The sequence below is a fragment of the Natator depressus genome, chromosome 7 (genome assembly GCF_965152275.1).
Source record: "Natator depressus isolate rNatDep1 chromosome 7, rNatDep2.hap1, whole genome shotgun sequence".
NCBI lineage: Eukaryota > Metazoa > Chordata > Testudines > Cheloniidae > Natator > Natator depressus.
Genome location: NC_134240.1, coordinates 2,066,965 through 2,355,322, shown reverse-complemented (window position 1 = coordinate 2,355,322; position 288,358 = coordinate 2,066,965). Strand labels below are relative to the sequence as shown.

The 288,358-nt window shown below is 43.2% G+C and overlaps 2 protein-coding genes and 1 long non-coding RNA gene across 3 annotated transcripts; 1 reads left to right on the top strand and 2 right to left on the bottom strand.

The window, feature by feature from the left end:
• Window positions 1-13,164: 13,164 nt before the first annotated feature.
• Window positions 13,165-18,054, bottom strand: LOC141991369 (endogenous retrovirus group K member 21 Gag polyprotein-like). Its single transcript, XM_074959663.1, has 2 exons — window positions 15,081-18,054; window positions 13,165-14,318 (listed from the first exon to the last, which is right to left on the bottom strand). Exon 1 carries the CDS (start codon window positions 17,862-17,864, stop codon window positions 16,260-16,262), a length of 1,605 nt encoding a protein of 534 aa, XP_074815764.1. The 5' UTR covers window positions 17,865-18,054; the 3' UTR covers window positions 13,165-14,318; window positions 15,081-16,259.
• Window positions 18,055-65,069: 47,015 nt separating this feature from the next.
• Window positions 65,070-232,112, top strand: CFAP20DC (CFAP20 domain containing). The gene is made up of 16 exons (XM_074957357.1): window positions 65,070-65,235; window positions 75,568-75,658; window positions 77,906-77,995; window positions 79,454-79,547; window positions 81,949-82,021; window positions 117,377-117,491; window positions 121,206-121,362; window positions 126,372-126,536; window positions 138,143-138,282; window positions 139,919-140,099; window positions 152,160-152,491; window positions 163,577-163,984; window positions 178,376-178,579; window positions 193,782-193,843; window positions 222,972-223,063; window positions 231,383-232,112. Exons 2-16 carry the CDS (start codon window positions 75,638-75,640, stop codon window positions 231,493-231,495), a joined length of 2,247 nt encoding a protein of 748 aa, XP_074813458.1. The 5' UTR covers window positions 65,070-65,235; window positions 75,568-75,637; the 3' UTR covers window positions 231,496-232,112.
• LOC141990351 (uncharacterized) lies at window positions 204,284-243,982 on the bottom strand. Its single transcript, XR_012640157.1, has 4 exons — window positions 243,924-243,982; window positions 243,123-243,209; window positions 206,900-206,965; window positions 204,284-204,341 (listed from the first exon to the last, which is right to left on the bottom strand). It is a non-coding gene; the product is annotated as an uncharacterized LOC141990351 (long non-coding RNA).
• Window positions 243,983-288,358: the final 44,376 nt, after the last annotated feature.

The window sequence follows — 288,358 nt, the reverse complement described above, 5'->3', positions numbered from 1 at the left end:
GGGGAATCACACCCCATGAAAAATCTGAGACCCTCTGTGCCAGCACCATGCCCTACTGGAGTTTTGTTATCGGTTTTGTAACAGCAGAGATGGCGCCAGTGACAGCACTCTGTTTATCCTAAATTCCTTCCAACTGGTGTTCAGAAGAGTGTTGCAAGACACATACATACCCTCCCCCATTATGACCAGCAACAAAAAAAACGAAATAAAAAGGAAAGAAATAATAAAATCTCCACGAGGCAGAGGTTCACAGATCTGCAAACCTAAAAACCTGTGTTATGCTTCAAACCACCTCAGCATATACCAGGTGTATGAACATTAAAAAGTTAACTGCAAAGGAACCCTGAAGCCCATTAACCTGAATGCGTGCCAGGCAGTCTGCCCTCACGGACTAAAGTGGTCCACAGCCATGCAGATAGTCTCATTGTCTTCAATGGGATGGATCAAATGATTAAGGGTTTACAGGATTAGGTTCCAAGTTTGTAAATTGTTCTGGATGAAACTGACAATGCCTGAGCTGTCAGATCAGAAGGAGCTTCATTCGAATAAAGGTGGGCAGATGTGTGATAAGTCTTAGCTCCGTTGCTAAGATGAGGAACATATTTTCTGCAAAGTTCTTGGCAGATTCCTGAGGCAGCTGGTTTAAGGTCGTCAGTGCCTGGCATTATAATCTTCACTTATAGTTTTCTCACCCACAAAGCTGGAAAAGGAGGCATTTGTTTCCTTGGTTTTGCTGCTCCAGTTCCAGGGAACACAATGCATGTTAGCTTGGCTGCAGAGAAGAATTCTCTGTACACTGGGGACAAGACCTGATTCCTGTCAGGCTGTAGAACTGGGCTGACATCAGAATCCAAACATTGTCTGATCAGTACAAGCAGGGGCATTCCTCTAATGATTTGGACTTGATGTGATGCAGTATGAATGTCATCGATAACTCAGACCAATGGGGAGAAACAGACTCAAAAACACTGTTTCAACACCTTCCGTCTCTCCCACCTCTCCCCTCTTGAGGACTCCTGACCAACTGAACAGCACAATACATATGCTAACAAACTTAAACAAAGCCTTTGTCTAAGTTTGTTAGCATATGTGTTGTGCTGTTCAATCCATATAAAGAATGAATGCCCTCCCTAGCCGCATTCTGATCCTTTAAGAGATTTAACAGGTATTTTACCATATTAACTGCAATAGAAGTCAAGCAGGTGGAGATGCCAGGGATTGTTCTCCAAAATTAGGTGATAAAATCCTCTGTTTACATCTAGGATTACTGAGTCTTTGTCAGACCAAAGCCTACAGCAGCCTTGCCATGGAAGGGAGTTCTTCAGATACCTCTGCAGTTTTATCAGATATTTCTGCAGTCACTTTCCACCTCAGTTTGCATCACACTCTCTGTATTAAAGAAAACATGCTCTGTTCTGTGCCACTGCTGCCATCCAGAGCCAATCTGAATCGTTGTTGTTTCTGAAAATTGACTCCAGGAGCATGGATTTCAGCTAGATCTTATTGCTGCCGTGTTGTAGCAACCAGCATTTGCAAAAAAAAAAATTTTTTAAAGCAACGCAAACTGACCAATAGAGAACATACTTTGCGAAAATGGCCCTGCAAGTGTGAGTGCTTTGAATGTTATGCTCAAGGATGGGAAATGTGGGTCTTCTGATAAAACAAAGTCATTGGTTTTCCTTTGCTGTCACCTTTTGTGAAGTGCATGTCCAGCTTCATTTACATTCCTGTCAACATCCCTTTCCCCTCGCTTGGAAACAAAGAAGCAGACCACAGAGCTCGGGCAGGAAATGGAAACACAGCGATGCATCTTTTTATGTTCATGATTCTTTCAATGAGAATGGGCTCATGGCGGGGGGGGGGGGACAAGAGGGCTAAGTTATCTCTGCAGTTACTTTAAGACTTCTTTTCTACCTAAAACCAAGCTATTCTAGAGGCTTAAGCCTACCATTTTCAAACTGGGGTGTAAAAACCTAAATCCAGGTTTGGGTTCCCAGCTCTTCAAGTACCCATAGCTCTAATAGGCTTCCACTGAAGTCACGTGAGCATTGCACACCACGGATTTAAAAAAAGAGCCACTTTTATTGAGGGGTGTAAATTAGGATGTGCACACTTGAATGTTTTGCCAATTCTGCCCACAGCTTCCTGGGCACAAGTCCCACCAGCTTCGTTATATTCCAAGCCTGACTGATTGCAAGGCTTGTCAGTGGCAGTGTTCCTTCACAGCAAAGCTTCATTCCCTTAACTGACTGTCTCGGAGGCAAAGTTCTGGATGCGGCAAACTTACAAGGCCCCGTTCAATACCCATTGAAGTCAGTGAATATCCTCCATTGATTTGAGCGAGCCTTAGATCAGGCCCTCAGTGCCATCCTTCCAGTGAGGACTGCATATGAACGTTCTGCCCTGGGCATATGCAGGGGTTGGAATCTTTTAGAGGAGAGTACCAGGGTAGTGCACCAAGGAGTGTATGCGGGGGGAGCGAGGGTGCAAAATGGTGTGCACACACCGGCGGAGGTTGGATTCAGGCCCCAAAGTCAATCTAGTCTTGGATGTGCACAGTGTCATTGTACCTAGTGTGCTATCTTTTCCTCCCTTCATTGTGAAAATGTGTAGGAGGGAAGGTCTGTCCACTACATGCCAGTGGCCTTTGCTTCCTCCACGTTCCATTGAAGACATCCCTTTGCTGCGGGCACACCTCAGCTAGGACAGGTGCTAGGCAGCAGTGACTTCCACAGACGTGATCGGACACGATCATTTGTGCCAGGCCACAACCAACACTGCAGTGGCAGAAAACTGGGAGAGTCAAGGGTGCTGGAGGGAAGATTTATAGGAGCAGCCCCGCTCCTTGTCCTGCCAGCTGCCTCAGGTTCATAAACCCAGTTACTCCTTCAGAGCTGGAGCAATAAGATGGGGTGCAAGACGGCCAGCCCACTGCAATCCCCATTGTCAGCCCACCGTTCTAAGCCCTTTCTTTCCTTACCATGGCACAAGCATGAGATGGGGGAGGGGGAGGCAGGTGCCTGCAGATCATGAAGCTGTGCATGCACAGGAAGTCGAGGGAGAAGTCCACACCTGCAGTATCTGCGCACACCTGCGGTAGTGCAGAAAGCTCTTCCACGCCATGCAGGAGCAGCTGTCCATGGTATCCAAGCCTGGCACTTGGATACCTCTTGCTTTGGAACTAAGCAGCCATTCTAGGATGGTTACTTTGCCTTTAACTCACTACTCACGATCCCAGGATAGTTCTCTGGAGGAGCAGAGCACTTCATGCCCCATTCTCCAGCCCTTACATAGAGCAATACCTTACTGTACCAGCAGCCCCAGTGAAATGAGCAGAACCCCTTGAGGAGAAGACACGAGTCAATAAGAGTGAGGCAGAGTCTGGCCCATAATACAGACCATTGTTTTAAGTCATCGATAGGCAGTGTGGGAGCTGCTGTTTCAAGCTGCTGAGAGTTTTAATGGCATTCAGTCACTTCCACAGGGTGCCTGTCTCATGACAGCCTATAGTGGAGCCACTTCTAGGCTTGTTTGATGATGTTCTTGGATCAGCAAACTTGTCTAAATGCCAAAATTCAGCAGGGAAATCTAAAGCTGAAAGCAACCCAAGAACACTGGCACCTAACAGACAAGTCACTCGCTATTAGAATTGTAGTTCTAATTAATTTTGGTACACATCTGCACTAGAAATAGCAGAAAATATGTCTGTCTTAAGAGAGGGCATGAACAACATCACTTCTTGGCATAATTCAGGGGACTATGTGTGCACTTGCAAGAAGCTGAACTTAAATGAATCTACTGTGCCCTAAAATTGCCATTTAGCATAATTTTACATTACCCATGGGGTACCCTATAATCTACATGAGAAACAGCTAGTGAGGGGAGGGAGGGTTTTATCACAATATGTGTACACAGTGTGGGTGCTAAGACATGGCATAGCTGAGTGTTGCAACAGAGGGTGTTAGTATTGAAGGAGAAACGGCAGACATCACCAGGTGGTGCTGGTGTGCATCGTTTCACAGGTTCAGTTTTCTTGGCATGCAACCACTGGTCAGTTTTGAAGAAACACTGTGTTAGTTTTACGATGAAGTTTCTTTTTGAAGCAGTTGTTGAAAACAGCAGAAGAGTTTGCTCTCTGCTTTAATCTCTGTAACTAGAGTCAATTCTTGGGGCAGAGTAACACTGAGGAGCTAGTGTTTAGGCTGAAAGCCCTGTAAGAGGGAATTGGGGTGTGCTGTTTGTGAGCACCTCTGTTCCAGGACTGGTGTACGCATGTAAATAGAACAAGTTGCACTAAGAATATACTCAGACTCTGCATCACTTATCTCCTCCAACAGGAAGCCAACCTACAAAGCTCTGAAATAGGCTATCCCTCAGCAGAGGGGCCCCACCTGCACTCAATCAATGGTAATTAAATGTGAAGGGTCCAATTCTGCCCCCATATGCACCTTTTTCCTCAAGTAATTCTACTGAAGTCAATCGATCTCTCTCAACTGGAATCAGAACCCTGCCCTCACTGCACGGCCAGCCTAGGAAAGAACATATATACTACAGAATGTACACAGGCAGTGCAGTCAGAGAGGAGGAGACTTGGATGCCTCGTGGGAGATGTAGTCTGCACAAGGAACCCATCCACAGGAAAGAATGGGACTGCCTCATGGACGTTATAGTTCAATGTGGCGCCATACAGAGCTGCAACTTAATGCTGAATTGACTCAAAACTAAACATTTTGGTTCTGTTCAAAAATCAGAAATATTCTGGTTTGGGTCCCATCAGCCCAAAACAAAAAATATCGTTGAGATTTTCCCCGCAACAGTATTTAAAAATTTCTGCAAAACAAAGTTCTCACAGGAAAATTTCAATTTGGCTGAAATCATATTTTCCATTAAAAAAAAAAAATCTTTTCCATGGAAAATTCCCAGCCCAGCTCTACCAGAAAACCCAGGCAACAGGTCTCCGAAAGTGCAATGCCACTGCCTCAGGGTGACAGGCTCCAGTACCAGCTTGCCCGGTTCAGAGGGAGGGACAGCACCTGGGGCTATCGAGGGTAAAGGAGAGGCAGAGCTGGGGGAGAGCCCCAGTGAAAGACTCCTGGTGTATTAGAGCTGCCGGAGTGGGAGTCAGGGGCAGGAGAAAGCTGCCAGGGACCAGTGGCAGGCCCCAGAAAGAAGCAGAAGATGTTTCTTGGGAAAGGCTGATGGAAAGGAGAGCAGCAAAGGGGGTTTGCTGACTTCCCTAAGCCAGAGAGCAGGGCCAGAGGGCTGAAGCAGGCGGGATCGAACCTGGGACCTCAGGATCTAAATGCAAAAGCTAAAAGCCATGCGGCTGTTAGCTAAGGCTGTAGAGCAGACTCATTAATCTCTCTAAGTGGTCTCGGTGCCACTAGGTGAGACAGAGCACCGCAGCCAGGAGGTTTGTGGGTTACAATCACAAGTGTCTTCCACTGCCTTTTCATAACCATGTACCTCATGGAAGCCAGCCACAGCCCTAGAGTCCAGAGCTCATCTCTGTTCAGAAATTGGATCGCATTGAGCTATAGGAAGATATATGGCGAGACTTGCAGCTGGGGCACTTGTAATGTAAAATAATATGCAGATATACACAGCGCACTGGTTTACAAGAGATGTAGTGCAGCATTATAAAATAGCTTGAACTAAAGCTGTGATCTGATTGCTTGGTGAAGATTAGACCTTGGCAGTGAAAATAAGCAGATAAGGAGCAGACCAGTAGACATAATTTGGTGAAAGAGCAACATCAGAAGTTGGTGTGATGTACCTGGCAATCTGTCCTGCAGGCTGGACACTTGAGAAACCAGGGCTCATACACCCAGTGATGGGGAGGGTCTCTGAGCCCAGGCTCCAGCCCGTGTGGGTAACGTCTACACTGCTATGTTTAGTCCCACAGCCCAAGCCCCTCGAACTCGAGTCAGTCAATTGTCTTAGACCCTAAGACTCTGCACGGTGGGTTTTTCTTTGCAGTGTAGATGTGCCCAGAGAGGAGGGGAGCGGCTGGGCAAACTGCCCCTTTAAGGATAGGCCCTTTTTTGAAGCAGAGACCCTTTAAGGTTAGGCATTTGGGCCGGGGCGGGGAAGGAGAACAGTCAGACCCAGCTGGAGAAGGGTCAGGTGAATGCCTGAGGAGCACCTCGTTCCTATGAAGGTGGAAAGAGCTCAGCTGGAAGGAGCTACAGGAAGTGGGTTGGCTCATATGGCCAGCCCTGGAGCAGAGGGACTCCCTGGCAGATGACCTGAAGGGGGATCGGGAGAAGAGCTGCCAGGAGCAGGGAGGCTGTGACATGGAACCCCAGGGGCAGGGGGAAGTTAGCTGTTGGGTTTACATCAGACTGTGTTTTGTTTGTTTTTTGGGGGGGCGGGGGAGGGGTTGCTGAAGATTGGCAGTGCAGCCAATAAAGGGTGCCCTGAAGAAAAGGCCTGAACAGTCCGTGGGTGTGGTATTCATCCTTCCTCAGCTGGGCAGACAGACCAGCTGCCTATAGCATGTAATAATTAGGAAATAATTCAAGTTCCTGGATACCAGACAGATGAATTGTCCATGCAAAGATGTGTCGAGTGCTGTGAATTAGCACTCTCCTTTAAACTAATGTCCATTTTACAGTCTCTGGCACTAACAACATCGGTCACCCTCAAGCACAATGTCATACACTAGCTGCCCAGTAATTGTGAAGCAAGTGCCTTGCTCAAGTTTCCAGTGACTGATGGGGGACACAGCTGATTATTTTCCTGTGTTTTTTTTACCCTTACAGCAAGGAATCAATATGTGCAATCAGAGGAGTATGTGAACAAACGGAATAGGCAGGCACACTTTTGTACAGCATTCAAAGCCCAACATTAGGTTGGCTTGCAATACTTTAGAGTAGCACGGTATGCTGGGCTCTACTCCATATGAAACAATAGCATCTGCTCCCCCTACCCCGCCCTTTAAAAATTCAAATGAAAGCATAATCCTGACTGTTTCAACCTCGATCAAACTCAAATGTTCAGTACAGCATTAAATAGTTGGCAATAAGGACTCTTGGAGGACTGGTGCATACTGCATGAAAGCATCCATTAAGTGCAAGTTACGGTTACTTTTGCTGTCAAGTCAACAATGCTCAATCAGTGGTTGCTGGAATTTTGAGATGGCCTGTTTAAGTCTTATAAATCGCCTTTCAGCACAAATAAATTCTGTTTTCTGCTAATGAGGACAAATTATATGTCACCACAGGATTAATTTCTTTTACATTTGCACCAAAAAAAATAAAGAAAGGGCGGGATAAACTTCCCACAAATATGACTTTGTGAAAAACTTGTCACGTTTTCTGTTGGCAGCAGTGTTTCTGTTCTCATGATTTTGGTTCTGCTTAAAATTTTACATAAATGGAGCTAAGGTTTCCACTAAGGAATATTTGGATTCATACACCACTCAGCTGAGGTGAGAGAGTCAGAAGCTAACCCCAGATCTGGATGCATCTTCTGCTAGTGCTCCTTCACATTGGTCTCAACTGGTATGCAGGACAGAGCACCCATGAACTTGGGAGCGTACAAAATCTACATCAAATTCTGGGGCCTAGACCATCACTAGTTAGGACAGCCACCTACTGTACCCAGAGCATGTTTCAGAGACCATAAATGTAAGCTAGCTCTGTTGCTATTATATTTTAGTGAATATATTGCTTAACGTTAAGATGACTCCTCTTCTCTAGCCTTGGCAAATGCAAACATAGTCATTCAAAGCACTACTATAAAGAGCATTCTCCTGGCTTGTTGCTTTGACCATGTCACCTTTCTCTTTGCATCCCTCCTCCATTACATCAAACAACTTGTCTTCACTTCCAAGGCCTATGCCCATCCTGCCGTTGTCAGCTTGCCCACCTATTACATTTCCAATGGGGTCTTTGGTTTTACACTCAGAGTGTAAGTTCTTTGTGACTGGAACCATCTTTTTGTTCTGTGTTTGTACAGTGCCTAGCATAACAGGGTCCTGGTTCATGAGCAGGCTCCTAGGAATCACTGCAATATAATAATAAATCCAAATAAGAAGGTGCTATACACAACTTATTTTGTTCCACAGGGGATTTGCTCAGGTTAATGACATCACTGCTGGTGGGAGGTAGGAAAAATCTTCAATGGAACAAGAGACCCCTAACCTGGCCATGTATTAATAAATAAAAACAATAGGGCAAAGTAGTAATGAGAGCTCCCTGGGCCATGCAAAGGATTAAGTGTGCATATAAGGACTGGAGTATTGCAGTTTTTGCCATTTCTAACAACATTTTATGTTAGTGCTTTGACACCAGCTGCATCATCATCATATTGTGTGTGCTGTGCTGCATTAGTTGCTCTAGAGAGACATGATTCAAAAGACTGAAAGCTGGGTTTCCATGGAGTCCTTAAAGATTTTAAAAATGTATTAAAACATATACAAAAGCCTTTGTCTAATAGCTGCTCCAAGAAAACCCAAGTGTCCACCTCACCATTAGTCACTGGAACTGTCTGCAGAAGTGCTACTCCCTCACAGGAGGGGGACATGACAAGAAACACAGGGGCATTCTGCAAGAATATTTGCTTAGGCTTTGACAAAGCAAACAGATTTTCACACTCTAATGCCATGATGGTGCAGTTAGATCCAATTCCAACAAGACACTGACAGAGCGCTGTACCCACACAGAACCCTAAGGGGTCAGGAAATGCTAGCAAGAGGTTCTCTGTGGGATGCACTCTACATTGTGGTCGCTGTGTGACAGACCAGGAGGCTGTTTGTTTCTCCTTTTATGAGCTACTGACTTATGTAGCTTGATGTGATCTGGGGTAAATCCTGACATGTGCAGATTTGACTCTCAGACAACAGCATGGGGAAAGAAGAATGCTTTGACAGACTGGTACTTCTCAGAGATTTGCTGGTCAAAGTTTTATTTATTGAGCCCTCTTTGAGGAGAGTAAATATTCAGGAAGCCAATTATATACAGTAACTCCTCACTTAAAGTTGTCCCAGTGAACGTTGTTACGTTGCTGATCAATTAGGGAACATGCTCGTTTAAAGTTGCGCAATGCTCCCTTAGAACGTTGTTAGGCAGCAGCCTGCTTTGTCTGCTGCTTGCAGGAAGAGCAGCCCGTTGGAGCTAGCGGTGGGGGCTTGGAACCAGGGTGGGCCGGCAGCCCACCATCAGCTCCCCTAAGTTCCCTGTGCGGCAGCCACCCAGCAGTTCAGCTGTCCATCCCCCCACTGCCATGTGCTGCTCCTGCCCTCTGCCTTGGAGCTGCTCCCAGGAGCCTCCTGCTTGCTGTGCAGAGGGAAGAGGGGAGCTAATGTCAGGGTTTCCCCCTGCTCCTGCATCCTGCTTACCCCATTTCCACAGAGCAGGCGGGGGGGGGCGGGGGAGACGGAGATGGAGACACAAAAGGACTTAGGATGGAGGGAGCTTCCTGGCAGCAGCTTCTGTCTCAACTTGCTGATCTACTTAAAAAGGCAATGTACTTAGAATGAGGTCAGTGTACTTAAAGGGGCAATGTGCATCTCTCTCTCACACACACACACACAGTGTGTGTCTCCTTCTCTGTCTGCCATGCTGTCTCCCCTCCCTCCATTCGTGCTGCCTTGTAGAGTGTGAGGCTACATTAACAACAATGGGTTAACCCTTGCGGGCTCAGCCAAGTGCTAGTTCATCATTGAGCAGTAAGGCATTCCCTGGGAAATATCCCACCCTCTTCTACCCTCTGACTTCACCACCTCAGCCAAGCTTCACAATCATCATCGCTGTGTACCAGTATTAAATTGTTTGTTTAAAACATGTGTGTGTGTGTATATATATATATATATATATATATATATATAGTGACAGGGTGAGGCCGGATGGCTACAGGAGTGTAATAGAACGCAGATATATTAGCCCCGGGTTAAGTAGGTCCCTTTTCCCTGGGTAAAGTAAGAGGGAAGGTTCCAGAACAATCAGGAACCTTCTGGAGACAATTAAGACAGACAGGCTGATTAGAACACCTGCAGCCAATCAAGAAGCTGCTAGAATCAATTAAGGCAGGCTAATCAGGGCACCTGGGTTTAAAAAGGAGCTCACTTCAGTTTATGGTGCGTGTGTAAGGAGCTGGAAGCAAGAGGCGCTAGGAGCTGAGAGTGAGAACGCATACTGTTGGAGGACTGAGGAGTACAAGCATTATCAGACACCAGGAGGAAGGAAGATCCTGTGGTGAGGATAAAGAAGGTGTTGGGAGGAGGCCATGGGGAAGTAGCCCAGGGAGTTGTAGCTGTCGCACAGCTGTTCCAGGAGGCACTCTAGACAGCTGCAATCCACAGGGCCCTGGGCTGGAACCCGGAGTAGAGGGCAGGCCCGGGTTCCCCCCAAACCTCCCAACTCCTGGTCAGACACAGGAGGAGTTGACCTGGACTGTGGGTTCACAAAAATGGCCAAACTGAGGGCTACTGTGAAGCTCCAAGGCGAGCAAATCCGCCACTAAGCGCAAGTCCCACCAAGGTAGAGGAGGAACTTTGTCACTCTCTCTCTCTCTATGTTTTTGTCTGGTGAAAATTTTTTTCCTGGAACCTAACATCCCCCCCCCCCCCATTTACATTAATTCTTATGGGGAAATTGGATTCGCTTAACATCATTTTGCTTAAAGTCACATTTTTCAGGAACATAACTACAACGTTAAGCGAGGACTTACTGTATTGGATAAGGATCATAATTATAAAAGAAGGACCTAGATGTGTGTTGATGCGGAAACCAGTTAAGAGGTTGTGTCTGCGAAATGGGTGAGAACTCTGAGCCCAGGTCGGGATTCTTCTGGGAAATGTGTTTTTGAGGGAGTTGGGTAACCATTTTGTTCCTGGTGTGTCCAACTGACACAATTAAGGAATGTGATTTTACAGAATTATTTTTGTGTATTCAAAAGGGGTCATGAGTTATCTGATCAGTTTACATCATGGGAGAATATGTGGGGTGTTTCTGAATGAAAAAGGAGCCTTCTCTTTAGGGTAGGGATTACGTGTAATCCCTTCCTATAAACTGAACTGAACCAGAGATATGGGGTCCCAGTTTGGGAAGGCTCTGCTTGGGGAAGCTTGAATAGGATTGGAGAGTCCATAGCAGCAGAAGTGGACTGACTCTGAACCATAAGCTTTCATGCATATGCTCGTGCATTTGATGGGGAGTTACTTAAACTGGCCTCTGGTAGACACTGGTATTTTGTTTAATTTTCCTTTTTAATCTTTTCAAAGGAAAAGAAGCTTTTATATCCATATTCCCCGATTCCTCCTGGAAATAGTCTGTCTCACAATACGTCCCTGATTCGGCAAGGAGATGTCCTAGCATCACACAACAGGGTCTCCACCTTTCTTCAAAGCCAAATAACTCCCATCATTTCAGTAGGCAAATGAAATAATCCACTCAGTTTTAGCTATAATAGTTTTGAATAAATTTATGGGGAAGAAGAGGTGGGAAAGAGATATACAGCATGACTGATTATATTAGCATAGAACAGGCAGATAAAACGTTATCCAGAAAAAGCAGTTTAATAGCAACTCTGTAAATTAGACTGTGAAAACAGGGAGCAATCATTTAAAAAAAATGTAAATAAATATTTCTAAAGGAAGTAGCATGTTTCAGAGGGTAAGACTTTCTCCTATCTCACTGCATATGATAGATTCTGATTATTTTCCCCATAAAAATGGGAAAAATTATTTGACTGTTAATCAAAATTCCCTTTAGCTTCAGAGAAAGCGCCCTGAGATATGAACCAGGGAAGCATTAGTTCAAATCTCACTGTGACAGGGCCACTCACCTCACGTGAGCACCCAAATTGGGCGGGTTTGTCTGCATTTGCACTCTCTCAACTTTGCTCTGCTTGTGGTAACCCCTGTTGATAGTTAAACTTCTAAAGCAGGTTTTCAGTGCCTCTGCCCTCTGGCTGAGTCACACAGCCTACATGTGTACAAACAAAACAGACCCTTTCCAGGGTTCAGGTCCAACAGGACCTCTCACAGTGCTCTCTAACATCTTGGTCCATAGCCCTGTCTCCAGCTCAGTTCTCAGTAAGTCTAACCGGGCCTATCACAGTACCCTGATTAGTCTTGGCCCCTCCTGGGCTAGCTTCCAATGCTATCTGCTCTGTTATGGAGCAGTGCCCCAGGGCCCCTCCCTGGAGACTCTTTGCTCTGTAGTGAGCCTTCCTGACCCCAGCTGAGGCATTCGTTCAGTTCCATCCCCTTCAAGGGTTAACACAGTTCAATTAAATTCTGACCCTGTTTGGGGTCTTCTGTCCTCTTCTCTGGGCTTAGGTCACTCTGCCTGTGGCAGGGCAGGGGGAAACCCAGGCCTGCCCACTGCTCCGGGTCCAAACCCAGGGACCCTAAAATTAGCAGCCACTGACTGCTTCTCTTTAACTACTTGCTACTGCATTTCCCTGGGCCACTTCCCTTCTTAGCCCCATCACTTTCAGCTTCACCCTTACCTCAAGGCTCAAGTCTTGCTTGAGTCCAAGTCATCAGCCTGGAACACCTTCCTTGCTTCTCTGGCTCTACCCAGCAACTGATCTGCTCTGTCCAGCAGCTCCTTTTGTATGAGCCTGCTGGGCTCTGATTGGCTGCTTCCCTGCGGCCTCACTAGGAAGCCTGGAGGACCCAGCTCTACTGCTTATTTCTGGGGCAGGGTGTAATAGGATCGCGAGGCCTCCAGCAGGGAGCCTCAAAGGGCCTGATACACCCAAACACACTCACCTATTCCACTCACTGATCAAGAGGTAGTGTGGCTTTAAAAGCTGTGGGATGTGAAGATCAATCTCTGCCCAGTTTAGTGAGATCACACAAGACAAGAGGTCAAATTCTACGCTGGTGTAAGATGCCTATAAAGTGGTGCCCTCTATATTACACCTGTGTACACCAACAGAGAATTTGAGCTATACAGTCCATGTTATAAACCTTGCAATTTGCTCTTTGCAATCAGAGCCTTGCACCTACACAGGGGCACATTGACTTCAGTAGGTCTGGGCTTAGCACACTGAGCCACCCAGACATCTTTTTATAAATGAAAAAAGCAACCTAAATCTGCCTTGTGAACTTATATGAACTTGGTCACATTATGAAAGTTAGAACCATGTTTATTTATGAAAAATTTAAGCAGATAAAGCATGTTGTATCAAAATGCCATACCTTCCCTGTGGCGGTTCAATGACAAGACAGAACACAGCTTTTAGCAAGCAAGCAGGCTGGTCTCTGCTAACGGGCTTCTGCCTGTCAGCTTTCCACCTTCCCCTTTATTCTCTCTCTCTCCCCCTGCGCATTACATTCTCCAACAGATAAAAGGAATACATTGGCTTTGTTTAACATTCTTATTTACCAATTTCTATCTACCGCATTCCTTGCTCTCGGGCCTTGAGCCCAGTCCTGGGAGGCTTCCCATGGTTCATATCATCTTGGCGAGATTCCAAGGTTGATGCCCTTGAAAGGAGCTGTGTGTGCACTACTCCTACACAACACTCCGGGTGTGCCCTGAATGTTGCCAAGCGCATAAACCTTTATGAATCCTACATCCCCTCCTTTTTTGTTTATTTGTGCTCGGCCATCTCATGGTAGCCATCAATTTGCATTTGCAAGCCAATTAACTCCCGGACAGACAAGGTCATAACTCGTGGAGCCTGCCAGGGCGGGTCTCGACAAAGCCTTAACAAAAAGGAATACATTGTACACAGCAGCAGCAAAAAATAAGCTTAAAAAGGTAAAGTGTGATTGGCCTGGCCCCGATTAGCCATGCTAGAGTACTGGGAAGAGAGGTTTGAGTAAGCGGCGAGCATCATCTCATTCCCAATTTCCTCAGGGTGATGACATACTGGAATAAGGCACGTACCTAACAATTCTTCAGCTGCTACAAAATCAAATAAACAAAAGTGGGTAACATTTGCTATTGAAGCCAATCTTTCCCATAGGTTATATGTCATTCGGGCCTGTAACGGAGAAAGCGCTCCCGAATCAACCCCTCCAGGAAATAGCAGGCACAAAAGGCATACAATCAGTACAGAATTAGCAGTAATTTGGGCGAGAATTGCCACAAACAAAGTCTCAAGAGTCTCTGGCTGTTGGTTTGCTGCCAGTCTTCGTTGAGCCGCGGCGACCAATGCTTTTACTGCTCCCCATGTCACGGGCTGGCTTGGGACGCTACGCCTCTTCTGTTTCCGTCCCGCCGTTGTCGACCCGGGAGACACCGCGGTCTCCTCCAAGGTCAGCTGAAAATCCGGTATGGGGTTCGACAGCCCTGGTGCCACGCCATGCTGTTTCAGTGCCGGTCGCACACACCAGGCCGGAGCCCACAACGGTCCTGCAGGGAGAAACACAGCAGCATATCCCCGACCCCAAGTGATTAAAGGCACTGGGCCCAACCATTGCGGATCGGGCAGCTGATGGTAATAGACACGCGGTCTTTCCATTTGTGAAAATGCCGATCCGCGGGGGTCTGCTGATCTGCGTTCAGCGTTAAATTATTTAAAGTAAACAAAAGGATATGCAATTGTTGCTGAATGTCTCCTAAGATTCGGAGACGCAGCTCCCCTTGTTTTAATTGTTTGTCGAGCAAGATTTTTAGCATGCGATTTGCACGTTCAACAATAGCTTGGCCTGTGGAATTATAAGGGATCCCGTGTTTGAGACGGATGTCCCATTGGGCACAAAAGATGAAAAGTGCTGTGGAGCAATAGGCTGGGGCATTATCCATTTTTATCTGGCTCGGGTGACCCATAACAGCAAAACAGGCTAGCAAATGGTGAATAACTTTGGGAGTGGCTTCCCCACGCTGTGGGGTCGCCCAAAGGAATCCCAAATAGGTATCAATGAAAACATGTAAAAACGAATAGGGGTGGAATTGTGGCACGTGAGTGACGTCCATTTGCCACAGCTGATTCGCTGCGGTACCTCTAGGGTTAACGGCATAAAAAAAGGTAGGGGCAGCAGCGGCACAGTGGGGGCAGGAATGAACAATAGAACGTGCATGATCATCAGGAATATGAAACTGTCGGGCCAAAACAGAGGCAGACTGATGAAAAAAGGAATGGCTTTCAATGGGGTCAGAAAAAAGGGAATTTACCTGACCACGTAACGCGCGATCGGCGAGCGCATTGCCTTCAATGAGTAGCCCAAGCAGAGGGGTATGACTGCGAATATGAGCAACAAAATAAGGGAAATTACGAGTGGTGAGGAGATACTGTAAAGACAAAAACAGGCGAAGGAGGTCCGCATCGACCTGAGGGGTAATGAGGGCAAGGGGTAAATGATCAATTACCTGATAAACATAATGCGTGTCCATGATCAAATTAAAGGGACAATCAGCAAAAAATTGAAAGGCCAAAATAACAGCAGCTAATTCCAAGGACTAGTAAAGCTCTCCAAGCGCTGTGCATGCAAATATTGTTGTACAAGTGAATGAAGCGCTTTCAGCTTTTCTAGAGGGAGGGGCCACTAGTCAATCCATATGGGCTCTAAGGATTGCCATACCAATGGTAATGCGGATGGCAAGGTGGGTGAGGGAGGATTTTGGGCCATTATATATTAATATTGAGGGTGGTGTCCAGCTTTGTAAGTAAATCACGGCCCCAAATATTGAGGTGGACAGGGAGTACAAAAGGGCGGATTGTAGCAAGGGCACAGCCTCCTGGTTTAGAGACCGTGACCCAAGACAAACTTTGGCGCCCGGGTTTGCTACCCCCGATCCCCCACAACTCTTTAGAAGGAACTGTTGGCCAACCGACTGGCCATTCCGGATCACGAATCACCGTAACGTCAGCTCCAGTGTCCACCAACCCTGTAAAAGGAACATTATTTAAGAGAAGTGTTAACTGAGGTTTTGAGGGGCAGACCGACATTGTCAGAGCAACAAGTGGAGAGGACATATTGTGAGACGGCGACTGAGACAGCGTCGATCCAAAGCCATTCCCGCCCCGGGTTCGATCCTCTGCGGCTGGCACCTGATAGGGGACTAAAATCAATTGTGCAATTGACCGTCCACGCGGGAGCGATTGCGGAAGATGGGTCCACACCTGAACCTTAATAACACCAGTGTAATCAGCATCGATGACTCCTGGGATGACAAAAAAACCCTGTTTCCCAGCGTGTGAGCGAGGGAGAACCAGACCCAGAAATCCGGCAGGGAGAGGTCCCGTCACCTGTGTAGGTATGGCGCAAACCTCCCCTGGCAACTGAAAATCAGCGTCCTCCTGCATAATCAAATCAAGCCCTGTACTTCCGGCAGTCGCCGCCCTCATGGAATCTATGGATTGTAAGGCAGAGGAACAGTTGTCTGAGTGGGAAACACCCCCGTTTGGCCCTGGGTTCGGGGGGGACCTGTTGTGCGGTTTCCCGACCCGCTACGACACTGATTAGCCCAGTGATAGCCCTTCCGACACTTGGGGCACTTCTTTGAGGGGCGGGCGGGCGCCGTCGATGAGCGGCACTCCCGCTGAAAATGACCCTCCTTACCACAGCGGTAACAACGCTTCCCCTCCTTCCCGCTTTTCCGCAGGGCGGCGGCCAGAACTCCAGCTTTATGGGCTTGGGTTCCGATATTTTGGCACGCCCGCAGCATGTCCGACAGCTCTAGAATTCCAGAGGCTTGTGCAGCCTGGAGAGCACGGCGGCAATCCTCGTTTGCATTTTCAACCGCCATTTTTAACAGGATCTCCTGAGCTGCCGCAGGGTTATCCACCTGTCGGAGGATAGCCTCCTGCAATCTGTTGGTAAAATCCATAAAGGACTCTGATGCACCCTGACGGATACTGGCAAAGCTTTTAGTAGGCCTGCCCGAATCCGGGACCTTCCGGAAAGCATGCTGGGCGCAGGCGGAAATAATGGGGAAGACGGCCTGAGGGAGTTGAGACTGCAGCTGAACGATAGCAAACTGGCCCTCCCCTGCCAAGTGCTCATAAATGACACCTTGCTCTCTATATACCTGGGCCTGGCGTTCCGCCATCTGCCGATACTCACTAAGCCAAATAACATACTGACTGGGCGTCAGCATCATGTGCAACAGCGCCTTCCAGTCTTCAGGGATCAGGGAGTACCCAGTACTTAGCCCTTCAATGAGACCCCGCACATACGTGCTAGTCAGGCCGAACTCGCGAATCGCTTTCTTTACCTCCCTGATCACCGAGTAAGGCAAACTGACCCAGTCTGCAACCTGGTTGCCCTGGCCATCATCCTGCCAGGTCACCGGACAAACTGAGACCAGATCAGCCAGCTCCTCTGCTGTAAGATCTGAGCGAGTCTTCGCTGCGTGAACCATTTGTTGCACCAGCGAAAGCCCCTGAGCAGACGCAGACGACCCCCCGGGGGGCCCCGGAGCATGGGGCCCCACGGGCGGAGGGCGATCACACACCGGCTCCGGTGGGGAAGGCCAGGGAGGCAGTGGTAATAGAGGCACTGGGGGCGAAGCAGGGGGAGGGATGGTTGCAGGAGTGGACAGGGGTGGCGGGATCGGCAGCCCCTCTGTTGGCGCGGGAGAGGGTCTTTCTGAGGTGACACACTGTGTCGCATTGTCAGGAGGGGGGATGGCTGCAGGAGCGGACGGGCGTGGCGAGATCACCAGCCTCGTGAGGGAGGGCCTGTCCGAGGCGACACACTGTATCGCGTCGCGGCAGAGGTGCCAGGCATGTAAAGCCTGCACGGACGCCCGAGGCTCTTTGTGCAATGTCTGGCCCAACCGCTCCCAGTCCGCTAGCTTAAGGGTTCTGGCTTCAGGGTACCACGGGCATTGGGCACTCACCTCCTGTAGCAGGAGAGTGAGTTCTCGAGTGGGGCAGTCATGCTGAGCCTTACGCAGCAAATACTGTAGCTCATTGCGGTGTTGCACTTGCAAAGCAGAGAGGGAGCTTCCCATACTTACCACAACGAAAAATACTCACCGGGATCCACGAAGCGGATGAGTGACGCGTCTGAAACCCTTGCCGGGCGAGGTGAGTGCTGAGGGCCCCACGTTTGGGCGCCAGTTGTGGCGGTTCAATGACAAGACAGAACACAGCTTTTAGCAAGCAAGCAGGCTGGTCTCTGCTAACGGGCTTCTGCCTGTCAGCTTTCCACCTTCCCCTTTATTCTCTCTCTCTCCCCCCGCGCATTACATTCTCCAACAGATAAAAGGAATACATTGGCTTTGTTTAACATTCTTATTTACCAATTTCTATCTACCGCATTCCTTGCTCTCGGGCCTTGAGCCCAGTCCTGGGAGGCTTCCCATGGTTCATATCATCTTGGCGAGATTCCAAGGTTGATGCCCTTGAAAGGAGCTGTGTGTGCACTCCTCCTACACAACACTCCGGGTGTGCCCTGAATGTTGCCAAGCGCATAAACCTTTATGAATCCTACACTTCCCCAATGTCTAGATAACATACTAAGTCTATGGTAAATAACAAAACAAAACTCTACCATTTTCTTTTGTTGCCTCACAATAGTGAAAAATAGAATTCAATCCAGGGAAGTGCCAGGGGATGCCAACAACATTTAAATGAAAGTTTTCTGTGACTTGTTGCATCCAACTCTCTTGCAATCACCCATGAGACTTCCCACTTTGCAGACATCCCAGATGCTGCCAGAAGAATATGGGTGATTGATTGGGGCCGCAAGATTTAATGTATTCACTGAACCTTGCTCTGCTAACTGCTCATATTCATCTCAATAAGGATTGAATCAGCAGGTCACACTATGCCACCAGGATAATTACAGGCAGAATGTATGAGTTTTTTAAATCCACCCATTTTAGTTTATATCAAGCCTGAATGACAAGTAAGGTCCAAAAGGGCAGAGCAAATGCTGAGTATAATAAACAGACTGCAGATTGTTATAATATTGGGGCCCAATCCTGCAGTCCTGATGGAGACAAAACTCCCATTATTTTCAGTGGGAAGGTTGTTTGGGGGGGATATTTGCCTAAATAAGGACTTCAGGATTAGGCTCTTACCAGACTGCTGTACTCTGAAGAGACAGACATTTCATTACAATTTAGAGCAAAGCCCAAGCAGCTAACACATATGTAAACTATTTATTAAAAGTAATTACTACTACAGTGCACAATTTCCACACTTCTGTTTGGATCAGATTTCTCCACGTTTTGTTATTTGGTAATTTCGGTAGTATCTGGCTTTCACTAAGGTCCTGCTTTTTACTCAATTATCACAGCTAGGTTCACTGGAGCAGAAGAATGTCAAGGAGGCAACTTTGATGTTCTTAATATGTTTGTTTTCAGTTTCTGTAGATTTTTTGATTTTTTTTTTTTACTCATGAACGTGAAGGGCTAACATCGCTGGCTTTAGCTAGGCACATTGTGGACAGACGCAGTGGTGAGCTGGAGCCGGTTTGCACCGGTTCGCTAGAACCGGTTGTTAAATTTAGAAGCCCTTTTAGAACCGGTTGTTCCGCGAGGGACAACCGGTTGTAAAAGGGCTTCTAAATTTAACCAGCCAAAAGTGGCGCCTTAGGCGCCGACACCACGGGTGCTCCAGCCCTGGAGCACCCAAGGGGAAAATTTGGTGGGTGCAGAGCACCCACCAGCAGCTCCCCACCCCACTCCCGGCCCCAGCTCACCTCCGCTCCGCCTCCTCCCCTGAACGCACTGCCCCGCTCTGCTTCTCCGCCCCCCCAGGCTTCCCGTGAATCAGCTGTTTGCGCGGGAAGCCGAGGCAGGCTGAGAAGCAAGCAGCGGCTTCCTGCTCAGGCCCAGGGAGGTGGAGGTGAGTTTGGGGGGGGGTGCGAGGAGGGCCGCCCGCGCCGCAGCAGGTAACCCGGGGGGCGCGCAGGGGAACCGCTGTGTATGATAATCAAGGTGGGCCATTTCCCTGGATTTGTGCTGGAAATGGCCCACCTTGATTATCATACACATTGTAAGGAGAGTGATCACTTTAGATAAGCTTTACCAGCAGGAGAGTGGGGTGGGGGGAGAGAAAACCTTTTGTAGTGGTAAACACCCATTTTTTCATGCTTTGTGTGTATAAAAAGATCTTCTACACTTTCCACAGTATGCATCCAATGAAGTGAGCTGTAGCTCATGAAAGCTTATGCTCAAATAAATTGGTTAGTCTCTAAGGTGCCACAAGTACTCCTTTTCTTTTTGTGAATACAGACTAACATGGCTGTTACTCTGAAACCTATCTTTTAGGGGCCACACAGGAGCCACAATCAGAGCCATCTGCATATAATCAAGGAGGGTCCCTGCTCCACAGGAGGGCTGCCCTATTTAACACAGGAAGAGGCAGCTGAGTGTGTGTGACATTGAGATTAGATGGTAAATAATTGGTATGGGATGGTGATCTCTGGTCCAGGCCCTTGACAATTTGTCTGACCAGGCCCAGGGACTTTATGTTTTGAGTAATCCAAATCTGTGCTCTGAAGCACGAGTCTTTTGCCAGGATCCCAGCAAGCACAGTTAGGGCCAAGGGTCAAAGCAAGGGCAAACCAAATGATGCAGGTCTGTGCAAAACTGCACTTAGCATGCCCCTTTTACCAGCATAGTTTTTTAGAAAGACATCCATCCTTGCTGTAAAGATCCAAAGTGATGGAGAATCCACCGTATCCCTAGGTAAATTGTTCCAATGGTTAAATACCTGCACTATTAAAAATGTGCACCTTATTTCTGGTTTGAATTTGTCAGCCTACAGTACTGAATATTCTGGGTTCAAAACTACTGACAACCCGTGTGTGTGTGGGGGGGGGGGGTCATTACAGTACTTTCCCATGTGCTCATCTAGCTTTTGGGGAGGAGGCAGTTCTACCTTAGCACAATATTCCCTTTAGCTAGCGAAAAAAATACCCTTTAACTGAAGTGATGCTGCAATTAAATTGTTCACAGTAAATTGCTTGAAATGAAGGTCTGCAAACTTGAACTAGTTTTGTGAAGGGAATTCGTGCTTTAACAATCTATCAGAATTCTTGGCGGGTGTCAGCAAACAGGCGGATAAGGGTGATCCACTCAAATGCAGTGTACTTGGATTGTCAGAAAGCCTTTGATCAGTGCCCTTGCCAGAACTAAAATAGTCATGGGATAACAGCAGGGGTCTGTATAAAGGGGGGCAAACAGGGGCACAAGGCCCTTTCAATAATCGGGGGCACAGAACTCCTCCGCCACAGCCAAGTACTTGTGGCTACATTTATTCAGATGGCTCCATGGTGCATGAATTTTCATTGAAATGGTGAGTGTACTGCTGTTTATTTTTAGGCATATGATGTATGTGCATGTGTTGATATGGTTTGATGTGTATACTGTGTGTGTTTAACGTGCCCCTCCGAAAGCAGTCAAATTTAAATTCCTGTGCACACCCCATCTCAAAAAGGATAGAGTAGAATGAGAAAAGTTTCAGAGAAGGGCAACATGGATGATGCAGGGTCTGGAAGCCATTCTATATGAGGAGAGACTAAAAAGATTAGGGCTGTTAAAGTTAGAAAAGAAACAACTAAGGGGGGATATGATAGAGGTTTATAAAATCATGAAAGGTGTGGAAAAAGTGAATAAGGAAATGTTATTTACTCTTTCCCACAATACAAAAACCAGGGATCACCCGATGAAATTCATAGGCAACAGGTTTAATACAAACAAGAAGTATTCTTTAATACAACACACAATTAACCTGTGGAACTCATTGCCATGGGATAATCTGATGGCCAAAAGTACAGCTGAGTTCAAAAAAAGATAAGTTCATAGAGGATAAATCTGTGACAGGGTTCACTCACCAGAGCAGCGCCTCCTGCTGCTTGTGTCGGGGATTAGCTCTCTCAGCCAGCACACTCTCTCTGGTGGTGCCTCTCCTGCCACCTTTTCCACCCACAGACCCATCTCAGCCCAGGAACCGCAGCATCTTTTTCATGCCTTGTCCCTCTGGCCGTGTCACCATCTGTGGTTTCCCCCCTTCCAGGGATTAGGTATCTCAGTCCAACTGTCAAGCTACTTTCCCAGTGGTGGGGAGGGGAGATCTGGGAATAACAGCTGTCAAGTGCCTTGAAACCACAGGCTTTGGTTCAAAGCTGCCCCTGTTAATCTTCAGTAAGGATTCTTCCTAGAAGGGCACCAACTTGCAAAATATTAAATTGTTTGCAGATTTGATGCAAGGAATCACCAAAAAAAAAAAATCTGATGTTTCCTGCCTGCTTTGTATATCTGCAGTTGACAAACTCCCACCAACATTCTGCTGTCCATTCCCAGAAGTGAGCCTTTATCTTTCACTTCCCAGCCCACAGACCAAAAATCCTCAGATACATCCTGTACTGTTGCCTACATATGTATTTTTAATGAGTTGTAAACTTGGTTCAGGAAAGAAAATAAGTTGATGTGTGAAACCCAGAATTTTAGCAAACTATAACACACCAATAAATGAGAGAGTTGAATAAGTGGAAAAGTGAATCTGGAGAGTTGTGTTGAATTGTTCTCGTTCTCAGTTCTGTTATCAAATTCAAGTTGTGCTCACTGTTTTCTTTTTTTGCACTACAACCTCCCTTCGTTGGTTGCTGGGAGGATTAGTTACTATTCTTCTGGTGTTTTGAAAATATAAATCAATATATAATTGCGAAGTAGGCCTATACATCTTGGGCCCCAATCCTGCAAAGACGTATGTATACATTGCCTTCAATGAGACTACTCAGAGTATAAGGTTAGGCATGTGCATTAGTCTTTGCAAGATCTGGACCTCAGGCAGTAGCATCTGCCGCATTTCAATCCAGAGACATATCTGGGAGGAAGACATCCCTGGCAATGTTGTTCTTCACTCAGATGACAGCTCCCCATAGTTCTGACTGGGAACCCTCTCATGTCCTGCCAAGTTCCACAGGGAGGGAAGTTTCATCATTAAAAGCCCCATTTCCATAAGCTTTATTAATTGTTACTATTATTATTAATTATTTAACATTGACATTGTGGTAGTGCCTAGAGGCCATAACCAGGTTGGGCCCTATTGTGCTAGACAACATACAAGTGTAAAATACAGGGCAGACCCTGCTCCAAAGAGCTTTGAGCCACAATTCTGGCCCTTTAAAGATCTACCCTTCATGTCTCTTGATTTGCACTAGCTTTACATCTCACTTTGTACTGGCTACTCCAGCACTTTTCAAAGCATTCTGGCTACCCTGCCTGCAAGGAAATGTGCACTGACCTCCAACAGGAAAAGGTAGTGTACCTGTTAGTGGAAAGCAATTAAGTTAATAATGAAAATAGCCACGCTTTGTGTAGTTCTGCCAAAAACCTGAGATTTATTAATAGAACATTGGCTTGGAAATAAAAGTGTTAAGCCCTATTTAGGTAACTTTTATGTGCCTTTTCCACACATTCTGTTCTTGGGAAATCTGGGGAATTTAACTGTACTAATAGATGCCCATTAAGAGTGCATGTGTTGTATCCAGAAAACCTTGAGCTCTGTACAAAGGATAATCAGTCCCAGCTACCCAGCATTACAAACTGCATGGAAGTGTTTTCAGCTTCACAGACTGCTTACAATTCATAAATAGCAGAAAGAAGAGGAGGGAAATAAAAATCTGAACATCTGCCAAACAGACAGGCCACAAAACACTCCAGGTGTGGATAAGAGCAGGAGCTGCAGATCCCGCAAGTGTTTCTTTTGAAAATTTCCTAGGATTATTTCTTAGGGCTCACTTTGCCATTTCCCTAAGCCCCGTTACACTGCTCATATGATACATAACGGGCCCTTTAAAGTGCCTTCATTGTAAAGAGATTCTCTGGCCAGCGAAGAGTGTGATGGCTCTATACCTGCTCTCTCCAGCCTAAGGAGCATACCAGGGCACACTGGGGAAGGGAGATGATATGGCCTGCTGCTGGGGGCATGTCTCCCAGCACTGGTTAACTGACTTGTGTTAGTGGGGCTCAGGCTAGTGCTCTGAACATACCAATGTGGACATTCTATCTTGGGCTGGAGCTTGGGCTCTCAAGCCCACCTAACCCCCACGGCTCCAGAGCCTGAGCCAGAACATCCACACTGCTCTTTTGTTTTGTGCTCTAGCAAGAGTCCTGCAAACACAAGTCTGTTAACCAGTGCTGGGAAACATGCTTCCAGCAGCAATGTAGACATACCCTAGGGAGTCCTAGGCATCCTGAGACCAACCCTGAAATGTCTGACTTCGTAGGGCCCCAAAAGGCCCATGACTGTCTCAATAATAAAGGACTTAGAGCCACCTTTGCCTTCTCTTGCTGCATTCCTGCACAGGCATAGAGAATCAGGGCCACATTGTTTAAGTATTTTGTACATTCTAAGCCCACTTGGAATTAGCCCTGACTCATAAATAAAATGGCACTAAGACAGATTTGGGGTCATGATATCTACCTAATATTCCATATAGCTTTGTGCAGAAGTAGTCCTTGATTAGTAGCCCACACGTTTACCACATAGTTTCTCGTAGAAGTTGCCCTCATTCAATATCTGCTCCTTTACTATGCATCTTTCAGTGAAACTGCAGGAGAAAGCAATAAAAGCAGTGGCTCATACACAAAGATATACAGGATGTTCCCTCTGCTAACACAGCTGAAGGCCACGATTACCATTTCTAACCAAGCAAATGCCCCTGTGTATGATATTTACAAGCTCTGAACCATGATGTGCAGACAATGAAATGATACAAGCCTTATTTATGCTGTGAAACAAGCTGTTACCTTGATTGCAATTAGACAGCCCTCAATTCTGTGGCTGCTGTGCAGGTGCATCTCCCATGGGCTTGCGAAGTGGTTGCAATTACAGAGGAGTGGCAGGTAGGGGATGTTGACTTGGATCATTACGGGCTCTTCATTATGGATTTTCAAGTGCGCAGCACCCACAACTGAAATCTTATCCTCAGATGAGCTCAGCTCTCCTTTGGGAACCTAAATGTAAAGGTTAAGGTTTCAGACTTGCTCAGCACCCAAAGAGCTGAGCTCTTTTGAAAACCTGGCCTTATCATACATGTCACCTATCTTTGCGTCAGTCTGTTTGCCTGTAAAACAGGGGGGACAATGCTTAGCCATCTTTGTGGCTTTGGGGGCGAAAGGTACTAAGTATTATAATAATTACATTATACTGTTACTTAAAAATAATAAAAACTTCAAAAGTTTGAAAATATATTGGGCCAGATTGTTGGATATGGTATAGGCCTTTGTGCCACAGCACCAACCATTTGTGGCCACTAAGTCGGCATATATGACTCCAAGAAGATCACCCCAGTTTGCAAGGGGAACCTCCAGTGGCATAAAGCCAGTGTGGGCTCCTACCCTCCGCCTCCCTCCTGCTATTATAGGGAATGTGGTTAGAGGAAAAGAGCCCCTATGTTGCCCTCTTCCCCAGTTGTAGTTTTGGCTGCTTGGGGCTGCTAGCACAAGTGTAAGTTGTAGGTGTAAGTTAGAGCAGCCCTAGGGCTTCCTGTGATTTACAGCAGGGGACCAGCTCTGAACACAGCAGTCCTTGGTTTGGGGGAGTACAAGAATGTGCTTTATGCTGCCTTTACAAGCTGAGCTGTGTGCCCCCCATGGCAGCCAAGAAGCTGTCAGATTGTGTTCCTCTCATTTTGTTTTTATTGTGCAGACTCTCATTTTACCCTCTTTCATCCCTGTTTGTGGTGCTAGAGCTTTAATTAGAGCTAAAACCACCACTAATGCTACCACTCTCCTGATATTAACATTCATTTCGGCTTTAGCAAAACAGGTGTCAGGAGGAACGAATATGATTGCATTTCGCTATTTAATTACCAGAATGGTAAAATTGGAGTGGTAATGAGTAAAACACTACTTTAACATTTAGCAGCATCAGAACTCCTAAGTTTTGGTAAAAATATGCAACACTAATGAGTTGTTATAATCCTTGAGGGTTGGGACCAGAAGTTGAATCCTTCATTATCCAATCAGAATCCTACTTTTGGCCTTGTCACTTTTGTAACCACTTTGAGGTGTGGCTGCAGCTTTCTCCCTTCCCTCCTCAGGGGTAAGCACCTGGATTCACCTATAGGGGCACCTGGTACTTCCACCCAAGGAAACACCTCCTAGTGCAGAGAACACAGAGGGCCTGTCTCTTGGGAAAATATTCAACACCTAATCTCATGCAGAGGAGTGCCAGTCAGAGCACACAAGAATAAAACAGCTATCACAATTCCAAGAGTAATAAAATAGTAACTGAGACTTTATTAGTTACGGGGAACTCGGGATAAGGGATATGCAAGAAGGAATTGAGATAATAAAAGACAAAAACAATAATACATAAATACTAACCCTTCCAACATTTACAGCCAGTACAAACCACCCTGTCCTCCCTGCCAATACCTGTCTGGGCAAAGAGTGAGTTTAGGCTCAGGCTTTGATGGGTGGTGCAGCACTGAAATCAGTGGTCAGTTTAAAACACAATATCAAAATAAACAGGAAGGGATGTTCTTACAAAGTATCCACACCAAGGATAGTAAGATTGTCTTTGTGGCTCTCTGGTCTGGAATCAAATGTGGCATTAGAGTAAACTAACATTGCCATGGAATATGCCACAGAATTAGAAGTGCTTGCTGTGGAATTTGGTCCCATTTTGCCATGGAGTACCTGGGGCCCTGATACTGGTAGTTTAAAATGAGTCTAATGTGCAGCAGCGTTATTGAAATCAACTTGGGAGCTGCATGTGACCAGTGATTTTTTTTTAAAAGAACTCTTTACATATTCAGTTCAAGATAGAGCTAGAATGAGCAAAAATGCCAAAATAAAACCTATTACAAGATCTTCATAAACCATAAAAGCAAAATTGTGTTTGGGAAGCTACCTACACTCTGATGTTTCTTCGGATTAAAGGTTTGACAAGAATACACAGTTGGAGCAAAAGGGAAGAGGCAGAGTAAATCTGGATTTCCAAAATTATTTATCTTGAAAATTGTTCCGGAATTCAGGAATGTGTCTTAGCTACACTTCCACTCCTACTCCCACTGATGGCAAATTTCCCATTGACTTTGGCCCTAAATTCTATAGTACATTTGCATTTTTAAGAGACTGTACACTGCTCATCTGCTTGGTGAAATACCAGCTGACAGCCATGAGTACTCTGGTGGCTTCTCAAAAGAGAACTGGTGCCAGGGAAGACTGGCACAGCCACAAAGGATTAACATTACTCTGATGAGCAGCCAGCAAAACTGACACTCCTATCAAACGGCAAGGAGAACTGAATGAAAACTCAAAAAACCCCAGGAGAGGAGAGTAAAGGGTCTGGTAAGCTAGTCAGGCTGATAGTAGATTGCTGGGACAGGATTATGATCCACAAAGAAAAACTGACAGGTTTCAGAGTAGCAGCCGTGTTAGCCTGTATCCGCAAAAAGAACAGGAGTACTTGTGGCAGTATGTGACAAAATCGACATGTATTAAAGCAAAATCTGCATAAGTGAATGTGGTTTACAAGTCTTTGAAGTAAGACTGGTCTATAAACAACAGCATGCACACTACATGGAAGAAAAATATTGAGCCCAGGCAGCTGGATTAGTGATGAGATGCTAGTGGGACTGAATCAGGATGCCCTCTGCAGAGCTCTCATCCACATACCTGTAAATGTTGGACCATGAGGTGTCTAGGAGTAAAAAGGGGAGGAAAATTCATTGGCCAGCCCTGAAAAAAGCTAAAATATGTAAACAGATGGGGAGTTAGTCATTAGACTACAACAGCTTAAGAAGTGGCAGAATTATTTGACAATTACGTGCAGTCATTCTTCTGCCAACTTTGTCCTTTGGTTTAAACAGCTCTTCCCCCTCCCTTATCTATTTATAGAGAGCAATCCAATTCTTTCTCACCCTTTGTTCTTCTAGGCTAACCAAGCCAAGCTCTTTCAGTCTTCTCTCATAAGCAGCAGCGGTATTAAGGAGCGGCAACCCATGCAATTGCAGGGAGCCACAAAGCAACGATGGGGCCGCCGGACATAGTAACTCAGGTTCTTGTCCCTGGTGACAAATTGAAAACCAAAGTGAAATGCATCCGCTCAGCGTGATGACACAATGACGCAAACCCCAGCCAGCATGATGGGAGGCAACATTGGCAAAATTGAGTTTTGCAGGGGACTACAATGGGACAAATGCTGGCGCTGCTCGTAAATAGGCTCTCTGTCCCCTTGATCATCTTAGTAGCCCTTCACTGCATCTGTTCCAGTCTGAGTTCATCTTTCTTGAAAACGAGGACCAGAATACCACACAGTATTGCAGATAAGGTCTTACCAGGGCCTTCTACAATGGCATTAATACTTCCACATATCTACTGGAAATGCCTCATCTAATACATCCTAGGATCATCTTTGTGTTTTTATGGCAGCAATATGCTGGTGGTTCATAGTCACCCTGTGATCGACCTATTTACCCAGGTTGTTATCCTCTGACATTTGCTACTGATGAGTTACCAGCTTACAGCAGAAATTCTTGTTACTAGTCCCTAGTGCATGCCATTGCACTTTGTACAACTATTTCATCACATGCATAAGCTGGGTCATTTTAGGCAGTCTTCTGACAACTGGTGCCTTGTTCTGACTGATCAACAAAGAACAGGCTTCACAGTCAATACTTGACCTGATTTAGCACAGAGCACAGATATGACCCTTCATTTCTTTGGCAGGCAAAATTCCCATTGAAGATCTAGGCCCAAGTATGGAACAGTTGCCATCAATAAAATTTTATGAGGAAACAAAGCTTCAAGCAGTTTAGCCAATCTAGGTATGACCAAGAAACATTACATTTGCTCCTATTTCTTATTACAATATGTGATGATTTACACTATGCTGGCTAAGTAAATGAATAGTATTACTGGGGGGAGGGTGGAAATGGGGGGGGGTGTATGTGTACGCACGTTCATACGTGCTGGGGGTAAAATCCTTGCCCCATTGAAGTCAATAAGAGTTTTGCCATTGACTACAATGGAGCCAAGATTTCACCCTGAAAGAATTACATTAAATGGTTTACATTTATATTAGAAACTCCTAGTAAATGAGTTCATAACCTCTTAACTAAAGCAGATTAAAGAAAACTATACATATGGATCAGTATAATATGTACATTGATTAATGTAAGTGGAAATGTATTGCCACTTATTTATTATATCACTGATATTTCAGTCTTTTAATGGGTATTACAACTCCACAGAATCCCTTTGAATACTGAATATACTATAAGTGGCTGCTGTTTTAAAAGGATGTAGCCAGAGACACATCTGTGGAAAGGTTTCTTTATGTCCTTTTGTTTTTTATATAATACAGTCAGTTTTCCACATGCTTAAATATATTAAGTGTACAGAGTAGTTTATAAAGTATCATTTCAAACTTAAGAACAACCCTAAAAATTACAAATTAACCCCTCAAGTACAAAGCAACTTCACTTCCTTAAGCTGTCTTCTGCCTCCACCCCAACCAGTACCTTTTCTAAGAGAGAATACATAATTAGCCAAGCAGAGAATGTACTTTTATTACTACCCCATTTGAGATTCCCAGGGGGATTTCTATGCCTGTATGTCATAAAGGGCAACCAAATGTCACGGAAAGTTTCGCTTCTGCTTTGTGTAGCCAATTACTTAATTTTATCATTCATTCATTGTGTGATGTTATGATTAACTAACATGTCGTGTCATATATAATCATTGTATGTTGAATAGAATTAAATTGTAGGATTATAGAAGGATAGGATTGATTGGTAGTCTGAAGTGATAAATATGTATTAGGTATCTAAGTAAGTAGGGCTGAAACGCAAGGCCTACAGTCTGATGCCTGTCAGATTTTAGCTTAGCCATACTAGGCCTTAGGCTTAAGAAATGCTTGACATAAGAAAGTGACCAAAGAATAACCCGATGCCACAGGATTATGGGAAAAGATGCACCAATGGGTGGTACTGTGAAAAATTAACCACAGGATTAATTTTTGATTACAAGATACCCAGTAGTCACATTTTTCTAACACATGCCCTAACCGAAGGGTACACGATGTAAATGCTAATCAGAATAAAGGGAACTATAAGCAACCTATGAAAAACAGGGTACCCCAATATTCTTGGGGGACACAATATAGATAAGGAAAAAAGGGGGTTGACCCTTTCACACACATGCGCAGGGTATTAGGTATAGTCAGAATCAAATTATAAAAGAGGATGTCTGGAATGGGAAAAATGAGGTACCTTTGGGAATACTCCAGCAGGAACCACCTATCTATTGATGATCAATCTGTGGAGGACCCATTAGACCTTAAGACTATTTTGGAAGATGTAAGTATGACTACAGCTATAACTTGTGCATGGATATTTTTAGGATTTATATATGCTTGGATAATCATAACCTTGTTGGTAACGTTAATAAAATTGATAAGGCAGATGACGTTGTGAATGTCTGTTACTTTCCTTGATCTTCATGTGTTCCTAGAGACTCTAGATCTGAGACAAATGACAGAAGTAACTTTCACTCTGAGCTTGAAACTCTACCCACTGGAGTCAGACCCATGGTGGTATAATACACAATTACTGAAAATAGTAAATTAACTAAATTCACTTTACAAAGCTACTTTTGTGTTCAACACATTACTCATTCACAGACTCAGCTGGACATCAGCATTATCCATTCTGCTATGGAAGGTTGTGTGTCACTTTTCCAATGCCTTCAAATCACATTTAGCAGACATATTAGCTATTTTTAAACTAGATTTTATAAAAATTCTAACCCTAAAATGTGATGCATTGGACCTGAGTCCAGAGAGAGCTACAACTTACTGCCTCAAATATATTCCAATTTGTGTCATGATTTAGCCCCAAGTTGGTGAACTGTTTCCCAATCACAAAAGGGCATAGTATCCTCCTAACTTTGTCCTTACAATCACCAGCATAATCTCTCACTGTTGTGATTTGTAAAGGTGTCTGTAGTGACAACAAAAGTAACCAGAAAAAATAGTCACCTGGTAGAGAAACTTAATTAAAGGGTGAACAAAGTCATGCTGGAAGCTTCCAGACACTTCAACCGCTAAGGGCCTCAGTGCAACTCTCTAACTGCTTTCAAATGTGATGCTCTTCTCAGGGCCCCAAATACTCTGTCTCTGAGACCCACTCCCCCTAACGGCCATTAAATCTTCCTCGGCTGGCCAATTATCACCCTCCGCAGCAGAAGAAAAAGAACAGAATCTGACTTCTGCTAACCGATCACTTGCTCAGCTGATTTATCACAAGAGAGGTTCTTCTCAAAAGGGCCATCTGAGAGCAACCTGTTCATTCAGCCCCCACAAGAACAACGGGAGACAACAGCTCTTCATGGAAGTCTCTGGAGCATCACATTCTTTGTCAGCCTCTGCTGAAGGCGAAACTCTCAGTTATGAAGAACAACATGGAAACATTACAATTAATCTGAAAACACACTCTTCAAATGTAGTCTTCCCATGAGATTTTAATGAGTTTAATGACACTGTTTGGGAAGTGTGAAGCACCTGTGTTATTCTGCTATTTAGAACCAAAAGAAAAAAAGTCTGACACAGGGTGTGAAATTTCCTAAAGGACCCGTTTTAAAATTAATTTAAACTCCTAAGATACTTAACAGATTTAATTGTAAATTCTCTGAAAATTTCTTCTATGCTCAGAGAGTAAGTGCTGTAATTCTGGGAAGAATATGCTATAATTTTCTTATATATTAAAGAGGTTGAATCCCTAGTTTAAGTACAAAACTCCACCTTAACTATTGAACTGCAACTAGTGCCTCCATAATATGTATATTAGCAGATAAACAGCGCCCCATTTGTTGGTATATAATATGTAGCATAGTTCATAAACTACTAGGTTTAATAAGGCTGTTATGCATTCCAAATTAGTGCAGGGTAAAATTTTTCAGATTTTTTTTGCCAAAAAATACAGATTTGGGTTGACCAAAAACATTTAATAAACTTGTGAGAAATTTGCCAAATGATTTTAGTCAAAAAATTTTGAAAAAAAATTGTTTAGTTTTTACACTTTAAAAAAAACAAAACATTTCATTTTGAAATAGAAATGTATTTTTATTATGATGTTTTTGTTTTGAGGTTTCAGTTTAAAAACTAAAACCTCAAAACAAATCTAAAAATTTTGCTTCAGGTCACACAAAATATTTCATTTGACGTGAAAAGTAAATGAATTTTGTTGGTTCACTGAAAATTTTGAAAAAAGTAGTTTCAGGCTGACTCAAAACAAATGTTTCCCCCTGGGTTGGCTCCCAAACCAACAAAAGACAAAAATCAGTGATTTGCACTGCTCTGCTCCATATGGCTTCCTAATGATTAGGTCTTAACAAATGGGACCGGGAGCAGGCCGTCTATGGAGGACATTAAAGCTGCTGTGGAAAGTAAGCAAGCAAGAGTGCAAAGTTTCTTTAAATCAAAAGAAAAAGTGCAGATTTATAATTGTTTTAGAGCAATTATATGATAAGTGGGGATTTCTTTTTTAAGCACTGTCCAAAATCTTATCTGTGTTTACATTAGGGACAAATACATCTAGGCAAAAAGGAGAACTTGATATCTCTGGCTGATTAGAATGCATTCATCTGACAGATTAATTTTTCAAGCAATAGCAATAGCAATAGAAAACAGCAAAGCACTGATTAATGTATAAAACTCTCTCTTATGCTTTTATAAAGGTCATATTAAGCTGCATGTTCTAGTAAAGATTGTCTCCTACTGAAAACTCCTTACGTGCTTATAAATGTGGAGAAGACACATAGTGGTAAAGACTTGAGAAAGGTATTACAACAATGTACATTTGGCAAGACTGTTTACTTTTCAATGAATTTGTTGGTTGCATGAGCCAGAAAGGAGTGTAAAGCTCTAATATACTCAAACAACCACCATTCACCAGAGCATGCAGTAATCATTTAACATTAATATCAGGACAAGAGATCTAATGCAGTGGTTCTCAACCAGGAGTCTGGGGCCGCCAAGCAGGGCCAGCATTAGACTCATTTGGGCCCAAGGCAGAAAGCCAAAGCCCCACCACATGGGGCTGAAGCCCGGGGCCCTGAGCCCCACCACCCAGGGCTGAAGCCAAAGCCTGAACAATGTAGCTTTGCAGGGCCCCCTGTGGCGTGGAACCCCAGGCAATTGCCCTGCTAGCTATTCCCCAACGCTGGCCCTGGCTTTTAGATGCAGAAAACCAGCTGCTGTGGCCCAGGTGGGCCCTGGAGATTTTATAGCATGTTGGGGGGGCCTCAGAAAGAAAAAAGGTTGAGACCCCCTGATCTAATGGATACTTTCCACAATGGAGAAAGTGAAGTGCTAGAATAAACAAGAACAGAGATGGCACATGATTTTGCATAGCTAAAGTCAAATTATTTGTTGTAATATTTGTTGTGAATTTAGCCCTTCTTCTTGGCAAACCAATCCTGATTTCTGCAAACACATTCATCATTTGGACAAACAATTTTCAGCCTGGCGTATTGCATCCTGTTCACTTTGAGGATTTGCTATTCATTATTCATAGTGTGTGATTGGTCACTTAAGTCATATGGTATTGTAACTACTTTCTGATTGGATTACTGAAATTTTTTAAGGTAGAGAATGAGGAATACCAAATAATGGACCTTTAGCATTAATTTTTGGGTGCATATCAGTTTGTGCTAAAAATAGTTTAAGATTCACAATTTTGGGGTTCAATAACACCTTGTAGTTGTTCACAGTCACACATAATGAACCTTTTAAGATTCATGCGCACCTTGTATTTCATGTATTCACACAATTTTGTGTCCCCAAAAGTAACATAAACCAAACTCAAAGCTTTTATTTGTGAAAATATTTGCAAACTAATTTCTTAACATTTGACTAGCCCTCCTAACTACACAGTTACTGCTAAATACTATATATTATTCAGGGGAACTAATCTGCCTATGCATGATGGGGCAAATGCTCTGGTGATATAAATAAGCAGAATACAAATGAAGTAACTGGAGGAATTTACACCTGCAGAAAATTTGGCTCAGTAACTCCATCAGAAAAAATGCTAATTACAACAAAGTGTTGCAAATTACTATTTCTAAGGGTATGTCTACACTACGGAATTAGGTCGAATTTATAGAAGTCGGTTTTTTAGAAATCAGTTTTATATATTCGAGTGTGTGTGTCCCCACAGAAAATGCTCTAAGTGCATTAAGTGCATTAACTCGGCGGAGTGCTTCCACAGTACCGAGGCAAGCGTCGACTTCCGGAGCGTTGCACTGGGGGTAGCTATCCCACAGTTCCCGCAGTCTCCGCTGCCCATTGGAATTCTGGGTTGAGATCCCAATGCCTGATGGGGCTAAAACATTGTCGCGGGTGGTTCTGGGTACATATCGTCAGGCCCCCGTTCCCTCCCTCCCTCCGTGAAAGCAAGGGCAGACAATCGTTTCGTGCCTTTTTTCCTGAGTTACCTGTGCAGACGCCATACCATGGCAAGCATGGAGCCCGCTCAGGTAACCGTCACCGTATGTCTCCTGGGTGCTGGCAGACGCGGTACTGCATTGCTACACAGTAGCAGCAACCCATTGCCTTCTGGCAGCAGACGGTGCAATACGACTGGTAGCCGTCATCGTCGTGTCCGAGGTGCTCCTGGCCACGTCGGCCGGGAGCGCCTGGGCAGACATGGGCGCAGGGACTAAATTTGGAGTGACTTGACCAGGTCATTCTCTTTAGTCCTGCAGTCAGTCCTATTGAACCGTCTTATGGTGAGCAGGCAGGCGATACGGATTGCTAGCAGTCGTACTGTACCATCTTCTGCCGAGCAGCCATGAGATGTGGATGGCATGCAGTTCTTCTGCACTGTCTGCTGCCAGCCAAAGATGTAAAAGATAGATGGAGTGGATCAAAACAAGAAATAGACCAGATTTGTTTTGTACTCATTTGCTTCCCCCCATCCCCTGTATAGGGGACTCATTCCTCTAGGTCACACTGCAGTCACTCACAGAGAAGGTGCAGCGAGGTAAATCTAGCCATATATCAATCAGAGGCCAGACTAACCTCCTTGTTCCAATAAGAACAATAACTTAGGTGCACCATTTCTTATTGGAACCCTCCGTGAAGTCCTGCCTGAAATACTCCTTGATGTAAAGCCACCCCCTTTGTTGATTTTAGCTCCCTGAAGCCAACCCTGTAAGCCATGTCGTCAGTCGCCCCTCCCTCCGTCAGAGCAATGGCAGACAATCGTTCCGCCCCTTTTTTCTGTGCGGACGCCATACCAAGGCAAGCATGGAGGCCGCTCAGCTCACTTTGGCAATTAGGAGCACATTAAACACCACCCGCATTATCCAGCAGTATATGCAGCACCAGAACCTGGCAAAACGATACCGGGCGAGGAGGCGACGTCAGAGCAGTCACGTGAGTGATCAGGACATGGACACAGATTTCTCTGAAAGCATGGGCCCTGCCAATGCATGCATCATGGTGCTAATGGGGCAGGTTCATGCTGTGGAACGCTGATTCTGGGCTCGGGAAACAAGCACAGACTGGTGGGACCGCATAGTGTTGCAGGTCTGGGACGATTCCCAGTGGCTGCAAAACTTTCGCATGCGTAAGGGCACTTTCATGGAACTTTGTGACTTGCTTTCCCCTGCCCTGAAGCGCATGAATACCAAGATGAGAGCAGCCCTCACAGTTGAGAAGCGAGTGGCGATAGCCCTGTGGAAGCTTGCATCGCCAGACAGCTACCGGTCAGTTGGGAATCAATTTGGAGTGGGCAAATCTACTGTGGGGGCTGCTGTGATGCAAGTAGCCCATGCAATCAAAGATCTGCTGATATCAAGGGTAGTGACCCTAGGAAATGTGCAGGTCATAGTGGATGGCTTTGCTGCAATGGGATTCCCTAACTGTGGTGGGGCCACAGACGGAACCCATATCCCTATCTTGGCACCGGAGCACCAAGCCAGCGAGTACATAAACCACAAGGGGTACTTTTCAATAGTGCTGCAAGCTCTGGTGGATCACAAGGGACGTTTCTCCAACATCAACGTGGGATGGCCGGGAAAGGTACATGACGCTCGCATCTTCAGGAACTCTGGTCTGTTTCAAAAGCTGCAGGAAGGGACTTTATTCCCAGACCAGAAAATAACTGTTGGGGACATTGAAATGCCTATATGTATCCTTGGGGACCCAGCCTACCCCTTAATGCCATGGCTCAGGAAGCCGTACACAGGCAGCCTGGACAGTAGTCAGGAGCTGTTCAACTACAGGCTGAGCAAGTGCAGAATGGTGGTAGAATGTGCATTTGGACGTTTAAAGGCGTGCTGGCGCAGTTTACTGACTCGCTTAGACCTCAGCGAAACCAATATTCCCACTGTTATTACTGCTTGCTGTGCGCTCCACAATATCTGTGAGAGTAAGGGGGAGACGTTTATGGCGGGGTGAGAGGTTGAGGCAAATCGCCTAGCTGCTGGTTACGCGCAGCCAGACACCAGGGCGGTTAGAAGAGCACAGGAGGGCGTGGTACGCATCAGAGAAGCTTTGAAAACCAGTTTCATGACTGGCCAGGCTACGGTGTGAAAGTTCTCTTTGTTTCTCCTTGATGAAACCCCCCGCCCCTTGGTTCACTCTACTTCCCTGTAAGCTAACCACCCTCCCCTCCTCCCTTCGATCACCACTTGCAGAGGCAATAAAGTCATTGTTGCTTCACATTCATGCATTCTTTATTCATTCATCACACAAATAGGGGGATGACTACCAAGGTAGCCCAGGAGGGGTGGTGGAGGAGGGAAGGACAAGACCACACAGCACTTTAAAAGTTTACAACTTTAAAATTTATTGAATGCCAGCCTTCTTTTTTTTGGGCAATCCTCTGTGGTGCAGTGGCTGGTTGGCCGGAGGCCCCCCCACCACGTTCTTGGGCGTCTGGGTGAGGAGGCTATGGAACTTGGGGAGGAGGGCGGTTGGTTACACAGGGGCTGTAGTGGCAGTCTGTGCTCCAGCTGCCTTTGCTGCAACTCAACCATACACTGGAGCATACTGGTTTGGTCCTCCAGCAGCCTCAGCATTGAATCCTGCCTCCTCTCATCACGCTGCCGCCACATTCGAGCTTCAGCCCTCTCTTCAGCCCGCCACTTACTCTCTTCAGCCCGCCACTTACTCTCTTCAGCCCGCCACCTCTCCTCCCGGTCATTTTGTGCTTTCCTGCACTCTGACATTATTTGCCTCCACGCATTCGTCTGTGCTCTGTCAGTGTGGGAGGACAGCATGAGCTCAGAGAACATTTCATCACGAGTGCGTTTTTTTTTTCTTTCTAATCTTCACTAGCCTCTGGGAAGAAGATCCTGTGATCATTGAAACACATGCAGCTGGTGGAGAAAAAAAAAGGGACAGCGGTATTTAAAAAGACACATTTTCTAGAACAATGGCTACACTCTTTCAGGGTAAACCTTGCTATTAACATTACATACATAGCACATGTGCTTTCGTTACAAGGTCGCATTTTGCCTCCCCCCACCGCGTAGCTACTCCCTCAACCCTCCCCTCTCCCCGTGGCTAACAGCGGGGAACATTTCTGTTCAGCCACAGGCAAACAGCCCAGCAGGAACGGGCTCCTCTGAGTGTCCCCTGAAGAAAAGCACCCTATTTCAACCAGGTGACCATGAATGATATCTCACTCTCCTGAGGATAACACAGAGAGATAAAGAACGGATGTTGTTTGAACGCCAGCAAACATACACTGCAATGCTTTGTTGTACAATGATTCCCGAGTACGTGTTACTGGCCCGGAGTGGTAAAGTGTCCTACCATGAAGGACGCAATAAGGCTGCCCTCCCTAGAAACCTTTTGCAAAGGCTTTGGGAGTACATCCAGGAGAGCCGCGAATGCCAGGGCAAAGTAATCCTTTCACATGCTTGCTTTTAAACCATGTATAGTATTTTAAAAGGTACACTCACCGGAAGTCCCTTCTCCACCTGCCGGGTCCAGGAAACAGCCTTGGGTGGGTTTGGGGGGTACTGGCTCCAGGTCCAGGGTGAGAAACAGTTCCTGGCTGTTGGGAAAACCGGTTTCTCTGCTTGCTTGCTGTGAGCTATCTACAACCTCGTCATCATCATCATCTTCCTCGTCCCCAAAACCTGCTTCTGTGTTGCCTCCATCTCCATTGAAGGAGTCAAACAACACGGCTGGGGTAGTGGTGGCTGAACCCCCTAAAATGGCATGCAGCTCATCATAGAAGCAGCATGTTTGGGGCTCTGACCCGGAGCGGCCGTTCGCCTCTCTGGTTTTCTGGTAGGCTTGCCTCAGCTCCTTCAGTTTCATGTGGCACTGCTTCGGGTCCCTGTTATGGCCTCTGTCCTTCATGCCCTGGGAGATTTTGACAAATGTTTTGGCATTTCGAAAACTGGAACGGAGTTCTGATAGCACGGATTCCTCTCCCCATACAGCGATCAGATCCCGTACCTCCCGTTCGGTCCATGCTGGGGCTCTTTTGCGATTCTGGGACTCCATCATGGTCACCTCTGCTGATGAGCTCTGCATGGTCACCTGCAGCTTGCCACACTGGCCAAACAGGAAATGAGATTCAAAAGTTCGCGGTTCTTTTCCTGTCTACCTGGCCAGTGCATCTGAGTTGAGAGTGCTGTCCAGAGCGGTCACAATGGAGCACTCTGGGATAGCTCCCGGAGGCCAATACCGTCGAATTGTGTCCACAGTACCCCAAATTCGATCCGGCAAGGCCGATTTAAGCGCTAATCCACTTGTCAGGGGTGGAGTAAGGAAATCGATTTTAAGAGCCCTTTAAGTCGAAAAAAAGGGCTTCATCATGTGGACGGGTGCAGGTTGACATCGATTTAACGCTGCTAAATTCGACCTGAAGTCCTAGTGTGGACCAGGGCTCAGTGATGTATACATAAGGTGCATTGCGTCGCTAGACTTCATTTAAGAATAGGAAATCTCATAATTTGATACTGGTAAAATGTTTGTGGTAATTTATCTTTTAATCAAACTCCAAAATTCCTGGTGGTCACTTATTTGAGAAGCAGTGAAAAGAACTATCAGTGTTTTATATTTATACAGTGATTTTCATCTGCTTGAACTCCATAGCACTATACTACCAGCTGGTTCCTGAGCGATGGGACATTATAATGCAAGGCTCAGGAAGCACTCCGACAGTAGTTTTTGAAATATATACCACATATATTGAAGGTGGGGAACTATCCCACAAAGTCTGAGGTCTTATTCTCATTTAAAACAAAAAAGGGTTGTAGAACATAACTAGTATGTTAGAAGTCACCTCCTTCCAAATACCTGTCAGATTTTGATGGCTTCCCATGGAACACAACAAGGACTACCTGACTCCTCCTGAAATGAGAAAGATGACTGTTCATTACTGTGACTGTGCAAAATTACAGTTCATCAGTAAATATAATACCCTCAGTGCCTCTGGTATGAAATTAATCTATCATCACTACACAGTATACAATTCATTAATTGCTAACCACTGTCAGATGTAGCAGCCATGAAAAGAAAGGCATCTGCAAAGCAACAACACATATCTGCAAAAGAAATGTCACCAACAACCTTATAAAAGCGGAACTTTGATTAAAAAGACATAAAACCTAATAACTCCGTCTTCCAGTTACCTCTGTAATGGAGAATCTTAAAGCTAGGAAAATTCAAAAGAAAATAAACTGCTAAAGTATTCTGAGAACAGCCATAGAGAAGAATTACAATGTAGAAAGAGGGAGGAAATCGTCGATACAGATCCTACAAAGAAGAGTACTTACTTATATCACAGATATGATGCAACCTACTAATGGCAACACTGCAGCTAAAATAGTGGAGGAGAAATAGAGAAACCAGACACAAAAGAAAGGTCCTAAGAGTGTAAGAACTAAGAAACAAGGAGGAAAAGGACAGGAAAGCAAAGCTTGTGCTAACACAAGAGACAGGGAACTGATAGAATAAAGCAAAAAAGGTTTGAGAATATCAAAGCAATGAACCATGCTGGCAGACACTGCATGAGCTACTTATGGTGCTAACTCTAGCAAACCTGGAGCAGCTAGTTTGCTAAATATTGGAGATCAGGATGGAACATAACATATGTCAAAGTAAAACCATTATATACAAAAAGAAAAGGAGGACTTGTGGCACCTTAGAGACTAACAAATTTATTTGAGCATAAGCTTTCGTGAGCTTCCGACGAAGTAAGCTGTAGCTCACAAAAGCTTATGCTCAAATAAATTTGTTAGTCTCTAAGGTGCCACAAATCCTCCTTTTCTTTTTGCAGATACAGACTAACATGGCTGCTACTCTGAAACCTGTCATTATATACAAGTTATGTTTTGCCATAAATTAAGAGCAATCATTTACTTTCAGACTCAAATTACTTACTTTAGGCTAAGGGAAAACACCACAAGAGAGAACAAAGGTATAGTCTGCAGAAGAGAGATGAATTCTGGGTCTGAATTTTGGGCCTTGCATCCCTCCCCTAATATAGTGGGAGTCACACACATACTGATGGGTAGATAGCTCTTCATTCCAACCACTGCAGTCCTGCCAAAATTAAGATGTTTTAATTTTTATTGAATGAGTTATAAAAGTCCTGATACATTCAGAACCATCAAAATACATTTCCCCGAGTAAAAATGTCTATAACATTCATATATAACACACACACATCCACTTCTCCCCCATGTAAAAAGAACATTAGGGTTGCAAAGTCAAGCACTCTAAAGTTAGGAAATAAAAGAATTAAGGTTGCTATTTTTTCCATTGGACCTCTGTCCATGTACAGGAGGGACAATGCTCACTTAATGAGCCACTATGCAATATTTTGTTTTCTCCTCATTCTTCAGTATGTGCGTGCTGCCTTATTTACTGCACACTTCAAAGCCTGCTCTGAAGACAGAATTATTAATTTCCTCATGGCCTTTTCTATGGTGCTCATTGTTATAGTATCTGAGTGCTTCCCAAACATTAATCTATCTTCACTCTACCTCTGTGAGGTGAGGGGGTGGTGTCATCTCCATTGTACAGATGGGGAATTGAGGCACAGACAGATTAAAGTCAAAATATCCTGTATCTGTGTACCCAATCTGAAACACGTAGGAGCTGATTTCTTTCACAGATTCCAAAGCAAGAAGGGATCACTGTGATCATCTAGTCTGATCTCCTGTATAACACAGGCCAGAGAACTGCCCCTAAAATTATACCTGTTTTAACTAAATCTCGATTTTAAAATTTTCAGTGATGGAGAATCCGCAAGCTTTGGTAAATTGTTCCAATGATTAATTATCCTCAGAGTACTTAGTATTATACAGCACTTTATACGTTCAAAGCACAACCCGCACTGACTTCATTTGCAGTTGTGAATGCTCAGCACTTCTGTAAATCAGACCCCAGGGTATAAAATTGGGCACCCAGAAAATGAGGCACACACAATTAGTGTTCACCTGTGGAAAGTGGTTTAAACATACATACCCACTATCACATAGCAACAGAGGCAGGGATAGAATCCAATTCTCCAGGGCAGCTTTCAACTCCCTTAACCATGAGACTGTCCTTTCTCTTTCTGTAAACTCCTGCCTCATTCTCTACACATCGTCTAACACCTGTAGCAACTGAGGCAGGGGTCCTACAAACAGCCTCCAGTCCTTCACTACGCTCAGTTCATCCCCAGAACAGGTCAATCCTGTGCACTTAATGAGGCAAAGGATCCTGTGCAAAAAATAGTATGTGATCACATAATTAAAGAGTCTATCGTAAAGTGTATGCAAAGTTGTGGCATTTCCTTACACGTGAGTGCTTGACTTTGTTATTTTAATGTAATATTTTTGTGTCGTTTCCAAGGCTTTTAAAAAAAATGAAAAAACCAAGCAAGTATGTCATGAGGCATCATACTGATACCCACATGGTTCATCAGCAGAGTTGTACTCTTTAGATTCACCATACAGATTACTGCTACTTGAGCTAATGCAGTAACTGGTGGCAGTAGTAGGTTGTTATCCTCTATATGGACCAGTACTAAAGTGGATGATACACTTTGCCAGTGGTTTTCACATATATTTGCTGACAGCAAAGGAATGGTGAAACTCAGAAATCTTGGGTTCGATTCCAGACTCTGGAAGGGAGCATGCTGTAGTGGGCACACACTCTTCTGCCATTATCCCCTAAATGTGACCCCTTCTGACCTCTCCCCTCCAACCTCTTTCTATCCCAGCCCCACTTCTTTTTCATCCTGACTCTTTGTCTTAGTTCTGTTTTCATCTAGCCAGTCTCAGTCTCCGCTCCTCAGGCTTCTCGTCCAAGTCTCCTTGCCCAGCAAGTTCCAGCCTATTGCTATCCTACTCCTCATACCAATCTATTCCCCACACACAGGCCTGGCACTTGTCCCCTCTGCACTGAATCAGACAACTTCCTCCTTCTTGCTGCCTGGGTTCTGCGCGGGGTTCATTCAGAGGACAGGAGAGATTCTCCATGCTCTCATTTCTGGTGTCTGGATCTAGCATGGCTCACAGCCACCCAGAGCTCTAACTGCTAGGAAAGTCCTACTCAGCCCCAGGCTGCAGCATGCTCAATACAGATGGAATCACTGGAGTTTTCAGCTGCAAAGCTAAAATTGGCCAGATTTGGGCAGATTTTCACAGAGACAGCAACAGGCACACCCCTGACACAAATGCCACTCTGTGCCAAATTTCAAGTGTCTGCTCCAAAGCATGGGGTTGCTGGAATTTCTTTTAAAATGGCCACCAGAATTTTCTATCGTGGGCAAAACAATTTTTCACTAACCTCATTCTTGGAAATGGCTGAACTGTTTTAGTTGAAATAAAAAAAATTTTAAACTGTATAGGCTGAGATAGGCTGAGAACATATACCACTTATTTACAAATAGGGTAAAAATGACTGAGTCACTTAAGGTGTAACCTGAAACCAATGGGTTTGCACAGGTGTCAATGAGGGTATATGCTGAAGTCAAGGGGGTAACACAGGTGTCAATGAGGGCATTATTTGCCCTGTAAAACCTTTACTGCTGGAGATGATCCATGAGATGAAAAGCACCCAGCTTGACTATCAGAGCCTAGGGACAGTCTGTGGGCCTGGCAGTAAGGAAAATAAAATAAATAAAAATACCTGAGTGGCAAAATCTGTAGTCAAACTATGTGTTCTGGATCCCAGAGCAATGGATGAAGTGTTCTCCCAGAACTGGAAAAGGCATCTGGAGAAGCCTAGCGCAGTGGTTCCCAAACTTTAACAACCTGTGAGCCCCTTTCACTAAAATGTCACGTCTCGCGAACCCCCTCCTAAAAATGAATATTTCCAGGGATTTTCTCCTTTACCTGAGTATAAATTATAAAAGCAGTAATCTTGAAAATATAAAATTTGTTTTTATGACATTCTTATTACACACTATTTATTATTATTTATCATTACAGTATTTTTATTACATTATGAAAACAGCAACACTCTTCCAAGATCTCACTTTCATAGCTTGTATCACTTTGAATAAGCCTGTTATAAGACAAGGCTCCTATGTTTCGTCATGGAGTATCAAATGTGAAACAGCATGAAGGTATTTAAGACGCCAACTCAAAGAGTTCCTCCTACATAAGCATTCAGGTCTTGAGCAGTCCAAGCAAACAACACACGTTACAACAAAGCTTAAACTTGTTCTTCATAATAATTATAAAAACAATACTAGCTGCCTATTTAATTTTTAAAACAGCAAAAAATATCTACCTCCCTTCCATTTCTTCTAAGAAGTCTTGAAGTTTAAATCTCCTCAGTGTAACAGATATGCTTGCTTTGATCTGCTTAGCTCTTGGAAGTCCAGGGGCTCTAGCCTGCTGGCCCATGTTACCTGGGGTTCCTAGGGACAGCTCTGTCCGCCATTAGGGAATTTTTTCCTGAGAACCCCCTGCAACATTGGGTTCATGAACCCCAGTTTGGGAACCACTGGCCTAGTGGAAAAGGTCTTGGAGGGAACCCCAACGATATTCTAGTGACAGCTGGTGTGTTTGTAAGGGATGCTACTGTTATATTGTGTTGCCACCATTATGTTGCTGCTGTGGCTTCATAATTCTTGCTATTATCCCACATTAAAATAAGATCCTTCATAAATTCCAGCTGTTGATTAAGGACTAGACTCTTCCACTCCTTACTCACAATGAGTAGTGCTTTCCTTTAGGAGTTGTCCCCTGGAAATCAATGGGATTACTCAACACTAAGGTGCTATTCAATTAATGTCAGTGATGGAATCTAGCCCAGTGTAACTTTTCATTCCTTGGTCTTAAAAAACTTGGTCCCTGATACCCATATAATAATTCTGGTCAAATATTTATTCTCATCATCCTTAACCCATTTAACTCATAACCCTTAACCCAAAGTTTTCTACAGATGTACTCACAGTAATATATTTCTTTCTTTCTGAGTGTACCCAAGCAACAAACAAACCAAACATGCTGTCAGGTACCTTTATTGCCAATTTCTTTAAAAAGGTCAGGCTAGGTCCCAAAATCAAATTGCCTCAAAAAACAACCAACATTTGCAATATCACTGGTGTGAGTAATGTACTTGCTTTGAAAAGGAACTGGGGGAGTGAAGAGGGCTGACTGTAATTGTATAATAGGTGTACAGAGTCTGCTATGTGCACTGCTGCCATAGAATGAGAATGAAGGAATCAAAAATGCTTTGCATTGTCAGCGCCAGGGTGCCAATGTGCAGAGATCACAGTGAGAGGAACAGGACAAGCCAATACAAAATGTGTTTTGCTTTTGTAGCTCTTTACAGTGATCCCTTTCAGGTTTCAAGCTCAGTACGAATGGCCTTGAATATATATTCAGAATGTGAACTGAAAGGCATTTGATTTTGGTGACCGGCCCCTGAGGTATCCTCTCCAAACATTCCTACTCATCCTTTGATGCAGCTGCTGCTATGAGCATCACAAATGAGCAGTATCCAGCACAGTAGAGGTGGTGGACTAGTTTCTGCTTTCGGTCAGTCACCCTGGTGTAAGTTCAGAATAACTCTTCTTACCCCATCTGGAGTGTTCTGCATGCCAGCTTCTTTGCACTCTTCTAGTGGTTCAAAGCAGCCTTAAAGGTCAGTGTGGGCAGTCTTTGGCATACGGCCTCTACAGTAGATCTTAAACCACTTCAGTAATGGGGGCATTTCCAGTGCGTCTTGAAGTCACAGGGATTCCTGGCTGTCAGAACAGTCTCTGGGGGGCAACACATATTAGATCAGCTTTCGGGCTGCTCTAATTTACAGTGGGCATTGGAACAACAGTCACATGGCCTCAAGCTGTTGGAGGTATAAAGGATTCTATAGTGCCCACCTTCAGCTGCAAATACAGCTGAGCATCTGACCCTCTACAGGGGACTGAAGCATGGAAAGAATGTCTGTAAATAGCTACAAAAGCAAGAAGCATTTTGTATTGGCTTGCCCTGCTCCTCTTGCTGTGATCTCTGCACATTGGCATCCTGGCCCTAATATATGCAAAACATTTTTCATTGCTTCATTCTTGCTCTGGGGCAGGGGTACACATTACACAGACATTTATATATGTAACAATCAATAATCCCAAAATTCCATTTCAGAGCAAACATATTACTTGCAAAGGGCACTGCTATTGGAGATATGTTTTTAGAGAAAATTCAGTTTAGGTACCCTACCTTGAAATTTTGCAAAGAATTAATACAGGCTACATGTAAGATTTGGGGGGCGTGGGAGTGGGGATTAGTGCCTTCAGGTAGAAATATTTATTACCAGAATCTTTAAAAAATCCTTGCTGGGTAAGACAATTTGGTAGGTAAGATTAGCCTTTTTTAAGACCAAGAAAGGTAGAGTCATATATTCAACATCTTGAATTTATACAAGATTTTATTCCCGTGGATTAACTCCAGATTTAAAACAATATGCCTGACAGCAGAATTTGACCTGCTAGTTTGTAATATGATGGATTGTGTAAACCTAAAAGACAACATCAAGATGTTTTGTGGTATTTCTATGAAAGATGTATGATGTTACCTGGATCTGTCAACTTGGCCTACAACATACAAAGGCCATATAAAACATATGCATGATGATGTCAAGTTGCCAGTTTGGATAAAGCATCACAACAAGGAGATCAGGACAAGGCAATTAAAAATACTGCTTCTTCTGCCAAATCAAATTTCTGCCTCACGCTGGGAGGTGAGTACAAGCCAATTAAAAATATATATTTATTTAATGCTGCTTTCACTCTCTTCCTTTTGTCATGTTGCCATTTGTTATCTGGTGGGCCTGAAACATATGGAGCTGTTCTCACGGTACCATCACAGCCAGCAGCAATGTTTATTTTATTGGGCTCCCCCAAGCATCCCAGGGCACCATGCCATTTCCACAGTGAGGTCTGCTCCTTTTAAGTAGTTTACTCCATTGCTCTGTCTTCTATCTTTCCTAAACCCTACGTTAAAGAGTATGAAACGTAAAAATGAAACTAAGTCTGGGAATTCACTGGGCCTGATTCTTTTCTCACCTACACAGGCTTTACACAAATGTAAGTCCCACTGACTTCAGTGGAACTGCTCCTGATTGACTCCAAGAGTAGGGATAGCAGAATCAGGCAGTGGCATTAACATTGTACACTCGATTTTAAGGGCCAAAAAATGACTGATAAATTATGAAAAAAAAACACAGCAAAATCCTCTTTTGGCCATTTTAAAGTTTTCTGCATTTCTTTCACTCCTTGTGAGTTAACTAGACCCAAGCAATACCCTCTTCAGGACTGACTACTTCAGAGTCACCTTTCTCCAGGTATTGGACTATCACAGGTCTTTTAACAGAACCTAGCCCAAATTCTATTGTCAGTTCACAGATTCCAAGGCCAGAAGGGACCATTGTGACATCTAGTCTGACCTCCTATACAACACAGGCCGTGTAATATATAATTCCTAGAACAAATCTTTTAGAAAAACATCAAATCTTAATTTAAAAAATTTCAGTAATGGAGAATCCACCACAATCCGTGGTAAATGGTTCCAACAATTAATTAGCCTCGCTTTTAATCATTTATGCCTTATATCCAGTGTGAATTTGTCTAGTTTCAACTTCCAGCCATTGGATCACATTATACCTTTCTCTGCTACATTGAAGAGCCCATTATTAAATATTTGTTTCCCAGGTAGATACTTATAGACTGTGATCAAGTCACCCTTTAACCTTCTCTTTGTTAAGCTAAATAGATTGAGCTCTTTGAGTTGATTACTATAAGGCATGTTTTTTTAAATCCTTTAATCATTCTCATGGCTCTTTTCTGAACCCTCTCCAATTTATCACCATTGTTCTTGAATTGTGGGCATCAGAACTGGACACAGCAGTCCAGCAGCAGTCGCATCAGTACCAAAAAGAGAGGTAAAATAACTTCTCTACCCCTACTCAAGATTCCCATTTATGGCCACAGCATCACACTGGCAGTTCATGTTCAGTTGACCCTACTGAAGTCAACAGAATTCTGCTCCTTATCTTTACCTTAGGTTTGCGTACTATTGAAAGAGGTCACATTCTGGAGTGATTGCCCCAAGGGTTACATGGGATGGGGATCCTCTCATCTCATCAATATACAAAAGAGGGGTGAGCAGTCCACAGCAGCCTTCTCTTTTCCCCCAGATCTCATGAAGGACAAATATCTTTGAAAAATTAGGCCCAAGCCCTGCAGAGCTTGGACCATTTGGTATAATCATGATGCCTCTGCACAACTCACAAATCACCCCTCGCCCACACACACAACAAGCCTTGAATATGTTTATCTTTTGTACTATGCTGCCATTAGATCCCCTAGCATCCTGTCCTGTATTCTTCTCCCCTGCCAGTAGCTATTTGGAACTCCTGGCAGGGGAGTTAATGCTGAAAATATCGCCATTAATGTACACAGTAATTTGCAGTTTGACGTTTCTACTTTGCAAGGATAGCATGCTGTGCAGAACAGGTGCGCCCTCTCCCAAACCACTCCCACCCTCGCTGCAAGCTTCTGCAGGTAGGGAATTAGTGCAACACAGCTGGTGACAAATCACTCCAGGGTGGAAGAAACTGCCATCTCTCTTTTAACTGGCCCCCAAATCCTAATTCTTTGCACTCATTCAAGCTACCTAGTGAAGAGGAGCATATAGCCTTTCTTGTTCTAGATCTGTGAAATCTTTGTGAAAACTCAAATAATCAGTCCACATGAACAAGGGTTGTGGCTGTTATCTCTAATAATGTAAACTGGTAAGCAAGCAACGTATCTCTTCACCTGCATTATCTCTTATGAGGATAACTGCTCATGCATAGCAGCGGCAGAGTACTTATAACACTGAACTCATTAATTTAAAGTGGGCCTTATAGTAATCCATGTTATTCACACTGTTTTTTGTACAGCATAAGCAATTAATCTAAAGCCACACTTGATTCATGTTTTCCAAGTGAACAGTGTATTCATGTCATCTTGCCTGCTGTTAAGCAGCCTGTGCATGCATGTGCGGTTTTATAAAGGGTATGCGGTAAAAAATTTGTTTCAGTGGGTATGACCTTTGTTCATGCTCCATGACATGTACATTTAAAGAAAAATTGCCAATTTCCTGTTAGAAACATTTTTATGGCATGTACATTCTGTCTTAAAACAAATGCAGTCATGACTTATAGCATGCACTCACTCCCCAGGGTACACCCTTACGTCAGATTGCAGAGACTCTTCCACTCCAGCACTCCCTATTGTTCCTGGTTCCACAATGGTTTGCTGCTACTGCGACCAAGCCCTCCACCCAAGTCACCTCTCAGTCCAGACCTCTTCTGCAGCTAACAAAAAACATATTAAATCTCAACTCAAAATAGCCAGCTGGGCATTAAACTCTATAGTATGTAAACACTAGCCCTTCCTAGAGATCCATGGCTGGTGTTGTCAAAGTTACGCCCCTTGCTGGGCCAGGTTACTTAGGTAAGGACAGGAACACCCTTGCCTCTCATAGCTTCACCCAGAATTAGCACCTAATAAAAGCAGTCTACCCTTTTTATCTGGCCTGCTGAGCTCTGATTAGCCTCTACCTGTTCCTGGCCCTTCTAGGTGCCAGAGGACCAACTCTCACTGGTTCTGCCTGCAGCTGATCATAGGAGGCCTCTCTGGGCAACCCCTTGAGGTCGGAACTCACTGCTCCTCCTTTCCAGCAGGGTTCCTTCTTAGGGCAGAGTGTGCCTAGGCAGTGGGGCTGGCACCAGGGGACAGGCAATGCCTGTAGGCCCCATCAGTCTTGGTAAAAAAAGCATATAATACATGTGCCTTGGCCTGTTTTTATCAATGACTGCCTTTTAGTAGGTTTCAGAGTAGCAGCCGTGTTAGTCTGTATCCACAAAAAGAAAAGGAGGACTTGTGGCACCTTAGAGACTAACAAATTTATTTGAGCATCAGCTTTCGTGAGTTACAGCTCACTTCATCGGATGCATGAAGTGAGCTGTAGCTCACAAAAGCTGATGCTCAAATAAATGTGTTAGTCTCTAAGGTGCCACAAGTCCTCCTTTTCTTTTTGCTTTTTAGTACAGAACTGACTGTCTGGAAGAGGAAGTGCACACCGGTTTTGCACACAGATCCAACTCATGAGCACATCAGAGGACTTGGATGACTGACTACTCAGTTGTAACACTGTAAACATGAATTTTTATTCCATGCTCCAGAAACAAGCAAACGGACATGTTTACACAAATGTTGCATAACGATGTATTGCGTATCGATGTAGGACTTTAATTCAAGCCCTAAATTATCAGGAAAAGAGAGATAATAACCCAAGTCTCCCTGCAGCTATACAAAATCTTTCCCTTATAAACCTACAAATCCACATATTTCTGTTATCCATAGTGTGGAACACTCTATACAGTTAGTAAAGTTTGAGGGAGAGAGGAAATCTACGAGAGAGAAGACAGGCACATGAATGTTCAAAATCCACTGCATCCATCATCTTTTGGAAGAGTAATCTATCAATACAAAGTGAATTACCAGAGCACAAAGCAGTTTAGGGGAACTTATTGAACCATATTAAAAGTGACTTGAATACTAATATTGCCTATACATAACTATTTGTATCAAAAGTGTATCAGTATCATATGCACTACATTATTTCATGAAAAGTTACACTGGGTTTAAACTCTTAATTTATTTTCATATTGTATTGTATTTTATATCGATTCCATGTTACCTCTTCTTGGGCTTGATTCTATAAGGTCTTGAGCATGCTTAACTCCAAGGAAGCCAATGAGTGCAAATGCTCACCATTTCTCAAAAGTTGTCTTTGAGTTTGTATATTTATCTGCATTTCTCTGTGTGTGTGTGTTATTTGACTGCACTTGTGTGCTGTGTGTACATTATCCTCATCAAAAATTTATTCAAAATATATCAAGATATCAAAATAGTCCTCTCTATGTAGTGCATAACATGAGAAACTTTAAACCATAACAATGTGAACAAGAAATAAGTAAAATAGCCGTAGTTTTTAGAACTGTGTAAGTTAGATGGATGAACTAAACCAAACTATATGTTGGCCATTTTAAAAAATCTTTTCAGTGAAAAAATGGTATGATGGAAGGAAGACAAAAATCAGAATGAATAAGGACTTTGTTTTATCCTGTCTTAGCACAAAAGAACATAGGAAATGCCACATAAGAACAGACCATTTTGGGCTGTCAAATCCAATATCCTGACTCTGATATACTTGATATTGCTTCAGAGGAAAACCTCCCACTCTTCTCCATTGTTTAATTCTGTGCCATAAAAGGTAAAGGAACTGCTTTTTTACTCCAGATAGTAAACAGTTTATGCCCTCAAGCACAAGGATTTTTAACCTTGCTAGTGTGACTCCAAATATTATTTCTCTTCATACAAATGCCTAACCCCTTTTAAGCTTGCTAAACTATTAGTGAATTTCACAGATTAAAGAAATATATATATAAATAAATCCATGCAGTGATCAGATAGATAAAAGGCTCTATGGCAAAGCCATCAGTTCTTTTTAAGGTTAAAACCTTCTGAAATATTGAGGGTAAGATGAAAATAGTTTATTTCCAGACTGACAACTCTAAATAGACAATGTACTCCGTGTATCATATAAATTAATCTAAACTGAGTTCTAAAGAAATCATGGGAAACTTAACTGCATTATATAAAGATCAATCGTATACCATTAAAATGGCTCCACTGGATAGACAAAAGCAGCTAATGCTATTTAGAGATCCTACTGATTATGTATTTTTTAGTAATCTAAACAATCAATTATTTAGTACTCAAGTTGACATCAATGAAGTAGTTTCAAAACTCTGAGTTAAATGAGGGCTAACAGACACTAAAAGGGATGACACAATGTCTCCTGATACACTATGAAAGCTGAAATAAAACTACTGATATACCAATATAGTTATGTTTCAGAGTAACAGCCGTGTTAGTCTGTATTCGCAAAATGATAAGGAGTACTTGTGGCACCTTAGAGACTAACCAATTTATTTGAGCATAAGCTTTCGTGAGCTACAGCTCACTTCATCGGATGCATACTGTGGAAAGTGTAGAAGATCTTTTTATACACACAAAGCATGAAAAAGTACCTCCTCCCACCCCACTCTCCTGCTGGTAATAGCTTATCTAAAGCGATCACTCTCCTTACAATGTGTATGATAATCAAGTTGTGCTGGAAATGGCTCAAATCCAGGTTTTCTCACCCCCCCCCCCGCCCCACACAAACCCACTCTCCTGCTGGTAATAGCTTATCTAAAGTGACCACTCTCCTTACAATGTGTATGATAATCAAGGTGGGCCATTTCCAGCACAAATCCAGGGTTTAACAAGAACGTCTGAAGGGGGGGGGTAGGAAAAAACAAGGGGAAATAGGTTACCTTGCATAATGACTTAGCCACTCCCAGTCTCTATTCAAGCCTAAGTTAATTGTATCAAATTTGCAAATGAATTCCAATTCAACAGTTTCTCACTGGAGTCTGGATTTGAAGTTGCAAATTTGATACCATTAATTTAGGCCTGAATAGAGACTGGGAGTGGCTAAGTCATTATGCAAGGTAACCTATTTCCCCTTGTTTTTTCCTACCCCCCCCCCCAGACGTTCTTGTTAAACCCTGGATTTGTGCTGGAAATGGCCCACCTTGATTATCATACGCATTGTAAGGAGAGTGATCACTTTAGATAAGCTATTACCAGCAGGAGAGTGGGGTGGGGGGAGAGAAAACCTTTTGTAGTGGTAAACACCCATTTTTTCATTCTTTGTGTGTATAAAAAGATCTTCTATACTTTCCACAGTATGCATCCGATGAAGTGAGCTGTAGCTCACGAAAGCTTATGCTCAAATAAATTGGTTAGTCTCTAAGGTGCCACAAGTACTCCTTTTCTTTTTGCAATATAGTTATGTGGTGTCAGAATAGGACTATACTTACTCTAATAGCATCTTAACAGCTGCAAAGAAAACGCTTAGCTTTAAGGTAACTACAAGAATGAAGCACAGATTGCCCCCCGTACAATAGTAAAACAAAATAAGCTGCCACTTTTCCTAGATGCTCTCATTTGCTGGTATATACATTAATGAAATGCTCTGAAGGGATAGAGTTCATTACCACAAATGTTGCACAGAGCTGTCAGATCATCTTTCAGTTAATGAGAGCAAGTTTATCAGCTATTTCCATACTTTGTTAAGCAACATACTTGTAAACGAAAATCTGTTGCCCTAAACTAAATGAATCACAAGTATAATTGAGGAACTTAGTATATATTGCTCAATGCAGTTTCATACATCCAAGGAAACTTCCCCAACAACTGTGGCTAAAGAGTCTATGTTTTCTTGTTAAATACTTGCTGCTCCTGGTTTTCAAGGTTTAAAAGTTTGCTGAACAATTAACTGGGTTAAAATTTGGCAAATATGCCCTCATTCTGAAATCTGATACATGTGGGTGGACCCCAGTAAAGTCTGACAATACGCAGATCTCAATTACACTTTTTAGGACTGTGCTCCACATTGGAGGATTACAAAGATATTTTGTGCCCAATACCTCCCGTAGTAGAGCACATTATCTTTGTTTCATTCAACTGCAAGTTGCAGCATGTATTCTTCTCTGCACCTGGACAAGTTTGTTGACCACTGCGGAGAGGAAACAGAGACATGGACCTGCTCCCTCACTGTCCTTTCCTGCTCACTTCCAAGGGGCTAGTTCCACTTTGGGTGCTAAATTCTCATGCTCAGGAGAATACAAGACTGCTTGGCCAATGCACTGGAGTGCCGGGTGCGGGGGGTGCTCCTTGTTCCTCTATCCCTTCTTGAGCAACTCCCTTGACCCTAGTTCTCAGAACCCTCTCTAAGCAAAAGTGTGATTCCACAGCATGGAAACAGGTAACCTGACCAAAATCAGATCTGCACTAAATTTGCTAGTTTCCCTTGTGGTTTGGGGAAGTGGGAGCATACTCTGGAAAGTGGCCTAGCCACACTCCCTCCACAAATCTGTAAATTCCACAGGGTTTCTGTGGGGTTTACTGAGAAGGGGGGAAATTCTGCAGACTTAGGTCAGGTCTACACTTAAAATGCTGCATCAGCACAGCTGCACCAATGCAGCTGTAGTGCTTAAGCGAAGAAGTGCCTACACCGACAAAAGAGCTTCTCCCATTGGCGTAGCTAATCCACCTCCCTGAGAGGTGGTAGTTATGTTGATGAGAGAAGCTCTCCCATCAACACAGTGCTGCCTAGAAGTGGGTTAAGGTCAGTCTAACTGTGTTGCTTATGGGTGTGGATTTTTCACACCTTGAGTGACCTAGTTATATAGATATAGGTCTGCAGTGGATTCCCTCCCCTTTTCCATGCCTCCTCAACCAAATCTTGATTTCAGCTCCCCTCTACTTAAAGGGGAGAATGGGACCCTTAGAAAGAAAAATATCATTATCTTAAACTAATAGGGAAGGACAATATATCCATTTCCAGCAACTGGAAAATGTTGTTGGTCTGATAGCTCAGGGAGAACAGATAAGGAAAATGCACCAATGAATTCCACCATTTTATCTATTTACAGTATTTTTAATCTGAGAGCATGTTACAAGTAAAAAATAAGACAAAATTAAATGTGTTGCTATTTATCTGTGATGGCTGCAGTACTAAAATATGTGCAATTCTACTCTGAACTGAAAATCAGGACTCGTATCTGAAATAATATTTACATACTCCATGTGATTAAGTCTCTGGACGTTACTTTTTTCTGCCATTTGTCTCCTCAAGATGTCACTTCTTTCCACAATTCAAAGCTCTATCTTTGTCCTAGAATTCTTTTAATCAAATTCGGAGTTCTACCAGAAGAAACATTTCAGGAGACATAGTATAGCGATGTCTATTATAAAGGTCGCAGACAATCCTAATTATGACATTTCCTAACTTTTGAGTGTTTGACTTTGCATCATAGAATATCAGCGATGGAAGGGACCTCAGGAGGTCATCTAGTCCAAGCCCCTGCTCAAAGCAGGACCAATCCCCAACTAAACCATCCCAGCAAGGGCTTTGTCAAGCCTGACCTTGAAAACTTCTAAGGAAGGAGATTCCACCACCTCCCTAGGCAACGCATTCCAGTGTTTCACCACCCTCCTAGTGAAAAAGTTTTTCCTAATATCCAACCTAAACCTCCCCCGCTGCAACTTGAGACCATTACTCCTCGTTCTGTCATCTGCTACCACTGAGAACTGTCGAGATCCATCCTCGTTGGAACCCCCTTTCAGGTAGTTGAAAGCAGCTATCAAATCCCCCCTCATTCTTCCGCAGACTAAACAATCCCAGTTCCCTCAGCCTCCCCTCATAAGTCATATGTTCCAGTCCCCTAATCATTTGTGTTGCCCTCCGCTGGACTCTTTCCAATTTTTCCACATCCTTCTTGGAGTGTGGGGCCCAAAACTGGACACAGTTCTCCAGATGAGGCATCACCAATGTCAAATAGAGGGGAACAATCACGTCCCTCGCTCTGCTGGCAATGCCCCTACTTATACAGCCCAAAATGCCATTGGCCTTCTTGGCAACAAGGGCACACTGTTGACTCCTATCCAGCTTCTCGTCCACTGTAACCCTTAGGTCCTTTTCTGCAGAACTGCTGCCTAGCCTTTCGGTCCCTAGTCTGTAGCAGTGCATGGGATTCTTCCGTCCTAAGTGCAGGACTCTGCACTTGTCCTTGTTGAACCTCATCAGATTTCTTTTGGCCCAATCCTCTAATTTGTCTAGGGCCCTCTGTATCCTATCCCTACCCTCCAGCGTATCTACCGCTCCTCCCAGTTTAGTGTCATCTGCAAACTTGCTGAGGGTGCAATCCACACCATCCTCCAGATCGTTAATGAAGATATTGAACAAAATCCTTAATAATGTTCTTTTAATATAGCTATGTGTGTGTAATATAGCTTACCTGTACATAGCATAATAACTGAGGATTAGTTTTTGGTTACTAGGATACACACCAGTCAAGGAAGTCAACTGAGATATTAATCTCAGAGATACCAGGATTTTTTCGAGGCATGTTGCCTGCCTGGAGCCAGCACCCGAGACATTACGGAAACATTGATGAGATTCATGGGCCCCTTTGACTACTACCCCATGCTGCTCATCCATGTAGACACTAATGATACTGCCAGGTCTGACCCTAAGCAGATCACCTGTGGTTACAGGGCTCAAGGAGCAAAGATGAAGGGGTTAGGGATGCAGGTGTTCTCATCCATCCTCCTGGTTAAAGATAAGGGCCCAGGAGGGATACACACATCCTGGAGATGAATGCATGGCTACGCAGATGTCAACAGGAGGGTGCAGACTTCCTTGATCATTGGATGCTTTTCTGAGGACAACTGGGAAGAGACGTGGTCAATCTGACCCAGAAGAGGAAGAGCATCTTTGCACACAGACCTAGCAATCTAGGTTAGGTTCAAAGGCGGCAGATGACAAAAGCCCACTAGTAGGTATAAAAAAGGTGACCTTAACTGAGGGCTACATGTGTTGGGGGGCGGGGGAAAGGGTTGGAAATTACAAGAGTGCCATAGGAACAAGAAGAGGGATAAGACTGGGGGAATCTGGAATCTGCTGAGCATCTTAGATGTCTTTACACAGTGCAAGGAGTATAGGAAATAAACAAGAAGAACTGGAAGTATTAGTAAATAAGCTAAACTATGACTTAATGGGCACCACAGAGACTTGGTGGGATAAATCTAATGACTGGAACACTGGTATGAGAATACAGCTTGTTCAGGAAGGACAGGCAGAGACAAAAAGGAGGGAAGTTTTGCATTATACATCAAGAATATATCTATACACTTGTTCTGAGGTCCAGGAGAAGGTGAAAGGCAGATCAGATGAAAGTCTCTGGACGAAGATAAAAAGAAATGAGGGGAAATGAGGGTAATGTCATGTTAAGGCTCTGCTACAGACCACCAAATCAGGAGATGGAGAAGGCATTTCTAAAACAACAGAAATATCCAAAACACAAGACCTGGTAGTAATTGGGGACCTTTACTGTCTTTAACTAGTACTCGGTAAAGTAATAAGGCAAAACACAACGTGTCCAATAAATGCTTGAAATGTATTGGGGCCAACTTTTTGTTTCAGAAGGTGGAGGAAGTAACCAGGGGCACAGCCATTTTAATTCTGATTCTGCGTTGCAGGAAAATTGGTAGTGAAGGCAATTTGCATGAAAGTGATCATGAAAGGACATATTCCATGATTCTAAGGCAGGGGTGGGCAAACTATGGCCCGGGAGCCACATCTGTCCATCCAGACATTTTAATTCAACCCTCGAGCTCCAGCTAGGAAGCGGGGTCCGGGGCTTGTCCCGCTCCACATTGCTCCCAGAAGCAGCGGCATGTCCTCTCTCTCGCTCCTACACGTAGGAGCAGCCAGGGGGCTCTGCACGCTGCCCCTTCCCCAAGCGCTGCCCCCGCAGCTCCCATTGGCTGGGAACTGCAGCCAATGGGAGCTGCAGGGGCGGCGCCTGCGGACAAGACAGCGCGCAGAGCCTCCTGGCCTCACCTCCACGTAGGAGCCAGAGGGGGGACATGCCGCTGTTTCTGGGAGCGGCTTGAGGTAAGCGCTGCCCAGAGCCTGCCCCCTGACCCTCTTCCATGCCCCATTCCTGATCCCCCTCCTGCTCTCTGAACCCCTCAGTCCCAGCCCGGAGCACCCTCCTGCACTCCCAACCCCTCATCCCCAGCCCCACCCCAGAGCCCGCATCCCCAGCCCCCAATTTCGTGAGCATTCATGGCCCGCCATAAAATTTCCATACTCAGATGTGGCCCTCCCAAAAAGTTTGCCCACCCCTGTTCTAAGGAATGGAAGGAGAGAAGCAATGGACTTCAAAAAAGTAGATTTTAAAAAACTGTGAGCAACTAGGGGCAGAGCTCTTCTTGACCTGCTGCTCACAAACCGGGAGAATTAGTAGAGGAAGCAAGAGTGGATGGGAACCTGGGAGGCAGTGACCATGAGATGGTCAAGTTCAGGATCCTGACACAAGGAAGAAAGGAGAGCAGCAGAATACAGACCCTGGACTCCAGAAAAGCAGACTTTGACTCCCTCAGGGAACTGATGGGCAGGATCCCCTGGGAGAATAACATGAGGGGGAAAGGAGTCCAGGAGAGCTGGCTGTATTTTAAAGAATCCTTATTGAGGTTACAGGGACAAACCATCCCGATGTGTAGAAAGAATAGTAAATATGGCAGGCGACCAGCTTGGCTTCACAGTGAAATCCTTGCGGATCTTAAACACAAAAAAGAAGCTTACAAGAAGTGGAAGATTGGACAAATGACCAGGGATGAGTATAAAAATATTGCTCGGGTATGCAGGAGTGAAATCAGGAAGGCCAAATCACACCTGGAGTTGCAGCTAGCAAGAGATGTTAAGAGTAACAAGAAGGGTTTCTTCAGGTATGTTAGCAACAAGAAGGAAGTCAAGGAAAGTGTGGGCCCCTTACTGAATGAGGGAGGCAACCTAGTGACAGAGGATGTGGAAAAAGCTAATGTACTCAATGCTTTTTTTGCCTCTGTCTTCATGAACAAGCTCAGCTCCCAGACTACTGCAGTGGGCAGCACAGCACAGGGAGGAGGTGACCAGCCCTCTGTGGAGAAAGAAGTGGTTCGGGACTATTTAGAAAAGCTGGACGAGCACAAGTCCACGGGGCCGGATGCGCTGCATCCGAGAGTGCTAAAGGAGTTGGCGGCTGTGATTGCAGAGCCATTGGCCATTATCTTTGAAAACTCATGGCGATCGGGGGAGGTCCCGGACGACTGGAAAAAGGCTAATGTAGTGCCCATCTTTAAAAAAGGGAAGGAGGAGGATCCGGGGAACTACACGCCAGCCAGCCTCACCTCAGTCCCTGGAAAAATCCTGGAGCGGGTCCTCAAGGAAACAATTCTGAAGCACTTAGAGGAGAGGAAAGTGATCAGGAACAGTCAGCAAGGATTCACCAAGGGCAAGTCATGCCTGACTAATCTAATTGCCTTCTATGACGAGATAACTGGCTCTGTGGATGAGGGGAAAGCAGTGGACGTGTTATTCCTTGACTTTAGCAAAGCTTTTGACATGGTCTCTCACAGTATTCTTGCCAGCAAGTTAAAGAAGTATGGGCTGGATGAATGGACTATAAGGTGGATAGAAAGCTGGCTAGATTGTCGGGCTCAACGGGTAGTGATCAATGGCTCCATGTCTAGTTGGCAGCCGGTATCAAGTGGAGTGCCCCAAGGGTCGGTTTTGTTCATTATCTTCATTAATGATCTGGAGGATGGCGTGGATTGCACCCTCAGCAAGTTTGCAGATGACACTAAACTGGGAGGGCAGGGATAGGATACAGGGGGACCTAGACGCATTAGAGGATTGGGCCAAAAGAAATCGGATGAGGTTCAACAAGGACAAGTGCAGAGTCCTGCACTTAGGACGGAAGAATCCCATGCACCGTTACAGACTAGGGACCGAAAGGCTAGGCAGCAGTTCTGCAGAAAAGGACCTAAGGGTTACAGTGGACGAGAAGCTGGATAGGAGTCAACAGTGTGCCCTTGTTGCCAAGAAGGCCAATGGCATTTTGGGATGTATAAGTAGGGGCATTGCCAGCAGATCGAGGGACGTGATCGTTCCCCTCTATTCGACACTGGTGAGGCCTCATCTGGAGTACTGTGTCCAGTTTTGGGCCCCACACTTCAAGAAGGATGTGGAAAAATTGGAAAACGTCCAGCAGAGGACAACAAAAATGATTAGGGGACTGGAGCACATGACTTATGAGGAGAGGCTGAGGGAACTGGGAATGTTTAGTCTGCAGAAGAGAAGAATGAGGGGGGATTTGATAGCTGCTTTCAACTACCTGAAAGGGGGTTCCAAAGAGGATGGATCTCGACTGTTCTCAGTGGCAGCAGATAAGAGAACAAGGAGTAATGGTCTCAAGTTGCAGTGGGGTAGGTTTAGGTTGGATATTAGGAAAAACTTTTTCACTAGGAGGGTGGTGAAACACTGGAATGCGTTACCTGGGGAGGTGGTGGAATCGCCTTCCTCTGAGGTTTTCAAGGTCAGGCTTGACAAAGTCCTGGATGGGATGATTTAGTTGGAGATTGGTCCTGCTTTGAGCAGGGGGTTGGACTAGATGACCTCCTGAGGTCCCTTCCAACCCTGATATTCTAGGGTTCTATGAACTCATGGAGGATAGGTGAGGTCCCAGAGGACTCAAGAAAGTCAAACAGTACTTATCTTTAAAAAGGGGAACAAAGAGGACCCAGAGAATTATAGACCAGTCAGCCTAACTTCCATACCTGGAAAGATACTGGAACAAATTATTAATCAATTTGAAACCACCTATAGGCTAAACGGGTGATAAACAGTAGCCAATATGGATTTGTAAAGAACAAATCTTACCAAACAAACCTAATTTCCCTTTTTGACAGGGTTACTGGCCCACCGGATAGGAAGGCCGTAGACGTGATTTATCTTGATTTTTTTTTAGAAAGGCTTTTGACATAGTTCCACATGGCACTTTCATAAGCACACTAGGGAAATGTGGTGTAGATGAAATTACTATAAAGCGGATGCAAAAGTGGTTAAAGGACTGTACTCAGAATAATCATCAATGGTTCATTATCAAACTGGGATGGGGGGGGCATGTAGTGGAGTTCCACAGAGGTCAGTCTTGTATCCAGTACTATTCAATATTAATGACTTGGATTGTGGGATGGAGAGTATGCTTATAAAATTTGTGGGTCACACCAAGCTGGGAGGCGTTGCAAGCACTTTGGAAGGTAGGATTAGAATCCAAAATAATCATTACAAATTGAAGAATTGGTCTGAAAACAATGTGATTAAATTCAACAGAGACAAGTGCAATGTACTACACTAAGGAAGAAAAAAGTCAAATGCACAACAGAAAATGGGGAATAACTAACAAGGCAGTATTGTTGCGAAAAGGATGTGAAGTTATAGCAGATCACACTGAATGAGAGTCAACAATGTAATGCAGTTGTAAAAAAGATTAATATTCTGGGGTGTATTAACAGTGTCACATGTAAGACACAGGAGGTAACTGTCCCACTCTACTTGGCATTGGTAAGGCCTTAGATCAGTCGTCTCCAACCTTTTCACACACAAGGTCACTTTTTGAAGTTAACATCAACCCAGGATCTACCCTGCCTCTTCCCCAAGGCCTCGCCCCACTCACTCCATTCCCCCCTCCCTCCATCGCTCTCCCCCCGACCCTTCACTCACTTTCACCGGGCTGGAGCAGGTGTGCAAGAGGGGGTGCAGGCTCTGGGCTGGGGCCAAGGGTCTGAGAGGGGGCTCTGGGCTGAGCCTGGGGCAGAAAATTGGGGTGCAGGAGTAAAGGGTGCAAGCTCTGGGAGGGAGTTTGGCTGCAGCGGTCATATGGGCACAGTGCACTTAATCTCATAGAATCCACCGGACATTTCATGAATTTTAGATTTTATTAGTGTCATTTGTGGTTTATAGATCCAAAATCCTCCAGGGATGGTCACAAATCAGTGTAGCATTCTCAAATGTGGGGTGTGCATTGGCTGGGATGGGAGGTGGTAGAATCTCCTTCCTTGGAAGTTTTTAAGGTCAGGCTTGACAAAGCCTTGGCTGGGATGATTTGATTGGGGATTGGTCCTGCTTTGAGCTGGGGGTTGGACTAGATGACCTCCTGAGGTCCCTTCCAACCCTGATATTCTATGATTCTATGAGCTTGGGGCAGGTGATTGAGGTGCAGGAGAGGGTGAGGGGTCTGGGAAGGAGTTTGGTGTAGGAGGGGGCTCTGGGCTGGTGCAGGGGATTGGGGTGCAGGAGGGAGGCGCTTACCACAGATGGCTCCCGGCCCGTGGCGCATCAGGGCTCAGGCAGGCTGCCTGCCTGCCCTGGCCTCATGCCGTTCCTGGAAGCGGCTGGCTGCTGGCACATCTCTGCGGCCCCTGGCAGGGGGAATGGGGCAGCAGGTCTCCATGCACTGCCCGCACCCGCAAACGGTGCTGGGGGCAGGGTGCGGAGCTGCCTCTCCCCTCCCCACCCCAGGGGCTGCAGAGATGTGCCACCAGCCAGCCACTTCTGGGAGCAGCGTGAGGCCATGGCAGGCAGGCAGGCCTGAGCCCTGCTGCACCGCTGGACTTTTAGCTGCTCGGAGATCACTCTCGACTGGCAGAGGCTCCAGGATCGACGGGTTGGCAACCACCGCCTTAGATAGACTATTATGTTCAGCTCTGGGCCCACACTTTAAGAAAAATGAGGACAAACTGGAGAGAGCTTAGAGGAGAGCAACAAAAATGATAAAAAAAGTTAGAAAACCACACCTATGAGGAAAGGTTAAAAAAAAGACTGGGTGTATTTACTTTTGAGAAAAGAAGACTAAGGGAGGATCTGATAAGTCTTCAAATACTTTAAGGGCTCTTCAAAAGAAGACTGTGATCAATTGTGCTCCATGCCCACTGAAGGTAGGAGAAGAAGTAATAGGCTTAATCTGCAGCAAGGGAGATTTAGGTTAGATATTTGAAAAACTAGAAGGATAGTTATGCACTGGAAAATGTTTCCAAGGTAGGTTGTCTAAACCTCCAGTGATGGGAATTCCACAAACACCTATCACAGATGGTCTAGGTATAGTTGGTCCTGCCTCAGGGCAGGGAGCGGGACTAGATGACCTCTTGTGGTCTCATGCAGCCCTACATGTCTGTGATTTTATTATGTGATGAGAAAAGACATGATATGACTCTTGATTTTGTAAAAAATATATTAACAGCCAGAAAGAATAACTCAATCCATTCACAGATGGTACTTCTCTTTACTTACTACTTCAAAGGAAGTTTGCAGTTTCCACTATAACTCATAATCCCTCTCTCTCTTCTAACTCTGCTCTAGCCAGTGACTCAGTAAATCTGGAATGATAGCACAGAGCTTTGGGACCTCCTGTAGGGTGACAAGATGCTTTCTTACTTTGTCATTAGGATTACTATTTATTAGTTATGGTGCAATATAAGTGTACACAGCCTTTTACAGGAGATAAATTGCAACAGTCAGATAAGCGAATCCCAAACTGGAAGAGATGACAGTCTGAAAAGGCACAGGTAGGGCCAATTCAAAATAACGCAGTACAGAACAAGTTGACAAATTGTCATTACAGCTGAAATGGAGCTTTACACAGCAGGGGAGGCCACTTGGCATACATTAACGGGCAGGCTGCTCCAAGCCTAACTGATGCTCTCAAATAAGTCCGAGTCAGGAGTGGGTGAAGAAAATTACAGTAATATTCCCATGGATATGGGGGGGGCCTTTAAAGAAGCCTGTTTTTAATATCACATATCAAATATTCTGTAGCACACTGAATAATCTAAATTAAGTCAATTCAGTTCCCAACATAATGCAGCTTACATTTGTATTTTAATTCAAAAGACAGGAGAACTAACCCCATATTGTGCTTGGGATCTTTCCATCAGGAAGGGGAGTCCATATGTTGTTGTTTCCTATTATATATTAAGGTGAAAAATGTGTGTTCATTGAAACAGGTTGTGAAGTTAATTGGGTTAAGTTTAGAGCATAGTAGAAGTGTACCAGAAGGTAAGAGACAAATTCACATTTTTCCTAAAAAAAATTATTAGTCAAGCACTTACGAAAAGCTAAACACACCCTTTTTAGAAGTTCTAGTCAATGTATACTGTATAGTGGCCTAATTTCCAATCCTGATGTTTATACATCATTGTCATGAATTAGTAACCATGCAATATTTAAACAATTCAAATATAGCAGTAAAGTGAGCAGTTAAAGAAAAAGAAAACAGTGGTCTAAGACAGGTGAAGATGGCTATTGAACTAATAAGAAATTCTATAGCAGTCATTATAAATATATTGCTACCAATCACACCTCAGAAGCATGACAGGCTACTTAGTCTACACTGGGGCTAAGTTTTATGATGGTTGGTTACTTTCTGGTTTTTACATTGATTAACTGTAATTTGTGAGTCACAAGGTGCCTAGAGCAAAGGTTAGGTGCCTTTTTGGTACAAACTGGTAGAAATCTAAATAAATACATAATTAAATTGTAATGTTTCCCTCTCCCAGTGTCTCCATTTAATAATCACTCATTGCGGTTGGCAAAAGGCCTATTGGTCAGTTTTGTCCTGAACAGGCACATAGCTGCTTCCCCACATCACAGCTGCTTGCTACACTTATCTGATTAACCTTAGGCTTTTCTGCCCAAGTCTTAGCTTTTTGTGGAATTTTTCAGAACTTCAGGCCCTGCCTTCCTGTCACATAAGCTTCAGACTCTTTCGACAGAGCTGTGTGAAATGAATTTAACATCACTTTAGCTTAAACTACCGAGTTCCACTACCATCTGTTGTCTCCCCAAATCAGCCTAACAGTTCTTTCACCCTTCTTTGGAAGCTAACATCTTCTCTCTTTAGTCCTAACTCTGTAAACTATTTTTGTTATTTAATAAACTGTACCAATTTTACCATTAAGGTTGTCCTTAACTTCTCAAAATATCAGAATTGGAAAAAGTACAGCAAAGGGCAACAAAAATGATTAAGAGTGTGGAACAGCTTCCGGATGAGGAGAGATTAAAAAGAATGGGACTTTTCAAATTGGAAAAAAGATCACTGTAAGGAGATATGAAAGAGGTTTATAAAATAATTAATGGTATGGAGAAAGTGAGTACAGAAGTGTTATTTACCCCTTCATATAACAGAAGAACCAAGAGTCCCCCAATTAAATTAAGAGGCAGCAGGTTTAAAACAAACAAAAGGAAGTACTTCTTCACACAACACACAGTCACCCAGCTAAACTCATTGCCAGGAGATGTTGTGAAGACCAAAAGTATAACTAGGTTCAAAAAAGAATTAGGTAAGTTCATGCAGGATAGGTCGCAGCGATGGCTATTAGCCAAGATGGTTAGGGATGCAACCCCATGCTCTGAGTATCCCTAGCCGCTGACTGACAGAAACTGGGGATGAACGACATGCGATGGCTCACTCAATAATTGTCTGTTCTGTTCATTCCCTCTGGGGCACCTGGCACTGGTGGCTGTCGGAAGACAGGATACTGGGCTAGATGGACCATTGGTTGGACCCAGTAAGGCTGTTCTTCTGTTCTTTAGTACCCAACAAACTCTGATCAATACAATCTATTATGTGGTAATACAGCACAGGATACCATGTCTTCTAAAATCCCAAGGTAACATGAGACAGCCAGATAGGTTTCATAACTGATTTAACTCTTCCCCTCTCCCTACCCAGACTATACTATAATTCTACCCTACTAGGAAGCTGTGGAACTTTAAGGATTAAATTTAATAATCAACCAGGGTTGATTAAATTTAATCATCGGATGTATTTCCACTGAAAGCATCCGATGAAGTGAGCTGTAGCTCACGAAAGCTTATGCTCAAATAAATTGGTTAGTCTCTAAGGTGCCACAAGTACTCCTTTTCTTTTAACCAGGGATGGGTTACTGAATTCTGAATACTCCTCTCAGTAAGAATGATCCTATATACGTTAAAGAAAAAAGATTGAAATTATATTCCTATGAAAAGGCAATAAACCTTTAGGAATAAACAGTGCTATCAAATGAACTACCATTACAAGAACGTCGGACTAAAATCGGAATCAAATTTACAAAAAGAAAAGGAGGACTTGTGGCACCTCAGAGACTAACCAATTTACTTGAGCGTAAGTTTTCCCGAGCTACAGCTCACTTCAGGGGACGCACGCAGTGGAAACTCTTTGCGTTTGCCTGGGATGTTTCAGTAACGGGGCCTTTTCTCCAGCCGCCGCTCTTGGGAGAAAGACACCAGGCACCTGCACGCCGCCTCCAGTGGCTTGGAAACCCGCGACCCGACAGTCGCTCTCCGGCTCGCCACAGCCCAACGCACGCGGCGAAGCCCGTCGGGAGCCCGGGTCAGGAGCGGGCGAGCGGTTCGCGGACACCCCCGCGCCCCGGGCCTTGCGCGCGGGCCCAGGCAGCGTTCGGGCCCCCGCAGGCCGCCCCGCCACACGGGGGCACGAGGCCCCGCTGAGGGGCGCCTGCTCCCAACCGCCCCCCGGGTCACCAGGGCCAAGTCCGCCCCCAGCCCGGGGACTCCCACCCCAGGCTCTCCCCTCCCCCGCAGCCAGCCCGCGCCGGCCACAGGTGGGGGGTAATGCGGGCTCGGGAAGGCGGGGGGGGGGGACGGCTGCAGTCACCCCGTGCTGGGCCCCCCCGCTAGGCTCCCCTTTCCCGGCCCGCCTCCTCTGCGGTCCCACCCTCGGCAGCCCCGCGGCGCGCCCAGCCCGCCGCCCTTCCCTCAGCGGCGCGCAGCGAGCGCGGGGGCCACCGCCCTCAGCCCGCCCGAGGCTGTGCCCGGCAGCGGGGGAGCGCAGCCGCCTCGCAGCGGGGTGGGGGCGCTGCTTGCGGGGCGAGCCAGGGATGAGGCGGAGGGCCAGCAGTTCCCGCTCTCCTGGCCTGTCGGGGGGGGGGGGGAATGGTGCTGGGGCCTATCGATAACTCGGCGATCCCCTCACCCCCGCCCCCCGGCGCGCGTCTCCGCACGTCGCCATTGCAAACGGGCGGGCGGGCACGAGCGGCCGCAAGCTCCGCCCACCCCCGTCGCCGCGCGGAGACCGGGCCCTGGGAGGCGCAGGCGCAGCGTGTGAGCTCTGCCGTGGGCGCGGATTCCCCCGGGAGTGACGTGATTCCCCGAGGTGAGAGGCGAGCCCCGCAGGTGAGGGGCCCGGCCCCCCCGCACACTCCTCCTGGTGAGAGCCCCCCCGCAGGTGAAGCGCTCTCCCCTCTTGCCCCCCCCGCCAAGTGAGAACCCCCCCCCGCACACTCCCCCAGGTGAAGCACTCTCCCCTTTTACACACTCCCTCTGGTGAGAACCCCCGCAGGTATCATAGAATCATAGAATAGAATATCAGGGTTGGAAGGGACCTCAGGAGGTCATCTAGTCCAACCCCCTGCTCAAAGCAGGACCAATCCCCAATCAAATGAAGCACTCTCCCCTCTCACATCCCCCCGCCAAGTGAGAACCCCCCCCCCGCACACTCCCCCAGGTGAAGCACTGTCCCCTCTCACACACACACACACACACACACCCGCCAAGTGAGAACCCCTCATGGCGTGGTGCATGCCCCCCCTCCATGCACACTCCCCCAGGTGAAGCACTGTCCCCTCTCACACACACACACACACACACACACCCCCGCCAAGTGAGAACCCCTCATGGCATGGTGCATGCCCCCCCCCATGCACACTGCCCCAAGTGAAGCACTCTCCTCTGTTACACACTCCCCCCAGTGCGGACCCCCGGCAGGTGATGCACTTTCCCCTTTCACACACCACACCCCCCCCCCCGCCAAGTGAGAACCCCCCACGGTGCAGTGCGTGCCCCCCCCCCATGCACACTCCCGCAGATGAGACCCCCCGGCAGGTGAAGCACTCTCCCCTTTCACACGCTGCCCAGGTGAGAACCCCCTGCAGGTGTGGTGCATGCCCCCCCCATGCACACTCCCTCAGGTGAGAACCCCTGCCTTGTCACACACTCCCTCAGAGGAGACATTCTTCCCAGCTTCTCTCACACACTCCCCCATGTGAGACCCCCATCCCCTTCATACACTCCCTGGGTGAGAGACTTAGGTGAGATGCTTCCCCTCCCAGATACAGTGCCCCAGGTGAGATGCTCATGCACTCCCCAAGGTGAAACCCCCCTGCAGGTGAGACCTTGCTTGGTGCTGTCCTCTCTGCGCCCTCGCAATGGTCCCCACAGGTGAGCCCCTCCCAGCCCCCCTGTATTTCCCCACATGAGCAGTGGTGGTGGGGATATTAACCCTCTCTGACGTTGGGTCTGGCCAGGCTGTGGTGGACAGGTAGTTCAGCTGTTCTTCAGTATTGCCATGGAAATGTATGTGCTTTGCCATTGCAAGGGGGTATTTTATAGGATGGCAGCCTGTCACAATTAACTGCAATGGCGGTGCCTTAAAATGTCATTGCTGTGTATCACAACATCACTCTGTTGAAATGCATGGTGAAGTGGTCTAAAATGTCTATTCCTTTATAGGGAGGGAGGCATGAATATAAAATATAGTTATCTAGTAAGTGAATAAAACATACAAACTAAAATATGGGATGACACCCCCATGCCAAAGAACCCAAAGAACTGTTATTGAAATGCATAAGTCCAGTATGTACATGAGATAAACTCGAGCCATAATATTTGGATGAGGATCCAAAACTGTCCCCCCAAATTGGTGTTCAGCTCTGGGTTTTGCTTTGGGCTCCTCTCTAATTCAGTATTGCACTGTACAATGCTGAAAACAGACAAGGAGTGGTGTGTGGATGTTGGCAGTTTCTAGCTCCATGCTTATGGAATGCAGGATTTATATGATTCCTAAAAATCATATCAGTGATGGGAGTGACAGCCCAACCTATTGTATGCTGTTGCCTGTGCCAGGATTCTTCTCTGCTGTCTAGTCTTTGGTGCTTTATCCTAGTGTTAACGATGAGTCCAGGTTTTGTAGGAATCTTTGATGCTATAAATGTAATCAGTTAAACTTACTAGACTTATACAGTATGGATGACATCAAGCTATGTTCATTAAAATGTTTCATTTGCTGAAAAGTACAATAGCACTCATCTGAAAGCTTGAGTACTTTGTAGACAAAGGGACTCATTTATTATTGGTATTGGTGTTTGAGCTCATACCTAACATGTATTGCAAACAATTGTTCGTAGCTTTAACTTATAAAATAAACAGGTGTTTCATTGTTATATCCTGCAGTTTTCTGTAAAGACTATTTTTTACTTTGTTTTTATATTGAAACATTGATAGTCTTGGTGTGGGTAAAAAAGGATATTAATATACATCTGATATGTTAACTTGTATTTTGAGAAAATATATAGCAATGTGACGGACCTAGTTTTAAATATTCAGTATGTAGACTTCATTTGTCTAGAAGATGTTAAAACCTTTCATCTATGATTAACTGCTTTCTCTGTTGTGTTCCAGCCTATCATAAATCAGCATTAGCTTTAGGACTGTTATGCTGAGTTATATGTATTAACAGTCTTATACTGAAGTCTCCTTTCCCTGTCAAAAGTACTAGCTACAAATTCACTTCGTAACATATCTTCAACAAATACTGTTTACGAAATTCTAGAACCCCAATCTTCCAAACACATGCACATAACTTTACTCTTGTGAATACCCCTATGGAAGTCAATGGGACTGCTCATATGAATCAAGTTAAGCATGTACATATGTGTTTACAGGATTGTGGTATGAGTCCCCACCCACATATCCAAACCCCTGCTGCAGAAATCATGGAGGTCACAGACAGTCACGGAATCCATGACCTCCGTGACAGACTCACAGCCTTACCAGTGAGATACGGAATTCATTTCTTGCACGTAAATGGTGACAGATCATAAAACTAAGATTATGTAGCAGAAGTTCTGACGTAAAGAGTAAATAGTAGGGGAAATGCCATCGATGCTGGATAGAGATATATTTGGGTCTAAAATGGTGGTGGTGGATGAAGGTAATGAGAGACCCTAGGGTATATACTGTTAGGTTGGAGTGAGTAGAAAAAAGAAAAGGAGTACTTGTGGCACCTTAGAGACTAACCAGTTTATTTGAGCATAAGCTTTCGTGAGCTACAGCTCACTTCATCAGATGCATACTGTGGAAAGTACAGAAGATCTTTTTATACACACAAAGCATGAAAAAATGGGTGTTTACCACTACAAAAGGTTTTCTCTCCCCCCACAAACCCACTCTCCTGCTGGTAATAGCTTATCTAAAGTGATCACTCTCTTCAAACTTCAAAACCAGACTCCAGCGAGAAACTGTTGAATTGGAATTCATTTGCAAATTGACAGGTTTCAGAGTAACAGCCGTGTTAGTCTGTATTCGCAAAAAGAAAAGGAGTACTTGTGGCACCTTAGAGACTAACCAATTTATTTGAGCATGAGCTTTCGTGAGCTACAGCTCACTTCATCGGATGCATACTGGATACTATTGCAAATTGGATACTATTAACTCAGGCTTGAATAGAGACTGGGAGTGGCTAAGTCATTATGCAAGGTAACCTATTTCCCCTTGTTTTTTCCTACCCCCCCCCCCTTCTTGTTAAACCCTGGATTTGTGCTGGAGATGGCCCACCTTGATTATCATACGCATTGTAAGGAGAGTGATCACTTTAGATAAGCTATTACCAACAGGAGAGTGGGTTTGTGTAGGGGGGGAGAGAACCTGGATTTGTGCTGGAAATGGCCCAACTTGATTATCATCACTCTCCTTACAATGTGTATCACTTTAGATAAGCTATTACCAGCAGGAGAGTGGGGTGGGGGGAGAGAAAACCTTTTATAGTGGTAAACACCCATTTTTTCATGGTTTGTGTGTATAAAAACATCTTCTGTACTTTCCATAGTATGCATCCGATGAAGTGAGCTGTAGCTCACGAAAGCTTAGGCTCAAATAAATTGGTTAGTCTCTAAGGTGCCACAAGTACTCCTTTTCTTTTTGCGAATACAGACTAACACGGCTGTTACTCTGAAACCTGTTAGAGTGAGTGAATCAGGCCATGACAGCAGAGCTTCAGAGGGCTCCCTGCACTGCCATAGGGCCTGTGAGACCTGATCCCTGCAGTCGCAAGATGCAGGTGGGAGAGTCTGTGGTCTCAATAGGGCAAAGCAGAGACCCATAGCCAGGGCTGCGAGGAGGAGGATGACAACAAGCCCCTGGCTTCTGGGGGAGGCCACCCACTGCTCTATGGCTCCTACACTATCAATATCCAAATAAAATCCATGTCTCCCGTGCTATTCAGATAAATGGGAGTATGCTATATTTTGTTTTACACTGTGGGAAAGAATTGTAAAACTAATGATTTTTTTAAAAAGTCAGTGTACAGATCAGGAGCACTGTAAAATAAGTCCTAGTAGGGAAAATGAATACGTCTTATAGTGTGACATAATTTTATAACTGCCTTCCTGATAGTCTATCACTTTGATGCTGCAGATTCTGTGTCCCCAGTTGGACAGATGCACTATACTAAAAGTACATGCTGTAGGGCAATAAAATAAGAATTTTGATCCCTGGCTGAAAAATGAGAGAATACTTCTTTTTATACAGCATTCTATAAAGATGTTTGTTTATTTGAAAAAAATGTTAAAAACTGGAGGACTTTAAATTTCAAGATACTGTAGTTTTTCCAAAAACTCTAGTCTATCTGGATTTTAAGCATTTTTGTCGGTCCAAAAATTAAGATTTTTTTGAGAGGTGTGGGGATGAAAGAAGGTGCAAATCTCAATGTTTCTAGAATGTTCTGCTTAAAGCATATATTATCATAACTCAGACAGTTCCATTAACTGTTGCGTTTCAATCCTTGCAATGCATGAATGTCATGCCCAATATAGGACTATAGTATGGAAACCAATCTGGGAAAGTCTTATGTTCCACTAGTGTTTGCAGTGCAGTTGTATCTGTGTTGGTCCCAGAATATTAGAGACATTAGTCTCTAATGACTAATGACATTTAGTGCCTCACAGATGTGCCACTTAGTATTATCATAGTATGTACGCGATAAAAAATTGTCATTCATTTTATGTTTAGTATCTCCAATAGCTACCAATCCTCATGCAGAAAATAAAATTAATTGTAGTCTTTTCTATTAAGTTAATGCAAGCACTCAAAATATTACATGTAGGTAATATATAAGCAAAATGTATTGCAGTGTGTTCCTCTGTATATTTATATTTTAGAAAAAACTATCATTTCATTGATACGTTCACAGCAATAATAAAGCTGTGTGAGATGAGTGAGTTTATGTAGTTTGGCCAGACACAAGTTTGCTTGCTCTACTTGGGTGTGATCCGACTTCCACTGAAGTAAGTGACAAGACTCCTTTTATTAATTAGGACCAGCATAATTGTTAGGTTTTTTTGGCAACTCCATGTGACGTTATTCAAATTATGTAATGAGCTAATTTGCATATTGCTAAATCTCAGCTTTAAAAAATTGTGTGGATTTAGTACTGGTGAAAGGCATTAGTTTCATCCCTAGCAAATGAAATCTTCTGTTTCTCTGCGCAGCAAGCTTCCAATCCACACTGCCCTTCCAGCTTGCCTTAACCTGGATATGGGGGAAACTTCCTCTAGGTCCAACTGGGGTAGCCTCATCTCCATGGCCTTTGCAGTTCTTAACCTCAGTTGAGTCTGACAATCAGTGGAATGTACAGTGGGGAGTTTATGATGTAGGAGCTGGAAATGAGACCCACCAACCTCATCTTGTAGAGTAGTCACCAAATATCAATTAGATAGAAACAACTTTCAAGCTCTACAGAGCGCTAGGCTGGATTTAAACTGGTGGCTTGCAGGTGAAAGACTCTTTAGTTCATTAAAAGTGGGTATTCCGGTGCCCCAGTAAGTGCTGACTTAAAAGAAGTGAAGGAACATCAAATTTGCAAAGACAAGCATCAGAATTAGGGTTATCTGGGGTATCTTAATTCTGCCCCTTGTGTATCTGCCTCATGATACAATCTTTAATTACATAAGAACAGCCATACTGGGTCAGACCAACAGTCCATCTAACCCAGTATCCTGTCTTCCAACAGTGGCCAATGCCAGGTGCCCCAGAGGGAATGAACAGGCAATCATCAAGTGATCCATCCCCTGTCGCCCATTCCCAGCTTCTGGCAAACAGAGGCTAGGGACACCATCCCTGCCTATCCTGGCTAATAGCTATTGGTGGACCTATCCTCCATGAATGTATCTAGGTGTGTATATATATGTATATATATATAAAAGATAAATTCATAATCATCACATGCTGTATTTTTCTCTGCATGAGTCATCAGCAGAGGTTGAACTAGGACTTTAGATCTATGACACAGACCTCTTGTGCTTGAGCAGTTGCTAAAAAGTTAACTGGTAGCAGAAGTAGGTTATTATCCTCTATGTGGATCAGTTCCCAGAGCAGGAGAAGACACTTTGTCCGTGCGTTACACCTCTATTTGTGAGACAGTAGTGAAGTACTAAGTATAATGATTCCTAGGTTCTGATTCTGGCTCTGGGAGCAAAGTATGGTCTACTGGTTACAGCTGTGCTTGCAGACAGTATACCCAACCACATTGCTAACTAGCTTTGGCACGTTCGTTCTGAAAAGTAGAATGGCAAAGGGGATGAAATTTGGGTCCTTTATATTATAGACCAGAGTTCTGTTCCAAGGTGCCTAAGACCATGTTCATCAGTAAGGGTGGTGAACAGCAAAAATATTAACGACACTCTATGGAAGAAATGAGACAAGAACTCCAGGTATTTGGATTTGCAGTCTAGTGCAACTTCCCCCTACACCATTTTTTTTTTATTAGGGGCTCTCTGCCTTACATATCTATGTGTGACATTTTCCCAGAAATGCTGGAAGGCATGACAGAAGTGCCAAATGACACTTGGCCGATCTGGTCCTGATGTTTTGAAGCTGCAAGCCTGTGTAAAAGGGCTTTGGTCTGACAAAAACAAAACACAGCAACAGCAACTCAAACCCTTGGGTGATGGAATCCTCAGCCCCAGACTGACAGGGTGCCTGCACATCTGGGTCACAATAATAAGTACATTATAAATACTTACTGTAAGAGGACATAACCTGTGCTATCGCCCTTTCACTACCTGCTTTCCATGTGAATTTTGGTTCAATGGATCAGCACATTGGTCACTGTAAGATTTGCTTCAAAGTACGGTATTCTTGGCTAAGGAATGATTTGTGGAATGTTGAACATTCTTCTGGTTTAAAAGCCCTGAATAATAGCAAAGATGAGATCTGAATAGAGGAAAATAAAAATTAGAGCAATAACATTTTCCAGAAATTGTTAATGTACTGCCAGACTGCTTTATTTATAGAACAAAGAAATAGTATACTGATTTCAAACTTGTAACATGACTAATTCATGGTTGTCAATTGTTACTTAATATAGTTATTAATGTGCCTTTCTTAAATAATTATACCAGTTACACTATCTGTTTCAGTTTCTTTTACTGACAAATAACTTGGTTGTAACAAATAGTGTGGTTTACAGTATGATACAAGCTATACATCAAAATACTAGTAGACAGTATTGAATCAATAAAATTAAAATATTAATCAGTTAGCTCTCTAAGGCCCTGATTCTGCAAACATGTATGTGAGTAATTTTACCCATGGAACAACTAGTGCATAAGTGTATGAAAGATCAGGGCATACATTTACTAATTCACCCAGAGTTATGTACCATTTTATAACATGTAAAGCTTTTAAATGCTTTTCAGTTTTGAAAGATCAATTTTTTGGTGAAGCTAGTTCTTAAGATAAATGGTACGTGTGATTTGGAGAGATGCTAACCGTCCCTAATTTTCTGTAATCCTGATTTTTACATGTAATTACTAATCCAGGCTTATTCTACTATTTTTCAAGCATACGCACACATACAGAGTATATAAAAATCTGTGTGTCACTCGCCACCACTTGGGTCTGACAAACACAGCAAAGAGTGCCACGGCCATGGGGGGCATTATTTTCTACCACCTCTATGGCACACGCACAGATTGCAATGAGGGTCTGATAGGAGGCAAGCTACAGCAATTTTGAATGGGTTGGAGTGCTGCTGGATTCATCTCCCAAGCCACGGGCTGCACGTTGCACTTTGTCCCGTGTGGACCCTGCTGGCATGCTGTAAGTACCTAGAGTATGTTCACATAGTCCATTAGTGTCCATGCAGCCTCTAGCTTGCTGCCTGTCAGATCTTCATTGCACATTCTGGGGGAGAGGAGAGCATGAAGGGGCAGGAGGAGGCAGCGGTGGAGGAGAAGAAGAGGAGGAGGATCATCTTGGGAAGGGGGTCAGACCTGGGACTGTTCAAGGAAATTAAAGGTCATATTTGGCATAAGAGGGCAGCATTCCTGGGGCCAAGCTTTCCCTTCTCCCTGTTTGGGGGTGGGGGGTCAGGGATGAAATGAGGGGTGAGGACTAAGGAGCCAAGTCCCCCCACTCCTTGTCCATGGATAGCAAAAAGACTGGAGGGGAGGGGGTAGAGAGAGAGAGAGCCTGGTTTCTGTGTGTAGGGGGAAGGAGAGGGAGAGAGAGGTCCAACCAAGATCCCTAATTCTTTTCATAATCATGCTTAAACATCTCAGACATGGATGGCATCTCTGAGTTTGCTGGTAGGCATGTTATTTTGGTCCACTAACAGAACAGTTTCAGGATCTAAGGAAATATCACCATGTCCAAGATCATCTTAATTCTCTGAAGTATTCCATCCCTGAATTTAAGCACAAATGGACATTGCCAAAAGGTATACACTGTAGGCACAGTCCTGCAACAGTGCCCCTGTGAGTTGGTGAGTACTCTCCACTCCCACAGTGAGGGAACTTGCCACCTCCTGGGATTGGGTTCTAGATTAGCATTTAGGGCTTAAACCTGCAGGTGCGCAGCATCTTTTGAGAAGTGCAGGGTACTCTCTGTTCCCACTGAAGTCAATGGGGGCAGTGGGCACTCAGCACCTATTTGGAGGTGCTTGGGTGTTTGCAGAATCAAACCCTTAATTCACCATAGTCCTGATTCTCCCAAGGTGCAACACATCCTTAGTTCTCATTGGCTTCAGCATGCCTCTAGATAGGCACCTCTATATCATTTGGTTTGATACTTACACTAGCCATCCTGAATGTAGAGTGATGAAATTTTTAAAAAAGTAACTTGTGGAATAAGTCTCTGCCTCACATCTCTGGTTGAAAATGAGGTTTCCATTATATGTATTCCATAAATTTCTGTTTTTCTGTGTTAAAGTCAAAGCTCTTGTTTAATGGATTTTTAACCTTTTCCAGTGAACAGTTGGTAACAGTGAGAAATAAACAATATATGTTGAAGATAGTATATATTTACTCATCAAACCTTTCTGAAGATTTTAAAAAGATAAGTGGATCCTCCTTTCTTAAAAATAAAGGCTAGGGATAGAGTGGCCATTTTAACTGGGTATATCTGGAAGGTCAGGTTGAATGGTGGTTATGTAAAGAAACATTGCTCAAGAGACACCAACAGTATAAATCAGTTTTCTAATCTTAATTCCTTTGTGGTAGCTTTTTATGCTGACGAGTTACAAGTTTGCTGTAATGAACAGTATTTTAGAAATGTGCTAATTGACTTTTAAAACATGGATTCCTACTTGATTATAGGAAGACTTTTTTGGTGGAATAATGTTTAACAATAAAATCTCTTGTATTTTCAGCAACATCTGTAAGTCTTTATTACTCACTGGGGTGCTGACATTATTTTCGAACTGTGAAATATCTGCAAGAATGTTCAGAAACGAGTATCAGGTAAAGCAGAAATTGCTATTTTTTTTACTTCCTTTCATTTATGTCTTCCAAAGCTGAAACACAAACACCCTTGATGTTGAAACCTTCTTAGGTGTTTAATTGGTCAATATTTTCTAAACCTTATTTGCAAATATAGAAATAATAATTAATTTTTGCAAATAATATCAGATACAAACACACCCAAGTTTGTTTTTTCAAAAACTTTAGTACCTGTCTGAGAACTTGATCGTTCAGTCCTTTAATCTGTGAGTAGATCTATTGACTTCAGGTTACCAGTGCAGTGGGTTTTGTTTGTTCCTTGTTTCCTCCATCATGGAGGAAATCTGGATCACTTGGTAAACTAGGTGCAGGCAAACAATGTGTGTTATATTATGACTAAATGTAAATGCATACATCTAGGAACAAAGAGTGTAGGCCATACATACAGAATGGGGAACTGTATCATGGGAAGCAATGGCTGAAGATGATTGGGGGTGAGGATCATGGTGCTTAATCATATGAACATGACCTCCCAATGTGACACTGTGGCCAAAAGGGCTAATGCAATCCTGGGATGCATCAACACAGAAATCTTGAGTAGGGCTTGTTTTGCCTCTGTATTTGACACTGGTGTGATAGCCGCTGGAATACTGTGTCCAGTTCTGGTGTCCACAATTCAAGGATGTTGATAAATTGGAGAGGATTCAGAGGAGTCACAAGAATGATGAAAGATTAGAAAACCTGCCTTATAGTTATAGAGCTTCTTAAATCTATTTAGTTTAACAAAGAGAAAGTTAAGGGGTGACTTGATTACAGTCTATAAGTATCTATATGGAGAGCAAATAATTGATAATGGGCTCTTCAGTCTAGCAGAGAAAGGTGTAAAAATCTGTCCAATCGCTGGAAGCTCAAGCAAGACACATTCAGACTGGAAATAAGGTGTACATTTTTAACAATGCGGGTCATTAACCACTGGAACAATTTCCCAAGGGTCGTGGTAGATTCTCCATCACTGACCGTTTTTAAATCAAGATTGGATGTTTTTCTAAAATATATGCTCTAGGAATTTGGAGAGGGTAGGTCTGTCACCTATTATGCAGGAGGTCATAGTAGATGATTACAGTGGTCTTTGTGCCCTTGGAATTTATGAATATCTGAAATGGGCCCTTAATTACTAAACTCAGTTAAAGTGCAAAAGTGGCGTCTCAAAAACCCTCAGTAAAGTTCTGTTATGATTCATGATGGATGAAATATTGAAAAATCAAAAATCGACTGCATTGGCTACATCTCTTTACTAGAAATTAATAGATATTCTTCTGTTTAACTGAGCATTATTCAGAAAATCCTTTTAGGGTGATGTGGTAGGGCAGGGGTAAATCCCTTTAAGGCCCTGCCAAAATGCTGGCTGCAGCCTGCTCTCTGGCCAGGAGGCCAGGGGTAGAGACACAGCACAGGTATTCAGCAGGGAGCCCAGCTGCAAGCCCTGACAAGGGCTGGCTCCGAGGAACACTTTGAGCTAAGTACTGACAGCTGGGCTGAGGCACAAGAGGGCTATAAAAGCCCTGGGAAAACCTCAGTGTGGGGGGGCTAGCCTGGGAGGAGACAGGAGGGTAGTATCGTTGTCTCCTTACCAAAGAAGGAAGCCTCAAAAGCCAGGAGGCCCTGGGGAGGGTCTGTGGAGCACTAGCTGTTGCGGGATCGGGGAACTGCACGAACACTGTAAATAAAAACACTTGGGTGATCCAGCAAAAAAAGGTGTGGAAGATTCTTTATTATACCAGCCTAAACACAGGGCACAGGCTCAAGTGGGAGGAAGCCTGCGGAGACAGGTGAGTTGCAGAAATAAAACACATGAAAATAATAGCCATTCACCTCTTGCACGTTTTTAATATTTTTTACATGCCATGTTTAAGAATTTGGTGGGGGTTTTTTTGTTTGCTTGTTTAGTTTTTTGCTTGCATGTAAAGAAAGGACAATGGTAAAAACATATCCTATTTCCTTTACCAAAGAAGATAGTGTTGTAAGGAAGCATGGACTCTGATGCTGCAGTAAAATCAGACTATGAAGTCAAGAGTGCCATTTGTTGATTGTGTTAAAAAAAAAATGGTGGCGGTTGACTGTGGTCAATAATATTTATATTAACCAGAGTTAACTATTGTTTCATGAGCATTTGCTCTGACCTACTCGGATTTAGCAAACTGTGCTCATTGATGATGCTATGCTCAACACCTGGCTAGAGTGACGTATCCTTAAACAATTTTATCACAGGGTGGCCCATTTGTTGAAATGTTCAGTGCTCAAGGCAAGAATCCAGGAGCAAAATGGAAGATCTATGGCAGTCCATCAGCAATTTGGAAAGTAAGTTTTATGGGGGACTTATAAGACCTGAAGTATAAACCGTGGAAAAAAGTACATGAAGCTTAAAATTAGAAGGTAATGAGGGCTTTGACCTGACTATGGAAAAGTTGTCACTTGCAGTTCTGTCACCATAACAGAATAAATGACCACTTAAATTAGCACTTTATGCCTGCTTGCAAACTGGATTGGTCACAGCTGTAGTTTTATAGCTTAAATATTTCTAGTGGAACAAAGCTTAAAATTGTTTTGCTATTCTGATAACCATTGGGTCAAGTCTGGGCCAGTGGATCATGAATCACATATCTGTCAACATATTTTATTTATAAAATATACTACGAAAAGCCAGAAATTTACTGAGAATATTATTATTACCATCTCTGCATTGTTATAAAATTCTTGTTGCTACATACCTCTTGACAGTCTTAAGAACAATCAAAGTAGCCTAACACTTTGGCTGTAAGTTTGGGTTTTTTGCCATCTTAGACTCATAGAACCATAGAGTTAGAAGGTTCAGCAAGGCTCATTCACTCTAATCTCCTGCCAAGATGCAGGGTTTGTTGTGTCTAAACCATCCAGATGGCTATCTGGCCTCTTCTTGAAAGCCTTCAGTGAAGGAGCTTCCATGACCTCCCTAGGCAGTCTGTTCAGTTGTCCTACTGTTTTTATAGTTAAGAAGCTTTTCTTGGGATTTAGTCTAAATCTGCTATGCTGTAGTTTGACCCCACTGCCTCTTGTCTGCATTCTGTGGCAAGAGAGAACAACTTTTCTCCATCTTTTTTATGGAAGCCTTTCAAGTGTTTGAAGACTGCTATTATGTCACCCCGTTAATCTCCTCTTCTCCAAACTAAACATATCTGGTTCCTTCAGCCTTTGCTTACATGGCTTGCATTCCATCCCTCTGATGATCTTTGTCTCTTGTCTCTAGATCTTTTCCTGTTTTGTTACATCCTTTCTATACATTTGTGACCAAAATTGGACACCGTACTCCAGCTGAGGCCTAACCAGTGCTGAGTAGAGTGGTACTATCAACTCCTGTGATTTTCATGCTATGCCTCTGTTAATGCAACCTAAAATTGCATTTGCTTCTTCTTTTTTTTTTTTTTTTTTTTGGCAACACCCTTGCATTTTTGATTTATATTGAGGTTGTGATCTACCACAACTCCCAGATCCTTCTCAGCAGTGCTGCTGTCAGGCCAGTTATCCCCCATTCTTTATTTGTGCGTTTGGTTTTTTTTCCCCCTAAGTGTAGCACCTTACATTTGTCTTTGTTGAATTTTATTTTGTTGTCTGTAGCACAGTTCTCCAATGTATCAGGATTCTTTGAATTTTAGCTCTACCTTCCAAACTGTTTGCAACTTTTTCCCCCAGCTTTGTGCCATCTGCAAATTTGGTTAAGTCTTGATTAAGAGAATGATAAAAGGTTTGTTTGTTTGTTTTTTTCATTGTTCCTTTTTGTAGGAATTTGATAAAGAAGTAAAAGGCTTTGTTTTTGTCCTTGAAGGAAGCAGTCAAACAAACAAGATTCAGCTACCAAAGGAAACTAGACAAACTCGTAAGTATTGAGGCATTACAAATATAAGATGTTGTTCTGTACTAATCCAGTACTACTCCAAGATGTAGCTATTTGCGATATTGTCTCTTCCTTTGGGCAGCTCCTCTGTCAGGGGACTGAAAGATCACTTTTCAGCAAGACAGTTGTTACCAATAAGTAGACGTTTAGAACTAAACACATTGGGGCAGATCCTCAGCTGGTGTGGTTTTTGCCCAAGGTCAAACCTAACTTAGGTTCTGCTCCGGTAGACGTTGTTGTCAATAAAAGTCTGTCTGTCTCAGCAGGCATTGAATGGGCCTCTTAATCGCTCTTTCATTTTATTCTTAAAATGGTGATATTTACTCACTTTGTAGAGCTGTGAGGCTTAAATGTTTGTAAAGAGTTTTTTTGTGTTTGATAAAATGTGCTCTACAGTCTAAGATTGATCATTTCTGATTACTTTTTACAAACAGTTAGTTGTTTAGATCCATGACCTTTTTTAAGTTAGAGTAGAAATAACAAGGGGTGAGAAGTTATTCAACAGAATAAAACTTCAGTTTTGCAGAATTTCTTACCTGAATATTTTTCATGTGATTTCCCACTCCCACCCCCCCCCCCCCCCAGTGGCTCAGGGAACTTAACAAGCAGTATTACAGTTATATCTATCTTAACATTTCAAGAGCTAGCTCATCAGGTTGTTTAAATCCGCATTGCTCCATTAAACTCAATGGAAAGACACTCTGATTTATACTACCTGAGAATCTGGCCCTAAATCATATATACTGTACCTGTTTTGAAATCTGCTAAACTAAACAGTGAGTGCTAGAAGACCTGTTAACTTAAGCTCCATGTCTGCTCCCCCTTCCAAAGGCATGGGATTTTATTTGTTGACTCAGGGTGGGTGGCCAATGGGAACAGAACTCCTACAGGAGCCATGCTGTTGTGGATGAGGGAGTAGCCCGGGCAACTGTTCAGAGGCAGTGAGCTTTTGCATGCTTGATCTCAGCTTCTGAAGACCTCTTGAGATCCATGTTGCTCTTGGAATAATACTGCTTTAGGATCTTAAAACGCCTGCCAATTCAATAAAAAGCCAACTCTCTCCTTCACTAATGGAACCAGTAAGAGGAAACTACAAATTTCAACTCATGGATACTTGTATACCCTGCAAGTGTGTGGCTTTTCCTGAATAGGAAAGTATCTTAAAGTTTTTCTTGTTTGCTCCCCAATTAAGCTATATTTTTACTATTTTAAACTTCAGAACTAGATCTGCCTCATCAAAGCCTCATAGATTCTAAGACCAGAAGGGAACATTATCGTCTAGTCTGACCTCCTGAATAGCACAGGCCACAGAATTGCCCCAGAATAATTCCTTGAGCAGAGCTTTTAGAAAAAAAAATCCAATATTGATTTAAGAATCATCAGTGATGGAGTATCCATGGAAACCCTTGGGAAATTGTTCCAATGGTTAATTACTCTCTCCAGTGTGGGTTTTGTTTTGTTTTTTGCCTTATTTGCAATCTGAATTTGTCTAGCTTCAGCTTCCAGCCATTGGATCTTGTTATGTTTCTCTGCTCGATTGAAGAACCCATTATTAAATATTTGTTCCAGTGTAGATACTTATAGACTGTAATCAAGTCTCCCCTTAACCTTCTATTTTTAAGCTAAATAAATTAAGCTCCTTGAGTCTTTCACTATAAAGCATGTCTTCTAATCCTTTAATAATTTCCATGGCTCTTCTCTGAACCCTCTCCAATTGTATCAATATTCTTCTTGAACTGTGGACACCAGAACTGGATGCAGTATTCCAGCAGTAGTCAAACCAATGCCAAATATAGAGCTCAAATAACCACTCTGCTCCTGCTCAGGATTTGCCAATTTATGCATCCCAGGACCTCTTTAGCTCTTTTGGCTGCAACATCACACTGGGAGCTCATGTTCAGCTGACTACCTGCTCCAATCTCCAAATCTTTTTCAGAGTCATTGCTTCCTAGGATAGAGTCCCCCATCGTGTAAGTGTGGTCTCAGTTGTCATCATTAGGATTGCATTTATGATTTATTGTTTTTGATTAAATAGTGAGTAATTGCCACATGCTTTTATAATAATCTTGGTGTGAACTTTTATGTGTCTTTGTGGGATATGCTGTTTATATGCTTTCTGAACACTATGAAGAACTGTAAATAAAAAAAAAATTACATTCCTTTTATTTTCATAAGAATTCCACCAAAACCACAAATGGGACTTTTTAAAAGGAACATTTTTCTTACAGTTTGATTTGGTTTTCTTCGGTTCTTTTCTGCTTTCGAAAGTTGTGTGAACCTTGGGAAATGGTATTGCAGCAGTATAGCTATATGTCATTGAAATGCTAAATGGTGGAGTTTGCTTTGTATCCATAGCTATATATTTCTTTGTCTCTGTTTCTAGTTGGACTGATCCAGCGGTTTCTGGTACTTCAGATTTATGTGCCATTGGGACAAGACTTCTCTACTGAATTGCTGTAAGAGACGCAGAACTTCATAGCATATTTTATGTATAGTAGACACTTGATCAGATGAACCAATACCAACAGCCATTAATTCTGTGTGGCAGATTTCATGTCGAAGAGCGGTGATTTATGACATCAGCATAAGTAATTTTGATCATTATTTGTCAGACACCTCTATTTTCTGACCTTTCCCTGAGAATAGAAAGTAAATTCTATTTAACAAAACTTAAAAATACTTATTGTGACAGTACGCAGACTAAACTATATGCAGCTACGTGGAAAAGATGGGTGCTTTTAAATTCCTCTTAAACTGCTGAAGAGTATCAAAAGTGGTGTGTATTAAATATTTAGGTCTTCTCTGGCAGGGAAAAAAAGAAATACTGTTTAGTTTAAGGACATTTGGGAGAACCCAGTCAGTTTAATTATTTTTGTACCTAAAGGAGAAAAGAATGAAAGTCATTGACTTTGTTCAGCTGTGCATTTAGTGAGATCAGTACATTACTAATGTAGCATATTGGTTCTTTTGGATGATGCTTAAAACCTTCCAGGGTTGCCTGGTGAATTGTTGATAGTGAAGCTAGATGGTGAAATTTACAGATTCACTGAAGTAAAAAGATTCTGCCTCAAGCCAAAAACAGAGTGATTGTTCATTTTCTTGTCAGTAAACTGATTATTTGCCTAGCAAATGGTGAAGGAAAAAAATGAGTTTCTCTTAATGCTGCTTCTCTCAACTCATAGTGTACCTTTCCTGCTAATCCATTGATTGAGAGGTCACATGCCTGATTTAAACGGATGTTATGCCTGCTTACATCCAAGGCTAAATATGACATGTTGTTTTTAGTGGATAATGTCCTGAAAATCCTAAAATGTCTTTATTTTTGTCCGCCAGCCTGTTGCCAAGAACTAAACTAAACCAAATGCTGTGTAGGACCAAGACCAAAATTTGTCTTTGTGATTTAGGCTTTATTTGTAGCAGGACATGAGCTGTAAGATCAGACTAACGCTATTGCCAGAGCTGTGCTGATGTTATCAAAGATGCTGGTGCACAAACAAACCTTTCTCTGCAACACAGGAAAAACATATTTACTGAATGGAAAAATACAACATTGCTATGAAATTTCATTTACTCTTCTTAGAGGGCATTGCAACCAGTAAAAAGCTTGTAATGAGGCCTCACCCCTCGAGTCCTTTTGGCTTTTCCCATTCTGACCATAACCATATGTTCCTGCTACGCCATTCCTTATGCATCTATCACCTTCCAGACAATTCTTCACCACCCCAAAGAAGAGGGTCTTTTGTTTCCCCTACTGTCTGATGTTAAGAGATTTAATGTCCCTAGAATAGCACATTTGAAATGGGCCTCTTGCTAACAGGTCTTGGGTGCTTTTATCCTTAGACAATGTTTAAACAAAGGAATTTGGATTTTACCTGCCCACATGAATCATATAGAAGTAACATAGGTGTTACGATACAATGGATACATAGGCTTAGTGCAAGATCATAAGGAAATACAGAAGAGTTCATGTGTAATATAAAATTATAAAGCAGATGTAAGGAATGCATCACCTACTACAAAGAGTTTCAGAAGCTGGAGACAGAGTTCTTAAAGGGTGACTCAAAATTCTAACTTCCATAATTTTTTTTTAATTTATTGGTTGTTTAAAACTGAAGTCTTTCTGTAATTTATGAATAATTCCTGAGGGACTGAGAATTATCAGTTCATTTTCTACATTTCCACTCGTGGGAATGGTATTCTATGATACCTTGAGCACAGAACCTCTATCCAAAGCCTGTGGGGCTTCATTTGAAGTCGGAGGCAGTTTTGCTTCTTGGGACTGCAAGATTGGGCCTTGAAAGCATAGCTTCTGAAAGAACTATTTTACAACTACAATAAATGCATTTATGCTACTTCTAAGCAGGATATTACTGAATATGATACTGTTTTTTCTGCTGTTATCTTAGCAAATGTAGATCCTTTGGTATTTGCCTTTCCTGACCCCAATATTTTGTTATGTAAAGGGGCTTCAACTAATGTTAACATTCTACCATATTTCCAGAGTTACAGGCATGAGCCAATTTCAATATTGTATATTTAACCTGAGAAGCTACTTAACAATAGAGTTTCTTGCTTCTAAGTTTTTCCCTCGGTGTTGACCTATTTTGTAAAGGTAAAACTAATATATATGAGTAGCCTTTCATTCTTGAATTCTTATCCTCCAGAGCCCCTGCTTGTGGATTTGAGTTACTGTCTCAAAACTTAACAAAATGTATAGGGAGCTTCCTACCTGATTGCGCAAATTGGGATCTTTAGTATGTGATGGGGAGATGATGGAGAGTAGGGCACTACTCTGAGAACTGAACAGGAATCATGCCTGCAGCTAGGCCCTCGTATATTCTGAGATCTTGTAGAATTTGCTGCAGAATCTATATATACCTCAGAATTGTGCTCCAGAATATAACCCTTCATTTAAAACAAACAAAAAGTACTTATAGCATTCAGGGTTGCAAAGATAACTTTCCAAATACGAGTCTGTTTTACACTGATGCAGTGTTGTCTACTGGCTCTGAATTGTTGCCTCTGAGAGATTTGAACTGTCCCATGCGTCTCAATGGGGCTTTAATGCTGGAATTTAAGTCTCATAATGTAATTGTCAATATTAACTGAATTATTAATTGTTTTGATCAAATCATCCGGTTGATGTGCCTATCCCACAATCTCCTCCTGCCTGCTTTGGTGGCAAAGTCTCCAGATATGCAAATCTAGTTCTCCTCGATTCTGCCTGCAACTCCCCCTCCCCCCCCCCAATTGACAGTGTATTGTTATGCACTGTTCATGCATTATGTTAATTTTTTACCAAATTCAACGGAACATTGACAGCTAAAAATGTAGACGCTGCATAGAATTGAATTTAGTGCTTTAAGATATATTTTACAGATTTTTATTTATTTTCCTGTAATAGTTCTTTGGTTTTATGACTTAGAACTTAAGGCCAAGATTTTCATATGTGAATATGGATTTAGGGTACCCCAGTTTTTAGGTGCCCAATTTAGGACACTCCAAAGGGCCTGACTGCTGAGCATCCATCCTCTGAATATTTCTAAAGAATTAGGCCCCTTTTAGAAGTCTCTTAAGTCAGGTACCCAAAACCGAGGCACCAAAAATTGGTAATCACTTTTGAAAATCTGGGCCTAAATGCATAGGAATTACAATACTGGATCAGATCTCCTTCTGAACTGAATTAAATGAAGTTAAAAATACATAAATAATTTCCTAATATTACCCTGGCATGCAAGCAGTTGCTGTGGTTTGCAAGAATGTTATGCAAGTGCAAATAAGAAGAGACGTAGTTCACACAAACTTGACTGGAAGAGAGGTCTCTACAAGGCAATCTTTCTGTTTAGATGAAGTCCAAATTGACAACATTTAGAACCTCTGGTCTAGAATATTAGTTCAAGCAAATATATTAAACTTAGATTTTTTTTCCCTAATGAGGGAGTTGACCACTTAATTGTATGTAAATGTAGTGTTTGTAGAAGACAGGAACTTTAAGATATATAAAAAGTCCATAGCACAGGTACAGTGTAGGCAGTATTTGTGAGAGGAAGTACCAGAATGTGTGTCAAATATTGTAAGAATAGGATTTCAAGCTTAATAGCTCCCTTTTCTCTTCCTGTTTTTTTCCCTACTGTGTATACCTTTTGTCTTATTTCAGTTGTTTCCTTACTGTCTTCGTGCCTGTTCTTTCTTTATCATTTGTCTTCAGTCCTTTCTGCCTTGCTTTGCTTTCTCTTACAATTTGTCCTTTTATTTTTAACCTTGAAAGAAACTTTTTTGGTTTGTACTGCATTATTTAGCCCACTACACAAAAGATTGCTTGTGTTGAGCACTTTTAATAAAATTGTGTTAATTTTAATTGTTTGAAAATTTAACAAATTGAAATTGCCTTTAGACCACTATTAATTGTCTGTTTTTTATGCAGTGGTTAGGTATTTCCCTCTAATGAGCACAGGACAAGAGGGTTAGAGCAAAATGCAGTCACCTGCTTCCTCAGCATGGGCATACCACGTACAGCTCTGAAACAGTCTTCTGTTGAAGTAGAAGTTAAAGTGCTGTGAAATGTTTTTAATTTCTACTATTTCATTGAAGGGGGTAGAATTCAGCTAAATGCCTTGTAAGGCATTTTGAATTCCACCTCTGCTATGCTCTAATTTTTAAAGGAATTGTAGAACAGGAGGCTCCCTTTCTCCACCCTTGATGGATTGTGATCCTCCCCTACATGGTGGTGGTAGGTCATAATATTTCCTGAGTTGATTAGATGACCAACAGGAAAGAAAACAAATTCTCTAGAATATTTCAGAGTAAATGGGAAAGTAGGAACAAAGAGAAAGGAAATCAAGTTGTTTAAATAGGAGAAGAAAACTGTATGGTATGTGAAGCATTTTTGAAAGAAAGGGGGGAAAAATATATGAACGTGGATGGTGGGATGAAAGTAACTCCTCTCCTTTTTGGATGTTAAAGTATTGGAAATCAGAACGGTAAAGAAGGCACCAACCACATGAGGCTAGAAAATGAGTCCTTGTAGTCCAGGAAACAGACCATGCGAGTTGCTCACTTTATTCCAGGCTAGCAGAGCAACGTTTAAACTTATGCTGAGGTGCTGCACATTTTTTCCACCTGTGCTGAAATGCCCAGTGTATCCCATTATCATTCCACTGCTTAATCTTGTTTATAGCATTAAGTCTGCTAAGTAAAGACCACTATATTTAAGTCTGCAGAATAGCTTCCATTAAAACACTCACAACTTACCAAGAACTTCACTTTTTAGGTTGAAACTCTCCATACTTGGTGTATCTTCAGTATGAATATGTTTTGAAAGTTTGAGGAAACTCCTGTAAAACTGAAAAATCCACTTTTCCCTTTAAAGAATAATTCTAACATACTTTTTGGCCCAACTCTCAAACTTGGCATGTGAACCGTCCTCAAAGAGGCTTTATTTATCACTGAAGTTCAAAGAAAATAAGATTTATATCTTCAAGTTGTTTGAAAATTGCATACTGAGCAATCACAGGGGAGGGAGAGAGAGAGAGACTGACTCTGTTCTTCCGTAGCTTGGGAAGTTTATATTTTTGAAAACAATATGAACAGAAATGATAAGAGGCATTGAATGGGGAAGCCTAAATATGCTCTTAACTTGCACCCATTAACATCCTGGTTAGCCCTCCAACTATTGGAATACACTTTTAATTTTCCTGGTCTCTTGAGCTTTGTACCACAGAATTGACTGGGTCCTACAGAACTCAGGATATGTGAAATGAACAGCTGTGGAGTAAGTACAACTTGCTCCTAGTTGGGAAGCAGCTCTACAGTATTTTAGGCTCACTGGTTTAGGAAGGGTCCCGAGGCTTATCCCTATTCCTCCATGTCTCAGAGGGTAGATTCCTAATTAGGTCTTGACTGACTGACAGAGGTATGGTTGCAGTCCTTTTAAAAGTGAATGAGTGCTTCAATTAAGTGCTCAATCTTTGAAATACACCTTGCACTATCCGGCCCATAATTTCTACTATTTAATACCTCAAATTTTCCTCGCTAACAAATAATATCCAACTACCAAAGCCTGCAGGAAGAGATGGGGCCTGCAGTGTGCTGTAAAGGTCAGTAGACTCAAGCTCTGAATTATATATTTAATGTACATTAAGCTGTACTAGTATGTGCCAGGTTTTTTGGGGTTTTTTGAGTGTCCTGAGTTTCCAGGCTAGAATTGAGAGGCAGGAATCAGGGTCAGAGTCAGGCTGTAGTCAGAGACCGGAAATCAGGAGATCAAGCAAAGTCTGGCATGGCAGCAGGCCCAAGTCTGTGGTTGCCCTGTGGCACCCATGAGGTTAAATAGGGTGGTTGGCCAATCAGAGAGCTGCAGGGTACCATCATTCTGGGTCTCTGGGGTAGTACTTCCTGGAGTGGGTCTGTGGGAATATCAGCTGTCCTAGGCTCTGAAGACCCACATTTTAGTCCTCAGATCCTTACACCAACAATCATACACAGGCTCAACAGAAATTCCAGTGCTAAATTAGAAATAGAAGAGGGACCAATAACACCTGATTAGATTAAATCAACCCTCAAAGAGCTTAAGCAGGGGAAATCTCCTGCAGTTGACAGAATTCAAGTAGGGATACTAAAGGTGGGAGGTGAAATTCTGATTGAGCAGCTAACAAAAGTTTAAGAAAATATGGGTGAAAGACAGGGAAGATGGTATCATAGTGGCATTGGCAAAAAAGGGGCAATCTTACTCCGTGCACAGACTGGAGAGGTATTGTACTGCTGTCAATCCCCAGGCAAAGAATTGGCTCCCATTTTGCTGAATAGAATGACGACCGTAGATGAAATGTTACAGAAAGAACAGGCAGGGTTCCATTCAGGTAGATCATGTTGTGAATGGATATTCACTCTTTGACAGATCATTGAAAAAGCTATTACTTGGCAAAAACCCATCTTAATCAACTTTATCAACCTTTAGAAATATTCAACAGTGTCCACTGAGAAACCTGTGTAATATTGCTAGAAGGTGTGGGTTACCAGACAAGCTGAAGAATGTAATAAGGAGTTTATATGATGGAAGTAGATATGCAGGCGTGGGGGGATGATTCGATTTTGTGACCGGAGTTAGAGAAGGTTGTGTGTTTTGATCAATCCTCTTTGCATTAGCAAAAGACTGCATGATAAAACCGACAACAAAAGGCATTGTGGCCAGTGCTGAACTCCATAAATACCTGCAAGCAAACATTTGTTATCTCAGTTTGTCCTCAGTTTCCTCACTCCTGACAGCCATTTGGGATTTGGGTCAGTGTCCTCTAGGTGTTCTAGGACCTGTAGCTAGATGGCTCACGGTGGCTCACGGTCGGCGACACACCAGGGCTAAGGCAGGCTCCCTGCCTGCCCTAGCACCGCGCTTTTCCCAGAGGTGGCTGCCGTGTCCAGTCGCTAGGTGGAGGGGCAAGGAGGCTCTGTGCAATGCGCACTGCCTACGCCCATAGGTGCTGCCCCATCAGCTCCCATTGGCCACAGTTCCCGGCTAATGGGAGCTACAGAGCTGGCACTGGGTGCGGGGGCAGCGTGCGGAGCATCCCTGATCACTCCTGCTCCTAGGGGCTGCAGGGACATGCCGGTTGCTTCTGGAAGCTACGCTGAGCCAACTGGACTTCTAATGGCCTGGCACCCTAGCTTCCCCCAGTAGAGGGGTGAGCCAGCGCTCGCGGCTCCAGCCCCGCGGAGGGAGTGCCAGGGTTTGGGGCTTCCGGCCCGCGGCATGGAGACTTGCTGCGGGCCGGATGAAATCAAGCAGCATGCCAGATCCAGCCCACGGGCCATAGGCTCCCCACCCCATATTCCTGGGGGATGGACTTGATAAACTAGTAGATCTTTTCAAACTAATTTTCACTATTAAGCATTTTATAGCATTTCACGTGTTCAAGTGTATTCTACAACTATTAGTCATAATACTACCCCAGCAAGATAGCAGGTAAATATTATTATTCCCATAATACAGATTGAAGAATTGAGGTTTTAAAATAAAATTGAGAAAATGCTACTGAGATGGAAAAGTGAAGTGACTTGCCCATGTCATGTTGCCTTTCTGCTAGGATTGTGTTATGCATTTTCTCACATGAACAGGTTTACTTATTTGTTGTAGAACTTATCAATTATAATATGATTTGCCAGTTTCACAGCTTACATGAAAACTGACATGTAAAATAAAACCATCTGTTATAAATTGTGACAAATGACTGGCATCATAGTTAGTACTTCAGAAAGAATGAATGTGTGTACATTTGGTCAGACTCCAAGCAGCAGAATTACTCGCACCTGCACATGCCCCGTATTTTGGAGCATTTACCAAGAATGCCAGTGCAAGCCAGATGCTGTTTTCTTTCCTACCCAAATGTTTTCCAAACATAAGCTACTTTTGTTATTTCAAAAAGGTAGCAAAATTTCTAAAACTGAGTGTTAAGCAATTGGCTACTATATTTACAGCAGATGGCTATACCCAGTATTACTAACAGCCTTGTTATTATTTGCTTCAAAAAGGATACATAAATTACATGCTCTGTTGCTTTAGTTCTAATTTTTTTTTCTATGTTTAGGGATTAAAAAAAAATTTAATCAATTTATATATTTGCCAGCCAGACCAATACATTGACTCCTAATGTGACAAATGTTAACTCAGTCTCCTCCACCTCATGCCACCATACAAAATATCAGCCTGTATTTCCACTGAAATCGCTTTAAAACAGATAGGACAGCTAATTTAAACAGTTGTTTGCACATTCAGTATTTATGACAGGAATCTCGCATGACTGGCTGGTAGCAGCAAGTTAGAAGGTTTAGCTCAGCTGCTGCCACAAGTGATGGATGGCCTTGAAGAATTTCTTGTTTGTGATCAGATCAATCACAGAACAGAATACGAAAAAGGGGATCAGCCTCAAACTAGATTCAGAACATTTCCATCTGTATGCAAAAATGGGACAGGAAGAAATGTACCATAAAGTACAGCTATTAAAAATTCACAAAGAACGTTTTACATAAAGCATATTTGAAGGTAAGGTAGTTGATAATATGTCTCGACTTTTCATGTAGTGTTATCCAAAGATTCAGATGTAAGAAATCATCCTGTGACTCAAAATATGTTTGTTTTGTATATATTTGATAAAACCAGAGGAACTGTGCAAACTCAAACTCTGGAGTTTAAACTATGGAGTTTAAAATTCCAGACCTATCTTTGATGGCATATAAGAAATATGCAGTCAAAGGTTGCTGACTACTTAGTGTATAGAAGAACCACAAGATTATATGAAGTTTAAACTGTTCATAGCCTGTGGACAATTACAAATGAATGGTTTCAAAAAATTTGGAAAATGGTTGTAATACTTAACTACTTCACAAGGATGGTGCACAGGGTGCCAGAATACAGGGGCAGAGTTAAGGTTGTGTGTTGAACCAGATTTCCAGACTTTCAAGCATTTGTTTTGTTTTTAAAAAAACTTTAGCTTAGAATTTTCTGGCTTTTAAACACTTTAGAGCTAGAATATTCTAAGGTATTTTCTGAAATAATTGATAAGGTTTAATGAGGTTTTAATTGTCTATCAATGTACTTAAACTTGAATTGTTTGCTATCATAATTAGTCTTGTAGTTCTGAGGACAGTGATATGATAAATTATTCATGCTTGCCTCAAATTTCATGTTTAGCATTGTTGAGCTTGGAATGGACTTGTAAAATTAGAAGCAGAAAACAGATGATCATTCCATCATTTACTTTTGACAGCATTGAAGATTTTAGATAACAGGCTGAAGGTAAAGTTCATTGAACAGATCTACCTGGTGAGACCCATTTGAAATTCAGAAGCTGGTGGTTAACTTTTAATAGCATGTAGCTTGCTCTTTCGATTTTGCGAAATAAGAATGAAATGTGGAAACAACTTTTTTTTTTTTAAGTAAATTAAGTACATTTATTTCTATAATTTAAGGAAAAGATTAGCTCGTTCATTCCCAGGCATTGTACGTAGGAAAAAAACCACTTGCTGTTGCCCTTGTGAAGGAGGCAGCAGCACAAATCTGGTAGCAATGTAGAAACCTGATAATCCCAATGAGCATTTGCGGGTTGTCTTGCTTGGCGGGTGTGTGAGGATCAGTGCAATTTATTATGGAATTAATAGTAATAGGCACAGTCGCAGCTGAAAAATGAGCCTCTGTTGTGATTAGTATGTAGTCTTAAAGAAGATGAACACTTTTTTCCTCCTACTCAGAATTAATTTCTTAGCTTCCCTTTGGAGATAGATGCCTTTAATTCTTGGCATTTGATCACATTCACTCTTCCCTAGTCTGTGAATATGTTCAAATGTTGCATTTTTATGAGGTGTTCTTAAATTAAGAATCATCTGGTCCATAGACTATCAGGGTGGGAAGGGACCTCAGGAGGTCATCTAGTCCAACCCCCTGCTCAAAGCAGGACCAATCCCCAATTTTTGCCCCAGACCCCTCAATGGCCTCCTCAAGGATTGAACTCACAACCCTGGGGTTAGCAGGCTAATGTTCAAACCACTAAGCTATCCCTTGCCCCTGGGTTTTTTTCAGTTCTGTTGTATAAAACCTTAAGCAAAACCTGTGGTATTACTGAAGGGTCTGAAAATCTTATTTCCAGGCTACAAAATATATCTATGTGGAGGAGACCTTTTCAGAGTGATAGGGAAGAGGAAGAAAGACTGCTTTTTGCATCTTAACCTGTTAATTCTCCTCTGTAGAAACAGTATCTTCAGAGTAAAAGCGGTGGCTAAACATAATGATGACCAGATGTCCCGATTTTATAGGGACAGGCCCAGTTTTTGGGTCTTTTTCTTATATAGGCTCCTATTACTCTCCCATCCCCTGTCCCGATTTTTCACACTTGCTGTCTGGTCATCCTACATGTTAGTCTCCTCCTCTTTCCCCATCATACAAAACTAGATACTAATGGACAGCGTTATAGATTTGCCTACCAGGTAGCAAAATTGAAAGAAATTGTCATTCAAGGTTAGTATAAAGGAACCGTCCTACACATTTCCCTCAGACTTTTAGTTTCCGTCATCCTGACAGCTCAAAGCCTATGCCAAAGTCATATTTTTTCCTCTCCATGTTAACCCTGTCTTCCTTTGAGTCATCCAAAGAAAAATAAGGGAAAGGGGACGGGGAGGAGGAATCAAATAAAATATTTTACTCTAGAGATTATTCTAACTAACCTCCTTTCTAGCAAAATTTTCTTTAACATATCTGAGGAGAGTGCCTTCTTAGAGGTGCCTTTCTCCAACTCTGTGTCCTTGTACACGTCCAGGCTTAGCCTTTGGCTATAAATGAAACCTCTGCTCTTCAGCACTATACATTCTTTTCAGAAGTCAACAATTCCTACTTCTCTTCTCTATCTTCCTAAAGTAGGCGTTACCTCTTTGAGATACTTTTCCTCTGACAAGTGTAAGTGAGGCTGCTTCTCAGCAATAATTTATTTATTTCTTAAGTCCTCCTGGTCTAAGACTTCTTTAAGCCAGGGGGTTTTCCTGCCGGATTTATCTTGCTCTCATGTCCTCTCCAAATGCAGAAGCATTTGGAGTAGATTCCTGGATATATTAATCAGTCTGTGTTCCCTCAGGCTTCATTTATCTGCAAGAGGTGCTTAGTGTACTCTGCATGCTTCCTTTTCTTCTGTCCTTAATTTGAGTCCTTGTCCAGTTTTTAGAAGGTATCCAAGAGGGAGCATGAGTGGGGTAAAACAGATACAAAATTATACAAATATGGAATTGAGGCCTTCTGCTTTGTTTGAATAATAAATGATTGGCTGAGCCCTAACTTCACTGGACATAGAAAGTCCTCCAAAGTCCAGTGGATAAGCATTTAACAGAGCTGCTCTGAAAAGGCACTTGGTATCTCACTTTTTGGCCATTATTGAACAAGAAAGGTCTCAATGGACAAGTCTTTGTTTTTTCCCACAATTGTGAGGCAGGGCCTCAACTTTTCAGAGGATTCAGACACATTTCTCATAGCTTGCCATGTGGAGTCTTCTGTCAAGCACACAGTTCCAAATTACTCTATCAACAGACACAATGACTTCCATACCAGATATAACTGAGATATACAGTCTGAACTAACTTGCAGAATTATATTGGGCTGTTTTAGCCTTAAGTGGCTGTACTATTTAAATTTGTTTCAAGGGCCATTCAGAGGAGTTTGGAGAAACTATCCCCTCAGGTGTCCATGGCAGTGGCCTGAAAGCAAGTTATTAAATTTATTTTTGGAATCTGTAGAACATACTTCTTTAATACAATGCAGTTTTTGAAAGCATATGGCTGGCAGCTAGGGTTCTCAGCACTGCCACCAAAGTCTGGATTTGTGACTTGGGTACTGGAACCCAAACTGAGGCTTTAAGTCCAAATGTCCCTTCCTGCCACTCCAAGCAAATAAGCTGTTTTAAGACATAACAGTCACTGAGAAACACTATCTGTTCTCTCTTCTGTAACTATGAAAATCACCTAGGTTTTATACAGAGGGGTATCTATATCGTCTTTCCTGTTTCCTGCTCTTCTTTTGTTTCTTCTTTCAGGAGGCTTCTTCAGAGCTAGGAGTTCTCACTTCTCCAATAGAAGAAACTGTAGACATAGATGGGACTCGCCCAACCAGAAACTCTCTCTTTTCCCATCTGTAGTTCTACTGACCATACTCTTTTGTGATCTTCTTGGTCTTTTCCTCCTTTAGGAGTCTTACTGCAATGGTTTTGGGTTTTAGTTTTGTTTTGTTTTTTAATTTAAGAGTAGGGAAGAACTTTGGATGCTCTCTCTTGAGGTTTCACCCCGGGATTTCTCCTAGCTTGAGTTCCAGAGAGAATGACCTTGCCTTTATTTCAAGGAACAGGGCCTGGAGTTTTATTTCTTCGTATTTCCAAATTCATAAGAGAGTTTTTCCTATATTGGATCTGCACTTCCCCAGTATTGGTAGTTGCAGACCCTTTTCTGGGTAGAAAATATAAGGTTTAGGTCATTATTCCAGGTGTTGTATCTGCTCCACAGACTAGAAAGGTCCCTACCTGCATGCTTACATTTGCCCTTCCCACCAGTGTTTCCTTTGTTGTACCTATGAGAAAGACATCAGCTTTGGTCCCTTCCCTGTAGGGTGTCCTCGGTTTAAGAATATTAGTGAGAACACAACTGTGAAGTAGCCATCATAAGGGGACAGTTCAAGAAAGTTGATGATAAAATGCTTTAAAACTTCTCTCACATATACGTTACAACATTGTGAATGAAAGTTGCTAGGCAAATTGACTACCACCAGAAAGTATGTACTACATCATAAGTATTGTATCCTATTCTAATCCATGCTGTTTGAATTGGTGGACTGATTATTATCAAACATATTTTATTTTTCTCCATTATAGACTTAACAAAAATAGAGGCATGATAGTTTTGTTTAATATTATCATTTGTAAACCTAAGTTGCCTTTTCTTCCTAATTAACCACTAGCTAATAGGTGCAAATAGGCTTTGTCTTCCAGTTTTCATTTTCAGTGCAGTCTATTAAAAGCTTATGATACAAAACAAATGTGGGGAAAATGACCTACTAAGAGCTCTAGACTGTCACATCAAGGCTGGAAATAATTTCTCAGATACACACTTACGTCTACTCTGCCAAATGTAAATTTAAATAGGAAAATCTTGTGCCTTTTGTAAATCAACATCTTGTGCCTTTTGTAACAAGTAATTTTTTTCACATTTTGGATATTAGACTGGCTAACATTAAGGAACGTGTAATGCTGAAAACTAAAATCTACTTAATCTGTTTTAAACTTGAGCCTGACTCAGAAGAATCTCCTATCTTGTATGAAAGATATTTTTACTTGGTCCTCTGATTCCTAAAATCTTTTCGATCAAAAGCTGTCACTGATGCCAAATTGTATCTGCAGATCTGTGGCACAGACTAAGGACAAAATCCTTCCTCTGGGGACATGCATGAGCAGATCTCCCCATTTTTCTAAAGATCATGGCAGAATAGAGTACAGTAGCAGAAAATGGACCTCCTCTTGCCCATGTCACATCTTGTGGAATATCCTATAAAATTTGCAGTCTTTTATGTTAAGGTGATATATTAGAGGGATTCATGACTGTCAACATAATGTATTACTATCTCAAATAAGATTTACCACCTATGGAGAGAATTTTATTGTCTGCTGAAAGTGAGGCAAAGCAACTACTTAGTGTTTAGAAAAAGACATTCCAAATAGAGAGGAAGGAAGGTAATGAGGACATTGGTGCTGAATAAGCATTCTAAAACATTGGGAAACTGATCATGCCTGCCGAGCCAGATGGCCGAGAAGTGGGGAGTTGTCATCGCCAGCTATTATGATGATTTCTTTAAGTATCAATAAATGGATCAAACACCAACCTATCTTGCTAAGAACGTAGAATGCGAAAGGATGAAGTAGAGCTCTGTGTACCTCAAAAGCCTCTCTCTCTCTCTCTCTCTCTCTCTCTCACCAACAGAAGTTGATCCAATAAAAGATATTACCTCATGCACCTAAATCAATCCAGAGGTATTAAAAATTAGTCTTTTAAGAAAAGGTAGTGAAAGATGAATACCTCACCATGTCTTGATCAAAAGGGCAAAGACTGAGAAAATGTTCTTACCATAAGATTTGTCACTGGCACGATTGTGGTCAGACACACGCATACTTAGACTTCTGTAAGACTTCTATAAGATATAAAATTAACTGGCTAACTGTACTTGTAAACGGGGAATCATCAGCAAGCAGGTTGTTTCCAGTGTAGTCCCACAAGGATCAATTCTTGGTCCTGTGTTATTTAACATTTTTATGAATGGCCTGGAAGAAAACAGAAAATCATCAGAGATAAAGTTTGAAGGGGACTGCAGCCAATGGGAGCTGTGGGGGCAGAACCTATGGGCAGGGGCAGAACCTGGGGGCGGAGGCAGCGTGCAGAGCCACCTAGCCACGCCTCCACCTAGGAACAGCAGGGATAGGTTGCTGCTTGTGGGGATCTGCCTGAGGTGAGTGCCCCTGGATCTGGCATCTCGAGCCCCCTCCTGTGCCCCAACCCCCTACCCTGAACTCCCTCCCAGAGCCTGCACCCCCTCCCATGCCCCAGCCCCACAGTCCCTCCCACTCTCCAAACCCCTCGTGGCCGTTCCTCCACCTAGGAGCAGCAGGGACATGTCGCTGCTTCCAGGGAGCCACACGGAGCCAGGTAGGGAGCCGCTGGCCCCGCACCGACCGGACTATCTATGAAGATTAGAAATGCTGATTTATAGAGCTTTCCGGTTGGTCCAGGGCTGGATAACAATGCTTTTACTGTATACACTATTACCGTTTTAAAGAAAATGTTACAGATTTCGGTTATCCCAGAAGCCTGACATTTCAAAGGATAATTTCATATGAAGTTTCATTTTTTTCTTAAATGTATTCATGATAGGAGATGCTGCTTCTGAAATTTCAGCTAGCTGTCCTGAGGAAAATGGGTACATGTGTCCGAGTACTGAGATACTACGGTGATGATCATGATATAAGAACTTATATAGAATAGCATAAGTGGTATAGAAAAAAACCCTTCCAGTGATTGGTGGGGAAATAGCTAGATCCCTGAACTAGAAACTGACACCACTGCCCTTCTTATAGGGACTGTGGAGTAACTCTGCTGACCTTTTCCCCTCATCTGCAGGTGAACCAAGCCCCATTCCTCCCTGGCAAAGAGTTGAGGGTTTGTGACCATTTGCTCTGGGAGTTAAATGGAGATGTCAGTAGACTTTCCATGACACAAATGTGTAGCGAGAAGGAGACTGCAGAAGCCTAACTTAAACTTGGCTCATTGTGGCTGGTTGCAAAAGCTTTTTTCCTGTATTGTCTCTGTGTAATTTGTCTGAAGAACAATTTTGTGTGTGAAGAACATGAGAATGACTTGAAGATAGCTAATGTAACACCAGTATTTAAAGGGCTCTAGAGGTGATCCTGGCAATTACATACCGGTAAGTCTAACATCAGTAGTTGAAACAATAGTAAAGAATAAAATTGTCAGACACAAAGAAGAACATAAATTGTTGTGCAAAAGTCAACATGGTTTCTGTAAAGGGAGATCATGTCTTTCTAATCTATTAGAGATCTCTGATGGGGTCAACAAACATGTGGATAAGGGGGATCCAGTGAACATAGTATACTTAGATTTCCAGAAAGCCTTTGACAAGGTCTTTCACCAAAGGCTCTTACGTAAATTAAGTTGACATGGGATAAGAGGGAAGATCCTTTCATGGATTGAGAACTGGTTAAAAGACAGGGAACAAAGGGTAGGAATAAATGGTAAATTTTCAGAATGGAGAGGGGTAACTAGTGGTGTTCCTCAAGGGTCAGTCCTAGGACCAGTCCTATTCAACTTACTCATAAATGATCTGGGGTAAACAGTGAAGTTGCAGGGTTTGCAGATGATACTAAACTACTCAAGATAGTTAAGTCCAAAGCAGACTGTGAAGAACTTCAAAAAAATCTCACAAAACTAAGTGATTGGGCAACAAGATGGCAAATGAAATGTAATGTGGATAAATGTAAAGTAATGCACATTGGAAAAAATAACCCTAACTATACATACAATATGATGGGGGCTAATTAGCTTCAGCTAATCAGGAGAAAGATCTTGGATATGTCTGAAGACGTCCACGCAGTGTGCAGCTGCAGTCAAAAAAGCAAACAGGATGTTAGGAGTCATTTAAAAAGGGAGAGAGAATAAGACGGAGAATATCTTATTGCCCTTATATAAATCCATGGTACACCCACATCTTGAATACTGCATACTGATGTCCCCTCATCTCAGAAAAGATATACTGGCATTAGAAAAGGGCAACTAAAATGATGAGGGGTTTGGAACGGGTCCCATATGAGGAGAGATTAAAGAGGCTAGGACTTTTCAGCTTGGAAAAGAGGAAACTAAGGGGGGATATGATAGAGGTCTATAAAATCATGAGTGGTGTGGAGAAAGTGAATAAGGAAAAGTTATTTACTTGTTCCCATAATATAAGAACGAGGGGCCACCAAATGAAATTAATGGGCAGCAGGTTTAAAACAAATAAAAGGAAGTTCTTCTTCACTCAGCGCACAGTCAACCTGTGGAACTCCTTGCCTGAGGAGGTTGTGAAGGCTAGGACTATAACAGGGTTTAAAAGAGAACTGGATAAATTAATGGAGGTTACGTCCATTAATGGCTATTAGCCAGGAGGGGCAAGGAATGGTGTCCCTAGCCTCTGTTTGTCAGAGGGTGGAGATGGATGGCAGGAGAGAGATCACTTGATCATTACCTGTTAGGTTCACTCCCTCTGGGTCACCTGGTATTGGCCACTGTTGGAAGACAGGATACTGGGCTTGATGGACCTTTGGTCTGACCCAGTATGGCCATTCTTATGTTCTTATGAGAAAAAGGGGAAAGAAGATCTTCCATGGTGTGGATATCCATCCTATGGTGGAGGTACTAAAGGATGCACAGAGCTACTTTAGCCATCAGTCTGAAGCAGCCTCCCTGTAGTGGCTCCGTAGCCAGTGTAGCCTAGGAAGGGAGCTGTTCTCCCCACTAGTACCTTTCCTGAATATTGGTACAACCCATTTTTCAGGGTAAGAGCAGAATAGGGGATTTAGCCTGTAGTCAGAGGAAGGGTATAAGTGGACAAATTGGAGAAAGTCCAGAGAAGAGCAACAAAAATGATTAAAGGTCTAGAAAACATGACAATTGAGGGAAGATTGAAAAAATTGGGTTTGTTTAGTCTGGAAAAGAGAAAACGGAGAGGGGACATAACAGTTTTCAAGTACATAAAAGGTTGTAACATGGAGGAGGGAGAAAAATTGTTGTTCTTAACCTCTGAGGATAGGACAAGAAGCAATGGGCTGAAATTGCAGCAAGGGTGGTTTAGGTTGGACATTAGGAAAATCTTCCTAACTGTCAGGGTGGTTAAGCACTGGAATAAATTGCATAGGGAGGTTGTGGAATCTCCATCATTGGAGATTTTTAAGAGAAGGTTAGACAAACACCTGTCAGGGCGGATCTAGATAATATGTAGTCCTGCCATGGGTGCAGGGCACTGGACTAGATGACCTCCCGTGGTCCCTTCCAGTCCTATGATTCTATGATAATTATACTTGCAGATAAACTCTTGATGTGGTATTGCTTGCCCATTATTGCCCAGTCTCAAGCCTTGTCTTTTGGGAAGGCCAGTAATATTCAGCTTCTGGTGTTCTTGGATACTAATGACATACTATGTAGGTTCTGGTCTTTCTTTTTGGAGTTGAGACCACAAAGGTCAGAATCATGAATGATTTCTGCTGGTTTTAGATCAGGATTGGCTAGTCATGTAGGACCATTCGTTTGCTTTTGATTCAGTGGATTAAGAGATATTGTTAGTTGTGCCTGAATCTGCAGATAGATAGACAAGGTGGGTGGGGCAATATCTTATATTGGATCCACAACACTGCAGACACTGAAGATAGATGTCAGTTAGTGGCACTAGGCAATTTGCGTCATCAATGAAGGGACTGGTAGTGTGTGTAGTATCTCTGAAATGGGGCCTGTGTTGTCCAGTGTGTACAGAAGATCTCTCTGCAAGATTACTTACAAACATGAAGCAGAGCATCATCAGTATGCAACTATACATCTTGCCCAGTGGGACTGGGAAGAAAGCACAAATGATATTGCCAGCTGGATGTATCTGAGTGACCTTGTAGCCCACACTGGGAAAATGCTACATAAAGAGTATATGTATAAGGTGGCTTGCCAATCTTCTTGTTCAGGGGATTTGTTCACAGGTCTAGTGAATTAGGTTAAGAATCTCATAGTCTTTTCTGACCACTCCCTTTCTAATTAAAGCCATGTTTCGGACAAAGTGTAGCATTTCACTCAATTGTGCATTTTGCATAGGCTACCCCTTAAATATTCTGTGATCTCTTAACACTAGCATATACCTTCATGACCACAAGGCTTTCGTATCCTATTTCCTTCCTATCAAGGCTTTCCACCTTTTGCATCACGTGCATAATGCCACAGAGTTCTTATTTGCTGCAATGAATAGCCATAATCATATCCTTCTGGCCATTCATTCTTTACCTTGGCAGCTAATGAAGTGGTAGATTGGCTTCAAATTGGCAGTGCCTTCCTTGCAGTCCTCTCAGTGTGGCAGGGACAGTCCCTGTTTTTTCAATTTAATCCTGCCCAGTGTTCCAGGGAATTATAGCTTCTTCTGTGAGGGTGTGCAGGGGTGGCTTTGGTGAGGGAGATGGGGTCTAGTTTTGAGAAGTTTGTTTTCCTATTGTTTGTTAAATGAAGCTTTTGGATTTTGTATCTAAAAGTTCAAAAATAAAGTCTGTGCCTGGTCAGGCTGACATGCTGGAGAGAGCTCACCCCCTTTGTCAGCTAGACCATTTCTAGTCTCTCTTCTCCACTCAATTTCCTCTTGCTGTTTAAAGGACTGTTCAAGGTGGAGCAGAGAGTCTCCTTGATTATCTCAGGCTGTGAGCTTCTGGCTGACCCTTAAGGAGTAGTACACTCCTTCACTGGGTCCCACTGTTGTGTCTCAGGTTGACGGGTGATGGTCCTCTTGCTTACTAAGACACTAGGTTGCGGAACCCATTTCATCTCAAGATATCTGTCACTTTATTTAAAGGGGAAAAAAACTTAGCAAAAATAGGTATATTTAATACCTAAGAAATAGGTATTAAGACAGTAAGTATCATAATGCCACTATATAAATCCACATTACGTCCACACCTTGAATACAGCGTGGAGTTCTGGTCACCCCATCTCCAAAAAGATATTTTAGAAATGGAAAAGGTACAGAGAAGGCAACAAAAATGATTAGGGGTATGTAACAGCATCCCTACAAGGAGAGATTAAAAACCCTGGGACTGTTCATCTTGGAAAGAGAAGACTAAGGGGGGATAGGATACAGGTCTATAAAATCATGAAAGGTGTGAGGAAAGTGAATAAGGAAGTGTTATTTACAGACGAAAGGAAGAACTTCTTCACACAATGCATAGTCAACCTGTAGAACTCATTGCCAAGGGGTATTGTGAAGGCCAACACTGTAACAGGGTTAAAAAAAAGAACTAGATAAGTTCATGAAGGATAGATCTATCAATGGCTATTAACCAAGATGGTCAGGGACACAACCCCATGCTCTGAGTGTCCCTAAGTCTCTGACTTGCAGATGCTGGGACTGGACAACAGGGGATGGATCATTTGCTGATTGCTCTGCAGGATGGATAAAAATCAATGATTTTTTTTAATTTAAATCAGATTTTTTTGATAAAATGCTTTTTTGAGGAAAAAACCTATCTAAAGATAGTTTTAATTAAGATACATTATAGCTCAAATATATCTCATAATGGAAAAGGGATTATAAATTCTAATTCTATAGTATGAGACAATATATTCATGTAATGTTTAAGTAAAGTTTTGTAAATGAGTTCCAATAGTTCATGTATTATGGACCCAATCTTATAGGGTTCCACGGGCTTCTGTATAGATTATTTAGGTTAATCTTTCTATCTACCCAATGGGGCTTAGTGCTCAGGCTAGAAGATACCATCTGAGATGCTTAGTTTTGCAGTTCGCAAACTGTGGATATGTGTCTCCAGAGTTAACATGCTTGTTATTAGCAAAAATGTTTTTAAATAAATAAATTAATATATAGAGGTGAGAAATAACAGACTTCAACTCTATTTTCCCTCTGCAAATTTGTGTACACACAGTCAATCCCTTACCTCTCTCTAAAAGTGCAAAGTTTCAAAAAGTTCAATGAATAGAAGATTGTTGGGGGGCAGAATAGATCTGCACAAGGAGAAGAAGTCTGGAGGTAAATGTGAGAAGTGAGGGACATTTGCTTGTTTTGTTAAAATATTATATGTTTGCTGTTGAAGAAAAAAATCCAGAATATTTAACGTTATTGTTTTTAGTTAAATAAAACAATTTAAATATCTGTCTGGTGATGTTCTCCTCTTAATACAGCATGGCAAGAAAATCCTCCAAATATTAATGATTAACCTGTTGAATAATGGAGATAGTTCACCTTCCAATTACTTCATAAATATCTGCTTCAATTACCTTTGGTAAATAAAATAACCAATCACTCACTCATTTTCTGATATAGCTGTAAAACTAATCTGAAAAGTTTTCAAAATAAATCACTGTTTAAAAATGTGTAGTGTGTACCTTCTAAAAATGAAACCTACATCTATCTCTGAGTTGTGAAGAATATGTATTAAGGTTATAACAACCAACAAGAATGCACTTTTATGTAGAAAACCATGATTAAATCGAGTCTTCCTGACTCATGATTTAAATCAATTTAATTTAAATCAAATCCACCCTGTTGCCCTGTTCTGTTCATTCCCTTGGAAATATCTGGTGTTGGCCGCTGTTGGAAGACAGGATACTGAGCTAGATGGACCATTGGTCTGACCAGTATGGCCATTCTTATGTTCTGCTGTCATGTGGCCCTATCTGAGAATGCTGCCTGATCTGATGTGTCCGTGATACTGGCGGTCTATTAGAAAGCATAATTTGTATTCATTAGTGCTGGAGCTCAGATAGACTGTTACAGTTGTTGGTGTCTATAGCATCATCAACAAAGAGAGAGACAGGTTTGACAGAAGCATGTTTTGCATGGGAGTGTTGTGAAGAAGTTGGAGTTGGGGGTGCTGGACAGCGAAGGGGACAGAGTGTGAATGGTAAAGTAAAGATTCCTGGCTGCCACAATCCTATAGAAGGTAGAGATCCTGGGAATGGATGTTTGTAGTTACTGTCTACCCTACTGGCAAGGTTAAAATGCCCTTTATTTCTGATTGTTCTCAAATGTATATATCGTTTTAGCCCCAAAACAATTTGCAAAAAATTACAATCATATCTGTTTCTCATTAGTTTGGTATGTAGGAGGGGGGAAAAGCATCCCCAAAAGTGCTTTTAAAGAAAACAGAGCAAATTATAATTTGGAAATGCATAAACTTAATTTTGACATGTAATTAGACAAGTAATCATATTTTGCAATGGGTGAAAATTGTAATTGCATGCTTAAATAGCGGTCCATGCCCCCGGCCCACTCAGGTGTTTCTCATTTGGTCTCACAGTAATCTTTGCGACTGAGTGCCATCATGCTGAAAACTATTAAACAGAAAATGTGACTCATATACCCATAGAGACAAGGCTAGAAGTAATAAACGAGGTCGTTGGTTGTTTAGATACATAATTGTGAAGCACTTTATATATCCTGAGTTTTCAAGTACTCCCAAAATGTGTGTGATCATTGCCTTGTTCACATGTTGAAAACATATTTTAAAAGCCCTGACTAAATATTTATGCCCAAATATGCCCAAAACTGCTCCTATTTCTTTGTTCCTTTTGTTCAATAAAAAAAAAATACATGAACAATATTCCAGTATCAACAGCTTTATTTTTAAATGATTGATTTTTATTGCTAGAGAACTTGAAAAAATCCAGTTATTTTTGAACACCAAAGGTATAACGGGTCTCTTTTCTTTTAAATATCTGTACATGCTATTATATTTTCACATTGTATAGGAGAGTGTTTTCTCTTGCACCTTATAGATAAGGTAGTTTTATGCCAAGACACAGATTAGGAGAAATCTAAGGTTACAATCATGTGTAAAACTTACAACTCTTCTAAAATAAATGTCTCACAACGAATAATAAATGTCACAACCATAATAAATTCTATTGCTGGGGGGGATATAATATAGGTTAATATATGAAAGGTTGAATATTTATTTGTGAAATGCATGGCATGGGAGAACAAAACAAATATAAATAATTAAAACTATGACTTTAGAGGTAAAAAAAAAAAAAATCCCACTGCCTTGTAATTGTGAAATTTAAAAAAAACCCCACAACAAACAACATTGTAGAAATACATAAAATCTAGCTACGGTATGAACAGAAATGGCAACAATGTTTCTATGGCAGGCTAAACTGAACATAAATAGCATATGCTGGAATAGATGTTAGGATACAATTTGAATGGGAGGGGGGCGTGGAGAAATCCTTGGGTTTTTTGTTCAAATTATGCTACAGATTATGGCCCTAGTCCTGCAATCTGATCCGTATGAGCAGGCTATCAGCATGAGCTCAGCGCAGATGAGGATTGTGACTTAAAATGTATCCAGTAACAATTTCAAAAATGTATTTATTTTTTTTTAAATCACTTGACAAAACCATTTAACTTACTACTTGGATCTTGGGATAGTCGTTTCCCCTTTCCATCTAAAGAGACCAGAGCAAAAATGAGTTCACAGTAGTTCCACTCATATCAGAGTAGAACTAGCCTCATATCAGATTATTTTTTTAAATTGAGAATGAGGGAGGGTTAACACAATGGGCAACTGAGCATATAAACCTTGATTTGAATAATTTTGCTACACAATAAAAGAAACAGGAGAATGCAATCAGCATACGGTTATGAACTCTTTTCAATGAAGGAATGAACAAGAATGAAAATGTTATGCACATTATTACCCACCATACTAAATTCATTTCTGTAATAGCAATTAAATCCTAATTTTAGAATGGAGAAGGGTATAGTCCCAGATTTTGCTGCCTCTGAGAGAAGATCTGCCAGCGACTTCAGTCTCTTAGGTGGAGATTTCCTCTTGTTGGCAAGAGGTAATCAGTAATTTGCTTAGTGTCATATTAGAAAATAAATACTGTGGACCCATATTCAGACCCTGTGTAATTCTGTTGGGGTCCAAGCCATTTACCATAGACTTGAATCTAGGTCCTTGGCTCGAAAAAATAAAAAGAACCATTTCAAACTAAAATTCTTATTATATGTTTCCACTTCCATATCCTGCCTTGAAATGTATGTAGCTCCCAATACGACATATTAAATATATTCAAGGTGCTAGTTAACACCATTTAGGCTTTAGAGTCTAGACTAACAATCATCATTTACTAAAAGTACCACTAATCCTTAAAGTAAAGTGCAAATGTAGCTTGATTATGAAGTTAATGATATTGTAGTGCTTACTGCTAGACCTTGCTATCTCTATAAAGTGTACTTTTAAAAAAAAATCTAAATATCAAATTCTCGCTTATGATGGCCCATAATCCTAATCAGATGTAAATAGATTGGGGGAGAAAATATATGTTCCCAGTCTTTCTGCTATAAAGTCCTGTCAGTTCCTCAAATATGCTTCTTTGGGGACATTCTCTTTGGGTCCTTCAGGGGATAGGGTGTCTGAAAAATGTATATGTTATGAACATTACCATTCATGTACGGTCCAGTTGGGTAGAATGATGCACAAAAACGCAATGACCCAAACTTGTTTCACATACTTGTTTCTGTTTATGCCAAATCACCACTGCTTCCAGACCAACCCTGAGTGCTTGTCTGTACACCGAGTTAGTGTATGGCAAGCCAGTGTGTGAGTCTACAGTGCACTAACTTTCTGTGTGGTCACTGCTATGATGCAGTGAAAGTCACGGAGTTCAGTTTAGCACTAAGAGAAGCTCCATGTCAGCTTTGGAATAAGGAGCTTTGGAGGAAGAGTGCTTCCCCCTCCAGGTTACTGATCCTCCATGGAGGCTCTTACAGCGTTTGGGTTATAGTTGGGGTGTTTTGGCCAGAGTGCATTGCACTCTGGCAGTTCACAGCTAGCACAACACCCGCTTGGAGCCATTTAAAGCCAGCCTAAATTAGAGTAGACTTTATGGGGTGATAAAGGTAGTAAGCAGCCACTTTTCCAGCCTCCCTCGCTCCCCCATCTCCCCAGGTCTTCTGCCAGGCACAGCTCAGCCCAACCCAAGGATCAAGGCCATGATCTCTGTGTGTTGTCATATTCCTATCTAATAGTCTCAAAACTACCCTAGAGATCTTTACATTGTAACCAATAGAATTTCATCTTTGATGAAGTATATCCCAAAGCACTTTTGAGTTGAAATATGAAGTGTTTTGCTTCTCCTTTGATAAGATGTATGCTGTTCATTTCAATGGGCTATAGAGGTAATTCTTTATAATGGACTTCTTTAGTTTGCTTGGTATGACTCATAATATCCTTTTGTCAGATTATGTTCTGATAATACCACAAACGAAATTATCCTTTAACACGGACTCTCCACAGGAAAAAAAATATTATTTATTATGTAACCTGTGTTGGTGGTTCAGTTTAATGTAACATGGAAGGACGATTGAGTGCTGTTTTTTAAAATCAATGTGCTGAATCTGAAACTTGAAGATGCAGTATTAGTAAAAAAAAAAAAACAACAACATAGTATGGCTGTTTAAAGGACAAGTCGGTTAGCAATTCATAATAGAAAAACTCTCAGCAATTAGAACTGAAACACAACTTATGTGGAAGAATTATCACTGTACTTACAGAAGTATTATATCACAGGTATGAATTTAACCTTTTCTTTGTCTTTAAACTTGAAGGGACAGATTGTCTTGTGAGAAGATAATTTTACGGAGAGGAGAACAAAACGGAAGAGATAGCAGCCAATAAATGAAAGAGAAGAACCAATAAAATCAATTAGAATCATAAATAGCCACATTTTTAGGCATAACCAATCTAGGTTTTGGAAGAGATGCATGTGCTGAACATTGCACACATTTATACTCATTACTGCATCTTGTCTGTACTGAATAAAGTAAAAGCTATTTTGTGGAATTACATTTTCCTAGATTATCTGACATAGATAGCCAGGCTTCAAAAAAGCAAATCACTGTGCCATAAAATTGAATTTGGAAATATTTGAAACCCAAGAAAGGAGGCATTGAGCTGAGCAATATATATATATTGTAGTGGGGTGGTTACCCACTCCTGCTTGTTAGGGGGCTTATTCCTTCACCCACTTACTTCCCTGGTTCTTCTCGCATGAACAGAGAGCAACAATACCCGAAGTCCAAAGGTGCAAACAATTCGATGTTTATTGGGGTGAACTTCCAGCAAGCATGATTCTAGTTTCCTTCCTTAGTGTCCTCCTTTCCAGCTCTGACACCACAGAGCCTTACACCTGTGTCCCTGTTCCCATTTCTCCCTTTAACCAAACAGGATTCCAGTTTCCTTACTCCCATTCCCTGTTCCCATTTCCCCCTTTAGCAAAACATGGTTCCAATTTCTCCACCCCCATACTCTGTTCCCATCACCCACCCACCCACCAACCAAGGCCCCCTCACTTCCTCATTGACTACAGATTATATAGTAAAACTTCAGTTCTGCTTAGCTATACCTTAACCAATCATTTTCCTGAAATTTAACTAACCAATCCTAACATATTGTAACATGATTACGTAACCAATTATATCCCACCACCTTAATTAGTTTACACCCAGCAAAATTAATTATACAGCAGACAGGAACAATCACAGAACCAGACAGAGATTATACAGACAAACAATAGCAAAGTGGGAACTATAATGACAAAACAATACAGAAGTGAGGATTTCACATCCCAGTATTGATAAGTGAGTTCTTGCCAGACAGGATGCTGTTTCCTTTTACATTTTCTAGGCACTTCCCTTTCTCTGGAGGTGATAGGAATTATCAGGACAGGATTGTATTCCTAACAGCCCAATAGCACCTTCTTTCAATGTGACTAGTTTGGAATGTGAGGATGTGACCAGTCACTTCCTAGCTTATGGCTGCCTCTGCTGCTTAGCCAAAGGCCTTAGCCTAAGAACAGGGCCTCAAACTGTCACAGTAAGAGAAGGCCCTTACACCAGCAGACAGTGATTTTGATTCTTTCTTTTATACTTCTAGAACTAGCGAAGTGATAAGAATACCCCTAAATTCTTAAAGTACAGACCTGTACAGACAGGCCTGAATATCTATATGCTAACACTGCTCTGTGGAGCTTAAAAGCCAGTCCGGGAGAGAGCCAGGGCTGAGGGCAAGAGAAGCTAGGCAGATTGGGGAAATGGCCACAGCTGGGCCATGCCCCAATCAGGCCGCAGCTGGACCTATAAAGGGGCTGCTGGGCTGCAGCTTAGCTAGAGTCTCTCTCTGTGTTCAGAGAGGGAAGGGCCTGGCTGCAGGGACCTGAGGGGATACCTAGATTGGAGCAGGGCTGAGGGGGAAAGGCCAGGGGAGCTCTAGCCTGGAAACCCCCCGGGTGCGAGGTCTACATTAGGGCCTATTAGGCCCTGTGGTTGCAAGGAGGCAGCCCACGGGTAGACAGAGGCATCAGGTCCAAACCCCTTTGCCTGTGATGAGTGGCTGATACACTGCAGTCTGCCCTAGGGAGTGGGGTTAGCAAAAGCAAATATATTGCAAGATTATTATTGGAAATTTTCAGTAGATAAGTCATTCATTCATATCAACTGCCTTTTAACCTTATTGTAAACTCTTTAACACACACAAAAGACATGAGTCTGGTCACAGATATGACTACTTTGGTCAAAGATGTTTAATTTCAAATTGATTGTAAAGAGGACTTCGTTTTTTTTTAAAGCAGGTGAACTTAGAAAAGTGATCAATACTCCATTGGTTCTGTGAACAAGATGATGTACATAATACTAATATGCTGTGAGATGTTAGATATGATTGTTTGGCAAAACCTAGCTCTGCATATTATGTATATCTTCAATCTTTTACAAAATTATACACTCTTGTTTCCAGTAGCTTCCAAAAGCTGTGGAAATCTTTCCCATTGCTTTATGTGGTATATAGGCAGAGCTGCTACCGTGTTGCTCAAGATGCTAAGACTAGTAGATTCCCAGTACACTAAAGCAACAGATGCACAAATCCTTTTCAAACTCTCATTTAATAAACTGAAATGAGAGAGATGAATCTGAAGATGAATCTGAAGGAGTTAGTTTTCCCAGAAACACCAAACCCACATTACTGTTGATCTCAGTATTTTCATTTTATATTAATAGTTTTGTAGCATCGACCATAACCTTATGGTCTCAAGTCCTGTGCCAGTGGTTAGTATCTGCCAAACCAAAACCAAATGTATATTCTCCATTATGTTTCACCAAAGATCCATTGTTTGTATCTCTATATGGGCATTCATATGGCCACCATCACAGATGTATGTGATCGCCTGATTATTTATATGTTTAAAACATGCTGAAGGACTTTTGGGGATATTTGTTTTACTTAAAAAATACAAAGCAGAGGAGTAACACAACATATTTTTATAGTACTAAAAATGTATGCTTCCAGTTGCAGAAAATGAAACTACATAGTAATGTTCCTTCAGAAAGTTAGAGTAGATCTCTTTAAAATCTGCTTGTCATTCAAATGGGAGATAAGCTAGTAAAATGCTGTCAGAACTGTATAGCTGTCTACATTATATTCTCAAGTTTTAAAAATATTAATCATTTGACCATAAACCTGTTTGAACAGAAACCTTTCCTGTGACTTTTAACAGATTCCTAAAACTGTCTTTTTTAATATAGTAATTAATGTTAATGAATTAATAGAACATTTTCTCTCCAAATTCAGTGATTATGAAAACTGTCAGAGTATATGCGGTAAAGCTGCATTGATAGTTTCACAGGGCCACCTTTTTTTTTTTTAAATTTTAATTTTTTTTTATTTTAAATCTGCTCAGCCCCATTCTCCACTTGGTTCCTTTGCCTCTGGCAGCCTCCCCAAGGTCTCAGTAATGCACCCACTCCCTTTGTATGTTTTATGCCCTCCGTAATCATCCTGCCATAGCCTCTTCCCGAGACCAGCTCTTCAAAGTCCCCATACACTTTCCAAACAGTATAGCTTGGAGAGTTACAGCCTTGGTTCGTGCTATCAGCATGTACTCAAAATGTGATTCAATTACAACTCATATGTTCAGTGAAGAATTATTGCATGTAAGCAAGTACGCTCTCTTCCCCCACTCTCCTCCTGCATAAATAACCCTTACTCTAAACGTACATAGTATGGCTCAGCACAGGTAGTAGAATTTGCCTTCAGGTAATCAGGGGGCTCTGTTCTCAAGGCAGTAAAGGTGGGGCACTAAAAAGGAAACCAGCTAGTAAAAGGAATTAAGTGTTTGGAGTTATTCATCAAAAGGCTTTACAATATACAAAGTTGTGAGAATAGTGATAACAACACCCTTACAGCAAATTACTCCTGTTTAGTAACTGTATCAGGGTCATGCTTTCAGGTCCTACCTCAAACTGATGTAATGGATTAAAAAGGCTTATAGGGAGGGTTCATGAATGCCCCCTCTTTTTGATTTCATAGTTGCGTGTATTCTCAAAGGTCTTCTATGTGTCAACTCCTTCTAGACACTCCACTTTGTGGGATTTGAGTCTCTTTCTGAGACTTTCCACTGATGCTGTTTTTTTATGGATACTAATTTTTTTATTCTCTCAAGAATAGGTATGAGATCCATGGAGGGGAGATCTCATGATGTAAAGAACAAGGTGCCTATTTGTAACTGGAGTTCACTAGATCTGTCACTTATCAGCTATCTTGAGTATTTTAGTTTTAGGATTCTGATGGATTGTCAACACAACTACATCTGTGATAGGGATGGAACCAAATTGCTTTGGATTTTAGGTCTTCAAACAGCCAGTTAATGTATTATACAGCTTGTTGGGACATCAGGTTATACACAGTGCATAAAATAAGGCACTAAGTAAATATAAACTATTGCTGAATGAGAGAGTTGTGGCTGTGACTTTAGCAGGTCACTTCACCTTTCTGTTCCTCGGTTTCTGTAAAATGGGGATGATGCTACTAACCTACCTTTTTATGAAGCACGTTATGATCTATGGGTGATGAGCTCATCTCTGGGTAAAGTGCTGTTAAAATATTAAAACTAAACGTTTGTATCCTCATACCAATAATTGTAAAGTTTTACTAGCTGGCTCTCTATCAGATTTCAGAACAAAAGTTTCAAAGTTCTAAATGAACGGTGAATTATATGGGAGTTCCTTTTTCACATTAGTGAAAGAAGGTTTGCTTTCACTACCTGTTAAGTTTCTATGTTGAGTCATTTAAAAAGAGAGGAAACAGCTTCATATTTAGAACAAGTAAGTCTAATAAATGAAGCATCCCTTCAGCAGCCTAACATCAGCTTTTTTCCAAGTTCATTTAAGCCTTGAAGTGAACATTAACAAATGGCTGTAAATTATTGTCTATACAGTAGCAAAGTGAATAGGTAATCTGAGTAGATGAGTTTGTCTAGACTCGTGGGTAGTCGCTCACCATTTACTCACATTCTCGCTATAGTTGCCATTGTGAGGAAAATAGTCACTCAAAGTTGATGATATAAAATAGAATTGAAAATTGAATTGAAAAGTAATTTTACTTTCAAATGGTTTGCAAATGTAGATGTTAAGTGTGAAATGAATGTCGTTAATGACCATAGCTGGGAGAGTTATGCACCTGCTGATCACAGGAATATTATAAATGAGGTTGATTTTTTTTCTTGTTGACTACTTCATTTTTTTTTTCCCCCCTCAGCATGGTCTCATTACTTTTCTATCACATGTATGACCCTTAAATATGAATACTCAAGCACAGACACAATAAAAGCACATTAACTCTTATATGGCTTTTTTCATGAGTACAAGGAGCATAATGCAGATGTTTCTTGTGTTCATAGGCTTAACGTAGGTTTTGTTTTTGATAGCAAAAATAAAGGCTGAGTTTCACAGCACGTACCATACAAGTAATTTTGCAAATAAGATTCCTAAATTCTAATCGCTCAGTATCTGCATTCTCCCAAATAAGAGCTTCTTGATGGATGTGTTAACTGTTCAGACCTCTCAGTTTAGTTCTAGCCCGCAAGAAGTACTGTAATAAAAGTATAAAAAGCTATACTAAATCTTTAACAATTCCGTTTGTTTCCCAAAATAAATTACTTTGACAGCATATTAAGCAATGCCTGTTTCTCCAAGTCTACCTCTGACTGTTCAAATGTAGTCCCTGGACAGAATATAAATATGTATGAGTTGATTTACAATTTAGATCAAGAAAGAACAAATAATCTTCCGGTGTAATTATAATCACATCTCAGTGGATTACTGTTTATACCACAAATATGATCATGGAAACCATCACATTTAACTCTTGCATTTTACAGCTAATGGTATAAAATGGTCATCATTATCTAAATGACTGTGCTTTGCACTGCACATTTGGATATCACGGAGTTGCACCCATGCCAATGGCTTCTTTATTGCTACAGTAACATATTTCAGAAGAAAAGGAGTACTTGTGGCACCTTAGAGACTAACCAATTTATTTGAGCATAAGCTTTCGTGAGCTACAGCTCACTTCATCGGATGCAGCCAATGAAGTGAGCTGTAGCTCAAGAAAGCTTATGCTCAAATAAATTGGTTAGTCTCTAAGGTGCCACAAGTACTCCTTTTCTTTTTGCGAATACAGACTAACACGGCTGTTTCTCTGAAACCTGTCAAATATTTCAGAAGGGAAAAGACAAAAATGAATAAAACAGGATAAATTATTACTTTTAAACATATGTTGCAAACAAATCTTTAAAGATGTGGGGTACTATTATGTTTTTGTTGCCACTTATTTGGAAAGGTGTGAGTAACTTACTCATAGGCTCTCACTTTGATCCAGTCTCACAATGTTTTGCCATTGGCTTCACAGGGAGCAGTACTCTCCATTGGGAATTGTGAAGTTAACTAAGTAAGTAAGATTGGGCTCTGTTCAAGTCAGTGGTGCCCAAGCTTTTCCTGTTGTGCCCCTCCCTTACCAATAATGGAATCGGTCCATGCTCCCCTTCCCCCCATTACTGGTGTGGAATGCACCCTCAGCAGATGGCATGGATTGCACACTCAGCATCATTAATGACCTGGAGGATGGCGTGGATTGCACCCTCAGCAAGTTTGCAGATGACACTAAACTGGGAGGAGTGGTAGATATGCTGGAGGGTAGGGATAGGATACAGAGGGACCTAGACAAATTAGAGGATTGGGCCAAAAGAAATCTGAGGTTCAACAAGGACAAGTGCAGAGTCCTGCACTTAGGATGGAAGAATCCCATGCACTGCTACAGACTAGGGACTGAATGGCTAGGCAGCAGTTCTGCAGAAAAGGGCCTAGGGGTTACGGTGGACAAGAAGCTGGATATGAGTCAACAGTGTGGCCTTGTTGCCAAGAAAGCTAACGGCATTCTAGGCTGAATAAGTAGGAGCATTGCCAGCAGATCGAGGGACGTGATCATTCCCCTCTGTTCGGCATTGGTGAGGCCTCATCTGGAGTACTGTGTCCAGTTTTGGGCCCCACACTACAAGAGGGATGTGGAAAAATTGGAAAGCATCCAGCAGAAGGCAACAAAAATTATTAGGGGGCTGGAGCACATGACTTATGAGGAGAGGCTGAGGGGAATGGGATTGTTTAGTCTGCAGAAGAGAAGAATGAGGCGGGATTTGATTGCTGCTTTCAACTACCTGAAAAGGGGGTTCCAAAAAGGATGGATCTCGACAGTTCTCAGTGGTAGCAGATGACAGAACAAGGAGTAATGGTCTCAAGTTGCAGCGGGGGAGGTTTACGTTGGATATTAGGAAACACTATTTCACTAGGAGGGTGGTGAAGCACTGGAATGGGTTACCTAGAGAGGTGGTGGACTCCCCTTCCTTAGAAGCTTTTAAGGTCAGGCTTGACAAAGCCCTGGCTGGGATGATTTAATTGGGGATTGGTCCTGCTTTGAGCAGGGGGTTGGACTAGGTGACCTCCTGAGATCCCCTCCAACCCTGAGATTCTATGGACAGTTTGCTCAGTGGAGGAGCTTGGGCTGAAGGAGGAGCTGGGGCTAGAGGCACTGCTGGCCTGGGGGTGGAGAGGTATGAGGGCATAGCTGAGCTGGGAATGGAGCAGGAGGCGGAGTGAGCTGCAGCTGGGGCACAGAGCTGGGCTGTGGGTGGCACAGAGCTGCGGTGGAGCTCGGTGATGGTCCTTCCTGCCCACTGTGGGGGCTGGCCCAAGACCTGCCATGTGCTCCCCCAAGGGGGGGGCACCCCTCAGTTTGGGGACCACTGGTTTAAGTAATGCAATCATTACAACTAGTGGCCTCTCCTATTAGTTGCTCGACTGTAGACACCAACAACCTGATCTTATGTAAGCCAATGGAAGCTAGGCTTACATAAAAGTACCTCCAGCCAAACAACAAGAACAGCAAGGGTGTGAATTCTGCTTCCCCAACCCATAAGTGTAGCTCCTTTCTCTGTGATGGATGGGGTTCTGTGGGGGCTGCTGCAGAGGGAGCAGCTGTTGAACTGTTGCTTCCCTCTGTTTGGTTTCCCTGTGGGTGCTTGTGATAGAAGGCTGGAGAAAAAGCAGAGGGCGCTCAAGGAAAAGCAGAGAAACAGCAATTTGTGGAAATTTGCCAAAAATTCCATTGTCCTTGTAGTAAGCTGCCACTAATACTAGGGAACAAGGAAAGGAGCTAATGGGTGCTCTGAAGCCGTTCCTTCCTGTACCCACTTCTGTCTGCAGCTGCCAGCAGAATCCCTCTGAGATTCACATATTTAGGGGATGGGTTGTGTTGAATCCATTTTGGTTGAAAGTTTAAATTACCTAAAGTGGGTGACAGTAAAGTCATTTCAATGTGTAAACATATTATGTAAAACTTATTGTTGAAAGCACAGAACAAAGTGAAAGTATGTGAACTGAGGTTTATTTGTTTTTTTTTCCCCCAAACTAAAAACTTACAGTTAGGGGTTTTCAAAGCTTCTGGTGAGGTTACAAAACTATTCTAGGAAGAGAGAAGGTCAACAAATACGATTAGGTGTATGGAACAGCTTCCATATCAGGAGAGATTAAAAACACTGGGACTTTTCAGTTTGGGAAAGAAATGACTAAGAGGATATGATAGAGGTCTATAAAATTTTGACTGGTGTGGAGAAAGTGAATAAAGAAATGTTTACTCCTTCATATAACAGAAGAACTAGAGGTCACCCAATGAAATTAATATGCAGTAGGCTTAGAACAAACATCTTCATGCAACACACAGTCAACCTGTGGAACTTGTTGCCAGTGGATGCCATGAAGGCCCAAACTATAAGAAGGTTCAAATAAGAACTAGATAAGTTCATGGAGGATAGGTCCGTCAGTGGCTATTAGCCAGGATGGTCAGGGATGCAACACCATATTCTGAGAGTTCCTAGCCTCTCTGTCAGAAGCTGAGAGTGGACGACAGGGGATGGATCGCTCAATGATCCTTCTGTTCATTCCCTCTGAAGCACCTGGCATTTGCCACTGTAGAAAGACAGGATACTGGGGTAGATGGACCATTGGTCTGGCCTGGTATGGCTGTTCTCATGTTCTTAGACCAGAACTATTTTAAGAGAGAGAATTATCTATATATGAATCATTGAAACTTGTTTTGTTTGGACAAGGATGTCACACCTTTTGGATATTTCTTTAGTGGGGACTACTTACTAACATTCTCAATGTTGCAGTGAGGCTTCAGCATCCGTATCAACCCCAGTAGCACTATTATAACTGCTACCATCACGGCATGGTGAGAGATGGGGTTTGCCATCACACTATTAGGCCTTCTCTTCACTGAACCCGAGAGATGGTCTAACCTGAGGAGAAGGCAGTTCTATCTACACTAGGGAAATTTTTCAAAAGTTGCCCAGCATTCCTAACATTATGTTCAGAGTCACTATACAGATTTATCTTATTCCACTGCCAATGTCTGAAGAACAGGCTGAGGTTCAGATGGCTGAAGGCTCTCGCAGTTCTGAGGGAGTTGATAGATTTTAGTTTATCTTGGGAAGGTTTGTCTTCACCACTAACAAAGAGCTAGAAACTGTAGTCTTTGATTTTACCAAAAAAAAAAAAAAAAAAAAAAAGCCTAAATTTTGCAGAACAGAAGGGAAAGACCTGACACATGTGAGGGACAGTTTCTTACAATTTGAAACTGTAACACTGCATTTAGATTTCACATTTACTAAGTAGGTTTAAAAAGAAAAAAAAAATCAAACTCTAAACATTGATTGAAAGTTGACAGAAAGAATGAATCGTCATCTTCTTAGGGGGGCTTTAAATTTTAGAAAATTATCAGTCTGATAGAAATAAAGGTGTTTTAAAATATCAAATGAATTAATCCTGATTTCCAGGTATAAAATATAGCCTTTAAGGTAACATCAGTTCTCAGTATAACAGTGTGGGACAGGTAGGATATATTAAGCCTGTTCTGTTACACCTGAGACCTGAAGGAAGCAGAACATAAAAATGAGCCTCTTTATCAATTTTAAGCAAACCTAATCTTTGATCATGGCTGTGGTCTATTACAGATGTTCAAATTCAGTCTCCTTGGTGTCACTGGGAGATGACCTGAATAGTGAGCAATAAACTTATTTATTATAATTCAAGTTTAGAGATATGTGCTGAGGAAGTGAAACTGACAATGTTTTGTCTATCTTTAAGCCAACAAAGAGTCTATATAAAATGACAGGTGCATTTTTAGGAAAAGAAAGCCCATAATGTTTTCCTATTTAGTAGGTGACAGTGTGTCCCAAGATAACACAAGCTTAAGGGACCAAAATAAGCATCATTATTAGAGGCTAGTGGCTTCTGAGTTCATACAAATTGAATTCTTTCATAGGCTGAAGGGCTGTGGAAATCCAGCGAAGAGTGTAGAGCTCTGAAATAAAATTAGCATGTAAAGTGATTTTATATATGCAGGTTTGTTGCCACTAAGTTTGAATTTGAGAAAAATCCCATCTTGTCTTGTAAAAGAGAGAATTCTTAAATTCCCCATTTGCTATCCCTGATATAAAGGTTCTGCATATGAATAAAAGTTTTCTGTGGTTGCCCAAAGATAGAGGTTATTGAATTGACCAAGATTCATTTCCCCCCCCCCCCCCCGTCTTTCTCTTTACAGGGTAACTGATTTAGGAAACATTAAAAGAAGATTGTATTTATCAACGGTCCATAAGGAGTTGTCTGTAACCCCTCTGCATGCAAAACTTCCTCTTTTTATGATCAAACGCAAAATAGTAGGTATCTTGGATATGTTACTTAAAGTACTGTTGAACAGAATATTTCTGTTTGTATCAGAAGACTTAATATATATATTTTATTTTATCAGGTCTGTAAAGCACGCACGTGCGCTCTCTCTCTCGCTTTACAGACCTCATAAAATCCTGTTGATTCAAGACACTTGAAAGAGAGCTTTGTCTAACTGAACAGATATGCTCTCATATGCACCAGATATTGCATATGTGTAGATATTTTTATGTATAACTGTTCTCTACTTGATATCAGAACTGCTTATAGTGTGGAAGAGAAGAATCTGAGTTCTGTCTCCCTTACCGCTATGAAGATCTGAGTGATAATCAAAATCTGAGGAGGCTGTGGATCTGTTTTAATTGGTGCCCTATATCTGTTGTAAAAACTTTGCCTCTTCCTATTCTCCCACAATCCATTTCTTTTTTGGTGCTTTCTCTCTTCTCACAGATTTCTTCATCCCCTCTCTCTGTCTGTCTTCTCCTAGCTACTGGCTATTAGTCCTATTCATGACCTTCTCTGCATATAAACCCACAACCACCTCGTCTCCTTACTACCCTGGACTCCCTTCTTGTCCTTTAGGCTCTGTTTTCTCTAACTGCTGTCTGTTGCTGCTGTTTGTCCTCCCACCTGCTGTCCTTCCCTTCCAATACATTTGGAATTCCTGCTCCATTTCCAAGCTCTCTGCCATTCGTGACCTATTGATCTCTTACAAGCTCCATCTCCTTAAGGTGACCAGATGTCCTAATTTTATAGGCACAGTCTGGATATTTGGGGCTTTTTTATATGGACTCCTATTACCTGCTACCCCTGTCCCAATTTTTCACACTTGCTATCTGGTCACCCTACATCTCCTCAGCATTGCTGAAACATGGTTTTCCTTACTGATTCTGTTTCATTGGCAGCCCTCCTTTTCTCTCTCACCCTCACCTGAAGTTAACTTTATCACCTTTAGTGGAACTCTGACCAAGCATTAGCGCCTACTTTGAAATGTCACTTATTTTTACATAGAATTCTACACATGTAGCTACAGGATATAAGACATAAGAAAAAATATTTCATAGAGAACTCTAAAATTAAGGGGTTATTTTATTATCATTTAGTTGAAGACTGTTATGTTAATTTCTCCTTCTAACTTCCCTTAGTTTTCTACTTTCTGGCAAGAGCTGTTTTTAAAAACAGAATATGCACCAGGCCATACCTCTGAAGTAGTCATTAATTCAAGATTCATTGAAATAAATTATTTTTCTTCAATACCATTTCAATTAGTTGGTCTTGGTGTGAGGCTAACACTAATGTGTCAAGACTAAAGTATGCATTAATGTACAGTAAATTAAATTCAATCAGAATATGAACTTCAATTACAGGGTTTCATTCAGATAATAAATCTTTCATCAGAGATCTGACTCAATATTCTGATCAAATACAATGACAAAATGTTTTAATAACCTTAACCTCTGAACAGCCAAGAATTTGCTTGTTCAAGAATAGGTCTGAACTCTGTGAGCATCGTGAGTACTTAACCATTTTTTTAAAAATCTGATGATTAGCTGCCTGTTAATTGTAGCAGATATTTAAAGAGGGGCATGTTTGTTTTTAGTAATAAAAGGTTGCTTTTCTCCAGGGCCAAGGTTGCATGACTTTTTTTTAAAAAAAAATTTATATAGATGCTGGTAATTAATAGTGGTATCTACTGTGTTCAAATGTAAACCCCAATATTTTTATTGAACTTTTAGTCCCTTAACATCTAGCTCTTATATCGTACTTTCCATCTGTCAATCTCAAAACACATTGCAAAGGAGTAAGTATCATTTATCACCATTTTAAAGATGGGCAAACTAAGACACAGTGAAGTGACTTGCCCAAGGTAAAGCCAGTTGGCCAGTGGCAGAGCTGGGAATAGAAGCCAGGTCTCCTGAGTCCCAGTCCTGAACCCTGCACAGCTCTATCCACTAGGCATTGTATTTTTGTCATGTGTAATTCAGTGCTATTTCCAAACACTTCTTCTTTTGTGTTGAAACCAGATGTAATATGCCTCACATCTCATACATAGGCATCCTGTAGTGCCGTTTTTACAAATGATTGCAGTTCTTCAGCAAGGCGACTGCTCCAGTAGTAGACTTAGAAATGTCAATTATAATTAAAAATTGTGTTTTCATTAACTTGCACAGTTTATTCCTAATATATATTTCCTACCTTTTTGAACTTTCAGATTCAGGAGCAGAAAAATAATGGATGCAGTTTTCTTTTAAAACTACTTGGGATTAAATTTAATTTGTGCACTGAATTCCCCCCCCCCCCAATATGTTTTACATTTGGCATGTAGATACTGGGGTTTTTTTTATTTATATATATAGGACCTTTTTAAAATCTATTTTTCTAGGGAAATACTGATTTTCATTATGTTCAACGTGATGTATGTTCAACTACTTGTCTATATTGTACAAAAATCAACTTTATGCACAGATGTTAAGTTCTCTTCGAATGAAATTGAACCTGACAAAAGTGCAGGAGCTATTGGAGTAATATAAGAGACTAGTGCCATAATACAATTTTTGGCTGTCTATTCTTCCACTCGGTAAAAAAAAAAAAATCAATCACCAAGGTCTTGTTTGTACTAAGAAATTGCATTGTAGTTAAACACTATTTAACACTGGTTTTAACCATCCAGTTAGCTAACATAATGCTGACCTTGACTTTGCAGAATGTAGACAAGAACAGGACAAGTTCAGTATTGTGTCATAACTATCTGACATGATGCGGAACGTAACTTGTTGTTAAAGTCGTGGGTGTCACCGTGTTAGCTAACTAAATAGTTTTAAAAAATTGTTTAAATATAGTACAGTTTCCTAATGCAGACAGACCACTAGTCGCCGTGTACCGTTGTTTTGGAGGATGTGAGGGGACAGCACCTGTTGCAATTCATGGGGAGAAATCTTGATATAAGAAGTTACCAAAGTTTTTAAGCACAGTCTATAAAAGTAGTTAAAAAGCTACAGTGAAATTAAACAACCTTTAAAGTATTGAAAGTAGCCAAACTTTGTATCCAAACACTTGCAGTTAACAAATGCTTCTCATAATTTGCTTCTCCAGTTGTGTCTGCAAAAATATCTTTGTGAGGATACCCTGGATAATTGTGCTCATTTGAGCATGCAGTCACCAATTTTATATATGCAATTACTAGTTTGTATATATAAATGACTGTTGCATGTGTAACTACCGCAATGGTAACAGATTATTTTTAAAATAGTGAAATATTATACATAAAGGAAAACTGTCAGTGAGTCCAATCCCGTACTGCAAGTTTAGTTAGCAGAGAACTAGACAGTCTTCAGATATGTCAAAGGTTGTTAAGAGGATCATGATCAGTTGTTCTCTATGAAGGTAGGACAATTAGTAATGGGCTTAATCTGCAGGAAGGGAGATTTAAGATATTAAAAAAACCCTTTCTAACTGTAAGGATAGTTAAGCACTGGAATAGGTTTCTGGTTGTGGAATCCCTGTCACTGGAGGTTTTTAAGAATAGATTAGACAAACATGCAAGTTGTCGTCTAGGTATACTACAGCACCTCAGCACAGGTTTTGGACTAGATAACCTCTCGAGGTCCCTGCCAGCCCTAAATTACTATGGTTCTATCATTTTTACTACACTGCAATAGTTTATGTAAGGATTGCACTAAAAATATTTTGTTTCTCTATTCTAGTGGTGCAATTTGTGCATTGACTTGGTAGCATTCACCAGTGAAATATTCAAAGGAGCTGTTTTCCAGTCTTTGGATGGAATTATCATCTCGGCTAACTGTAAACTGAGAAAGATCTTCACTTTGAAATCAAAGCCTCAAGATACAGCTGAGGAAGATGGTGTGTTACAGATGATATTATGCTATCTCAGTCATTACTGTTCATATTGTAAAAACAAAAGCTCCTTGACCACAATCTTTGAATTAATCATTTTGAGAAATTATGTGATTTCATGAAAACTGAAGCGTGTTTAGGTCATACACATCTAGTCTTCTTGGACAATAGATGACATCAGGTAAATGTAGCTATGTACATTTTATAGAGTGCCAGCTTCATGAACACTGTTGTGTGGGAAAGGTCTCCTCTTTGGTTTAGAATGCCTTTTTAAAACTTTTCTGGCAAAACTCTATGTGGAGTTGTTTTATCATGTTGATTGGAAGATAACTTCTTGCTTAATTATCAGTGGCTGCTTCTGCTTGAAAAAAGGAGATGTCCTTCCCCAGGGTGGCTTCCAGTGAGGATGAAAAACATGTACATTAGCTGTACTCCAGCAGTTCCCCGATTACCTCTAGCTTGGAGATTTAACAGTTGATGAAGGCTTTCTTCTTTAAACAATCCAAGGAAATGTTAGCTGGGAGACTGCAAGTCACTGTTCTACTTCCTGATGATTTTAAGGTGCATTAAACAGAGAGGTTTTAAACAGTCCTAGATTATTAAAATTCTAATTGCAATTTGATGCCATCTTCTCATGGCAAAGAATCTAAAGAGAACTGAAAGTGGCCCAATGTGGAATCTACTCTTCTCATAAAGACTGCAAGAAAGGTAAATTATACAAATGAAAGATACTGAATGACCATAGATACTACATGATCCCTGTTGCCGTAGTATCTGAGTGCCCCACAGTCCTTATTGGGTTTGTCTTCAAAATATCCTTGTTAGTTAAGGAAGTCTTATTCTCCACATCTTACAGGTGAGGAACAGAGACTGAATTACTTTCTCAAGGTCACTCAGGAAGTCCATAGTGGAGCAAGACATTGAACCCAGGTCTCTAGAATCCTAGGCTAGCACCCTAACCACTAGACTGTCATTTGCCTGATGAGACAGATTCATCCCTATACCACACCCAGCACCAGTACAAGGATGGCTGGGAGACAACTTGCACCTCCCCTATTTAGGGTCTGCGCATGGCCAATTTTGCCTCTTATGCAGGCTAGAGCATGGGCCTTGTTGCGCTGGCATCTATGGCCTATTGCGGTGTCTTCTATTTCTACACCAACACCAAAAAAATCCCTTTTTCCATTAGTCTGTCCACAGCCTACCACAGAACACCCCCTATTAATTATATATTGGGTATCACCATTCTACTTGGCCTTGCACTAAACCTAGAAGAAAATAGGGTCCCTCCCATAGGATGTTACAGTATAAATTGGATACATGGTACCCCAGATAACAAGATGACCAGTTCCAAACCAATATAGATACCAGTAGATATTAGGAATTTATTATATAGAGTTATGTGTCATAAGTTTCTTTGGGACTAACACTGAAGGACTTCATGTGAGAAGTTTCAGAGTAACAGCCGTGTTAGTCTGTATTCGCAAAAAGAAAAGGAGGACTTGTGGCACCTTAGAGACGAACCAATTTATTTGAGCATAAGCTTTCGTGAGCTACAGCTCACTTCACCGGATGCATACTGTGCATACAGTATGCATCCGATGAAGTGAGCTGTAGCTCACGAAAGCTTATGCTCAAATAAATTGGTTCGTCTCTAAGGTGCCACAAGTACTCCTTTTCTTCATGTAAGAAGTGTATTTTTAGGAGGGATATGGAGAGAAGGCACTTGATTGCTGTACTAGAAAAGTGTTCCATGCAGAAGGGGAGAAGATATACCGAGAACATTAGGAGAGGGATTCAAAGGGAGAGGCCAAGTAAATGACTTGGCAGGGCACAGGGAGCAGGAAGAAATGGTCATACAGATTTAGGGTGGATTTTCAAAAGCATTCTGAGCATTAAGTAGCTGATTCCTAGTGACTTTTAGTGGGAGTTTGGAACAATGCAATCTACTTTTTAGGACTGAAATAGGAAGTCTCTGCATGTCTGGCTCCTGTCCATTGGTGAGGCTCTCTCCCTTGCTTTCACAGATGTGCAAAATACAGCAAGCAGTTATCATTCAAGGTATATATTGCTTGGCAGCTTTCAGCCTCCTCATGAGAAAATGCCATCTTCTTTTCAGCCTTCCAAATGCACACTCTGCTGTCATTCTGCAGCTACTCAGGTTGTAGCTGAACAAGTCCTTTGTGCTGTCCAAATGTCCAGTAAAAAACTACATAAGCCAGGGAAAGAAAGTGTAAACTTGGTCTCTCAGAATGAGAGTGGGAATCACAACACCATTAATGTCCATAGCGGTCCTATAAGCAAAAATTCCTTTTTTCATTAAAGAAAATGGGTGAGAGTTTCAAAAGATCTGAGCATCATGGAACTTTCCAGACCACCCCACATTGTTGGTCAGCCTGTTTTGGTGATCAACCAGGCCTTAGAGCAACATGGAGAAATGCTGGGTTTTTTGTATGATATGTGAAGCCTATGGAGAGCAAGAAGAATAGGCATATGGGTCTCATCAGAGGCTGCAGTACAGTTTGGGTACCCCAACCCTGCAAATCCATCAGTCTCCTGTGCATTGCCAAGCTTTATGACCCCCACTATCAGCACCTTCTTTAGAGCAGCACACACCTCTTCGACAACAGCCCTGGCAGTCAATATACCACTAGCAAATTGGTTAGCTACTGACTGGTAGCAACTGGAAGTGGCGAGCTGCCAGTTGGCAATGGCCACATGCTTCTCCACGCAGAGAGGAGTGTTCAGGTGAGCTCCGTGCAGACGTATTGGAAAGTACCTGCTGTTCGCCTGAAATTCTGGCACCACCGCTGGTCATCTCTGGACTGCATCGCTATCCTCTCCCAGCACTGCCAGCTGCCTTTCTAAAAGATATGCTCTAGATCAAACAAAAGTTATGCGCTTGTAACGTGTCTGGATAACAAACTAGCAACTTCGTTTTTTTTAAAAGTTGCTATTGTGGGGGGTTCACAATTTCTTCATCCAGACCTAAGCATTAAAGTAAAAAATAATTTATCTTTATGAAAGGAAGAGGTAGAGTTTGAAACACTGACTCCCATTTTTTAACCAGCATTTTCCAGATGCAACTGCTGCAGGGCTCTCTATACAGAACTACATCATGAAACTACACAGAAGATGTAGTTCTGTATAGAGAGCCCTGCAGTACTCCAGCCTACTGTACCCCTTTCAGGATGCTGATTTGTCTTGTGTACTCCAGGTCTCACCTCACGGAAAAACTACTTGCTTACAAAATTAGAAATTAAAATAACAAAAGTGTCACAGCACACTATTACTGAAAAATTGCTTACTTTCTCATTTTTTGCCATATGATTTGTGATGGGGCAAGGCCAGATGGCTATAGAAAAGTATTGGGAGATGGATATATTAGCTTCAGGCTAAACAAATCCCTGGTACCAGGATAAGTGAAATGGCAGCTGCTCCAGGTCAATTAAGACACCTGGGGCCAATTAAGAACTTTCCAGAAGGCAGGGAGAAGGCTAGGTTGATTGGGACACCTGAAGCCAATCGGGGGCTGGCTGAAACTAGTTAAAAGCCTCCCAGTCAGTCAGGTGGGTATGCATGTCAGGAGCTGTGGGAGGAAGCTGCGCTGTTGGAGAGGCTGAGTAGTACACACCATATCAGGCACAAGGAAGGAGGCCCTGAGGTAAGGGTGAAGTGGAGCTTGAGGAAGTGAGGTCTGCTGTGGGGGAAGTAGCCCAGGGAATTGTACATGTCATGTTTCTAAAAGGTCAGCTACCATAGCTGATACTATTAGGGTCCCTGTGCTGGAGCCCGGAGTAGAGCATGAGCCCGGGCTTTCCCCCGCCCCCCTTTGTCCCCTGACTAATCACTGGGACTGGGAGACAACAGAGACTGTGCAAGGAAGGATAACTTCTCCTCACCTCCCTCACTGGCTTATGATGAAAATGGCTCAGTAGACTGTGACCTTTGTCTCTAGAGAGAGAAGGGTTACGTGGAGGGTTACAGTGAGCCTCTGAGGCTAGCAAAATCCACCAGGAAACGCGGGACCCACAGAGGCAAGGACAGAGCTTTGTCACAGATTATAAAATAAATCAATTGGAATACATTTCAGTGTGTATATGGAGCAGCATAAACAAGTCATTGTCTGTATGAAATTTTAGTTTGTACTGTCTTCGCTAGTGCTTTTTATGTAGCCTGTTGTAAAACTAGGCAAATATCTAAAGGAGTTGATGTACCCCCTGGAAGACATCTGCGTACCCCCAGAGGCATGCATGCCCCTGGCTGAGAACCAGTGGTGTAGAAGGTGGCTTAGTTAGGTATTTCGACATCTCTATGGCTTAATTGTGGAAACTACTAACTGGGAGCACAAAAACAGACCCAGTTAATCAAGATGGAAAATTTGGCTATTAGCATCTGTGGAACAAACATTTCCTACTGAATCTAAATTGTTTCAGGGTATAGTTGCATCTTCCTAATCTGCTCACACACCTTTTTTATTGTTAAAATAAACTAATAAAAACTACTGTTTGTACCTACCTGAGCTAAGTTTAATACTAGAGTTTTGCAGTATTTACTAGCAATTCAATATTTGCTACTTTAGCAATTGTACCAGCGATCAGTGCAGTATTCTGATGCGCAGCATGTCTGAAAATCAGAAAACTGAAGTATTAGAACGGAAACTAAACATTTGTCAAAATAATGAACAAAGAACATTTTGTGACCGTAGCTTTGTTTACTTACTAAACCATGGAATTCATTTACTCACCATGGCTATCCCAGTTATTTGCACAAGCTAGAAAGCTTAACTAGTTAACATTTGGGCCCTAATCAACTTGACAGTGTTGTTTTAGAATTAACAAGAACATTCTTTGAAAAATCAATAGTTGCACAAGCATTTCAGTGACTACAATGTGTTATAAATATGTCCAATCACATAAATTGGCCTTTATAGCCCAAGTAACAAATAATTTAATCCTACTGCATTTCTGACCACGTTAGTTATAAAAAAGTGAAGCCTTTGTCTTTAATTCCAGATATATTTGGTCTTCCATTCACAGCTAATGACCCCACGGATACTATTCCTCGAACCTGCCAGCTAAATACAGATGTGCCACAAGTCACACAACTGCTGAACATGACTAAACTTCGCCAACCAGAAATAAGATTTGGAGGTCGTCCCTTAACTTCATCAGAATCAGGTATACTGTCTTACTAAAATTACTCTCTCTCTCTCTCTCTCTCTCTCTCTCTGTGTGTGTGTGTGTGTGTGTGTGTGTGTGTGTGTGTGTGTGTGTGAGAGAGAGAGAGAGATAGTAATATAATGTGCATACAGTTTGATGTGTCCTATAACACATTTTAAGGGTCCAGTTTTCTCACCTAGGCACCAGTTGTACATGCCTAAAATTGTATGCACACACAAATGCACCTATATTTTGTAGGTGCGAGGATGCGTGCAGACTTGAACAATTCTAACACGCATGCTTGCAAAGTCCTGGGATTTAGAAGCACAAAACCCATTAGAATGAGTTTTTGTAGGTGGAAATTCTAATGTTTGTATGCTCAGTTGTTAGAATTTTACAAGTGTACACTTGGGTGTTTTGCCAGTAGAATAACAAAGCATCTGGAAGATCATAGAAGATTAAGGTTGGAAGAGACTTCAGGAGGTCATCTAGTCCAACCCCCTGCTCAAAGCAGGACCAACACCAACTAAATCATCCCAGTCGGGTCTTTGTCAAGCCGGGCCTTAAAAACCTCTAAGGAAGGCGATTCAACCACCTCCATAGGTAACCCATTCCAGTGCTTCACCACCCTCCTAGTGAAATAGTGTTTCCTAATATCCAACCTAGACCTCCCTCACTGCAACTTGAGACCATTGCTCCTTGTTGTGTCATCTGCCACCACTGAGAACAGCCAAGGTCCATCCTCTTTGGACCCCCCCCCCCCCGGTAGTTGAAGGCTGCTATCAAATCCCCCCTCACTCTTGTCTTCTGCAGACTGAACAAGCTCAGTTCCCTCTGCTTCTCCTCGTAAGTCATAGTCACTGCTCACTAATCCTTTTTGTTGCCCTCTGCTAGACTCTCTCCAATTTGTCCACATCCTTTCAGTAGTGGGGGGCCCAAAACTGGATGCAATACTCCAGATGTGGCCTGACCAGTGCTGAATAGAGGGGGAATAATCACTTCCCTCAATCTGCTGGCAATGCTCCTACTAATGCAGGCCAATATGCCATTAGCCTCCTTGGCAACAAGGGCACACTGTTGACTCATATCCAGCTTCTTGTCCAGTGTAATCCCCAGGTCCTTTTCTGCAGAACTGCCACTTAGCCAGTCAGTCCCCAGCCTGTAGCGGTACATGGGATTCTTCCATCCTAAGTGCAGGACTCTGCACTTGTCCTTGTTGAACCTCATCAGATTTCTTTGGCCCAATCCTCCAATTTGTCTACATCACTCTGGATCCTATCCCTACCCTACAGCGTATCTACCTCTCCCCCCAGCTTAGTGTCATCAACAAACTTGCTGAGGGTGCAATCCACCCCATCATCCAGATCATTAATGAAGATGTTGAACAAAACCGGCCCCAGGACAAACCCCTGCGGCACTCCTCTTGATACTAGCTGTCAACTAGACATCGAGCCATTGGTCGCTACGGGTTGTGCCCACAACGATCTAGCCAGCGTTCTATCCACCTTATAGTCCATTCATCCAATCCATACTTCTTTATGAACTTCATGAACTGCTGGGTTTAACCAGCATGGATTCTGAAATGGAAAATCATTTCTCACTGATCTGTTAGAATTCTTTGAATGTGTCAGTAAAATAGTGCATGAAGAAAAACTTTTTGACATAATTTATTTAGACTTCCAAAAGACGTTCTGTGAGGTTCTGCAAAAAAAGCTAAAAGCTAATAAAGACTCTAAGTAATCACAGGGTGAGAGTGACAAAATACTGTCTTAGATCAAGAACTGGCTAAGAGACAGAAAGCAAAGAGGATTCAATTTTCATCATGGCAAGACGTTAACAGAGGGGCCTCAAGATTCTAGGCTCAAGCCCGTAGTGGTGTTCAATATATTTATTAATGAACTGCAAAGGTGAGTGAATAATGAGGTAGTAAAATTTTCAGATGACATCATTTAGGTTGGTCAGAGCCAGAGAGGACTGTGAAGAACTTGAAAGAGACCTAAAAGAGCTTGGTGAACGGGCAACACAATGAAGCTCAGTGTCAATAAATGCAAAGTAATGCACATTGGAGGAAAAAAATTAAACTACTCTTATACTTTACTAGTTTCTAATTTAACTGTTGCAACCCAAGAAAGGGATCTGAGCATCATTATAAGCAGCTCAGTGAAAATGTCTGTTTAATGCACAGCTGCAGTCAAAAAAGCTAACAGGATGTTATGCTGCATAAGCAATGGGATGGAGAACAATAATAAAAATATTATAATGCCATTATTTAAATCAATGGTGTATCCTTCCCTGGATTACTGTGTGCACATTGAGCAGCCCATCTCAAAAAGAATATTGTGGAACTAAAGGGGTTCAGAGAAGAGCAACAGAATGATCAAAGACCTGGGTTAGCCAGTCTCTAACTCAGGGGTGGCCAACCTGAGCCTGAGAAAGAGAGCCAGAATTTACAAATGTACATTGCCAAAGAGCCACAGTAATACATCAGCAGCCCCTCATGAGCTCCCCCGTTCCCCCGCCCTCCCAGAGCCTCCCACCCACCGGCAGCCCTGCCAATCAGCGCCTGCTTCCCTCCCTCCGCACACCTCCTGATCAGCTGTTTTGTGGCATGCAGGAGGCTCTGGGGGGGAGGGGGAGGAGTGAGGGCACAGCAGACTCGGGGGAGGGGGCGGGAAGGGCTGGAGTGGGGGCAGGGCCTGTAGCAGAACCAGGGTTGAGCAGTGAGCACCCCCCGGCACACTGGAAAGTTGGCGCCTGTAGCTCCAGCCCCGGAGTCGGTGCCTAGACAAGGAGCCTCATAGTAACCTCTGAAGAGCAGCATGTGGCACCAGAGCCCCAGGTTGGCCACCCCTGCTCTAACTATTAGAGATCAGGATGAGACATATAATGGGGGAGCCAGATTGTTATGCCTACTTCAGGATTCTGCTGTCCTCTGAATCATATGGTTCTGGCCACTGTCAGAGTCAGGATACTGAACTAAATGGACCCTTGAAATGTTCCCTATGGCAGTCCCTATGTTAATATGTTTGCATCTGCAAAGTGCAGGGGTATGTATGCAAAATGTTGTGTATACCGAATGTGACAGGGTCGGGCCAGATGGCTACAGGAGAGTAATAGAAGGCAGATATATTAGCCCCAGGCTAAGTAGGTCCTTTTTCCCTGGGTAAGGTAAGAGGGAAGGTTCCAGAACAATGAGGAACCTTCTGGAGACAATTAAGACAGACAGGCTGATTAGAACACCTGCAGCCAATCAAGAAGCTGTTAGAATCAATTAAGGCAGGCTAATCAGGGCACCTGGGTTTAAAAAGGAGCTCACTTCAGTTTGTGGTGTGCATGTGAGGAGCTGGGAGCAAGAGGCACTAGGAGCTGAGACTGAGAACGCGGACTGTCGGAGGCCTGAGGAGTACAAGCATTATCAGATACCAGGAGGAAGGTCCTATGGTGAGGATAAAGAAAGTGTTGGGAGGAGGCCATGGGGAAGTAGCCCAGGGAGTTGTAGCTGTCGCACAGCTGTTCCAGGAGGCACTCTAGACAGCTGCAATCCACAGGGCCCTGGGCTGGAACCCGGAGTAGAGGGCGGGCCCGGGTTCCCCCCAAATCCTCCCAACTCCTGGTCAGACACAGGAGGAGTTGACCTGGACTGTGGGTTCCTGAAAATGGCCAAACTAAGGGCTGCCTTGAAGCGCCAAGGCAAGCAAATCCGTCAATAAGCGCAGGACCCACCAAGGTAGAGGAGGAACTTTGTCACGCCAAGTAGAGGTTAGGCTGCTGAAAAACTGAAACTGAAATTGACTGCATTATTAATTAATTTTTTTTATACCTGAACTAAAAATTCTTGATCGAAATTGTAGTCGAGCCTGTCCATTGATAAGCAGATGTGCATCACTATGTGTCTTAGCAAGGATCTGAACACAGAATCGCATTAAATAATATCCTCCATTTCATTTCCTAAACACCTACACACTATTTAAATGCCATCTAAAGTATAGGCAGTCCCATATTCTGGTAATTGCTTTTCAGGCCAAATCCTGCTCCCACTGAAGTCAGTGGTAAAACTCACATTGACTCGAGAGGGAGCAAAAGTAGGCCCATGGTGGTGTACACTTTTATTATCCAAGAATAAAGACTGATTAGAATACAAACTTAAACAGATGATCTTTGAATATAAATGAGTATCTTCACTTGTACAATAGCATATGCTTGCATAAATTGTAACGTTTGCTTCCAAACGTACATGCAGTATGAGGAAAAAACAGAAAATACTGGCATGCACATTGCATGGGTCCTTTTTCAGGATTTTTATTTCATGAACAGATTACAGTTTTTCCAAAATTAAGAGCATGTTGTTGCTTCAAAATTGTCATGTAGGAGTAATTTTCTTGAATTACAAATAGAGATGTAACCTGTTCAAGAGCAAGAGTGTTTTGAATGTTTTCAATTAAATTAATAAAACCAGCATGTATCCAGTAAATCATTGTGTCCAATTTAACTAAAAATTTACACTGTTAATTCCTTCAATTCCCAACCCACATTAAGTAATGACTGTCAGTCAATGTAGGACTGTAGGAAGTAATTTTTTTTTTCATTAATGAGACCTCAGTTTAATTGAACACAGAATCAAGTCTGGTTATTTAAATTGAGTAGTTCAACTCACTAACGACAAGATGTAGTGGTCCACTAAGCACAGCTCAAAACCAGTAATTTACTTAAAAATTAGTACTCTGTTTGCCTGAGTGCTTTCATTTCCACAGCAGCAACATTGTGGGTTGTTTTTTTCCTTTGCTTTAAGTAAGGGCAGCCATGTTTCTTTTGGACTGTATGTCAATATGAAACAGGAAGGTATCCTGGAACATGTTATCTAGGCACCTCTTCTAAGAAATACAAGCAAGCTGTGTTTGCCGTAATGTGTTTTGAAACAAAGATGCATACGGTATGGGAAGATTCATATGTCCTCCTACAGCAGATTTTTATTCCAATTTTGTTCCAGTTTTCCCCATCTCTTCACCTTTTTTATGAATTTATAAACTTTTCAGTGACCAGAAGGTACTAAAAGATTATATCTGAGAAGTAGAACACATATCTTGGACGTCTAACATATTGAAAGTTGATGAAAATGAGGTAGGATCAGAGGCTAAAATAGGGAAAGAACAAGTTAAAAAGTACTTAGACAAGTTAGCTGTCTTCAGGTCACCAGGGCCTGATGAAATGCATCCTAGAATACTCAAGGAGCTGACTGAAGAGATGTCTGAGCCAATACTGATTATCTTTGAAAAGTCATGAAAGACGGGAGAGATTCCAGAAGACTGGAAAGGGGCAAACATAGTGCCAATCTATGAAAAGGGAAATAAGGACAACCCAGGGAATTACAGACCAGTCAGCTTAACATCTGTACCCAGAAAGATAATGGAGCAAATAATTAAGCAATCAATTTGCAAACACCTAGAAGATAATAAGGTGATAAATAACAGTAAGCATGGAGGATTTCTCAAGAACAAATCCTGTCAAACCAATCTAATAGCTTTCTTTGACAGGGTAACGAGACTTGTGGCTGGAGGGAAGCAGTAGATGTGTATAGTATATCTTGATTTTAGTAAGGCTTTTGATACTGTCTCACATGACCTTCTCAAAGACAAACTAGGGAAATGCAACCTAGATGGAGCTATTGTAAGGTGGGTGCATAACTGGTTGGAAAATGGTTCCCAGAGAGTAGTTATCAGTGGTTCACAGGCAAGCTGGAAGGGCATATGAAGTGGGGTCCCGCAGGGATCAGTTCTGGGTCTGGTTCTGTTCAATATCTTCATCAGTGATTTAGATAATAGCATAGAGAGTACACTTATAAAGTTTGCAGGTGATACCATCGTGACGGAATCCCTAGGGTGAAGCCTGGGACTGTGGGACTGCTGTGCCCCCTTAACTCTCCAGCCTGAGCTGTCTCTCGCAACGCTTTGCTAGTCAAAAGCAGCAAACCGCTCCAGGCTCTGTTATCACACAGCACAACCACATGTGGAGCCCCACACCCAGCTAGATTGCATGAATGCTCCCAGAGCCACTCATGAAATCACACAGAGAAAGGCACCAGCCAAATCCCCCCAGCTCCCAGCCTTGTACCTCAGGAATATACCGTCTTGCACTGTTCAAGACCCTTTCTTGAGCAATGCAAGTTTATTAATTGGTTCACCACTTCAACAATGGAAAGTGGATATATACCAGCCTTTGTAAACCTGAGCAGATTTTCCAAGCAAATCAGGCAAACTCACTGATAAAGATACAGTAAAACAAGTTTATTGATTACAAAAGGTAAATTTTAAGTGATTGATAGGCAAAGTCAGAGTGGCTAGCCAAGGAGCAGCCCTGGACCCCACTGGACCCTCTGCGGGGCCAGCTGGGCCAGCAGCCCTAGACCCCATCATCTGCCAAGAATACTGTGGGACACCATATCAAAAGCTTTGCTAAAGTCAAGATTTATCACATCCACCGAGCCCGTTATCTCATCATAGAAGGCAATCAGGTTGGTCAGGCATGACTTGCCCTTGGTGAATCCATGTTGACTGTTCCTGATCATCTTCCGCTCCTCCAAGTGCTTCAAAATGGATTCCTTAAGGACCTGCTCCATGATTTTTCCAGGGACTGAGCTGAGGCTGACTGGTCTGTAGTTCCCCGGATTCTCCTTCTTCCCTTTTTTAACGATGGGCATTATTGGCCAGGTCCACAGTTCCTCAAGAAGCCTCGTGATTGGAGGGCACAAAGGTAAGACTCATGGCATAAAGAGAGAATTCCTCTTCCGCATTGGTAGAAGACGAAACATTGTTGGGACAGGGACTAATAGGTCAAAAGAAATGCCAAACTTAGACAGCGGCAGTCATTTCTGTAACCATCCCTTGAACCTGCTTCACAATGGGCTGCATGAACTACAAGAGCTCAGACAAGTTGATAGGCTGTACCCTGATGCCAGCCAAACCCCCTTCCACCCTTCTCTTCTGCTTCCACTGCCCCCAGCAGTTATCAGGAGTAAGGGGTTCAGTCACGCTAGTTTCACAGGTGAGACTGTCTGCTCTGGAGTAGCTGGAGTGGTCTCATGGAGTTTAGATTTCCTGCCCAGGGTGAAGTTGCTGTAACAGTAATGCTTGAAGCAGGAGCAAACTCTTGCAGCTGAGTGCTGCAGCACTTCAACTCTACTCTGCTTTCTTGCTGTCCCCGGCAGGATAACAGTTCAGGGCAGACCTTTTGGGAGTTTCCTGACCGCACCACTGCTTGAGACTTATATCTGAAATTAGGGGCAAAAGGGTCAAGTAGGATGTGCACATCTGGAATCCTTCAGTGTCCAAGCTACTCTTAGTACCCAGATGTGTTCAGTACCCAGTTTAACAGCTTGTTCTAAAGAAGTTGCCACCTTTCCTGGCATTTGAACCAAACACAAGTCTGTGCTGTTCATGCATGCTCTTGATAATGTGGGAGAAGGGATGCTTCTAAAATTCCCTTTTAAACCGACTCCCTTTTATTTTAACCAAGGCTTATACTGTTTTCTTTACTCACAAAGCTCTTCTATCACCTGCATTTATTTTGTGTCTAATGTCAGATGCTTTTGCAAATTCTTAACCTTTTGCCCTGTGCTGAATCAACTCTCAGTTAGCGAGGGTTCATCTTACACTACTGAAGTTAATGGTAGTTTTTTTCATTTATTGTGTTCAGAGCAGGATTGGGCCCTTAATAGTTTTACTTGTTTAAACTGGTTTTTAACATCTTTTCGTATGCAAGAATATTTATTTGAAAATCAGAGTAATATTCAAAGACAAATAATATTTGTAGTATTTTTTCCCTCAGAAATAGTCAAGCCAAAGTTCTGGTAAAAAGTTTCATACTAATTTTATTGTTAGATAGCAAAGAAAGTGTGACCTCTCCATGACAATAGATTGAAAAATCAGCACTTTTTGTTCAGGCTTTGGATGAGAGGGATGTAAAAATTAAATGACTAAAATAATGAGAATGATGTATCTAGAGAGAAAAATGAATGCTTATTTTAAAAAGGACAATTAGACGGTGAGCCCTCAGGTTTTCCTATCTAACTACAAAGGCATGTAGCCCTTGGCAAAGTAGTAAAATAATTAATGGTAGCATCCCTGACCTACACAAAGTTTTGGTTTTCGCTAACTAGAGAAAATGAAATGCCTTGAGCTGCGGGTTTAATCTAATCTTTGTTTTTAACCTTGTACTATGACTATAATATGAGTTCTCCCAGACACTCCTTTCAAAGTTCAGAAATCAGGCTTTCCTGCAAATGGAAGCTTTGATAAGTTTAAGCTTCAGTTTAATTAGAAACTTTTTCTTTTTATCCACTAAACTTCATTTTGTTTTACTAATCAAAAGCTCAAGTTATTTTTTGGTCATATCTTCTTTTAACTACACATATTTGTTCATTGTGGCAGATGTGTTGATGTAGGCAATTAATTGCAGTCAATTAATATGAACATAAACAGAGAATTTTCATGTTAATCAGCTTTTATAATTGGTGTGTGGGCAAAAGGCTTCCCAAAGTAGTCAGCAAATTAAAGAAATTGACAGTAAACTGAATGGGTCATCTAAGCTATTGAGATGGCAGCTGTTAATAGCAACTGAATGTCACTTCAGGAAGAGGAGAACAAGGAACTCATGGCATACAGGGACTTCTTTTGTTATGAGTAATACTAGTGAATGATGCTAGAGAGTGGTAAATATGTGGACTTGTTGACATTTCCTAGCTGAAAATGAAAGTCAAACTGATTTGAATTCAAATTTAACCAGTTCCACCATTGTAAAAACGATAAACGAGACTCTCAGAAATATGCTTTGGTATTACTTTATTGTTTTACAGAAATATCACATCTCAAAACAGAAAATTAGATGTTAATTTAGTCTGTGTTAAAAGAGAAGAGGGCGAGGGGAGAATGTTTTGTTTGTTTTCCTTAAAAAAGCGTATTAGAGTAACTTTTTCTTTCTGAACTGCAATATTTTGTTGCCAAGACATCCTCAATCTTTATCAGCTCCTGAAGTGGTGATCCAATGAAATAACAATCTTTGGGGAATCTTTTTTAAAGCGCCTTACCTATAATTGTTCTCTGAAGATGAGCTATATTCCACTGCATAACCGCTTACCCATCTTTCACCACAAGACATTTTAACAAAAATGTCCATCTACCTTTTGGTTTGGTTTGGTTTCTGACCAGCTATCAAGCTGGTTGACATTTTTCAGTCTTTTTCAAAGAAGTTAATTTTTTTAAATGTTCATGGGAAAAATAAGAGTAAAAAGTTTGAGCTGAAAAATTACCTGTGTATGTATTTGCAGGATTGGAGCCCAAATGTTGAAATTGAGGTGGCTCTATATCTTTAGATGGTAAAATTACACATAAATAATTCTTGTATCAGATGCTTTACAGAACTTGTAACTGATATCTTGACTGGCAAGCTACAGCTTTTATCTGAATTCTTTATGAATTTGAGCTGTTTCTTCTGCCTGTTTACAACATACGCTTTATATTGTATTCCTTCAGTAATCATGCAGAGAAAAATGATACTTTTATTTACTTCTAACTCAGTTTTTAAACCACAGTATTTAAACAACTGTTTCAAGCTAAGAGTGTACAGAAATAACCTTATAATGCTGACTTGCTTCAAGTTGGGTGTGTCCGTTCCCAAGCTAACTGCACCTCTGATTTATTTGTGACCTGCTTGAAGGCACATCACTTAGATCTCAGGTGTCTAGCTGTCACCTTTCTCAGAGTGGAGTCCTGTGACACATTCCCTTCTTGGTTGAGAATTCAGGCTGCAGTTCCTCTTGCAATTCAGTGTGATCACCTCAGGAAGTCTGAGTTCAGTTCAGCACTTGCAGTCCATCTGTCTCAAGGGCAATGACAGAGTTAACCAATGACGAGCCAGCCTTCATAAAGAAAAGTATTAATTATCCAGAACAAAAATATTACACAAAAATACACCTTAAAAACAATAAACAGCTTATATGTATGTCTGCCTTACCAGGTGTCCCCCACTTACCACATGGAGACCCTGGCAGGTATCAGAGTACTTCAGGGCCTCTCACAGGGCCTGTCCCTTTGGCCACAGTCTCACAACAGTTCTTGGGTCAGGTGAGCTTGACCTCTCCCCACATCAGGGTGGTCATATTATCTTTTTCATTTATTTGTTTGAGCTGGGTCAAATTAGTATCGACAATTTCCCCCAGGGGCTGAGGCTTCTCCAGATTTGCTGCCTGTTTTAATTATTCCTGCTGGGAATAAAAGTTGGGAAACAGAGTCACGACCCCACTCGATTTAGGCTAAATCAATTTTCACCTTTATTTATACAATTTCAGACAGAATTATTGTCACTAATAGAGTCTGCATGTACAGTTATGCCAGACAAATAATAAGAGAAAACAGAATTGGTAAATGGGCCCAAGTTACCACATTCTGGGGCACCAGGAAGAAGTTCTGCCTTCCATGATAGTCATCGCCGTCTCTGATCCCTTGGTCTGGTGCTTCCGTCCTGTTCTTCAGTTTCTGGTCTAATATTTCTTGAGTTTGGATCCATATTCACTTAGGTCTTTTATACTTTTCTGTATTACAGATTATGTAATCCTTGTCCAATAGGCTTTTCGCACATCAACCCTTTTGATTTTATGTAACCCAGACATTACGCATGTAGAAGCTTCAATTACCCCAATTCTGTATTTTTCCAACTGGTTTTGCAGTTTCTGGGTCATGTTTTTGTGTCACCCTGCTCTGGGTCTTCCCAGAAGAAAAAAAAAAGGGGGGGGGGGGTATTTATCATTACATGATATGTCTTCTTACTTATATCTTCCAACACGTGTGTGACCTTTTTTCTATCACCAATAACATTTTAAGCAGATTAGCAATTCTGTGTAAAGGATGAATTGACAATACCACACTTATGTCAGCAAGGACTTGGCATCAGTGTTACGTCATCTGTACTCATTCACTATACATTATTACAAATAATTAAAAATCTAGCTATTGAAGCTCTTAATCTTACCATTAACTATTTTTTTTTCTATTTCAATGGTATAAGTAAGTATATGTGTATTATCCTTAGGAGAAGGCGTTATGGAAAACATAGTGATAGTTTATTGTCAGCATTTCTTATCTTCTTTAAACATGTCTTTTTCTTTCAAAGCCCAGGGCTTTGCTATTGAGTTGCTTTTAATGATGCCCCAACACTTCCCAGTGATTTTAGTTCCTGCAGGAAAACCTGTAACTCCCGCATGGAGACAGAATACAATCCCTAGCCCATAGAGGTACATGAATCATTTATAACGATGATATAATATTCTTTGACTATTCCATGCGTTTATAGTATCTGTTGCACTGGGCACACTGTCAAATGGAAAAGGAAGGAGATACATTTGTATTTGTCAGCAGTAATATATATACATGTTGTGGTGTTAGAAAGATACATCAGTTATTCCTTGGAAGTATGATTTTTTCGTATATGATTTATGAAATAATTATTTAAATGAATAGAAAAGCAAGAATGAAGAAATAAGAATTTGCTATTATGTCAAATACTGTGGTATATCGTGCTTATAAATATGTTCAGTCTAAAGCATCGTGTTTGAAAAGGTGTCTTTCTTTTTTAAGTAGACCAGTTAATTAATAGAGGACAAGGCAGTACACACAACAGTAAAAATCAAGATGTCTCTCACATTGCATTTGGATCCAAGGTCCTTGGTCCACCTCCACCTTCTGGCAGAAGATTCAACACAAGGGTATCTGGAGAGGTAAGACGAAGGATTAAACTATCACAAAACCAGTACCACATATCTGAAAGGAACAATTACAGTTGTTATCTCTTGAGAGCCAGACTCCAAATTGTGTTTGTATATGATGGAAGAACAAAGGTTTTGCAAAAAGGTTTTCTTCAGAATTAATTTCTTTTCTCTTGAGTACATTTATTTTTCTCATAAAGTTTATTTTTAAAGTGCTAAATTTTTTATGTTTTTGTAAGTAAAAGTAGGAATGAAGTTTGACAAAAGCAAGATTTTTCCATGTGTTTAAGTGGAATCTTTCCATAATAAGAGGGCCACCATGCAAGAGGCAAACTCTGCATTCACATATGTAGTGAGTGGGTGATTCGTTGTGACAATGAATAGTGTTTGGGCTACGGAAAGAGAGCGAGAATAACTCTATAGCTTGGTGGTACAGCGTTGACCTAGCAGATGGGAGACCAAAATTCAACTCCTTAGTCCAATAATTATTTAATTATTTATACACAGCAGAATGCCTTCAACAGGAGAGATTGAGAGAAACCAGCTCCTCCAGAGAAGGAGCAGTGGTTCTTGAGAAGGGAAAGGGAGGAAAAATTGTGGTTTTTAGTCTGCTTAATAAAGTGTAAAGAGCCTTAATTAGTGCCATTATCAAAAGCTTAAAGTGTTAAAACTATGAATGATCAACATGTTGCAGACCCACATAAAAATATTAAATGCATTTTAATAGATCATCTATGCTACTATAAACACAAAAGATATCCCCAGCCTCTGCATAATAGTAGCCTCCTATTTGTAGCTTTTCACAACTGAGAATCCTCTGGTAGAGGTCGCACCAGTAATGTCACCTGATTCCTTTTGTAATTTCACCCATATCCTGATGCACATCTGTGATTCTCACCAGCAGTGTCCCATAAGATGCAATAAACATCTCCCTGCCCCTAGGGTATATGTCCCAACAACTGAGGACAGAACCTCCATGCAGAGGGAACCTGCTACAGGGTAAAATGGAGTGTAAGAGAAACTCCTTATAAACCTCAGTGAGTGTCATAATAAATAACTGATGTTGTTATTGGCTTGAAATATCAGCTTTTTATGGATGAGAAAGGGAATCAACTTAAGCATGGGCTTAATTTTAAATTAATTCTGGCATGGCACATCTCCATCTTCCATTGCCTCCATTTCTTCCCCTCTCCTGTTAATTTTTCCCTCCCTTTCCCACCACATAGTTCTCTCTCTTATTTTCAAAGTGTTTAGACCTTTGCTGAAAAAGTATCTAATGGTTACTTTTGGCACTCTCTGTCATTAACCCAGATGCAAGCACCATAGAGATCCCAAGTTTTTTGAGAAACTCATTTTGCTCAGCTGTATCCTAAAAGGCATTTTACGCGTAGGCAAAACTTGGTGGAGCTGAGGATTCTGAAGAAATCAGGCATTGGGCTTACAGTGAGAAAGTAGCTGTAAGCAAGGAAGAGGTGACATGGGTACCTTGGTTATTTTTTTTCCTGCAAAGTTAATGTAAAAAATAAAATGGGCTGAGGAAAATCTATTGTGAAAAATAAACTTTATCCAAAATCTGGTTTTAGTTCAGTTTAGAGAGCTAATCTTAAAGATGTCACGTGACCTTTTATTCAGATTTTTTTTCTTAAAGATAACAAAGTCGTTGGGTAGCCGAAGTAGCAGATCATGCCAACAACTGACATTAGAAAAAGGAAGCAAGTCAATACGAGATACCAAGAGGTCTGGACTGTCTCCCTCACTGTTCTGTAAGGCTTTTGATCAAAGGGACAAAGAAAATATTCACGAAACAAATCAGATTACAAGTCAAAATGGTAAGAAACTAAAGTGAACAATATGTGAAGACTGATTGATAGCAATACTATCTAACAGCCATACTTTCCAGCTGCAAAAAGCTTTTGCATTTCACTTAAATGTGAGTCTCTTAATCTCTTGATTTTTATAATGTTTTTGCCAAGCTTGCTGGTTGTTGAAGACACTTGTGGTAAACAATGGTTTGTTGCCTTCCTATTTGATCCGACCACGAATGAAATCATAATGCTGATGGTGATACTATAGGGGCTGGTGGTGGTGGTAAGGCGCTCTGACACTTTCCATGATAAGCCCCATTCTTTTCCGTCGCATATAACTTTCCCAAACTTCAACCATCTCTGCCAAAAATTTCCAGGCTTGTCTCAGGATGAATTATTTTTGGAAGTTTCGGTGAAGATAGTTCTGCCATCTCTGAAAATGGAGCGAAGGGAAACTAAGCTGTTTTAGCCGTGTTAAAAATGTTTCTAACCGTTTGTGTGAAGAGTGCTAACAACTCCATGCTTTGGAGTAAGTATGTGAGATTTGGCAGGGGGTTATCTATGGGGGCAGTGAGGGGCCTTTTGCTGTCCTCAGGAAAATTCAACACTATTTGGCCAAATTATAAGAGGCTGCCTGATTAAAAAAAAAAATCCCCAAACATCCCATCTGCTGTGAGCCTCATTCCAACGCCAAGGAGCTCCCTATATGACTCTAGATAGCACACAAGCAAAGCAGCAGCTGCAACATACTCTCTGATCAGGAAGAACGTATGCTGTGCTGGGATCCAGGAGACCATGAATTCTAGCCTAAGCTCTTCCACTAAATTGCCAATAATTATGTTCACTTCACAGCCCTTATTATTGTGCAATGCTTCATACCTCCTATCTTAGAGAAGAGCAAGTATAATTTTATACACCCACCCACCCACACACACACACACACACACTAGGTGGGGTAACTGAGCGTTTACACCAGGTACTCTCTGAAACAGCTGGAACTACAGCCACAGTTCCAATATGGCTAAGCCCAGTCTCATCCCTTTAGCAACGCTACTTTTCAGAAGGAACGTGCCAGATCTGTGTGTTTGGCTGTACTGCTTGTAACCACTAGATAACACTCCCTTCCAGAACAAGGAATAGAACCCAGCAATCCTGACTTCCTGCATTTTTCTGCTATCTAGCAACTAGTTAAGTAAACCACTGGAAAAGGGTGTATGAGGTATCCCTCTCATGGCTTTTCCACAGAACACAGCATCCTACTACTGCTAATAATTACTCCTTTAGCTGTATACTGTTTGTGCAAAAGTACCCTGCTTCATTCAGTGTATTGCAGAGGGACAGTGAATGAGGCAGAGGTTTGCAGGAAGAGAGAGCATGTTCTCTTGTGTTTTAAGTCATCGGATTGAGACTCAGAAAAGCTTCTTTCTATTCCTGACTGTTCCTCAGACATCCTAGGTGATGCTTGGCAAGAGTAATACAAGTTAAGTTGTAAAAGACCTGAGATAACCAACCAATGGTACAGCACTAATTTTATGTTGTTTTACACCTGTGTTCTATCCAGGGTAAGAAACTCTCTCTCTGTGTTGTAAATTTCAAAGGATTCTGAACCGGTTCACATAAAATATAAATGTGTGTGCTGCAGGGTTTATGGAAATCAAACACTGTGCAACAGAATTGCTTTAGAGCATTGATAAAGATTTTCAGGATTAAGCAAAGAGTTGCATAAAAAAAAAACTCCATGCTTTCATGATTAAAGAGAAGGAACTAAAAATAAATTATTCTTTAAACCCTTATTCAATTTAACACCAAAGAACCACATCATTAAGAAAGTTAGAACTTTTACTCATTCTAGATAATAGTTTCTGGTTTTAATTCTTATGGTGCCTGCATAGACCCAGTTTCATTTTTTAAAGCTGAGTGGTTAATACATATTATACCATTTACTCGTTAACAAAGAGTCAGGCTACTCATTATGTCTCCTGTTGTCTTCCTTCCCCTGCCAAAAACCTTTTCATAGACTTTCATACTTCTCTTGCAGTGTCTAGGCAAGCATGTTATTGTGACAAAAAAAATTACCTTACTGATACCTAACCTCAGTGTGGACAAGGGGAAATAGGTTACCTTGCATAATGACTTAGCCACTCCCAGTCTCTATTCAAGCCTAAGTTAATTGTATCCAATTTGCAAATGAATTCCAATTCAGCAGTTTCTCGCTGGAGTCTGGTTTTGAAGTTTTTCTGTTGTAATATCGCAACTTTCATGTCTGTAATCGCGTGACCAGAGAGATTGAAGTGTTCTCCGACTGGTTTATGAATGTTATAATTCTTGACATCTGATTTGTGTCCATTTATTCTTTAACGTAGAGACTGTCCAGTTTGACCAATGTACATGGCAGAGGGGCATTGCTTGCACATGATGGCATATATCACTTTGGTAGATGTGCAGGTGAACGAGCCTCTGATGGTGTGGCTGATGTGATTAGGCCCTGTGATGGTGTCCCCTGAATAGATATGTGGGCACAGTTGGCAACGGGCTTTGTTGCAAGGATAGGTTCCTGGGTTAGTGGTTCTGTTGTGTGGTATGTGGTTGCTGGTGAGTATTTGCTTCAGGTTGGGGGGCTGTCTATAGGCAAGGACTGGCCTGTCTCCCAAGATTTGTGAGAGTGATGGGTCGTCCTTCAGGATAGGTTGTAAATCCTTGATAATGCATTGGAGAGGTTTTAGTTGGGGGCTGAAGGTGACGGCTAGTGGCGTTCTGTTATTTTCTTTGTTAGGCCTGTCCTGTAGTAGGTGACTTCTGGGTACTCTTCTGGCTCTGTCAATCTGTTTCTTCACTTCAGCAGGTGGGTATTGTAGTTGTAAGAATGCTTGATAGAGATCTTGTAGGTGTTTGTCTCTGTCTGAGGGATTGGAACAAATGCTTTTAGCAGCAGGAGAGTGGGGTGGGGGGAGAGAAAACCTTCTGAAGTGATAAACACCCATTTTTTCATGGTCTGTGTGTATAAAAATATCCTCACTGCATTTTCCACTTTTATACATCCGCTGAAGTGAGCTGTAGCTCACGAAAGCTTATGCTCAAATAAATTGGTTAGTCTCTAAGGTGCCACAAATACTCCTTTTCTTTTTGCGAACCTTAGAAAGGAAATTTGACTAGTTACTTAAAAATACTGTACAGAAACTGCTTACAAAAGAAAGGGAAATGCACCTATGTTACTGGTATCAAATCAAAGAACACAAACACCTCCATCCATCTCTGACCAAAGTAATCTCTTTAACATTTACATTTTAAAAACAGTTTTTTAAAAATGAGCTAAAGAAAAAACGACTCTTAAAAACATTACTGTATTCTCATCAAGGCACAAGACATTACAGGAATGAAGATAAGCCAACAGTTAAGCTCTCCGTGCTTTCCTATAAAAGAGTGAACAGTGTAGAAACACTAAACTCCAGATTGCTGCCGCAGTCACTTAACCAAACAGAAAAGGGTGCATCCGATGTATAAAAATATCCTCACTGCATTTTCCACTTTTATACATCCGATGAAGTGAGCTGTAGCTCACGAAAGCTCATGCTTAAATAAATTGGTTAGTCTCTAAGGTGCCACAAGTACTCCTTTTCTTTTTGCGAATACAGACTAACACGGCTGTTACTCTGAAACTTAACCAAACAGGTTAGAGTTTCCAGAGTGTTTGTTTTTATTAACCAACCTGTCAAAATACTCATCTGCTTGATTTTTTGCCTTTTCCTTCTTGTTCACGAAAGGTGCTTTTTAAATCTTTTAGTATGGTTTAAATTAAATCCTCTTTTGGTAGGACATACACTTCCAGCTGCAGTTACTAACCTGCAAATAGATCATTAAAAAGGGTAAGATCCTGCTGCCACTCAAGTCATGGGGAGTTTTGCCACTGACTTCAGTAGGAGAAATTGGGATGAAGCCCTGTACTGAAAAGGCTGCCTGAAGAGAACCATATTTTACATTTTTCAGTTCTCCAGATAAAGAAAATGTGTTTTATGTTGCCCTGTTCAGAATGAACGTTAACATTTTAAATATCGCTAGTGCTTTTCCATTTGTGGTTGTCTCCTATTAAAGGATCCCCAATATTACCTTGTAGTATTGCCATTGCTGTTTATAATGGAAATTCTTCAGATTCGTAGCAGAGACCCACATAAACATATCTTCCCTTGCAGGTGTGCAATAGTTTTACAAAGGCAAATTGTTTTTGAGCAAGGGAAGAAATAAAATGAATGAATATTGTTTATAGTTTGTCAGTCTTATTTATGCAATGTTGAAACCTTCATTAAAATGTTAGGCTGCAATTAGAAGCTCTAGCGTAAATCTGAGTGTATAGAGAAACTAATTAGATGTTTAGGTGATCGTTCTTGCATTTATCTTGTTTGCTGCAATACTGTGATTACACAGTAATCTACATATTTTCCTAAGACGATACACCAAATTATTCATTACAATTGATATGGAAATACTTGCGGTAAAAAGAGATGCCGGTATAATTAGTGGTTGAGAGATAAAAAGATTTGGTTTGGTCTAGAACGCCCCATCTTTCACTTGTAGACAATTAATGATGCTGCATTAGCCACAGGTCTCACAAGTTGTTGAACTACATAACCAGTGTAAAATGTCATTGTACAATCTTCTATATTTTCACACAGCATATTACCCTAGACATCAGTAATATAGTAAATAAGCTAATATATTTGCAGTTTGTTTGTGTTTAGCTTATTACTAAATTGAGTGCACTTAATGAACATCTCTGGAGAGCACCATTTGGCTTTTCCAAAAAAGGTAAACTTCTTGATTCTTAGCAAACAAAGGCAGTCTAGTGAAAGCAAAGTGTTAGAAAAGTAAGGTTAAATGACCCTCTAGATACACAAGATCTTTTAAAATAGTCCTTTACACTTCTGCATTGCCTTTTGAAATTGGGATTTTAAACACTTTTTACATACATTCAAGTACGTATTATTACAGCCACTGCACTGAATAAATGACATACAGGGAGGTTGCCAAATAGTGTGTCAGGGTGGATGGATTTAAACCATGAAACCTTGATTTAAGCAGGAAACCCTGATTTAAATAATCAGTTTTAATATTGCTTTGCCTTTCTATTTTTTAATTATTTTCCTAAAGAAAAGCTGATTCTTGTTGGTTGATAACCATTAAAACATGTTGATTTGCAGCTAAATGTAGCCTTTACACTAAATGTTGTGCTTCTTTTTGCTAACCGGGAGGACAGACTGTAGCCCAGATTTTTAAAACTAATGAGGCATTGCTGCGCTCACCATGGAACATCTAACTGTTTTAGGAGCCTAAATATCATTTTAAAAAGAGATTTAGGCATTTAGGATCCTAAATTCCATTGGCAGTCAATGGGATTTAGGCTCTTAAGTGCCTAAATCACTTCTGAAAATGAGATTTAGGCTCCTCAATGAGATAGGTATTGCAACACTAAGCACAGCAACACCTAATACCTTTTGAAATTTGCACCTATATCTATATACGTTTATTTAAGCGACTGTATAGCTTAACTTACATTGGTTCTGATTCTTAATATTTACATTTTTATTTGTCAGAAATGGTGAATGATGCATTTTGTTATTTACTAGATTATTCATTTTTTACTTGTAATCTGGGTCAAGGCCTGCTTGGATGGAAATTAAATGCACAAAAAGCATTTAAAGATTTTTTTGTATTCGTTAAATAAAACTACACTTAATGTGTTGTATAAAATTATCAAAAGTTTCTTTTTCTTTTTTTTCATATGGCTGATGTAGTTGTTGCTTGACATTTACAATTTTACATTGAGATGGTTAAGAAACATAATTACATCTATGTATTTCTGTGATGCCTCCTCCGTATTTGTGAATCGGGCACTGAGTTATTATATGTTCCATGGTCTGTTATGGGTGACCTGAGTCGCACACTGGAGAGTCTTTAATTTTCCATCTGTATAGCAAGTATCCGCATATGCCATGGTTTGTGTGGATACGGCTTAGGGTTGCCCATGATCTTTGTGGGAGATCGAAATCAGGGATCTTCTGCATTGGGTCTTTCACAAGGTGTTTATTTGTGACTTCTTGTGAACTGTGTTCAGCTTTCCAAGCTTCATCAGGGTTGAAGTTGCATTGTTGAAGGTTAAATGCATATGTCCAAAAGGGTTTACGCGACTTCAAGCAGTGGTGAGGGACATTGTTAAGGTCCTGGTGGATGGGAAGATGTTCATTTTCCAAGATCCTCTGGAATTCCCATAGGTTGCAGCATTGCAATGAATGGATGGGAAAGCAATGTGTGACAGCACTGGAAGACCAAGATGTTGGGGTCAATTTGAGGGTTCCAGGATGTACCGCATTGCAATGGTTAGTTGGACATCATCAAGTCAAGTATGGCTACTTCTGCTCCATACTGGTGTTCAGTACTCAGCTACAGAGTACACAAGGGCTATCGCTGATGTCTGTAACACTAATGCTCCCCAGCTCGTGCTTGCCAGTTTCTGGATCAGGTTGACCTTGTCGTCTTCTTGGCAGCTACCTTCTTCAGATGGTTGTGGAAGATTAGCTTCACTCCCAGATAGGTCGGAGTAGGGTCATGTCACACAGTGTTGCCACAGAAGGTCACTTAGTCTTCCTGTTTTTCAGATGGAATGCAATGACTGTTGTTTTGTGAGGATTTGGCTGGAGCCTCCATTTCTGGAAATGTTCCTCCCTGGTGTTTAGGTCCTTGTTCAGGGTGGACTTGATGTCACTGAAGGTGGCTGCTTGCATTGCCAGGGCAACATCATCCGCATATGCAAATTTGCGTAGCTTCATTGGAGGCATGTCACTCGTGTAAACATTGAAAAGCATTGGCACGAGATGTGAGCCTTCACACGGCCCACACTGTTAAGTTAGAAATTGTGACTAATGCCATCAACCTGGTGATCGAACATTACTCAAAAGTCTCCCAGTCTTCAGAGCAACAACTCAAGCCACCATAATGGCCCTCTTCAGGGCCACGTAACATGCCAGATAGGTTCTGCAACAAGGATCCTCCAACTTAACATTTCCTGGACGAAGTGCGAATATCTTGCAAACACGTTGAAGGCGCATAACATCTACGTCCTTACACTCCAAGAAACCCACGTCTCCACTGATCAGCAGGCTGGCTGCTACCTTATCCATCCATTATCAAAACCTATTTGGCATTTAAAACTGTGATTTGTTAAACAAAGGAAATATTATCTGTAGATAGGAATTGAACGGACTGTTTCTGATCAACATGTCCTTCAAGATTTTAGAAGTTGTAGATCTTATCCTCTCACACCTTTTTATTCGTAGATTGAACTGAACTAGTTAAATAAACTGACCAGAAGAAAATATTCTCTGCATTTGCAGAAGAGGCTGCTGCTGTCACAAGCTGGTTTGAGGTACTTAGCCTGTGACTTCCACCAGTTCAGTGGGTTTGAGTTTCTTTTAAAACTTGCCAGCAAACACGTACTGCTTAATATTTTTTAAATTAATTTAAATTATTGTAATATATTATAATTTAGGCCTTAACATATGTGTTAGTAATTCCAAATTAAATTTAAATAGGTTTATTTTTAAAAAAATAGACCTGTATTTAATTTAAATGTAAAAAACCTGATATTATAAAAAAATCATAGATTTTTTTTTTTGTCCGTCCTGGAATGTGTCTGACAGAGCCAGGTATGGGACCCTGGAGTGTGGCATGTTGGCCAGTTCCCCTTCTCTAAACACTGGACAATAGTACTTATTGAAAGTTGCCTTTTTATATTTTGATCCTTCATTTATTCAAGATGGGCTTGACTCCACAGTCCCACTGCTCATGCGGTCTTCACCATATTTTCTGCCAGTAGCTTTACAAGTTCTGCCTTTATAACGACCTATACCGCACCTGGAAAACTGATTAATTTATCTGAAAGTTTTAATTAGCTCTGCGGCCATTTAAGAAATTAAAATCTCTTACACTGGGCTCCTTCCAGTGTTCTTGATGTAGACATGTTTTAATCCTTAAGGAGTGAACACACAACAGCGTTGCCCCATGTCAATAAAACTTGATCGTTTCAGATACAATTTCACAAAGTATTCATGGTGAAAACTGAGTTTTACCTTTTGAAAATTTCAGATTGCTGGATAGAGCAAAATGGCTGTGAGATTTTCCTTCAAACCTCTATGCTGTATGGATGACAGCTACTCTCTCTTCTCCATGAGCACAAGGTTTATAAATACATATACTCAAGATAATGTTGTCTCCAGCAGAATGTTTTATTTTCTCCTCACATAAACAGTTCAGCTTGATCAGTGCACCTGTGGCTAAGGATGTAAATCTTGGCCAAAACATGTAAATTATATGAAATCTCACTTCATTTATTTTACTGCATAATATAATTTTTTTTTTGCAAGAATGAGAGGGTTTCTTTTCCACAGCTTGAATCATTACAATCACTTTTACCATACACACCCTGTTAGGCAGGTAAGTACTGGAGACAGTCTTTTTGGCTGTATCATTTTGAACCATTCATTGAGTTGAAAACTTTAATGCCACAGGCCAGGAGTCCTTGTATTTTTACCGCCTGGGTTCATAAAATCAGGCATGCTTTTTTGTGATGATCCCAAACCTTTAGGTCACATCCCATAATCCATTGTGGCTGCAAAGGATAGTGGGATTGAGATCCTGGCAAAGAACAAAGTGGCTAGTTTTCGTAGAGGGTGCTGGATGCTGCTGGACAGTAGATCGTGCTGGGAGCAATTTGGGTAGTAGATGCCGGGGCCTGGATAGAGGGGGTGGATTCTTCGGGAGAGTGGGTGCTGTTAGGGTGTTGGGGGAAGGTAGTGGAGCTTCAGTTCCTCCCTGCTGGTCACGCTGCATTCTGCTTCAGGGAAATGCCACCGGAAGATGGTAAGGAACACATGAGCTGTGGAGTCAAGGCAAGTTGCTCCTCATCACTTTTAAGCAGAACTTCCATGGAGCAGAATTGGGATGCGCAGGAGGTGACGGAGAACAAGAAGCTGTAGCAGGGTAGATATGGGAAGTTGTAGCCGCCGCAGCAGCAGAAGAAAGCAGGATGTCTTATTTCCTTTCCTTGTTCTGTCTCCGGGATTCCTAGCAGCCACCTGGCGGTGATTTTGCTGCAGTCCCCTACTCATGCAACCCGTGTCAGATTCCCAACTTCCAATTTGAGAAAAGCAGTCATAGTCACTGGGCCTAGCATGTCTGATTGGGAGCTGATGCCGCTGATCCAGGAACCCATCTGCAAATCATTCTGGATATGAATTTTGACAAGTTAGCTCAAGTAGGTAGGATCCTAGCCCAGAGGTCTCCTCCCCAGGGCACAGGTACCAAGAACTGGAATTTGGGATTCCAAGATTAGTGCTAACTGCAAGAAATGGATCCCAAAAAGTTGTTTTTATTATTTTAAGTGGTGGCCAAATAAAAGTGTTCCTTGATATCTCCTCTAAATTATCAAGTTTAATTCAAAACTCATGTAAAATCACAAGCCATTAAGAAATGATGAAGAACTGTGATTGGTTGAAGGGGACCCCGGACACATCCCTAGGCACTAACCCCCCTCCACAAAGAGAGAACTTATCCTCCATTCAGAAAGTTAGGTTGGCAGTTGCTATTAACGGTAATGGTAATAGCAACTCTTCATTCCCCAGAAGGGGGTTAGAGTGTGTTTTCATCAGCAGGGAATGCTTGTGCTGGCGTGCAGAGGAGAGCAAGTCCGCATTCATAATAGCCTTAGGGAGCGTTTCCTTAAAGTATTTAGTTAGGGCAAGATCTTTCTTGATTCCAAAAAATCACAAAATCAAATCTGGTGTTGGGGGGGCAAAAAAAAGTTTCTAAATATCTTTAGCTCTAGAGCATCTTGACAGCAACCTCTTGTGAAAGGTCATGTAATTTCAGTATTCTTTTGAGGGCTTTTTTAGAAAGAATGATTACTTCAAACAATATAGTTTTTAAATATATACTAAAATGTAGTGACTATATCTAGAAACTGAGAAATGATTTGTTAGTGCAAGATGATTAGTACTGTAGAAGAGTAGAAAGAAAGTTAGTGTTTGCTCTGATGGCTTCAACATATAGCTTTGGGTAATGTCTAACATTAATTTCCACTTGTGTGACACAGAAAAATGTATGCCGTTTTGTCGTAGCTCTGTTGGTCCCGGGATATTAGAGACAAGGTGGGTGAGATAATGTCTTTTATTGGTCCAATAAATGATATTACCTCACCCACCTTATCTCTCTAGAGAAAAATATGTTATCAGATAATCTTGAACTAATTTTAGGTTAGCACAGAATGGAGAACTTTTTTTTTTTTTTCAAAGACTAATACCAGGTGATCTCATAGACCATGGAACAGGGCAGAAAAGTATCATACTTTGCACAAGAGATGAAAGGGCCCCCAGAGCATTGGGAATTCTCACTTATTTGACATGGCTCCTGAAAGAACAGTCGAGATTTTTTTAATCAAATGAGAGAGATTATTTGGGTAGTCACCTCACACAGATGCTACCGTATCTTAGATCCCTGTTTTGTTTTTTGTCATTTACAGATACACTATTTCTGCATAATTTCTAGACAGTAGACTTTTTTAGAAAATGGTGTTTTAGGTTTATAGGCCAGCCTTTATCAACTTGATCTAAAGAGATTACTGAAAAATGGCTTGGGCTTCTGAATCTCGTAGGCTATGGTTTAAAGAGACCTTAAGACAATCTGTCCTTGAACAAAGCGGTTTATTGATGTACCAGGGACAACTCATGTACAAGACAAGTAGAGAACTAGTTGGTATTAATCCCCCAACTCCTTTGGCCAGTTTACTAGTAGAAATGACCTTTTAGAGTTAGGTTCCTACTCCCCCCTCACCTGGAGTCTGATAGAGCTAGACCCTTCTTTTGTCGATAGCCACTTTGAATAGTACTGCAAAAATCACAGCAGGTATGGAGCAAGCCAGTCAGAAGATAGTTACTTCTCCAAGGTTGCTACTCATTCTAGACTTCTCATCCAATTTTCTTCAGCTGCTTTAGTCCAGAAACCAAGGGTTTCCAAATAGAGCTCCTGTAGCTGCTCCAACTGTTCCCTGAGCCTGCCTGAGCAGGTAATTTGAATGTGTTGTTAAACTATGGAGAGTGGCTTGAATGCCATATTAATAGTCTAATCCTTGTTACTCTGTTCAGCAGTGGCAATGCATCTTGCTGCTATTGTAGGGCTACTTCAGCCTTACCATTTTAGCACTTTATATTGAGGTTTATGTTTTTATGTTGGTAACAGTAACGCTGGTTTACGAAGCCAGGGAGTTTCACGGTAACTTATCCACGCTACACTATATTTAATGAAGAGAAGAGAGTGTTGTATACTTGAACAAGTCTCCTTTTTTCATATGCTGTTTGAGATCCACCTAAATCAATCAGATTGACACTTTTTTTCTCTACCATCCAAACAGTAAATATATATCTTAACAAGGTGCGTGTAAAAATGGGCTTTTCGTGTTTATGCGATTTTTCAGCTGAGCTGTAGTTTCATATTTAAATTAAAACCAGTCTTCTGGGCCTAAAACAAAGTATGGGATTTTAGTGGAGGTGAGAGTGGCGGAGTAAATAACTTTTTGAACTTTCTGCATAGCACGTGTGACTTTTCAGAAAATCCTGTTCACAAAAAATGTCTATTTCAAAAACACCATCAATGACCAAGTATAATAAATATGCTGTACTGGAACTACATAGGATTCTTAACTGCTAGAGAGGTGTTAATTGTAATTTCAGATTTGTAAATTCCTTGCGTATTATTACAACTGAAACAGACTGTGGCCTGCAAATTAATTGCCTGGAGTTGTGACTGATAAAACAGTTTGTTAAATCTTTGGCACACTGCAAGATTACTAGAGAGCAGCATGACTTCTTTCATGTCTGCTATATGATCTGGTCTCCATCTTTATAAGCATAAGTGGGATAAAGCGTTTTCCATAACATTTATTTGCTGTATAACTTTGATATTTTGATGCTATAGAGAGTTTATTTAAATGCTATATGCTAAAATAAACATTTTAATAAACATGTAACCTTTTGTAAATTTCAGATGACTGGGTATTTCCTGAAAATTGCAGTGACAGTTTTCAGATGGAGTCTGATGGACAGTCAGTAGCTATCCACAATACATCCTGCAGTAATTTATCCCTGCCACCGAATACTGACGTTGACAGTGAAAGCAAGCAAACAGGCGAACACCAAATAAGCCATAAAGAGATTTTCACATTTTCGTCGCGGCCTCGATCAGCTCCCCATGGGAAGTCCCCGAATATGTCGCCAGAAGGCTGCGTGTCTCCTTTGGAGTTAAATGAGAACAGTGATGGGGTCTGTAGAGGAGCCCCAATGGAAGGTGACTTTTTTGGAAGTGACAGCAATGAAGAGGTGAGCTTCTCTATACATGCAATCCTTGATAACACACACTTCATCCTAAAACTCTGAGGGTGAGATTCTGCCCTCAAGCTTATGGCTATACAAGGGAGTGAAGCCCGTCCCACCTCAAAACCTCTCGCGTTTAGCAGCAAGTTAATCTTGCTCAGTTTGTGTCTGTGGGTGTAGGAGAGGTTGGGGAAGCTAGAGTTCTGTCCAGTTTGCAAGTTGGGCAAGGGATGAGGAGTGGAAGGATTCACCCTTCCCCATCACCCGCAACATACAGATCTGAGCCTAAGAGCTTAATCTAGCTCTTTATACATTTATAAAAAGTATGCATCGGGGTCACTTTGCTCACCATTACTTCAGAATGCAGCCAAGACATCTCAGCGGTTTAAAGGCACTCAGCGATACTGCACAGTATTTTAGGTAAGGAAGTGAAAAACACTGCTTACAACAAAAATTACAGGGGAAGTTTAAGTAGGCAGGATGTGATTTAACTATGCTGAAATTTGACCAGAAGGCTGGGTCCGATGATGGATTTCTCTCACTGGTCACCACTTCAGTTTTACATCTTATCTGAAATGTGGTAATGCCATGTATAGTTCTGGGTTTTTATTCTGTTGCAATGTGAAAATTTTTGAGCACTTGGATTAGTGAGAGAAAAGAAAAAAATCATCAACTTCTAATATATTTATAAAAATGAAGCAGATTGTCATGTCAGTTAACAGTTGCATCAAGTTGTTATGGTAACTGCCTTTATTAACATTCCAGTCTATTTCATTTTTAATTATAGAACTGTTTCTTATCATTCTAATCTTTTTCTCACAGACTGGGAAGGAAGTACAACAGAATTATGTGATAGCAAGACAGATGAAACTTTGCAAAAATACTGTTCCATTCCTCCTGGGAAATTATTTTGCAGATGCTAACTATAACCAATAGGGGGGTTGTTTGTGTATATTTTGTTTTCTTTTCACCTTAGACCTGTCAGACCTCATTATTTCAAATATGGTCCCAGAATTTCAGGGTTAAACCAATTAAAGTTGAGATAATGAATCATGAACAATGCGGGGATCTTGTCTCTACCATATGGTGTCTGTTTTGGAACTCTTTAAAATCCACAGAGATTTTCTATGTCAATTATGCTCAAGAAAAGTCAGACTGGTTACTAACTGAAGCTAGATTAAGAAGACAGTTCTAAAACACATCATTATGGTAAACTTTTCCCTGTGTTGTAAATCTTGGTATTTGATTCCTGTGTATTTTTATAACGTGTGTGTGTGTGTGTAACACAATAAAGAGAAATTTTTCTTCTTCAGTTTAAACCAAATTGATTGCAAGACTCATATATTCCAGTTCAAATATCTTTTCAATGTACAGAACCAGTGTTTCTGCTTACTCTTATTTATTATTTTTTACCACCATAGTGCTTAAAAAAACCTCTAATCTGCTGGTTCTGCGAGGTTTTGCGCTCTCTCTCAGACCTTTGATGTTAATATTAATGGAGGATACATCGCACTGCTCAGGATCAGACTCGTAGTTCTTTATATAATGTAAAATAGACCTGAGGGCATATGGCTAACAAGAGTGTAATGAAGGAAAATTTCATATATTTCCCAACTATCCTTGAGCTTTCAGTTCATATGCTAAAAGGCATCATTGGCTGAGCTTGCAAAGGCCTTACACTCAATTTAATAGATAAGGTGGGTGAGGCACTTCTGTGTTTGTATGTCTGTATGTTTGTATGTCTGTATGCATCCGATGAAGTGAGCTGTAGCTCACGAAAGCTCATGCTTAAATAAATTGGTTAGTCTCTAAGGTGCCACAAGTACTCCTTTTCTTTTTGCAAATACAGACTAACACGGCTGTTACTCTGAAACCTGTATGTAACACATTAACTTTGAATGCCACTTCTGTAATTCAGGGAATGTTCTAGGCATCAGTGGCAGAACTCACTGATTTGGGGAAAATTGGGAAACCAAAAAGAGGGAAAATGGGGGACAGTGGAGCCACTGTCATCTGATTATCACATCCACAGATAATTGCATGGGTGCTTGAAGCTATAGATCAGTGGTTCTCAACCAGGGGTATGTGTACTCCTGGGGGTACGCAGAGGTCTTCCAGGGGGAACATCAACTTATCTAAATAGTTGCTTAGTTCTACAACAGGCTACATAAAAATCACTAGCAAAGTCCGTACAAACTAAAATTTAATACAATGATTTGTTAATACTGCTCTATATTATATACTGAAATAAGTACAATATTTATATTCCAGTTTATTTATTTTATAATTATATGGTAAAAAATGAGAAAGTAAAGCAATTTTTCAGTAACACTTTTGTAATTTTATGTCTGATTTTGTAAGCAAGTAGTTTTTAAGTGAGGTGAAACTTGGGGGTACGCAAGACAAATCAGATTCCTGAGAGGGGTACAGTAGTCTGGAAAGGTTGAGAGCCACTGCTGTCCTCAAACAACTGATAGATGGCACCCATTAATGCTTTCTAACATAACAATGTCCTGCTCTTCCTGTAGTTTAACATGTTAACACCCTGAATGTCTTATCTCCCAGACAAATAATGGGGGGGAGAGGCAATGGGGGGTATGCACACAACCTTTGGCATGGGGGGAGAATGGGGAGGAAGGGGGAGAATGGGTTGCACACACAGCCCCTGCCATGAGAGGGAGAATGGGGAACCCTGGCATGGGAGGAGGAGGGACTTGGGGGAGGTGCAGGGAGTCCCTGAAACAGAAAGGTTCAAGGAGCTTGTGGGGTGGAAGGGAGGGATGCAAGGCACCACTGTGGTGTGCAATGAGATTGTCCTAGAGACACTACAAAGCATTTAACCCCCATCCTATTGACTTGTGTGAAAAGTTACACGTGTAAGTGTTTGCATGATTGGTACTTAATACTATAGGTAAAGGCTTAATTTTTAAATAACTCTGAATACTGAACAAAATGATTAGCTCGGTAAAGTGAAGGTAGGTTTCAACATTTCATGTAATCCTGCTTCATACAGCATTGCAAAACTTAAAAACACCTAAGAGAGTGTGTGCGCTCTGGGAGAAATTATATGTGATCCCAAAGCTGGCAGTGACACCATTGTGTTTGATCTTGTCTGTTCTCATGAGATAAGCAGGATAGGAGATTCTAGGTCAATACTTGGATGAGAGTTCACTAAGGGACTCTTAGGTGCTGGAGGAGGTATGGGTGATGATTCAGCATCACTCTTGCAGCCTGTACTTAACCATTGTCTTAGCATGCTGCTGAAGGTGCCTTTTTGTTCAACTAAGATAGAAAACTAAGGGCTGTGGTCATTAAAAATCCCATGTCATGTTCATAAGAAGGGAAGTTCTCTTTCCTAAGAAAGACGGCATCATTTGGTTCCTTTTAATAACCTTAATAGTAACTGTTCTCACTGCCCACAGAGACATAATAATCGTTATTTTTTTACTCCCAAAGAGTGAGCATCTACCTTAAATACAGTTAGAGAATTCTATATGCTGTATAATATTTCTCAATACATCATGATAATCATTGTGTTTTCCAAGGTGTGTTGCAAATGATCAGTTAGCTGACAGATGCATGTACAGTTATTCATGATCCCTTTAGCAAATGGAGGTTATCCCTTCTTGTCAGGAACAGCAGATTTTAAATATTGTATAAACTAAAAACTACTGTATGCCAGTAACTACAGAGAAGGACTTTCAGTTCATTTATTCTCATATGGATTACGTTAGATAATGTTAGTGTGACAGCTAGCAAAGCACTACATGTACAATGCTAAAAGATAATTTAAAATCAACAAACCTACATTACAATAACAGTTATAGTTTTTGCTTAATTTCACTACCAATTTACTCATTCAGAGTTAAAGCTTTCTTTCATGTGAAAGGAAAGTCAATGAACCAGAAAATTATTTAGCGTTTATATTTTGCTTGTATTCTTGCACTAATGTATTTTATGTTACTTCTGTAGTCAGTTGATATTCGAGATTAGGGGTGGGCAAACTTTTGGGGCCGAGGGCCACATCTGGGTGGGGAAATTGTATGCAGGGCCGGGGCAGGGGGTTGGGGTGCGGGAAGGAGTGTGGGAGGGGGTGCGGTGTGCAGGAACGGGCTCAGGGCAAGGGATTGGGGCAGAGGCGGGGTACTGGGTATATGAGGGGGCTCAGGGAAGGGGGTTGCGGTACAGGAGGGGTGTGGGGTGCAGGAGGGGGCTCAGGGCAGGGGATTGGGGTACAGGAGGGGTGTGGGGTGCGACAGGGGGCTCAGCAGGGAGTTGGGACGCAGGAGTGGTGTGGGGTGTGGCAGGGGGTTGGGGTGCAGGAGGGGTTCAAGGTGCAGGCAGGGGGCTTACGGCAGGGAGTTGGGGGGCGGGGTGCAGGAGGGGTTTGGGCTCCGGCCCGGCACCGCTTACCGAAAGGTTTTAGGCTAAAGCGGCTCCAGGGTGGCAGCAGTGCGCACCGGCGCCAGAGCAGGCTCCCTGCATGCCTGCCCTGGCCCCACGCGGCGCCGCTCCAGCAAGCGGCCGGCACCACATCACTGCACAGCCCCTGGGGGAGGGGTGGGCTCAGGGCTCCGCACGCTGCCCTTGCCACACCTCCAGGTACCTCCCGTTCCCGGCCAATGGGAGCTGCGGGGGGCGGTGCCTGGAGGCAAGGGCAACGCACGGAGCCCTCTGCCCCCGGGGCCGCTGCAACGTGGTGCCGGCCACTTCTGAGAGCAGCACGGGGCCTGCGGCACCACGAGGGGCAGTCCCACGGGGCCAGATCCAAAGCCCTGATGGGCCGGATCCGGCCTGCAGGCCGTAGTTTGCCCACCCCTGTTCTAGGTGCTCATTTAATTTTTCAAATCATTATTTAATTTGCGCTGCAAAAACAAACTATAGAAAAATGTTTTATGGTGGGCTGTAAAGTCAGGACTATCACACAAGATCCTAAAAAAGGGCATGAGACTGCTGACTTATAGTACCTGTTGTTACATTAGCACAATCTAAGACATCCTTGTAAAATCATCATGAATATTTCTTAATCCTGGGACAATATCTGTTCACCCGACTTTGCCATTATTATAATTAAAAAATGATATTTACTCACCCAGTTAAGCTGCATTTTTGCAAGCCTACTCTAAAAATATCTTGAACCTGATATGCTGAAGATACTTGATGTTCACTGTTTTTCTATATGTTTGAAAATCACGTATCGTGAATGTATATCTAATTTTAAAAGTCACAGAAACATATAAATACAAATAAAATATATTTTTATCTGTGGGCCCATCACTTCTAGCCTTTTCTTTTTAGGTTGGTTGTTTTGGTCATGTCACTTTTGATTGCTTTGTACTGTGCCTGGTATTTTGATTCCTTGGTTTGTATGATTTTATATTCATTAAGATAGATTTACTGAGTGCACCTATGATGTCAGCTAATACCATCACAGCAGGATAAGTAAGCCAGCTATGATAAATTGCTTTTTCGTGAAAAAATGTTTTTACCAGTCATGTTTGTTTTACAGTTGGTGACTGTGGATTGTAAACCCAGAAACACGTGAAGCCAATATTGGCAGATAGCTGGGTATTAAGAACAGACTGCTAAAATAATTTTCTGTTTGATAGTTCTTATAGATTCTGGCTCCTGGCCTCTCACCTTGATTGAAACGTTTGGGATATACCGAGCAGCAGGGGGAAATTATGCTGGCATAAGAATGTTCCCCCTTTCCTAAAATTACTGGCATTAGTTCATTTTAGGACCATCACTTTGAAGCATCTTCCTGACAAAGAATGTTTCTGCTGAGGAACCAAGGTCAAGCCTGTAGTGCTTTGTAAAGAATGAAGGTTCTGCACTTCTGTGCAGTCCAGATGTCTCAGGCTGGGGGAAAGGTCCATTCCAGAAAGGAAATCATCAGATCACAAATTTTCCACTTTAAGCTCTAGGGACCAGTTTACCCTGATCTCACATCAGGATAAATTTGGAATTCGTAGAGCTACTCTGGTTTTATTCCAGTGGACGTTAAATCAGAATCTGGCCCCCAAAATTGTATGTTTATGGAAGGGAGTTATGTACTTGTGACTCAAGGAGTGAGTATCAATGCATAAAGACTCACTAACCTATGAATAGGGCCCTTCGTTTTAGTTTTTTATCAGAAACCTCCAAAAAATGCCCAGGTTTTAAAAAATCCAGTATTTGGATATTTCTGATTTCTACCCACATTTTGTACTGGCTTGAACTCAATGGACCCTGCTCCCGCCTCAAAGACTCCCTGTTGGATGGCACAACATGCCTGCACACGCCGGTTGATGGCATCTGCACCTGTGCAGTGGAGATGCAAGATTGGCAGGTTGTCTGCCAAGAATGCCCGACTGCTGCAGCGACAGGCTGCGGAGAGCGGAAGGCTGCACCCTCTGAGCACTGGCCCCCTCAGCACAGCCCCAGGGTACAGACCTGGTCGGTCTCCCTCCCAGCCTCCTTTCCCCCCACACACTCTTACCATGAGTATATGACACCCCTATTCCCACCAGGCATCCTCTCTTCCCCAAGATGCCCCCCATGACTACTGGGCACCCTCTCCCACCTGCTGCAACCATGAGTACCGAGCACCCCCATCTCCCACCAGGCATCCCTTGCCTCCCACCTGCTCCCCCCCATGGTAGACCTAGTAAGTAGCTGGGCCTAGGGACATGTCACTGCCCAGAGAGGTTTCAAGGGCACAGAGCCCCTTCCACTTCAGCCACCAGACAGAGCCCCTGTCCAGCCCCCAAGCTGCGAACAGGTCATTCCAATCTCCCTGCGGCTGCAAAGGATCACATGGTGGCAGTGTCCCACCTGGCCCAGCTGATGGAGAGAGAATATTTTCTAAATTCAGCTGCATCCAAGACCACAGGAGTCTGAGCCGTGGAAAAGATGCTTTGAAAAAGCTGCTTTGAGCCTGTGGAATTCGCCCGGAAGCCTCTAGTATCAAACACAACTGTGCAAGTCACCAACAGTAAACTGGTGGTGTTTGTGTAATGGGGATTCGAGATAATGGTTTCATAAACAATGCACTCTTCCTTTATTCTAATTGGGGGGTTTTCTGTCCCCCCTCTCCAGTATAACCCTGATAATATGTGCAATTAATTTTTCATTGATTTGTCACCCATTTTTTAAATTTTTGAAATAAACACTGATAAATTCCCAGGAAATTAATAAAATAATAGCAGAAAGGAAGGGCTTTACTTACGAGGCATGTGAGACCCAGGCCAAATGGCTTTGCTTGGAGCTAAGTTTCCAGGAGAAGTGATCTTTGAATCTCCTTATGCTTATGGGCTGGAGGCCACGTGACACTCAGGAGTGCCTATCCATGCATAATAAGAACTTTAGAGAACCTACCATGTATGGAACTTCCCTTCTCTGCCATCCGGAGGGAAATATTTGGTTTTCCAAATTAGTTTTCAAGCTGGAAAATGCAATCATTTATAAATACCATTAGTGGGTAGCTAATTAGTCATTGAAACAGTTAAGTACTGTTATTAAACTGCCAGTCCCAAATGATCAGAAAACAGCAAAACAGCGTCTTATCTTGCTGCAGCTTACCACCAGTGACTTATTCTATATTTGTACAAGCGGCCATACTTTCAAACTGACAACTAAATTCTAATGTATCTCTCTCTTCTGTCATAGACACTGTCCAATTAGACTCAGCTGTCAGCATCCGCCCATTCCATCAAACCTAGAGCAAAAGTAAGAACTCTTGCTGGTTTACACCACAGCATAACAACTGCAGTATCATACAGTGTTACCCAAAACGTTTTGGATAGAGCCGATGAGCTCATCTGTGAAGCCTTCAATTGAATCAGGAAATTTTCTGCACTTATATAATTAAAAGAGCCAGCATAATACAATTAAATAAGACAGCGTACTCCTGCAATTTTACTCTGACTTTTTGACATTAAGACTCTGGGTACAGAAGGCCTGTGTCCCATCTGCTCCAAGTAGGTGGCCCTCAAGAGTCGTTAGAATGATCTTCTTAAAATTACAACCCAGCAAGAGCAATCAATTTTAAGTATCCAGAAATTATTGTCCAACTGCCCATCTGCATGTTCTTTCAAGGAATGTAGTACAGCAATAGACATGCTAGCTCCTCAGGGAAATCATTTGCATCTTCAGTATACATATGCTGTGCTGGAGTTAATCAAACAAACTTTATTGATAGTCCTGGCACAATCTGATGAGTGAATATTTAACAAACAAAATGATTATAAAACCCAAGTTCAATAGATAGGTGGGAGGGATTTAAATTTAAGTTAAATAAGTATTATCCATTTGTCTCCAATATGTGACAATAATGTGACATTTTCTTTAATAATCTGTCAAATTACAGTACTGTAATGTGACTTAATAGTACAGGTTTATAGCATAGGTTTTAAAATAACTGTGGTGTGGCAAATAAAAGTCTGGAAAAAAGAGAAATGTGTCTCTGTGCCTCAGTGAAATCCCAAACTAGGGAAATAAAGCAATATTTACAACCTTCCAAAATGCATATAACTTTAGCAGTAACAAAAACAAAATGAAGAAAAGCAGCATATTAAGTGTTTATAAATTTCAAAGGCATTTCATATAACTGTAAATCTCGTGTTGTGCACATAAAACCTACAAGAAAAAGAAATACTGTAGAAATGGCTACATGTGTGAAGTTTCAGATGTCTTCTATAAAAATAGTGCATATTTATGTCTTTTCCAGTTATTTACAAGCTAGTAGGGGTCAGTGATGCTAAACTAAGATATTGTTATAATCAGAGTTTATTCTCATTTACCGTTCCTTATACATCCTGTACCTTAATATAAAGAGAGAGATTTTTCAAGGTGTTAAATGGCTTATGCCATGGAATACATTAATAAAATATTATGAAGTGTTGTGCATACATCCATAGCTCATTGATTCATGCAGGTGTTTCACAAATCAAATTTAGAAGGTTTAGCCTGAATACATTACATTCAGCCTACTTCTCTCATAGTGTGGTGGATTCTGTCCTTCTTAACATCCTGTTTGCTTCCCTGCACGTAGCTCCTATAAGCCTTAATTTAGAAAAAAAGCTTATGCACGTGCTTAACTTTAAGGTTGTGCTTATGTCCCTCTAAAGTCAATGTGTGTAAAGCATGTGCTTGAGTGCTTTGCGGAATTGGGGCTGTAATCTGATTTTAAATTGAATTCTACCCTTAAATAATATACATTATTATAAATTTGGCTTTCACACATCTTTCAGGATGAATTGGGAAGACTGGTGATTATGGAAACTATATAGAACATTAATGTTTGCTTTCATTTGACTGTTTCAGGGTTTACGTACTTTCTCATAGCACTGAGCTGATTTAACACATCCTCATCGTAACCTTCACTTTCTTATATTGATTCCAAAAAGATGCTGGATGATAAAACAGGAAAATAGGAGCCGTCTGTACAGGGATTGGGGAAACTGAGCGCATTCTAATTGCATTTTTAAATTTATAGTCTGAGGAGATAAAAGAAAACCTTGCAGCCAAAAGGCCTCCAAATTTATTTCCTGCTTCTGTTATTTACTTTAACACTTCAGTGTTTTATATTTGCAGCTAACCTACTAATCTGCTTATAAAGTGTCATGTACATTTACAGCACTATATAAAAGGGTTTAATAAATAATATAGGTCCCCTTTTTTCTGGATTTTTATCCTTTAGAATTCTGTTTTTAAGGGAAAATAAAAACTTCGTGACTTGAGCACCCTTGATTAAAAATATTAATGAACAGTTGATTGTTTTGGTCTCCATATGGATGTGGTTGCTGAAAAGTTGCTTAGCTCATTTTATAGGGAAAGTCCTGTGTGTGATTGCGGGGGACGGGAGGAGAGACTATTCTGCCGTAACACTTTTTTCTTTTATATTAAGAACAAAATCATACGATAACCACAAGAAACCTATCATTGAGAAAGACCTATATGTAATCATTATCCTCGACCCACAAAATGTTCACTGCTCGTGTCTTATGTAAACCTACTCAAAGAAAACATAAAACAAAATAAAGCAATAGGAGAGAAGTGTATTCTTCATGAAAATATATAATACAGTGCTATTATATTTGTTGTAAAGATTATTATATAATGAGGGGTTTTCTTTTAAATATGAATTTCCCCTTTTAGGGTCTAGTCCTGGTCCCAGTGAAGTGAATGACAAAACTCCCTTTGATTTCAATATCAGCAGGATTGGACCCTAGAAGGTGAAATATGCATATTTAAGGATGCAACGTTCATGTTGTAGCCATCCTTCCAACAAATACAGTAATACTGTGTTGTGCCTGTGGGAGACAGGAAGTGTGGTACCTGATTGGATAAGGATGGGAGGCCTCCATTTTCCCCTTCCCTGTATCAATAAGGGCCATGGGATGACCATCCCTAGTTTACCCAATCTTTCCTCCTCCCATATCACTTGATTTTTCTGCTTGCTGTTTATTTTTTAGTTGAAATTTTAAGGGAACATCAGAAGTGCAATTCTTGGATGTTTTGTATAGACCTTGTTTGGAAGAGGAATAATGGATTCATAAAGTATTCTTAAAATGTTATATGCTAAATGATTTTTTTTTTAGTAACTTTCAAAGAAGGGCAAGGTGATCTCTGCAGACAGATATGTTTAGGATTTCTATACAATATGTTAAAGTGTCACCTACCACTACAATAGTCAAGCTGATATCAACATTGTTGACTTTTCCACCTTACATCAATGTTATTGGTTAGCACAAGTGTGTAAGCCACATTATACTAAAAAGTATATTTATGACATACGGACTTTTGGGATTTCCAGCATTCTGAATTAGAACAGGAATTTAGGCCTATACGTTTAAAGCATGCTGTCATTTTGGGGTGCCCAACTTGAGATACATAAACCTGATTTTTGTAAAGGTCCTGAGCACCCAATGCTCCATTCTTCTTCACTGGGAGCAGGAGATGCTCAAAACCATTGAAAAATCTCAAATTAAGCCATCATAATTAAAGAGCCATTTTGAAATCTTAGGACTAAATATTTGCAAACAGATCTTAAACAAGTGGAGGGTAGTTTCCTCTCAAAATCACTGTTGTTTTCTTTCCCAAATTTAGGATGACCCCAGTGAATTCATCCAAGGTGCTTCAAACCTCAAAACCAGCCACAGTACATCAGGGTCATCTGATTCGACAGTTTTTAAAGCGATTCCATTAAAGATGATGTCAGGGAGTCCTGAGTACTGGAAGTATAAAGGATATAGCAAACATAGCCACCTGAAAACACTATCATCAGCCCCACAAGATTCGGTTGTGAAAAAAGTAGAGCCTGATAACATTCCAAGAAGCTTGATGCCTATCCCCTGTCTTTCTCCAACTGGAAGTAAACCTGAATTCTCTAAGGAAAGCCCAAGCACCTTTGAAAAAACAAAGGATACATCAGTGAGTGAATTAAGAGCATCAATAAGTAAAAAGTCCCTCAAAGAAATCTTACGAGAGAATTCAAGTCTGAAAGCTGAGACTCCTGTAAGTGATTTTGCTTTGGAATTAAATGATTTACATTGTTTGAACAGAAAGGCTGTAACTGGGTCCAAACCTATACTAATGTATATCTAATATATTGGGTTTTAGTAAGGGTTTTGACACAGTCCCACATGACATTCTCACCAGCAAATGAGGAAAATGGGGTCTAGGTGAAATTACTATAAGGTTTGTGCACAACGGATTGAAAGGTTATACTCAAAGAGTAGTTATCAATGGTTCACTGTCAAACTGGGAGGATGTATTTTGTGAGGTCTAGCGGGGATCAGTCCTTGGTCCGGTATTATTCAATATTTTCATTAGTGACTTGGGTAATAGAGTGAGAGAGTATGCATGTAAAGTTTGCAGATGACATCAAGCTGGGAGGGGTTGCAAACACTTTGGAGGACAGCATTAGAATTCAAATTGATGTGGACACCGGCAAAATGAGGTCAGACACATGCATGGAAATAAGTGGCAGGCTGCAACTTTTATTAAACTTTAAAAAAGTAGAGGGGTGCTACCAGCCCAACTCCCATATTCTCCTATACCAGGCATTTAATTGATTCCAGTGCAGGGGTTACACATATGGCTCCTTGCCAAATAACCCATAACTGCCGTCAGGTTACGGGGCTCCTTACTGTATAACCCATAACGCATGGTAGGTCTCTGCTCTCTGAGTGCTAGCACCCTTCTCCCCATGAGGGGGGACAAATTGTGCAGCAGGGCGGGGACCTTGGCCAACGAAGGCCACAAGGTCTCACCCTATCCCATGAGCCCAAGGCCCAACACCAAAATCCCACGTCTTTTAACTCTGAGAACCATTCATTTTATTCTCTTAATTGCACTGGAAATTGGCCACAAGTTGCAATGAATAAACAACTCTACCCTGGTACCTTAGTTAGGTAATAAGTGCATCCCTGCTTAACCCATTGTGGTTTGAAGGTGCTGCAAGGAACTCCCTGGTCTTTTGCCAATTGGCCCATGATTGGCTAGACCCGCAGCATCTGTCAGGCCAGGTTCCCATTCCTAGTGCAGGTGGGTAGGGCAGGCTGCTGGAATGGAGTCAAAAGAGCCTCCACACGGCCCTTAATGCTGGGCTAAATCCTGGCAGCTGGGGAATGCTGGTCAGTCAGCAACCCTCTCTCCCAGCTGGCCAATGGGTGCCAAAGACTCCTAGGGAGAGGAGCTACATAATGTCCCTTAGCAAGTGTCTCTCTCCCTTGCTACTGGGACTGTTCCCCTTTCACCACTGGCCCCATCAAGTTCCCCCACCCATTCTTGCAGGTGGGTGGCTTTTGGAGAATTGATCTGACTTAAAACAAGATGAAATTCAATAAAGGTAAGTACTTCCCTTAGGAAGGAAAAATCAAATGCACAACTGCAAAATGGGGAATAACTGGCTAGGTGTTAGAACTGCTGAAAAGGATCTGGGGGTTATAGTGAATCGCATATTGAAAATGAGTCAACAGTAAGGTGCAGTTGTGAGCAAGGCTATTTTCATTCCGGAGGTGTATGAACAGGAGTGTTGTACATAAGACCTGAGAGGTAATTGTCCCGCTCTGCTTGGCACTGGGGCCTCAGAGGGAGTATTGTGTCCGGTTCTGAGCACAATACTTTAGGAAAGCTGTGGATAAACTGAAGACAGTCCAGAGGAGAGCAACAAAGATGACAAAAGGTTTAGAAAACCTGACCTATGCGGAAAGGTTAAAAAAAACCTGGGAATATTTAGTCTTGAGAAAAGAAGATGGCGGGGGGGACCTGATAACAGTCTTCAAAGGTGTTACTGGCTGTTATAAAGAAGATGGTGATCAATTGTTACCATGTCCACTGAAGGCAGGACAAGAAGTAATGGGCTTAATCTGCAGCAAGGGAGATCTAGTTTTAGATATTAGGAAAAACTTTCTAGTTATAAGGTAGTTAAGCTGTGGAACAAGCTTCCAAGGGTGGTTGTAGAATGCCCAGGGTTTATGTGGCCTTCCTGAACGCAAGGGGCTGGACTTGATGACATCTTGGGGTCCTTTGCTGTCCTACATTTCTATGATTCTATAAATCATTAGCATCAGTTGAGAAATAATAAAATAGTATATGTTTCGTCCAGATATATGCAAAATATATTTCACCACATCCGTGTTTAAAAAGCATACTTCAGTTCCCAAGTTTGGGTTCTTAAAGTTGCATTGCATATAAAATAGCACTGTACCTACAAACAGAAATCACTGGAGTTTGCAAACAAAAAGATAATAGGCTTGAATAGTCATACAACTCAAGTTCTCAAAGTGTGTGAATTACAAATGCAGGCATAGTTTTGGGCAGAAAGGCTAGGAAGAAAAATTGATAGAGTTTCAATAGCAATCTACAGGAAAAGCCATAAAAAGATCACTAGTCTGTGCACTTCATAGTCTCTCTGCAGCAGTCCTGAACAATAATAAATGATCTGATTGAAGGCTAACAGTAAGGCAGTGTCAGAGACTAAATCCCCGGCTACTTTGAGGACTGTGTTCAAGTCCATCAAATTGATTTTTTTCCCCATGTGATTTTTTTTTCTTCTTGTATTCTCTTTATAGCTACATGCAGTGATGTGAGAATAAATTAGCCCATTTCACACAAATGACAGGACATTACTTAAGCGTTAAGGATTTTCTTCCCAAGTTATGTATTAAAAAGTCTGCTTTGAATGAGAAATTAGTTTTTTACTTTCAAGTACATTCTATAGGCAGCAGATCAAAGAGCATGTTCTTATGACACACTTTAGGCAGTGTCATACTTTGCTGTTTGGAATATAAGCCTTCTTTTCCCAGCTCCTGGCCCATCCTCAATCCATTATAAATGAATTGCACTTCTTCCTGAATTAACTGGGGGTAGTCCAGACATGTTACTCGGGCTTCTGAGCATGGCCTCTCTCCTTTCTTCACCCACCAGAACTTCTGCCAGTGGAGGTGAAAATGTGACAAAGGCACAACCCTCCTAGCTGTCATCTCTAAAACCCAGCTATAATGTTGATTTGGGGACAATCTATTTTCTAGTTCCTGCCCTTCACAAAGTCACAGAACCTTTCATGAGGGCATCTGTGTATTCCCACTTGTGGGATCTGGCACCCTGGTGTCAAGTTGCAGAACTGCCTTGAAAAGCCATCTCTGTTGCGGGGGCAGAGGAGGTTCACAAGATATTGCATGAGGGTGGTGGCATTGTCCCATGGTGTATAAGGCAGTGCCACCCCACAAGCAACTCAGTCTTTCTCCCTAATTGCAAATTTCTAATGTCTTCTAGCATGCCGCACTATAGGGGAAGGAGGGCAGGTAGTGGCTTTAGTTTTAGCCCTTGCTCCATGGCTGATAGCCTTGTCCATTACATCCATCTGTCTATTGATGGCTGTTAATTTGTACATGAATGAAATAGTGCACACTCACATATGCCAGCTGGTCCCTTCAGGAGTGTTAGTTTCTTCCAATGTGTAACAAAGTGCATGGCAACTGTCACCAACAGGCATGTTACCCATTGTTCTTACAGCAGGTCATCGATTCCAGGTATTCCCAGCAGGAAAGCTACTGGATCACATAATCGCTGTGTTGAGATAATATAGGAACAGATAGATTCCCCAAAAGGCTGTTTTAATGGTATTCCCACTACTTGTGGGCAAGGAACCTATTGCCCCATAATTTCTCTAGCAGTTTTGCGGTTATTTGTCCTATATTGTTTTCAGACTCCCTGAAGTGATAGGCTATTGGTATAATGTTTTGTAATGCCTTTTCTGGAATATAATGCAGATTGTGGACTTTTTTTTCCAAAATATCTTCCCAGTACATTGTAATTCTTTTTCTACAGTCCTTTCCCAAGCTACCATGTAACATAGATTCCAGGGACCATTGTGATAGCTAGTCTAAACACAGGGACAAAAAACTTCCCCAAATTAATTTCTAGAGCAGATTTTTTTTTTTTTTAGAAAAACATCCAGTCTTGATTTAAAAATTGTCAGTGATGAAGACTCCACCATGCCCCTTGGTAAATTGTTCCAGTGGTTAATTACTCTCATCGTTAAACATTAATGCCTTATTTCCAGTCTGATTCTTTACCTTCTGTTACTTCATAGCTACCTGCTCTGTTTCAGACTCAGAGGGCTTTGATGCTAACAGGAAATGAATTCCTTTCTATGGTTAACGCTCCTGTACAAGTAAATTGTTAGTTAAAACCTAGAATGGAATACTTGTGGCACCTTAGAGACTAACCAATTTATTTGAGCATAACCTAGAATCTAAATCTTTCTTTGTTTTTTTGGCTCAGATCAAACTTGCAGAGTGTTAGAATTTAAAGAATATCATTCTTCTTCGAGTACTGGCTCTATGGGTGCTCCACTGTCGGTGTGCTTGCGTCCCTGTGCTGCTGATCAGAGAACTTTGGTAGCAGTTAGGTCTCGCCACGATGCTAGCCAGTGCGCAGGGGCTACCCCCCTCAGTTTCTTCTCCTTCAGGGATGGGGCAACACATGCTGGGCAGCGCTCTCCTTCCCTGGGACAGGGACCTTCTCTATGCCTTTCCTCCATTTCCTCTGCTATCGAAAGTCCTATTAAAAATAAAAAGAGAAGGAGAACATGTCATACTGATCGTTTTGGCAAAATAAGAACAGACTTGGTACCATTACCTGTCACAACTCGTGACAAACCAGGCCATACCTCCTCTCGCAGAATCCCAACCTGGGGATTCTCCGCCTGAAGGCTTGGCTCCTTTATGGTTCCAACACATAGAAAGCTCCTGCTTGGAGAAGGTACAAGAGGTATTACTACACAGTAGAGCAGGGAAGGGCAAACTACGGCCCGCAGGTCAGATCCGGCCCGTCAGGGCTTTCAATCAATGTTATCAGGTTCACAACATGACATCTCCAGCTGATATTTGTACACTCCCTGAGGCCAATCTCCATATCAGTCACCTTCCTTGGGAATGGCCCTACCTAAGAAGAAGAGGAAGCTACTCACCTTGTGCAGTAACAATGTGTGTCGCTATGGGTGCTCCACAACCAACCCTCCTCCCCTCTACTTCAGAGTTCTTGTCTGTGACTCTGCGGTAGAGAAGGAACTGAGCGGGGTTAGCCCAGGCCTGCTGGCTAGCCTTGTGGTGGGGCACAAGGAGAGACAGCGCATGTGCGGGCCTAACAGACACTGCTACCGAAGTTCTCCAATCAGCAGTGCAGGAACACAAGCACACCTACCTTGGAGCAGCCAAAGGGACACGTCTTGAAGAACCATGGTTACTACACAAGGTGAGTAACTTCCTCTTTCATGGTCCTGATCCTCTGTAAGGTGCACTCAGTGAGACAATTAAAAATAGTAGCACTCAGACAATGAGCACATGTAGTCATTGGGGCACTTCAAGTGCAGTGAAAGAGAAGTCGTGGCTAAAAAGAGAAACAACTGAAAAAACAGGACAGCTAGCTCGAGGGTGGAGAATGAAAAACCTCTGCTAATGGTCCTTCCTCTCCAATACCTTCTTGCTGCAGCTGAGAGTAAGAGTGGCAACTAGGCAAAAGTTGTGTAGGTCCACAAAGCACATTGGGGCAAACTGAGGAATCTTGTGAGACTGTTTTTATTTAACAGAAAACTTCTTCCCAGCAGGAAGGTTTTTTCAAATTTTCAATGCCCTACGAAACAAGTTAATTTCTTCATCTTAAAAAAGTACATGCGTGTTTTTTGTTGGCTGAACTGGTTAGTTTTTAAACATGGAAGGGAAGAGCTGTCATTTTTCCTTTGGTCTCAAATGTTTGGTTACAATTTCTAACAGAATGGTTAGACTCTTAATGATAGTACTCTTGTGTGTAAAGTTACTAACATGCATAAGTGTTTGCAAGATGGATGTGGCGGTATATGGATGGCTGATACGATTTTTTTTTATTGCCACAAAATATATATATAGCGGATCTGACAGACTTACTATTATTTATTATTATTTGCATTACTGTAACACCTAGGAGCCATAGTCATGGATCAGGACCCCATTGTGCGAGGCATTGTAAAACAGAGAACAAAAAGGTGGTCACTCCCCCAGGGTCATACATTCTAGGTATAAGACAAGAGACAACAGATGGATACAGACAGAAGGGGGGAAATACAGTGGGACAATGCTCATCAGCATGATAGGCAGCAGTTTTTGACAGACTTACACATATAGTATTTGATCAAAGTTTGAAAATATTTTTTCCACTCGGAAGTCTTTATTTGGTAGTCCTCTGATGCTTCTCTTTGTGGTACTGCCATTCCACATTGTGTCCCAAAATTGAAAAGATGCTGATTCATTTTCAGTATTGCCTTGTTTTACCATTAGAAAACAGGCTCCATTAACAAATAAAATCTTATATTTTTTCTGATATTAGAGTATTATAAAAATATAGATCATTCCAGGCATTCTAAAGTTAATAGAGAATCATAGAAATGTGGCCCTGGAAGGGACCTCAAGAGGTAATCAAGTCCAGCCCAAAGCCCTGAGGCAGGACCAAGTAAACCTAGACCATCCCTGATAACATGTTTGTCCAACTTGTTCTTAAAATCCTCCAGTGATAAGAATTCCACAACCTCCCTTGGAAGCCTGTTCCAGAGCTTAAATACACCTTTTGTTAGAAAGTTTACCTAATATCAAATTGATATCTCCCTTGCTTCAGATTACGTCCATTACACTTCTTGTGCCTCCAGTGGACAGGGAGAACAATTGATCACTATGTAAGGCGTACATTTTTAACAGTGAGAGTAATGAACCTTTGGAATGAAATTGGATGTTCTAGGAGTTATTTTGGGGGAGGTCTATGGCAATGTGTCTCCTGCGCCTCTTTGCAGCACACATGTGATGAAACCGTCCTCTTTATAACAGCCCTTAACATATGTGCAGACTGTTATTAGGTCCCCTGCATTCTTCTTTTCTCAAGACTAAACATTCCCAGGTTTTTTCATCTTTCCTTGTAGGTCAGGTTTTCTAAACCTTTGTTGCTCTACTCTGGACTCTCTTCAGCTTACCCACAGCTTTCCTAAGGTGTAGCACTCAGAATTGGACACTTTACTCCAGCTGAGGCCTCACCAGAGCAGAGCAGGACAATAATCTCCCATATCTTTCATACAACACTCCTATTAATAAACCTCAAAATTATATTAGCCTTTTTCCCAACTGCATCACATTGTTGACACCTATTCAATTTCTGAAACACTGTACCCCCAAAATCCCTTTTAGCAGTAGTGTCACCTAGCCAGTTATTCCCCCTTTTGTAGTTGTGCAGCTGATTTTTCCTTTCTAGGTGTAGTACTTTGCATTTGTCTTTGAATTTCATCATTATGATCTCAGACCAATCCTCTAATATGTCAAGGTTGTTTTGAATTCTAATCCTGCCCTCCAAAGTGCTTGCAACCCCTCCCAATTTGGTGTCATCTGCAGATTTTATAAGCATACTCTCCACTCCATTATCCAAGTCATTAATTAAAATATTGAATAGTTCCAGACCCAGGACTGAAGGACCCCATTAGGTACGTCCTCCCAGTTTGACAGCAAACCATTGATGATTACTCTTTGACTACACTCTTTGAACTGGTTGTGTACCCACCTTATAGTAATTTCATGTAGTCCACATATCCTTAGTTTGCTTATGAGCATGTTATGTGGAACTGTATTAAAAGCCTAACTCAATCAAGTAGGGATGTAAAATGTTAAACGGTTAACCGATAAGTAGTAGTCTTACCATCAATATATTGCAGTTAATGTTTAAAACAGATTGGTAAAATAATTTTGTGATGTAGTACCTAATGTGCACATTAAAAACTCCACCGCAATAGCCGGAGGGCACTGGAGCTTGCAGAGCTCTCGCAGCTTGGGGCACCGCTGAATCAGCCTGTGCCTGGCGGAGAGGGCACTGCTTGGGGCAGCCCTGCGCCCCCTCAGCTCTGCTTCTCTTGCCGCTGGCTGCAGCAGTGGGTCTGCCCAGGCACCACTGGATCTGCCGGAACACTTGGATCTGCCCTGGCACTGCTGCTCTCCCAGTAGCAATGCGCCGAACTAGCTGCTAGGCAGCGCCTGGTAACTGGGAGAGCGAGGGGTGGGATCAGAGCATGCCCAGCCATGCACATGCAAACGATCCCCCAGCCCACTGTACTCCACCTCCCAGGAGAGACAGCAGAGTGCCCCCCCACCAAGCCAGGGGTAGGTTGTGAGCTTGTTAACGAGTAAACGGTTAACCAATATAAGCAAGTAACCCTGTCAGAGAAGGAAATTAGGTTGGTTTGGCATGATTTGAGAAGAGAGATGATTTGAAATTGACTTTTCTGTACATTATTTTAAAGTCAGAACACATACAGTCCTAGATCTAGGAATGTTTTTACATTGTATGCACCGAAAACCTGGGCTCCCATTGAGTTTTACAAAAACATACTGGAAGTAAGACATTGTTAAATGTAACCAGACAGTCCCATTTTAATATGATTGTCACTGGTAACTAGTCTTTATATATTCCATGTTGAAACATGTTTCAGTGTTCTGAGAATCCAAAAGGAAGTGAAGTAGCTTTATGACACAGGTAGTTTCATGCCAAAATGAGAGTTTACATAGAAGCAGTGTCTTCTGTTCATCTCATACAGAGCACTGGTAAAAATGCTTAAGCAACTCTTAATGAAATTGATTGGAAAACTACTTAGGAAACTTTAAGGACCTGGTTGCTTGCAATGTTTTATTCATGTTTTAATAGAGTTCTCTATTATTATGTTCAAATACTTTTAATTAAGAAGGAAGTACAGCCTTCTGGGTAATATTGAAACCATGTAGATAGCTGGTAATTAAACTTTTCCGCACGTATAACTGCATTCAAATAATACTGAATAAATCACATGAACCTAGTACAATGCAAATGTTATTACATACATCTTTAAACTGAAAAAATGCCTTTAAATAACAGGTTTTGTCAATCCAGCAAAAGTTTAGGCACTTAATAAATGTTTCTTATCATAAGGAGAGGATATACAGAAACACAAGATAAACTTTTAATTACTAACTGAAGTATTCAGTTTAGAAAAATTTAAGTGCATGGCAAAAATATTTTTACATCAAAAATGCCTTATAAAATACAAAATGAACTTAATTTCAAATTCAATTTTCAAATTCTCTCTTTGAAAATCAACTAAGAAATGATGAATCCTATCAAAGCATTATGTGGTAGGCATCTGAAGCGGCAAAATAATTTCCCCCAAACTTTGTTTTATTTAATAATAAAGAGGTTATTGTAGGGAAGGATAAAGGAGAGAGAGAATGAGCCAGTCCTCTCTTCTCTAAACATTTTATTTGCCTGAAAAATAAGTGTGTTACTGGGGAGGGAAACCAATTGCCAACACCTTGATATTTTCAGATAAGCACAAAAAGATTCAAAAGACAAAACCGTGCTGTGTGTTTCGAATTCTTATAAAAAGATTCCAAAGTGTAAGCTCTTTCTGTAGAGACTTAAGAGAAGAGGCAAATGACAGGACAAAAAGCAGTTTCCCCTTAATTAAAGGGGAAGGATAGTGAACATTCTATTATTTGAGCTCTGAAAGAGACTGCAGGTGTTTCATGAGTTCATGCCATCTGAATAACTCCATGCCAGTCAGTCACTACATAGGAGGATTGACAAATATGATGGAAGTTCCGATAAAAAAAAAAGTTAATCAGTGGGAGAATCGACAGAAAAGCTTTTAACAACTTCAGCAAGATTAATAAAATAGATATTTACAGTAGCTAAAGTTCACATGGATGATTGACACAAAAAATGAAAAAGCAGGTTTTTCACACTAATGTCTTGATGTTACTAATAGAACCTCAGATTATTGCATATATATTCTGTTCTGTAAGGGTCTAGAGAATCTGGCTTGTGCTATTGTAGGATTAAACTGTGGTGATAGTTATCACATACTACAGGAGTAGAGCCTGGAGCTAAAAATACAATGTTAAAATGTTCAGGACAGTTACCCAGAAATCATAAGAATGGATGCCTTTAAAAATAGATTAGAAAGACTATCAGGTGCAAAAATTCCTGGATTAAAATGTGTCCAGATTCACAAAGGTGAGTAGAGGGCCAGCCCTAGACCAAATAGCGCCCCAGGCAAGGAGCGTCTTTAGGAGCCCCCCACCCACCCATTTGTTAAACTTTTGAATACCTTATTTTTATTGTATATGTAGCCTATTTCGCGACTTTGCAGGATTTTCATGCCTGATTTATTCATGTCATATAAGATTATAAATTTGCATGCTAGGATCTGTAAATCTGTATTTACATCCCACTGACTGGCGATGCCCCACCCCATATAGACCCATGAGGGAATGACTGACAACATTCTAGGAGGTTTGAGGAAAATGTAGTTCTCAGAAAGTCTGGAAGGCTCCATGAGATTCTACAAAGGTCCAGAACGTTCTAGGAGGTCAGTGAAAAATGAATCCACCTACGGAATACCGGAAACATGTTACTTCAAACATTCTATTTTCCCTTTTGCCACTAACAACAAAACCAGGTTGCCTGGGTCACCTGCCCCTAAATCCAGCCCTGGGTGAGTATCACCTCCTCAGGTAGGAGACCTTATCCAGTTCATCAAAGAAGTATAGAGAGAATTGATTCAACTTCTGTGCAATATTATGAAACCAAAGTAATCTCCCCGATCAGGACAAATATAGCTACTTCTGCACTGATTTCCTAAAAGTCACTAGTTAACCGTAAATGTTTGAGACATCTGAACATTCTGAACAGAGAGAAGATTGTTTAAGTCCCATTGCTTTTCCACATTGGACCGAACAAGGGAATTCTTGTAGATCACATTTAGTCTCAAGTGATAACAGTAATCTTGCACATTCACATCCCTGACTCCTGGATTCTGCAATGATGTAAAATCTTATGGACCATGGAAGACTTGGCAAGACTACCTGGCTGGCTGTCTCAGAAAATAGTGTCCTAGTGTTTGACTATTTTGTAGGAAAATCTGATAATCCAAAGACCTGTTCTCTATAGAGGAATATGGCAAAGGGCTTGAGATGTGTGATAAAAATGGAGAATTTTTAGCAGTAAGACTTTAGAATTAGATGTCATCCCCTAGTGCCCTTTCATTATAAACCCTGTATTGCAGTAATATCTTGACCACCTCAGATCACTTCAGACTGAAACTTGGCTTGCTGGTTGTCAGGTTGCAGGCATATTTCTTTTCCCCCTTTCAAAATTTGTTTAAATTGGTTCTGTTATTTTGATGCAAATCTTCTTTGGATCAGAGTGTCAAGCACTTTTTGACAGTGATGAAAGAGGCTAGGACTGAAAAAAAACATTGTAATACAAAATTTACACTTTTTAAAATAGGTTAACATAAATTTATTACTAAAACTGCCATTCCCAACTGCAAAAGCCACTCCAGGTGCTTTACAATATAAAGGCACTCTAAAAACAAACACTCTGTAAAAACATTGATAAATTGTATACATATGTAACAAATTGAGGTGGTCCAACACAAGACAAAAGGCTGGCAGAGGTGATGGGCAGGTTAATAGATAAGGGTAAAAAGACAATAAATACAATAACAGGAGCAAAGGCAAAAGACACAAAGAAAGCCAAAATTATATAATTGACTATAAACTTGGGGAAATGGACAAGGCTTATTTCGTGGTTGTATGTTTCAGAAAAACTGCAAAATGAGTGTATATGTGCACTTGAAGAATTGAAAAGCTGAAAAACTCTAGATCAAAGTATTTAAAATGCTTTTGGGGGCAGGAACTTTGGTTTTCTGTATGTGAATACCACCTAGCTCTTTGTGGGTGTTACTTGTACATAAATAATAATAATAATTAACAACAATGGGCAAAGAGACACATACCAAAGCTTTGTCATTGACTTACTAGCTGTTTTTCAAACAGTTGAGGGGGCAAGTTTAAATGTTCCAGCTTACAAAGCCTTTTTCAAGAATGAACTGCCAGGAAATAACAACTAGTTGTCAACCCAAAGAGATCTTGATGTTCTGAAATATATTTTGTCTTGTATATTTCAGCTTTTTGGCATTGTGATTTTTAGAGTTGAGTGCATTTTGCTGGGCATAATTTTGGGCACTGTGACTCCATCAATGGGCTCAGGGCACTGTAGGATTTTTTTTTCAGTGCTATAATATGGAAAGTTTGAGCTAACGCAACAGTCAGGCTCAAAAAATTGTAAGGTTGGCCTAATTAGATGACGTTTTAAAAAATAATAAATGGGTTCTCTTTATTTGCCTCTGGTTTTTGAGTCTGACTGTTGCATAGCATCCAAAAATTACAAATGATTTAGCTCAGACTTTCCATATTATAACTGTAAAACAGTGATCACCCTTAAAAAGTTTCATTTGCCAACAGAGACCATAATTTCGTTACTGTAATTAAAACAGGAAATAACATTATCTTGGACACCATTAGGTGGTAGCTGTTGACTCTTTAATGGTGACCACAATGCACAAGTAAAATATGGTATGTACCTACTGTCTTTGAAACTGAATATTAAAGCAGTAGCATTCTAGAAACTGAGTTAAAAATAAGGTCATGTCTGCTGTGTGATCATCTTGTTTTAAAAAAAAAAAAGAAGAAAGGTGGGGGGTTGTCCCTGTGTCCTTCATCCAAATTTCCGTTGCCCCTGTTGTTGTGTAGTGTGCTGCATGCTGTGTAGTTGTGCTTCAGTACACAGGGCCATATCCCAGCACTCATTTTTATGAGGAAGTGGTGTACTATCCCCATAATCCTGCAGTGTCTGGCTCTGGACTGAGCTAATTGATCCTGAGGACAATAAAACCTGGAGTGGAAGGGGAGCCGAGGAACAATAATGCTATTCCTGTCAACAACCCTGTATTCCATAAAGGACTCTTTACCAGAGGTAGTGGTAAGCATCCAAGACAGAGGAAAGCACCACATGGAGATCTAAATCATTTTCTTTGTTGAGTGATATGTAATCATCTGTAGTGAAAGTGATCCATTTTACAATTGGTTGCATGTGAAAAGCTAAGCAGTATGGGTACAAATCTAGGCGATCCAATTTCCCTTTCTTTCTTGATCTCTTTAAAGAGAGGGGAAGTTGTTGACTGTGTGCAAAATCTTTTGAAACTTGTATATCTTAGGCGTGTGCCCTGTAATTGAGCCCATATCATCTTTTAATAAAACAGGCCCTTAGATGTTTACAGAAATTTTTAAAAGCAAATGTAAAGCTTATTGAAGTTGCAGTTTGATGGCATTGGAGGCTGATGTGTCTCTCAGCACAACAAACACAATATAAGTGTCAAGGCGAGTTTCCTTGCGCTGCCTCACCAGTGTGCCTCAAATCCAGCCTGATGGGACTGCCTGTCATGTGAGAGGTAACCAAAACATCACTGGTGAAATTACTGATAAGGATGACAGCAATTGTTATTTCTGATGTTAAGATCTGTTCATAGGAACTGGACTATGATCACTAACGCCGTTTGTGGTACTGAAGTGGGTTGCAGCACAACATCATGTTATAGGAATTTCAAGTACCTGAAATCCTCGCTGTTATTTTGGATTCACTTTTTAAGTAAAAATTTTTCAGTCACTTTTGAAGCTCCAACGAACAGCTCTTTAAAAAATCAAATGAAAACCCACCTTTGAATGAAATGGAAGCTTCAGCAGTCCCCCTTAGTTCTTAGATTTCCTCTTTTGGGAAGCAGGTATCCCTCCAGCCTCATTTAAAAACTTTATTTTTCACTGAAAAGACTATTTCAACACAGGTAATGGTGAGCTTTCACATTTCTGTCATAGAGGTTTCCATGTGTGCCACAGGTCAGCCTCACGAATGTAATGCAGGCCACACAATAGCTAATGGAGGTTTGCAGCACTTTAGAAATCCTATGAACCAACCTCTTTTAAGTGATCAAAAACATGATGAACTAAAATGTACATTTTAAAATAAATGTCACTTTATGCTACCAAGTGGCCAATATATCTTTCCAGAATCCAGATCTGTCTTAAAAACCCTGTGTTTGCTATAGTTTGTGTGAAACTACATACATTTTCATTTTTGTGACCTTTATGACACCATGGTAAACGTGTGGTTGAGTCCAAGTTAAGTTACCTTGATTTTTTTTGTCTAAACCTTATTGTAGTCTCTATGAGGAACAGCACATTCACCATGCACTGTTGATTCAACCTGCCCTCCATAGCAGTATTTGTTTTTATGTTGCTTCTTATCTATGAATCTGTGGAAGTATTTATGCTTGATCTTCAGAGTGGAACCAGGAGTCTGTTCATTAACCCTGTCTACTAAATATTTTGCTTTTCTCCTTCTAGGTTAGCTTCTTCTTGAAAATATATTTAAGCTTATCCAAGTGATCTGTTTTGTTCATGTATTCTCTTCCATTATCCTTTCTAGATTTATAACTGTTGCGTGTGTAATTTTATTTCATAGGAGTATGACTGGAGAAACTACCAGCCGAGCATATTGAGTACATCTGAAATACAGATGTTGGCTAGTATGAAGAGACAACAAAATGAAGAGCTAGAGGATAATGGGATCTCACACGGACTGAGTGCATCTCAGATTGACAACTGTAATGTCAGCATCAGTACAAGCAGTGATGACACAACAACCTGGAACTCTTGTCTCCCCCCAGTAAGTTTAAATCTTAGAGTGCTCTAGAAATGTTTAAATGAATGTTCAGTAAAAGTCTTCACCAATTTTGAGGTATAATAACAGAATAACATTTCAGCAATCATACAAAGATACTTACAGAAGCTACCATAAAGTTAGACAATTCTTAGTCCATTTATCTAAACACTTCTAGTTTTTATTTAATAGACTCATAGACTTTAAGGCCAGAAGGGACCATCATGATCAGTCTAGCGGTTTGCTGCCTGCAGGTTGCATGCGGCCCAATTAGCACACAGCCCAATTAGCTCAGCTGTGTGCTAAAGGCCAGCCCAATGGCCTCGCGGGGTTGGGGGTGTGGGGCTGCCATCCAGTCCCACACAGTGGGGATCCGGGGTCCAGGGTTCCTGGCTGGTCCCATGGGCTCCAGGATCCGGGACTGCCGTCCAGTCCCACAAGCTCCAGGATCCAGGGCAGCCAGCTGGCCCCATGCGGTGGGGGTCCAGGGCTCCTGGCCAGCCTCACGGAGTCAGAGGCTCCCGGCCAGCTGGCCCCATGGGGTAGGGGGTCCAGGGCGGGCAGCCTGCCAGCCCTGTTGGCAGGTGTCTGGGGTCCAAGCTTAGAGTTTGGACTGCGCCTGCCCTGCCACCCAGCCCCTGTGGCCCAGTAACACATTGTGGCCCGCATATGTTCCCGGCTGCCCAGCGGAGTAGGATCCGGGTTGCCCTGCCACCCAGCGGTATGCAGGTATGCAACCCACAATGATAAATAAGTTGAGAACCACTAATTTTAGTCTGGCCTCTTGCACATTGCAGGCCACAGAACCTCGCCCACCCGCTCCTGTAATAGACCCCTAACCTCTGACTGAGTTACTGAAGTCCTCAAATCATGGTTTAAAAACTTCACGTTACAGGGAATCCACCATTTACATTAGTTTAAATCTGCAAGAGACATGTTCCCCATGCTGGAAAGGAAAGCAAAAATCCTCCAGGATCTCTGCGAATCTGACCTGCAGGAAAATTCCTTCCCGACCCCAAATATTACAGTCAGTTGGACCCTGAACATTTCGGCAAGACCCAACAGCCAGACACATGGGAAAGAATTCTGTAGTAACTCAGAGCCCTCCCCATCTAATGTCCCATCACCGGCCATTGGGGATATTTGCTACTAGCAATCGCAGAACGGCTACGGGCCATTGTAGGCAGTTTCATCAGACCTTCCCCTCCATACATTTATCAAGCTAAGTCTTGAAGCCAGTTAGGTTTTTTTTACCCGCACTGCTCCCCTTGAAAGGCTGTTCCAGAACTTCGCTTCTCTGATGGTTAGAAACATTCATCTAATTTCAAGCCTAAATTTGTTGATGGTCAGTTTATATCCATTTGTTCTTGTGTCCACATTGGCACTTAACTTAAATAACTCCTCTCCCTCCCTGGTATTTATCCCTCTGATTTATTTATAGAGAGCAGTCAGATCTCCCCTCAGCCTTTGTTTGGTTAGGCTAAACAAGCCAAACTCTCCTCTCATAAGATATGGTTTCCATTCCTTTGATCATCTTAATGGCCCTTCTCTGCACCTGTTCCAGTTAAAATTCATCTTTCTTAAACACGGGAGACCAGAATTGCACACAGTATTCCAGATGAGGGCTCACCAGTGCCTTGTGTAATGCACAAACACTTCCTATATCTACTGGAAATACCTCACCTGATGCATCATAAGATTGCATTAGTCTTTTTCATGGGCATATGTCAAGGTTCCTTCCCCACTCTGAACGCTAGGGTACAGATGTGGGGGCCTGCATGAAAACCTCCTAAGCTTACTTTTACCAGCTTAGGTTAAAACTTCCCCAAGGTACAAACTATTTTACCCTTTGCCCTTGGACTTTCGCTGCTACCACCAAACGTCTAACACTGGTATTATTATTTTTAGGAAAGAGTTCGTTTGGAAACGTCTTTCCCCCCAAAATCCTCCCAAATCTTACCCCCTTTTTTCTGGGGAAGGTTTGATAAAAATCCTCACCAATTTGCATATGTGACCACAGACCCAAACCCTTGGATGTTAAGAACAATGAAAAAAGCATTCAGTTTCTTAAAAGAAGAATTTTAATAGAAGAAAAAGTAAAAAAGAATCACCTCTGTAAAATCAGGATGGTAAATACCTTACAGGGTAATTAGATTCAAAACACAGAGAATCCCTCTCGGCAAAACCTTAATTTACAAAAAGACACAAAAACAGGAATATCCATTTCATTCAGCACAGCGTATTTTTCTCAGCCATTTAAAGAAATCATAATCTAACACATACCTCGCTAGATTACTTACTAAGTTCTAAGACTCCATTCCTGTTCTGTCCCTGGCAAAAGCATCACACAGACAGACCCAGACCCTTTGTTTCTCCCCCCACATCCAGCTTTGAAAGTATCTTGTCTCCTCATTGGTCATTGTGGTCAGGTGCCAGCGAGGTTATCCTAGCTTCTTAACCCTTTACAGGTTTCAGAGTAACAGCCGTGTTAGTCTGTATTCGTAAAAAGAAAAAAGAAAAGGAGTACTTGTGGCACCTTAGAGACTAACCAGTTTATTTGAGCATGAGCTTTCGTGAGCTACAGCTCACTTCATCAGATGCATAGCATATCGTGGAAACTGCAGAAGACATTATATACACACAGAGACCATGAAACAAAACTTCCTCCCACCCCACTCTCCTGCTGGTAACAGCTTATCTAAAGTGATCATCAAGGAGGGCCATTTCCAGCACAAATCCAGGTTTTCTCACCCTTCCCCCCCCCTCCCTCCCCCACAGACACACATACAAACTCACTCTCCTGCTGGTAATAGCCCATCCCTCTTTGAAACTTCTCTTTATAATGCGCATGATAATCAAGGTGGGTCATTTCCAGCACTAATCCAGGTTTTCTCAAACCCCCCCCACACACACACACACCCCCTCCAAAAACCACACACACAAACTCACTCTCCTGCTGGCAATAGCTCATCTTACAATGTGCACAGCAATAATTCAAGTTTAACCAGAACGTCTTGGGGGGGGTTTGTAGGAAAAAAACAAGGGGAGATAGGCTACCTTGCATAATGACTTAGCCACTCCCAGTCTCTATTCAAGCCCAAATTAATAGTATCCAATTTGCAAATGAATTCCAATTCATCAGTTTCTCGCTGGAGTCTGGATTTGAAGTTTTTTTGCTTTAAGATAGCGACCCTCATGTCTGTGATTGCGTGACCAGAGAGATTGAAGTGTTCTCCGACTGGTTTATGAATGTTATAATTCTTAACATCTGATTTGTGTCCATTTATTCTTTTACGTAGAGACTGTCCAGTTTGACCAATGTACATGGCAGAGGGGCATTGCTGGCACATGATGGCATATATCACATTGGTGGATGTGCAGGTGAACGAGCCTCTGATAGTGTGGCTGATGCTATTGCCAGCAGGAGAGTGAGTTTGTGTGTGTGGTTTTTGGAGGGGGGGGGTGTGGGGGGGGGGGTTGAGAAAACCTGGATTAGTGCTGGAAATGACCCACCTTGATTATCATGCGCATTATAAAGAGAGGTTTCAAAGAGGGATGGGCTATTACCAGCAGGAGAGTGAGTTTGTATGTGTGTCTGTGGGGGAGGGAGGGGGGGGGAAGGGTGAGAAAACCTGGATTTGTGCTGGAAATGGCCCTCCTTGATGATCACTTTAGATAAGCTGTTACCAGCAGGAGAGTGGGGTGGGAGGAAGTTTTGTTTCATGGTCTCTGTGTGTATATAATGTCTTCTGCAGTTTCCACGATATGCTATGCATCTGATGAAGTGAGCTGTAGCTCACGAAAGCTCATGCTCAAATAAACTGGTTAGTCTCTAAGGTGCCACAAGTACTCCTTTTCTTTTTTCTTTTAACCCTTTACAGGGTTTTTCCTCTAGCCAAGAGGGATTTTAAAGGTGTTTACCCTTCCCTTTATATTTATGACAGCATATCACATTGGTGGCTTATAATCATCCTGTGATCAATCAGTACACACAGGTTTTTCTCTTCCTCTGTCATTTTCAATTGGTAAATCCCCAGCTTATAGCAAACATTCTTGTTATTAGTCTCTAAGTGCATGCCCTTGTATCTTCCACTATTACATTTCATCTCATTTCTATTACTTCAGGTTTCAAGGTCATCCCAATCTTTTTATATGATATTCTGGTCATCCTCATATGGCCAATACCTCCCAACTTTGTGTCATCCACAGATTTTATTAGCACAGTCCCACTTTTTGTGGCAAGGTAGTAGTAGATGAAACCATAATAAACCTTGAAAATGCCCTGTGGATAAGAATTAAGACAGAACAACCCTCAGGTGTGGGTCCAGTCTTGCATTAGTTGTCCCTCACTATAAGTTATTGAGACCTGAGTAATGCTCTAATTTATGTAACTACCAGCGACCAAAAGGGAAAATATATGAACTGAGATTTGCCAGAATGCAGAATCATTATAGCAGTCTTCCATAATGAATGATCAATGCTACATTACAGCTTTGTGGTGTGCTAGAGAGTAGAGGTTTAAAGTGAACAGAAATGTATTGATAAATTTGTTACTGTCTTAATAAAAGTCTGATTTACAAACTAGTATTTTGGGGGAGGGCAGATAAATATAGCTTTCCTCTAATTGTTCATAACACACTGATACTGTGCACTTCCTTGCGTCCCAAGTCCTACATATAGTTTTCTTAGTAGTCACTTGATTAGACCCATGCAAAGAGCCTGATCCTTAAGTGCCTACTCGCAGAAGCAGTCCCGTTGAGCTGAATGGAACTGCTTGTATCAGTAAGTCTGCAGGATTGGACCAGTAGGTTTCAGGCAAATGAAGAGCATATAAAACTCATTAATTTTTAAGTAATTATCAGGAAATTGATACGATTATTAAGACCTGTCAGGTTTGGTTTTACATATATTACATGATTTAAAAAAAAAACTTTTACTATAAAATGTATTTCTCCGATATTTAGCAGAGCATGGTGTAAATGCAAATAGTTTTCTTTGATCTCACTACTGTAATCATGTTCTGTACGTTTCAGACTAATGTCTTCAGTTAAAGTGTTTAGATATAGCTAATTAGTCATTTAAAATTATAATTAGATATAGCTGTAGTTACTCAGAATATTCTTTTGTGGCCATCTCTGCCTACATAAATCAAACCAATAAGGAAATGTAGTGAACTTTGGCAGAGGCAGATTTTTCAAGGTTTCTAACTTAAATCCAAATTCAATTAAAAGTAATATTTCAAATACCTGAATCATGCAAGACCCAAGTAATGAATTGGTGAGTCTTATCTGTGCAACTTTGTGTAGTCGTCTGCTCTACTCTCTGCAAACTGGGTCGTAGGGTTTTAAAGTTGTTAGATTGTAGTGGGAGGTTTTTTTGTTTTGTTTTAATTTAGGAAGTGAATGTAACGTTTCTGAAAAATGCCAGATGGACATCACTAGAAATGTTATGCAGTGTTGCTGTAGCCGTGTCGGTCCCAGGATGTTAGTGAGGCAAGGGGTGTGCGGTCATATCTTTTATTGACCCAATGTCTGTTGGTGAGAGAGACAAGCTTTCGAGCCACAACTGAAGGAAGAGCTCTGTGCGGCTTGAAAGCTTGTCTCTCTCACCAACAGACATTGGTCCAATAAAAGATATTACGTCGCCCACCATGTATAACTAGAAATTGAAAGTCTTCGTATGTCCATCCAACCCCTTCCTTACACTCCCCTAACAACATACCTCCGCCAAGGGGAACATCCTGTAGCAATAAAATGGTAGTTTATATCCATGCCCATTCATTCAGTTATTGTTATCTTTTTCTGAGCGAGCTGCCAGGGTGCCATGTAGTGCCAATTTTGATCATAGATTTTGGGGTGTGGATTTACATCTATTAGAAACTGGTCAGAAATCATCAACTGTTATATACTTATGTATTTGGAAAGAGGGATAATGTACTTGTATCACATGAGGATGATGAATTACTTTGCAGTCCATTCGTAACTAAGGAGGATGTTAAACAGCACTACTAGGGATAAACATTTTTAAAACATAAGGTCTGGATACCTTGCACCAATAGACCTAAAAGCGTTTGCTGAAGAGCTCTCTGGGCTGCTGATGTTAATTTTTAATAAATCTTGGAATACTGGAGAAATGTCAGAAGGCTGGAAGAGTGCTAAGGTTGTGCCAATATTCCAAAAGGGCAGGCAGGATGATCCAGGTAATAGGCCAGTTAAAATCCCTGGCAAAATACAGAAAAGCTGTTACGTGATTCAGCTGATGAAAGCATTAAAGGATGGGAATATAATTAATTAATGCCAGTCAATATGGTTTTATAGAACATTGGTGTAGTCAAATGAACCTGACTTAATGTTTTGATGAGGGCATACTGTCACAAAATAAGGTGGTGGTATGTTCTATAATTAGATTTCACCAACCCAGTAATAAGTGAGAACTCCTGCATCACTATACTAGTCTTATCATGGAGTCACAAACAGTCCCCTTAGACTCTCCAATCTATCTTGCCACCTGGACTGAGTGATAATGGTCACTTACACCAAAAATCATATCACATTTAGATTGCTTCCAGACCCAAAGTCTAGTCATTTACCCCAGATTGATTGGTACCAAAGACAACGTTGGTAGCCAATTCTATAGCCAATTCTAAAGGTTTCTTTGCTAAGAAAAGGAAATGAGAGTTATTGAGAAATTAAAGCAGGTAAAATATAAGTACAGGTGAGTCGCAGTCTATAATTCCAAACAGCAACAGAGATGTTGTAGTCTGCCAGTTTCCCAAAAGTCTCTCAGGGCTACCCAGAATAACTCTTTATTCAGTTATTCCACCTTGTTAGAATCCAAACAGTCCAGAGATGAAGGATCTTTCCCTGAATCCCTACTTATAGCTTCTTCTCACAGAAAACAATTTGACAGGGTCACTACCCACGTTGGCTCTTCCTTTGGTGATGGAGAATGAGGAATGCATTTAGAGTCTTTGACCTCCAGGTATCACACACAATCACCACTTGCTTTGAAATTAGCTCTTTTCTGTTAAAGTTCTTCATCTGAATTCCACAAGGCCTCTTTTTCATTCAATGGGTTATTTAATTACAGGGTATACATAATGTAAATGTTTACTACTATGATATAATAGGATACAGATAAATGAAAACAATGCAAGTAACACCCCATTAGTTTTCATGGAGTTTAAACACCAAATACACTCTTATACATTTAACAATCACTTTGATTTATGCTAATACACCAGTGAATTGGCCTGGCTTCCAACCATCATTTGTAAACATTCAGTGAGGCCTGGGGCTCTGGCATGAGTTGACACCTAGTTTGCCAGCATCACAATGAGATTACATGGTTGGCTGATAAAGGTAGTTTTGTAGCGGTAATTAATATACTTGGATTTTGTACAGCACTTGATTTAGTACTGTATGACATTTTCATTAACAAATTAGCACTATACAATATCAGTAAAGCACATTTTAAATTGATTAAAAACTGGCTAACTAACAGATCTCAGAAAGTAGTTGTCATCAGGAAATTATCAAATGATGCAGGGATCAGTTCTAGGCCCCATGCTATTCAACATTTGTATCTGATCTGGAAGTAAATATAAAATCACTGCTGAAGACACAGAGATTGGTGGAGTGGAAAATAATGATGAGGGACAGGGAAGTCAATCAGAGTGATTTAGACCTCTTGGTAAGCTCAGCACAAACAAAATGTGTTTTAATATAACCAAATGCAGTCTAGGAACAAAGAATGCAGGCCATACCTGCAGGTTGTGGGGGCTGTATCTTGGAAAGCAATGGCTCTGAAAAAGATTTAGGGATCATAGTGGACAAACAATTGAACATGAGTTCCCAATGCAATGCTGTGGTAGAAAGGGCTAATGTGGTCCTGGGGTGTATTAACAGTGAGTGGTGAGTAGAAGCAGGGAGGTGATTTCACCTCTGTGTATGGCATTGGTGAGACAGATATTAAAACATTGCATATAATTCTGGTGTCCACATCTTAAACAGGATGTTGAAAAATTGGAGAGGGTGCAGAAAAGAGCCACAAAAATTATTCCAGGGTTAGAGGAAATGCCTTACAGCAAGAGACTTAGCATCAGTCTGTTTAGTTAATCAAAAAGAAGATTGAGAAGCGACTTGATTACAGTGTATAAGTATCTTCACAGGGAGCAAATACAAGGTAGTAAAAGCTTTTCAGTCTGGGAGAGAAAGGCATAGCAACCAGTGGGGGGAAGCTGAACTCGGACAAATTCAAGTTAGAAATAAGGCACATATTTTTAACAGTGAGGGTGATTAATCCTTGGAACAAGGTTAATCTCTTGATATCTCCAGATCAAGACTGGATGCCAACCTGGAAGATGCTTTGGTCAAACACAAGTTATTGGGCTCAGTAGAGGGGTAACGGGGTGAAATTTAATGGCAGTATATGCAAGAGGTCAGGCTAGATGATCTAACAGCCTTAACATCAATTAATCTATGAACTAATGTCTTAGCTAATGGACAGAGTTTTCATTGAATCCAGACATTAAGCAGAACTCAAATGTGCAGTAGACTTGTGCTACTCCATGGTCACGCAGGGTAACTGACAGTTCAAAATTCAGCCTATTCGGAGTCCATGTGGAGCTTCCTTCTAAAGTGAGCAGGAAGTGTTTGCAGACTGTTCTCCTCTCTTCCCTGCACTGTGCTGCTGTATGGCTACAGGTGAATGTCACCCTACATAAATAAAGGCCTTCATTTCTTCAGTTTCCATTCTGTGTTGAAGTTCAGAATTTGTGTAACTAAAAGCTAGTTCGTATTTACACTGGGATTGATTTTCATCAGTCCCAAAGAGTCAGGGGAGCTGCAGATGCTAAAAATCAGGACCTTAATAAATATTATATTTATGTGCAAACCACAGAAAAGCTACTGTGTACCTGCATCCATCTTCCATTTGTACACATCGGCATGGTTCATCTGCACAATGTATCGGAAACAAATTAGAACTAATCTGTACATTATACTTTATAAAATTAAGGACAATCTGAAAAATTGTTCCTGGCTATGATTAACCTTGAGAGATTACTTCATTTCTAGGTAGTCTTCTTCTGTTGATTTAAAGCATTAACATCTTTTCCTCTCTATTAAATTGATAATGTTTTTGCAAATCATATTCCTCCATTAAGTCTATTCTTATTTTTCCACAAAAATTATCAACAGCTCTTCCCCAAAAGGTAAGCCTTTTTGTTCTAAATGCTGGGTAATTTTATCCCTTGATGTAATCTATAGCAACAGCACCACCAGAAGGCATATTTTATATCTTTCATCTTTGGAATACACTTTATTTTCTATAAAGTAGTATAGCATATAGGTATGTTACCTAGTAAACGTATGTAATATTTTACTTGTAACATGTTTTTTGTGACTTTAAATTTTCCATCATTTTGCATGTTTTAGTCTGATTTTCAGTTTCATTTAAAAGATGCCCATCTATTTTTGGCTTTAATGAGGTTCAAAAAAACCCTTCTGAACTCCAAAGGTATATAGATCATATTGCTAAGCTGCAGTTAAAACAAATGAACAGATGTTCTTATACAACTATAAAATTGATATACTAAAAACTGAATTTTATGGCTAATAATAGTTTTCCAAGAACTGAAATGTAATATCTATGCTGTCAAAAGAAATTGTTGAAATATAAGTTGTTTAGCAGCTGTTCTAAACTGTGACAGCCCAAAAGGAATAAAATAGTTTTAGGTACTGTACATTACCCAGCATAGCTGTCAGCTGTAGATATTTTTTAAAACATTGAATTTTACCTTGAAGGTGATTGATTCCTAAGGCTTTATAAAATGTGAAAATTAAAAATTGCTTAGATTCCAAATCAGTAATAAAATATTTATGTAGAATTAAAAAATACAAGTATTTTAAAAATGAAAATATTTTACACTGCATCCCGCCTGACCTTTTCAGAGAGATGAAATACACATACAGGTGTTGCGCAATCCTGTGGAATATTTGCTGCTGTACAGTTCATCCTCCTATTCCAAAAAGTCAAAATGTCTGTTTCTGGTCTGCCTCCACCCAGAAATAGACCTACCTGGCAGGCCTTGCTGGCCCCATTTCTCAGACAGTTGGTGCCAGTCAGTTTTAGACAGCAGTGCAGCATTCGCTGTCTGGAGATCCTCCACATCCCCTTTGTCATTCTGTCTCCAACCTTGTGAGCTGACGAGTACTCGGCCAGATTGAAGCAGCTTTCTTATCTCCTAGACATAACAGCAGTGAAGCTTGTCTCTCACAACAAACGGTGCTCAGGGCTCTGCTCCATATTCTTCAAAAGTAACAAAAAGAATCTGGGGAGGGGGTCTTGGCCATCTGATTTCTCAAAAGCCAGAAAAGATTAATGAAGATGAAATTCAGGATGGAGACTGGCTTGCACTATCATATATAAAGAAAAGGAGTACTTGTGGCACCTTAGAGACTAACCAATTTATTTGAGCATAAGCTGTAGCTCACGAAAGCTTATGCTCAAATAAATTGGTTAGTCTCTAAGGTGCCATAAGTCCTCCTTTTCTTTTTGCGAATACAGACTAACACGGCTGTTACTCTGAAACTATCATATATGTGTCCCTAGCAGATATTGATGTACCTCGCAGAAGCTTATCTGGATGAGAAGTGCTATATTAGAGCTGCTGCTTATCTGTGAATTCAGATCCAACCCAATAATCATCCATTTTTTGGCTGACCCATGAAAATTGACACTGTCACTACATAACCATGCATTTGTTCTCCACTCACGAGCATGTTCACAAAGGTAGTGGTAGTGGTGATTGCTACTTTTAAGTGACACACTTACCACAGCATCATCTCCAGGGGCCTCTCAGGGTCTCTATGCACACAAGTTCACAATAAACTTAAAACACTGCACCCCCTCTCTAATGCTAGGTTTCTTGTTCTTATCTGTGTCAGGACAGAAACTCTCAGTCCTTCCATTCTTAGGGTATGTCTACACTGCACACTCCTTACGGCAGTGTGTAACGTAACTACACTGCATGCCCCCCCAGCACTGATACAAATAGTAGTGTAGATGGTGAGGCACTGTTTAGGCAAGTACCGTAAAGAGACACCTAGACTCCTAAAGCAGTTGTTCTCAACCTGCAGCCTGTGGGCTGCTTGTGGCCCAATCAGCACACGGCTGCAGCCCATGTGACATCAGCAGGGCCATAACTATGGCAGGGCGAGGGGCACTTGCCTCATGCACAGAGCCAGCAGGGGGCGCAAAAATGGGGCGGTGCAAGTTTGGACCCAGTGTCAGTCGTCCCCGTCCCCCCCCCGCCCCCGATCAGACCCAGCAGCATTAGCAGGAGGCCAGGGTGCTCAGCGCACCCCGCAGGATCCCAGGTCCAGTGACCCTGGCTGGAGCAGGCTCCCCAGCACTGAGATCTCAGCAGCAGGCAGGCAGGGCAGGCTGCACAACTGAGCTATGCAGCAGAGGTAGAAGACCGGCGGGTGCGGGGAAGAGAGTGCAGGGGGCTAGGGCCATGGGGAGGGGGATGCCACTGGTACATGGAGGACAGACTCTCGGTGGGGGGGCTGATGGCTGGGGGCAGTCCGTGGATGGGGGGCTAGATACTGGGGCACAGTCCCTGAATGGGGAGGGGGCTGAGTGGTGGAAGGGGCAGTCCTTAGGGGACTGGGTGCTGAGGCAGGTGCTGGGGGGCAGTCCCTGGGTGGGGGACTGGATGGTGGAGGCAGAAGTCCTTGGGGGCAGCATTCTGCCCGGGACAGGGCACCCTGTCTCTGCAGGGAGATGTGTGCCAGCCCAGTGTTGGGGGCGGGGGTTCTGGATGCTTGGGGGACAGTCCCAGGAAGGTTGGGTGATTGGGAGCAGACTGGGGAGGGGCTGGGGGCAGTCCCTGAGTGAGGGGATTGGGTGCATGGGGTGCAGTCTCTGGCTGTTGCGGGGTGGGGCGGGGGCCTCCCTACCCTATCTTTGCAGGCAGGCTCTGGAGCCGTGGTCTCTGGGAGCTCAGGCCAACCGTGCCGCCAGCGCAGGGCGGAAGTGAAGGTGGCAGTACGCCATGCCACGCCTCCCTTACAGTCAAGTAATTCACGTTAACAGTTAATGCTTTGACTGACTTTGCTCATTTAAAATGCTCTTGATAGACATTTGGCAGGGCTGACATGAAAGGTGCGGTATCGATTTGAGTCGTATTACTGCCATATAACAAACACTAAACCTTCTGTGGTTTTTTGGGGAAATGTACAAGTAGTGTAGCTGTACGGTAGAACCTCAGAGTTACGAACACCCGTTACAAACTGCCTGGTCCGCTACACACCTCACTTGGCACTGAGTGATGGATTTGGGACTGACAGACAAAGGGACGGGGAAGAGCGAAGATGGAGTTCAGGGAAAGAGGGCCTGGAGAAGCCATGGCTTCCCCAATATACACTCTGTCCTAAGCCCACTTTCCTGAGGCTAGGCTGAAGACTTTCAGACAAGCAACTGAACGTGAGCTCCCAGGGCAACGCTGTGGCAGAAAGGGCTCATTTCAGAGTCATGGAAACTACAGGCCTGCTCTTGCAGAACAGCGTGGATCTCTGGGGTCCACTAAAGGGATATTCCCAGGAGACTGGTTGAAGGCCAGGGCATGGACCTGACCCTGTGAATGCATGACAAGAGGTATTTAGGAATAATGCCTGAACTATAAGTGGAAACAGCTAAGTAACCACCATGAGACCTCTTTTCCTTCCTGCTCTGAATATCCCAGTTGGTCCCCTATGGAAAGACACTTCCTCAAAAATATTCAGTACTAAAATACTCTTCCAGAGGCAAATACTGATTCAGATACAGCACCCCTAGATTTGTCACATCAGCACTCCTCGACATTCTGGGCTTCCTCTTATGTGCCTGCAGCTGTTCCCAACGGGAGATGAAAAGGAAAATGACGATTCTGTTTACATGGTTCAGTCACTCCCTTGATGGAAACAGGAAGCCCACCTGATGGTAGGATACTCCAGGCCAGATTTTAAAGGTACTTAAGGACCTAGTGAGATTTTCAAAAGCACCTAGGCACGTAAACACTCATTGATTTCAATGGGTGCTAGACACCTCGCGGCTATGGAAAATTCCACTGGGGCACCTAAATACCTTTAAAAACCCAGCCCTCCAAAATATCCTGACCACAAATGCCTGCCTTTCAGGAGGGAAGCACACCTGAGACACTCTAATAAACTACTTCCAAAACATCCTCCTTGACCAGTCAGCCACCCTTGACATTGTTGACCACGTTCTTCTTGAAATCTTGTTCTCCCTTGGCTTGACTCAGTCCTCCCCTGGTTCTCCTCCTACCTCTCTAATCAGTCCTTCAGCACATCCTTTGGAAGATCCTCCCCATCCCCCCTCCTCTCCAGCTTTCTGCAGGGTTTCCACAGGACTCTGTCCTTGATCCCCTTCTCGTCTTCTGCTACTCCTTATTTCTGGATAATCTCATCCACAAACACAAATTCAACTACCATCTCTAGGCTGGCAACTCACAGGTATACTTCTATACTCCAGACCTGTCTCCTTCTGTACCAACTAAAGTCTCAGCCTGTCTCTCTGACATCTTCTTGTGGATGTCTAGTGATAAGATTAAGCCAAACAGGAATAAAACTGAGCTCTTATCTTCCCCTCCCACCAAGCCTTCCCCATTACTTCCATTCTCTCTCACTGTGGACAAGACCACCACCCTGCCTGTCGCTTATTATTTCCTTGTGCTCCCATTGGTCTGTCTGTATCCATTTGTTGTCTCTTGTCTTATACTTAGTTTGTAAGCTCTTTGGGGCAGGGACTGTCTTTTTGTTCTGTATTTGTATAGTGTCTAGCACAGTGTGGGTACTCATCCATGATTAGGTGCTCCTAGACACTATAGAGACGCAAATAATATATAATTAATTATAAGATGTAAGCGGACAGACAACATAAACTGATCTTTAAACCCAGACGTATCCCAGCAGATATCTTAACTAGGTCATCCCAAGGCAGATATTTTCCCATCCAGTCAAAATGTAAAACCAAGGCTATTGTTTACTGGAGAACCAGATCACAGATCACTGGGAACAGGGGGTTGTGATTCATAGATAGCCTGATTAGGTGCTCCGCGTTTTCCCTTCTTTTCTACTACCCTTTTTCGGGATGTTCACTATCACAGTTTGACCAGTGAATGAGTTTTTTTGCTGTGATATGGACATCACTCCCCAGGGACATCTGTTTTATCACATCTGGATAAATTCGTGGAGGTTAAGTCCATGAATGGCTATTAGCCAGGATGGGTAAGGAATGGTGTCCCTAGCCTCTGTTTGTCAGAGGGTGGAGATGGATGGCAGGAGAGAGATCACTAGATCATTACCTGTTGGGTTCACTCCCTCTGGGGCACCTGGCATTGGCCACTGTCGGCAGGCAGGACACTGGGCTGGATGAACCTTTCGTCTGACCCAGTCTGGCCTTTCTTATGTTCTTATCTCTCTCCACTTCCAAAAATCATGTGAACATACTCGTTTTTTTAATGTTGGTCCCTGTTTAAGACGCTATTCCTTTAATAAAGCTGCATGTCTGTTTTTAATATTTCTCATTTCATTGTGTATTTATAATGTTTGTGTATGGTTATGTTTTAATTTGTCTGTGTCATGCCCTGAATGCTTTGGGTGGAGCTGAGTGCTTTGTAAACGTAATGATTAGTCTTCTGTTACCTTGCACTGAGACAAAAATATATTCCTAAAATTTAGAACTCTTGGATTTTTTATATCAGTTTGTGAACATTCGTTTTTTATGTCAGATACACTGTTTCTTTTAATTAAAAATATGATCCAAATTATATAACACTAAAACTGAGTAGGACACATCATGGAGATAAACACTGATAAACTAGAGTCAACGACATTTCAGAGGATTTGCATCTACTTTGTGCAAGGTGATCAAATCTCATGTAAATGCTTATACTGTACCTCAGTGTACAACGTATAGGCATATCAACCAAGAAAATCATCAATTTAAAATGTACTTTTACAAAATTGGAACCTGAATACCATTTTTGAAATTCCACCTCAGTGATGAAGACCATAGAATTCTAATATATCAGATACTACAAATATATCATTCCAAAAGGATTCTCTCCTATACCTCTAGATATATTGAAAAAATATTTGCACAGTTATCTTCTCACTACTGTTTTTTGTGTTTTCCACAGCCTGTCAATCAAGGTCATCACTATCAGAAAGAAATGAACCCACTTGCTCATTCCAATCCAAGGTAAGATTCTGTTTATGGGTCAGGCAGTGAGAATTCAGTTAGAATATTCTGGCTAGTAAATGTGTCTTTCATTGATTTCATCTTAAATCATTTTTTCAATTGTTACCTCTTCATAGAGTTTTCCCACCGCTCTTTTTCTTCAGAGTTCTATAATATTGCAGTGCGACCACATTATCCCAGAGTGCAGGACAGAACTCTACTATACGTAATAGCCATCTGCACATAGCGTCATGCATTTAATGTAACCGATGTAGTCCCTGATCCTGTGAAGTGGTGCATGACACAGTAGGATTTTGTATGCACATCACATTGCAGGACTGGGGCTACAGTCATTTGGGGGTGTAGGTTGGTTTGCGGGGGGGAGGGCGGAGCTCCTTGTAGTCAAGGAGCCCCATTCTTCACAAATGATACATGATTTTAACATTATGGAGTTAGACAGGACCTTTAGTTACACAGTACTTTCAAGAGTAGAGTATTATGTGATAGTACTGGGGCATTTGCAGATTTAATCTGTCTGTAATGTATATAAATTATTCAAGTTTGAAGTTGTGCCTCTTCCCATTGTAGTCAGGACCACAACTCCCCTTGGTTTCAATGAGACCTTTTGAAAGCGAGAGAGAGAGAGAGACTTGTCCACCATCAGAAACCTCTTAAACTACTGTATCTGTGAAATCTTACAATCGCTTTGTCACCCCACTGTTGAGCCTCCGTGTTGACCAGTAGTTCAGACAGACAGCTGTGTCTCATTTTTCATCTGACCCCAATGATGCTCTCTTTGCTTTCCCAATGCTTGGCCAAGACTGTTTTCAGATTAAAGCAAGTTGCATGAAGTTTAATCTATCTGAGCAACATGTAGGTCATGCTGGTGGGGCAGGGAAAGGATCTCGGGGGTGTGATATATTCCTCTATTACTGAGGAGGTCTGTTTGCCTTGTTTCAGGATGTTAGCAATCTGGGGATGCTTCTGGTGTCCGGTTGTCAGTAGTAAAGCACCTTTTCCATTTCTATTCAGCTAGGTGTTTGCAACCATTTGTTTCTCAGGCCTGGATTTCAGCACTGTCATCCATGCTTTTGTTACCCTAATGTGATGTGCATGGGACTACTCTTGAAGATCACTTGAAAGCATCGGCTAGTGCACTTGGCAGCTATTTGCATTCTTGGTGGTCTTTGCTTCAGAGAGCGTATTATAGCAGTTATTTGTTAGCAGGCCTGGGTTCCTCTTCTCTTTCATGTGTACATCAAGATGTTGACTTTGGTCTACAAAGACCATAGATAGCTTGGGACCTGCTTACCTAACCCAGCTCCCCAGATATAAATGCCAGGTAGCTTGTATGTGGGCATTCTGGGTGCAGGGCCCTTAATTCTGGGATTGATTTCTCTCTCTGGTCTGACAGTGCTCAAGTCTTCTATCTTTAGGGCATGGCTCATGGTTCACCTCTTTTTGCAGGCTTTTTCCCAAGGGAAGGGTGAGTAGTTCATTTGTAAAAAGTCATTGTTACAGTATATGAAATGTTGTGCATATGCTCAAACACTTTAGTGCCAGATGCATTTTATATACTGAAAAATTTAATAAACTCCTTTATCATAAACATAAGATAAACATTTTTAATGTACCAGGCCAGGTTAATATGTTCAAGAAAGTTAGTTTGTGTTTTAGTTTGTGTGATTCAAAGTCAAATTTTCTGGGCAAAAATTACTACCAGCTTTTGTACTGCTGTTTAATCTATCACACAGTAATCTTTAATTTTTTTACAAAATCATTTTTGACAAATGTGGGCAATCAAAATACCTGTAAAATACCTGACTTGCAACTGCCTCATAAATTCAGTATCCCTTCTGAACTGCCAGAAAGGCATTATTGGGCTGTAAATATAGAAGACAAAATTTTGAGGTCAGCTTGCATCAGGATATAAAAACTGGAGAAGATGTATGTAATGCAGAAGTATTTTATAGCCTGTGACTGAAAAATCATGATTCACTTTGTTACATTTTATTTGAAGATGGAAAACTGAGAAATGTTGTTCACCATGGAGGAAAGGGGGACAGGTAAATTAGAAGGGAGATAAAACTGATGGTGATTCTAAAATGAGTGAAATCCTGAACTATTCTTTAAAACCAGTTTTAACAAGCAGTGTAAGGGCTTGGCTACACTTGCAAGTTAGAGAGCATTAAATCAGCCCCTGGTGCCCTAAATCCTGAGGTGTCCACACCGGCAAGGCACGTAGAACACCTGGACTCTGCAGCTGGAGCGCTCCCGGTAATCCACCTCCACGAGAAGCATAAAGCTTGCTATGCTCCAGCTGAAACACCCGGGCATCAGTGTGGACAACGTGTTGCATTACTGCGCTGTGATTGGCCTTCAGAAACATCCCATAATCAAGTGGCCACTCTTCTCATTGTTTTGAACTCGGCCACAGGCATGCGGATACCCCCTTTCAAAGTTCCGTTTCTGACAGCTGGCTGCTTATCTGCTCTGGGATAAAGCAAACGGTTACTGTGGAATGCTGCTGCTGCCTAGGGGGGTGTGGGGGGGGGGGTTCAGAGGGGTAGCCATGTTAGTCTGTATCAGCATATGTGTGTGTGTGTGTGTGTGTGTGTGTGAGAGAGAGAGAGAGGTGTGGATGGAGGAGCACTTAAAGACGGCAAAGTCACTGAGGAGAAACTAAATGAATTCTTTGCTTCAGTCTTCACAGCTGAGGATGTTAGGGAGATTCCCAAACCTGAGCTGTCCTTTGTAGGTGACAAATCTGAGGAATTGTCACAGATTGAAGTGTAATTAGAGGAGGGTTTGGAATTAATTGATAAACTTAACAGTAACAAGTCACCGGGACCAGATGGCATTCACCCAAGAGTTCTGAAAGAACTCAAAGGTGAAATTGCGGAACTATTAACTATGGTTTGTAACCTGTCCTTTAAATCAGCTTCTGTACCCAATGACTGGAAGATAGCGAAAGTAACGCCTATATTTAAGAAGGGCTCTAGAGGTGATCCTGGCAATTACAGACCGGTAAGTCTAACGTAAGTACCGGGCAAATTAGTTGAAACAATAGTAAAGAATAAAATGGTCAGACACATAGAAGAACATAAATTGTTGCGCAAAAGTCAGCATGGTTTCTGTAAAGGGAGATCATGTCTTTCTAATCTATTAGAGTTCTTTGAGGGGATCAACAAACGTGGATAAGGGGGATCCAGTGGACTTAGTGTACTTAGATTTCCAGAAAGCCTTTGACAAGGTCCCTCACCAAAGGCTCTTATGTAAATTAAGTTGTCATGGGATAAGAGGGAAGATCCTTTCATGGACTGAGAACTGGTTAAAAGACAGGGAACAAAGGGTAGGAATAAATGGTAAATTTTCAGAACGGAGAGGGGTAACTAATGGTGTTCCCCAAGGCTCAGTCCTAGGACCAATCCTATTCAACTTATTCATAAATGATCTGGAGAAAGGGGTAAACAGTGAGGCGGCAAAGTTTGCAGACGATACTAAACTTCTCAAGATAGTCAAGACCAAAGCAGACTGTGAAGAACTTCAAAAAGATCTCACAAAACTAAGTGATTGGGCAACAAAATGACAAATGAAATGTAATGTGGATAAATGTAAAGTAATGCACATTGGAAAAAATAACTCCAACTATACATACAATATCATGGGGGCTAATTTAGCTACAACTAATCAGGAAAGAGATCTTGGAGTCACCGTGGATATTTCTCTGGAGACGTCCACGCAGTGTGCAGCGGCAGCCAAAAAAGCAAACGGAATGTTAGGAATCATTAAAAAAGGGATAGAGAATAAGATGGAGAATATCTTATTGCCCTTACATAAATCCATGGTACGCCCACATCTTGAATACTGCGTACAGATGTGGTCCCCTCATCTCAGAAAAGATATACTGGCATTAGAAAAGGTTCCGAGAAGGGCAACTAAAATGATGAGGGGTTTGGAATGGGTCCCATATGAGGAGAGATTAAAGAGGCTAGGACTTTTCAGCTTGGAAAAGAGGAGACTAGCGGGGGATATGGTAGAGGTCTGTAAAATCATGAGTGGTGTGGAGAAAGTGAATAAGGAAAAGTTATTTACTTGTTCCCATAATATAAGAACTAGGGGCCTAGAGGTTGTGACGGCTAGGACTATAACAGGGTTTAAAAGAGAACTGGATAAATTCATGGAGGTTAAGTCCATTAATGGCTATTAGGATGGGTAAGGAATGGTGTCCCTAGTCTCTGTTTGTCAGAGGGTGGAGATGGATGGCAGGAGAGAGATCACTTGATCATTACCTGTTAGGTTCACTCCCTCTGGGGCACCTGGCATTGGCCATTGTCGGCAGACAGGATACTGGGCTGGATGGACCTTTGGTCTGACCTAGTATGGCCGTTCTCATGTTCTTATGGGTGTGCTGCTGTCTGAACTTACAAAACAGCATGCTGACACACTCTCTGCCCCTCAAAACGTGCTGTCTCTCCCTCCACATACACACAACAAACTCCCTGTCACATCCCACCCCCCCCCATTTGAAAAGCACACTGCAGCCACTTGCACACTGGGATAGCTACCACAATGCACTGCTCTTTGTGGCATTGCAAGAGTTGCTAATGTGGCCACGCCGGTGCGCTTCCAGCTGAGTGTAAATACCCAGCAGCGTTTTCCCTGCTGTGGTCTCCGAGGGCTGGTTTAACTCCCAGCACTCTACATCTGCAAGTGCAGCCAAGCCCTAAGAAAAAATGTGTATGTAACCTATATAGAGGGGGGAGGTAAGTCAATTTACTTACCAATCCTCTCTTTGACTTAAACTGTTAGCACAGACCATGAATTCCTATCCTTGAAAGAGACTGTAGCTGGATTTTCTATAGGATCCCTCTAAATACTAAAAGTGGAAATAATAGATTCACTTTCTTTCTCTCCTTAGGAATCCAGTACTCCTCTTCACCATAAGACAGTTATGTGCACACACAATTCATAATTTCAAATTCTTTTTTATGACTAACACTCCAATGACAAACTGTTACAGCACAGCAGTTCCAGTGCACCTAGCTAGACTAACATCATTAACTAGAGATTTTTTCTTTTCAAATGAAAAATATAACACAGGCCTAACCCCCAAAATGGTTATAACCCAGTGGTTCCCAAATTTTAACAACCTGTGGACCCTTTTCAATAAAATGTCAAGTCTCATGAACCTCCTCCTAAAAATGAATATTTCCAGGTATTTTCTCCTTTACCTGAGTATAAATTATAAAGGCAGTGATCTTGGAAATATAAAATTTGTTTTTATGACATGCTTATCACACACTGTTATTAATTATTATTTATCATTACAGTATTTTTATTACATTATGAAAATGGCAACACTCTTCCAAGATCTCACTTTCGTAGCTTGTATCACTTTGAATAAGCCTTTATAAGACAAGGCTCCTGTGTTTCGTCAAGAAGTATCAGATGTGAAAGAGCAGGAAGGTATTTAAGAAGCCAACTCAAAGACTTCCTCCTACACAAGCATTCAGGTCTTGAGCAGTCCAAGCAAACAACGCACGTTACAACAAAGCTTAAACTTGTTCTTCATAATAATTTTAAAAACAATACTAGCTGCCTATTTAATTTTAAAAACAGCAAAAAATATCCAACTCCCTTTCCATTTCTTTTAAGGAGTCTTGAAGTTTAAATCTCCTCAGTGTGATAGATCTGCTTGCTTTTATCTGCTTAGAAATCTTGGAAATCCAGGGGCTCCAGGATGCTGGCCCCGGGGTTCCTAAGGACAGCTCTGTCCGCCATTAGGGAATTTTCCCCCCAGAACTCCCTGTAACGTTTCGTGAACCCCTCCAGTTTGGGAACAACTGTATTATAAATAAATACAGAGATTGGGTCTTCTTACAATCAGGGATCTTCTGCTTTCATGTAGGCTCACCCTGGGTATTCTATTGACAATTAAATAAAACAGTTATACTTCATAAATAGTTGTTCAACATCCATGACATGGAGAACATACACAACTTCACATAAGAGAAAAAAAACTTGACAATTACTGCAGCTGTTAGGCTCACGCACTGTCGTTGGTTCAGTGACATAATACACCTCACAAAGACATTTGGCCTCCAATCGTAAAGGAACAATCACAGATGTCTTTCCAGTCTCAATTCCACTGACTTGTGTAAAATTACAGGAAACCATATTGAGATCCAACCCACAGATTTAAACTGAGTTACCTCTGGCAGCTCAATCTGCTCCCTGAAGAGTTGGGGGCGGGGGCATGGATCTGACTGGTGCTCTGCCAGTCAGGACACAGGGCCATGCTTTGTGTCTCAGTAACATATATATTCACACAACACAAGCACCCGATTTACTTAATTCTAAGCTTGTTTCTTAGAATAACAAGACCAAGGCAGCAGCCTTTTAGGCTAGTAGCAAACTTCCCTATCCCTTTAACTATGACCCATTGCTATACTTATTTTTCTTCTTGGGACTAAGGACTTTAGAGATACTTTAACATATAACTGCTGCAGACCAATAAGGTCCAACTAACCTGTAAGATTACAGGAAACTGTATTGAGATCCAACCCACAGATTCCGTATGGGTTATCCCTGGCCATTCTGATTACAGCAATAAGTTATTGGCCAAAAACCATGAAATAAGAAAAAGAAAAGGGGGCTACATTTGGACAGTTGGGAGCTATCTTAATCCTCATAAGCAGGCAGTAGCTGTTGCAGAGAAGCAGGGAAGAGAATATTTGAAAAAGGGATATATGCTATGGAGATTAGCGGGTGTGAATGATATCCAACGTAACGATATTGAGACAATCAGCACAAGCAGTTTCTTTTTGAATAGTCATGGACAACTGAGAAGGTACCAAATGACTGGGAAAAAGTGTGGGTGGTAATGTTATTCATAAAATACAGAGAGAGTGATCATGGCAGTTACTATCCAGTAAATTTAACTTCTATCCCTAACCAAGTTAAGGAACAGATATGAAAAGAAAACCACTTAAAAAATAATGGCACTGAGAGCAATAAACAGAAAGGGCTAGAGCTAGACTCAATTTCCAGGGGTTCCACAGAGCCCAGGTCAGAAACCCACCCTGGAATATTGGTACAGTGACACCAGCCGCCCCCAGACTGTGGTCGTCTGTGGGGTCCAGAACCTGCTAGCACAGTGAGCCTGCTTGGCTGGCAGGGCCAGGGCCAGGCCCACCCGGAGATGTGCTGGATTCCAAGCCTAAGCCAGCCAGTTTCCATAAGTGGGACTCCTGTGACGTCCTGGCTGGATTTGAAAGTTGCTCTCCCCCAGCTGAGCCCAAAGAGAGAGGCAGTGGCATTGCTGGCACTACCCTCACCTAGGAGTGAATTCTCCTTCTAGTGTAGAGGGCCACACACCTTGTTTCATCCTCCATCAGATCCATGTGGCATGGAAGGTTTGAAAGCTTTATCAAAAGAAACGCTAAATGAAGAGAAATATTGTACAGGCTTTCGGGCCCTGCAGGGCTGTAAAACCTGGAACGGCTCTCAAGAAGGTATTGTGAGCCAAGCTGTAGGCACTGCATGGACAGACTTTTCGAAGTTTCTACAGACTCTTTTCAGAAAATCTGTTTTTCCAAAAAGAGCTGATTTTCTGTCTTTTTTTTTTTTTTTTTTTTTATTAAAGTTGAAAACGATTGCTATAAACACTGGCTCTGCCTGGGACTCACCAGTTGTCACAATATTGGCATGGTGGCATACCAGGCTCTTCCCAAGCCACCTACTGAAATTTATGCACTGAAGTTCAAGCAGCTGGTTTCCTAAGTAACTGCATAAACAAGCTAAGACGGGACATAAATATTTCAGCACTTAAACTGGGCTTCCTGTAATAAGAAACATATTTTACACCTCAGTAATTTCCTACAAAAGATGCACAGCCAGATTTTCAGTCAGGCTTCAGCTGGGCTTGTGACTTTGCACCTGTGCAAAATAAATGTACCCACAATAAACTTTGGGCACAGATATTTGTAGTTAGATGTCTACCTGCTTTGGATTGTGGCCGCAGCATGAAAGACCAGCACTTAAAATCTTACCCATGCTGTATGAGAGAGTTCTCTGATCGTGTTATATTCTATTCCCAGATGACAATATCTGGTAGCTGTAGGTAAGGTGGCTGGTCCATATCAGTGACTTATAGGTATTGCACCTTTAAAAACCAGAGTAAAAACTAGACTGTTTGAGAGCCAGGAATGTAGGAGTGAAGGTTACGCTTCTCAAGCAAGGCACTGAGACGCTCTCAAATAGCTACCACGGCTTTCACTCTGCCCCAGTATGGACCAAACAAGCACACTGACAGCTGAACACCTTAATCCCAATAAAACTACAAGATTTAGGAAACTTGTTAGTCCCCAAAAGCCTAAACAGAATTGTCAATCTCCCAAAGACCCTGCTTAGGCTGTTTGGGAAGGGCAGGGAGCTGACAAACTTCCCTAGACTAGTTGGGATCTCCTGGGGTTAATAAGGATCCCATTGAGTGGGAGCCATTTTGAAGGGCTCTTCTATGCCTCTACTAAGGCTTGGGGGTGGGATAAGGGCTCTGACCCATAAAGATCCCAACAAGTCCAGCAGAGTCCACAGGAGGAATTGGAATGCCTTTTCACTGTGCTCCCATCTCCCCTCCCCTTTGCTTCACTGCTCTCCTTCCTGCTCCACACTCCACAGCTCTTCTCACTCAGACTGCATGTTCTCCCCAGCCTACCAGTCCACCTTCCTGCAGACAGTTGCTATGGACAGTAACTCTTTTGTAATTACTCTGTTGCCTTTATAGTATTCAGTCCTACCCTCAGATATGTGGGGATAAAGGCAGTGGTGAGCTGGAGCCGGTTCGCTAGAACCGGTTGTTAAATTTAGAAGCCCTTTTGCGGGACAACCGGTTCTAAAAGGGCTTCTAAATTTAACAACCGGCCAAAAGTGGCGCCTTAGGCGCCAACTCCGTGGGTGCTCCCGGGCTGGAGCCCCCACGGGGAAAATTTGGTGGGTGCAGAGCACTCACTGGCAGCTCCCCGCCCTGTGCCCCACCCCAGCTCATCTCCGTTCCGCCTCCTCCCCTGAATGCACTGCCCCGCCCTGCTTCTCCGCCCCCCCCCCCCGGCTTCCTGCGAATCAGCTGTTTGCGCGGGAAGCCTGGGAGGGCTGAGAAGCAGGCGGCGGCTTCGCGCTCAGGCCCAGGGAGGTAGAGCAGAGGTGAGCTGGGGCAGGGGGGCGCGAGGAGGGCCGCCCGCACCGCAGCAGGTAACCCGGGGGGTGCGCAGGGGAACCGCTCCCCGCCCCAGCTTGCCTCCGCTTCTGCAGGCCTGAGCGCAAAGCCGCCGCCTGCTTCTCAGCCCTCCCCAGCTTCCCGTGCGAATAGCTGATTCGTGGGAAGCTGGGGGGGGGGCCGCAGAGAAGCAGAGTGGGGCGGCGCGTTCAGGGAAGGAGGCGGAGCGGAGGTGAGCTGGGGCCGGGCGCGGGGCAGGGAGCTGCCGATGCGGGCTCTGACCCACCAAATTTTCCCCGTGGGCGCGCCAGCCCCGGAGCACCCACGGATTCGGTGCCTAAGATGCCACTTTTGATGTGATCAGTGGGGGGAGTGGCTGCTCCCCCTGCTCCCCCCCCTAGCTACGCTAGCCTGCCCCTAGGAGGCAGAGGGACCTGCTGGATGCTTCCCGGGAGCCGCGACAGGTAAGCACCACCGGGACTCCCCACCTCGCCCCCTGGCAGGTCCCTCAGGCTCTAAGGGGCGGGGCAGGGTGGGCACCCACTATGGTGGCCACGAGACCCTCCTGCCCAGTTCTGGGGGCAGTCAGGGGATGGGGAGGGGAGTGGATGGGACAAGGGTCCCAGGGGGGAGGGCGTCGAGGAACGCAGGGGGTTGGATGGGGCAGGAGTGGCGGGGGCAGGCCACGACCCCCTCGTGGGGTGAGGCGGGAACCAGTTGTTAACATTTTGGCAGCTCATCACTGGATAAAGGCCCAATAACTGATTGGGTAAAATAAGCGGCAGTTGCATTCAGTTGCAACTCACCCACAGTCTGTTTCCTCTTTACGAGCATATCTTGTGTTTATTTTGGCTTTTACAAAATAGAAAAAAAGAAAAACTAACCAAGGTTCTAAAACCCTAAAGAACTTATGAAGTATTTACTAAAATACCTAACTGGGAATGGATGATGCTATCCAGGCCAGCATTTCGTTTAGATTTCTATTTTATCTATAAAAAGTGTCATTGCTGTGCTATGGTTTAAATTCTTTATAGCTTTGCCACTTGTGGTTGTGATATAAACATCCTTGTATCTATAACTGGCTGATAAGGGCCTGCAGTCTTTGACAAATGATTAATAGCCACTGACCTCAGTTCACATTGGTTCAATATGGGCTGACTGAAGCAAGCTGTCTTGTCGTCATAACCGACATGTATTACATTGGACTGATCAGGATGTCGTCATTTTTCTTTCCTTTACAATCTCAGATATTTTTTTGCAGCCAGTAAGCATGATGTTTTCTCCCTCTTTTGGTGAATGAATCTTTTCAGACAGAAACAGATAAAGTGTACAGATCAATAAATTACCAAACAGAGGTTGCATTGTAATCAGCTTCAATTGTTTAATGTTATAATAAAATCTCAATTGATCTGAAGTTTGTACCATCCCAAATTATTTCTTATTTCAGTGACTTGCAAATCAGAACATTTTAAGAGATTAACAACTTCAAAAGATTAGAAAAAAGGTATGTGCTTCTTCCTGAGCATAGCAGAACCAAAATCCTTAATTATTACTGAATCACAGCATGTGATTTTCTAATTTTTGTTATGTCTGTCTACAGTGGGTAAAGGAATGAATCATAAAAATGGATAAGCAGCTTTCTGAATTCATTTTTTAGCTTAGTTTCAACCTTGAGGCCCGGAGGCTCAAATAGAGGTATGATGTTGAAATGTTAACTAGAGAAATGTTTAAAAAGGAAACACACTTGCTCACTCCACCATAAATTTATTCAAATTAGGGGGGCACTCCAGCTACCTGCAGAGGAAGAACAATCTAGTGATTAAATCCCACAGTAATGAAAATCAGGAGAACTAGTTCTTTTCCTGACTCTGCCAGACTTCTTGTGTGATTTTGGATAAATAACTTTAACTGCAGGCCCTGGTTTCCTCATATGCAATATGCGAATAATAAAACTTACTTCACAGAGTTATGGTGAAGCTAAATATAGTTAATGGTTATAAGCCACATGGAGATCCTCAAAGGGAAGGCACTTGAGTACAAAGTATTTATTACGGTTTATCTGATGCATCCAATCAATAATGTTGTGACATTTTAACACATCTTTCAGTGCGTGACTCCTGCCCACCCTCTGTGTTTAGCCTGACTAAGTAAGCATTTGGCTTCTTCTCGGTTTCCTTTAACTAAATCTCTCTGTTACAGAGTTCTCTTCACAACTCTTCATTTCCAGCGGCATTCAGCATTTGCCCTTATCAGACAGCCTGAAACTTGTAATGGACATGTGTCAGGGTTCCCTCCCCACTCTGAACTCTGGGGTACAGATGTGGGGACCCACATGAAAGGCCCCCTAAGCTTATTCTTACCAGCTTAGGTTAAAAACTTCCCCAAGGTACAAACTTTGCTTTGTCCTTGAACCGTATGCTGCCACCACCAAGCATTTTAAACAAAGAACAGGAAAAGAGCCCACTTGGAGACGTCTTCCCCCCGAAAATATCCCCCCAAGCCCTACACCCCCTTTCCTGGGGAGGCTTGAGAATAATATCCTCACCAATTTGTTACAGAATCATCAAAGACCCAAATCCCTGGATCTTGGAACAATGGAAAAATCAGTCAGGTTCTTAAAAGAAGGATTTTATTTAAAAAAAAAAAAATGGTAAAAATCATCTCTGTAAAATCAGGATGGAAAATACTTTACGGGGTAATCAGATTCAAAACACAGAGGATCCCCCTCTGGGCAAAACTCTAAAGTTACAGAAAACAGGAATAAACCTCCCCCTTAACACAGGGAAAATTCACATAAAACAAAAGAAACTAATCCGCCTTGCCTGGCTTACCTATACTGGTTGCAATATTGGAGACTTGGATTAGGATGGGTTGGAGAAGATGGATTTCTGTCTGGCCTCTCTCAGTCCCAAGAGAGAACAAACATGTAAACAAAAAGCACAAACAAAAGCCTTTCCCCTCCCCCAAGATTTGAAAATATCTTGTCCCCTTATTGGTCTTTTGGGTCAGGTGCCAGCCAGGTTAGCTGAGCTTCTTAACCCTTTCCAGGTAACGGGATGTTGCCTCTGGCCAGGAGGGATTTTATAGTACTGTATACAGAAAGGTGGTTACCCTTCCCTTTATATTTATGACAACATGCAAGATTCTGCTACATGGGTGCAAACTCCACGTATTGTCTTGAAAGTAAAACCTAGGGGTTCATTAAGTGCTGAGATTGCAATTCAAGCACACTTGTTTGCCTCAGCTAATGAAAATCAAACAGACCAGTCTCTGGTGTACATTCTATTGTTGGTTTGTACCCTTAATCTTGCTGTATCGTTCAAACTTCCTTAAAATACAGTGCAGTCACAAAAGGATTATACAGTACATACATATTTGCACTACAACAGAATTTCACTAATCTGCATGCTGTCAAATTCATACATAAACAACGGCTGTCTCACCCTCTTCCAAGCACAGATTTAATAGCAAAGTAGCTCAAGGTTGAAAGTGTAAGTTTAAAAAAATGAGTGCAGCAATACACTCAAAGAAGCATATTCATTTTTATGATTCATTACAAGAGCAAAGTCATACAACTTCATTGCTTTTACCAAACAGACAACATTACATTATGAAGTATTATAAAACGACACTGCAGCTGTCAAAATAAGCAGACGGGGATAATGTATCACAAAATGTACTTTGTTTTTTTGTTAGGCTTGTTCACTTACTCATTCACAAAATTCAGTAATTTACAGTGGGTCTCCCGGTTGTTAATCTGAATTAGTGAAGTTCTGCTGCACTTGTCAGGCCACAATATGCACCAAAGGTGCCGTGATAATAAATGCGGGTTATATAGAACATGCTTGGTTAACACCTACCTGAGAAAGTTTTCATAATGCTGGCAAAACAGCTGGTTGCCAAGGGGTTCTCAAGAACTTGGTGACCTACAGGTATAGAAGATGTGAGGGAATCCTGGTGAAAAACACATGGCTTCCCATTGTCTGAGTCTATATACTCTGTCTTCCTCTTCCCCTCCTCCTCTGGGAAGATTTGACAAAGATTTGTCAGGCTTCCTCAGCTGGAGTATTCAAAATTACCTTACCGTGGAATCCACCTTTTGCATACCACGTGCAGCCGAAGTATCATTTTTTCGTCTGGTCTCCCACACTCCAGGAAGCAAGTACATGTATGTTGCTTCCTGCCTTTTAATACCTCTAAATAAGCCTGACCAATATCATATAAGATTAGGATTGAAAGAGACCTCAGGAGGTCATCTAGTCCAACCCCCTGCTCAAAGCAGGACCAACCCCAACTAAATCATCCCAGCCAGGGCTTTGTCAAGCTGGGCCTTAAAAACCTCTAAGGATGGAGATTCCACCACCTCCCTAGGGAACCCATTCCAGTGCTTCACCACCCTCCTAGTGAAATAGTGTTTCCTAATATCCAACCTAGACCTCCCCCACTGCAACTTGAGACCATTGCTCCTTGTCCTGTCATCTGCCACCACTGAGAACAGCCGAGCTCCATCCTCTTTGGAACCCCCCCCTTCAGGTAGTTGAAGGCTGCTATCAAATCCCCCTTCACACTTCTCTTCTGCGGACTAAATAAGCCCAGTTCCCTCAGCCTCTCCTCATACATCATGTGCCCGAGGCCCCTAATCATTTTTGTTGCCCTCCACTGGACTCTCTCTAATTTGTCCACATCCTTTCTGTAGTGGGGGGCCCAAAACTGGACACAATACTCCAGATGTGGCCTCACCAGTGGGGAATAATCACATCCCTCGATCTGCTGGCAGTGCTCCTACTAATGCAGCCCAATATGTCGTTGGCCTTCTTGGCAACAAGGGCACACTGTTGACTCATATCCAACTTCTCGTCCACTGTAATCCCCAGGTCCTTTTCTGCAGAACTGCCACTTAGCCAGTTAGTCCCCAGCCTGTAGCAGTGCATGGGATTCTTCCGTCCTAAATGCAGGACTCTGCAATTGTCCTTATTGAAACTCATCAGATTTCTTTTGACCCAATCCTCCAATTTGTCTAGGTCATTTTGGACCCTATCCCTCCCCTCCAGCATATCTACCTCTCCCCCCAGCTTAGTGTTATCCGCGAACTTGCTGAGGGTGCAATCCATCCAGGGGTGAAAGTAAGTTAGAGGACTTACCGGTACCCCTGAGTCCTGAGCAGGGGGTGTGGCCTCAACTGGAAGAGGCATGGCCTTAACCGGAAGAGGCAGGGCCTTAAATCCCCAGGCCCTTTAAATCTGGATTTAAAGGGCCCAGGGCTCCAGCTGCGGTAGAATCATAGAATCATAGAATATCAGGGTTGGAAGGGACCCCAGAAGGTCATCTAGTCCAACCCCCTGCTCGAAGCAGGACCAATTCCCAGTTAAATCATCCCAGCCAGGGCTTTGTCAAGCCTGGCCTTAAAAACCTCTAAGGAAGGAGATTCTACCACCTCCCTAGGTAACGCATTCCAGTGTTTCACCACCCTCTTAGTGAAAAAGTTTTTCCTAATATCCAATCTAAACCTCCCCCATTGCAACTTGAGACCATTACTCCTCGTTCTGTCATCTGCTACCATTGAGAACAGTCTAGAGCCATCCTCTTTGGAACCCCCTTTCAGGTAGTTGAAAGCAGCTATCAAATCCCCCCTCATTCTTCTCTTCTGCAGACTAAACAATCCCAGCTCCCTCAGCCTCTCTTCATAAGTCATGTGCTCTAGACCCCTAATCATTTTTGTTGCCCTTCGCTGGACTCTCTCCAATTTATCCACATCCTTCTTGTAGTGGGGGGCCCAAAACTGGACACAGTACTCCAGATGAGGCCTCACCAGTGTCGAATAGAGGGGAACGATCACATCCCTCGATCTGCTCGCTATGCCCCTACTTATACATCCCAAAATGCCATTGGCCTTCTTGGCAACAAGGGCACACTGTTGACTCATATCCAGCTTCTCATCCACTGTCACCCCTAGGTCCTTTTCCGCAGAACTGCTGCCTAGCCATTCGGTCCCTAGTCTGTAGCGGTGCATTGGATTCTTCCATCCTAAGTGCAGGACCCTGCACTTATCCTTATTGAACCTCATCAGATTTGGCGTAGTGGCGGCTGGGAGCCCGGGGCCCTTTAAATCACACCTGAGTTACCAGCTGCAGAGGCAGCTGGGAGCCCCGGGGCTTCAGGCCGATTTAAAGGGCCCAGGGCTCCAGCTGTCGCTACCGCTGCGGAGCCCCGGGCTCTTTAAATGACTGAGGAGTCCTGGGGGCTCCCGACTGCCACCGCTACCCCGGGGCTCGGGCAGCAGCGCTTAGGCAGGGATTTAAAGGCCCGGGGCAGTAGCAGCGGCTGGAGCTCCAGGGCCCTTTAAGTCCCCGCCAGAGCCCCGCCGCCGCTACCCCAGGACTCGGGTAGCAGAGCTTAGGCAGGGATTTAAAGGCTCGGATTGGTAGCAGCAGCTGGAGCTCCGGGGCCCTTTAAATCCCCGCCAGAGCCCTGCTGCTGCTACCCCAGGGCTTCGGCAGCAGGGCTCGGGTGGTGATTTAAAGGGCTTGGGGCTCTGGCAGCCGCTACCGCCCCAGCCGTTTAAATCCCCTCCGGAGCCCTGCCGCTGCTACCCCAGGGCTTTAAATTGCCGCCTGGGAAAGCCAGTCTCGATACGGCGCACCGGCTCTTAGTACCGGCTTACTTTCACTTCTGAATCCATCCTATCATCCAGACCATTAATTAAGTTGTTGAACAAAACCGGCCCCAGGACCAACCTCTGGGGCACTCCGCTTGATACCGGCTGCCAGCTAGAGATGGAGCCATTGATCACTACCCGTTGAGCCCAATGATCTAGCCAGCTTTCTATCCACCTTATAGTCCATTCACCCAATCCATACTTTAAGTTGCTGGCAAGAATACCGTGGGAGACTGTATCAAAAGCTTTGCTTAAGTCAAGGTATATCACATCCATTGCTTTCCCCATATCCACAGAGCCAATTATCTCATCATAGAAGGCAATCAGTTTGGTCAGGCATGACTTGCCCTTGGTGAATCCATGTTGACTGTTCCTGATCACCTTCCTCTCCTCCAAGTGCTTCAAAAAGGATTCCTTGAGGACTTGCTCCATGATTTTGCCAGGGACAGAGGTCAGGCTGACCACTCTGTAGTTCCCCAGATTCTCCTTCTTTCTTTTTTTAACGATGGGCACTATATTTGCCTTTTTCCAATCGTCTTGGACCTCCCACGATCACCACAAGTTTTCCAAGATAATGGCCAATGGCTCTGCAATCACATCGGCCAACTCCCTTAGCACCCTTGGAAGCAGCGCATCCAGCCCCATGGACTTGTGCATATCCAGATTTTCTAAATAGTCCTTAACCTGTTTTTTTCACCACTGAGGGCTGCTCACCTCCTCCCCATACTGTGTTGCCCAGTGCAGCAGTCAGGGAGCTGATCTTTTCTGTGAAGACCGAGGCAAAAAAAGCATTGAATACTTTCAGCTTTTTCCACATCCTCTGTCACTAGGTTGCCTCCCCCATTCAGTAAGGGGCCCACACTTTCCCTGACCACCTTCTTGTTGCTCACATACCTGTAGAAACCCTTTTTGTTACCCTTCACATCCCTTACTGGCTGCAACTCCAGTTGTGCTTTGGCCTTCCTGATTACACCCCTGCATGCTCGAGCAATATTTTTATACTCCTCCCTAGTCATCTGTCCAAGTTTCCACTTCTTGCAAGCTTCCTTTTTGTGTTTAAGCTCACCGAAGATTTCTCCGGTAAGCCAAGCTGGTCACCTGTCATATTTGCTATTCTTTCTGCACATCGGGATGGTTTGTTCCTGCTCCCTCAATAAGGCTTCTTTAAAATACAGCCAGCTCTCCTGGACTCCTTTCCCCCTCATATTAGCCTCCCAGGGGATCCTGCCCATCAGTTCCCTGAGGGAGTCAAAGTCTGCTTTTCTGAAGCCCAGGGTCCGTATTCTGCTGCTCTCCTTTCTTCCTTTTGTCAGGCTCCTGAACTCGACCATCTCATGGTCACTGCTGCCCAGGTTGCCACCCACTTCTTCTTCCTCTACCAGTTCTTCCCTGTTTGTGAACAGCAGGTCAAGAGGAGCATGGCCCCTAGATGGTTCCTCCAGCACTTGCACCAGGAAGTTGTTCCCAGCACACTCCAGAAACTTCCTGGTGCAAGTGCTGGAGGAACCATCTAGGGGCCATGCTCCTCTTGACCTGCTGTTCACAAACAGGGAAGAACTGGTAGAGGAAGAAGAAGTGGGTGGCAAGAAGTGGGAAGTCTGCACTGCTCTATTGCTCTCCCAGCAGATGTCAGAGTGATCACCTCTCTCCTCAGATAAATCCCTGGCTCCCTGTTCATTTCACAATCCAATACAAAACTTCCCACTTCATACAGCCATCGTTGGACTTGTCCTATCTTGTTGCACAGACCTTGGCCCTGAGTATGAGCTGTATCCTGGATCCTTTGTGCTGCTCCAGTGGCTGATTGCCCCACTGAGGAAGACCCACTGCCTGAGGAAAATTATCCAATTGTAAAGCACCACTTGGGGCTGCTCAAGCTTGCACAAGGGGCTCACCTGGCTCCTGGCAGCTCGAGAACACAGGAGATCCAAAGGATGCATAAACCTGAGCTCAGCTACAGCCCAGAATCCGAGCTCTACCCCCTTTCCCTGTTCCTGCCATAGCATCAGCCTCATCTCTGTCCCTTCACTACCCACTGCTCATTGCTGGGGTGAGGCCTTTCTCCTGTGCAGCTCCTGCCTAGACATGCTTTTCTCGATCCCTCTGCTGCCACCCCATTTCTTCAGAATTGCAGCTTGACATGTAACGTTGTCTGCCTTGCTGAGACCTCTTCAATTCTTCGCCCCGCTGCTATTTAGTACTTATCTCTGTGAAACATTTGGACACACAGTTGATCTGTTTGCAAGACACTGTCAAAATGAACTTGTACTTCATTGTTTCACAAAAAGAAAAGGAGTACTTGTGGCACCTTAGAGACTAACAAATTTATTTGAGCATAACCTTTCGTGGGGGCTGCAAGAAGGACGGCCAGCACATCCCTCGGCCCACACCACTTCCTGCAGCCCCCATTGGCCGGGAGCAGCGAACTGCGGCCAGTGGGAGCCGCGATCAGCCAAACCTGCGGACGCAGTAGGTAAACAAACCGGCCTGGCCCGCCAGGGGCTTTCTCTGAACAAGTGGTGGCCCTAGTTTGAGAACCACTGCCCTAAACAGCTTATTCATATAGATTAGCCTCTTTTATTATGCCACTAAAACAGTGTGGAGGTTTAAGCTAGCTCAGTGGCAAAACTGTGAGCTGTAGCTCTAGAGACCTACAGTAAGTTGAGGAGTGACCTCTCACTTCCGGGGGCATTGTTAAGTTCAGTCATGTCATCAAGTTGACACTCCTAGGTTCCACAGAGATCCGGCTGCTCGCAGTACAGAGGCATCTTTCTAGCAAAGTAAGACCATTGTTACCCTTGCAACACAAGAGTGTCCCCAGGGTGTAGGGGTGGGATTAATGGGGTTTCTTTGAGACTCCATTGAAGCAGACTGCCAGGCAGACAAAGCAGAGCAGGAATTCACTTACATCCTGATCCTGAAGTTGTCTCCACACAGACATAAGGGTCACCCACACAGAGACAGTTACAGGATTAGGGTCCTACATCCCTTTTTCCAGGTGTATCAGATGGTATCAGTCAGTCTCATGTAACTTCCAAAGTTCACTTTCCTTTTAGAAAAGCTATTAATTTTTATAATTTTCTGGGGGTGGGTTACGACATGGTAAATTATACATCTGCTCTGCTACACAAAAGAGTTTATTACTCAGCATTCCTTTGTAGTTATCCTACTGTTATTGAAAAACCTTGCTACTTTTAAAAGCAGATTACACTGCAAAAGCATAGTTTTTGCCACATTAATTTAGTTTACGGCTTCATTTTATACTGTTGTTATATCAAAATAAAACCAGGCCAGTGTAATTATATGCCAAAAGTCCAATCTCATCTTGAGTATATTTGTTTAAATGATTCCTCTCACAGAGAAGGAAAAGTAATTTTCAGGTTTTGTTTTCAGCAGCACAACTGTTAACTAATCTGAGTATATTAACGTTAAAGTTATTGTTCCGTTGAGTTGTACTTGTCCATTGATTTTTAAAAGCCCCTAGCTCCCTAGTCATCCATTAAGAATAAATGGGATGCAGTCTATGGCGTAGGACAGAAGCATGCTGCTGGGGGTTGACTGTATGAGAGAAAGCAAATGATGTTAGCCGCAACGAGGCTAGTTAGAAGGCATTTTATGAATTGATGAAACATTAAAATGTAATTCTTAAAATGAATGATTTGCTTGTGTTCAGCATTTTAGTTTTATAAAACCCCCACCAACTGACACTTTGTTAAATATTTGGGCATTTGAACTAGCAGACAAGTGAATGCAAGTGATGACAGTGGATAATTGATATGCTTTATTACCGTCTATTTGACTGAGATTAAATGTGAATATGCAGGAATTTTGCCAAGTAACTTATTTTTCTTTAAAATCTTCCTTACTGCAACTTATACAGCCAATATACTGATAAACAAATGAATCAAAGTTAACAAAGAAGAAAGGGCATAATATTCTTAGTTAAATTAGGTAATAAAACATTGTTTTTCTCTGTTGGCATCATTTATAATGCAAAAAGAGCAGCGAACACCAAGTTTGAAATCTAGCCAGCAAGTCACCAGTATAATAAAATGGAAGTTTAGTCTTTAAGTAAAATTGCAGTTTAGCTCCTACTAAACATAAAACATGATGGGAGTTGTGCATACTTACTTAAGGAAGATCTGACCACCAAATAGCAAGATCTGTTTATTATTAAATTATTATTAACCTGCAGGCCTTTCGCTACCATTTTCAGCCTAATGTAAATGAATATTCCTGTATTCTTGTTGCTTTTAATAAACTACTAAAATATATCCATCGACAGCTGACATTGAAAGAAAATCCTGTTAGATTTAATAGACTAGATTCTCAACTGCTGTAAGCCAACTGATATCAGTGTACCTATGCTGATTTACAGTGTTTACACCAGCTGAGGGTCTAGCTCAATGTGTAGAATTCATGACTGCTTTACTCTCTCTGGACCTGATTCTGCTTCCATGGAAGCCAATGGAAAGATACTTTGTACATGGAGATCCTAATTTGGCTCCTATTAATCTCACTTGTAGTTTTAGCGACCTCTTCTTTAATTATTCAGTCATTAAACATTAAATTAGTCAGGTTTAAAAATAAAAATCTCTTTGCGTCCTTTAGGATTACTGAGCATTTAGTTGGCCTTGTAACAGACTGACAATATCCTGTAATATCCTGAACAAACCTTATGGAATTTAGATAAACTTTATTAAATTAAATTAAACCTTATTGAATTAGTATTAATACCTTTGGGGTCCATTGTGTTAAAAATGCAATTGTGTATGTGTTATTGCGGCATTGTATGTACCTTCTCTTTCCCTAGTAGGAGGGGGTATGCTAATTTGCTACCTCCATTATCAACACTTTGAAGCCACCTCCTGGAGAAACGTGCATATACTAATTCAAACTGGATTCTCCAGAGACCAACAGACAAAGAAAGGGTTTTGGATAAATAGCCTGGTTTTAAACTGTTTCAGGTCCTTTTCTTCCTGATCCAGCAAATAGACAGGACCCCTAGTCCACAGAGGGCCTCAGTCCTCAGGGTATGGTTGTAAGGACTGGCGGCTTGTTCTGAGCTGAAGCTGTGATGAACTCATGACCACAGCAGAACCCCTGATCCTACAAGAATCCATGTTAGGGTTGGGGTCAGTTCTGGTAAGCTTGTTAATATGTGTAGGTTTCAGAGTAACAGCTGTGTTAGTTTGTATTTGTAAAAAGAAAAGGAGTACTTGTGGCACCTTAGAGACTAACCAATTTATTTGAGCATGAGCTTTCATGATGCATCCGATGAAGTGAGCTGTAGCTCACGAAAGCTCATGCTCAAATAAATTGGTTAGTCTCTAAGGTGCCACAAATACTCCTTTTCTTAATATGTGTAGTTTCTTTTATTGTTTTTAATATGTTTTCTTTGTAGTACCTTTTACCTTAAGAATAAATTAGGCTTCAATAGGAGGTACTGTGCGGTAACTTACATCTGTAGCAATTACACCTGTTAACCGTCTCAGAAGAGAAAGCCAGCAGGAGTTTTTGGGCAACATGTCTGTGCTGGGAAATAGACCGTAAAGGCAGGGAGCTTGCAGCCTGGAAATACCCCCGTCAGAAGGGAGAGGAACGCAGGTCTTCACCCAAGACAGGCAGCAGTTCGGGATCTGGAAGCCCAAGATTGGGTTCCCTGTCTGGTCCACTGAGGGGAACTACAGGTGCAGTTACCCTGAACTGTGACAGGCTGGATTTCCCAGAGTGGTGGATAGCAGGAAAGAGGCAAGACCAAGAGCTTGTGACATTCTGTAAATTTGCTTGTGATTTTCTAAATCTCAGTGCTAGCAAAAATGAAAGTTCCAGTAAGGCATACAGTAAATGAAGATATTATGTATTAGGGATGGAATGAATCTGTCACTTTGACGGATTGTGAGGAAAAGAACAGATTAACAGATTACTCATAGTCAGAATGCAGCTCACTGTGAAAAATGTGCAGGAAATGATAAGTGTTGGTTTGTGCTGATTTAATGATATTTTAAAACTACAGTAACACTCTAGGAGAGTAATAAAATATAGCTCATGCCTTGCATTTTTTAATCATCAACATATTGCCAGCTTGACCTTAAAATAATTGTGATATTTCTTTTTAAAATATATTTTTCAAGTCATACAAACTTATATTGCAAAATAAAATGTAGACACACCAACATATGTATCTGAGTACTGTTTAAGCATTCTATTAAAAATGTGCCCTTGAAATCTCTTTTTCCCTGATTTGTGTGTATAAATATACTATGTATCTTTGTAGGTAATGCATCTTCTTATGCTTCTGCACAGTCTCTCTATTATCCATTATAGAAATGTTGTTTTCTGACCTGGAGTTGAGAAAAAATGACCAGTTTTCTCAATGAGGAATTTCTCATGGTTTTATGGCATTTTTGATTTAAGTAATTGTGAGAATGTTCAAACAGCAAAACTGAAGAGTTTTTAGAGGCAGTAATGGACAGTTTAAGACAAAGATGACTGCAGCATTATGATTGACATAGCTGATGGCAGTAACTGAAATTTGATTTCAACATTTTGTATCCCCAGAACAGATATAAGATGAACCAGAAGTTACATACACATCTTTTCTTGTTGTTCATTGTTAATGGACTTCAGCGCTCCTAAAGTCACTGTAAAGCGAGTTTTGAAGAGAACCCATTTGTTATTTTAATGGAACTGTTACCATAAAACAAGATGACTTCTCCAACTACATGTACATTATACATTACAATGTAAGCCCCAGTCATCCGAATGTTTACACATGTGCTTAACATTATGCACATGAGAAATCCCATATACCAAGTGCTTTATGGATACTAACCAGAGATGTAGAAATTTTGTTTCTGTATTTCTTCAAAATATTTTTGTAGCTTTGGCCCACAAATTGGGGTGTTTTGACCTCGTGTAGAGTTAGTGAAATTATTCATTGCCAATAAGTTACTCGACAAATTCAGCCCATTCAGCTTGTGAATCATTCATGAACCTGTCCTCATCTGTTATTCCTAAATATTCACGAAATAGTTTATGCAATTAAATATCACCTATCAGTTGTTCCTACATAAGTCCTCTTCAACTATTTACTGTTCATCATTGTCAGTGTCTGACTGGTCACATAAGTCAAATGATATTTTTTCTGCTCCCTGATTGGACAACTCAGTTTTTTTACGCAGAAGAATAATCAATAGCATATAATAAATAACACACTTTCTGTTTGGATTTTGAGACAAATGTGCTAAAACTTATATAAAGTTTGGGCTTTACAATAATTTTGAGCAAATAAACTCATTTTCTGAATACTCATAAAAACAAATAACCGTGGAACAAATATGCCAGATTCATTCACAAATGTGCTTATTAATTATTATTTCTGTACTATTTGACTAGCTCCAGCCTCACCCTGTCCCATAAAAACAGATCATAACTATGAAAATCAGGGTATGAAGCCATGATGATCTGGGAAATCTGTCTGTACAATTTCTGAATTCTGGTTGATATTGTGAGGTGGTTGTTATGATGTTGCTGTATCAGGGACAGCGTCTCTATCTGTTTTGTATCCACCATTCCTGACAAAGTTTAAGCACATCCCTCCCAGACCAGGTATAATGGCGGGACAGTGAGTTAGCTGGAGCCAAGGAGAAGCTACTTCCTTCTGCTTGTCTGTAGGGAGCAGAGAGTGGAGTGTGGAAATTTCCTAACAAGACAAAAAGACAGAGGTAACAAAGCAGGCGTTTAAAAAAGACACGCAGAATTACCAAGGAAGCTTTCGGCAGGAGAGAGGAAGGGGATGGATTAGTCAGAGAAAGCTGGCTGGTGAGAGGAAGCTCCATTTTCAGAACACAGACCATGTGCTGCAGCGGGAGGATCCTGAATGCCGCTAGACAGCTCTGACCTAGCCCAAAGAATGCTTTGGAGTGGTGAGGAAACTGAGGCAGGAAAATGTTTGAAGGGTTTATTTTTGTATAGATATTTATATTCCTCAGGTGATTAAATAAAGAACACTGGTGTTAGAATCCTGTGCAAAGTGCCTGCCTTTTATGTGTTACAGGTTGCACGTGCCCTTGGAGAGTTAACCTTTGGACCCAGCATGTTCACACAGCTGGAGTTCTGGGAGAGGCTGTGTTTAAGCTAGGGGGGAGGGGGACAGCACTGGTTCCAGGGGCTGGGCAGTGGGCAGCATGGTTGTAGCTCTCAGGAGGGGTTGCTAAACAGAGGGTGTACACCCCACGAGTGTGCCTAGAGGCCCAGGACAACGGCAGAGTCTAGTCTCAGTTCAGATTCTGGAGGTTTAAAACACACAGGATCCAGCTGTTGTATCCCCTCACAGCAAGCAGTCTGGCGAGTGTCTAGGAGGGGGAGCTTGTCCAGATCTGTCTGCATTGTGTGAAAGAGGTACCTGTTAGAGCAGGCCAATAGGGTCTATGTGGGACTGTTAACTTTACAAATCACACCCCTCTGGTGCACTTTGCCACACCGTGTTGGCAAGCTCTAACGTTTCAAGAAGGGACCTGCAGTGTTCCTGAATTCTGCTGTTGCTAGCAATTTATTGTTAATGGTGACAATTGTGATATGCTACTGTTACTGTCACTGGCAAAGGCTTTGTGTCCATGCTAGTTACAAAGTATTGGCAAGGTTTCCCAAGCATACTTCACTGATCGGCACAATTTGTTGCAAAGATTAATTAAGTTTGTCACATAGCTATAACAGAAGCTGTTTACAGAAATACAAATGATTATGTTCATATTTAAATGATGCTCAACTATCTTGTGATTTTCAATATATTATAATTATTTCCTGAATATATAAGACAGATTTCCTGATACAAATACTGGAGGAAAAAGGGAATGAGATGGTAACATTGTATAGGTTTCAGAGTGGTAGCCGTGTTAGTCTGTATCAGCAAAAAGAACAAGGAGTACTTATGGCACCTTAGAGTCTCTGTATTACTGTAAGAATCGTAGTGTCAGAGTCAGTGCTAAACCTAACTTTGAATGTTTATGAAAACTGCCTCTTCTGGGCCTTCACATAATGTAACTCACAATGTCAAAGAGTGTACTGTTTAGCATTCTTGTTATCAAGAAAGCCATAGCGAGGTCCCGGTGTGTTGATTGTATTGATTACAGCTTGAGGTCTTGACAATAGCATAAACAGAGGGTGTCTCTAATTAATCAAAATGCTTGATTAGTTTTTCTGTTTTGAGGAGATAAACTGGCTTCTTTAAGAAGATTATTTCTTCAGTCAGTGTAAGATGAAGGATAAATTAGACACGCAGCCCACAATCTACATTGCTGAGCATTCTAATGACCAGTTGTCTGCTAGACTTCTTATTTTATACAAAGGTATAAAAACGATTTCAACAAGGAATGTTATAAAAAATGTAGCTCACTTATACTCTCTCCCGCTCACGCACACATGCTATCTTAGGCGCTTCCTTAAAAGCTGAGCCCCTAGAGGTTACCAGCTTAATGTGTGCCTAATGCCTGCCTTGGTCGCTAGAGTAAAGCATGTGCCAGCATTTCCACTAGAAATCCACTTCTTAGAGGCTTATCAATCCGTTGCAAATCTTTGCTTTCTTCTGAAAGTTGGCAGACAAGATCTCAACACAGATAGGAATTTTGTTTGCCAATTTTGGAAAAGGTTGGGTTGGTCACGTGTGGAAATATGAGATCCATTTTTAACATGCATTTGTTTGAATGGCTTCAAATTTAAAAGTAACTTTTGGCCAACAAGGAGTCCATAATATTAAATTGAAAAGAAAAAAATTTTAAACAGCCAAGATATTGCAGTTTAAAAATTGGCCATTGCACCAGCATGGTATTAATAGGCACCTGCTGGAGGTACTGTCCTTCAGATGAGACACAGTCTAGTCCTCTCTCTCTCTCTCTGGATCTGACCCACCACTCTTCCTTAAAGATTGTGTGGTGTTTTTTGCTGGTGTAGGGTATTAAGACACATGCTCCAGCAAAACATTACCTTTTATATTCTTTCAATTCCCCCTGTAATTTCTCTTGGAGCTTGTCTTCGCTCAAAACGTAATGGTGTTTGAATGTGATTGTGAAGAGTCAAGTTAGCTGTCACGATGCTTGATCATGACTGACCACACAGCATGAACCGGGTCAAATCTGAGATTAACTATAATGTCAGCTAATTATGATTAAACCCTGGTCCCAGCAGAGGCACAAAAACTCAAGAGCTTGTACTCAAGGTAGATAATACCAGAAATGCAAATTGCAGGAACTGGAGTGGTTTTACCTGTGACTCTGTGCGTTCTGGTGCACTCTCTTACCTAACTGGCATTCTGTGACGCTTTGGACACTTGGGTGGAACGGGATACTCTTTAGGGTGTTTTTGGAGAATGTGTGTGTGGAGAGTGGCAGAGAGAAATGGTAATGAGCAGTCTGGAGAAAGTATACTGTTGTGTGCGCGGCGTGGACTGGTCCTCACTGCCAGTGGCTGAGTGGTAGCTAGGACTGGTTGTGAAGTTGGTCATCTAGGTGCAAATACAAGGATGGTATAAAAGAACATTTTAAATTTTATTTTGTACATATTAAAATTATGGAAAATTCAATATATATCTCTTTAAATCCTCTATTGTACTTGGTTAACTTCTGCCCCAGCAGTTGTGTTTTCTGAGGTGGAAAATTAGGTTTTTTCATCTTGGCTGCAAAAGAGCAGGTGTGTGTCCCCAGATTCACCCCAGATTGTGTGTACAGACCAGTAGCAGATGATGTGGAAGCAATAACATGCACCAGCAGCACAAGAACCAACTGAGAGAAGGAAAGCAAAAGGCCTATTTTAGCAGCCACAGTATCCAACTGAGCTCTGCCAGGTTTCTCTTTCAGAAATAAATCCGAGTATGTGTTATCTCAGGTCGGCATGGATTTGCAGAAAGCACTGTAAGCACCAGTATCTTACATATTTATTATGTGCCAGATCGTGGGCCCCAAGCTGGCAGCCAGAAAGTAGTGAAAAGCCAGCAGATCTGGCTGGCTTCATGAGCATTCCCCTAGCCCAGAGGAATCACTGAGTGGTTAAGAGCCACCTTAGCAGCTCTTACACCTCGTCCTCCTGGCCTACGGCATAGGGACATGCCCAGGACATCCCTGTGTCTGGCTGCTGAAACAGCCCGTTGGAACCACGACCAATAAGGTATTAGTTACGGCAGCCCGGAAAGTGCTCTGACGAATGCCAGAAACCCACCCAGTCCTAAGCCAGCCCCAGCATGAGGCAAACATAAGGGTGGCACCTTTAAAGGCACCTTTGTCCCTTCCCTCTCTCCCCCGCCACCTTCAGTTTTGCACTGAGCACAGCGTGGCCCAGCAGGAGGGACCTAGGTTTATATCTGGAGACATGCCGTAATCTAATAAGGTAGGTTTGTTTACCAAGGTCCACATCGGGCTTCCGTGTTCAACTGTTAAGGCTTTTAACGCATTTAAGGCTAGTTCATGGGTTATGTGGAAGTTCTGACAAATACCAGAGTCCTGCTGTAGAAACTGATGGGCCCATGTACTTGCAGCTATTTTTCCATACTGAAACATGGCCCCCTAGTGGTGTGCAAGAGCCGGTTTGATTCAGAGTGTAATGTGAAAGAACTGCCCTGGTAACCTGGGCATGCCGATGCGGCAACTTCTGCCCAAATTCTGTTGGTGAAAAAGTCTGCAGCTCAGTCTGCAACCAAAACACACATTTCCCTAAAGGTCTGTTTTATTCTCCATTACCTGAAATATGATGCTTTCTGTCATACCACATTCAACTGCAACAAATGGAGTGCAGTATATGAACAATTGGATTTTGTGTGAACACATGATAACATGAAAGTCATTTCACAAAGCTTTAGAAAATACAAAGTGCAACAAAGGCATAAAAAGCAGGTCAAGTTAAATAAGGGATAAATAAGCCATCCATGGATTAACTGGCCCAGACTCCCTTCTTAATTACCGAAAGCCCACCAAATCTTAATTATCAAAGGCCCACCAAATTTTGTTATTTACTGAAGCAAAACACCACTGCAGCAGTTGGGTCCGGGAGGGGTCCTTCTCCATAGTCTTCTAACTATATATTTGGCGAGTAAAATGTGTTCTTAATTTACTCTGCATTTCTTAGCTCTGTGGTAGTTATACAAAAAGGTATCCTAGTGAATGTGTACATATTGTTGTTTTTATTGTTTGTACTGCAGTAGCACCGAGGCGTTTCAAGCCTATTGTGTTAAGCATGGGACCAACACATAACAAAAACATGGGCCCTGCCCAGAAGAGCATATGGTCTTACTGTGGTTGTGCTACTACGCTTTCTTCTCTCTCTCCCTCTGCCATCATGGATTGTGGGTAATAAGACTTAAGATACTGTTGTATAATTTTCTCATTTATAGGGGTCTGGTACATGTTGTTAATTCCCCCCCCCCTTTTTTTTTTAAACTACACTGAACATTCTTCTTCCCTATCACTTTTGTTGGATATATTCTGGAAATAATATAAATAAATAGTAAATAAAACAGTAAATAAAGCAGTAAATAAAAACAAATGTTCCTTTGAAAATCAGACCAGAAGTGTATACATGTATAAATATGTGTATGTATATGATTATGCAAGTATATTCATATAATGAGCTAACTGTGTTGCAGTTTAATAGAAACCTGTAATTTGCTGCCATATAGGAATTTTTCTGTCAGCTATAATTAGAGAAACAAAATAAAATGTTGTTAGAAAATGCTCCATTAGCAAGAAAGTCCATGAGAAGTCTTTATAGATGTGTTGTTATGAATGTGTTTTAATGTGTATTTGTCTGTGATTATGAAATTCCATTGTATATCTGGTTAACTGTGCTTATTTCATTAGTTTTGGTTTAGTAATTGGTGTTAGCAGTATATCAAAATGCAATGCACAGAAAATGGGTAATTTTAAAATAGAGGTGGGTTTTGTTGTTTTTCAGATATTTTCTGTTATAGTCAAAATTCATGAATGTGTTTACTTGAAGGAAAATTACTTTGTGAGCTTTAGGGCTCACTGTAGAACTGTCTAGAGATTTCTACCTAGGAGATACTCGTTTTGCTGCTAAGTACACTTTAATTTTCAAACTTTTGAAGACTGCTGCTATTGAGTTTATTAAATGGGAAAAGCACATAATTTGATAACATCCGGAAATCTAGCTTTAGTTTGTTTCACCACACCTAAGATGTTTATGAAACGTTTTTAACTTAATTGTGAGATTTAGGGAGGAACAAAACAACTTTGTTCAGAATGACTGACATTTGGATTCATCTTTTTCAGGGACTGGTTAAATGTGTTCAGCCCCCCCATAATTCTTCCAAGCCAAGAGCTAGCAAAGCATATTGAAGCTTCAGCAAGTCTAAATATTCCAGGTAGGAATTTATAAAGATGGGACAGTGAGGAGAATATGTGAAGGATGTGTAATAATTTACAAATTGTAACAGAGAAGTATTGCTCAATATTGTTCTTATACGTCTGTTAAATGCTGACTTCTGCAAGGAAGTCAGTGTGGTCATTTGGTTGCACTTCCATGGAGCTAAATTCTGGGTCTGACTCTTTAAGTCCTCTGATTCTTACTGTTCATTTTGAAAGGGGACGTTGCTCCTGGGGGCTGGGGTAGAAGGAGGTAGGAATGGAGAGTCCATATAGAGGGGATGTGTAAACATGAGGCTGCAACCTTTAGTCATGCAAATAATCCCTACACACAAGAATAGCTCCATTGAGTAAGCATTGCTTATGTGAGTAAAGAGTTCAGATCATGTCCTAAATGAAAGCTTGGTGTGGCTCTTGAGCACTGTTAAACAATGTTCAATTATCACCTAACATGATAGCAGCACCCATATGTTAAGGTTCTTCGCTGGAGGCAGGTCTGGTTCTAGACCAAATGGTGCTCCCGGTGAGGAGCGCCTTTGGTGCCCCCCCTCATTTGTTAAACTTTTGAATACCTTATTTTTATTGCATTTGTAGCCCATTTCACGACTTTGACGCACAATTTGCATGCATATTTTATCCCTGTCATAGGCTCTGTAAAATTTGCCCCGTGCTGCAAACTAGATTGCAACTGAGCTTTTCGCTTCCTATACTGAGCTCCTGAAGGCTTCTTCGGGGACATCTTTTATTTTCTATGGGGGGAAACGGACAGTATTAGGGAGAGCAAAAGTCTGTATTCCACAGTCTTAGAAAGTCATCAAACGTTACGTGTTAAGTATAGCAAAAGAAGTACCGGTATTTCTTTTATATTGCTGCAGAGACAGGGGTTTGACAGATATCTCTGGCGTCTCATTAAATATGTCCTTTATTAGTCGCTACTTACACTCTTCAAATCTTAAAACACAAGTACACTTTCACAATTACACAATAAAACAAGGTTCACAATATTGCAGCTGGGCTCTCACTTCGTTCTTATGTCTCACTGACTGACTAGCGATGCCCCCCCCCCCCCCTTAGATACCCGCAAGGGCATGGCTGACAACATTCTAGGAGGTTTGAGGAAAATGTAGTGCTCAGAAAGCCTGGAAGGTTCCATGAGATTCTACAAAGGTCCAGAACATTCTAGAAAGTTAGTGAAAAATGAATCCACATACAGAATACCTGAAACATGTTACTTCAAACATTCTATTTTCCCTTTCGCCACTAACAACAAAAACAGCACCCCCGAGCCTGGCACCCCTAAATCCAACCCTGGCTGGAGGATGACAAAGAACATGTGCTGAAACAGGACAGTGAACAACAGTAGAGTTAAAATAAATACCTCTCTTTCTACAAAGGTCCTTTTTTCTTTTCTGCTACCCTACGGAATAGAATAGGTTCTTATATTTTTCTCCAGGTACAGAGAATTCAGTGTGAGATCTCATAAATTTCAGCTGTGTATTTTGGCTGCCCAAGGGATGAACATGTCTCAGTGATATACTGTCTAAAATTGATTATGCCCCTCAAATTGGGAATCTTTTCATAGGTGTACATTTGTAATTGCTTATGACAGCAAAATAGAACTCTGCTGTCAAGAGGGGACCTTGCTTTGAAGAATCGAATAATATGTTATGTTAAGTGGCTTAAATAAACCAAAGAGAATGGGACAGTAATCCTTGAGTTAAAAGCAAGTTAGACATATATTTCTGATAGGGGCCTCAGATGATTCTTGATGTCAGTATTATGGAATCCAAAACTTGCTGCAGTAACCCTAGAATTTCATAGAATCATAGAATATCAGGGTTGGAAGGGACCTCAGGAGGTCATAAGGTTGAAAATTGAAAACCTTTCCATAAGGTTGAAAATTGAAAGATTTAGTTTAGAAAGTGACACCAAAGCATATTTGCTAATTTGTTGTTTTTTCCTTATTATTCTCACTAGAATCTCTGACCAAGGTAATTTGTGAAATCCTCATAAATTCACTTGCTTTAATGATAAAATATTTTATGTGTGTCGGTAGTGTTTAAATGTACTTGTAGCCATCTTGAGTGGACAAACCCCTTACAGATGCAAACACGAGACAAAATTTGACCTGTAAGTGATAACTGGGTGTTTGCAGTACTTTGTATGAAAGACATTATACAAAAATTTCCTATTCTGTTATAAACCTATAACAGCTTTAACTCAGGTTCACAGAAGAACTGCATGCTACTACATACCCTTAAATTCCTGAACTGCTTGGTGAATGGGATCAGAACGTTCATACCAACAACCTCTGCCCTCCTATCTTTATTTTAAACAAAATGTTAGTTTAATAGTTAATTTTCTAATCTATCTTGTGAAGTTGTACAAATAGCAATTGCCAGACTTCAAGAACTTATGACTCTGAAATCATGAACACTCAAGTGCCAAAGATAATAAAATCATATCCATAATGAACACCTGTAATTATTTATAACCCATACAAAATATCCTTGTCATCTTTTATATACTTCTTTAACAGTATCCTAAAACAAAAAAGTCAATATAATTTTGCTCATGTTAATAAAAGATTTGGAAGATATTCTTTATTTTTCGCATAACTCAAGGGAAATACCTAAGTGGACAATATTCCATAAAAACCACTGCACTTTAAAGTTTACAATTACATTCTTAAGCATGTGCTCCTTTAGAAACATATCCAGAGATCAGAGTAACAGCCGTGTTAGTCTGTATTTGCCAAAAAAAAAAGGAGTACTTGTGGCACCTTAGAGACTAACCAATTTATTTGAGGATAAGCTTTCGTGAGCAACAGCATGCATCCGACAGAGTGAGCTGTAGCTCACGAAAGCTTATGCTCAAATAAATTGGTTAGTCTCTAAGGTGCCACAAGTACTCCTTTTCTTTTGGCATATCCAGAGATGTATCCAGGTGTCACAAGAAATAAACTTATTGTCAATAGGGTTGCAGAGATGTAATTGAGAGCAAAATTTGAGCCAATTTGTTTGATATCTTTAAAAGTTTTTTTTCCTTTGGTCATTGATGTTTATGATTTAGAGTCCATTACATTTTATTTGATATCTTTCATATGAAAAAATGGGTAGTAAATGACTCACACATAAACTCTTTGGAACTCGCCTCTTTTTTCATCAATTTACTTGCTTTAACTTCTCATAAAAGAACTCTAAGGACCATGCTAAACAGTCTTGTTGCTCAGGGTGCAACTCTTGGCAACATTTATAAATTAACTCTGGAGCATATAATTAAAATACAGATCTGAGCACCTTGCCTATTGTCCAAGATAATATTGGAGAAAACATTAAGGATATTCTGCTAAATGTGCAGCACATCTGACAGTGGGTCCAGTAGAGTTACCACCACAGAGTCCAGGTCAAAATTTGGCCCATGTATGCCTATAGTGATGTCCAGATTGTGAGCCATTTTCAGGTACTAAAACCTGGAATACAGTGAAAACCCCTGTTGTATAAAATAGGAGGATGTCTTTATACCCATGCTCTGGGCTATGGTCACTGTATAAACATGGCAGCACTACTGTAATATAAATAATGAATATCTTATGCCTCTGAGTTTAGATAAGAATTAAGGCCAAATTTTCAGAAATGGCCTCTGAGCACCTCAGTTTTTAGATGCCCGACTTCAGACATGTAAAGTGAGCTTGACTCCATTAAAATCAGTGGCAAAACGCCCACTGATTTAATTGAGGCAACATTTCATCCTTTCAGCCTCGTTTTCCGAGGTGCTGACCAGCTGGAGATCCTGTTCCCTTCAGTAGGAGATGGGGGAGCTCAGGACCTCTAAAATCTCCCAATGTGTTTGGATGTGATTGATGTTGTCAGGTAGGTCAGCGAGCCTCTCACTGCGGCGTTGCGGAAGGGTCTCGTGACTAGCATGGTTTTGAAATGCCTTGATGTTAAAGCTCTTCCGTATTTTTTAGTTTTAGTCTTTTAGTTGTTTACTGTGTTATGGTGCAAGCCGTATGTTCGTGATTGATCTGACTAACCGATGGTCTGTCCAGCAGTCATCTGAACCTGTCATGGCTTGTGTAATATGGACATCAGTACGATCACAGGCTCTGACAATGACATAGTCAAGAAGATGCCAGTGTTCGGAACATGGGTGTTTCCAAATGGTCTTATATGTGTCCCTCTGTCTAAAGATGGTTTTGTGATAGGAAAATCATGTTGCACACATTTGCTGAGGAGAAGAATGCCATTAGAGTTAACTTCCCCCAGCCCTTTTTTCCCAATGGCGTCTCTCCAGAGTTTGGGGTGTCACCCATGAGGTCACCTATGAGGATAAGCTTGTCTTCCCTGGCTGTGGCAGTGAGAACTTCATCAAGAGCACAGTAGAACTGCTCTTTGTTGTCTCCGTCATCGTCCACTTTGGGAGTATACGCACTAATGACCTTGGCATACTGGTTGTTACTAAGCTTAAGATGAAAAGTCATGAGACATTCGTTAATACCCATAGGGAGTTCTAAAAGCTGGTTAGCAATTTTGTTTTTGATGGCAAAACCAACCCCATGAATATGCCTCTCTTCAGATGTCTTTCCTTTCCAAAAGAAGGTATAACCACCTCCATCTTCTTTCAGTTGGTCTTCATCTGCCCAATGGATTTCATTTACGGCAGCAATATCAATGTCAGATCTTTCAAGTTCTCTAGCTGTTATGGCAGTTCTTCTTTCAGGACCGTCACTGTTTGGGGAATCCATGAGAGTGCGAACATTCCAAGTGGTGAACTTCATTATTTTGCTTTGGATGTTCTGAGCGTAGGTAGAGTAATCCGGCTGGACACAGCCATCCAGCCAGGAGGGCATTGAGACAACCTATGTTCAGGGCACCTTTTCTAGCCCCTTCCCTGTTCAGGATGAGCAGATGGGATCCTGAAAAGGACTGCTCAGTCATGGTGGCAGCTGCCAAAATTGCACTTCTGTCTCACAAGTCTAAGCGCAAGACGACCAACACACGGCTGCCACCTGCATGCAGATTTGTGACTAGGGACTCCCAGAGCTCATTGCTCCTGTTCCCACCACCACTCATCTATCACCACAGGACTTCGATAGTGAGAGATGTTAACACCCTTGGCAGAGGCCTATGCATGACATCTTTTAACGTGTGGGAGCCAGTGTGCAGGCAACAACCTCACGAAACTTGACAGGAAGGAGCCTGGACCTGGTGGCAGGGGAGTCCGAGACAACCGGAGGTCTCCGTCCTGCTGCAGCCCTCATCTGCCTTCAGAGATGCAGGAACTGACAAGTCCTCAAATATGCCTGTTCCGCTATTGTGGCCCTCAAGATAGTTAAGTCCAAAGCAAACTGCAAAGAGTTACAAAGGGATCTCGCAAAACTGGGAGACTGGGCAACAAAATGGGAGACGAAATTCAGTGTTGAAGAGGGAGAGATTGCTTACCTGTACAGTAACTGGAGTTCTTCCAGATGTTTTGTCTCTAGGGGTGCTGCTCCACCTGCCCTCTTTCCCTCTGATGCGGAGTCCTGCTGTTGGGCTTTGTAGCTGAGAAGGAAGTGGAGCGACGGCAAGACCACTCCTTCCTATATGCCCTTGTACAAGGCTGTATGGGGTGCAGGTGCAGACGCAGACCCACAGACACTGCTGCCGAAAAATCTCTCATCAAGTGTGCCCTGGTACACCCACATCCTGATGGGGAGCACCCACAAGGACAAACATCTCAAAGAACTCTAATTACTGGACAGGCAAGTACCCTGTATTTCTGTGCGCATCTATCACACCAGCCTATTTTTTGGCCACCTGATAATATAACCCATATATCGTTGTGCAATCCCAGCTGTAAATAGACGCTGAGTGTGGTGAAACCAGTGATGTGAGCATAACAGGCTATTACTTCCGATGAGGTAGCGGCGCGTACAAACCACCTGATTTGCATTACTGTTCTGAGCAAGAGGTAAACGTTTAGGATGAAGTGCTAGATACAGATTGCATTCAACTGTCAATTATTTCCTATCAAAAACTTATATATCATAACTTACATTTAGCTTTTATAAAAGACAGAACTGAGAAAAGAACTTTACTATATGAAACGTTTATAGTACATATCCATCTTTAGCGCTATCAGTGTACTTCTGCTTGGGGCTAAGAATTGATTTCCATATCCTAAAAACATTCTTGGAGTTAACATAATGCCCAAAATATTAGATTTATGCTGATTTATTAGCTGACTGCATCCTATTAACTCTTTGGTGCTGAGAGGTTTCATACGCCCTTCGCCTGTAATGGATGATGGGCTAGAAAATCTGACTCCTGCATTACAATCTTGTACATCAGGGTTAATGTACAAACTATCAGAGGGGTAGCCGTGTTAGTCTGGATCTGTAAAAGCGGCAAAGAGTCCTGTGGCACCTTGTAGACTAACAGACGTATTGGAGCATAAGCTTTTGTGGGAGAATACCCACTTCATCGGATGCATGTACAAACTGACATTTAAGAAATAGAAATATTGTATTGCCGGAAAGCAGTAGAAATATTATAAAAATGTACTTGAATTCCTCTGTATCGTGCATTTCAGTAGTTGTTGGAACTGAGGTAGACCCAATTCTTATTGGTTGTTCTGCTACCTGGAAAAAAAATCACTAATGGCGTTATCTTGCAAAATGTAAGTTTTTCTACAAAATTTCTAACATGCTGTAAAGTCTAGGAACAGGGAAGTTGTAGTAAGGGTGCGTATTTGCTTGTTTTAGCAGTAACAAACTTCTTTAGTGTTAGTCGAAACTGAATTGACATTATTCCTTTTAGTGAAATGAAGCATTGCTAAATTTTCTTGCGTGTCATCTAACCATGCTCTCTAGTAGAGTTACTGGGTGAAAATCTGGCCCCACTGAAGCCCATAGCAAAAGTTCATGGAGGATAGGTCCATCAGTGGCTATGAGCCAGGATGGGCAGGGATGCAACACCTGGGATGAAAAAACTCTGACGTGGCCCTAGCCTCTGTTTGCCAGAAGTTGGGAATGGGCAACGGAGGATGGATCAGTGGATTCCATCTACTGTGTATCTATACGGAGTAACTGACATCAGAATTTGGCCCACATGATCACCAAACTTTTGATTTTGCATTGTAACTTTGGTTTCCAGAGACTTGCGCTGACGTCTTTTTACTGTTATAACAAAACTATAATGAACCTATAATGTCATGATGTAATGACCAGTATGATGTCAAGACAGTAGGAAATGCAGTCATTGCAGTGCATGCGTGAAAATTAATTTTCAGTTACATTTCTTGAATGTTTCATAGTTGATTTGCTGTGGTTTTTTTTCAAAATGGTGCACTGCCTCACTATACGTAAGGACTAATTACTTACAAATTTTATACATTTTTTAAATGAACCCATTTTTGGTTTAGGGATAGCAAACTGCATTTGGAGCAGGATCTAAATTATTATTTCTGCTGCTCTATATGTAAAAAAGGTTTATCAGAATAACACCATCTCTATTTACCAAACCAATAACATTTTAGGTAAGTTTGTTTACCAGCTTGAAGCATGATCCAATACACAAGGAGTTTATAGTCAAAGAAATGCCAACTTGATTTTACCTATTACAGCACTACTGACGTAATAAATTTGTTAGATTAGTTTTGACACAGAATTTCTCCACCCACCTGTTTAAAGCCAATTAATGAAACATATTGTACATACTTACTTATATTTAATACATTTATAACTTTCAACAACAGAAAACTGATCAAATTAAATAATAAGTTAGCAAGCTTAAAGGTAAATTGTGTGAGACAAGCATAGCAAGGATAAAGTCTCTAAAACAAGACCTTTTGCTTTATGTTGGATTATCTGATTCTTTCATCTAGAACATTTTAATGGTTAATGCGGTTACATTTTCACAGATTAAGAGCTGATTCACTGTATTTTTTGGTGCATACTAATATACAATTATTTGAGCAATTCTGTGAGAAAGATCTCCGGTAGGAGTACTTTGACCCCTTATTAATAGATAGATTTTTAGACCAACTTTTAAATCTGCTATTCCAGCAAACTGTCTGTGCTTTCAGTTCTTAGGCAAACTTTGCATTATAATTTTACCTCAACTAAATATAAACCTTTAGAAACATGAATGAAAACATGAATAAATGTTAACCTCAAAGGTAACAATTTTAGTATTCTGCACAAAAGCCAAGAGATTACACCCTCCTAAAGAGGCACTCTGCCAGATTGTCATCTGTGATAGAAGGGTGCTTTTCCTGTGTTTCAAGAGTGACTAGCAGGGTAATTTTACTCTTATTTTTCTCCATTCACACAGGTGAAGATGACTTCAGTGCTGAGGAGGATGAGGAAGTTCTGACTCTTTTGTATGATCCATGTCTAAACTGTTACTTTGATCCAGAAACTGGAAAATACTATGAATTGGCTTAGCTAGTTCATGGTTCAGAGAATATTGCTCTCCATCAGAACAGAATTAACATCTATTTCTCTGGAAAGTATGAACTAGAATGTAACATTTTATTGCATAATTTAAAAATTTGAATCCGTAAGTCATTTTGCAAGCAAGTGAATATATTTTACAGATAATGTAACATCTTATTTTTGTAGTTTTGTATTGTTATAATACAGTAGAACATCACAGCGCACAAACTCTCGTGGCTTTGACAGTTGTCTGTGATACTAGTTTGTTTTATATTAAATATTGAAAGATTCTGTGTATGAACAAATTAGGTGGAATCCAAAGGTTTTTCAGTGTTAATATGTAAATTATGGCTTCATAGAAAGAAAATGTATCTTTTCATTTCTGGCTTATCAGATGTTTGTTTAAATAGATTCTATGATACCTTAACTTTGTACTCGAAGAAATGGAGTGTGATGTTCAAAGGCATGTGCTTTATGGGCTCTCTCTCTCTTATTCACTAGAAAGAACATCATTTTCCTTCCTCTCCGGGAAAGTCTCTGTCCTGATTAAATGGCATTATAGGAGCTGCTTTTGAGAAATCTTATCCGCTTATAATCCTTATAAGGTTACTGTAATACACTGGATTGCTGCTAGCAGATTTAAAGCCTCTTCATTTCGTATTTTTGGATTGTGTGAACATTTCTTGGGTTTTGTCACAATCCCCTCTATCGACAGTTTGGCACAGAGGTACAAAATCCAAACTCTCAAGTGGTACAATGCAATGCTGTTCAAAGCTGACCCAGTATGTGCATGGTCAAGCTGTGAATCCAAACCAAAATAGAGATTTGCTATCTGACTGGAAAACTCCATGATCCCAAAGTGATTAATCTCACTTCACAGATTCCCTCTTCCAACAGGTGGGGGTGGGGTTCCACCATTCGATAAGTAGAGCTATGGATAGAAGTGGGTTACTAGGGAGGAAGCTGTGTGTAGCACTCAGATGTGGAGATGCACTCTGGGCGCACGTACAGCTGCTGTGTTACACCTCCCAGCAAAAGATGGTATCTGATTAAACCAAATTGTATTTTTTGCTCTGTAATTACTCTGGGGAAGTTCTCTGGCCTGTGTTACACAGGCGCTCAGGCCACATAATCACAATGGTCCCTGCTGGCTTTCGAATCCATTAAAAAGTTACTGATTTGGATTTACCCACATTTTGCACTTTCTAGCTTATGTAGCCATGTATTTTGCTTTCTTCCTGCATCTTCCCTCCTGTTGTGTGTTGCTCACTTGTTTCACCTTGCCTTTAATTAGGCTATAAGCTTTCAGAGCTGGATGCCCTGTCTATGTGTCTGAATTTGAACAGCACCGAGCACAAGGCGCCCCCCAATCCTGATTGCGAATGCTTTACTCCCAGGGCATTTCCCAAGGGATCTACAGACATTTCTAGTGTTCTGACCCTCTGCTTGATTATATCTATGCTATAGCAGTCATTTGCAAGATGATTACTCTGTGAATTTTTGCTAAGAATAAAACATTCTAAGGTCAGGTTTAGGTTACAACTGGCAAGTGATTGAAAATGGTATGTCTCTAAATTATTTGTAATTATGGATCCCAGTTAATGAACATCCTGGCATCAATAGAAAATGCAGTTGTTAATAGGAGCTTGGCATAAGATCAGATCATGTAGTTGGCTTCCTTGGCAGGCTTAAGCGTACCATCACAAATTGATTCAAGTGAGCGTGCCAACAGAATCTGCAGGAAGACAGATACTGTACTGATGTAATTCACTTACCCTGTGTCAACATATTTCTGCCAACCAGTTTTAGACCCTTTTTTTGTGACTCCTATATTCAATTTAAATGTGCATTGGAATTATGTTTCTGACCTTTGAGAATTGCCTTGGCTGATCCTCACTTATGGGATAGTCACTTCCTTGCAGATTCTAGGCTATACAAGAAGAAAAGGAGGACTTGTGGCACCCTAGAGACTAACAAATTTATTTGAGGATAAGCTTTCGTGAGCTGTAGCTGTAGCTCATGAAAGCTTATGCTCAAATAAATTGGTTAGTCTCTAAGGTGCCACAAGTCCTCCTTTTCTTTTTGCGAATACAGACTAACACGGCTGCTACTCTGAAATAGGCTATACAAGGTTATACAGACCCAACCTCCCTCCTTCCAGCACCACTTAGCTCAGGGCATTCTGAGTCTCTCTCTGTAGTGTCCACTGTATTTCTGGCAATTGTTCTTAGAAACACATTGTTCATCTCAGGATAATTATGGGGGGTTATGTTGGTCTACTCTCTTCTCTGGTGGTTTTTGAAACCAGATCATTTCTGTTCCTTGTATTGCCTCCGGTCTCCAGGTCTCAGAGGAGTGACCTGCTGCTGCCAAGGCTGCCTTGTGAATCAGGCCTGGTTCACTGCTGGTTTTGAACCATGGCTTACTGTGACAAAGTGGCTAGCTGTAAGAAGTGTCCATCGTGCAAGACTCAGAATCTGCAATGGACCAACGTATGTTCTATGTTCCATGTATCTTGGTGAGAGTCACTCCCCAGCGAGGAGTGTTGTAACAGCTGCACTCAGCAGGTGCTGTGTGACAGTGTAGTCTAAAATTATTGCTGGATGGATATAGAGAGTATGGAAAACCGGGAGAAGTATCTGAAGGCCTTCTACTTACAGGGGGCATTGAGAGCTCCATCCTTAGATCCCTGAGTATCTCTAATGGTCCAGGAAGTTATCTAGTAAGGCCATACTCACGGTGAGTCATCCTTTCTTCTAAGGGTTCTTGCCATGTTACCCCCATCTTCAGGGCTGTAGCCTGTAGGTGTAGGTGTTTGCCAAGGAAGGCACAGGTATAATTTAAGGCAGGAACCCAATGAGCATACCAAGCCTCCAGGGCTGTCAGACAGTAGTTTAGCTAAACTGATCAAGGCATAGGGCCCAAAAAGCATAAGCAGCTAATGAGGAGTAAACCTGGATCATAAGTAAGGCTAAGATTTTGTCATGGGTATTTTTAGTACAACTCAGGGACAGGTCACGGGCAATAAACAAAAAACCATGGAAGCCTGTGACCTGTCCCTGACTTGTACTAAAAATACCCGGGTGAGGGGTGGGACAAAGAGAGCACTGTCGGGGCTTGCAGCTGTTCCAGCCCCCCCACTACTGCTCCTGCGGCAGGGGCTGACCCAATCCCAGCTGCTGCTCCTGCAGGTTGGGGACTGCTGTTCCAGTGGCCCCGGGGCTGGCCGCCAGTCAGCTGTTCTGCTGGCCCTGGGCTGGCTGCTGCTCAGCTATTCTGCCAGCCGCTGCTCCAGCCCTGTCCTGGGAGTGATTCTGGAAAGTCATGGAAACCATGACCTCTGTGACAGAATCGTAGCTTTAATTGTAAGATATCACAAGATAGAATGCTGGACTGACTAAACTGCTGACAGGTAACCTCACAGTGTCAGTTTATACCAGCTTGAGATATTTTCAAGTTGGAACATCAGCAGATGTCTGATCGCAAGAATGCCATGGCAACTAATGGACGTGCATGCTAATAAACTTGAGGTAAAAGGCCTAGTAACGTATGGAAGAAGGGCATCCCAACATTAGTGGGTGTGGAAGTTCAAATAAGGAAAAGGGACTGAAACCCCTATTGAATATGCATTAGGCATAGTGGTGTCAGCATAACACATTATAAACATTTTATCCTGACCTGTGTGCCTTGGAAGATGCCAAGACAGTGACCACTGGTGGTGGTGAGGATGACGAGGATGACTTTGAGGTCTTTATGCAAGGGATGGTGTGAGTATATAAAGGCTCATATGCTCATTCTGTATTATTTCTATCTAGCCTTGTTGGGTTGGAGTGTTTCCAAATTTGTTAATACTGTTAAAAAAACCTTGTAAATATGGAAGGCTTTTCCTTCATGTGAGTGTTGCAACTGTCTACGTCAGGGTTCGTCACATAATAGTAATGCTAACACTGGGCCTGAGCTCGGGATTAGACTGTACCAGACCTCAGCGTTAACTTGATGTTGAGATTGGGATTAACCTGGTCTTTTGGATTATAGGTTGATTCGGCTAAGCATAATGTACTGGAATGGAATGTTGTGGTGTATTGTCAATTCATATGTGAATTGTATTCTTTTAGGGTTCTGTTTGGGTATCTAATGCCCTGATAAATGTTTGTCCGTCTGGTATTTGAGGGTTTGCCTGCTCAAATGGTTCACCTCTTACACATCCCACTGTTGTGTTGTGTTGTGGTAGTGTTTTAGCCTCTTGCCGTAGGAAGCCCCTTTATGTTCTCAGAGTAAAAGGTCAAATGGACCCTGTGTACGTCCAAATAATAAAGCTAATTTATTCTCCAAAAGGGGATCATAGGGGCGTGATGTAGATAGACTCTCACATGTTTGTGAGCCAACCTGTCACTCCCACTGAATTTCTTTGATTAAGGGAATGCAAAAGGACTAAATCCCTAATTTAAAGTCCTATACAAGGAAAATAAAATATTGTAAAACCAACTTTGCGGTTAAAACTCTCAATGTAAGTGTTCCCTTTGAAGAACATCAGGGGACCAATTAAGCCCTCTGAATTGATTTTGTGGGACCGCTCTCTCTTACACCAAAGGTAGGAGGTAGTGGATCTCTCTCAAAGTGGGAGACAGCGATTCCTTTAAAAGGTTAACAAAACTGTTCTGCCACTGCTAAGGCTCTGGGAGAATAGATGTTTCCTTGCCAGGGACTCTCCATCAAAAATAAAAACACACCCACGTATTTCAAGGGTGCACCGCCCTCACCACCCACAGGTTTGGGGAGAGTGGAAAGAATCAAACTATTGAATTCAAATCTGGTAACCAAACTTAGTTCATTTGTATATAAAATTCAAATCACTGGTAAAAACAAAAGGTAAATAAAGTGTTACCAGGGTAATTAATTCAAGTTGTACCAGAAAGAAGACGTGTCTTTGCCGATATCCAACAATCCCAGATTCCCAGGGGAGACTGAAGTAAAAAATGACTTATAGCAAATGCGGCTGACAACATTGTTCCTCCTTTGCAGCTGCCTTTGTGTCTTGACATTTGGTTTCGTGCAACACCTAGCCACTCGACTAAATGCCGACTCTCAACCCCCTCGCAGCGGAAACAGAACACGGACTTTCATGTAAAAACTCGGGATGGCATGGTCTGGAGCGAATGGCAGCAGTCTGCTGTAAGAACACCTTCCGGTGCACTGGTATCATCCTTGAAGCAGTATGATCTCAGCCCCAAATGGCAGCAGACCAAATTCGGGGAAGACTAGGGCTGTCAAACGTTTAAAAAAATTAATTGTGATTAATCGCGCAATTAAAAAAATGAATCATGATTAATCATGCGACTAATCACACTGTTAATAATAGAATACCATTTATTTAAATATTTTTGGATGTTTTCTACATTTTCAAATATATTGATTCCAATTACAACACAGAATACAAAATGTACAGTGCTCACTTTATATTTATTTTTGATTACAAATACACTGTACAAAACCAAAAAAGATAGTATTTTTCACTTCACTTCATACAAGTACTGTAGTGCAATCTCTTTATCATGAAAGTTGAACTTACAAATGTAGAATTATGTACAAATAAAACTTCATTCAAAAATAAAACAATGTAAAATTTTAAAGCCTGCCAAGTCCACTCAGTCCTACCTCTTGGTCAGCCAATCGCTCAGACAAACAAGTTTGTTTACGTTTGCAGGAGATAATGCTGCCCGCTTCTTGTTTACAGTGTCACCTGAAAGTGGGAACAGGCGTTCGCATGGCACTATTGTAGCCGGCATCGCAAGATATTTACGTGCCAGATGTGCTAAAGATTCCTATGTCCCTTCATCCTTCAACCACCATTCCAGGGGACGTGTTCATGCTGATGACGGGTTCTGCTTGATAATAATCCAAAGCAGTGCGGACCGATGCATGTTCATTTTCATTGTCTGAGTCAGATGCCACCAGCAGAAGGCTGATTTTCTTTTTTGGTGGTTCAGGTTCTGTATCAAAGTGTTGCTCTTTTAAGTGTTGCTCTTCTGAAAGCATGCTCCACACCTCATCCCTCTCAGATTTTGGAAGGCACTTCAGTTTCTTAAATCTTGGGTCAAGTGCTGTAGCTATCTTTAGAAATCTCACATTGGTACCTTCTTTGCGTTTTGTCAAATCTGCAGTGAAAGTGTTCTTAAAATGAACAACATGTGCTGGGTCATCATCCGAGACTGCTATAAAATGAAATATAAGGCAGAATGCAGAGCAGGGGACATACACTTCTCCCCCAAGGAGTTCAGGCACAAATTTAATTTACGCATTATTTTTTTAACTAGCATCATCAGCATGGAAGCATGTCCTCTGGAACGTTGGCTGAAGCATAAAGGGGCATATGAATGGTTAGCATATCTGGCACATAAATACCTTGCAATGCCGGCTACAAAAATGCCATGCAAATGCCTGTTCTCACTTTCTGGTGACATTGTAAATAAGAAGAGGGCAGCATTATCTCTTGTAAATGTAAACAAACTTGTTTGTCTTAGTGACTGGCAGAATGAGAAGTAGTGAATGTGTTATTCCTCGACTTTAGCAAAGCTTTTGACACGGTCTCCCACAGTATTCTTGTCAGCGAGTTAAAGAAGTATGGGCTGGATGAATGCACTATAAGGTGGGTAGAAAGTTGGCTAGATTGTCGGGCTCAACGGGTAGTGATCAATGGCTCCATGTCTAGTTGGCAGCTGGTATCTAGCAGAGTGCCCCAAGGGTCGGTCCTCGGGCCGGTTTTGTTCAATATCTTCATTAATGATCTGGAGGATGGTGTGGATTGCACCCTCAGCAAGTTTGCGGATGACACTAAACTGGGAGGAGTGGTAGATACGCTGGAGGGTAGGGATAGGATACAGAGGGACCTAGACAAATTGGAGGATTGGGCCAAAAGAAATCTGATGAGGTTCAACAAGGACAAGTGCAGAGTCCTGCACTTAGGACGGAAGAATCCAATGCACTGCTACAGACTAGGGACCGAATGGCTAGGCAGCAGTTCTGCAGAGAAGGACCTACGGGTGACAGTGGACGAGAAGCTGGATATGAGTCAACAGCGTGCCCTTGTTGCCAAGAAGGCCAATGGCATTTTGGGGTGTATAAGTAGGGGCATTGCCAGCAGATCGAGGGACGTGATCGTTCCCCTCTATTCGACACTGGTGAGGCCTCCTCTGGAGTACTGTGTCCAGTTTTGGGCCCCACACTACAAGAAGGATGTGGAGAAATTGGAGAGAGTCCAGCAAAGGGCAACAAAAATGATTAGGGGTCTGGAACACATGATGTACGAGGAGAGGCTGAGGGAATTGGGATTGTTTAGTCTACGGAAGAGAAGATTGAGGGGGGATTTGATAGCAGCCTTCAACTACCTGAAGGGGGGGAGGTTCCAAAGAGGATGGATCTAAACTATTCTCAGTGATAGCAGATGACAGGACAAGGAGTAATGGTCTCAAGTTGCAGTGGGGGGGATTTAGGTTGGATATTAGGAAAAACTTTTTCACTAGGAGGGTGGTGAAACACTGGAATGCATTACCTAGGGAGGTGGTGGAATCCCCTTCCTTAGAAGTTTTTAAGGTCAGGCTTGACAAAGCCCTGGCTGGGATGATTTAGTTGGGATTGGTCCTGCCCTGGGCAGGGGGTTGGACTAGATGGCCTCGAGAGGTCCCTTCCAACTCTGTTATTCTATGATTCTAAGTAGGACTGAGTGGACTTGTGGGCTCTGAAGTTTTACATAGTTTTGTTTTTGAGTGCAGTTATATAACAAAAAAATCGACATTTTTAAGTTGCATTTTCATGACAGAGATTGTACTTCAGTACTTGTGTGAGGTAAATTGAAAAATACTATTTCGTTTGTTTATCATTTGACAGTGTAAATATTTGTAATAAAAATAATGTACACTTCGATTTCAATTACAACACAGAATACTTTTTCTCAGTGCTCTTTGGATCAGGTTACTGCTTATCAGCAATGAGGAGAAAATAGTGGAAAGCATTTGTTCTCCATATGGTAAATGTGTTAAACACCATCAGGAACTCCCTATAGTATTTAGAATTGGAAAAAGTCCCACATTTAATCAAAGATGAGTAAATCTTAAATTGGTATTGACCAAAATATTTTCATGAACATGGGGAGAGAAAAGCCACTTGTTTAAAATGCTTGTCAGAAATTGTTGTAACTTGGGGGTGTGCTAGAATTCACTTCACTGTCCCTCTCCTAGGGCTTCAACACCGGTCCTACAGAAAAGCACATGGAGACCCAGCATTCAGGGTTTTCATCGAAGATTGCACAGGAATTTATTTTAAACTGAATCTTTTCTCCATCCACCACTGTTCCCTTAAGCTGTGCGCGTGTGCGCGCGCACACAGATCCTAAACCCCGCGCACATGGCGAAACGCCGCACGCACAACAATTTGCACAGAAGACATTTTTTGCGCACAAAGCCTGTCAAAAACTTGCACAGAAGACATTTTTTGCACACACGGCCTGTCAAAAATTAACATTGCCATCCACCTAAAATTGCAGTTAAGCTCACTGAGTAGCAGGAAAAGTGAATGAGGAGCTTCTGGTACAGCTCAGCAGCTAGATGCTCAGATACTATGCTTCTGGCAACAATATAGAGCCTAAAGAAAGTACAGGCGGGCCAGTGGAGGGAGGAACTGCATATAAGTCTCTTGCTGCTTCAGAGGGCGATGTTGGCACATTGTTTGTGCCTTCCTGTCACTATGACATGTATTTTGCATGTGAGGAATGCACTCCAATAGCATTATGTTGGGATGTTTGTCCTTTTTGTCTTAATGAGCAGCATTGTCTGTTTGACATCTTATGGGCTGCATTACCATCATCATGTGAACTCCAGCACCGTGTACAGACCAAAACAAGGCGTAGCTTCTGTTACTGCCATTCTTCTTCTTCATCATTCTAAGAGCCTCAAACTAAAGCATTACTAAGGTGGAGCATGTTATTATTCTTTTCTTCAGCCAGTTTATCAAAGTCAGCATTTATGCTGAAAGTGGCAAGACTTAAGGAAGCACATAGATTTGCTTCTAGCAGTTATGTACAATGTTTTGATTTGTGATTCATGAGAATTGCAAAATTCACACTAGGGTGTGCTTCCAAACACGTAAAAACTGTGATGGGCATAAGATTTTCAGGCTATCTGCAGGCAGCCCAACAACTGATCCCTGAGAATAAAGAAGTTTTGAAATGCAATCAATTTTAATAATGCCTCATCAGTGCTTTCTAGTTGAGCTGTGAAGTTGCAAGAATCAGCTAGTTTGGTAGATGCTATCTGCGGTTGGCAAGGCTTGAATGAAACTCATCAGTCAAAGACCTTGGACCCTGTGTCTATAGCTTGTACATGTCACATGTGCGCTTGTTTTAGACTGGTAAGGTTGGCAACCCTCCTTTCAATCAACCAGCTTTTAAAGGGATTGGGGATTTCTTCTTCAAGTGCTTGTCCATATATATATATATATATATATATACACACTCCACTCTTGGTGTGCATGTGGCCCATGCACTTGAGATCAGAGTCTTTGCACCTCCTCCTCTATGCAAGGGCAAAAACCTCTGGTGCTCCAGAGGACAACACATGATCCTCGGCCATCAGAGAAAATTTCTTAGAAGGAGGAACAAACTCAGAGTGGAGATTTACAAGTGCCTGTGGCTGTGTTGTCCAAAATAATTTGTAGAGCAGAGCTTTTGGGAAAACATCCAATCTTGATTTCAAAATTGTCTGTGATGGAGATTCCACAGCAACACCTTGGTAAGTTGATCCAAAAATTAATTACTCTGACTGTTCACATTTTTTGCCTTATTTCCAGTCTGGATTTGTCTAGCCTCAACTTCCAGGCATTGGATGGTGTTAGACCTTTCTCTGCTAGATTAAAGAGCCCATTATTAAATATTTGTTCCCCATGTCGATACTTATGGATTGTGATCAAGTCACCCCTTAACCTTCTCTTTGTTAAACTACATAGATTGAGCTCCGGGAGTCTATCATTATATGTCATGTTTTCTAGTTCTTTAATCATTCTCATGGCTCTTCTCTGAACCCTGTAGCCTGTAGGTATAACTATTTGCTGAGGAAGGCAAAGTTAAGGCAGTAACCCAATGAGCCTATAGGTCTGAAGGCCTGTCAGACAATAGTTTAGCTAAACTAATCAAGGCATAAAGTCCATACGTACAGCTAACCAGGAGTGACTTAGATCATAAGATATCACAAGATAGAATGCTGGAATCCACAAGTATGCCTAAACTGCTGACAGGTAACCCCAAGATGTCAGTTTATACTAGCTTGAGATATTTTAAAGTTGTAACATCAGCAGATGTCTGACCACAAGAATGCTATGGCAACTGATGGACATCCACACTAATGAACTTGAAGTAAAAAGCCTAGTAACCTATGGGAGAAAGGCATCCCAACATTAGTGGGGTGTGGATATTCAAATAAGGAAGACGGGCTGAAACCCTTGCTGAATATGGATTAGGCATATTGGTGTTAGCGTAACACATTATGAAAGCTGTGTCCCCACCTGCATGCCTGGAGAGATGTCAGGATGACAACCACTGGTGGTGAGGAGGAGGAGAAGGAGGATGACTAACATTCTGGGTTTTTCTGCAACGTATGGTGTGAATATATGAACGCTCAGATGCTCATTTTATATTATCGCTACCTTCTTTCCTGGGTTGGAGCGTTTGTGGCTTTGCGAGTTGTGCTAAATGAAATTATTCTACGGGCAGAATGCCTTTCCTAAGTGTAATCTCTCCTTCATGCACACCAGGGACCTCATCACTGTAATAACTCTAATCCTTCTGGGTCTGATTGCAGGATCCTGCCAACCCACTGAGCATTAATTAGGATTTCTAGTTGATCAATGTAATTAATAATCAATAGATCAGGCACCAACCCTCTCCAGTTTATCAACATCCTTCATGAACTGTGGACACCAGAACTGGACACGGGATTCCAGCAGCGGTCACACCAGGGCCAAATCCAGGGGTCAAACAACCTCTCGGCTCCTACTCAGGATCCACTGGTGATGCCTCCCAGGATCCCATGAGCTATTTTAGCAACAGTGTTGCACTGAGAGCCCATGTTCTGCTGATTGTCTGTCACCATCCCTCAATCTTTTCCAGAGTCGCTGCTTCCCAGGGTACAGTCCCCCATCCTGAAAGTACAGCCGACATTCTTTGTTCCTAGATTATACATTTATGTTTAGCCATATGTGATGGGGTATACCTACCCTGCACCAGCCTGCAAAGGGTTAACTGTGCTTTACAGGTTGAGGAAACCCTGCTCCTCCGACTCTGCTGGGCATGCTCAGCCTGGAGGCGGAGTATAAAAGGAAGCAGCCCAGCTCAGTCTGGGCAGGCTGCTGAAGGGGGAGGAGGCAGATGGCAGGCTCTCTCCAGGGAGCTGCTACAGGCCCCGACTACAAGGCACTGCACACAAAGCTCCAGACGGACTCCAGGCTGCCTGACGAACCTGGAAAAGGGACCGCGCCGGCAGGAACTAGGCCACTGGAGGACCACAGAGACCCCGGGGGAACTGTGGAGCCTCGCCGAGGGAGAAAGGGTAGGAAGCAGCTCATCTGAGAAGACAAGGCATAACATGTACCTGGATGACTGGCTCATCTGAGGAAAGTCTCCACAACAGGTGGAAACCTCCACCCATCAGATTCTTCAACTCTTCATGATGCTCAGCCTAAATATCAACAGAGAAGAGTCCCCTTTAATACCAGCACAGCAAATAAAATCCACAGGGGCAGCATTAGACTCTACAACAGCCAGAGCCGGTCTGCCCCCAAAACAGGTTCGAAGCCATGAACTTGTTATTCAACTACAAACAACTCCACAGATTACACTGAGGACTTGTCTAAGTCTACTCAGATACCTGGCCTCCTGCACATTCATCACACAGCATGCCAGACTACTCCTGCGCTGTGTGCGGGGTTGGCTAAAATCAGGACATGCACTGAGCAGACACTACATGGAAAGGCCCTGTGCTGATTCCCCAAGAGCAGGAGTGGCCTTGTTTGTTTTGCCAGCCAGGGTTGAAAATATTTTCGGCACCCATACCCCATGTGGCTGAGCCAAAACCAAAAAACACCACCAAAAACCTTAGAGCGGTATTGCGTCTCCTGGAAGTAGGCACCCAGGCAACCGCCCTGCTCGCCTGCCCCCAGAACCAGCCCTACCCAAGACATGCTTTCATCACTACATTGGCAGAATGATCCCGACAAGGTGTGCAGAGGAGAACCCTTTAATCCACCCCTACATACCAAACCATGCGTGACAGCTGCATTCAAGATTCAAGAGCTGACTATCCAAATTCTGACTGACAGTATGACTGCCATGTTTTATATGGCAGGGGGGGCACAGCCATCCCCACCATCGAGTACCTCTCACAGCGATTCACCTTCCAGGTTTGCAGAACACTCTGGTGGACCGTTGGAGCAGGCATTTCTCATCAGCTCGTGAGTGGATAATCCAGGAGTCTGTGTTTCACGTCATTTCCCAGGAAAGGGGTCATCCTTCATTAGGACCTGTTCACGGCTGACAAAAACAAGAGCCTGACCTTTTGTTCCACTCTAAGGATCCCTAGCAGACTTATTCCTTATTCGACTGTCATTGGAATTGACCTGTGTTAACCCACCAATTCCTCTGATTTCCAGGGAAATCGGAGCAAATTTACCACATCAATCTTCTAAAACCTTGGCACGATCGAGAGGTATGCTTAGTTATGCAGGAGATCCTTCCCCAGGAGGATAACTTACACGAGCAAGTGAGGATATCATCCGACTTGACGCCAATCCAAAAGATTGAGGCAGCCGACGTGATTAATCGCAACCGAGATGTGTTCTCTACAAAACCAGGGCGGACGACTGAGACCTATCACCATATCCGCACGATCCCTGGAGCCAAGGTAACATTGAGACCCTAGTGAATCCCAGCAGCCAAAAGAGAAGAAATCAAGGCCGAAGTAAAGAAAATGTTAGAATTAGGGGTTATTGAAGAATCTTACAGTCAGTGGTCCAGTCCAATTGTTCTAGTGCCTAAACCTGACGATACCATGAGATTCTGTAATGACTTATGGAGACACTGTGTTGTTACCTCTTAGGCCTGCGATTTACTCTTGTGATGGACCATGCACCCTTCCAGTGGATGCAGCGGAATAAGGAAAAGAATGCAAGGGTCACCAGGTGGTTCTTATCCCTCCAACCATTCCAGTTCCACATACGGCACAGGGCTGGATGCCACCATGGCAACGCTGATGGTCTGTCATGAGCATACTGCCTGGCGTCCCAAGTTGCCCAACTCTATGGTGTTGAGCAGAGGAGGGAGATATGTGACGGGGCAAGGCCAGATGGCTATAGAAAAGTAGTGGGAGATGGATATATTAGCTCCAGGCTAAACAAATCCCTGGTACCAGGATAAATGAAATGGCAGCTGCTCCAAGTCAATTAAGACACCTGGGGCCAATTTAGAACTTTCCAGAAGGCAGGGAGAAGGCTAGGTTGATTGGGACACCTGAAGCCAATCAGGGGCTGGCTGAAACTAGTTAAAAGCCTCCCAGTCAGTCAGGTGGGGGTGCATGTCAGGAGCTGTGGGAGGAAGTTGCGCTGTTGGAGAGGCTGAGTAGTACACACCATATCAGGCACAAGGAAGGAGGCCCTGAGGTAAGGGTGAAGTGGAGCTTGAGGAAGTGAGGGCTGCTGTGGGGGAAGTAGCCCAGGGAATTGTACATGTCATGTTTCTAAAAGGTCAGCTACCATAGCTGATACTATTAGGGTCCTGGGCTGAAGCCCGGAGTAGAGGGTGGGCCCAGGCTTCCCCCCTACCACCTTTGCCCCCGATTAATCATTGAGACTGGGAGACAACAGAGACTGTGCAAGGAAGGATAACTTCTCCTCACCTCCCTCACTGGCTTATGATGAAAATGGCTCAGTAGACTGTGACCCTTGTCTCTAGAGAGACCCTTGTCTCTAGGGTTACGTGGAGGGTCACAGTGAGCCTCTGAGGCTAGCGAAATCCACCAGGAAACGCTGGACCCACGGAGGCAAGGACAGAGCTTTGTCACATTACATACTCTTGCTCTGAAAAACTTCCTATCTGGGGGCATGTCTGTCAAAAGCCAAGATTGTGAAGACTACTTGCCTCTTGATAAAATTTTAGAAAATCATTTTGCATAATCCTATTCTATACTAAAAGGACTTTCCCCGCTGTCTTTGTGGTATATGTTGGGCTGATTTTTTTAAGCAATGCTCTACATGTAACAAAAATAAAACCAATCTGTCCAATGTGGCATCATTGCTAATTTCCACTTTCTCCCCTGGTTGCTATAGTAATGTGGCCTCCTCAACTGCTACCTTTTTTGGCGCTAAAAACTATTTAAAATCAGCCCCCTGCTAAGCCGATGGCTCTGCTTCAAGGCACGCCAGGGGTGTGTACCGCCGATGCCTGCAGTTTTCATAGCTGGGGTTAACCTGCTTTTTAGCAGCTGTACAAACAGCTGGAACTGGGATGTTTCAGGCCCTGCCCCAGATGTTCGAACCAGTACACACCCTGCAGCCATGGATGAAGCTTTGGCAACTGCCATGAACTCCTCCACATTCACCAGCCTGAAATGCTGGAGACCGGCGCAGGCTAACCAAGCCGAGCCTTTTCCTATTCCATTGCCCCTTCAGAAGCAGCCCTGCTTCCTGGTTTGCTAACCGTTAGGAAGGGCAATGACTTGTGGACATTCAGTCTCTGCTCTTTGGTCCGGTTTTTTGGCAGCTGGGTTAGAAATACAGAGGAATCAGTACGCGCTTTAAACTTCCTGCTCTACTGGACTTCCCCTGCCATGTACTCATGCCTTGGAAACCCCAGAGTCGGCAAGACCGGATTTTCTCGGGAGCCCTGCTGTGCACTATGGGGAAGTTGGTGAGCAAGAGCTCAGCAGAGGTGCTGACCCAGACCTGCTGAACCCTGCAGTGGGGCTAGGGAATTGGACTGAAGAGGGAGTAGGGCTGCTGCCGTGGGCCTGAGCATTGCGGCAGCCCAGGGCAGGAGCAAAGGCTGGGTTTGTGGGAGCCTGATGCGGTGGGTCATAGGGCTGGTGTAGCGATAGCAAGGCTGGGCCTGGATCATGTCTCGGAGAGCCTGGGCTGAGTGCAGTGCTCCCACCAGAAGGGGCAATCTGGGCGTCTGGGTTTAAAGCAGCAGTACAAAGCACACTCAGGACATCTACACTGCAAGTAAAAACCCGCGGCTGGCCCATGCCAGCTGCCTTGGGCTGCGGGGCTGTTGAGCTGCCGTGGAGAGGTGTCGCTCATTGTGCGAGGGCAGCAGCCACGACTAGACATGCTGGACAGGATGGGTTAGTTCCTTGGTCACATTCACCACCTCCAGAACGATTCTAACCAGTTCGGTGAGTCGGGTCCACCTCCCTGCCCCCAACCCCCTGTTAGCAGACTCAAGCCCAGAGCAGATCCCAAGGCACAGCCAGCTCTAGCCTAGTCCAGCTTTGCCTCATTTCAGAGATGAGCAAGCAAGGGGCACCGACATCTGACTAGTTGTTTGTGTGGCATGGGTTATATGGGAAGGTACTGACCCTGCTGAGGTTCCCCCTCTCCCCCCCTCCCAGGATGGGAAATAGACACAGAGCTTTGCTGAGGGTCTGGAGTTTCTCTCTCTCATCATTAAGTAGGTCAGCTTTCTTGGTAACCGCTGTGCAAGCAGGGAGCAGACATTTAAACTCTAGCTCCCCTCTGTAACTTCCCACTTGGCTACACAATGCAAAGCAGTTACAGGTCTTCCAGAAATTACTGATCCCAAACCAGGTGTTGGTGCCAGATCACAGTGAGGGCTGCGCACCTGTCCCCCAGTCAAGCATATGGGTGGGGAATGAGAGGATCCTTGCCCCCCCCCACACACACACACACACAACATTTCCACTGGCGCAGGTGGGCCAGTGTGCAAGGAATTCATCTGGCCTGGACCCTGCTGCAGTGAGCATGGAAGGAACCTTGCGTCTCTGAGGCATTGCTCTGGGAATGACACACCGATGTGGTGTCCCTAATCAGGGCTCAAAGGAAAGAGACAGTGTTGGCCTGGGTGTGGTGTGTAGTTTTCATGAACTTTAAAGAAAGACTTCTTATCTCCTCTTGCAACTGTGACTAAACTAGTAACGCAGTTGCACATCAAATAATGTTTACGTTACGCAGCTTAACTTTTTCTATTAAAAAGTTTAATATTGGGTGATTGTGCAGTTTGTGTGGGAGATAAAAAAATAATCGTAGCTCTCTGAAATTGCAAATGTAGTTTTAAAACACTGCATATTTATTAGGCCATCTGCTACTGCAGCATTAATGGCGAAACCCTTACTACAGACAATTTATTCACGACTACAGTTTTACCACCTGATGTGAAAAATAACAAAGCTCTACTTGCATTTATTATTGTGCTGAGTAATTTTCAAATGAATTCATAAAGCTGTGAAATGTGAAAATTTCCTTTAAGGTTGGGGGCTCCTTCTTCGCTGTAAGAATGATGCAAATAAGCCAGGATTTTTCATGCCTTCTATAACCCAATCTTGGAGCCTGGAAAGGACTGTAAATGCTGGAATCCCATTGTATGGACAAGTTTACTGTGCCCTGCACATGATTGGCTGGGGTTGAATTTTGAAATTCTAAATTTTACAAGGCAGCTTTTGGTTAGGTTGTCTGGGTAGAAAGGACAGGAATCTGTGCTGTATGTTGCTAACAGGCCACAAGAAGCTCAAGTTAAAATGGCTGGTGTTTTGCCAAGTGAGAGAAGCAGCATGTAGCTTTTCAGAAACAACTGCCCCCAAAAAAACAATTAACGTCTGGGTGACTTTCAGGCAAAAGAATAACAAAAAATAATCAAACCTTTTTATTTCCTCCTCTTTTCCAATAAGCAGAGGAGTCTTTAGAGCATCCACATTTCTCGCACTGACCTGCACACAGTGCCCATCTGTGGCATATTTGCAAATGAGCAGCCCATGCATCTTTATCCAGTTTAATTACCATGCTGCCTCTGATTCTTTAGCACCCTGTTGCTGGAGCTGGACTCTATCAGAGGTACAGAATAACATTTGCCGATGGGGCATAGATAAGTGGCTGGGTTCAGAGCTGTGGGGGCCGCATGATGAAATTGAATGAGAGGAGAACAAGTGTAATGGCAGTCTCTAACTCAGGAATACACCACAACTTTTTTGGTCTAGCTGGTTGTACTAATCGTAACCCATAGCTAGTACTTGTACTCACCCTCTTCTGAATGCTATATCCCACTCCCCCGCCTTATCCACTTCTGCCTTTGTAGAGTGTCAGCTCCTCAGGGCAGGGATTGTTGCTATGTGTTCATAGAGCACCCTGCACGTTGGAGGTTATCCTAGGCTATCACTAACTGGAATCCCGCAGTGCTTAATAGTAACAACCCCCAAGTGCTTAACAAAGGTAAACCTCCGGGTTACTGCATTACGTGAATAGCGGCTGAGGGAGAGGGACGAGAGGGAAAGGAGGTGAAGAAATATAGAAAGGCTGCTCCAGACGGCAAAAGCAGCAGAGGAGAAATTACTTGTTAAGACTGTGGAAATGGACAGAGAGAGGCTGGTCCACAAGGGAGGTTCTTCAGTTAACCCCCGTCCTGGCCTCCAAATAATCCTGTGGTCAAAGCCAAAGGAGCATTCCCCAGAGCACACAGGGTGTTAGGGGCTGCAGCCCGAAGAACCTGCCCTCGGTCTCTGGTGCCACCCTGAAGCAGCCGAGAGACGAGACCCCTGCCCTAAGAGGCAACAGGAACAGCCGTCCTCACGCAGGGAGCCAGCCTTTGGGAAGGGGGGTTCTCTGCCAGAAACAAGCACTTCTGCTTGTGCATGCCAAGGCTCAGCCTGTCTGTTACGCCAGGCTCCCTCGAGCCACTCTCTGAAAAACACTATTGAGGAGCCCGTTGCATCACCGCATGTCCAAGCCTGAATGGCTGCAGGCCGCCTAGAGCCATCGGCTCCACCTGTGCCCGTGGCGAGGGCTCGTTAGCTGTGTGCCACTGATCGGTTACCGTACAGCGCCCTGGGCTCCATCAGTGCAACAGACAATTTAAAGGAAGACAGTGACCTCCGGGTGCCCATGGAAGGCAATGCCTGGCACACATCCAGGACAGATCTTTCTCTGATTGCCTTTCCTTGGCTTGCGAACCACCAGCAAAGCTGAACCAAGCAGCAAGGCAGTACACTGGTGATCAGCAGACGTGGTCCGCCTCATTTCTATCCCTCCACCTCCCAGTGTGTCTGGCCCCTACATGCTGTCGCATGCTCCATCTCCCCAGCACCACATGGCTTCTCTCAAACTCACTCCCAGTGAGGACAGCGGGTTGTTGTATCTATTCCTAGCCACCCCACACACACCCCCACGCCCAAAGGAGAGGTATAAATGTCTTCCTCCGTGGGAAGTGTGGCGTTTAATATTACTTTGCGCGCTAATTACGCTGAATGTTATACTGGGAACACTTCGACACTGAAGTTAATGACCCATTGCTTAAAGAGGAAAGGCACGTTTATCGTCAGATTTATAGTTTGAGTCGTAACATCGAACCATATTAACCAGCCTGAGTAGCCTGTTCTGAAACGCCCCGAAGCACCAGCTTTGAAATTACAATAATGCTAGGATGGCAGGAATGCCCTCTAAGTAATTGATAGTTTGCAGGGAAATTCTTCCTGCATTAGCCCATTCCTTACTCTCAGTGAGTTACTAGGAGTGGTTGCTAATATGGGCCTGAAGGTGCTGATTCACAAAGACATTTTAGCTGCACACAGTGATGAACTCGCCAGTCAGCCAAGGAAACCTTGATGGGTCCCAGCAGCTGGCTGGAAAGGTGCAAAACCAAGTATTGTGTTTGCTAGCCATGGAGGGCAGCATGGGATGCAGATGATGTGAGGAATACCAAGGAACATGCCAGAATGTGACCATTTAGCCTGCTGGCCGGAAACAAAAGCTACGGGAATTTGACACCCAAATCACTTAGGCATCATGAAAATGCCAGCCTAAGAAGTATCATCAGAAGGGGATAGAGAGAGGCTGTACCTTGAGAAGCTTGAAATAATGCCAGTGCACTTCAAAGTGCCTCATTTAAACCTGTCAAAATGCCACAGCATGCCAATGGTATTAGTAAACTCCCAGATTCACATCCAGCAGCCCTTCAGACCTTATCTTGGCCAAGCACACTTTGCATTGGAGTCAATGGGAATTTTCTCTGCCTGAGTGCCGCTGTGCGGTTGGTATCCCACGTTTCAGACAGTGCCTCTGTCCTTCTGGGCAATGAAACTAGACGCAACAGTAATGTCAGACCCCATCTTAACTGAGCATTAGAAAAAGATCCCAGGAACTGCGATTCAAATGACCAGAGTGTCTGTGGGGAACAAACTTGCCATTCTGTTAAATTCCTTCCACACATTATAAAAGCGCAATAATAGTCTTTAATAAATCTTCATGAGTTCTTTACAAGATCAGGCTGTAAGATTGGGAGGCAACTGGTGCTGTCTCTCTCTTCCACTGCTGTAAAATTCCAGCTTTTTCTTTCTCCATCCAGGTTACAAATGGCCTGGGGCAAAAAATACACCCCAGGACACATTCTACCTTTGCAGCACAAGGCTCCAGTTCTCGCAATGGGAACTAGATCTAAAATCACATATTCAGAGACATGTTCCTTGTAGGCGATGGTGAGCTGTGTAGCTTCAAATTCAATCTCAAAACATTGCTGTGTGGTCGATACAGGAACTCAGCACTGTTAGCCCCATTGCACAGGGGACAAAGTGAAGCCTGGAAGACAAGTAATTCACCGCAGGACACAGAGTCTGGTTGGTGTCTGAGCCAATTTGAACAGGTAGCACCTTGTCTTCAGCTCATCGGGCCTCACTTTGATGTCAGGTAAGTGACCTGATTGCCACTTTCAGACATTACAACTCCTATGACTGAGGCCGGCGGTTCTCAACCCACAGGCTGCATGCAGCCCAATTAGCACACAGCGCCCAGCTCAGTTGTGCGTTAAAGGCCGTGGGCTCCCAGCTTCCCTGCCATGCAGCGGGCTCGGGGCTGCCGGCTACCGCCAGCTCCGCACAGCAGGGTCCGGTATGCCGGCTGCCACCCAGCCCCATGCAGGGTCTGGGGTCCTGGCTGCTACCTGGCCCGGCACAGCGGGATCAGGGTCCCAGCTGCTGCATGGTCCCGCACGGTGGGGTCCAGGGTTATGGCAGGATCAGGGGTCCCCACCCCATGCCCGGCTTTCCGCTCCTGGTCCCACTTCGTGGAGGGGTCTCTGGGTGGAGGGAGCTGGGCATAGGGGTTTGTGGGGCGGGTCAGGTGGGGGACAATATGGTTCTCAACCTGCACCCCAGGTAACACTTTGTGGCCTGCATATGCGGCCCACGAGAAACAGGTTTGGAATCGCTGACTTAGGCAGTGATACGCGTCCCTTTGAAGGGAGGCTTTGTACTTTGGTGTTTCCATGTGTGTAGCACAACCATGGTTTATCTCCAGGTGCATTTACCATGGTATAAACCATCTTACGTCAGCTAGACCAGTATTAACACAGGAAAACAAAATAACTAACCCCCCTTTCCCCCCACACCCAGCAACCCCCGCAGCCTCTGGATAGCATTTACATATGCAGGCCTTTCCCTGCAGCCTGTCAGAAAGGAGCTCGACAAGCCAGGGAATGAATTGCAGACCCAGGGGCCTTCCCCTGACCCCTGGCATGCAGATTTCAGCTGTGAGATTTTATTGACATTCATGCACAGACAGCTGTTTGGTTTCCAGAGTAGAAAAGTTGAGCTAAATGAGAGTGACCAGTGGAAATGTGTGCCTTTGATTTCCGTGATCTGTCCCCAGCCACCTCCCATCCTGCCGTCCTCCTCCCTCTGTGCTCCCTGTGCTATAAACTCTTCTCTGTGCAGTTTAAATGTACGCTATTTGACGCCTTGTAAACCACATAAAATATGATCTGACAAGGCCCCTTAACAATGAAGGATTTTGCACAAAATCTTCAGGCACTAATTCAATTTCAGGGCTCTTTTCCCATTAAAATCAGTGTATGACATCACCAGAAAACCTTGACTGAATTATAACCTTGTATTTCTTATAGAGCATTTTTTTCCTGTGGGCAACAAGGTTTTTTATTTGAATCAAAGATTAGCATAAAAAAGCTGAAGAGATTCCAATGTGCTTAATGCGGGTTTGGTTTGCTTTGGGAAAGATGAAACATTGTGGCACCAAGAGAAAAACCGTCTTCTCTTCCAGGGATAATGGATTATTATTATTATACTGTGGAAATTATTTTCCAATAAACACTGAGTTTCGTTTTTCTCTCTCCCTTTGCCAGTGGTTCCGCGATTCTCTTCTCTTGCATTACCAGTGAACATTCAGAGTGAATCGCTGTACTTCTGCTTCTGATTCTTGTGTAGCATTTCTGAGGATTGTTTTTTATGTCCTGTATAAATCAGAGTAACACACGGCAAAGCCCAAAGGCACTGAGTGGCTTTGAATATTTAAGCTACTGTCTCTCCTTCCTGCAGTGGCCCATAGCAGCCTTTTAAGAGCGGTGACGATCTTCGCTCAAGAACACGCACTGGCATTTTCTTGTGACTGGATTATTGATGAGACTCTCCCGGCTCTGAAACAGCTTTCAGAGACTATCATCTAAATCCCTCTTAATTCGCAGCTTATTGGCCATAATGGTTCTGAATAAATATTTTGTGCCAGTCTCTCTCATGTGGGCACCAAGTCACCGGCTACAAACTATCCATAAAAATGTCATAAGTCACACGCTCCTGGATAAGACGACCTTAACTGTTACACGACGTCCTATTCTGTTAAATTGTCAGCTAGCGTTGCCTAGGAGTGTGTAAAGGAAACCCTGATTTCAGCTCCCCCCACCCCATGTCACTAATGCACACCAACTGCCTAGTAAAAATGGAACTTCAGCTACCAAATACAAGCACTGTGAGCGATTTGCTGTATTACAATCTCATCTAGCTGCCCCAGCTGAGACGAGACTCCCTTGTGCAAGCTGCTGTAAACATAGCTAGTGAGAGACGGCCTCTGCCCATAGAGCTGACAATCTGCATTGACAGTAACGGTGGGAGGGGGAAACGGCGGCAGGCATTGAACGCACCTCTCCGGGGTCCACGTTCCCTCTCCACTTGGCCACGCTGCCTCGGCAACAGTGGGAGTGTTTTCAAGGGTTGCTGCAAGCCTGACATCACATGGGTAAGTTGCACTGTCTTGTTAGTGTGATTCCTCCAGGTCATTATCCGCGAGTGTGAAACGTGCGTCACTGGGCCGAGAAAGCCGCCCTGCGTGGCAAGGGGCTGCTCTTCCCTGCCGGGCAGTTGGTTTGTGCCGGGCAGCATTGCAGGCCCCATGCAGCTCTGCCAGAACCATTGCTGCCACATGGCAGCTTGCTGAATGCCTTTGCGGGGAGGGATAGCTCAGTGGTTTGCTAAACCCAGGGTTGTGAGTTCAATCCTTGAGGGGGCCATTTAGGGATCTGGGGCAAAAATTGGGTATGGGTCCTGCTTTGAGCAGGGGGTTGGACAAGATGACCTCCTGAGGTCCCTTCCAACCCTGATATTCTATGATGATCCCCTGCCTCGGTGGGGGAGGGTGCAGGCCACCCAGCTGGTGAGGGTGATCATGTTATCCCTTTAGACAGACTCCGGATTGCTGCAGGGGGGGATCATTATCCCACCAGACCTTTATCAGCTGAGCTCCATTTCAGCACTAGCAGCTGGGGGGTGGGAGACTTATTCCAGGCATTATGCACCTGAAGGATCCATCCCTTGCTTCCTGGCTCAGGGTGGGAACAATCTGCCCGCTAGAACGTCAGAGGAGCACTGAGCGTGTCGATTCCGTCCTGAGTGCGCTGACGGCCTGCCTGAAACCCAAAACCTAGAGCCCAACGCCAGGCGGTGGGCGGGCGTCACAGACTCATCTCCTGCGAAAATGGAAGTCACAGGCCGACACATAAGAACATACCTGGCAGTGTCCAAAGGGAACAGCCTGTAGGCGTGGGCCCCTGCAGAGCTCTTGAGGTTCCCGCAGTCTGCACGGGATAGTAGCCACAGAAGCCGTGTATCGAGTGGCTTTTGTTTAATGGCATTGCCCTGTGTCATGAGTGAAGGGGCTTTTTGCTCACTTTCCACAATGGATTTCTGGTCTGTTTACTTAGATGCTTTGTCCTGGTTCCTAATGTTGTAATTAAACCTTGTGAAGGTGCCCACAGCCTTCAGGAATGTGGTATTAATTTGTTTAATGACTGTGCTTATTATCAAAGGAGCAGATAGTGACTGGAGAGGAGACATGGTAGTCACCCAGCCTAGGGTTTCTTCTAACGAATGCCTCGTCTGTCTAATGAACGAGAAGGAGATTTTATTCCTAAATCAAATTGTAATACTAAAAATTTCAATTTCTGAGCCCAGTGTTTATCTGTGAAGCCCAAATTAATCCATGAAGAAGATAATTTGCGGCAGTGAATTCTGTCACAAGCTGATGGATTGTTAGTCATTTATTAAGATATCAACTACAAATGCTCCTGTGGGGCGGTTTGATTAGATGAGGTACAGTCAGGGCCAGGACGAAGGTTAGCACAGGATGTGGGGGCGGGGTCCCCAGGCCCGCTGGGGTTCAGACCCAGAAGGTCAGGGGCTGAGGTTAGGATCCAAGAGTCGGATGTCAGGAATCAGGAGTTAGGGCCAGGAGCAGGTAGTGCTGGGCGAACAACCCAAAGCAGCGGGTTGCCCAGTTGTATGGACGACACCCTGTTCCTCCTCCTGACTTCAGCAGGGGGAGTGGGCCGGGGATGGGCCAGTGAGGGGCTCTGGTGTTGCACCAATTGGGACCCCGGGGGCGGAGCCTCCTCTCTGCGCTGGGCCTCACGGGACCCTGGTTCCAGCTGTCAGGTGGAGGGTTGGAGCGTGGTGATCCTGCGGACCCAGGTTTGAGACCGGGGGGGTCATGACAGGGAGCCATTCGGGAGAGCCGCACGGTTACAATGCACCATAAGCACAATGCAATGATGTGATCCTTCTGTGTGGGCCTGATCCTGCTAACGCTGATATTAGTAGGGACTCCTCAGGTGAGCCCCATTACTCACTCGCACGGCCGTGTCTGCAGGACCTAGCCTAGCAGAAGGCCTGTGCCCCCGAATGCGCTCCTTGGGCTAAGTACATTATTACACGTTTCTAATAAAAGAATAAAATATTGAAGAGTCTCCATTCTCTAGGCCCGAACCCTTCTGTCCGCCTCTCGGAGATGAGTGCAACAGAGCACACTCTGCGCGAGCCCTGGGGTCCCAGGAGGTGGCTCAGGTAGCAGAAGGGGAAGGTGGAGATCAGAGGGGGACACGAGCCAGCCTCCTGGGGTCGCAGGCTCGGAAGAGGACAGCAATGGGCCTTTGGCCAGTGCAGCATAAGAAAGAGTTACAAGTGATTTAATTGGCTCGTTCTTTCACTACAGTGATTGCGGGTCTGACCTTCTGGCCATCATCTCTCGCCTGCTCCTTTGTGGCTGCAGTAAAATTGCCTGTATCGGTAACTGTCTGCAGGACAAACAGCGCAGGGCTTGTTACAGAAACAAACGGCAGGAATTATGCAGAGTAGTTAACAGAGAGCAGGCAAAAGAGCAACAGCCTGAAATAGGAAAGGGAAGGTTCGAGTTCGCCATTGTGGGGAAATTCTCGACTCTGAGGTCAATCAGGCAAGGGGAACATTCATCCAGGAGGGTCATTCGGGAGATAATGAGACATTACATCTCAAAGAAGGGATACAGAGCTGAGTCAGGATTTACACTGAACCGCGGGCATCACTTCTTCACCGCTGGGTGAGCCCTTGCGCTCGGTGACCCTCCCATAATAACACTGACACCGACTGCCCCCCTTGCGTTAACTGAAACTAGAACTGGTCAAAATGGAGACAAGAATAAAACTGGCATGTTCCGTTCCCCGTAGTTTCTGGCTCTCGATAGTCTTGTGAAGAAATTCCCCCCTGCGCAGAGGGCCACTGGTCCCAGGGTTCTGCTCTGCCCCACTTTGGTCTTGATGAAGCCATATGGGACAGGCAGTGCGCCAACCCTCTGCATGGGGTTGAATTGCAAATATTTGGACAACTGCCAGGGGCACATGAAACTGTTTGCAAAGCCCCTGTAAGCTGTTAACTTGTCCCCAGCCCACGAAGGACCCACTGCCAGACCCAGAGTCTCTTTCTGGCCACAGGTTTATTTTCCAAACATAGACAAAACCCCAAAGCCGTCCCTCCTGGGCTACAGCTCCTGGGCGGTTTTCCCCTTTGCCCTCTCAGTCCCTCCTGTTTCAGGGCCTCCTGCAGAATTCTTCCCAGCCATGTTTACTGATTCCCACTGCCCAAGGCTGTCTCCTTGGAGGCCCTTTTCCCCAGCAGATTCCCAGTGCCTCCCCTCCCAGTGAACGCCCTGCAGCTCCCGCTTCCCTTCCTTACTGCCAGCCTGACTCCATAGAGCCCCAGCTGCTCCCCTGCCCTCTTAGCTGGCCCAGCTGGGAGCAGCTGTTCTTGCACGGGGCCAGCTCCCCGGTTACACAGGTTTCGCACAAATGAGTGTCTGAAAACATGTCTCCGAATTGCGCCACTGGCTGGTTTGAAATGTGCTCGCCATCTCCCAAGAAGAGGACCCAGTGCCCTGGGAGCACAGTGACCACCCAGCCACTGCCCGTAGCCAATAGCTGACATGGGCAGACCTCAAGCAGGCTGGCTGCAAACTACAGGGCAAATGCTTCAGCCGGAACCCTCCTGAATGTTTGTTATTCACCAACCTAATCGGGGGTTACGCTCACAACGAACTCTATTAACGTGGAATGGTTCTGTCAGCTCCAGGTGAAATCTGCAGCATCGCCGCTGGCTATCGATCACTGTCACCACCACTGGAATTCTGTACGCGATGGTATTTTGTGCCGCGATTGCCTCCCACCTGTGCTGAGGCTCGTTCCCGTGGTGCGAGTAATAAAGCTAATTGTTACAGCGACCCAATGCGTCTTTTCTCTGTTGTTGTTTCGATGATGAGTTGACTGTGAAATTTGAATTGCAGCTGAAAACGAAGCGCGCGCCTTGCACTGGGCTCACAGGTGTGTACAATGTCCAGGGAGTATTCAGTACTAATGCAAATGCGCTCTGGGTTTTCTTCTGTGGTCTTCACTGTAGCAGCTAAGTGCCAGTGGAGTTTTCTACTCTGTCCCAGCCCACATATTGAGACAGCCTTCTATCAGAAAATCTTTGAGGCGCTAATCAAATGTAGGGAACAAATACTAAATCCATTGAAATACGGAGCAAGGACCAGTTCCGTACCAGTGGCAGCTGATGAGCTCAGTGAAATATTGGAAGAAACGACATATGAAAATATTAATAATGATTTTCATTATTCATGCTATTATCCATGGTAAGGCACCGGACACCCGAAACAGCCGGTTGATAAGCCACAGCATTCATTAATTCCTATCAGGGAAACCGATACGGTGCCCATTTCAGAGAAATACTTTCCTGAAATCGAAAGGTATTTCAGCTTTTCAAAATACAGCAGATCTAGCGCAGGAGGGTCAGCAAGTGAAATTACACCTCTGCAGTAATTAGCTCCATGGTCAGTGTCAGGACAGACTCCACATCGATGGACATGGAGTCAGAAAGAACAAAGGCATTATCCCATGGCCCTGGGAAAGGGACGGTGCCCTGTACTCTGCAGTGCTCAGCTTCACTGGTTTGTAATTACTTAGGGTTGAAACTCACCCCTGGGCAGGGGGCCACATAGGCGTAAATCCTGTTTTGGAAGTTTGAAGGGTCCCTGTGCTAGTCCTCTGCACAAAGGCGCTTTGTGCCACATCGCAGCCTACAGAAAGCTCCCATAGCAGCTGGGATTAAGAAGACCTCTTCAGTGGAGTAAATAGGGGTGACCCAATCTCTGAAGAGAAACAATAGATCACGGTGCCGCAGCATGAATTATACACTACAACAGAGCCGCAGAACCTTGTTCTGGCTTGGCCATTTATCCAGGGGAGAGAAAACATGGTATGTTTCATCAAACAGTATTGATTTTTTTTGGTCAATATCAATTTTCATATCACTAATTCATGGTTGCATGTCGTGCAGACAGACAAAAAGCTCTAGCACGCGAGTGCTTTAAACCCCAGGGTGCTCGGAGGCCATCCTGTTAACCGATTGTCGTTAAGTCAGATGGAAAGAAAGAACACCATAAAATAAAATATTCTTTGATGGCTGAGAGCCCTTTCTGTAACTTCGTTCAGTCCAGGGAATTTGAGACAGCACCTCTCCGGATTATTTTGTTTTTATGTTTAAACTTTAGTGGCCTAAGAGAGAAGGCAAAGATGCTGGCTGGAGGTAAGATTACAGCCCAAAGCACATGCTTTCTGGGATAAAGGGGATGAGGATTGTGTGGCTGGGAAATGGTGGAGGGTGATAAGCCCAGATACTAACATCTGTACAGCCAGACACCAAAACCAGGGCAAGGTCCTTCCATGAACCCACAGCTGAGCTGTAGGCTAGACACTGCCCCTCCGGCCTGGGGGTGGGTCAAGGAGCCAGGACCAGCACCGACCTGCCACACGTTAGAGAAGAGTTCACCAGACCAGCGACCTAAGGAAACTCACTCTGAGTCCAGTCAGGGGCAGATGTGTTTTCCAAGCCACCCTGGGGTTTGCAACGAAACCTGGATAAGGCTTTGAAAGGCCAAGTGAATGACCTCGCCTTGAGGGAAAGGTTTTGGTCAGAGCTCCTCTCTTGTTGTGCCATGTTTGATGTAGCCATGTGTATATAAGACAGTAGCCAGGTGTGTGTGTGAACTGTACAACTTGTATTACATACATCAGCAGTGTCCTCAGTCGTCTCCTCTTGCCCTGAACCCCTCCCTCCTGCCCAAAGCCACACATCATCTTTTAGGCTGCTCCTTCCGATCTGCCTTTTACCCCAGGCCTCTTTTTGCAATTGGCTAGCAAGTACTTCGCTTGATGTTGATTGGCCTTCCAGGCATGTCAATTGCTTGGCGCTCACCAGGTCAGAAATCCTCATATTTTGTCAATGCTGTGCTATCTCCCTTCAGCTGCTGGTCTTTCTGTCGCACTGTGGACAGTCGCACCATTCTCCTGCAACAGGAGAGACACCTCTGTGATTACAGAATGGACTCAAGATCAATAACTAACCAGCTCTTCTTACAACCCAACATATGTTGACAAAGCTGAGTGGATACCTTGTGCCAGATCAAGCTGCACATCCTAGCCCGAGGATGGTAAAGTATTAACTACTCAATATCATCTGTTACTTGCAGTTTTACTCCAAGTTTCATTTGGCTACGATGTTAGCTGTGCCCAGAGCATCCTAACAAGCAGGAGCATAGGCAGTCAATATTTCAATTGACAACTTTGTGCTTTAAAACTCCTGCCCTGCTTGAGCACAAATGTGAAATATTAATTCGAGCATCTTAACAAATGGGCTTAGCCCGGCGATGAACACAACACAGAGGCTTTGTGAACCTGAGTGTTCTGGAGCATCACTGAATCTGGACTGTCCCCCTATTGCTTGATGCTAAAATCTGGGGGGCAGATCTCTGACAGTCCTAGCCAGTTGTCTAGCCCCCACCTGTATCTCTGTTCACACCTCAGGCTGTAAATGTTGCCTCCGAGAGTTGCACTTAGAAAATAGCTTTTGCTCTATATATATGTCACGCACGCAGGGAGTGACTATCAGCTGCAGAAAGGAGGGGAAGGCAGGTTACGTTTTCTGAAGTTAGCCTGAAAGTGTTTCTTTATAGCGCTTTTGAGGCATTTAGCCAGCAGTATCAATGGGATTGTGGAAACAAACTGGTTTGATGGCCAAAATAGAAGTCAGCGAATGTTAAAGCCCACATTTTTCAAAGAGATGCATGCAAACGTGCATACATATTTTTCAGCTTGTCCAGTGTGGGTGTGCAAGCCCCTGCAATGTGCATGTGTACATTCCCTGAGCTGCATGCACACGTGAGCGACGTACATGCCTGAAGCGGGCACATGCAGAAGTAGATGCACACTTCTGAGCAAGCGCTTTTGAAAATCAGGGCCTATGCATGTAGCACCATGTAAGAGTCACTGAGCCTGCTTCTCCTGGCACATACCATCACTCACCATGAACCCAGAGTAACCTCCCTTCCCCCGGGCACAATGGAGTTACTCTAGTGAAACCCAGTGTAAGTGCAAGGAGAATCATGGCCACTGCGTTTGTGTGGGTTAATGGAAAATGTAGCAAAGCAAAAACCTTAGAGACCATGTCATAAATATAAAGGGAAGGGTAAACCCCTTTGAAATCCCTCCTGGCCAGGGGAAAGCTCCTCTCACCTGTAAAGGGTTAAGAAGCTAAAGGTAACCTCGCTGGCACCTGACCAAAATGACCAATGAGGAGACAAGATACTTTCAAAAGCTGGGAGGAGGGAGAGAAACAAAGGCTCTGTGTGTCTGTCTACATTCTGTCTTTGCCGGGGATAGACCAGGAATGGAGTCTTAGAACTTTTAGTAAGTAATCTAGCTAGGTACGTGTTAGATTATGATTTCTTTAAATGGCTGAGAAAAGAACTGTGCTGAATAGAATAACTATTTCTGTCTGTGTATCTTTTTTGTAACTTAAGGTTTTGCCTAGAGGGGTTCTCTATGTTTTGAATCTAATTACCCTGTAAGGTATCTACCATCCTGATTTTACAGGGGGGATTTCTTTATTTCTATTTACTTCTATTTTTATTAAAAGTCTTCTTGTAAGAAAACTGAATGCTTTTTCATTGTTCTCAGATCCAAGGGTTTGGGTCTGTGGTCACCTATGCAAATTGGTGAGGCTTTTTATCCAACATTTCCCAGAAAAGGTGGGGTGCAAGTGTTGGGAGGATTGTTCATTGTTCTTAAGATCCAAGGGTCTGGGTCTGTAGTCACCTAGGCAAATTGGTGAGGCTTTTTACCAAACCTTGTCCAGGAAGTGGGGTGCAAGGTTTTGGGAAGTATTTTGGGGGGAAAGACGTGTCCAAACAGCTCTTCCCCAGTAACCAGTATTAGTTTGGTGGTGGTAGCGGCCAATCCAAGGACAAAGGGTGGAATATTTTGTACCTTGGGGAAGTTTTGACCTAAGCTGGTAAAGATAAGCTTAGGAGGTTTTTCATGCAGGTCCCCACATCTGTACCCTAGAGTTCAGAGTGGGGGAGGAACCTTGACAGACCAACTTTAAGGGAAGTTCAAAGAAGAATTAGATACGTTCATAGTGGATAGACCCATCAATGGCTAATAGCCAAGATGGTCAGGGATGCTACCCCATGCTCCAGGTGTCCCTAAACCTCCAACTGCCAGAAGCTGGGAATGGACGACAGGAGACGGATCACTCGATGATCGCTTGTTTTGTTCATTTCCTCTGAAGCACCTGGCATTGGCCACTGTCGGAAGACAGGATACTGGCTAGATGGACCATTGGTCTGACCCAGTGTGGCCGCTCTTATGTTTTCAAGTTTAACCACAAGTTATTGAACTTGATAGTGTCATTTACATAATAGGGAAGAATAGCTTCTTCCATTGCAGGAGTTATGGGTGAACTTTGAAACCCTGTGTTATGCAGGAGGTCAGATGAGATTATTATAGTGGTTGCTTCTGGCCTTAAAATCTGTGGGGGAAATTGAGGCCAATGGGAGTTTTACCATTGACTTCAGTGGCACCTGGATTTCACCCTATGGGCCAAATTATCTGCTGACAAAACTCCCGTTGTGTCAGTGAAATTACTCCAGCAGAGAAGTTTTACCCTAAGAATGCCGACTGCAGTCAACAGAATGACGAACATTCATGTTTGTGCGGCAAGTCTGTGGGAAACCAGTACAGAATTTAAATCACAGGCGGAAGAGAAGCACATTGTAACCTCTAATAGGACCAAAGAATCTGAGGTGACACCGAAGGTCATTGCCACCTCAGGCCGTGAATGAAAGGATAAACCACCATTCATTTAAATGAACTCTTACAAATCAGGAAGATGAGATTTACATGCATACGAAAGCTAGGAGCAGCCAAACTCAAGATTGTTCAGGTACCTGTCCCAAGGGCCAGATCCTCAGCTGGCGTAAATCCATTGGTCAGTGAAGCTTTGCTGATTTTCACCAGCTTCAGTTGCAACCCAAAGCTTTGTAATTGTCTATACCAGACAAGCTTGGCATGCTCAGGACGGGCTGCTCTGAGCTGACTGCCGGTGTGTGTCCATTTGTCCTCTCGCATCGTAACATTGTCCTGAATGCTTTTTTCGTTCTGATACCCCCCATGAGTTGGGCCCAGCAGAGTATATTTCATGTTGTTTATTAGGGAGTGCTTTCAAAAAGTTAGGAAAGAGACAACTCTGTTTTCTCTATCTTTTAAAATCTCTTTTCCCCTCCCAAGATATTTGTTTTACACAAGAGTAAAGGCTAATAAACATATCTAAACAACTAAGAAACATGTCAACATTCAACTTCAAACTAGAACTTATTGAAGTGTAAAATTACACCCCTTGCTCCACAAATCTCTAACAAACCGCACAGTTATGTAACCTGCCGTGCACTTTGTCACGGCTGAGTTTAACACATCAGGCAAGCCCCACAAAGTAATTGCATTGCATCTCAACAAAGAAAAGCCCTGCTTAGTCAGTCTTCCCACCCACCTTCCATCTCAGAAAGGATCAGAGGCAACTCAGTGGGTGCAGCTTTTTTTCAGGTGATCAAACCAAAGCAGGTCACCGATGAAATGGTAACGTAGGCTCCCGGTGCAGGAGATTTAAAGGGGAAAGAATCAGAGACATCACTGAGATGCTCTCCAATCTATGATCACCCTTGTAAAACTTTTTCTCTTTCTGAAACTTCCTGTGGTTTATCTTCTGCCCAGAGAGCTTTAAAAATGCCAAATTTGCCTTGAACAGGGCATTCCCCTTTTGGTAATGGCCACTGGATGGGTTATGTGCCTTGCACCCAATCTCCAGCCAGTGGCTAAAGGTGAAACAGCTCTGGAACGGATGTGCATGAGCGAAGTTCGAGTAGGTGAGTGACATTCACCCCTGTGCTGAGTCCGCACTACTTATATCCTGTGGCTCTGGAAAGACCAAAGGGACAATAAATCCATCTATACCTCCCTGTCTGCTGGATCTCTGACCGCAACTGGAGCACCTCTGCACTCCAGCCATCTCCAGCCACAGACATGACCCCATGGGTCCACACACTGCTCTAAGTTGCTCCAGGGGCAGAACTCACTCCATGATGACACAAAGCCACCTTTGCCCCTCAACCCCTCCCCATCACAGCCCCACTGGGTCAGAGGATCTAGCTGTAAAACTTGATCATACTTTAAAACTTCGTCCCCCTCTTTCTGCGAGGCTTGTGGATGAATTCTGACTGCTCAGACGCTCTGGTGAGTCAGAATGAACATGTTATTTTTTAAGCAGGCCCCCTTTCAGCCAAACTAAATGTATATGTATGCCCAATAAGGACCAATTAATTTAACTAATTAATCTATTAGCTGTCCCTGAAATAAACTTCCAAACCTTCATTAGACCATTCTGATCAACTGTAAGAAACTGAGCCCTGAAGGCAAGTCAGCTAGGAATACATTTATTCCCCTTTATTGCCAAAATCCTGAATGGGTGCAGGAACAGACAACGAAAGTTAATGTGAAAAGACACTATGTGACTAAGACACAACGTACCATCTGCCAAACCAGGCACCACAAAAGAGAGAAAACAGAAAGACAAGGCTGTAAAGAAGGAGAATGAGAGAGCAAGAGACTCTGCAGAGGAGGTGAAATGAAGAGAGAGCTTAAAAAAAACCAATCTTTAGACCATAAACATGAGGGTGCAAATTATTGTCTGTAATGTACTGTATTTATGGATCACCTCAACATGGCATTAGAATGTAACTGGGCCATTGGCTATAATGAAGTTTCAGGGAGTTTTGTCCCAATGGGAAGCTTGCTGATGTTAGTTGGTAAGTTCAGTATTTTGTCTTGATTCATTTCAAGCTGTTGTGTCTGGGTTAGATTTTCTTTTCTTTGTTTATTTGGGTCTCAGTCTTGCACTCCCTTCCTAGTCAAGCAAAACCGCCCCCTGAATTAAACGTTGGACTGTGAAATGCAGTGGGCAATGCTTTCAGGCCCCTGTTATTGCTTCATAAAGTGCAGGCCAGATGGTCATGCAGAAATACTCTGCTTTGTTGGATCGAAACTTCTTGGCCTGGCATGTCCCCTGCCCTCTGCTTTTATCCCTGCCGTGCACATGTGTGTGTCACACAGCTCCCCAGGCACCGTGCTGAGCTGGCGATCTGGGGCACTGCCTTTTCCAATCCACTCTGCATGCAGAGATTCAGCGAAAAGACTGGGCACCATGTATGGTACGGTGCTGTCAGTGGCTGACGTGACTAAGAGAGTTCAAGTACCCAGCTCGGCATAAACTGGGCTTTGGTGCAAAATACAAGATCTGACTGGGGATGATTGTGTTGTCTGAGGGAAAGCTAGTCTGGTGGGCATCGGGGGAGCAAAATGAGGCAAAAACAATTAATCAGGAGATCAGAATGTGCAGGAGAAAGAGTTTGAGGCTGATGTGGTGGACAAGGGAAGCAAGACAGAGATTTGTTTTTTGTAGCATGAATCATCGAAGTGTAGGACTGGAAGGAACTTCTATAGGTCATCTAGTCCAGTCTCCTGCACTGAGGCAGGACTACTAAGTATTATCTAGCCCATCCCTGATGTATTTCTCTAACCTATTCTTAAAACCTCCAGTGATGGAGATTCCACAGACTCTCTTGGTAATTTCTTCCAGTGCTTAACCACCCTGACAGTCAGGAAGTTTTTCCTAATGTCCAACCTAAACCCTCCCTTGCTGGAATTTAAGCCCATTGCTTCTTGTCCTGTCCTCTACAGATAAGCAGAACAATTTATCACCCTCCTCTTTATTGCATCTTTTATGTCCCACTCTCAGTCTTCTCTTCTCCAGACTAAACAAACTCAGTTGTTTCAATCTTTCTTCATAGGTCATGTGTTAATCATTTTTGCTGTTCTCCTCTGGACTCTCTCCAATTTGTTCACCTCTTCCCCAAAGTGTGGCACCCAGAACTGGACACACGACTCCAACTGAAGCCTTATCAGTGCTGAGTAGAGCAGAAGAATTATTGTTCATCTTCTGCTGACAACACTCCTGCTAACACATCTCAGAAGGATGATCATTTTTTGCAACAGTGTTACACCGTTGATTCACATTTTGTCTGTGATCCACTATAACCCCCAAATCCTTTTCTGCAGTACTCCTTCTTAGGCAGTCGTTTCCCATTTTGTATTTGTGCAACTGATTGTTCCTTCCTAAGTGTTCTATTTGCATTGTCCTTATTTAATTTTGTCCTGTTCATTTCAGACCATTTTTCCAGTTTGTCAAGATCATTTTGAATTCTCATCCTGGCTCCAAAGCACTTGCAGCCCCTCCCAGCTTGGTATCATCTGTAAATTTTATAAGCGTATTATCTATGCCATTATCCAATCATTGATGAAGATTTTGAATAGAACCAGACCCATGACAGATCCCTGCAGAAGCTCACTCAGTATGCCCCTCCAGCTTGATTGTGTGAACCATTGATAACTACTCTCTGAGTATGGTTTTCCAACCAATTGCATGCCTAGCCTCTAGTAGCTTTGTCTTGGCTATAGTTCCCTAGTTTGTTTTTGAGAAGGTCATGTGAGACAGTATCAAAAGCTTTACTAAAGTTGAGATACATCACATCATCTGCTTTCCCCCATCCACAAGGGTTGTTACTCTGTCAAAAAAGGACATTAGGTTGATTTGACATGATTTGTTCTTGACAAATCCATGTTAACTGTTACTTGTAACCTTATTATCTTCTAGGTGTTTGCAAACTGATTGATTATTTGCACCATTATTTTTCTGGGTACCAACGTTAAGCTGGCTGGTCTATAATTCACTGGGTTGTCCTTATTCCCGTGTTCATAGATAGGTACTATATTTTCCCTTTTCCAGTCCTCTGGGATCCCCCTGTCCTCCACGACTTCTCAAAGATCATTGCGAATGGCTCAGAGATCTCTTCAGCCAGTTCCCAAAGTATTCTAGATATATTTTGTCAGGCTCTGCTGACATGAAGACATCTGACTTGTCTAAGTAATTCTTAACTTGTTCTTTCCCTATTTCAGCCTCAGAGCCTACCCCATGTACGCTGATGTTCACAAGGTTAATAGTCCAGTCACTGCTAAACTTTTTGGTGAAAACTGAAACAAAAAAGACATTGAACATTTCAACCACTGCTGTGTTTTCTGTTATTGTCTTTCCTCCCTCATTGAGTAACGGGCCTATCTGTCCTTGGTCTTTCTCTTGCTTCTAATAGATTTATAAAATGTTTTCTTGTTACTCTTTATGTCCCTGGCTAGTTTAATCTCATTCTGTGCCTTGGCCATTCTAGTTTTGTCCCTACAGGCTTGTGGTTTTTTGTTTTTTGGTTTTTTTATATATTCACCCTTCAAAGTAATGAATGAAAAATCATTCTAGTTTCTATGTAATTTAAAATATTTCCTAAGAGCCCACTCTTTTTGGTCCAGATTCTGGTGCTCTCACCTGCACTTTCCACTGTTCAGTCAGATGACACAATTTTAACACGTTGAAATAGTGCCTCTTGCTGGTAAATGTGTGCAGATTTCTATTCCGCAGCAAGCTGAAGTAAAAAGTGGATTCCTTTAGGGTCAGCTACTGTAGACTGGCCACAGAGTTCTCCGGCCACAAGTACAATGTTTGACATTAAAAAGACAACAGTTATTTCCTATTCTGTGTACAGGGGCATCAAAGATACAGTAGCACTGTCTAGTAACTGTCAGCAAATGGTGACAATTTAATGCTGATCATTGTGTTGGTGATACTTTCTGAGTTTCCTTCTTGTATCCAAACACTTAATAACTTGTACCAGTGTCAGAGAGCAGCCTATGTCTATCTGTTATTTCCTTTGCAAGCTGAAATCTTCTTTAAGGTGTCTAAGAGACACAGCATGGGAGGAAAGATATTCTCCCTCAGTAAAACGGTTCTGTTTGACAAATATTATAAACTATCCTACAGACAATAGAAGCAACATTCTAGGGGCTCTGCTTCCATTGGAGGGTTTTAATTTCTGCTGCCCCTTTGAACAAGACGCTGTGCTGGACCAGACCGGTTCCTGGAATCTAAAGGGTTCATTAGCAAGGAAAGGACAAAACGTTGTTTTCCGAGCGACGGTGCAGCACTAGGGCTTCAGAAGGCTTCTAACTACTTAGATTGAGCTATAATTAAATAAAAATAATGGGCTGCACTAACGAACTTATCCACTCGGAGTGTTTGTCTATGGGCTTGTGGGACAGCCTATGTCCTGCTGATGGGACCCTCGGTGGAAAGTATTTAGTGCCCATTTGAAATAATGGCTTGGTCCCTAATGGAGCCAGCAATATAAATAAATTTCACTGCGATGTATAATTTTCTTTTACTTATTTATTCATTCACTTTATTGCCTAGCAATCTAGGGCCCATTAAGAATTTTGTGGCTGTGTCCAGTGTTTGGAATGGCCTGGATCTTGGGTGCAGGTTCGGCCGAGGCGGTGTTTGGGCAGCAGTGAGAGTTTTCATTGCTACTCACAGACAGTCGGGTGTGACTGAGTGCTACCCAGGAATGACGCACGCTCCTGCTGCAGCGATGGACCCAAAGCACTAATTACTCCTGCAGTTCCTGGTTATATGGAAAATCCAGGGGAATCGATCCCTGGACTCACGCAAGACATTTTCACATTCGGAGCAGGCTCAGGAATGCCGACCTTAGTGCAGCAAGAGCCAGTGGGCTCGGGGAAAGGGAGATGAGAGTCCCTCGAGGGAGAATGTGAGGAGACCACCCCTAGCAACAACAGGGAGAGGACAGGCAGGGGAAGGACTCACAAGCCCTAAAATGAAGAGCTCAGAGGATGCAGGAGAAATTACCTGGGTCCCAAGTAACCATATTTCCTAAATATACACAGCCACGCAGGGCCTAGCTACAGCCACGCTGCAGCTCTGACTGGTTTCTGGTGGCTTCTAAAACACAGTCAGAGCCCCTAGAGGGATCCCAAATCATTTACAGGGATACTACTCTATTGCCCTACACTACAGTAGCAATGTGAGGGGTGCATGTGGCCCTGGGGTCCCTTTCTCCCTTCCTTGAGCAGCACGACGGGGGAATGAACAGGGCGGGTAGGAGCGGCTCCTGCATCTGGCACCCAGCTGGTTCCCCACTGTTTCTCCTGCCCTCTGGGTTGCTGCTCCCCTTCTCTCACTGGGCAGGCTATCGCAGGGGAGCAGGGCCTACGGGAGGCAGCAACCGCTCCATCTGCCTCTCCTGGCGAACTGCAGCCAGATCCACGCAGCTTTGGCTCCCAGCAGAGTCATGTAGCGGCTGCAGCCAGAACTGCCGCATCCATTCCAGTTCCGCCAGAAACCCTGAGCTAGCAGGGGCCCCTCTAAAGACTCTGAGAAGGAAGTAAAATTACTCCACAGTCATGAGACTCTTGAAAGTCTGATGAGAGTTGGCCAGTGGGAGGTCCTTTTCATACTCAAAAAGCTCATAGCAACAAGAATGACCTTCCTCGCAAAATGCAGACATTAAACCTGGAAGGTCCAAATCCTCTGCCCAGTGCACAGCCAGTGTATAAGGGGGGGAGGGATTTCTGGGGGCTGCTCTTTATTTCTCTGTGAAAGACGTAACACATAAAAGCCGTATTCGCTACGTTTACCATGTTATTACCTTCTCCTCAGCACTGAGAGAGTTCATACAGACGTGGATTGGTTGCATAAAACACAGGAGGACACGAAAACTCTCGGTAAAAGGAACAAAGCCCACCTAGGTCTGAATCGCAGCCCCCAGACAAAGACAGTCCGTAGAGTCTCAGCTTTGTAGACGCTTTCATCCGCTGAGTCGAAACATGTTAAGTTTTACAAAGGACTTAGTGGCTGGTTCGTTCTATAGAGATGGACTGTTGCTACGGCTTGGTTAAAAACTCCCGTGGTAGCATAACGCTGCCTACGTGTTACAGAGTTGCCCGCTCCCAGGAGTTGACCCCCAGCCTTGCAATACGTGGGCGTTTTTCGTAAAGATCCGGTCGCTGGACTAAGGTTATTACGTGAGAACCCCAGTGTTCATTTGGGGACGCAGTCCTGGTCCTGGTGCCTGGGGAGGGAAGCTTGAAAGCATGACGTCTGGATGCGCCAGCCCTCAGGGGCATGGGGGTGTACCATCATAATCCACCAGACCTGCCTGTAATCAGCAATGGGGCTGTTGCAGTCACTTCCACTCATCCACTGAAGCTTCCCCTTTCCCCAGCAGGTCCCAGGGCCCTTCTCAAGAGATCCTGCTCCCCATCTGCTGCTGCATTTCTTCAGCAGCTCTGCTTTTCACAGTGTCCGTGCAGTTTTCTATGCCCGCTGCTCCAGATGTGGCCGCTGGTTGAAGCCTGTGATTCTAAGGAGCGATCTCTCCGTTGTGTGACCGGTGCAGGGCCCCCCACATCACCTTCCTGGGCGTGGGGACAGATCCCAGAGAGGTTCTGGCAGCCTGGCCTTCTGAGCCGGGGGAGCGTTTGCCCAGAGGGCAGGAAACAGCCTCTCCGAAGGGCACTGATGGTCCAAGGTCCCTGCAGAAAACTGCGGCAGCCCCTTTGCAAGTTTCAGCATTGTCCAATCCAGAATCAACCCTTAATGTGATTTAGCCTAAACCCCTGCCCCGTGCTACAGGAGGCCACTGCCTCTGCCTGTCTCTCCCATTCAGACCCACAGGCCTCTGCGAGCCAGCTCCTGCGTCATTTTGTTTTAACGTATCTGGTATTAATCCAGGTTCTTCTCCTTCCCTCATCTGTTGGGCCCTACCAAATTCATCATCCATTTTGGTCAATTTCACAGTCATAGGATTTCAGAAATCATAAATTTCATGATTTCAGTGATTTAAATCTGAAATGTCACAGGGTTGGAATTTAGGGGTCCTGACCCAAACAGGAGTTGGGGGGTGGCAGACGTTCACTCTAGGAGGGCTGCGGTACGGCCACCCTTCCTTCTGCAGAGCTGGGCCCTCAGTCAGCATCCGTCACTCTCCGGCCGCCCAGCTCTGCAGGCAGCAGCGCAGAAGGAAGGGTGGCCTGGTGCGGTATCATAGAATCATCATAGAATCATAGAATATCAGGGTTGGAAGGGACCCCAGGAGGTCATCTAGTCCAACCCCCAGCTCAAAGCAGGACCAACCCCCAATCAAATCATCCCAGCCAGGGCTTTGTCAAGCCTGACCTTAAAAACTTCCAAGGAAGGAGATTCTACCACCTCCCTAGGTAACGCATTCCAGTGTTTCACCACCCTCCTAGTGAAAAAGTTTTTCCTAATATCCAACCTAAACCTCCCCCACTGCAACTTGAGACCATTACTCCTTGTCCTGTCCTCTTCTACCACTGAGAATAGTCTAGAACCATCCTCTCTGGAACCACCTCTCAGGTAGTTGAAAGCAGCTATCAAATCCCCCCTCATTCTTTTCTTCTGCAGACTAAACAATCCCAGTTCCCTCAGCCTCTCCTCATAAGTCATGTGTTCCAGACCCCTAATCATTTTTGTTGCCCTTCGCTGGACTCTCTCCAATTTATCCACGTCCTTCTTGTAGCGTGGGGCCCAAAACTGGACACAGTACTCCAGATGAGGCCTCACCAATGTCGAATAGAGGGGAACGATCACGTCCCTCGATCTGCTGGCTATGCCCCTACTTATACATCCCAAAATGCCATTGGCCTTCTTGGCAACAAGGGCACACTGCTGACTCATATCCAGCTTCTCGTCCACTGTCACCCCTAGGTCCTTTTCCGCAGAACTGCTGCCTAGCCATTCAGTCCCTAGTCTGTAGCTGTGCATTGGGTTCTTCCGTCCTAAGTGCAGGACCCTGCACTTATCCTTATTGAACCTCATCAGGTTTCTTTTGGCCCAATCCTCCAATTTGTCTAGGTCCCTCTGTATCCTATCCCTCCCCTCCAGCGTATCTACCACTCCTCCCAGTTTAGTATCATCCGCAAATTTGCTGAGAGTGCAATCCACACCATCCTCCAGATCATTTATGAAGATATTGAACAAAACCGGCCCCAGGACCGACCCCTGGGGCACTCCACTTGACACCGGCTGCCAACTAGACATGGAGCCATTGATCACTACTCGTTGAGCCCGACAATCTAGCCAACTTTCTACTGCCACCCTTACTTCTGCACTGCTGCTGGCAAGGCGCCGCCTTCAGAGCTGGGCACCCAGCCAACAGCCGCCACTCTCCGTCTGACCACCTCCGAAGGCAGCGCAGCCCAACCCCCCAAATATCCTTGCGACCCCCCCGCAATTCCCTTTTGGGTCAGGACCCCTAATTTGAGAAAAGCTGGTCTCCCCCGTGAAATCTGTATAATACAGGGTAAAAGCACTAAAAAGACCAGATTTCATGGCAGGGAGACCAGATTTCACGGTCCGTGATGTGTTTTTCATGGCCACGAATTTGGTAGGGCCCCACTCACCCGTCAGAACAGCTGTATCGGTCTGTGTGCTGAGAGTCAAGCTATCAGCAGAGCAGGGCGTCTGTAAGCGAGAGACACGCCAGCCAAACGCTGATTCGGAGGCTTGATGAATTCGTTCTCATCCTCGCGCTCATTGGGTTGCAGTGACACCTGGAATACACCGGTTTGTTCCTGCTCGCATGGGGCAGCCTAATCGCCCATTTCCCAGAAGAGAGGCGTGTTCATCACTGAGATAAAACAACCACAGCATTTGCCTGTCTGGCTTGCGTAGTTATTTATTTAAAATGTTGCTGACTGAGAGAGCTTCCTGAGACGTGTGTTTTATTTCTCCTGGACTCCCGGGGGAGCTCAATCAGACAGGCTCATCTCCAACATGCATTTTAAAGGCAGCTTTGGCATAAGTGAGAAAGCACCAGCGCTGGGAACACCCGGGGCCTGACCCTGCGCGGTGCTGAGAACATGCGACCCCAGAGGGGTGCTGTCGCCCCAGGCCTGTGTGTGACCTGCTGCGGGTCTCTTTCATGGCCACGGACGCCGCAGTGACGCTCTCTCACACAACCCTTTGAAGGGACCCTGCTGGTGGGACTGTATGAAGATGACGGAGATGACAGGAATGAACATGCCGTCCTGCAGCATCTAACCACCGGCCCAGGGCAGACGTCTGAAGAAATGGCTGGCTCCAAAGACACGAGGAATGGAGCTAATGCTACATGTTTAAATCCTGGGAGAGAGCGGAGTCCATAAGTGTCTCTGCACTGGGGCTACCCACAGCAGAAGACAAGACTTGGTTGTCTAACCCAGCTCCCAGTCTACACGCCAGCTCTCAGTGCTGGTGGCATCTGGATGGGAGAAACAAGAGAGGAAATTTTGTGGCAGTGAAAATATTTTCACATGAATTTTACAGGGGAAGCAGTTCTGTGAGAAAGAGACAGAGAGGGGTGTGCAAGGGGACTGTGTACAAAACAGCACCATAGGACGCCTTGCTCATCTCACAGCATATCAAGGGGAGTATTGAGAGAAATATAAGTTTGTAATCAAGTTTCATGCTCTAGACAACAAATGCAGAAAGTTATGGCTCCATACGCAGAGAACAAACCATGAATTATCAGCCTAAAAATGACCAATAAGAGAGAATGCAAGCGCGATCTGCCAGGCAGAGAGCACAGGGTGTGTGTTTCCAGCCTTACACATGGTGGCAACACTGAGAACAAAATGGTTCCCTCCCTTCTCTGCAGGCAGGCAGTGTTGTTAGGAGTTGAAAGGTGCAGTACACAGAAAACACCACCCTGAGTACTGGGCAGAATATTTTGCACTTCCATAGCTGGCTCTTTTCACCAGTTCTCATGGCACATTCACTGGCTGATTCTAATCATACCCCTCAAGGGAGGCAGGGATTACACCCATTCTGCAGATTAGTAACTGAGGGGCAAAGAGGTTAAGCACCAATTTTTCCTGAAAGCTGGCTGGGTGCCAGCGAGCTGCACAGGATCAGATGAGGAAGCCACCCTGCCATGGGCTATAGAGCAGGTGTGGCACTTCTTTGCATCAGCCCCTCGGGCCCGAAAGCTGGAGTAGGTCCCATGGCTCGAGCACCTCTCTCTGCACCCAATACAGGGAGAGGATTGAAGGGCTATTGGAGCGACAGGCCGTCCCTCTGCAGCCTTGCTCTAATGGGTTCTTAGGGGCCCCGTGTAGCTGGTCTCTGTGCTGTGCAGAGAATGCCCCATCCTGCCCAGCCTTCCAGAATCCTGCCCTCTCCCTCCCGCGGAGCACAGCTGCATTGGTTCTGTGGTACGCAGGGCCCTCAGCACCCAGGGGGCGTGGGGCAGTGCCCGGACCAGAGCCCTGATTCCTAGTCCTGCCTTCCAACACCTCCCAATCATTATGATTTTTATTTATTATTTGTATTGCCATCGTGCCCCGGAGCCAGCATGATGGGCCGTGGTCTCTGCACACCTGCGGCCTCGCTGCTTTTTGTCGGCATCATGGCAAAGAAGAGTTCTGAGCAGGGAGGATAATGAGCTGGCTTTGCTGGTGTTTCCTGGGAGTTCCTCCCAACCGCGAGGGTCAGCGGGAGAGAAAGCACCAAGCGGCTGGTGTGAAAATGTACCAAGCTGGCGATGGAGACGGGCACCGGGGGCCAATCGGAGGCGGGGCGTTCTGAATGGAGACAAGCGGGGCGAGCTGCCTAGGCCGCAGATGGATCAAGTGCCCATTTCCATCTCCTAAGCGGAGGCCGGGGTTGAGTGTTTGAAGGCCATGGGCCTGGGCCACTCCCTCCCTTTGGAGCCGACAGCCGTGTCCGAACAACTGCTGCTGGGAGCAAACCAAGCACTTCTGAACCAGCAGCAGGTTCTGCTGCCACCTCCTTACCAACGGGGGAGAGATTCCTTCGTCCTGATATCAGCAGGGGACGCTCTTGTGGGGAACTTTCCTGGCTTACACCCCACCCCGGTGGCATGGGCTAGTGAAGGGATCTGAGTCCTCGCTCCCACTCCCTTTACCCAGAGGCCTGCCTCCCCTGGAGGGCTCCCCTTCCGCTCTCCTGGGTGGCAGAGTCCTCGTAACCCCAACAAGGCTGGGCCCAGGATTCCTGGGGGGCTCGACCCCCATCTTGTCGTGGTCACTTAGGGTGGGGGCTCGAGCAGAACCAGCTCACATGGAGGACGGGACCCACTACGTTTCAGTGAGGGGCCAGCAGGGCCTTTACACAAATCCCGGAAGAAGAAGGAAAAACCAGTGAATTTTATAAAATAGTCAGTCTGTTCCTTTCCACCTTACGCCTCACAAAGAGTGGGGGGGAGGAACATTTGCCCAGCCCTAACTCTGCCATGGCGGAAGGCACTCGCCAATGAACGGTTAAACCAAACTTTCCACTGGCTTCCCACCAGTTGTTTCATTTCAGCAGAACAGGGCAAGCCTGGTATCTGGTGTCCCCAATCGATAATAATTTGCTACATTTGCTGCCTAATCCTCACGCTCATAATACCAGACGCACGTGAAATGAATTTTAGGATGTTAAAAGAAATACGAAGCGTGTGGAGATCAAAGCCTTTCTGAATAGGCAGGAGTACAAAACACCCTAGTCTGCCAGCTTTTAAATCATTACAAGATATTTAAATGACCCCAAAGTTATTCATACTGAACACTGTGGGGGCTTATTGCAAACGTAGGTTGTTTCACCAGCTGCCGACCACCCAAGGGTGGCTGAAAGCATTTAATTTAACCTCCTGCCTCACAGCTCATTGAAGATCATGTAATAGATAATGAAATCTCATCCTCTTTTCCCTCTAATTCTGCCTAAATTGAGCATGCTACATTGCTTTACCTGAATCAACACTCAAGTTCTAACCTTGTTGGTGTTAGATCCACTGACACACGCCAGGGCAATTTGCCCAGGGCTGTTAGTTCTGCCGTTTCTTAAGGGATCTGTAAACACTTATAATGCCTCCTGAAGCCAGTTATATTATTGTCTCTTCCAATCGTTTCAGAATTTGGGATGCACAAGGGTTGGGGTAATGGGGAAACATGCTCTGGATTATGCTCTCTTTCACATCAGGGACCAGCTAGTGAGGTTAATAGGTCACTGGATCCAGCTGACATCAGGAGGGCTACCTGTATCTAATTCAGGAGAGAAGCGCAGAACTTTAGAAGTGAAGGACTGGAAGGGACCTCACTAGTTCATCTACTCCAGTCCCTGGCAGGACTACGTAATAACTAGACCATCCCTGACAGGAGCTTGTCTAACCTGTTCTTAAAAACCTCCAATGATGGAGATTCCACAGCCTCCATGGGCAATTTATTGTATGTATCTTTTTCCATATTTTCCCAGTCCTTTCTCCAGTGGGGATTTGCCCCAATCCACACCCTCAAAGGCCTGGCCTCCACAGCAAAGTCCTGGTGTAGACAGGCCAAGATGCTATTTACATCAAATGAGCTTACCCTGCTTGAAACCAGGATATGCTGTACCAATTCAAAAATAACGAGGAGTCCTTGTGGCACCTTAGAGACTAATAACTTTATTTGGGCATAAGCTTTTGTGGCTTATGCCCAAATAAATCTGTTAGTCTCTAAGGTGCCACAAAGACTCCTCATTATTTTTGCTGATACGGCTACCACTCTGAAACCTGTACCAGTTCAGAGAATGCAGAGAGGATCTGTCTACACAGCAAAAAAAAACCTGGGTCTGGCCCACCCCGCAGGTGATAGAGCCCAATGCCAGCCTGAGCCTGGAAGTCTACACAGCAATGAATCAGCCCTGCAGCCCAAGCCCAACGAGCCTGAGTCAGCTGGCACGGGTCAGCTGTGTAGACAGACCCAGAGTAACTGGAGTATTCACCTGCTCCACTCCATCGATTGCTGGAATTGGGGCAACTGCACCGGGGTTGAAGACGGGAGTATATTTTTATTAATAAATATAGTAACGAGTTACAGAATTAATGTGAAAAGTTGAACAGCAATTTGGACACTTCTCCCCAAATCTTTTCTCCATTCCCCACCACCCCACATTCAGCTCCCTGTCTGGGACTGTCCCTGCTGCAAGCTGGACACTGCTGATCATGGAGACAAAACTCTGCCTGTGTGTGGTACATAGAGCAAAATAAACAATCCACAGAACGTTTCAAGGCCCTAACCTGTCTTTCACCTGAGCTCAGGGGGCCAGCACCTACAAACCTGACCTGCTATTCAGCCCTAGCATTATGCAAAGTCTTTAAGGAGAAAAAACTCCCAGGACTTGAGCGGTTCATATCACCGTCATTGCCCATCAAGATCTCAGCAAGTTTCCAAGCCTCTCTCAATGTAGGGCCAGTCGGCCTTTTGCCAAGGCTCTAAGCTAACTACTGAATTTAAAGGGTGATTGACCCAGCTGTGATCTTTCATACAGGGACGTATCCTGCCTTATGCTTTGTGCCAAAGCAGCTGTGTAAGGGCCAAAATGCAGTGGACGTGTCGTGTGGCCTTTGTGCAGGGCAGGGGGCTTTGTACCTCCCTGCTAGGTGCAGGGCCAAGCCGTACTGCGGGTGTCTCTGCCAGATCATGCAGGGCGGGTTGTGGGGGTGTAACTGTGCACAGCTCTGATCCAAAATGCCCTAGCCATACCCTACGGTGAGGCATAGAGGACACTTCCGGGGGCAGGTTGGTACTGCAGCTCAGAATTGGAGGGGGAGGGGAGGAAGTTTCCATTGTTCAGCCTGCTGCCATTCATCCGGTTCTTCCGTGGCCCCACTGACCCAGCCGAATGTGTCTCCTGACCTTGGAATCTCATATTGGTTTCATTCTGGAGAAGCGAGTGGCAATCGGTAATGCCTCATGCTCCCTAATTGCACCAAATAGCAGGCAATTTCCTGGCATTCAATTGATCCATCCCCACTGTCCCCCTCTGTCTGAAACGCTAAGGAAATCTGGCCAGCACAAAGCACAGCATTACTGTACTTTCATTTGAATATATCTTTTCAACACAAAAAGAAAAAAAAATCCCAAACCATTCACAATTCAACTCGCACTGTTTAAAAGCCTCCAAGGACAACAGCCTGTTATTAACATTTACAGGGCTGTGGTTGCAGAATAAAGAAAAGCTTCTGTGTGATTTGTGCTAATGTAACAATGATGGCACTTAAATTAAGTGTGTGCGGAAAATGGCAGGCGCCATAATGGTCCACGAGAGGAAACGGACAAGGACATTATGCAGGCCCTTTTATGGAGCCAATGAGTAAGTTAGAGAGAAACTTGCAGTTCCTGCAGGGTGTCTCTGCCTCTCCAGCAGAAGAAGGGACCTCACTGGTGATTCTCAGTGGGAGCTGCTAAGCCCCACGGATGGCACAATAGATGTCTTTAGAGTTGGGTTACATTTTTGTTGTGGCCATTTCCATGGTGAGTTATGGGCTGGGCTGTCATTTTCATTGTTTCCTATTAGCAAGATGTTTGTGCAGAAATTGTTACACTTGGCAACCAAACGAGGGTTTGAAACGGTCACATTGGCAGAGCGATGCCAGTATTTTTTGTCTCGCTGCCAAATTATTCTCTGTCCTACACTGTCGTTCCACAGCTTTATTTTTGCACGTCAGCCTCATTGGTAAAGAAGGCGAGAAATCCTCTGGCAAAGGGAAAATCTCCCAATTAAAAAGTGTACAACATGCAAAAATGCCAGAGAAGTCTCGAGAGCAGTGGTAAAAGCGGTCACCTCTTGTCCTCAATTTATGCTATTTCCTTCACCCTGGGCATTAGATTTGTGCTGACAAGGATCAGGTTAACCCCGTCTGCAACCTAATGAAAGCTTGCATGGGGGAAGCGTGCATAATCTTTCTGCAGTGTCTTAGGGAACGCGCACAGTAAAACCTGCTGCCGTTGCTACGTGGCCAGAACTCTGGGCTGAAATAAATAGGACCCTGCCTGAGGCAGACAGTGAGACGTGCTCTCAGCAAGGGACTTCTCAGAAAGCCCTGCTCACCCTGCACTGGGACAAGCCCCCACGTGGGGGAGTGGACGCGCCATGAACTCCAACTCATGCAGCTGCCACCTAATTCCTCTCCTGAGGAGTGTAGCTAGCCTTTCCCCCAGCTGCCCTCTCCCCCGGCCCCTGAAGAAAGGGGGTTCAGGGCCCAGACCTGCCCAGCTTGGGGGAATCTGGCAAAGGGCATCTACACCGAGTCCACCTGCCCGCCCCTTGCTGGAAGGAGCTCTGCTGGCCTGGTCCGCCGGTGATGCTACCCTGAGAGTCTCCCTGCAAGGGCTGATGGGGCTTCCCCAGCCTGGGGAGAACTCCCACGTGTTGCTGCCGGCTAGGGAAGGGCAGGCGCTCCGGAACCGCAGCGAGGTGCGTAGCAGCCAGGCCTGCTCTGGAGCAGCGTGGCGGGGCAGGCCCACCCCGTCCCAGCACCACGGCCACAGGCTCTGCTCCGCCCCCCACTGAGCTGCTGGATTTCCCTCCCAAAGGCTGCGACATTTTCCCTGGCACTCCTGATGCTAGTGGCACACGGAGAGGACGAAGGGTGGTGTGTCTCGCCCTTGTGCCAGCAGCCCTGCGTTCAGTTCCCAGCTCCTGCCCAGACCCCTGGGCAAGACCCCTAGCCGCCCTGGGCTTGCTTCCCCGTAAGTAAAATGGGGTTCCTACTCTTCCCACCCTCCCACCCAGGGAGGGCAGGGGTGGTCTCTTGCCGTGTCTTCGTCCAGCGCCGAGCAACGGGGCCCTGGTCTCTCGGGGTGCAGCTCCACAGCCCACGGCAGCACCCGTCCAGCCGAGAGACTCCGATGAAAATCGCTGAGCGGGCTGGAGCTCGGCTCTGAAGCCTCGAGAGGGGCGTGGGCTTGGCTCCCGAGCCGCAGCGTACGACTGCTATCTACGCCATGGGTTTGGTGCGGTGGCGCGGGCCTCCCCTTGGTGCTGCTCCTCTGATACCCACATTGCTTAGCACCAGCCATGAGCGCTCTTTCCAGCCTGAACTCCAAGCATTTGTTGTTTTGCTCGGCACTCAGCTGGCAGGACTCGCCCAGCCAGACGTCCCGTCATTACTACGCCCAGCAAAGGCAACGTGCGGAAGGAGCTGCCCTGCCAAATGCTGCCCTCGGTAAGCGGCTGGCCATTTCCCATTTCTTTCCCCCTCCTCATTAATTGACCAACTCCAGTGTTGCAGTGTTAGCATTGTGCTCTGTTACTCTTTGCAATAAAAACACGGCCTGTGCATAAGAAACAAATGTAATGATATGATACTAATAGGGTTAGAAATGACCTGTGCCAGCATTAATCATTTATAGCGACATTCATTTTTTAATGCTCTCTGGGCTTCCGTATACAAGGAAATGCTGTGGCGCTAGCCTATCAATCCCCCGTTTCCTTTCCCGTCCAGGGGAAGGACAGTCGCCAACGTACCAGAGAGAAAGGTCCCCAGAATGAAGCCACTAGAGGTGCAAATTCGCCATTTGGAAATAATGGGAATTGCCTTGTCCACAGTTTAAAGGAGAGACTGTGCTTAAAATGTGAACATTCCCTTCATTGGCCTCACTCTAGTGACTTTAAATGCTGGATATTCATCGGGTCTGCCTTCACCCAGGAGCGGCGGGGATCGTTTGGGGTTTGTATATTAGCAGCTGCATTCGTTAGTGCAAAAATCATCATCAGAATGCTGCTGCTTGGTGCACGGCCGGCTTGTCAGTGCACCGCTTTCCCCACCGGAATGGGGCTCAGGCCGGGCTCAGGCTTAATTAGCTTGTGAGGGCTTCAAGGCAGTGTTAGTGCCTGTCTGTGGCAGTGGGGCCCTGACCCCTGATGCGGGCACCAGGCCCCACTGAGAGATGAATTATCATCATCACAAATGACCTCTCAGGAGGGCTGCTCCCTTCTGCTGCTGCAAGGAGAGGGTCAAGGCAAAGCAGCATGTTACCTCCCCTTTCCATCCATCCACTCCCCAGGGACCAGGCTGGATCTGGGCACCTCCAGGCTCTCCGCACTCCCCCCCACCCCCAATCTGAAGGGAGCAGAAGGCTAGGAAACAGCAATCATCTGATTTGCAAAGGAAGTGTCACAGGATACTCAGGCAGCAAAGCGTAGAAGAAAAGGATGGCAAACTGCTACGTGGCTCACAGCCAGAGACGGGCCCATTCTAGTCTACTCTGTTGGATTCTCGATCATCTGAAGCCTTTAAAGCAAGGCTGGAAGTCTTTGTAAAGGGTAAATCTAGCTCAGGCCACGGTTATGGGCGTGATGCAGAAACTATAGGACGGCTTCGTGCCCTGTGCTTTGCAGGAGGTCAGACTGGAGGAAGCCAATAAACCCGTCTGGCCTTAAAATCTCTGAATCCATTGTGTGCTTTGGTCTTCGGGTCTCTCTCCAGCCCTCCTCTCCCCAGTGTCCGAGCGCCTGCCAGACGAGCAGGAAGTGAAACGACCAGCAGCTGCACCACGTGTGCTTCCAAGCCATAAAACCGGGATCCAGGTTCCAACACTCCAAAGGGCCCATTATTAGTATTATTATTTTATTGGGGCCATTTGCCCAGCCCTCATCCAGACCTGGGTCTGAACTGTGAACACCCCCAGGGACGATTGCATCTAGGCTGTTGAGTCAAGCCCCGCTCTGCCGTCGCCATCAATACTCTGGGGCCAGAGATGATCGCCGACAATGGGAAATAGATAGCAAGCATTACAGCTGTCCAGAGAGCAAATGGAAACCGAGCTGCAGGGGCTGCTTGCTGTGCAGGGTGCTCAGTGGCCACTGTGTATTTTTTCCAGTACCTTTCAACCGGATCTGGCTGGAGATTCTGCCCCTGGCAAAACTTCACCAGATGCCTTCTTAGACTAACTGCAGAAAACTGGGTAAACAGGGTGTGGCATTGCTGGTTGCCTCCCTTCTATGCCCACCTCCCTCTTGGTGCCACTTTGTACGAGAGGAGACAACAGCCTTGCTTCTAACTTGTCGCCAGCAGCCAAGATGCCACTCCCATCAATTTTACACACCAGTGGCAAGGAAAGTGAGACATCCATCCGGCTCTTGGAAAATGCCAGGCAAGCCCCTCTTGTAATGAACTAACCATAGCTCTAGAGGCTGAAACACAAACTGACAAATTTAATGTCAAATTAGGTGACCGAGAGGAAAACCTACAGGCATTCAGAAGATGCAGGGCCCAGAACCTCAGCTGAACCCAGGGGTTTTCAGCACAACTCAGAAAGGGGCAGCTGCAGAGGTAACCGACCTCTAATAATCCCCAGAGCCAAGGCGTCTGACTAGGGCTGGTTTGGCCAGTTCTTGGATTCCGGCCAGTTATGAACAGCTAGACTTCACACGGTTGAGTAAATCTTACAGATCTGCGGATCTTTTGTACTCAGGGTGAAATTGCTCCTGTACAGCAAGGCAAATCTGAACATTACGAAGGCCATATTAAAAACCTTGTGTAAGTGCCAATGAATAAGGAAGGTTTGGATGCATATGGGATGGCACCTAATTTCCCCTCAAACCACGATCAACTCTCCAGAATTGCATAGGATGATTCCCAACTGTTGTTCTGTTGGAAACAGACCCATTGTCTGTGGCACAGTGGGAACACTGCAATCTCAGTCTTATAATGTGCACATTTTCCATCAGAGCAAAGAAATGACGCCAAACGATTGCCGTCCGATGTCTGTGCTCAACCCAGTATTTCCTAGACAGTGAGAAACCTCTCAACAAAAGACCTACAGCATCTTTTCTTGGGAAAACTTTTACACGAGAAGCTAACGCAACATTTCTGGCTCTCTTCATTTTGTTCTGCGGAGGCTAACTCATAAACTACTACTGGACTACGCTCCCCAGGCCCTCGCAAGGATGTCAGGGAACTAGCGATGTATTTTCTGTGCTATTCAACTGTTTGAGCCAGAGGAGGGGAAAAGGCACTTAAAACAAACTTACTGGAGGTCTCCAAAACGGGGTCAATACCACTCCTCTACCCACAGGCGGGCGGGAGGCTTGTGGAGCACTTTGAGATCTGTTACAAAAGGTGACCGAAGGGCTAGGCATCACTATTTTCCATAAGAAGTCATTTGGTATCCTGGTGTCAGCATGCGTTCTGTGTCATGGGACGTGGCTGTTACGATGACAGTTTAATTGCACACTTGTGCCCCTGATTCTCCTCTGCTTCGCACCTGACATCACTCGCACTTGTGCACGGTCACCGGATAGCACTTCCCCCCCCTTTGCTGGGTATAAATGGCACCATGGGGGAGCAGCTCAAGAGTTCAGCAGCACTTGTGTGTTGTAAACAGGGCCGGGGGGGGAGCGCCGTGCCGTGCCGTGCCGTGCCGTGCCGTGCCGTGCCGTGTGGCTGCCTGGAAGAACCATTCAGTTATCCAGGCCACAACTGTCAAGCTTAATGTCATGCAGCTGGGTAGGCACCGAAGTATTAGTGATCTGATTTGCACAAGTGTGAGCCCCGGCGTCTCTAGGTGCTTCAGTCTGACATTACTGATAAGTGCCTCTATGGGCAGATCCTGGGCCTCAGGGACTGATTGTCTCCATAATTAAACTGGGTAGGATAAAGCTCTGGCCTACTGTTTGGGTAACACCTGGTCTCTATCCTCCACCTGAGGCCAGTCCTCAGCAAACTGAGCAGAACTCGGCTAGGGTACATAGTAGGGATGGGGAGGGGGCTACACTGAAAATAACCTTTTGAGAGTAAGCAACATAAATACAGGGTGATGAATGAGGGTTTGATAAAGTGAAATGGAAGCTAATTTCCTAGGACGTGCCTAATTGCAGCAATTCAAAATGTTAAAAATGCAAAATTAGTAATAATCAGGGGCTGTTTATGATCTGTGTCTATACTCTGTGAATCCAACTAATATGGAGTAATTACATTCCTCTAATTCTAGGTATTTATCATCTTTTGGTTGAAGAGGACTCATAAGAAACAATAAAAACAGATTGCTCTGTATTTGGCTAGCCCGGCATACTGTGTGGTTGGTGCTGTATGGGCTAATTTCTCTTTTAAGGGTAAAACCGTTATAATTTGGCTTTACTTATGTTTCTCTTCTAAGGGTAAACCCGTGAGTATTTGGCTTTGCTTACACAGCTGTTCCTACACGCGTTCAGCGTGCCTCCAGCGTGCAGCAGCTGATCAGCTGCACAATAGCACCACCAGTAGACAATGTCACGGCGTTACGGAGAAGACACTCAGATGTTATCTCTTGGCTGCACAAGTTAAGACTGCTGAGTGCAGTGCAGAATAACACTCACACTTTATTTGTCTACTATCGTATATTTTTATGGAGCATTTGCCTTTACTTATTTTCCCCTTTAGCCCAGAAGGGGACTGGGATAGCTACCACTCACAAATGTTTGCCAGCAGAACCAAGTTACAGCAAAGTGGGATTCCAGCTGCACTGCGGTAATGCCCGATGAATGTGTGATCAGTTTGCTAATGTGGGTCATTCCTTAGTTGAATAAATCATTTCATTTTCCCTGTTACATATGCGTGCACTACAAAAGTGGATCAGAGAGCTAAACTCCTGAGCGGGCTGAGGTTTGCTTTTAACGGATGATGTTCCTTCTCAGCCCCAGAAGTGGTCATCAGAGGCGTAATTATCAGAGGCCTGTAGCAAGCCTGGATGGTGATGAACCCATCTCTTCAATGTGTGACTCACGGGCTGATGTGGAACCAATGACGTGGCTGTCCGGCTTGTGAGCTGCTATTAGTCTGAAGGGTCCCTCTGATGTCCTGTAGCTTTGTCCTGCACGCAGCAGCCTGAACCCATCTTGTTGGCTTTCAGCCCCTGTGACGTTGTTTGTAATAGGTAGGGCTGCTCAAACTAGTCTTCACGGGTGGTATTTGTTAGGCCTTTAGCACATCTCGGTTAGCAGACTGTTAGCAAAGCGATGCTGCCTGTGTGTGCTCATTGAATCCTCTGCACAAACAGTTCACAAGCTCTGTTCTTGGGCTGTTCGTTGTCTGTCTCCCAAGGTTTGTCTCATGGCCTGGCCTCCTGTATTCCTGTAGATGAATATATGGACCCCCCACCACCACCACCACCAGGTCTGACAGTCTCTTAGATGGTATTATAGAAGGTAATAACTGTCCTCCTGGGGAATAGAGAAGAAGTTAGTTAAGATGGGCTGGAGTGCTCGTTGTTGCTGTTGTTGTTAAAGTCCAATCCCGTTTCCTAGAAGACAAACACACACACACACACACACACACACACACACACGGAAAGAAAAGAGCAGCAAAGAGCGAAAATGCAGCTTCTGTCTCTGGTGCTGACTCTCACTTGCAGACTTGCTGCTGGAAAAAGACAAGCACAGTACATGGTCTGATCAGCAAGTCTGAGACCTGGCAAACTTGTTCCAGCATTGAGCTGTTTAAGGTATTACATTTAGCTGCCCCTTTCTGGTCTCAGGCTTATAGCAGTGTTGCAAAATATGCATGCTTGGCTGGCTAGCCAGGCTCTTACTAGGCAGAAGGAAAAAGGAGATAGGAAAGAGAGAAATAAGCTGGGCAAGGAAAAGGACACATGGGGCTGTAGGAGACCAAGTCTCACATCCCAGGTATTGTTTAGGATTTAGCCAGAGCCGGTGGATGTGGCGGTGTCATCTGGGTCCCTCTCTCGGGTCCAGACATCTCTCAGGATCAGGATGAAGAAGGCCCGGCATCTCAGGAGATGGTGGGGATGGCAGCCAGGGATGGTGAAGCTTGCTCCTTCCCCTTCTTTTGTCGTTCAGCCAGCCAGCGTTTGCTTCCAGCCATCTGTCTTTTCCCCCAAAGTATCTTTTTTAAAGACCCCCCCCAAAGGGAATGAAGGGCAGAATAGCTCATTCCCTCGTTATTTTGTTCACCAATTACGCCTAATTTCTGACCTACTCTTTTTAGTTCACTAATTTCCAGTCCTACACTTTTCTTGTTTACCACACACAAGCTTAACAGAGTCTGTGAATTATACCATGGCGTCTTTTTGTTTGGACTATTTCAACTTTTCTGTTTTCCTTTTGCACCTTTTCCCATCAACACGTGTTGTTACAGGGCACTCCGGCACTGTAGGAACTTTGACCCACTTCTCACAATTTGAGTAAATTTGTAGGCCCAGTGATTACAAGAGGCCCTGTCCCCTGACAAGGTGACTTGAGTGTTTCAAACTGAAGAGTAATGAACACGGCTGAGCAAACACACACTGCATGGGTGTAATCATCCTTTGTGCTAACATCTCTGCATTCACCAGTGTTTCACTAGGAGCTGGTGGCTGTTTGAATCCATGTGAGGACAGGGAAATTTGCCTCTGTGCAGATGGAACCTGACCAGCCCAAACCCTCAGCACCACTAACCCCCACGTGCTTCTCCACGAATGAACCCAGTTCTATTCGACCTTCTCCGGCAGCAAGAGATGCTGTCACACTGATGCTGGGGCCATACACCATTGTGTTCAGAGGTGGTTGAGTGACATGTCTCACTGCTGAACATGCCTTCTGCTAGGAGATGGTCCTCTCTTTGTAAGGGGGCAGATCAGGAGGATGCGGGACCAAACTTCTGCCTCCACAATACCTACAGGAGGCTTTGTAGCCATTCATATTGTCCTGACATTTAACCATGCATAAACCCTGTGGCAGGAGCACCGAGGAATAAAGCGCTCCAGCTCCCCTCTGGCCCACTCCTTGGTGTCAGGGGGAAAAGACAAAGTGAACAAGCTTCATTTGCATGTTTGTTACCCACCATTTCACTGTGAACATTTTGGCTAAAATTCGTAATGAAATATAACTATCCTTGTTGTGTAACCAGAAGGCAAAACCCTGTACTAAATCGAGGTGAAGGGATCACCCTGGTGCAAACCCCAGTCTTGCATGGCTGGGCTGTGCAGCATGGACACAGGAACGGAACGGGGTGGGGGCTCATCTTGGGGTGTGAGGCCTGGTTCTAAGAGGCGAGGACTCTCACCAGCAGCTCAGCGTTGCCCGGGGAGCTCCCAGCTTGAAAACAGCGACACGGAGGAGCTGCAGCAAGAGCAGCATAGAGCTGAGCTACGCTGCTCTAGTGAGAGGCCAGGGCCAGCCCAGCAATGCAGGCTCTTTGGAGAGGTGACATGGAGCAGGGGGTGGGCTGAGTAATGAGAAGCTGAAGAGCCTTTATGGGGCCTTAACCCACCTGGGGTCAGGGCAAGCTGAACCCTGAGCTGAGGTGCAGCCATACCCTATGGTGGGACCAGGCCAGGCGGCTGTGATGGGAAGAGCCAGGGCCAGCGAGGGAAGCTGCCCCTGATTGTCCCTGGTGGGCACCAGCCGGGAGGTCAAGGAGATGGATGGCTAGTACTGAGCATGTATTGAGGCTGCGGGGATGGGGAGATGAACAGATTCCTTGCAAGTCAGTGTGCTTTTCTTCACTTTACCTGTGCATCTAATAATCTTGGGTTTCCTATGGTCTCTTGTTTGTGTTCCCTTTCCCTTCAGTACAGTTCTCTGCTCCAGCCCAGGCAAGAGAGCTTGTTGGAGAAGAACCGCCTGACAAGGCTGACCAGAGAGGGCTTTGTTTTATTGTGTTTCCCAGAGCAGGAATACCAATGAGACTCTGGGTGGGACCTTGGGCCAGCATTGCTAAAGTGGACCCCCAGCTATCAGCAGGCCAGCCCTTGCTGCTGCCAATCACACCTGGCAAAAGAGTTACACATGGCAGCTGGACTATTATCTTTAATGGCTACAGGATAATGCTGCTATAAAGGCGGCGCGTTGTTGTTTGCATGGCACATTATTCATTCCCCTGCCTGGCAGCTTTTCAATATGACATGTATTTTTTTTTAATTCCTCCTTGTCCTTAAGAACCGTGAAGGGTTCTCCCAATGGGAAGATTGCAGCCTGAGCCCAATGCCATTCCATTCCATGGCTCTGGTTTATTATTTGCTACGTTGCAATCAAGTTAATGATCTGCTCCCGCAGTTTGATGTATTGACGTCTTGAATAATGGTGTGCTTCATTTTAATTGCACCTTGCTGTGGGCCACTGCAATACAAGATGGTGCCTGAGCTCCCCAGAGGCAATCCTGGACATAAACTTCCTCCGCAAGTTTTGAGGCATCAGATGCTGGGGATTTGGGTCCAGCCCTTCCCAGGGGGACTTGAGAAGAAATTGGACAGAGTTAATGCAATGTAATCACTTGACGTTTACCTGTTCTGTTCAGTCCCTCTGGGGCACCTGGCATTGGCCACTGTCAGAAGCCAGGATACTGGACTAGATGGACCTTTGGTCGGACTCAGTATGGCCGTTCTTGTGTTCTTAAAATAGGGGAGAGTTGTGCTCTCTTTTGCTTCCTTATGATGGCTACAGTAGGTCTGCTAAGAGGGTCTTTGCATTTTAAGTTTTTCCTCTTGTTCCTTCCGGAAGTGTCTGGTGAATTGAGTCTAATCCTCTCCCTTTTTTTGTTGAAGGGCTTTTTGGATGACCCAGAAATGTATTTTGGGAGCTTTCTGAGTCCTTGGTGGAAGGTAAGGGGGCAGGGGAGGGAGAGGGAGTCCCTCAGAAAACAAACTCCTCTCCCAAGTGTGTCCATTAAATAGGGGGCAACCAAAATTAGAGCCGTGCAGTCTACATACACTTAGGACTTGATCCAAACCCCACTGAAACCAGCCCATTGACTAAACTGCTTTCACTTCCTTGGAGCTTGTGATGTCTCAAGAGTTCTCCAGTTGAACATAGAGTCTTCCTGGGTAGTTGAAAACTGAATCTCTACCGTAAGAAGCAGAGGGGAAAAACAAACGCTGTTTTTGGAAACCCCTTTCAGATCTTCATTCTCCACCATAAAGAAGCAAAACAGGGTCTGGGCC

Bases quoted from the DNA above. Each gene is read 5' to 3' on its own strand.
- CFAP20DC (XM_074957357.1), top strand. From the start codon at position 75,638: ATGTTCAGAAACGAGTATCAG. The intron at 121,363-126,371 runs GTGTGTTACAGA...CTTTAATTCCAG, and splicing joins AGATACAGCTGAGGAAGATG to ATATATTTGGTCTTCCATTC. The intron at 138,283-139,918 runs GTAAGACGAAGG...TTTTTCTTAAAG, and splicing joins ACACAAGGGTATCTGGAGAG to ATAACAAAGTCGTTGGGTAG.
- LOC141991369 (XM_074959663.1), bottom strand. From the start codon at position 17,864: ATGGGAAGCTCCCTCTCTGCTTTGCAAGTGCAACACCGCAATGAGCTA.